Raw genomic sequence first — 288,358 nt, forward strand, 5'->3', positions numbered from 1 at the left:
ACAGAGGACACCATCAGAGACCCCAGAACACTTAATACATCCATTCATAACACAGCAACACATTACATATTCCCAACCTTTTCAAGCCTGCGTGTCCTGCGCTCGACTCACTGGTCAGGTTGTGGGACATTAGAAAACTTTCACTGGGTGAAACAGTGCTACTAGATATTGTCATTTTTTATTGTCCACCATCATTCAGGTGGACATTTTCCTTTCTTTAATACTTTGGTTTCAAATGTCTTTGTTATTGTGAACATTTTAGCATGTTGATATCTTCTCTAAACATGGACCATGCTGCACAGACTGATGAGAGGGTTATTTATAAATGAAACATTCACATTAGGCGGTTAGTTGGAGACAGCCTGGGAGATCCTCTATCAGGAGGATAGTGCACATTGACATATGTTATGTATGATGAGCAGAGTTGAAATAATAGGCAACTATTTTGATAATTGTTTCAGTCATTTTTCAAGCAAAAAAAAAAACAAAAACAAAAACAAAACACTCTCTGGTTCCAGCTTCTTCATGGGGAAATTTGCTGCTTTTCTCAGTCAGAAATCAATGTCAGCTGAATAAGAAAGAACACTATCACAGGTCCTTCATCGCAACAGCTGTCAGACTGTTTAACTCCAGCATCATGTGATGTAGCACTGTGCTGATGCTGTTTACCCTGTTCCACATCATAAACCCACTTTGTTTTGCACTACTGTTATCAAGGCTATGCCAACATTATTCATTTCATCTGGTGCAATTTCTAAGCTGTTGTATATTTTTCTCAAATGTGCAATGAAAGTATTTATTATCCATATTAGCAACAGTATTTTTATAAACTGTATATATTGTGCATACACATAGTCTTAGTATTTCTCAAGTGCAATACAATATCTCATTAGTTTTATCATAAGAATATTAGCAACAGCACTTTTTTATGGCAGTAGGATTTTTTGGCATTCAGTATTTTTATAATCTGTACAGATGTACATACACATAGTTGTTTTTCTATTCTGTATCCTGTTTTTTTTTAATCTTGACCCTTTTCTGATACTGTTTTTGCTCTTTGTAATACTTGCTGGCTGTAACGACTGAATTTCCCCGGTGTGGGATCAATAAAGTCTTGTCTTATCTTTTATCTTTGAGCTTTGGAGTTTGGTTAATCAAAAGACAACTGGTAGATTAATCTAGAATGAAAACAATCATATATCATACATTTAGTATGCTGTACATATTTTATGATTTATGCTCTTCTTTTGGTTTTTACACATATGATACCAGAGGATGTATTAGTATTTTTTTTATGTTTAATTTTTGCCCATGTAATCCCATGTGTGATGGGCCAAATGCCTGGCATGACATAATTAACTAAACTGTAAGTATACACAGATCCAAAGCAGTGGCACTGTGCTGAAAGCAGGACTGGGACTGCAGCTCAATTCAGGATGCAATGCTATAATGATGTTAATGGTTCAGACTGACTTCATATGATGACCATCACACAGGTGATTCTATGATATCCTCCTGTATGTTATGTGTAATACTCATGATGCATTTACTGTGAAACAGTCAAATATGACAGATCACAATATATTTGCCTTGCATGGCATTTTTCAATACAAAACATGATTGATTGCATTTTTACATGCTGCAGTGTTTGTGTCATTAGCATTCCTTCCTAAAATCAACATGCAGACTGACGGACTCATTAAGACATAAAGCAGGACTAAACGCCTCTACATTAATGCAACTTAGACTAACAAAGAAATTTAACTTACCATGAAAATATAATTTGTGTCTGGAACTTGGCCTCCAGTTCTGAAGAGCTCACAGAGATCATAAAACTGGACAGGAAATCAAAGAGAATGACTTACTGGAGATAAATGGACAGTTTTTAAAAAGAAAACAGACAATGAACATTTGATGTTCTGACCAATTGCCAGTCACATGTTTGCTTTGGACCGGGGCCACTCATAGGTACAGTAACAGTGGAAGATCAAGAAATGAGTGAGGCCTACCTGACCGTGAATATCCCCACAAACAGTCACTGGAGTTGAGACTGGCTGAACGTTTGATTCTTCCAGCAGTAAATCACAAACATAATCACATAATCTCTGAAAAATAAACAGGACAGCAGTCAGTGCTCTCAGTCTTGCTGTTACAGTACAGCACAGGGACTCGTTCAATGGTGCTGCTTTTTCTAACAGGAAAGTATTCCAGACTATCCAAATTTCACTGCTGACAGTCAGATGACATGTTAGCAGCCAAAAGTCAGGTCGACAGAAGGATGAAAAACAGGTTCAGCTCGGAGGATTGTCTGTAGCAGGTGCCACACTTGCTCTCTGTATCTTCACTTTGAGCGTTAAACGTATCTAAGTGAGCAACCATAACAGGGACCGATGTGTCCACTGACACCAGAGAGACGGAAAGAGGCTGATGGTTCGCCGCTGAACCCCTGGTGGCATCACATCGGCCACTTTACGATCTCGGCGCTGCTGTGAGGCCATAATGAACTGCTGATGAAACTTGTGTGGACAGGCTCCTGTTTGGATTGCCCTGCTGTGGTTTCCATGTTCCGCACCATTTCTAACAAGTACTTGTTAGCTAGTAGCATGAAGCATCACCGTTTCCTCTTTGACTTTCCTGTCCAACCTGAGACTTCCCTCCAAGTTTGTTAGCCGATGATGGCTACCATTGGTGACGCTGGTAAAATGTACACACAGAAAATTATTTTTGCTAAGTTATCTCGGAAGAGTAACGTTAACGCTAACAGTTAAAACAATTCCGGCCACGCTTGTTGACCAAACTTCGTTTTGTTACCCTGACTGCTTCCTTTAGCTTAACGCTCCGCTCATTTCAGCTTCTTCGTCTTACCTTTAGATCATTTTCCGGCAGGTACTTGCAGTGTCTTGCTATTTCAACGTACTTATCAAGGTCTAAAGGCGCCATTATCAAAATGCTAAAGCCAGAAGATCGCTAATTTAGTTAGCCGAGAGTAAGTTCCTTTTCTTCTTCCTCTTCACCGATCCTTCATTTTCAAGTTTCCTCACCGATGTCAACGTAGCTAATCACATCCTGTACGAATCTTCAAAATAAAAATCTTTACAGAGGAAACAGTTTTCTAGTAACGTAGAACACCAAAATGAAATATAGTGAGTTACACAAAAAGAATATTCAATGTATTTTTCTACAGTTGTTGTTTTTTTTATTTTTTTCCTGAAAATGCCAGTTGCTTTTATGAAACCTTTATTTCGACGGTAATATTGAAGTGGCAATACCTCCAGCTAACTTAACGCTCTCTTCAGCGGCGTTTGGTGTGCAGCGCAAATATAACAGCGCCCCCTGCCGATACGGTGGTAAGTCTCTCTTGCACAACAGCCGCTTCATGGTAAACGTGTTCTCAGAACTGTATATATTTGTTTCCATATTTACTTTTGTTGTTTTGGTCCTCGTCTTTAATTCAGCTGCGTCATTCTGGAATGTGTTTTTGCAATGAACACCTGCTCTTGTAATATATTGCATATAAATATGGCATTTCATAATATACTCAATATACTGAATACTATACATAACGAAGAACAGCAGAGGGCAAACCTGACTAAGGGAAGAGAGCACATGACACCAAGTGGTTCCCATCTAAAGGGACAGCTGACTGTAGAGGATACCCTTACCCTCCATTGACCAAAAGGTGATTGTATGTGACAAGGACACTTTGTAGGTAATACAGTATTATAAATAAAAGAGCAGATTAGTGGATTTCATGGACTTTTAGAAACACCTGGAGTCCAAATTCATTATCTGTTCTACATGTCCTGTTCCCATCATGTATAGTATAGCAGTGAAAAAAATATTAGAAACACCAATACAAACCCTATACAGCTTATTATTGAGCTTTATTACACACTGTCAACAAACCCTGAATATCATAAACTTACTTACAGATGTTTTTGTCAGGAAAAATCAAACAAAATGTGTCCGCAGCACTGGCAGCAGGCATCGATGTCTGGTCACATTTGTGCTCCACTCTTCATTGATCAAAGAGTACTTGATTGAAATAAACATTTGTATTGAACAGATGTTCAGATAAAACTGGTAGTATAATGTCTACAAATAAATATTTTTGCATATGCAATGGAACAGCCAAATTAATAATGAGGAGAAATTGGTGATTTTACAAACATTTGTAAATATATGGTTAATGTATATAAGGGCTTGTAAGTGCAATTTTTTATTTAGTATTCAAACCATGTTAGTCCCTGCATAGCTGTCAGCTGTAGCTTAGGCTGTGTGCTTCAGGTCCAGCTGGAGGATGAACCTCTGTCCCAGTCTGAGGTTTACTGTGGACTGAAACAGGTTTTCTTTGCCCCGTATTTGCCTCCATCCATCTTGCCCTCAATCCTGACCGGTTTCCCAGTACCTGCTGTTGAAAACCATCCTCACAGCATGATGCTGCCACTACTGATGCACTGTGGGGCTGATATTCTCGGGATGATGTGCAGTGTTGGGTTTCCACCACAGTGTTTTGCACCAGAGCCACAAAGTTCAGTTTTGGTCTCATCTGACCAGAGGACCTTCTTCCACATGTTTGCAGTTTCTCCACATGGCTTGTAGCAAACTCCAAACAGGATGTTGCTGAAAGAAAGAAGAAAAGATTTCTTCTGACTTTTTTTCAGGAACAGCTTTCTTCCTGCTTCTCAAGGCAAGATTCGTGAGGTGCATGACTGATGGTTGTCCTGTGGACAGATTTCTCCCACCTGAGCTGTGGATCGTTCCAGCTCCTCTGATGTTACCATCGGCCTCTTGGTTCTTGGTTTCTCTGATTAACGCTCTCCTTGCCTGGTCCATCATTTTCGGTCGGCAGCCTTCTGCTGTTAGAGCTGCTGTTGTACCACATTCTTTCCAGTTTGTAACAATGGATTTAATGGTGCTCTGTGAGATATTCAGAGTTTGGGATATATTTTTATCACCCTGCTTTCCACTTTTCCATAAATGTATCCCTGACCTGTCTGGCGAGCTCCCTGGTCTTCGTCATGTTGTTTGTTTGGTAATGCTCTCTAAGGCCTTCACAAACAGGTGTATTTATACTGGGATTAAATTGTATGCAGATGGACTCTATTTAACTAAGCATGTGACTTCTGAAGGCAACTGGTTGCACCTGATCTTAGTTAGAGGTTTCACAGCAAAGGGGGTGAATACATATTCACTCAACACTTTTCAGGTTTTTATTTGTAAGTAATTTTGAAAATCATGTAATGTTTCCTCCCACTTCAAAATTATGGATGATTTTGTCTTGGTCCATTACATACAACTCCAATAAAAAAGACTTTAATTTGTAGTTGTAACACGGGGGGTGAGGGTGAAAACTTATTCACGCGCTGTAGGTGTTCAATGTGAATCCTGTGTATGTAAATCTGTAAAGCTCATATGTAGCTGGTGCCAGCTGAACCTGTCATCAAGCTCCAACACCACCCAGTCATTAGACAGCGTTCTCACTCTGTCTGAGGAGTTTCCAAGCTCAAACACCTGACTGTCAGCGTGTGAAGTAATGCATGATTAATTGTTTCTGTTATCCGACATGAATCTGCATCCACCAGCCAGACATTGGCTCTCCTGCCAGTCTGAAGTGTCACACAAAGAAGCTGCGCTGACAGTGCAGCAGCTGTTCTGAATTTACTCTGTCTGCAAAACATAAAGCTGGACGCAGAGACAAGCAGACATATTAAAGATGGATGACCAACTTGAGCAGCTCGACAGGAGACAGAGAATCAATTGTTTCACAGACAAACTGTGGTTAACCCGGAGAGCAAAATCACAGACCCGATGTTTGCTGCAGGAAGAGTTCAGTTTGATCAGCAGAAGTCTCTCTGGTTGAGAGGCACATATGGTTTGACTAAAGTACTGTGTCATTTGTGGAATTCTTCTTTTTATTTCAAAAAGCTGAGCAGGAGAGAAGTGAGACCCCCACCTGTGTTTACAAAGCATCCATTTAAATCAACTTCATTATAATCCAAACTGTGATGGTATGAGAATATAGGATAAGAGGTTCCATTCAGACATGACCTGCTGCTATACATACCATCAGCTCATTTTCAGGCATTGTTCAACCAACTACATTGAAAGGTAACCAGAGCAACACAAGCAAGTTCACTTATACCTTTTTATTATTATTATTATTATTATTATTATTGTTATTTTCCAAACCACCGTCTGGGTTTCAGCTGATCTGACTTTAAAGATGATGTTGACTGGACACATCACACCTTCATCGTGAATAACTGCAACAGATATATTTTACTCAGACAAAATTTAATTCAGGGTTTGTTATCCAACTTGCAAATCTTGACTTCCCTGATGACCAACTGCCAGGTTTATAAAATGCATTGGCTGACTCTGTCATAGATCCCTCATCCAATGAGTATAGATGGGTGACATTTCATCTTTCCACTTGACAAGAATCTTCTAGCAATCAGAAAGCCAGATGTCATACAGGAGTATTTCATGTATATTTTGGAGAATTCAGAGGGACCAAAAACATATGACAAAGTTAGTCTGTCTAGTACCGTTCAAAAAGTGAGCAACTGGTAAGTGGATAAGGCGGGTGTACAGTATCTTGGATATATATTCTCCTCTTAAACAGTGAAGGTAATGGAGAAGCTGAAACTGTAGACGTCCACGTCTTACACAAATGACCAAGGAGTGGAACTTCATACAAATCCCATGTGTCCTCATCCAGTTCCTCCTGGAGTAACCACACCCTTTCCATATTGGGCTTGTAGTAAGAACAATGTCCAAATGGCTTCATTTGGTGAATGAAGGAGTAGGACCAGATGGGTTAGGGTTAAGGCTAACATCAAAAGAACTGGTTGTTAGCAAGAATATGTCTTTTTCCAGTGGATGAAAGAAGCGAAAGTACCATCCATATATAAATCCCCAAATGATTTCATGCTCTTAGTGTGTCAGAGTTGAAAGAAGATCTTGCAGTGATGGAGAAAAAAAAGATTTTGATGTATTAGTGCTGAAAGGGACGTTTACATCACACCAATTTTTGCTGTATCGAGTGTATCCAGATTTTATGGGAATTTGCAAGTGTTGGCTTGTTTTTATAAGGCAAGAATTCCTCAAGCAAGACGCATATGAAGAGAGTACGTAGTGAAGACATTTAACAAAACAAGAGCCAAGGAGAAAGATTTCTTTAAAGAGTATTTAAATGCATCAAGAGAGGAACACAAAAGTATAGAGGATAATAATTAAACAACTGGGTTGTGCAACTTATATCTTTCATTGGGGAAATGAGAAGGTAAAGAAGTTGGGAGAAGTGGGATTAGTGGATAGAGAGGAGAGGAGGCCAAGGGACGAGGAGACAATGAATGTTCAGGCCAGCTTGGAGGATCAGGAAGGCCAAATTCCTCTGAAGGAGACAGGAGAATGTCAGGTATCTAGTTCACTTGATGGGGTGGACCACATTGAAGCACTGGAGGAATCGTGTCCAGAGAGTTCTTCTTTGGTTTCTGTGTCATGTGTTAGTCCAGGTCTTGAATCACATCCATCAACAGGACCTCTGCTCTTGATACTGGTTCTGTAGTTTCTTCTCCTCTTGGGTTTGCAGCCTGTGATCTTTTGCATTTCTCCCTCTGTTCACCCTGAAAGGTCCTGAGTTCTCTCTGACTGTCAGTCTACCTTCAGAGGGTCTCTGCAGTGTCCTTCTTGTCAAAGGCTCAGGATGTTGATCTTAGTATCATGCTTCAATGTAACTGTAGAGAAGAAGCCTTACTGTTTGGAGTTTTTTTTTCTTCTGTGCTTTGCTCCATGGTTTATTTAGCTTCTCGTCACCAATCATCATCTCAGAAACTGTATAAAAAACACAGTGAAAACTGACAGACGGTGTTAACCCAGGATTTACAGAGAGTTTTTTCTCATTTTCCTCTTATTTTCTTCCCACTCTTTTGAGTTCACCATTCTAATGACTCAATATGCAGCAGGGGGTGAACTGGTTATTAAAGACAGGGGTTTCCAGTCATCTCTGCATGGGCAATTAACAAACACAGCAAAGGATGTCTGCCACCCTGTGGAAAGTACAGGTAACTATGCAGAGCCAAGTCGTCCAAAATTAAAAACTGATGACAACAATAACTATATCAAAACTGCTTATAAAAGGACATGCTTGAATAATAAAATAAACCCAATAAACCAAAGAGTAATAGCAGTTAATTTTAAAATCATAGCAGTATGAGTTAACGGGCAGTTATACCACTAATGAGCTGCAGCTCAGGCGCTCTCTGGAGGACGTGGTAGCAGGGACCACAACCTGGTTTTAGAGGTCAAGTTCAAGGTCCCGTCTCACATCATTTTTCAGTTTTTGCAGAATAACATGCTCACATGTTCACAAACAAAGTTGTTTCATGAAATTAGGCGACCACAAAGCAGCTGACATGCAGAGCCTGTAACCAGGTGGTATTCTCATGTAAGAGTTCTGGTTGGCGTTCTGTGTTTCTGTGCAAATGTATAATGAAGCTGCCATATATACACTTCTGTCTGCACGAAATGGGAAATTAAAGGGAACAGGAGCCCAACAACATCTTTTTTCCCCAAGAACCCTCTAAAAGATGAATCCGGCCATGTTCAGAGCAGGCAGCTGCTGGCCTCTTGGTGGTTGGGTTCAGATCAGCTGCAGTTTGGATGCTGTTGATTTGCTGGACCTCCTCCCTCTTCTCCAGCTGAAGAAGACAGAGCTGGGTGACATTCATATGGGTTATACACGAATGTTTTAAGAAGGACAAAAATAAAGTGGCATCAACTCTCTCTTTAGCTCATTGTTGTGGTTTCAGAGGACGTTTGGTTTGCGTGTTGCTCTCATCATCTTCTCTATGAGCAGCAGACAGCTGCGTTCAGCAACCACAGATAATTATTTAGCACTAAATAATGAGGCAGTTGGTAATACATCATTGTGCCTGTTAACTGGCCGTGGAGTTCTTCTGCCCCAACAAAGGTGCTGATCATGAGCTGGAGGCTACCTGGCCCCTCTGTCTGTCCCATCTGACACACAGGACAGAAAAGAAATGTTCAAATAAAAAGTCATCCGTCAGTATAAATGACTTCAGCGGTAAGTGATTCGTGAGAGCACCCTGTAATCACAGACATCATGCAGCCTACTTAAAGCTGTGTTCACGGAGAACAACAACAAATCCAGAATTGTACTTTGACTTGACGTTCCTGCAGCAGCAGCCAGGCACCACCCTCCCTGAGCCGCGCAGGGCTCCTCTCCTCAGGCGATCACTGGCTGCTGTGGAAGACCGGCTACAACTTAGCATCAGGCCTGTTCGGGGTCCATTCGGAGTGAAAGGGGTTAAATGACGTGTGAGGTGCAGCTGAGCACTTGCAAACTCGTAAAAAGTGTCATCTGAAGAGGACAAAGAAATCCCGCGGCGGGCTATAAGATCCCCCTCCACTCCACTGCACAGACTCTTCTTCACGCCTCTTCCTCTGCCTGCCTGCACACAATCACCGTCCAGCCTGTGTCTGTTGAAGAAGAGGATGCGGGCTGTCGTGTTTTGCGGCAGCATCTTGTCTTTGCACTTTTTCCTCTGCGCTCATTCTCTGCCGGTACACGAACCGAAGACCGTCAGCAGGTACAAGCAGCTGCAGGTGAGACTGACCCGACGGGACCTACACGGGAGTGGTTTTATTAACTGTTATTCACAGTCAGTAAAGGCTGCATGTTCCGTTTCTCTTCAGACCTCATAGCTAAACACCACTGAATGTCCTGCACGGTTATGGTTCAAGGCAGAGCTGCAGACTCCTGTTCTTTTCATTCAAGGCAGCATGCTGAACTTTTACTCTCTGAATGCTTTTGTGCTGGACTTTTCTTGCCGAAAGCTTGTGATGGTTAACTCATCAACAGGTCAGAAGCTGCTGACATGAAACATGTGGCAGCTGAAATCTCAGGTGCTGAGATGCTGCATTATATACAGAGAGAGCAATTGTTTTTTCTTGCAGTAACAAAATAATAATAATAATAATAATAATAATAATAATAATAATAATAATAAAATCAACACACACACACACACACACACACACACACACACGCACACACACATGCACACAATTGCATGCAAATCATCTTGCATGTTATGTACTGTATGCCCACACAGGCCATTTGTTTCCAACTTTCTGCAGCTTGATGGATGCCAGGCCTGCTCTCCGGTGTAATATCAACAGTCGAGTGAGGGAGTCAGATTAAGCAGGCAGAGGCAAGTCATCTGGCAACTAGAGGAGGTTAAAAACTCTGCTCGTTTGCTGACTCAGGGGAAAAGAAGAAAACAGCTCCTCAAACAGGAGAGATCAGGAAACAGACACTCAGCACTGAGCAGCTCCATCCAGGCTTTTTGTTTGTGCCAAACAGGACACACTGCTATTCCTGATATGATCCTCCACATTTTAGTGCTTCATTTTAGTTGCCAAGTGAGAGGTGTTGCTGACTGATTGATCTTCCAAATGCAGTCAAGCCCCGGCAGCATGTTGTGTGTGGGCATTAAGGCACTTCTTGTCTGACAGTGAATGATTTCTGTTCACTTTGTTAGTTCGCTGGAAATGAATGTGTTGATCAGTGTATTCAGCTGTCAGCGGTGGAAGGCAGTGATGGATGCTTACTCTTGTAGTTCACTGGGGCATTTCCCTTTTATGCTGCTTGTTCTCCAGAGGGAAATATTGTATTTTTTACCTTTTTTTTTTACAGTAATATTTACAAAATTTAAAGCAACCAAATGCATTAAAATAGTAAATAATAAAGGAGAAACAAATTTGTTTGATTGACTTAAATTCTACTAGACTGGAAAGAACTCCGATGTCCCTGCTTCTGATGGGTTCAGATGAGGAGAAGCCAGGTTTTGGTCCAGATCTCCCTGAAGGCAGAGGACTCTGACAAGATCTTTGAAGGCGTTCCTGTCATCAATATCCTAACAAAGTGTGAAAAACAATACAGGAAGGGTTTAATATTACCAGTTAACATTTGGAGGTAATCCTCGCATTTTGCTAGTGAGCCAGTGGTTTGTTTGTGCTATCTGAGTGGAATGACGGAGATCACCACTCAGCCTTCTTTTTCCCGGGAGATCGAATTCAGTGACAGACAGCTGCACAGTGGAAGTGAGGCTGATAGTGAGTCAATCAAAACACCAATGGTGTCTTTGTTCTGATATATTCTGTATTACATTGTGCAGTCAACATTTACTTCATCGTGATATGTTCAAGCAAGAAACTTGTCTTATGTGTATTGTTGTAATATGTAGCCATCGTTGTTATGAGCATCTTTACGTGAAAACTTACATTTGTAGAGTGAACCACACCTCCTTATCAGCGCTGCAGCATTTTGCCATCTTCTGGTTGGCTAACTCACTCAGCTTGTCTGGGCATGATCAGGGCTTGTTTAATGACAATAGAAGCAAGCAGCAGTTCTCTCCACTGTTTTTCGCATGGCTGAGCTGCAGCTCACTGAAGGCACCTTCGCCTCAGCGCTAAGTTGATAATATGCTTTGTCAAAGAGGAAACCTGTTGTTTGGGGACTCGTTCTGTTTCAGATGCCTGTGAATTGTTACTCACATTTCCAGTCCAAACTTCAACCCCTCAGATTTATCTGGTGACCTTCTGGAGGGATCTCAACTGGAGCTGAAGTGGTTTTTTGATTGATCATTTTGTCCATTGACAAAAAATAACTTGCAACAATTCTGATGAACAAGTCAGTTAATCATTTGAGTCATTTTGAAAGCAAACATGCCAAAATGTTTTCTCAGTTTTATATCATTGCAAACTGAATATCTGTCTTTTGGACTTGATCAGACAAAATTAAACATTTCAAGACGTGACCTTGGGATGTGGAAAATGCGATGGACGTTCTCTTTCTGACATTTTGTAGACCAAGCTAATCAATCAATCCAAAAAATAATCTGCAGATGTGTCAACAATGAAAATAATCACAGGCTGAGCCTCAGCTCAGACTAAACTACTAGACTGTATATAAAATATTTAAAGCTAGCGCCACCTCAATCACCCCAAAATATAATAGTAGTATGATAGTTGGATACAGTCTGTTAATGTAATATGTAATAATATGCCAATCAAAGGCCATTTTTTTGCATTACAAGTACTTTTACTTTTGATACTTTAAGTATATTTTGCTTATGATGCTTTAATACCTTTACTTAAAGTGGCTATGATTGATATTATTATAATAACGTATCAAATGACAAAGTGAGAACAACATGAACCCACAGAGAATTATCTGCAGCTCCCGTCAGCTTTACAGAGCTTTACACTGCGTTTCAGCTCATTGTTTCCTCTCACCACCCTCTTAACACTGTTTTCAGGAGCGCCAGGCAGCTGTTTTCAGAGAAAAAGCTCCGGATGAGAGCAGCACATCTGGACACTTTGCTCTTGCGTCATGTCGCCGCTTCTTTTTGGGTCAGAGCAGGCCCTCTAATTTGACTGCTGGTAAATGCAAATTCCGAGGTCTTTACCAATTCAATAGCACAAAATAAGTGTGTGCTGCATTGCTTTTTAGCTATTAGGAGTCAGACAAACAATTATGTTATGCAACATATAATTGTAGAAAAAAACAAATGAAAGAAACAGGGTCAATGAGTTCCTTTCAGTCTGCTTCCATCAAAGTGGACGAATATGACATATACAACTACCTTACTGAATCTCCAGGTAATGTTTTTCTGTGTTAAGACATTTTATTTTCAGTCTGTCCAATAAGTAATAACTACATGCCTAAAGAAGTACAAACAGATTGGTTTTAGCCCCACTTCTCATGCTACATGATGCTCTTCACGAGGATCATTATTAGAAGGTAGATCAGTTCAGTTTATGAGTGTATGGTTAAAATAACCTCAACCAGAGTTGTTGGTGATTTGGAACAGTGAAAAGATGAACTGAGACGGTTTTGGTCAGTTTTATTTTCTTCCTGTCACATTTGAATGAAGTGTGTCTTCCGATGATGAAATGACTGTTTCTGTGAATGGAGTCTGGCTTTGGTGAGAGCTGAGAACAGCTGTTTCTGCTTAAACAAAATGGATCTTACTCTTTAAAAAAAGGGCCTGTCTCTGCAGGGATCCTCTCCATAATGTCGTCAGACACTTATTGTAACAATCTTAGCCTGTCAGTGGCAAAAACAAACACTTTTAGTATTGTGTAAATGAATGATAATGTTGCTCTGTAACTGTTCGATGTGTAAATATGCCACTGTTTGCTTACAAGTTTGCTTCATCAATTTCAAAGCTGGTGATATGCCGGTGCTGTTTCTGCTGCCCCCCAAAAGGCCACAAAAATCAAGTAGGATTTTGAATACAGGACTTTTTTTGTAATGTAGTATTTTTACATTGATGTATTTGTACTTTGATGTGAATCCTTCTTTCACCACAGTCAGGAGTAGCTCTCACAGGTGTATTCTATGTAGATGTTTACAGCGGAGGATCAACTCAATTCAGGTGAATTTAGTTTCATTTATATTAAGCCAAATCACAACTAAATGTTGTCTCAGGTCACCGTCATTAAGCAGGTCTCAACCATACTCTTTAATGTGCAGAGACCCAAACAATCCCCCATGACCAAGCAATCATCTCCGTTCATTCAAATCCTATTTTCTTGCACACATTCCCTCCACTTGGCATTATCAGCCTGTTTGTGTGCAAAATACTGCAGGCCTGCTGATATCTGGGACTTTTTGTGGTTAAATATTTACCCTTGAGAGCTTTCCTCCACAGTGCGCACCATTTATCTCAAGTTTGTACTACTTTTTATCTGCCAAAGGATGTATGTGGGAGTAGATCCTATCACATTTGTAGTTTGGTGGTTTAGGAAGTCAAATCAGATTCTGCTCACTTTTTGTTTTTACAAGTCAGAAAGTTTGTCATTCCCAGTTATGGTGGATCAGCATCCCTGAAGCCATTCATAACATGCTCCCTGTGTTATACTGCAGACAACCTGATGTCATGACTGAACAGGGAATTTCCAGACATCTGCTCACTGTGTGTGATGCAGCTTTGTGGAGGTTTGAAGAATAGGTTTGTGTGTGTGTTTGTGTGTGGTGCACATTTTTTCATGTCATGTGCAGACCTGTGTGCACATAGTGTATTTACATGTCTGAGTGACATCAACAAAGATTCCCTAATGTAACAGATGCCACCTATTAGATAAAACAACAATGCTCCCCTATGCAGACGGGCTCAGTGTTTAATTTGGGTTGAAGCTCGGGCACGTCAATTTGGGCGAAATGCAGCAACCACAGAGTCCTGTGGTGACATGTTAGCTCCATCTCCTGGATCTCCCCAGCATACCCAAAGCTTTGTTCAATGGCATGTGTGGCTTTGTGTTTTACTTTTTAACTTTTTAAACTTGCTTCTTGCCCAAACACTTGCCTTAGTTCTGTCACTCACCTTGAATTGAACTACCTGTCAGCTCAGCTAAGCCTGTGGCTTCAGTGTTGTTGAAGTGGTTAAAACCTTTTCAACCCAGCTGGAGCCACCACTGGGTCCATTATTCTGCAGGTTGTGCAGCCATTGTTCAAACCAGCATGAGTTTATTTTAGATTACAGTGAAGATCCCTGCTAGAGATGAAACAAGTCGATTAATCGTTCCAGTCATCTTACAAGCAAACAGCAGGTGAACGTTTGCTGCTTTTCATAAATGATCGCACACTGAATGTGTTCGTCTACAGGACTGTTAGTTAGACAAAACAAGCCACTTCACATTGGAAGTCATGATGGGTATTTTTCACTATTTTCTGACATTTTGTAGACAAAACAAAGAAATGAGAAAATAAACAACAGGCCAATTGATAAATACATCCCCAAATCGTATAATAATAAAAATGATAATAATAACAATAATAATAGCTACTTTTCTATATTGTACAAATGAGTTAAAAATGCATATCGGGATAGTGCAGAAGAGGACTGGACATTTTTCATTTGGTGAACTGGTGTAGCCTTTGAAACGTGATCTAACATTGACAACGTTGATTGACGCTTGATCTAACATTTCAGTCAATGTGAGCAGATACAGAAAATATACAGTATACTGTCTATGTCATTTTCTGAGGTACATTGTTTTTCTAACAATAAAAATGCTTACTGCTTCATATTGAATTTAAAAGATTTGTAATTATTGATGAAAGGGATACTCAAGTCTTCTAGTATTGCACTCCACAGAGTTGATGGTCAGGCTCCTCAAACACTGGACCCTACAATTCCCATAATACAACACAGCGGGGTCTTTCATTTGAAACTCTCTGCATCCTAAAATGCCCAGTTATTTCAAACTCCACACCTATTTAAAACATAGTCAATAAAGCCGATTCTGATTCCGATGTCACGGATTGTGATGCCAGCTTTACTGTATGTTAAGAATTTAAGTCTGAGCCCAAGCTGAGATGACGTATATACTGTATGTATATATGAATGTTGGGACTGTTATGAGACAGATATATTTGCTGCTGCTGGGATTGAATGTGTGATATTTAATTTGTCCCATTAATTACTCATCTTTAAGCAGTAAACCACTCCTCTCGGGTCTTGACAGTATAATGAACAGCTGGATTTGGCCCAGATGGCACACCTGAGATCATTCCACAGACTTGGTTGTTTTCGAGGTTGAGTTAGGGCCAGTGTGGCTTTTGACTGTCAACTGTTTCAACAAATGTCAAGCCATAATCCTTTTACATTAGAGCTTTTGAAGTTTGTTAAAGCACAGAATTCTTCTCAATAATTGTCTTATTTGCTTTACAATCCTGAAGGACATGTCATCAATAAATAAGGCTTCAGTTCCACTCTACACTGGGCGGAGGGGACTTACGTATATGACTGAGGTTACATTACTGAAAGCTTAAACTGACCTTTTGTCTCTGAAGTCATAGTAATCCTGCTTGTTTCACCATTAGCTTGACAGGACAAAGAGCACAGGCGTTTGTCTTATTTGACAGATTAGTGGTTGTTTTGGACTTTTTTGGTGTGGTGGTCTGATATCAGATGAAAACGGCACAAACATGTTTTTCAGATTAACATGTGGTAACAATTCCCATGAAAAGTCTTCAATTTTCCCACAACTGAGGAATCTGAACATGGATTGTGTTTGTCAGATGTTTCTTGTTGACTGCAGGGAAAAAAGACATTTTTTAAAAATAATGACAATTATCCCAATGATGCGAGATGAAGTAATACAAGACAAAGATGCACCAGCCACATGATGGTCCTCACCCAGTAATTTCCACCCTCATGCTAGATCTCAGCCAGCATAGTGTGTGTGTGTGTGTGTGTGTGTGTGTGTGTGTGTGTGTGTGTGTGTGTGTGTGTGTGTGTGTGTGTGTGTGTGTGTGTTGATCGAGACTGTTGTCTGCTTGGCTTCAAATGTCCCACTCAGCGACTCTCAACCTGAAGTCTACCAACAATCATAGGCTAATGGGACAGCTGAAAATGCTGGCTTCAAACAGTCAGATCAGCAAGACAGGAACCAAACTGTATCAGTAAGTAACTGACTTCACTGTGTGAGGAAGGTGTGATGGCCACCCAGCACTGCACCAGAAGACACTCACAAAGTCTGTCATCAGACAGATCACAAAACCAGCAATTTAAAGATTGCACTTTGGGCTAGGGGTGCATAGATCTGACTTTTTCTCCCTCCCTGCTGTTTATGATATGTCAGATGTGATATGTCCCGATCTGGTGGAGCATAACAGTGCATCGTTACTTTGGGCTCAGGGATATTGGGACACTTTCCTAATATCCTATGGACTAAACTATGAATGCATTTATCAAAAACGGAATTTTCAGCCCTGCTGCAGTGTCAGGTCAAGTCTAATGCTAAGGGTATGTCTGTGATTTCTGCATTTGGCAGTTGAGTTTCCATTCTCCTGTAATCCTTCTGTATGGAATGCGTAACCAGGTATTGTCATGTTCAATACTTTGCTTTTAGAAGCATTTTAGAAGTTATACAATGCATGTAATGACTAAACTCATTGAATCAAGTTGTTTCGAAACATTGCAAGGGTAATAGCATGTTTCCCAGCAGGATTTGTATTTGGATTAAAATTGTCCACAAAGCGTACTTTTACCTAACTTGAGTCAACTTCTGATGGAGGTTTGTTATGTCTCTTTTTATACATGTGTCTCAGATTACTCATGTGGTCTTTACTCTGACGAAAATTAAATGATGCAAACCAGGACGAAGACAAGTGTCCACTTCAACCAGTCCCTCACTCTTCTTCTTTATGGCATGACTCACAGAGTCAAACCAATATTTGCTCATCCGTGTTTAGATGTGACTGTTGCTATAATAACAGTGAAGTATATAGGGGAATTAAGCCTGGAACTGCTTTACCAGTGGAAAACTAAAAAATATTAGCAGATGGAACTTTAAAGTCCCTTAGATGGAGTGTCTGTAATTTCAGCTTCATATTTTACAGTTTAGATAAAAATGCCTTATAAATGAAAACACATGCATGCTGATTAGTGATCACCATCAGGTCTTTTTCTACAGCTCACAGTGGTCAGTGTGAAAGCTGTCTGCAGTAAGGAATCAAACTGTACTGGGACGTTTGCAGGACAATCTGCTATCTAACCAAATTGTCAAGTATTTGTAATGCTTTTGTTGCATTTCGGTAGGATTTGGACTCAATGGTAGACACACAGACAGGGAGCAAGGGTATAATAGGAATTTATTGAATGGATAATGAAAGAAGACTCCAGGTATGCAGGAAACTAGTAGCTGGGGAATCCTGGGAATAGTTGGTGAGGCACGTGGTACTGAGGTGGAGAGCGGTTCAGGGATACGCTGGAGCGCATAGAGCTCAGGTAGTGTGAGTACTAGCATTGAGGGCACGTGGTGGTAGAGGTGGTAGAGGCACAGGTGAAACTAGGTGGTTACAGTTGCGGAGTGAAGGCTCGAGGCAGGTGGTGGCAAGAGGCTGGAGCTGGAGATTGGCACAGGAGAACTCATTGAGCACAAAGGAAAAAGACACAGGAGATCAGGCACTGGTGATTGACACAAGAGAAACAAAACTAAATATACACTTATACTCACAGGTAGTACTAGTAAACGGCCAACTATACCACTAAGCAGCAGAAACAACAAGTCCTCTGCAGTCCACAGTCTTTGTGATGTGCTTAATTGTGACGAGTCCCAGCTGTGTTGGAGCCAACTCCCAAGCCACCTGGAGAACCACGCCTAGCCTCTGCCAAAAAAGGAAACACAGGAAACAAAGCCCCACACCTCTCCACAGTACACAAGAAAACACTAGAGTTTTCCAAACCACCACAGCCTTACTGTGCCAGCTACATTCGTCTGAAAGCATGGATTGGAATAGGAACTCAAAGCTTTGTGCTCTTGTAAAATGTAAACACTTTGTCTTCTTGGAGCTCAGCACAAGTTTTAAATAATTAAGAGTGGTCTGTAGGTCATCTCAAACAGGCTGTAACTTGGAGAAGGTCTGGTCTACAGTGGATCTGATGACATATAAGATGTTATCATTAGCATAGAAATGGACATTGCAATGATCTGTTGGAAGTAGCTATTATTTATTGTTGCTTATCTTGCCTACTTAAGGATGACTGTGTATGATAACTTCAGTGACTGAACCTTTCTTTGCAGGAATGGCCTCACAGCAACAGTGGCACTGGTCTGAAGAAGAAGTCTGAAAGACATGAACAGGACACACTAAATAATGAGTACCATTTGAAGTCAGTACTGGCATCCAAAAATGACACAGCATTCTGGAAGCGTCCTCGCTGTGGAGTCCCAGACTATCCCACCTTAATGCAGGTTGGCCTGTCGTACTACAACCTAAAGGAGAAGAAGGGAGGCCTAAAGAGACAGCAGCGCAAGAAGCGATTTGCACTGTTTGGAGGTCGCTGGGAGAAGACTGACCTCACTTACAAGTAAGAAACACTTCGGCTTATTCAGTTATTCAGCTTTGTACCACTATTTGTCACTGGCTTTTAATCCTGAATACGCTGCTTAATGTTTTGATGGATGTAAAATCAATAAGGATTATATATTTAGAAAATGGTCTCTGCTAGAGTGTGACCAACCAATCGTTATTAGTTTATTACAGATATCTTGGTATATATCAGCAACAACAATCGATTGAGATCATTTACAAAGTGTCACCATACTCAGTTTGTCCACCACCTGCAGTTTCTGTAGGACTATATTCTGAGGGCAAATTTATTTCGTTCTTTATCTTTCTAGTAAGCTTTAATGAGGTTTATTCAGTCAGTAGAATTGTTTCTAAGTTTATTTCAGCCTGCAGGACAAATCAACAGCTCTGTTCAGCTCAGCCTGTCAGTCAGCTCACGCTGTCCTGCCTTCTCCAGTCACAGGTAAATGACAGTGTCATCACCTTCAGAAAAAAACAGTTCATCTGAGAGCACGTGATGGAGCAAAACAAAGCTGGTGGCTTTAGTCTGACATCGTATGCATAAATAGGATGGGAGGGGGGTGGAGATGGTGAGCTAACGGCTGCTTACAATGTGTTTACATTTTTGCTTCGCAAGCTTTTGGCTTGTGGTGGAACATGTTGGTAGATTCAGTTTGTGAGAGCAGCAAAGCATGTGAGCCACCTCGTAAACAGTCGAATCATTCTGTAATTAAAGTTACACTGCTTAATAATTATTATTGTAGACACATTGTTATTGATGTGTTTACAGAGGTGGTCAGTGTGACAAAAGCAGAGTTGGGGATCAAATCAGCACTGTCTCATTCTGCAATGCTCTGTTTGTGTGGGTGCATGTGAGCTTGTGCTTGTGTACACAGACTGTTGCTATATTACAGAAACTCTTGTGCTGTTACTAGAAACGTTCAGACAGGATAAGAAACAGACCCTGTTTGCTCTGTTGGCCTCAGCAGTGTAGCTGAGCAGCTGACAGTATCTGTTTTTGGGAACATCTCAAAGTAAACAGTAAAAATTCAAGGATGACTGGAAACTGCTTTTATTTGCTGGGGTCAAGAAAAGAAACACGACTTGAAGATAAATGTGAAACTGCCGTTTTACTCAAAGCTTAGCAAGCAAGCTAGAATAAACAAAAGGCACAGCTACTCACTACATCCCGTATGCATTCAGCTCATAGCTTGTACAGCCTATCACGAGCAAAACACAAGCTCAGATGTGACTCCTTGACACTTTGATTTTGAACAACAGATTTTTTTTCTGACCTTAAAAGTGTACACTTGAAGTAACACCAGACAGACACAGTTAGCATATGGCTGGTGAACATAGCGGAGTATTTAGCATTAGAGTCAGATAGTTTTCTCAGATGTTGGTAGAAACTAAAACAGAGCTAATAGAAGAGTGAGTATTGGACTTACATTCACTAGGTGGCCAGAAACATGATTCCAAATGAATGCACAGTGTCTGTGTAAACAGGCGACTGATGTTTGTCATAAGATCAGAATTCTGTTTACAGCTTGTTGCGCTGCCCTTAAGTAGATAATAATCTAATATTGCAAGTATGAACACCTTTTACTTGCATACATAAAATGTCATGTCCAGTCCAGAGATGAACCTTTTGATACCAAATAAGTTTACAACAATCCATAAAAAGACTCATGAGTCATGTAAGCAGCACAGCAGTTCATCTTAGTTTAACAGTAGCAGTGAACACAAAGTACAGCAGATGCTGACAGTTCTGCAGGTATTGGGTGATAAACCAAAGCAATGGACATAGAAAAGAAATTAGGGGATTATTGCAGCATTATACTATTAAATTAGAATATCTTAAAAGCACCATTGTAGTTGAAGTCCAGGTTTAAGTGCATCTGACTTATCTGACCTTCCCTTTGAACACAGCTGGCAGTGTTGTAAACCACAGGCAACAACACTCATTGCTGCAGTGGGTGTAAAGGTTAAGAAACATTAGTTTGGCATCAGCTCCTTGTATGACTAACTGGCCTAGTGCAAGGGCTTCACAAGTCACTATTTTGCACAAAGAATCAATGATTATTGGAGACCAAACCCCAATTTCATGGTGTGATTAGAGCTTAAGTCAGAAAGCACGGTAAGAAAATTAGTGAGCTTTAGACACTACATCACCTGTACCAGTGTAGTATTATCCATGTATCCAAGAGGACCAGTTTAAACTACCCAGTGGTTATTTTAACTGTGTATATCAAATTTTTTGACAGATGCAATTTCCTGATGTAGCAGCACACACAGCTTACCATTTGTGTGGAGCGAAGGAGAGTGAGGGGAGGTTAAGAGGTTCATCTTACAATCTGTGTCGTGTCTGAGCTAGTCCACACAGCTGAACATAAAGAAAGAGCCCATTCTCTAACCTGTGCCCCTAACACAATATGACAGGATTTACACTGAGTGGAATGATCGGGCCATGCATGCGGGCATATTCACTTTGTTGATTTTGGGCATTGCTTTTAGAAGTCAGCCCACCTTTTCTACAGAAGCAAGTTCTGCTGTAGAACACTGAGCTCAAGTCCACAAACAAGATCCCTGCATATGTCTCTGGGGAGTCAAAGGTGTTGCAGGATGCAGTGCAGTACCATGTTGACTGTCACCCACTGACCTGTTTGCTTGGTAGGCAAACTGGAGGGGGTCCTGTTTTGGGGTAAACCCATAGCTACTAATGAGTAGGTTGTGCACAGCTCTTTCACACAGCCAACGGACATGTTGGCTATTTTTAATTCCATCTAGCAGGTTGCTGGGAGTGCTGCTGCTTGTGCTGTGCAATGCTTATACCTTTGCCGCAGTATTTCTCCAGTTTCAGTTTGACTGCTGCTCTTCAAAGCTAGCATGAGCATGAGCAATCACATTGGCATGGGAAGCTAGCATTTGCTGACAGCTAAGTAATTGCATTTTGCCGTGCTCTGCAGATTAACAGCATTTCTTACAACCAGGCCATGGAAGTTCATTTTCATATGATGATAATACAGTACAGTACAACAAGGAGTGTTTTGTCATCTATGTTGCTGTTGCTCGGCTATTCTCACAACTAAACCACTTGAACCCCAAGCATATTGTGTACATGACTACTAATGTTGTAACTATAAGCTTATGAGGTGCTGATTGCATTTCACTTTGTGGCCAACTTTTGCATGAATACCTGTATCCATGGTGACAGTGTGTCAGCAGGTTGAGTTATTGTGCATCCATTTCTTTTGTATGCATTTTGTGATGTTTGAGTGTTTCTGTGAGTATTCTGTGTATTTCTGTCATACAAAAAATACCAAAATATTCTTTGACATGTTGGAAAGTTGACAGTGGGTATAGAAACTCCAAGAAAAGAATCCCATCCTCTGCAGGAATTTAACAATGTTGAAGGATAGCATGTTTTTTTCTTGAGTGCTCTCTAAAACAGCACATTGGTGTGTGTGTCCAATAGGATTGTGCGTTTCCCCTGGCAGATGAGTGAGGGTAAAGTGCGACATATATTCCAGGAGGCATTCGGTGTGTGGAGTGCAGTGACTCCTCTGAGGTTCAGAGAGGTCACCACTGAGAAAGCCGACATCATTATTGACTTCAGCAGGTAAGAAAATATGGAGGACCACAACTGCCCAAATAAAAAAAAAATGAAGAAATAATAAATAGCTCAATAGATAAATCAGTATGCCATTAAATGCTCTTAAAACATAAAAAAGAAATGTAGGCATTAAATTGATATTTATGATTTAATTTGCTTCTGTATTTATTTAGCTTTGTATTAATCCCTAATTTACTGACCCATTTAATTTTCCATTTTATTGATATATTCAGTTTCAAATTTAAGGTTAATGTCATTTTTTTCTGGATTATTTTTGTTTTTCGTGTTCTCCCTTATTTATTTCCCCAAAATTATGTATTTCTGTATTTTCTTTTTTCATTTATTTATGCATTTCTGTATGAATTTGTATTTCAATATGCAAACTCTAAATGTGTCTTGGTGTCAGATCTACTACACATGCCTTACTCTAACACTGGTGGGCGTCTGCGACAGTCTGAGGCTCACCAATGTTGTACCAAAGTGATGAGGATTAGCTCCAACCAGGACGCTGATCACAATCATATTTTATGGAGAAAATATTTTCTGGTTTTCCCTCTGATGTCTTTTGTCTCTGCCTCAGCTCCCTGTGATTTACAGAGATTTGTGATGGACAGATAGCTTTACTTATTGCTAAAAGAACCCCTGACTGTAGCTAGCTACCATGACCTAGTGCAGTTTGCTGTACAACACTGCACTTTGGTAGCATTCTCAGTTAGCATTCCCTACTGGGGGCTACAATGGTAACTGAGCCTATGGCAATATTTATATATGTGCAGTGTTGTGAACTGGGTGTCTGTGGTAACATTCTCAGAAAAACTGCTGTATTACTGTTAATGCAAATCATATATTTCCTGCTGCGGCAGATTCACATAAAAGCATTGCACTGACACAACACAAGTTACCTTTTGTTATGAAGTAGACAGTAGAATGTTTTTTCCAGTAAACTTTGGAATTACCACTATGCTTCATCAAAAATGAGTCTATAAAAAAAGACAATGGCCACTTTTGGTATTTTTTGATTGCGGAACAGTTTGAAATTTTATGGAATGAGAAGGAGCAGCCGCAGTGAGCTGTTTACAGTGGGCTGTTTTTTGCATTTAATGGGATATTCATTTATTTATTGAGCCATTTATCATTGAGCCGCAGTTCAAAGTTCAGCAGCTCTGGATAGTCACAGAGAATCACAAACCTTGGCATTAGATGCAAGAGGTGTCACTTTGGTTTATTTTCATTGGCCAACTGTTGTGTAGAGTCTCAAACTGAGTATTATAGTTTGCTTCCTTGGATCCTGAAGCATATGTAACTCATAGTTCAACTGTTCTGCAGAAACACATCCTCACAGAGAATCACAAAGCCTGTCTGTTAGAAGCAAGACGTGTCACTTGGGTTTATTTTCATTGGCCAGCTATTGTATTGAGTCCCAGAAGTGGAGTGGAGATAAGGATTCATTCATTGGTATTAAACTGCGGGGTTTGCACTGAAGACTGACTGCCTCCTACTTTTCTAGTTCAGTATTTAGTTATCATTATGGATTGGTTTTCTAGTCTGTTCACTCTGGTATAGAATCATAAAAATAACATTCATTTTGTAAGAAAATGAAATTATTAAACAATAATTGGCTAATTAGGCCTACATTTACTTATTTATGTATTCTGACGTCCACTCCCCACATCAAACTTCTGGCCCTTGAACCAATGCAGTGGAGACCCCTGCCACACCTCTTATGGTGACATTGAATATAATGCTGGAACTCCTTCACAGTGGTCCTGTTCCCGCATGATGTGATGTGGTTTAATGTGACTTATTTCCCTATCCTTGATATCGTTGTTATGGTGACTACCGCTGTTAACTGCTGGACAGGGTGCTGTGTGTTGTTGCTGCAGAGTTCAGATATATACAGATAGAAGAGAATTTGCTATCAGCTCCTAAATCACAGATGCAGAATGTGTCTCATTTTCTCACCAGAGAAAATGTAGCTGTAGAAATATGTCTGAGTTAGAAATACATATGTAACTGTCTGCGTCTTGTCCCCCTCTGTTCTGTGCTGGCCCAGTTTTTTTTAATGGTATACCGAATGTAGCAAATTGTGGTGTAATGTATTGTAGTGTTGTTTTGGTGCATTGTTTTGAGTTCAAGTGAGAAAAAGAAATCATAAACTGTGAAAGATGTGGTCATTGCATGCATTGTGTGTTAAAGCAATGAAATGTGGTCCACAGTCCCCATTGACTGCTGTTGTGCTGACTGTATGAAGGGTTTTGAAACTCAATATTGAGAAATATGTGTAACCAATTGTTTCTAAAAACCCCTGTAAATACAGACCCAAAGATGGCAGCAGTCTGTGTTTTCCAGAAGATCTCTGTAATTTGATCCAGACATAAATCTCTTGGATCCTTTTGTCAGAGTGACCCAGGAAAAACTAAACCAGATGTATCCGAGCCAAGCTCAAGAGGAGATTACAAACATGAATGAATGCAACACAGGACTTGTTTGGCAGGGTTTTTAAGAGCGTGCCTCCAGCTACATTTTATCAGGTCAGATTAGTCACTCTGGCATTTGCTTTACGATACGTCCGTGTCATAACAACTCTCTTGTTTCACTGTGCTACACTACAGAATTCTGCCAAGCCCTTTTTTACTTTGACTCTTGACCTATACAAGTTACTTTCATAAGTCCGTTTCTAACATAACTGCTTTTAGGGACTGAATCTTATATATTTACAGGGGTTGTAAAGGGTAACTTTTTGTGTGTGTAGAAACACAAAGTGCTAAAGGCCTGGGTCATCAGAGGATATGGTGGTTAATAAATACACTGTCAGCCAGTCACATCCATGGTCTTATCGCTTTAAAACAGCTGGTGTGTGTGGTTATTTTTTAGTGGCTTGATGCCATTTGCATGTGATTTAATGAAGATGAACACAGTGAACAGTGTGTGTAATCAGGGGTGAACCCCCTAATGAGGAAAGAATTGGGAAGGGAAGAATTCAATAAAATGTAAAGCCAGGATTAGATATAGTTGCAAGGTATGCTGCTGGTCCCCCACAATATTAAGTCTATTACATTAAAAGATATATTTAAAGAACACATAAAGACCTCTCATGTGGACTTAGACAAAGCAAATTCCTAAACAGGCACTAATTATGGGGTGTGTCTACTGTTAGATTTACATGCCACAATATACATGACACAAAATCTATAAATACATACTGAAAATGTGTTATTAAAAAGTCTTGATGAAAGCATGCAAAGTAAATGGAGGAAAATATTTACAAACCTGTACGAGAACACAATAAAAACTGTGAAGTCCTCCTCCGTGTCTCCTGGAAATCAAAGAAAGAAAATGTGATGCTTAATTTCATGCATTTCCTACTCACAGCACATCTGCTGTGGTTAACGTAATTTTCAGCAAATATCAAAGGAGAGTTTTTCTCTCCTGGCTGCACTAATGTGCAGGTTAACACAGCAGCATTCACAGACCATGTGATCATTCAACGTTCAGGTGGGAAGAAGGTGCTGCTGTGTCACACTCTGGGATTCTAAATTATACAAGTTAAAATAATTTTTCTCTTTTGTCCTCCCACCTGGATTTCCAACATGCTGAGCAGACAGAAGTACGTTCAAATGTGTGATACTAAGTATTAGATTGCGTGCGTACAGTAATGGAAGTGCTTGTGCAGATACTGGCATGGGGACAACTTACCGTTTGATGGTCCTGGAGGAATCTTGGCCCACGCTTTCTTCCCCAGGACACACAAAGAGGGAGAAGTCCACTTTGACTATGATGAGCACTGGACAGTGGGCAACAGTGTGGGTGAGGACATTTGAAATACTTTTGAGTTTGAACAGAGATCTTGTTTTGTGTTGAAGAAAACCTGGTTCAAAAGGGCTTTGCTTTGAAACGGCACCTTATTTGTGTTCCTCATTTGATTTCACTGAAGACACATTCAACATCTAATTCTAGTGTTACTGTCCCTTTATCCTCTGCTGTCATGTTTAGGTACTGATCTCCTACAGGTGGCAGCTCACGAGTTTGGCCATGTCCTGGGTCTGCAGCACTCTCTGGAGCCTGATGCTGTGATGTGTCCCTTCTACAGCGACTCATACCCTGTGCAGCTGAGCGAGGATGACAAGAGGGGCATCCAGTACCTGTATGGCCCCCCTCGGCACGCTCCACCCGAGATGACAGAGACCAATGACATAGACACTGGAATGGTGAGACTATATGACTGGACCTCAAGGCTACATGTACTATAGTTCAAGATTTCACCAGTCTCAAATTCTCATATTAGTCCACAGACAAAAATATCACTTCTGTGTATGTTGTTGTGCCCCAGCCGGACGCCTGCAGGACAAACTTTGATGCTGTGTCCATGATCAGGGGAGAACTGTTCTTCTTTAAGTTCCGATATGTTTGGCGTATCCGTGATGGGCAGCTACAACCTGGCTATCCAGCCTTGGCATCACGCCACTGGAGAGGCATTCCTGACCAGATCGATGCTGCGTATGAAGACAAGTCTGGTAACATCTGGTTCTTCCAAGGTTGGTTTTATATACAGAAGCAAATTTGATTTTTTTTATTTTATGAAGAAAATATATGTGTGCTCTGTTGAAAGTGTGCAGTTCAAATGCTGGTTTGAAGCAGTGCCAACAGTTAAAATTTTCTCCCAGAGGCAAAGTAGGCTAAATTTATGCTGTTCCTTTGTGGAGTTCAACTTTGGTCCATTTGACATGCAATTTGTGCTGTTGACCAAATGAACGCCACCTCAAATCATAGGTAACAGGTAATGTCCCAAAAATCCAGTTCAGGACGGACACAAACACTGTGTGGGAGCAATAAGTTTTAGGCTAACGTTTGCGCCTCTGTCCTAATCTTTATTGAATTTAGGGAAGTTTACATTCCAGCAAACCCAGCCAATCTTATGACCAAAGATACTGTTATATTTCCCAAACTCCTGGACTAGTCCTTCTTTTCAAAGCCCTCTCTCTTGCACAAGTCAAACAAAGTGTTTGAAAATACAAAAAGCAAAAAAGCAAAAGTAAAAGTGGTGAGGTTGCTGACTTCTTGCCAGAGAAATGCAGCCGTACCCTGAAGCTTTTAGAACAATATCATGTAAGCATCCATCAAGTGCAGATTAAAGACTCTTCTACATGGTTTTCATTTTAAAACGAGTCACCTGGAGACAAACTTTCAGCCAACCTGAGGAAGTGTAATGCAGCTCAGCTAGCTAGCTACAGCGGATAAAATTTGCTAATTACAGTTGTTATGTCAGTCAACAAAATTAATGGTCAGCTCTGTATGAAATCAGGACCTTTTCTTTTAATTACTCTGAATTTAATGAGAAATTAGCCAACGTTATAATTTTAAACTGAATATGTGTCCAAATGATGAACAGACAGTAATCAGTGGGACAAGGCTTAGCAAAGGGTCGATTTGAAGATCAATGTAGGTAAGGTATGTTTCCATTGTCACTAAGGTGGCTAATTTAACCTGGCTAGATTGCCATGGTAACTTATGCTGCACACCTGACCTCCTCCACAGGAGGTTATGTTCATAGTTTTGGATTTAAACTGGCAATAAAAAGCACCAGTCTGTTTGCTTCAGGTAATACTAATACTTTCAGTTTCACACAGCACATTATCCACACATTAACTGAGTATTGAAGGCACAGAAACTATAGACCACTTTGGATTATGTTTGGTCCTTGCTGCCAAGTCCGGTTTACACTGGTAGTGGAGGTAATAAAGCACTGATGAGAAAATTGATTTGTCTATTGGTATTTATGACAGATAATATTCGATTAGTGAAATTCATTCACTTTGATTTGGTCAAAAGCTAAACTGAATTCCATGCATCTTTTATTTTATGGGACAGTGTCAGACCTAAATGCAATTCTTGAGTATAATGTTAATGTGTTGTAGCAAGTTTAGTTAACAGCTCTCTCCAACGGGCAGCTGTCACGTTAGAATTAAATGATAGGCATTGAGAGTGTACTGATTGTACACGAGTAGCAGTTCTCTGCCAGTCTTACCTTATTTACAGCAAAGAGAATAGAGTGGATGGTACAAATACAAACCCTTGAATTAACTGTCACCTCACTGTCTGAGTATTGATCTGTATCTGAGTGTTGATGGGTGAGATTACAGGTGCAACTGAGCACACTTCTGATCACACTCAATCATATCCACCAGTGAGAGTAGGTTTGTGGTCAGAGGAGATTTTTTTAATTATTACCTTATTATTACTAACTAATTGCTATAGAACATTTAGGCCAGTTGTAAAGGATGAAAAGAGGGTGAAAAGAATATTGACAGTAGTCCATGACGTACAGTCCAAGTGAATGACGTTTTGAGTTTTATTTCCCTCTTTTTACCATGACAGGTGACAGCTACTGGGTGTTTGATGCTGAGAGGAAGATTACTGGACCAGACTCGGTGCGGAAGCTGGGTCTTCCTGTAACAGATATCCAAGCGGCTTTGAAGTGGGAAGATGACCGCATTGAGAAAGTCTACCTACTCAAGTCTACTTCTTACTGGCCCTTCAATCCTCAGGAGAATCGAGTTGATGATATCCATCCTCGTAGCATGCACAAGTGGGAAGGAATGCCCAGTCATACTGATGCAGCCTTTCGGGACAGATATGGTGAGGACTGGGGCAGGGGAAAGAGGGAAAAGCTACATGTTGACTTTAATATTAGTTTTCGTTGCCTCTGTCAGTGTCAAGGAAAAGTCCATAACTGACCGTTGCCTTCTCTTTGCCCTGACAGGCTATGCCAATTTCCTGAGTGGGATGCACTACTGGAAGTTTGACCCTGTGACGTTGAAGGTGTTAGAAGGCTACCCCCGCAACATTGGCGTGGATTTCTTTGGCTGCACTGCCTTTCTGTCAAAATAAGTTCATACACATACATCTGCTGACCTTATGAGGAGCAGTGGGATGGTTTTTCAGCTTAATTCCCCACACAGTACATCGTGGCTATTTTGGAAATATGCTTAAGGATGTATTTCATTTAGACCCATGTAAATGTAACAACAAACTCTTGCCGGCTACAATCAAATATTTTTTTTTTTTTTAAAACATTGGATTTGTATTTGAAAATATATGTGAAATGTTCCTAGATTTTACTTTGAGTGGAAGTTTCTTAGTAGCAGGCAGTCAGTTTCTGCTTACTTTTGCAGAGCCAGGAATGATCTGGTCAATTTAACATGAGAATACACATCTGGAGAAGACAGCTGGTTAAAATTGTGGTGATGGTGAAATTCAATACTGAAAAAGTTCCACCCCCAGGCTTTGGTCCCAAAACTAACTGCCCAAGTTGCTTGAATTTGTCCACATTGAAAGAGTAATTCCATTCTAGATGCCGGACAAATAGTACTGCTATACAGCCTCTGTGGGCTGAAAGGCTCAAGTCTCTATAGTACAGAGTGAAGTGCTGTATTGCAATGGTTGTGTTGTTGAAAGAACATGTAGCCACCACAGGCTGGTACTGCAAGCAGGATTAAATACTCTTTAATGTGTGGACTAGGAACAAAACACAAATCAAGAACAAACCAAAGACAACACTGTGCTCACTATCAAAGTTGAGGTATGAATTAAGGTGTTCTTCAAGGAAGTAGGCTGCATCTGCATCAGGTTGAATGCTGAGAACTGAGATCCTTATTATTCTCCACAAATTCTTCTCTTGTTTCTGGAAAAATACCTGCGTCACCCTGGGATTGTTGGCATGTGTCTGCTTGTCTGTCTGTGTGCACCTGCATGTTCTTGTACTGAAGACCAACATAAGTTCCTTGAAAAATGTTATTACTAATTACATATTACTTGTTGAAAAGGTAATTAACTACTTACTAATATGCAACAGCAAAAGCAATTAGTTACATTACTTGTTATATTACTTTAGTTACTCAGCACGTTGTGTTTATACAACTCCAAAGCCTCCACGCCCACGAACTGCACCTTCTGTGCTTAACACGTGTAGATACAGAAAACGAGACATTGTGATTTAGCTGTTTAGCAGATATTTACTGACCATCAAAGCTATCGTAGCCCCAATGACTGCAGACAGCACAGAGGTCCTGTCCTCACAGCATACCTGTCAACACTGGGATTTGAAAATAAGGGAAATTTTCCGGCATCCCGCCTTGAACCATCCCACCACCCTTACCACTTTCCATATTCCCCTTACATTTAGACGAGGGTACACACAGTGAGTCCTAAAATCACCACCAGACAATGACCTGCTTTAAAATCTCAGAGCAGCAAGGACTGAGTTCACTAGTTTCTACATTAAGTGACAACAGTCTGGTGGTCACCTGGTTGAAAGTGAAATGCTGTGAACATCCCTGCATTACATCAATGAAAACACTAAAGGTCAGATAAATTCAGCACAGAATAAATAAACAGAGTTTATTTATGTCTTATTGAAGGATATGTATACATCACTGACACATAATGCTCCACTTGTGATTTTGAGAGGCGACGGGCAAGAGAGACAGTTAGTAGAAGAGGTTGATCATGAACCTGGATGCAGAGAAAGTGTGAATCCAGACATTGGTGCAGCATGTTTCTGCACCTCTTGGGCTCCCTTATGTTTGGCACATTTGTCTCTTTTCCCTCTATCTGATGCACTAAAATCCATGTGGAATATTTTACAAAAAGCATGACTTTGACCTTAATGCAGACCGTTGCTCTGCATTAAGTACAGGTACACCTCCTCCCTTTTGGTCAGATACTCACACAGAGTTTCTGGCAGGTACTCCATCCCTCTAATGTTTTATCATCACCTTCTTCTTCTCATTCTTGCTGATTGATGGTATTTCTGTTGGTGTTAATAGTCATGCTGGTTTGGTCATATTGTGAACATCTCCCCCTTGGCATGCTGCATCATTTCAATTAAACACGTCCAAAAATGTAATGACAGAATAACAGTGTTATAGAACTTAAAAATGTCTTTCAGTTGTGGGCCTGGCTGTCCTGCCATTGTTGCAGCAGTCTGTTGTGTTGGCTGCAGTGGTCTGTGGGGTAAGTGGGGTCTGTGAGCAGGACTGGCTAACTGGCTGGCTAGCAAACACATTGGAGCACTTTTTCAATGTGTCACCAATTTGCATAAAACTGCCAGTGTTCAAAATCAACACAGTTGATGTCTGACATCCCTCCTAGTTGTTGTGACCATTCCAGGCTTTGCATTGTGGGATAGGGATATTTACTGAGTAAGTACAACATCCAGGTATTTTTGACATACTGTAGATTTTGCCTGTTTGCTTACTACATACTGCACATTGGCCAGATCATTACACACTATATTGCCAGAAGTATTTACTCACCCATCCAAATAATTGAAATCGGGTGTTCCAATCACTTCCATGGCCACAGGTGTGTAAAATCAAGCACCAAGGCATGCAGACTGTTTCTGCAAACATTTGTAAATGAATGGGTCGCTCTCAGGAGCTCAGTGAATTCCAGCATGGTATTGTGATAGGAATGTGCAACGAGTCCAGTCGTGAAATATCCTCACTCTTAATATTCCATAGTCAACTGTCAGTGGTATTATAACAAAGTGGAAGCAATTGGGAACGACAGCAACTCAGCCATGGAATGGTAGGCCACGTAAAATCATGGAGCGGGGTCAACTGATGCTGAGGTGCATAGTGTGCAGAGGTCACCAACTTTCTGCAGAGTCAATTGCTACAGACCTCCAAACTTCATGTGGCCTCCAGATTAGATCAAGAACAGTGCTTAGAGAGCTTCATGGAATGGGTTTCCATGGCCGAGCAGCTGCATTCCAAGCCATACATCACCAAGTGCAATGCAAAGCGTCGGATGCAGTGGTGTAAAGCACGGTGCCACCAGACTCTTGAGCAGTGGAGACACGTTCTCTGGAGTGACGAATCGCGTTTCACCATCTGGTGATCTGATGGTCTGGGTTTGGCAGTTGCCAGGAGAACGGTACTTGTCTGACTGCATTGTGCCAAGTGTAAAGTTGGGTGGAGGGGGAATTATGTTGTGAGTAGCATTTCAAGAGCTGGGCTTGGCCCCTTAGTTCCAGTGAAAGGTACTCTGAATGCTTCAGGATACCAAGAGATTTTGGACAATTCCATGCTCCAAACTTTGTGGGAACATTTTGGGGATGGCGCCTTCCTGTTCCAACATGACTGTGCACCAGTGAACAAAGCAAAGTGGTCCATAAAGACATGGATGAGAGAGTTTGGTATGGATGAATTTGGCTGGCCTGCACAGAATCCTAACCTCAACCTGATAGAACACCTTTGGGATGAATTAGAGCGGAGACTGAGAGCCAGGCCTTCTCGTCCGACATCATTGTCTGACCTCACAAATGTGCTTCTGGAAGAATGGTAAAAAATTCCTGTAAACACACTCCTTAACCTTGTGGAAAGCCTTCCCAGAAGAGTTGAAACTGTTATAGCTGCAAAGGGTGGACCGACGTCATATTAAACCCTATGGATTAAGAATGGGATGTCACTTAAATTCATATGCGAGTCAAGGCAGGTGAGCCAATACTTTTGGCAATATAATGTATATTGCTAGTATAGCAGGCAGTTTTGAGTAGAGCTGGGGATTAGCAAGTGTGGTGTAAAAACTGAATTTCACATTGTAATACCACGTTCAGACTGCCTGAGATTCTTGTCTGTTAAGATAATCACAGTGTCAGATTCTGTGATTATAGAGTCATAAATTCTTGACCAGGAGACATGACAGACTACATGTTGGTCTTTGACCAATCATAGCTTGCTGTCATTCACAACATGATGTCATTAGGAAGGAGGCGTGAGGGACAGACTTCTGGGAAAACGAATGGAAACCAACAATAGCATCTGAAGTGTTTGATACCAGCCGTTTCCGAAGGATAGTCTATTCATTCAGGGATCTGATGATTCTGTGCAGTTGCTGATTAGTTTTTTCCACCTCAAAGATGGTGTAGGTTGTAGCATCACCATATAAACTGAAGAATAACTTCAGAAAATTTGAATAACTGCCATGTTAGATCAGTTATCCATAATAATGTTGTTAAAAACAACTCCATTTACAGCAGGAAATCCTTCTGCACTCGCTGCATCCCACAACCTCCTTGATCTCCTTCCAAGAAGTCTGTGTCTTTGTAGTCTGGATGCAGTGAATCTTATACAGTAAATGGGGATAATGACGCACACTTTTGAAGCATTGATGTGCTCAGTTGCAGACACAAAAGTGAGTGAAGTGGTTTTATGACAAATGAAAAAGAGAGTTTGAGATAGACGATAAACACCACACACTGTCTCAAGTTGGCTTTGTTGCTTGTGGTTGGCAGCACTGTCAGTGCTGCTCAAAGGGGAGCTCAGCTAATTCAGCAGCACTGAAACCTGTCAAATGCCAAGATGGGTGAGGAATGGATTTTGCTCTGCTCTCCTAGAAGATCACTTGTGGCAGTATGATGCTGAAATGTATGCCCAAACTCTGACAGAAAGAACTGAAAGCTGACAGGATGTTGGATCAAATAGGCTTGCCTGGCGTGCAGATCTGCACTACATGTGTTGAGATTTGGGAGATGTGCTTGTTAGCATCTCTGTGACCTATGATTACCCATAACAGCTTTGTGAAGACGTTTATCTTTATCTTTGCAGAAGTAAAATTCCAGCTTAAATCTTTGTCCTCAGTGCTACTTGGGCACTGGCCTCAGCCTTGGTTAATCAATCTATTGTTCCCACACTTCACACAGAAGCAGCTGCACTTTTGGAGGCATACCTATCTACATATCTACAAATCTTGGCCTTTATTTCTATTTCCAAAACATTTTCATCTCATTTGTGGCTCCTCGGTTTCCTTTGATTTTAGTCGTGAGGTTTTCGTGCTCAGACTCCTGTAACCACCTCAGCCACAGACCATTTAGCTCTGCAGAAATTATGCATGCAACAGAAAGAGACTTTTGGAATTTTGGGAGGCAACAAGTAATCTGGGCCAGTCAGGAAATGACTCATTTTTGCTGATGCAGGTCAGCACTGCAATAATGTAATAATTCACAAAAGCCTTCCAGTCTAGTATTTAGCGTGACGATAGATAGATAGTTATCCTGGCACTGACTATAGTAAAGAGCTTTTTTGTGCTGCACGCAACCAGTTGATACCACAAATGTGAGAGGAGAAAGATATCCATTGACAGTTAAGTATTGAAGATCAACCTTGGGTCAGTTTGGTCACACTGATGTCTCTAAATTCACTACAGCATGTCCAGAATGAATGAAGCTGTATGCTACTTCGCTGAACATGTAAGGTGCTATTTAAGGTTCTGTAGGCAAAGGAAACCAGTACCTCATATATAACACAGACTCAAGAACTGTTCTTTTTACTATTCAGTGTACTCCTTTGGTGCATGTTTATGGAGCCATACAGTTGTCCTTGTTATTCATTGTAGAGCTTTGTTTCCGTTCTCTGACTGTTACTGCACCTTCATCACAGAGCTGAGACTGTATCTTTCTCAGATAATTAAAACCACGTTATATTTGACTGTAATATAACGTGGTCTGACCTAAATGATGTGTTTCAGTCCTAATCAGAGAAATGAGACAGAGCTTCTCTATGGTTTTACTTACTTTGTGTTTTTATGGATATTATGTTTGTTCATTTGTGTTCAGCTGTTTTTAATCAGTGCAGGACACTGATTATTGCATTGAGTTGTTAAATACATTGTGGTGTGTCTGCAGAAATAGCAGTCCAGTGTAGCTTGGATACTGTCGGGTGTGATTTGAAATAGTGTCAACATGTCCTGACAACAATGTTTTATCTATTTTTATATACATTCAACATATACTGACCTGTTTGCCTTTATATTCAGTTGTTCCACCCAGAATTTGTATTTCTCATGTGAATAAATTTGTAAAGTTTTTCTTCTTCTTCTTCTTTTTTTTTTTTTTTTTTTTTTTACTGTAAAGTGTTTCCTGTGTCATTCAGTTCATGCCTGTAATTTTCATTCAGAGCAGGTGTTTTCCAACACACCTGCCAGAGAGGCACCGAGGGGGAAAGGCGAGTCAGCAGTTTGTCAAAAATCTTGTTCCTTCTTGGGAGTCAGGATTTAGAACTTGCCTGAGAATCATGTTGTTTTTAACCTTTCTTCAGTATCAAAGTAATTTGTTATTAAAATATCTAAAAAGATAGCACATTCTGAGTTATCAAGTGGTGACATTGAAAATACTCACATTTCATATGTTTATTTGGTTCCCATCACAACAGAAAAACGTGGAAGCATTTTTTGGAATATGCTCACTGGAGCCTCACACAGCCTCCTTTTCCAATACAATCATTTCATATTTGTTATTTAACACTGATGTGGACCAATGAGTCTGAAATGAAATGAAATGAATCCAGAGATAATTGTCTGTACATCCATGAGTACAATGCAAACAAGACCTGCCACTAGCTAATTTGGCTTACCTTTGAAGGGTACCAATTAGACAAAATGTCGACAAATATAGGTTAAAAGGAAAAAAACAAAAAAAAAACCTCTACTTGTTGCCCACAGCTTACAAAGTCCACGACTACGTTATACTTCCTGGGGTGTTGAGGGGGCACAGTTGAGGGGGGTTATAGCCAGAAAAGAATCAGTCCCACACACTTTTTCATTTCCATAAATCCCTTGAAAGTAGACTCAGTGAGTCACAACACATTTGTGGTGAGAAGACTTCAGGATAAATGCTCTGTCTGCATTTTGAGCAGCAGGAACTCCCCCGAGGGTCAGCAGGTCTTCACATGCTCACATAGAATTGAACCACAATTATTATTTATAAACTCTTTGGCACCCTGGCTGCAACTGAGTATCACTTTAGTTGTTAGCATGACAGCCATGAGTTGCTAATCTAACACTATTTGTGATAGTTGGTTCCTAAACAGCAACCAGCAGAAACCTCAGATACCCTGAACAAAGACAGAAAAAGAGTATGACTTAAGTTTCTTCCTGACAAGTATGTAAGAAAGCAGTCAAACAGGAAATTAACTTCTGAGGTAGAGCGCTCATCCGCTTATCAGAAGGTTGGTGGTTCGATCTCTGGCCTCAGCACTCGACATGTCAGCGTATCCTTGGGCAAAATACTGAACCCCAAATTGCTCCAGATGCTATGAGAGTGTGTGTGAGTGGTTAAAAGCTTGTATGAATGTGGTGGAATGCAGACTTGAGTGGTGGTCAGACTACCATTCATTTGTGCCTCCTCGGTTTCCTTTGGTTTTAGTCATGAGGCTTTGGTGCTTGCAGATTCCTGTAGCCACCTCAGCCACAGACCATTTAGCTCTGCAGAAGTTCATTTCCTATTCTGAAGTCTGAATAGCTCAACAGAGCAAATACAATAGAATTTGGAATGACAGCAGAGAACAAAACAGCAAGGAATTTACACATTTCTAATCTCAAATAAAGCTTTTTGAGGTTTGCTATGGACCCAGACTGCATAGTTCATAACAAGGCACCGACCCCCCTCAAATCATTCATACACATATTCATTCATATGCAACGATCGATGAGCGTCAAACGCAGCACTTACTAGAAATGTAACCACAGGAGAACAGCCACGTTATTTAGCACCAAAAGGGACTTCATTTACTGTTGTTCATGAGGACAGCTTTAATTCTATCTGTTGCTACCTTTAGAGGCTACTTTTCTCCAACTAAATGGAAAACTACCAATAATTTACCACATGTTTATACACCAATTATGGGTGCCACAGAGGAGAAGTTTTAATAGTTGACAAATTAATCAGCACTTGAAAATGTCCTTTTATCTGCCAAACACTTTATGTGGTGTCTCTATACTCCTCAGAGGTAACGTTGAAGTGTTACTCTGCTCCTTTTGTTGGATGAATCTGAAAGTTTTAACTGTTTAAATGTTCTGCTCCTGGTTTGTTTTTCAGCATTTTAATACTTTGAGCTGCATGAAAAGTATTAAATAATAAAGAATTATTATTATAGTTGTTATTATGCAAAAATAAGACATCCTGATCAGTCAGGTTTTTGTTTCAGAATCAAATGTCTGTACTTAGGTACAAAGTCTAAAAATGAACGGCCACACACACACACACACACACACACACACACACACACACACACACGCTCGAAACCTCTAAATGCTGCCTTGCAGGGTTTGTCTCTCCTGTCTTGCGAGCATGAATCATGTTCAGTAATCTGCCGTGGTTAGACTGGTATGCAGCAGATGGAAGCTCTGGTTAGACACGTAACATTTCATTGTTTCTAGAGTTTCATAGTTAACAGTCCCATTCTATTGTCTGGAGGTACTGGCTTTGAATTATACTTAAATATATGAACTGTCTACATGAACAGGTAAATAACTGGCTGGCACTGACATCTGGAGTCCATGTTTAACAGTGTAAATGAGTTAAAACACTACAGTCAATACAATGGAAGGAAATATGTAGAAGAACACACACTATTGCATTGAGTTTCTGGAGAAAATACATGAATAATTCAGCTGCATGATTTTAATACACCCATTCAATAAGTGAAATATACATCATGGTGGAAATCATGTGTAATTTCGCCATATTCTTGCCTATGTGGAAAACCTTCTGGGAGAAAATGATTCCAGAGATTGAAAGTAATTAGAAAACTTTGTTTTGAATGCAGAATTTGTATTACTTGGTAGAAAGCCAACAAACACTCAGTGTTAAGATAATATATCCAGCATTCAATGAGAGTTTTAGGGGTCTCTGCTTTGGATATTCATGCCTATGCATCCAGAGAGAAATGAACACAGAATTCAAAGTGTGGAGCAAATCACATTCAGTTCAGAGGAAAGGATCAGGGGCAGTGTGTATCAGACTGTCCTCAGGATTGTCCTTTGCCTTAAGAGTCCAGATATTCTAAAAGAAAAAGATCCTGATGAGCTCTGTATGAAGAAGCTAAAGCTTAAGTGTGACTCCTCACTGTTGTTTAATAAGGATAAAATTCTGTGTACCCACAATGCCCCACCTGAAGCACTGAGGGCTGCATGAGTCATCAGGTTCATGAACAACTCTGAAAGAATACCCATCATTCATTGCATCAGACATTATGAATGCTTCAACATGCAGGAAGAGAGATCCTCTAAGGTATTTCCTCTGGCTGCGTAGACGATGTCAGACATGATGTGTAATATTATTCAGAGACATCTTACAGAGGTTAAAGGACACGTGCAGCATCGCAGCTGAGAATCATGTGGAGCTCATGTTGACTGTTTGTATGTAAATCACATAAATGCTGAATTGTCTCTGACTCTCTGAAACACAAAACACATTACCTTCAAACATTTAAAGTAGCAGACTTTCATGTTTAGAATAAGTTTCCTTCTTCTTCTGGAATCATTAAACAGAATTGTTCTATTTGTTGATGTAATGGAATCTTGGAGGGGATTGGAGGATTTTAACTTTTCCATTCTGTGAGGGCATTGTGACAGACCTGCTGTCTTTTTAACAAGTCATCACACATAGAAAGAATGTAGTATCTGCTGCTCTGCGGACCTCTTTAATAATACAGGATCTAAAACCATGTCTGAACATTACGAGTGGCACTTTGCATTCATGTTAAGAATCAGGGCAGAATCATGTCATTCTTAGACACATGTTAGCATGAGTTTATCCATACTGGCCCACACTCTGTCAGTGCCTTCGAGGAAGAACACTGTCTGTGTTGTGCAGGCTGATTACTAATCAGACTGCAGCATCTGCACCCTCGCTGGAAAGTTGTTCATCTGATGGTCTGATGGTTGAGAGAAATCAACAAAATATCCAAATGAAAAACACACACAGGTTAACAAAAAAAACATACTTCCAACAAGTTTCTTTATTGTTATTTTTCATATAAAAAAATGAGTCCACTATAAAGGTAAAGCAATTTTACAAAAGAAGAGAACACGAAGCAACAGTACATTAATTGACATCATTCTCTGGAGTATGATCAAGCTGAAAATCACTTTAAAACCTGGGCGCAGATCCATGAGGGGTCCAAGGGGGTGATGCCCCCCCCCCAGCTTCTGAAAAACATGAAGCTGGTCAGAGGTGATATTACTGAAAATATTTATTTAAAGAAACAATGAGTCAGAATTAGCCACCTCTTATAATTCCTAAACATCGTTCCTTTAACTTATCCCCAGCCACATCCATACAGAGGCAGCTAGCTGGTTTGGCCAACTTGCTTGGTAGCTTGCTAGCTAATATTAAATTGATCATACCAGTGACCAAACCCCCAAGTTGTCATGAGATGCGCCCATGCTTTAAAGCCACCACTGGTTCTTGTCTGCTTGTTTTTCCCCTCTACTACCAAACAACACTCCCGGTTAAAGAGCAGCTCCAGCCTGCTGACACTGATGCAGTGAGGCACAGTGCGAACAGAAGGACCAGCGGGACAAGTTCGTCCCTCATGCACAGGGTACAGTTTGAACTACCTATGTTTCAGCATGCAGATGAACACTGGTGCACATAACTATCAGAACTGGCAACCAAGATCAGAATGCAGTCCACATACTACAGTCAAGCCAAACTCAAATTCTCTGATTGGCTGGACAGATCCGAGCCGCTGCCACAGTCTGGAGTCCTGTCTGGACAGCAGTAACATTAGCAGGAATTGTTGTAGTTGATTTTACACATGCACACTGGTCATTTCAATCAGGTAAAAACACGAACATCACCCACAGCATTAAGAAGCAGCCAAAACACCTTAACGTGCCTCAGTAACATTTATTACAGCCTCCATATAAAGGATTTTTAGATGATTACTGCATCTTTCAAATCACTCTGACAGCACAAAAGTTTTTTTTAATTTTATTTTAGTCTGTTTGCCTACTCACACCTGGGGCCTCTTCTTCATTTTTTGGTCCTTCCACTATCAGCTACCAATGTCAGAAATGTTCAACCCCAACACACAGAGGCATCATGTACTATTTTGGAGCATTGTCCACCAACATAGGTCTGATGTCCATGGACAGTTTGAATTGTTCAGTCTACAAAATATCAAAGAATAGTGAAAAAAGGCTGCTTTTGTCAGGTCAACAGTCTGACACCCAAAGATATTTAGTTTACGATAATCACACCACTAAATCCTCTCATTTGAGAAGCTGGAACAAAAAAAATGCTTGACACTTTTTCACAACTTTTGCTAGGATCACTTTCTGTTGGTGACGAATCGATGTCTCAGAGACACTCCACCTCATTAAACCCACCGCTGGCCAAGTGGAGCAGCAAAACTAATGGGCCTATTTCCTCCAACAGACACTTTGACCACATTTGCACACAATCACTTCATGCTGAAGTAAACTCATTATATTTTCTTCTCCTCTAGAGTGTGTGGAAATGTCCACCTGCTGTCTGATGTTCTAATTCATTCTGTCTTTGTCCTCGTGGCAACAGATAAATCACAGATCTGTGATGTGTGGCAGAGTGCATTTCATCAAGATACGACATGCTTGAAATGAAGAGTGGAAATGGGGCCTCTGACTCGTCGTAGCAGGAGAAGCACAGGTGTCATCTAGTTCTGTGGTCACACCTGTGCTCCTCTTTTCCTTCCAGGTGTGTTCAAAACATCTGCTGTGAAAAAACACCTGTATGTGTTGATTAGGACAGAATCTCAGGCCTTGACCACATGTTTCCAGACAATTAGCAGATTTAGCTTTAGCAACGATGATGCCATCACCTAAATTCACACATGCCCAAGATGAACTGAGCAAGCATGTGAAACAACATCCATCCGTTTCCATTTGGTTAGCACTGCTGGGCCGTGTGTCAGGAAGGTGTTACTCTCTTTACTAAAGATCATTTTCCAGGACTTTTCCAGCATGTTTTCAGTGATGATCTTGCTGGTATGACAGACAGACAGCATGCCATACACTAAAATGCTCCTTCTTTCTTTTGATTTTGAACATTGTTATTAGATTTATTGTTTATAGTTTTCTCTCATTGTAATTTGTTTCCTCTGGAAAGCTGTTCGTGCTCTCTGGTTGCTAAAAGCTATGTAAAAAAAAATGTGTGATTATTACTACAGTTAATTCATAATCCCATTTTTCTTATCAATCAAATTAAAGATGCCATCCAGAGATGTTTTAAGATCTATATTAAACACTGTATTTTGACTAATAAAGTGTTTCTGACCTGATTTTTCAAAAAATCTATTTTCTTCAAATTCTTAAAATGACATTGACTTCTTTTCCTTCATTAAAAAATCCTCAATCTATGGTCATGCCCAGCATATCCAGCTCTCTCAACAATGCAACAAACCTTAAACTTTCACAGGCAAAACAAACCAGCAAGAACGTCAACTTCAGCAACTGAAGCAAACACGTTCACCAGTTTAACATTATTCAACTGTGACTAATATTTACTTTTGAAAGATAATGTTTTTTACTTTATTTGGTGTTTCAGCCACTTGAGTTGTAAAATCATCCAACCTGCCTGTGCTATCATGGGATGGAGCTTGAGGGTGTGTTCACAGCGTTTCCACAATATAACAGAGAGCAGCCTGTTCAAAGTACTCTCGTCCATAAACTACCATTTGAACGTTAACATGCTCCTGAACATAACTTATCCCTTTCAGATGACGATGTTGTCTGCTTTGAGGAGCTCTGATAGACAGCCCAGTACTTCATTCTCAGCTACAAGAAAATAGGAGAATGTTGAAGTAATTTTCCAGGACATTTCACTTTTTCTCTCATTTTCCAAGATGCAGGGGAACCCTGTTTTAATTAACTACAAATAAATAATTAGCTAATATTGTTTGTGCTTCTAAATTACTACCGCCAAAGGAGGATAAGTATCTTCAGAATGTTCTTCTCTGGTATTTGACGAATCGTTGATGTAAACTTTATCACAACCTACTGGCCTGGCTTGCCTGTTTGAGCTTTTAGAATTGTTTTTGTGTGGACAGAATTTAATATTTTTATTTTAAACATGGAGGGGGGGGGGGGGGTATCCTTTTCCAAAAATATCTGTACACATGTGGTCCAGGCCTTGATTTGCCTGCTCAATGATTAGACTGGATCAATAGGTAGATGGTCGTCTGAACTGAAAGTCTGCCCATGGTAGACAGAGAAGATGGCAGACCTCTGCTACAGGTGTGATACAGGTCTGAATAACTGAAAATGACAGGTGTAACAGTTGCTTTGATGATGTTGCACAAATGCTGTCCAGATCAGAGTAACAGCACAAACAAATGGTGTCATTTCACTAACCATCCATAAAGATACATTAGAATCAGTCAGTGTGCTGTAACGCTAAAGTGTTTTGACTTGAAATGAAATGAATCCATGGTGTGGTGTGTGTAACAGTAACGTGTGCAGCAGACATCTAATAAACCTCCTTCAATGACAAACACTGGCAAAACATGAACTGTTTCCATGAAACATGATGACCTGTGTGCAGAGGAATGCCTGGATGTGTGTGTGTGTGTGTGTGTGTGTTCAGTCAGTGAGTCTCTAATGGAGACTGTCTGTGACAGCGTTCATGCTCACAGGAATGTCCAGGTGCTTCATCAGTGCCTTTGTGTGTGTGTAACTCTGTGTATTTACTTGATCGTTTCAGAGTAACAGGAGTCTCCAGAGGACACATCATCTGATGCAGCTTCATGTCTCTTTCTACCAGGACGGAGCGGTGTTGGCCAGTCGTCTCATACGTCTAGAAAAACATGTACTGCATTACTTCAAGAATTCTGCAAACACCATAGGAATGATCTGTGCATTGGGATTATTATTATATAGCTAGACAAGACTATTATCATATAGAGGTCATGAAGTCATTTCAGCTGCACCCCAGTCATCCTCACTCAGAACTATTCACATATTCTCACTATGATAGCAACACTGTTCCATTAGTGCGGCCTGTCACATTATGACAACATGTGATGATCATTCATTCATGAGTGTCTGAAGAATCTAAACCTTGACAGATTTTTGTGAAGTCCAACTGACATGAAATTGCATGTCTTGTATTTGCTTTTGGTATCGGTCTTACCTTGTGTTCCTGTCTTGGTCTCGGATCTTCTTCTCCATTTCAGCATCTGTGAGGGTCTCCAGCAGGGGGCACCACTGGTCTGCATCGCCAGTGTTGCGAATGGCAATCTCTACTGTGGGGAGTGGGTTCTCACTGCAGGCCAAGTACGACACCAATGATAAAGGGTCAAATACAGACAGTGGAGATGACAGACTCCAAAGTCAACACAACTTTGGTAGAATGTATGTTGTCAGTGTCAAACGTCATTGATCTATTCTATGACCAGTGCCTGCCATAATCAAGTGTGTTTAGAGGACTGGACCCGTTGATTTGAACTGCATTGTTAAAGTCAGTGGTTGAGTAACCTGAAGGCGTAGGTCCTCTGGTGCCAGCTGAGCTGACCGCGAATGCTGTAGGCGATAGTGGTGACAAACTCTCCTCCGAGACCCAGCTCAGAACACAGCTTCAGCGCAAACGACTCCGGTGAGTTCTCCCTCTCTGACATGTCCCACTCAAACTGGTCCACCAGAGAGATGTTTCCCACGTGGATGTTCAGCTGACCAATAAGAAACACATTATGTACACTGTTTTTTTTTTTTTTTAGCAACATAATCTTATAGTCTCAGTATGCGGCTTTGTCTGAAACATTACAGCAGCTCAATCTGGCCTGTTTTACTGACACATCGCTACATGAGAAATACAGAATAAGTGATCATTTTCATTTTCACTTCTGCAGTTGCCATACACAACTAGCTTTTGTTGGCGTGAAGATTCAGGACCGTGTTGCCCTAAACATACTGAGTTGTAGTATCAGTGTGGAGATGTGTAGAGGGCGAGAGATTCAAACAGCTAGTTCAGTACCTCAAGCCCGAGTATGGGCTGTACAGTACACTTGAGGAGAAGGATGAGCTAAAAGTCAAAGTAGGCAGAGCAGCCAGGCGAGCTCTGACCATTGACTGCTGGACCGCCCTCATTAACAACAGCTACATCACAACTAGACACAAAATCATGGGAAAATATGGGTCCCACAAAGAATGCAGAACCAAAAGCAGCCTACTCTAGTATAATTCTATAAAACTGCATGATATTCTCTAAGGAACTGTTTTCCTTTGGTTCAGCACCCACCTTGATAATGACTCTCTGGTCTGCCTGCTCTTCTAGTATGCTGTCAGTGGGGTAGGACTCAATCTGCTGACGAATGGCTGATGCAATGGCAGGGACAAAGGCCAGAGGATTCAGATCCAGGTCGTCACATAAAATCTCTGCAAACATCTCTGGGGTCATCAGTTTCTCTGAGGAAGAGCAAGATGGTGAGCTTAGACAAAAGTATAACAGACAAATTGAGCTGCAGACAATACTGCAGGTTTTTGATGTTGGCAAGTTACCATTCATATTCCAAGTGAAGGCATCTCGCAGTTTCTGTCCATCTATCTCCATGTCTAGTCGAATGGGGACCAGAGCCTCTACCTGGGCTGCGTTCTCATGGATCACTGCAGGGTCATGGTCATCAAAGCTGAGCGAACACAAGACACAACAGAATTCAATGTTTGATTATTATTGTTTATCCAAGCAACTCTTAATGTTCTTTAACACGATCTGACCATATGCTGACCAACTGCTCATATGTGCGTTGAAAGAGTTAGAGGTGGCTGTAATTGTTGTGGCAGCTGATCATAACCATTCATTTATTAGCTCTTTTTTAAATACAGAGTGGATGGAATGTATGTTGGATTGAATTCACAAATTATGTTGATTTTTCTTACTGAATTTATAGTACCATAAGATGTGCCACCTGAAGTATTTCACTGAAGATGAGAAAAATTGCTTGTGCCATTCTGTTGCACCTTTGGCTTTACTTGTAAAACAAGGCTTTCTCACCACAGAGGGAAAGTCCTTTTCTTGTCACGGCCCATTCGGTTGCGGTTGATGGTGGTGGAGCAAGGCACAGCATCTAGATGGTGAGAGCTGTTGGGCAGTGTGGGGACCCACTGACTGCTCCTCTTTGCTTTCTGCTCCCTTTACAGAAAGGGCAAAAAACACATTGTTGAGAAGGGTAAAGTGGGGGAACTCACAAGAAACAGATTAACATATGCTGATTTCTAGTTCATAGTATGGGTCAAGTTCCAAAACACTGGATCCTACATTTCCATAATGGCTGGGAAATAGCCCTGTCTTTCAAAGTGCACACTTCCTGTTTGCAACAGAGGCTTTCTGATAAACTGTGGAGTCTCCAAATTCAAACTGAGATGACCCTGATGACATCGCTACGACATCAGGGATATTCTTTCCAATCCAATTTTGGAACATTCCCTTCATGTGTAATATTGGTGTTGTTCCGCTTTAACCATTTAAACTGTTTCTCTTTCTGTGAAAGGTATGTGGGGTCCAAGAAACAGCAGGTCAACTGATCACACATTCACTGGCACTCACACAGATACACACACTGCTCATTTTTCAGTTTGAAAATGGTAAAAGTGTATTTAAAAAAAGAAAGACAGATGAAAGACATTACCTGAGGTAAGCTGGGGGCTCTGTGCTGATGGACACCGCCTTGTATTTCTCGTCATTACCCTCAAAGATCTCTTCACATTCTGAAGCCTTCAGCAGAGTAACACTAGTGGCTACAGATGGACAACGTGCAAGAGATGCATATAAAATCAACTTGCATTATGGCTACAATTGCAAAGCAGTTGTAACTGTTGTACTCATTAAGTCACCACAGTCACCACTCGCGACAAAATGCTCTTGGATTTTCTATCGTTTATAGCGGCAATCATTCCATATAATCTATGGAGACAATCTTATCAACGTTCAGTGTAAATAAACAAAGACACACCCCTCACCATGTGATGATGCTACAATTTTCTTCCTCTCCTCCACCGAGGCCAGCCTCCTCCATAAAGATGGATATCTTTTGTACAGAGAGCCTCTGAACATTCGCAGGTAGTTTCCAACCTGGAGAGCAGAAGGTAGGTGTTTAACTTGGAAAATTCAATCTCTGCATTTAACCTGAAGTTTGAGGAGGAGTGGGCAGCCACTGAGCAGTGCCCAGGGCCAACTCCTGTTCTCAGCCAGTGCCTTGGGCACATGTTTCTGATGGCAGAGGAAACCCATGCAAACACAGAGAGAAAAAGAAAACTCCAGATAGAGAATCCAGGAAACTCAGGACCTTCTTGCTGTGTGTCAACAGTGCTGACCACTGACTCACTGTGTTGCTGAGCCAAAATTAAATGAAAGAAAAAAGAAATGAATAAAGAAAATGAAATGTTCTGCAGACACTTTGCAGTGATTAAAAGCACATTCTTGTACACTGTATATGCACAAGTCATTAAAATGAACCATCCAGGTTTTGAGGCACTACAAACCACCTACATAAAAAGTGAATTACCGTGAGAAGTGTGTTTTGAGACACATATAGTCTGAATATAAAAGATTACATAGCTTAATCCTAAAGCCTTGCTCTGCTTTCTAGTAAACGATAAGTAGAGGTAACTTTAGCAGCAGTTACAGCCTTAATTCCAAGTGGAAAGGTCAGTTTTACACATGTGGACACAAAAACTGCTCCGTCAGACTTCTGTCTAACGCCACTGTCAAGCTTAAAGGGGATTCATGAGGATCACTGGAACTGAAATCTCCTCCCGAGATCAAGTTCTCTTGCAGACATCACTGCGGCAGGTATTCCTCCAGGATGTCTGAGTATTTGTCTGCAGTGATCTCAACCTCTCCCCTCACAAGCCGTCCAGGGCCTGCTGCAGAGAAGCATCAGCACGCTTCATGGTGCTGATGCTGTGTTTGACAGACACCAATCACCGTGCAAAGCTTAACTTTGGTCTCATCAGATCATACAGGCTTTATTTGCTTTATTCCACAGTCTCTTACATGCAATCTAATTTAGTGAAACACCGTGTTCATCTTAAAGCCAAAACCACTGAGTGGGTAGACCGATGTCTTGAAATAAAGCCTCCTTCCAAATATTTTACAGTTCACACAACACAACGACCACAAGCCCCACGACGCTCAGCCAGTTAGTACAACAGAGGACAGGAGATATCTGTAGACATTTTTACTTTTCTTCAAAAATCTACACAAACGTCACTGTAAAAATACCAGACGTCAATGAAGACTGGGGTGGGACGTGTTTTCACACACGTTACTCTTCTCTACGTTAACTTACTTCATGTTGATGTAACTTATGTTAACTTGGTGGTCCAACACAACTAACGCTACCTCCTTTGATAAGTTACTGCAAAACAGCAATCGCTGTTATGATATCTGTCCTTTGTTTGGTTTGGAAAAGCATATCTTTTTTGATTAGGCAGTTGTTAGCCTGACTTTACCTCATACCCCGCTGTTCGGTTTTAGGTATTTCTTTGTTTATGAAGTCATCCATTGGGTTCGTTAGCATGCTAGCATCAACTAGCAAGGAGAATGGATAACTGAGGCTAACATTAGGGAGCTAGGCATTGAAAGTCAATGAAGAGATAGTCACATACCTCTGACCCAACCATGTAAAAGTCCCCATCTTGTTCTAGCTGAAATTTAACTGGCTTCTGTCCAAACGTTTTACTTAAAGCCAATTGCATCTTTAGGCAGTCGCTAACCCGCTAACGGTAACTACTGAGCAGCCCTGTCTTCTTCACGTGTTCGTGTCCTACGATTGAGCTGGGAAATCAGTGTACTCCTTAAAAATAGCGTTTGCTTCAGCCTTCCGAATTTAACAAAAATTAACTAGCAGCATGTCTGTTCAGTAGGTGTAAAGCCACATAAAGACAAACCACAATGACATCCTGTTTCAGAGGGTACATTAAGAGAACACTGTGATGTGTCGCCTATTGTGAAGGTTTTTCCGACAATTTTAAACGCTACATTGGCCTTGCTCCTCATTCATTTCTAGGTACAGGAACAGTTTCCAAAACTGATTACCGCCCCCTACTGATTTAAAGTGGGATCAGATTAAACTCTTTCTTTTCGTAAAGTTTATGTAGTACTCCTGCCTCATTGGGGATAACTCAAATTTTCTCTTACATTTAATGTACAGTATTACAATATAAACAATATTTAGATAGATCAAAACAAAAGGTGTGAAGCACAAACAGGGAAATCAGATGTATGAATGTAAATATGAGTGATACACGGTGCATTATGTTGATGATTACTGGGCCTGCATGGTATCCTTTCATAAGGATGTATGAAAGGTCATTTATGTCTGTAACAGTAAAATCCAACTCCATTTGTATAGCAGTTTACTTAAGATAATTAAAAAATGTAAACTAAAACAGAAAGACACAATCAGCTGTAATACAAAAAAAAAAAAAAAAAAAAAAAATCATTACCCAGTTTAGCCCACTCAACATTATTCACAGATTATTATAAACTCACTTTAAGGCCCATGAAACTTTTTTTTTTTGTTATCCAATGCAAGCATAAATCAACAAAGCTTGTAAATCCTACTCTAAATTAACACATACATTACCACAACTTGTAACTTCTCTTATCCCTTTGCAAAGAGCAACAAACATTGTTGACCGGGATTTATAATCCCTTCCACACAGGCTGTTCGGCTAGTAACTCGGATCATGACACAAAAAAGTCTAAATATGTGCAAAGTCAGCCAAAAGTACTGTCACATGAAATAATAGGCAGGACTTGCCCTTTCTGAAAGCGGACTGTGTATGAAAATGAAATAAGAGAGGAGCTCAGATGGGAAAATTGAACCCAGCTGAAGGTGGAGGAACAGCTGGACTATGAAGTTCAGGACATGCTACAAATCTTGATATTTGCATGTTGCAATGACTTGCTGTTGAGAGAATGAAGTTACAAGGTCTTGTCTACTGACCATAATGATATCTGTATGAATCAATTCATGTAATCATCTTTGGTTTCATGCAATAAAACTACAGTTCGAAGAGATGAAACCAAAGCATCATTTGCCACACACATTTATTTTTTAAAAAAGTGAAATTGAAAAAAAAAAAAAAAAAATGCACTTGCCATCTGAATAAATTCATTTTGATAATATTTTACTGCTGTCATTTTTTACTCTTTCATGACAGTTGTTGTATATCAATATTTTATTTCTGAGATGAAGACAAACATCACTCGAGCCCAAAGGCTCACCGTCCAAAGTTCCATCCGAAGCTTGTGTTCTCTCAAGTAGTCTTTGAGCAACGATCTGGCATCGAGAAGAGTTTCTGAGGGTGATTTAAGCCCATATACACAGACAACAGATGGTTATCTCCAAACCAGTTCTGGTTGTTTGGCATTCTTCATCCAGAACTAAACAAACATGTCAAAAACAAAGACCATGTTTGTCCCCTTCATCTCTCTGGGGAATGTCCTTGGAAGTGACCTGGTCTGGGGCTACATTTAACCTCCAAGGCGCTGTCCCTCTCCCCAGGCAAACCCTCCCGGGCGCTCCTCAGGCAGGGGGTTGTAGTTGGCATCTTCCTCTGGAGTGTCAAACAGCATCTTTCTGTGAGAGAGACAGAGAGTGGGAGGATGAGGGATTTCTGAAGACACACACAGGAAGTAGCAGCTCTCAGAGGAACTGTTCATAGTTGCCGTGATGATTCTTAAGGCCAACGCCTCATTCGGACATAGACAACACATCTCTGCATAGCTTTTAGTGCTTTTTGCTTTGCTTGTGGTGCAACCTAACAATGCCTGTGTTGATCTATCGGTCTGTCTGTCTGTCCAACATATCCTGACAACTACAACCCTGATTCCAAAAAAGTTGGGACGCTGTGTAGAACATACATAAAACAGGATGTAATCATTTGCTAATTCCTTTTGACATATACAACTGATCATCTTAACAATTTTTGTAAATATTTGCTTATTCTGAATTTTATGCAGCAACATGTTTCAAACAACTTGGGACAGGAGCAACTAAGGACTGGGAAAGATGTGGAATTCTCCAAAAACACCTGTTTGGAACATTCCACAGGTAAACAGGTTCACTGGTAACAGGTGATAGTATCATGATTGGGTATGAAAAGAGCATCCTGGAAAGGCTCAGTCATTCACGAGCAACGATGGAGAGAGGTTCACCACTTGAACACATGATTGGATAAAGGATATTAATACATGGACTCAGGGACACTTTGTTATAGTGTTATTGGGAAACACTGTTAATTTGCAAAGGACTGCATTCTGCTTTAGTTTGCATTTTACCCAGAATCCCATCTCTTTTGGAATCTGGGTTATACTAGCCAGATTTAGCACTCATGATGCCAAAAGGATGATTCCTTCTGATGTGGTGACCCTGTGACCTTTGATCTAGTACAGAGGGTTCAAACTGTGAGGTGCCTTCCCAGGAGGGCATGGGAGAGTTGAAGGGGCAGCGTGGAGGGAAAGAAATGACTCAAAGATACCTGTGTGAGGGAAAAGGGGCGAGTGTATGCCAGTGACCTGAAAACACTTATCATGGTTTGGCCTGCTCGTCAATGCAATTAGCAGTTGCACAGCTCATGGAGGCAAATAAGGTACATTAAAATCCGTAGCTCTAGAGTGCCACAATCTGAATTTTAACAAATCATACTCCTTTTCAGAGTCAAAATTCAGTCAAATCTGAACACAAACCTGAAAAACACATTTTAGACTCAGTGTAACTGGCACCTTCCAAGGATGTCTCTGTCTCTGATGTTCATCGCAATTTAACATGCATCAATCTGCTTCTCAACAGGGCTTCTCACACTTATTACTCAAAGGTCTGCATCTGATTTTCAAGGTCAGAGATCTGGAACGATTGGTGATAACAAAATAATATTTAATCAGTGAATTAAGGTCACATCTCTTGTGACTGGTTCAGCAAGAAACTGATCAGACAAGGCTCAGACAGTCAGTCCATATTCATTTCTAACTAAGACATATTCTGACTACATTTACTCTAGCTGTAGAAACTGTGTCCAGGAGAAAATGAGACACATTCTGTATCTGTGATTAAGAAGCCTATTCATAAGAGAGCTGGCGGGGGTCCTCAACGACATTTGTCCAAAGGCCAGAATTTCTCTAATAGAATATATGATATTCCCATAAAATTATTAATAGCCCCGTCAATCTTCATAAAGCAGCCTCTGAATCGAGATAAAAGGAAGACAGAAGGAATGAAGAACACAGATTTTGTTAACAATATCTTTTTATCCTAAATTCAATATTTTCTAGGGACACTTTGATTGCAGATTTTTAAAAATTTGCTCTAGTGAGTATTTTAATTTGTCTTCCATTGAGCCCTGTGAAGTATGCCTATAATCATCTTTGGATATTATTTGGAGCCCAACAGCAAATAAACAAATGCACACATCAGGAGAAGCCAGTCAGTAGCTATTCTCTGAAGTGTGTTCTTTCATTTCTTGGAGGCATTTCTTCATCAAAGGTCATACAGTGTAGATGTGTTGGGTTTTACTGTGCTTCTCCATGCATCTCCCACAGGCTTCAGTAGAACTGGTACTACAGACAAAGCTCATCCATTCACTCTGACACTTTCAAATTGCAGGGTGAATTGACCGCTGCCTCTTTCAGTCCTGCCTTATTCACCAAAAAGTTAAAAGAAGACTCACATGATAGATGGGGTCTTCAGCCACCTTCCACCACCTGGCTGGTTGGGGAACACGTCCTCCAGAAAGAAGTACACATGACCCACAGCAATACCTCAAGAAAGGTAAAAGACATTTGAACACAAGCACTATTCATACTGTGCACCACCAACCACACTGCAGAAGACAGTGACAGGTACCTAAAAGATCCACGATGATGGAGTTGCCCAACAGAAGAGAGAATCCCATCAGCACCCAGGGCAGGAAGGGCGCCTGGAAATTCAGCAGGCCAAAGAAATTCATGCGGACGTTCGGGTTTCGCCGACTCCACACGTAAACCAGCATGATCGTGAAGGCTTGGCCCAGGAACACCAGACTCACAAAAGTACCAAATATCTGAAAGCTTGTTAAAGAACACGGCAAATAAAAGAACACTGACATCTAACACATGTGACCCTGAAACATCATAAGCTGACTGCACACAGAAGCAGTATAGCATCATCAGCAGTGTTATGCCAGTGAGAACTGACATATGCTACTAAAACAAGAGGCCTATCATCAGCCACTTCCTCATCTCAGCATCACTCACTATTCATTTAGCAGAAAAGATGGTGGTGCAACGTATCCCACAAGCCTGTGGTTGGGAAAAACAGACAGTTCAAATGAAGTGTATGGAAAAGCTAGCACACTTTGGAAGCCAGTCATGAAGACGGAATCAAAACAGGAAGCTTTCAATGTCAATACCAGTAATAAATGAGTTACTGTTCACTGAAGAACTCCTCATCTTTGAGTTAAAATGGCACATTCATGGGAAGGATACAGTCATCAGAAGCCCACCAAAGAGGAACATGAAGACGAAGTCAGCCGTGCGCCCCCTGAAAGAGCCCTCCTCGAGCATACGACAGTATCTGTATCTGAAAGCCAACGGTTAAGAGATCCTACACATTTTACACATTGTATCATCATCATCATCATCATCATCATCGAGCTGCCATGTCCTACCCATTTATATGAATGGTTCAAGTGATCGTGCATCTTAAAGTATGTTTTCTACTCTTGTGTATGGACACCATTTTAGTGTAAAGTTTCATCTTCCCATGTGTGAAACCCCCTTCAACCTCCTCTGTGAAACAGAAAATATGCAAAACAGTGTTGAATGAAGTGAAACTTGGAACTGAGAAGGATACAGAAAAATCATATTGAACAGGAAGTTGAAGCCAACTGGACCAAAAAACAGGAAGTTGGTTATAAGACGCCATACCTAGAAAAAGAGAGAGAGAGCACGTAGCTGAACATAACACGAACACGGTCCAGTGGTGATGTGAGCTGTTCCACCTCTACAGAAGAAGGATGAAGATGAGCAGTGGCTCAGATTACTCACCTGGTAATTCCTTAGGATCAAATCCGGATTGAAGTATAGCTGAAATGGCGTGATGATCTCTAGTTGCTGTGAGAAGACAAAACAAAGAGGATATAGATATGAAAGATGTTAAATATGATGGAGGTTTTGTCACAACAGGACAGCTCTGACAGACAGCTTTCTAAATGTCGTTCAATCAGACTTTTCCTGGTGTTTATATACACTGAATGATTAAGGAGCCAAGTTTTTCATGGAGGATACTTCAACACATGGAAGTTAAGTTTATCCCTCTGTGTACATTTGTAGGACATTATTTTGATGCTTGCAAATACACTGAAACCATACTGATTTACACCAAACCCCACAATACACAGAGTATGGGGCTGTCGGTATAAACAGGTTCTATTCTGCTGACATGTAACATTATTAACAGAATGTTTAAATGTGAGTGTATAAATGCTAAAACACACTGAAATTCCAGCGTTAAAACCTATGAACCGATGTCTGGGGGATATTTCATGCATGCACATATCTACATACGGCAGGCATCAACAAAGGATAGAGGCCTTCAATGTGCTGCAGTCATTGTTTATCGTTAAAAAGTAACTAAAGAAAGTTTGGATTTTATTTTGCATTGTCACTAATCACAACAGACTTTGTAGAGCTGTCAGCATGACTTAAGTTACTGACTCTCAGTGAAGAACTTTCAGTGGTGTGTGTGGTTGAAATTAAAGCATGAAAACAGCCTGCAAGAAAAACAGTTCGAGCCTCTGAATACTGAATGTCGTTTCAGCAGCCGTTTTTCAAATCCCTCAAAACACTTGAGTGCAGTATCATATTCGTGCATGGAAAGGTGGCAGAATTAACCCATTATTGTCTGTTCTGACACATATTAGTCTGAGTTCACAGCTTCCTTAGATAACACAGCGCAGCTTCCAAATCTTGTAATTCATTTCACGTTTTTGCATCGGCTTCCTCAGCAATGCTCTGTAACTCTGAGCTGATTAGACCAATGGTTTCCAGCGATTCAGTTCAGCTCTGTGATATCAACACAACACATTTCCTCTTTCAGCCTTTTCAAGCATCTCGTTTCAACTTCCAGCTCTGATGGTATCAAAATTTAGCTTCCAGCTTTTCTAGCAATGTATGTCAACTCTCAGCGTCTGAGTGTCTTTAGGTAACGCAGTTCAGCTTCTAGTTCTTCCAGTTTGACATTTTAGGTGCACTGCAGGTTTTTCAGCACAGCAATGCATTCTAGCTCCATTTTTCACATTTCTCCATTTCAGTCATACTTTCAAATGTATTTTAGCTGTCGGCATGTGCACTTCATTTTCTCCAGGAAATGTCTTATCTAGTTCTTTTTCTTCTTCTGTGTCTTGTTTGGAATGCTTCTACTCACAAATCTTTGGAGATGGACACATCATTTCAACTTTAACGTGTAAAGCGTAAGAGTCCCATGGTGATCATGTCTTTTCTCCTCAATATCTGTGAGTTATTGGGACATTCTTTTTTTACTGTAATAGTTTTTTTGAATAATCATTTATGCAGTTATTCATTGCGGTCTCAAAATACTATATGTGCTAAAGTAATCATACCCAGTACAGAGGCGCCCCATGGCCTTTATAGTAGTAGACACATTTTTGTATAATGCGTCCATTGGTCCAGACAATTCAACCACATCCTTTTGCACCAACACACTTTCTGCAATTGTGGATTCTTTTCAAATATGGAAATGTTGTACATTCAGTCACATACACCAACGTGTAATATTTCTTACAACTCTACCCCAGGCGATGCTACAGTAAAGATATAACATGCAATGTCTACAATTCTGTGGTTTTTATGATAAGCATTTAAAAGGCTATCTTCTGATTCCTTCAAAATATGCTATCCCTTGTTCTTATCCTGTGTGGATGTAATGTAGATCAGCAGGTGCTGTGGGAAGCAGATTTCGCTCATGTGACAGTGAAGAACACTTGCATGTCTTCACAGCCACCGTAAAATACATGCTACAGGTCGTGAGTTATAATAGTCAGTGTGAAAGTGAGGAGATAAGCTCAGGTTGTAGCCTAACAGAGTTAGAAGGCCATGTGTTCTCTGCTGCAGAGGATATAAAGATCCTATTGGGAGTTAGGACCGATCCAATTCAATATTGGTATCACTTCTTTTGATAGTGTATACATTTCTCTACACGGACCTTGCATTTTTCTTTCAAATAGTCACTTTTGAAAGCCTATGTTGTATTTGACACGTTGAACTCAAATACACAATTCTACTTACTAGCTTCTGACAATGTGTTGCTAGTCTTCGAAGAATGGGCAAATAGTTCCTAGTGATGATCAAATAGTATTTTTAGCTAGAAATGTCCATCCTAGTGCACAAGGTCCCAATGAACATGTGCATGTGATATAATATTATTGGAGCCAACAGCTCCAACTTATAGCCATTAATAAAACACTGTCATATCGCTTTAATGCATGATTCAATTACCATCAATTTTGGGCGCCATCGTCACCAAAACTGCAGTGAAATGTGATGGTCATTCATTTCTAGGTGGTGTTACAGTACAAATCAGCTTTTACTGACTCTGCTAGCAAAACTGTATCAGCACAGAATTTTGTGACAAATTTACCAATCCAGTCTGTCTATTTGCATGTAAACAAAACATACAAATGAGGAAAGGAGGACATGGAAAAAAAGAGATCGTCTGTCAAAATAATAAAAATAAGATGTTGAATCCTGTTAAGTCAAGATCAATCGATCTAAAAATATTTTCTAGAAAGGCAGTTATTTTGTTCATGGGTCAGTACTGTTATTTGTTATGCTGGTGCATGCTGAATGAAAAGGCGTTTGGCAGAAAATGAACCTCACAGAGCACAGGTGTAAGAGTAATGATGTAAAACTTCATCATCATCATCATCATCATCATCATCGGACCTCTGACATTTCCAGTGAAAGAAAACATTGCTTTTCATTATGCCACGTCATTTTGTCATGGCACATTTTATTTCATGACAGTTGTGTTGTCACCGCCCTCTCACCTTTCAGCCAATCACATACCTCATGCCCCTCTTAAGTCAGCAAGCCTAGCAACTGTTACAAATGAGAGATGTTTGACCAGTTATTCCTTCAGCCAGCACAGCACTTAGAAAATGACGAGCTTAATTTGCATAAAGCTTACTCTCAAAATTCCTCTGTTGCAACTCACCCTGAAGATTGTTTAGCAGATTTATTTGACACCGTTTGTGGCCCTGTCAATATTTGAACACTGAGCTGAACCATCACTTAACTAATGACAAACTGAACCGAGCATTGACACAATAAACCTGTTGTGGAAACTCAGTGATAGCAAGTGTCTGTGTGCTTTGGTCTTCAGGTGGACAACACCAAGTACCTCTCAGAGCTGAACCTCAAGCTCCAGCCAGCTTCCCAGCTCTCTGCTGCAAATGTCAAATCATTTGAAGCTAAATTAAGGCTGTGGCTAGTGAACTGCAATGAGGAAACACTGTGCATTTCCCTACTGGGCAAGAACAAAAGCTGCTATGACATCTGAATATGCTGATGAGTGTGAAAATAGAATAGAAGGAACTGAACATATTTGCTGTGCCGTTTAACCAGCTCATGTGCCAGACCGTCATTTAGCATCATTTAGCTGCAGAGCGATGACCTACTACTGAGAGCAGTTCTGTTCAATGCTAACTCTTGTAAAGACTCAGTTCCACTCAAGACTGACTGACCTGAACCTGGAAAACCAGATCATCATCTCCACCATCCGACATCACTACATTATAACATATGATGCAATGTAATGGATTAAACTAGCAAACAGCATGGCATGCTGAGAATAAGCTCCAACATGACCATATGAAACATTAAAATACATCTTACACATTAATACATCAATAATAAAGTAATTTAATATATATAATACACAAGACTGAAACAGATGATTTTGCATCCTGAATATCTGGCCTTTGTTTAGCTGTTAACAATTTAGTAAATTCAATACATAGGAAACATTTTGAATGCAGGACTTTTATATGTAATGGAGTATTTTCACATAGTCGGATTTCTGCTTTTACTTAAAAAAGGATCCGAGTGCTTCTTCCACCTCTGTTATTAAAACAACAGAATGACAGACTGATTGATAATGTGTAGGTAATATCATGAAAATGAAATGAAAATTGGTTAAAAGAAATTGGCTTTCTCATGACACATTAAGGTATTGGGTTGTATTTTAAGCAGTCCACAGACAAGTCAGGTGTAGCCAGATGTTGGAAGGAGTTCAGTGTGGACTCTCTCTACAAAGAACAGCACACAGTTAACATTAGCTGTCACCTGGCAGCTGTCGCTTGTGAATCATCTGTAAACAGCTATGACACCCAAACGCAACTTAGCGTGCGCTTACAGGTTTGGTCCACTCGTTAACATTACGCCAAGCCTCCGGCCACATGTAGCTTCGCTTTTAGCTTTTTTGAGCCTGGAATAAGACAGTTAACATCCTGGATAACCAGGTTGAGACACGTATCCCTGTCATAGGTGCTAACGTTTCATTAGCTGAACCATCGAGCTAGCAGCAAAGTTACGACGTTACGATAGCTATGTTAAGCGGCGCCAAGCTATGACCGAGCCAACACAGTCATTATGTAAACGTGTCTTACCACTGCAGCAGTTGTGAGGACACAGGCGGTTGTATATGCCCTGGTAACAACAGGAATCTGTAAGTACTCCTGTTGTAGTGTCTGGTAAGCCATTTTGGACAGACTGAAAGCTTCCGGCACTTTATTGACACGTCATTCCACAAAGTGAAAGGTGTTGCGTTCAGGCACATCGGACAAATCTGCAAATGTCAGCCACTACTGCTGTAAGTAAATACGCAGATGTGTTTTCCTCGCTGTGAGATAAACGCGTTTGCGTCTGAGGCACTGACATGATTCAAGCCGTGCGGGGTGAGGGTAAAGGTATGATGTGTGTGAAGAGCTAACCTGGTCGTTTTTAAATGATTTTATTGTAACTGGGTATCATGATGGTGTTATCTGTTATGTTATGGTGTGTGTCCCCAGCCCATCATTAAGACTTAAAACTAAGGCAACACATGATGAGGCATCTCTAATAAAAGCCAAGTTAAAAAGATATATCCTCAAAATGTCTACATTAGTGGACTCCCTCAGATGGACGGGCAGACTGTTCCAAAGACGAGGGCCACAGTGGCTGACTCAGCATACCCTTTTATTGAAATCTTTGGGGCGTCAACCAGGCCAGCTGCAAAGGGGGATCTGCTTGATACATATCTAAAAGCATGTCCGTGAGATGGGCTGGCACCAGGCCATTCAGTGAAGACTATAAAGAAAACCTTAAAGGACCAGTGCGTAAGATTTAGGGGAATGTAGCAGCACAATTTAGCAGCAGGGCAATATGATATTCATAAGTATGTTTTCATTAGAGTATGTTCATCTGTTGTTCCTGAGTATATCTCTTGAAAAATATACTCAGTACTACTTTCTAAAATGCCATCTGTTTACTAATGTGTTATACATCAGTCATAAGCCATGAATTAGAACAACTTTTGGGATGCCAGGTTGAGCTGTAATTAATCCTCCAGCAGCATATTGTCTTTTCCTCTGGAGTGAGGAAACATCACTGCAGACCCATCCCATCCAGGACACAACCTTTTCCAACTTCTTCCCTGTGGTAGGCGCTACAGAGCTCTGTACGGCAAAACAACCAGACAGAAGAACAGGTTCTTTCCACAGGCCATTAACTCTGATGAACAGTTCAATCAGTCATAGAGGCAGAAGACAATCATGTGCAATAGCCTTGTAATGCTACAACATCCACTGACTATAAATTAAATATTTACAGTTTATAAGACATGCTGAGATATCCATCACTATCACATATAAATCCTGCATGCTGTATTTACTGTATATGTACACATATACATGCATATATTGTACATAATCACCCACTTCCATGCAGTATTTATTTCATTGCACAGTTTGGTTTGTTTTTAATTAAAAGAAACACTTCATTTTTTGTTGACCTTCATTGTCCTTGTTTTTAACCATATATCTATTTCTGTCTTTCTGGTAAACAATTTAAAGCCTCCTACTGTGTATTCATTGTATGTGTTCACATACTTAGCCAATAAAGCTGATTCTGATTTTTAGGTCAATTCATAAGGAAGACCCACAAATGGCCCATGATCTCTCTGGCTTTCATTTGCCTTTTTTTGTGGCTAAAGGTTATCAGTCTGTTTATGTGTTTTGCTTTCTCCTCTGTACTCAGTGATGTCAGGGTATTTCCATTAGAGGTGAATATAATAACAAGCTCAGTGTACCACAGTACAGGTCAAAAGTTTGGACACAACTTAGATTAATTTTCTATCAATCAGTATGAACAAACCAAACTTGGTATTTCACCTGCCTCACACCCTGCATCATACAGAGTGTTGTATGCCTGATGAGCATTGTCGTCAGCTGGTATTGGGTTGGCTCTTCACTTCTGACATTAAACCTACAGGAGACATCACATCTAATCGTAACTTCAAACAGATGTTTTTTTTTTTCTTTTTGGTGATCTTTTTTTGGTGATCATCTTCAAATGACCTTCACCTGATAAATTCTCAAAGTGACCTTCAGAACATTATACTGGAAAATATGTACGACTATATAATGGTAAAACATACTGACGTTTAGATGGACTAAATCATATCGATCAGCAAAAATCTGCTCAGATGAGGCTCTGGTTCTGTTTTCAGCCTTGCATCAGTAGAGTGGCTGAAGGTTGCCTTCAGCACTGTCTGCCAGAAAGCTGCTGGTGGCGTCAGGGTGAAACTAAAAGTCAACTTCGACTTACTGTTTCAACCCAAACCATGAAGCAAACTGCAACTGAAAACTGAAAATTACAGACAAAGGAAAATAATACGTTCTTAATAATTAAGTTTGTTGTTTGAGTGCCTCTTTGCACTGTCACCTGACTTCCCAAAGACCTTCTGGCACAGAGCCCTGAAGGCAAACTTCCCCCATAACTGGTTTTGCAGGCAGACTATCAGTTGACATGTAAATGTGTGTGAGACCAAATGTAGAAATTATAGGAAAACAACGTGCAGGCAGAGCACGTGCTGACGCCGTCACGGAGCAGAGTCACGCCCACCCGCGCGAACCACGGAGTCTCCTTTCAGCCAGTGAGGCTGCTGGAAAGATGGCGGTGAGCGGCATCCGAAGCCGCCTGGCACGGAGCGGTCGGATGCGAGGTGAGAAGGATTTCCGCTCACACGGCTTGATCGCCGGCATCGAGGTGTTGTCACCAGCTGATCTCATCTATAACTTTGTGTCTGCAGGTCGGAATGACAGCGGGGAGGAATACGTCGCACTGGATCTCTCCAGAGGTACGTGTGAACTGGATCACTGTGAGGACTCAGCATCCACACTTTGGCATCAGTGTCGCCGACTTTCTGCGTGCCCCAGCGTTGTGTCCTGGTGTCTGATGTATAGATACGTTGTTGTGGGTGCTGTCATGCTCAAACTAATGCAAAGTGGTTTGACTTTCACTGCGTGTTTACCAAACTCACTCATCACTGTGGCCTTCCGGTCCACTCAAAACTTCTATGTAGTTTCTGACTTTTTCGGTATAACGTAAGAATTCTTTCAGAAGGCAGGCACCAGTAAAGGAAACACAAAGTACTTCAAATCATGACGTTGATCATGAGAAAACAACATTTCTCTACTCGGCTCACTTTCTAATGATGTTAAAGTCTGGCAATGTCTGTGTTTTTCTCATTAACAGTCCCATGTGGATACCAAAACTCATTGTTGTCCAAATACTAGCAGAAACACATTGAAACTATCAAAAACATGTGACCTCAGTTAAAAAAGCTGAAGCTCCTTTATGAATGTTACTTGCAGAAAGATTCTTCAGCGCGTCACACTGATGTCAACGTGTCCATTAAGTTGCTGTGTGAAGACTAATTATGGTTCAAGGCTTGAAGGGAAGAATTATATTGTGTTTTGTGCCAGTTGATATTATTATTATTATTATTATTATTATTATTATTATTATTATTATTATTATTATTATTTTCTGCTGCATCAGCTCAAATTACTGTGAGTTGGAATAACCTAGAAACATGAAACTCAGCCCAAGAACTGGAAATCATGTGCAAGTGCTTCCCAAGAAATATGAGCCCTATCAGCCAGATGGTGGCGCTGTAATTAAGGCCCAAAAGTGTAATTTTGGAAAGGCCACGCCCCCAAACCCAAGTCCAGCTTAGCCTGTTCTACAAAAAAGCCTCTTGGACCATGAAATTCCGCCATGATGTGTTTTGTCAAATTTTTTGGAATAACAGTAATATGAGTAGAAGTCAGGGGGTTTTGACTGCGTCAGCACCGAAATGGGTATACAGCATCAGGGGATTGAGTAATACATTTCTATTATAAATGAGCAAGACTGGTCAAAACTGGGTTTTGTGGTGAAGAAACGAATGTGTGTTTGGTCTCATTCCATCTTTGACCAAAATGAATCTAGCTGAAGTGATTTTACTCACCTTCGTCCAGCCTGACAGCCGCTCGCTGCTGCTTGTGGCTTTAACTTTTGACCATTGAATTGCTTCCTTCTGTTGAGCACAAAAGGGCTTGAAACCACAATCGCCACTTGTGGCTAGATTATAGATTTAGATATACATCAGCTGAAAAGATGTTTCAGTTTATCTGCAACAGTATAGATCGTGGTATAAACATAAACACTGCACTGGCATACCTGAGGTCATTCACAATCATAATCCTCTAAGTGCTTTACAAAAGATGAATAGCATACAACCGCAGTCTCTTTCAAAGTGCCACACAAAAGCTAAATGACCCCTCGCTCTAAAATAGAAAGTGCTGCACACTATGTACAATTCCTAAAAGTAATAATAAAAATCAGAAACTTTAACAGGCTTATGGTTGGCCGGTCAATGGTTATTCTTGGGGAATGTGAACTCATATTTCTACTATCTTGACTATGACACAGTCAGATTTACATATATTTCAGTCTCCAATAGTGAATTTCAGTGTGTCAGTCAGCTCTATACTGATCGCTGCCACAAACAGTTGTTTTTCAAATGTGTTTTTTGATTAATTAGGGTCAAGAAATGGCTTTCCACTGTTAGGGTTAGGGTTAGAAAATATATGCATGCCAACTGAATTCCTGTGAGGTTTTCAGCCATTGTTTGTCACCTCAGTGTTTTAGGCCTCTTTCTATAACAAGATACAAAGATTAAAAGTTGTGTGAGCACACTAACAGATGTGACAGTGTCCTCATTACAAAGAGATGGTGTCCCTGTTAAATCACAGTGATCTGCTCATGAACACACACTTTGTGCCTAATCATATCATCTCACTCGGCTTAGAATAGAATGCCAAAAATGGAAAGAGAAAATGATGAAGGGTTATAAAGAGGCTGTGGGAGAGTGATTCAATTCATAAATTTAGAACTTTTTATCTATTGTTTTATTTTCTGTTTTATTGTCATAGACCTGTGACTGTCAGTTAGTTGATTGACAGAAAATTAATCTTAATCAGAAAATTCATAGAATATTGCAGTGATGGATTGTTTCACAACAGAAAAGAAGTGGTGGACTTGTATGTGTCAGAAAAAGGAAATTGTTCCTCTGCTGTGGGTACCAGTATTTACCCCCACCGTGTTTAATGTTATTGTTTCTGTTTGACATCCTTCATTATGGCAACACTTGTGTGAAAACAGTACACTTATGTACATCTTAAGATGATAGTGTTACTTTGGTTTACATGTAAAGACCATGTCGCCCTTTGCTGATTTCAGATCCTGCAGAGAACCTCCATGAAATCCTTCAAAATGTTGCACAGCAGCAAGGAGTCTCCAACATGCGCAAGCTTGGTCACCTGAACAACTTTGTAAAGGTTTGTGAAAACAACTCGTAAACAGTAACGGCGCACATACTACATATCATGATTTGGATCAAGTTGTCAGCAGATGACCCAGCTGACATTCACATCTGTACATCCTGCTACTGGGTCACATAATCAATGGTCAAGCATTTGGTAAATATACTGTACAAGGCCTTGACTGAAGCTGTGACCACTTTCACCACAGCTTCTCTGCAGTGTTGGCCACTCAGAGGAGAAGCTTGGCTTTACATATGAGGAGATTATTATTTGGTGAGTATTTGTACATGTTGGCTACTTAAGAATTCTTCTGCTGCAGTGTTGTTAATCAGGACTGTTCCCTGATTTTTCTCTCCCAAGTCTTCGGCTAGCATTGCTGAATGAGGCAAAGGAAGTACGTGCAGCTGGATTACGAGCTCTACGTTATCTGATCAAAGACAGCAGTGTACTAGAGAAGGTTCTTCGGCTGCAGGTGGACTATTTGATTGCGAGGTGAGTGAACATGACATGGTTGAAAGAGGCAGTGGGTTTCATAATCTGTCTTCATGTCATGTAATAGAGTTGCCAGTTTGGTGGGGCTGCACATTCAGAAAGTGTTGGTATTTCCATTTTCAATATTTTTTTCCAACAGTGACCTTAATGTTACTAAATATAGAAACAAAGGACTCTCCCAGACAATGTTACAATCCTATAGGTTTTGATTTATTTTGCCTTTTGTCCACCATTTTGGCATGGTGACGGCTCTAAATACTACAATACACATGAGTTGCTATTGAAAGAGAAGCCAGTCAGAGGAGCAACTCATACTTTGTCTGTTTTTACTTCCAGAACCGGGAGTCACTGAAATACCCCTTCCCACGTTGCAGCTGTATTATGTTTGCGTAGTTCATTAACAGTTAGCATTCTGTTGTAACAAACCTGTCCTTTTGATTCTGTCCCAGGTGCATAGATATCCAGCAAAGTAATGAGGTTGAAAGAACACAGGCTCTCAGACTGGCACGCAAGGTGAGATCTCCTTCCAACAAATACTCTTTCCATGAGCGCTATAGAGTGCTCACATAGTTGCACAGCTGCTTACCATCAGAAATGAAGCAGGTCATTATGTTTAGGACAATATAGAGCAAATTCCAATTGTAGCTTTGGTGCTTTACTTCCACTAGTAAGATGGTTGATATGACCTAATAATCCTGTCTGTTATTTCAAAAACACAAATTTCCACCAGATTTCTTAAACAGATAGAATCATATCCAAATAGCAGAATACAACATAAAGGTACATAATCATAAATCCACTGGTTTTAAAACGTATACTGGTGTCCCACAAGGATCGATACTTGGACCAATTTTATTTTTTTTGTATCACAATAATCTGCCTTCTGTCTGTCCTGATGTAGAGATCCAGTCCTATGCTGATGATGCAGTGATCTACACAAAACAGCAAGCTACTTCCAAATTTACTAATGCAATTAGCAATATTACAGCATGGCTAAACGTAATCATAATTTGTGTTAAATTTAACAAAGACTGAAGCATGTCCTTCGAAAAAAAGGCCATGTACTGTACCACTGCACATGGCAATATCAGGGCAAAAGGAGCAAGTTGTAGTTCAAGTATCTGGGTGTCTTGATCGGTAATCTAATCCATCCCTTTTTTGAGCAGCCATTAACGAGGCAAAACAATGGCATTTTGAGTGTGTGTTATAGTGCTTCCTATGCAGAAAATTATGTCCTGCCCTGAAGCTGGAAATACAAAATAAGAGTGAAGTGACGTCATATGCAAAACAACCAATTAGTGCACATTCAAGAACTCAGTATTTACCAGCCAATGGGTAGTTGAAACCATGGTTCACTGATAATCAAATATTTCAACCATAAGATAACAGTTGCCTTCCCTGCAAATTTCGCCTAGACGATAGACAGATTAAAAGTGTCAAGATCAATGCAGCTGAACCAGAGATATATTTTTTTATTCCACATTGTCAAAACCTGGCACCTACATTACCCACAGTACAACTTAACCACTGACATTTCAAGATTCAGTTGTCTTGAGGTTTGTAAGGTAACCTCAAGCCTTACGCATTTTGCCACTGTAGGTTCTTTCTACACACATGGAAGCGGGGGGGGGGGGGGGGGGTATTTAGTTGGTAGCAATCTACAACCTCACTAGATGTCACTAAATCCTACACACTGGTCCTTTAAATATGCTAGATATATTCAGGTAAAATAAGGCTCCAGATAGTTGGCCTGATAATAAAAAAGCAAATTATTGTGCTAAGCTTATAAGTTTCTGAATTTACTAGTTGTCTCAGTGCAAAGATAGATCTTTTTTTATTTTCTTGTTTCATGAACCATAAATTCAATGCAGAAAAAAAGAAATCTATGGGCCTGTATATTTGTGGTTTTGGATTATTATCTTTTTGGATTTCATATTGCTTTGCACAAGCATGGCTACGAACTGACTGACTGTGTGTTTGTGCTGCTGCCTTGTACAGATGATCACTGTGAATGCACTGCTTTTCCCCTCCTCTGTCACCAACTCCCTCATTGCTGTGGGCAACAATGGGCTACATGAACGAGATCGTATGGTGCGGGCCTGCATTGCCATAGTCTGTGAGCTCTGTGAGTGAAAACAAACTGTACACACATACACACACGTACACACTCACACTCTGACGTCAGCAGTGTAACACTCTGTGTGGCCCCTTTATTCTGCAGCCTTGAAGAACCCTCTTGTGGTGGCACAGCGGGGCGGTCTAAGCACCATTCTGAAGAGCGTGACCGACTGTCAGCTGAGCCGCATCAATGAAGCTCTCATCACCACCATCCTGCACCTCCTCAACCACCCTCATACCAGGCAGTACGTCCGCTCTGATGTTGAGCTGGAGGTACTGACATCTCAAATTGAGGATGTTTTGAATACAACTCTGTGTGATGTTATTTATAAAACATGTGTCTTTCTCAGCAAATCCTGGCCCCGTACACAGATTTCCACTACAGACACACTCCTGACATAGCAGGGGGGCAGCTCAAGTGAGTTCCACAAAGTCTGTTGAAGCATATAACATAAATGTTGTTGGATTGTTTTTGTCATTGTGGGATGGTTTTATTTGTTGTCTTCAGGGAGGACAGGGAGGCTCGATTCATGGCCAGTAAAATGTCTATAGTTGCCTCATTTCGTTCCTGGTCAGGTAAATGGTGAAATTTACAGTCATTTTTGTTTAGCCAAAATATGTATACAACAAAGTCACTTTAAACTTAGAAAATATTGTTACTTTTGTACTTTGTGTTCATCTCTAAATGCCTCAAACCTTCCTATTAACTGATTGTTTACAGCATGACAAAATATTTGACTGCAAATCACACTCACTTTGTAGAGTTCTCTACTAATCCTGACCCCTTCACCTTGCAGGTATCATTAACCTCTGCAAGTCAGGCAACTCTGGAATCCAGTCTCTTATTGGCTTACTTTGTATACCAAATATGGAAGCGCGGGTAGGTAAAAGGGATACTGTAATCGTCACACTTGTTTGTTTGAAAGGACACAACCTTCACCTACCAGCGAAAGGCTCAGGGCTTCTTTGTAAAGACAGACATTGTTGCATAAGTCTAAATATGAAACATGAAATGCTTCTTATCTCCCCTGAAATTCTAGATTGATATCATCATTTCACCCCAGCAGTTTTAGGTATCAGAGAAACCCAAGCTTCCTAAAGATAACAGATGTGTTAGGCTGAGTCTCAGAGAAATTCGGATAAAACCATGCACAAGATGCAGAATAATTCGTTTAGTTGTGTTTGTGGAGCTATAAAAACATTTACATCATAGGTCCTTGTCATATGGAAGATGTCAGTTCATGTGCTTGGCCCAAAGTTGTTCATTCCCATCCACTCTAAGACATGTACAGAGCTTTCCATAAGTGCTGACCGTTAGCCAAACAGCTGACCACTCATTTAAGTCCAGCCAGCTACTTTATTATATTAATTTTTGATTCTAATAAAATAGTTTTGATTAACAAGTTGTGATTCTCTTTATGTATACATTTTATGACTGCTAGCCATTGCTTCAAAACAATGTGTGCATGTTAATAGAAAAACATGCCCATCTCTATCAGTCCTGTCCCCACATGCTCTACATCAGTAGTTTTCCATCTTTTTGTGCCCAAGGCACACCCAAGAGCAAGCCACAGTCCACCTGCATCCATATGCATGCAAAATAGTGTCTATAACATGCTGTCACTCTTCTCTAAATGTTAATTTTTGTTTACCAATGCCCTGTGTTGTCCAAGTTGCTTAAAAATGTAATAGATTACGTGATGGGCGTTGCAGGCGGTGACATCCCATCACAAGATGCTCTCTCTCTATTACTCTATGACAAAGTCTGTGACCAGGTGTCAGAGACACAGAGGCTCACAAAACTCTGATCACACTGTCAAACTAGGCTGTGCTGATCAAATATGAACCAGATTCTGTCACTGTATTGCCTATTTCTTGCCTCGAATGTTTTCATATGTGTATGTGATGCAAGCCTCAGCACCACTATGGATATAAGACATGCTCACACTGCTCAGCATTCATCCGTGTGCTCTTCAGTTTTATGGATAACACCTGTTATAATCGATTACAGTTTATTTTATTTCAGTTGTATGTTTTTTTTTTGTATATTTGGACAACTGTGTAATGTGTATGTTGTTTGAAGGCAGAATCAAATCATATCCAGCTGAAAAGACACAAAAAGAAGGAAAAGTAGTTGAAAAGAAACCACACACCTGTGTCATGTTTGACCATGCAGACATCATGTCTTCCCACAGAAAGGTTTGTTGGAGGTCTTCTATGATATCTTCCAGCTCATCATACCTGTAGAGACTACAGACTTCAATGAAGCACTCATTAGCATAGGTGGGTGTCGTGACATTATCTTGATCCTTTTTTTGGACTTTTCTTAAGTTGCATAAGAAGCTAAACTGGAACTATACTTTGTTAAGATCTCAGTAGAGTTCAGGACTGCTGGAAGTTGTCTGATGGATTTGTGGCTTCTGAGGCAAAAACAGTGCTCCCACATCGATCCTGCTCAAGGTAAATACTGTATGTAGCTACTAATATCTCATTATATGTGCTGAACGATGAGATTTAAATTGGAATTCTTGTTCTGTTCTAGGCCAAATCTGATGGACAACTATCTGGCTCTGGTACTTTCGGCCTTCATCAAAAGTGGACTTCTAGAGGTACAATAATTCACCTCATAGAATCTGTTTGTAGTTCTATCATCATATTAGCATTCGTATCAATCTGTATCTGACCTCCACAGGGTTTGGTTGACGTGATAACAAGCAGCGATGATGCAATATCTATACGAGCTACCATCTTGGTGGGAGAACTTCTCCATATGGTACCTCCCTCCTGTGCTCCCATTTGTTGATCAGAACAGGAGATTTCTTAGATTGCTTTTGTGTATAAATCTGATTTTCCTCACACAGGCCAACACCATCCTCCCTCACAGCCACAGCCACCACCTACACTGCTTACCCACCCTCATGAACATGGCAGCCTCCTTTGATATTGCTCCGGAGAAGAGAGTGTGAGTACCTCACCCCAGGCATGCGACAGACAGGACAGGTTTAGTGAGGAGGATTTCAGTTATGCAAAACTAGTGTCCAATTCTAATGTGTTACATTAAACTGGCACTGAAATAGATGCTTTTTTTGCAGACGTGCGAGTGCTGCCATCAACTACCTGAAGTGTTTTCATGAGAAGAAGAAGCGAGGAATCAAACCACACAGTCTCTACTTGGACCATATCCTCCGTACGTCAGGAACTTTGCACTACTGTCGAGACCAGCACATTAAACCTCAGAGAGACATTTTCATTGTCAAGGTACACACATCACATATTATTATCACATATGTATCTCCAGCTGTTTCACTACTCTAACAGGTCTCTGCATTTTCTACCTAGTGGAACTCAAGGAGGTTAGAAGAAAATGCATGGAAGTGGACATTACACAAGCAAAAGATGAAAAGACCTTTACAAATCTTTGCTAGTTTGACACTACAACATGCACTGCAAATACAGAAAACAACCAAATACAGAAGACACAATGGAATATAGAAACAAATATAGGAAACACAACCACTTACAGAAAACCAAGTACAGGAAAACACAACCAAAGCCCCGACACACCACAAATCCAGAAACAACCAAATGCAGGAACCAAATACAAAAAACTAAATAATGGCAAAAACGTTTAAAACTGTATATCACTGTGCTGAGTATGTGCTGTCAAACTGGTGAATTTGTTCTGTGTGAATGTGAACCTTCCTCACTCAAATTTCATGCCACTCACAAATGCAACAACAATGAGACTACACCTTCAGCTCCATTTCTACACTGCAAATTATTGTATTATTCTATTATTCACAACAGAACAACAAAATTTGGTTCAGAAAATTCAGACAAAAGGAAAAGGAAAATGATCTCAGGTTGACCCTGCATATCACCTCTCTCTGGAACACGGACTCTGAACTCCTCAGGTTAATCCCACCTGTTCTGAGGGTGATCCGTCATGTGTATTGTATTATTAATTTTGTGTGTGTGATGATGTTGATGTAACGCTAGACAAATTCTGCCTTCTTAGCTCTTTGATTGTTAAAGTGAATTGAAATGTGTTGTGGCCCCGTTGGCCATAAAATGATAATGTGCAAACCATCTACTCTTACTGAATGATAAACATTGGCTAAGAACATAAAATTGGTTTTATTGTATGTAAAAATCATTCAAAAATATATTAACTTGAAATATTAGATAGATGAAAACTGTATCCATCTGTCAGTGAAAAATAAACGAGTCTTGCATGCCGTATAGCATTAGCTGTAAAGTGTAAGTGAAGCCAGCTGTGTTTACCCTGCAGGAGACTGAGGATGCTTTGATGGCCAACATGAGAGACAGCAACATCCTCAACCACAAGGAGAACCAGGATTGGAACTGGTGCCTCATTGGAACCATTTTGAAGGTAAAGGTATAAATGATTTATGCATACAACATGGAATCCTACCAGAAACAAGCCTATAATGCATTTTTGTCATGGCAGGCTGGGCAAAGATAATTTCCTACTGCTTGGGTTTGCTTTCAGTTGTTCAACTACTATTGCTGTGAAATGCAAGATGCTTTTAAAGCTCTTATCCTCTAATTTGTGTTTTATTCTCGTCTCTAGTGGCCAAATGTTAGTTTACGTAGCAATAAGGATGAACAAATGCACAAGTAAGTATTTCAACCTCAACCTCTTGGCTCTCTTTGATTTTTAGCACAGTGATAAATGGCTCGTCATATTCCTTGTGTGTATTACAGATTTGTGCAAAGGTTGCTTTTCTTCTACAAGCCCAGCAGTAAGATGTATTGCAGCCTGGAGCTGGAGCATCCCAAGGCCAAACAGCTCACTGTGGTTGGCTGTCAGTTTATAGAGTTCCTTCTGGCATCTGAAGAGGTCAGGGCAAACCACCCTCTGTAACTAGTGACACATCTCTACATTTTTTGTATTAGTTTGTGTAGGTTGGTTCTGTAGTTTTTCAAATGGGTGTATTGGGTTACCTCAGGTTGGATTTGGAAATTACACATTTACAACATAATTTGGAACTGGAGGTGTGGTCTTTGAAAGACATGGATGATTTTATGCAGGGAGGGTCTCACGAAAGGATGCTGTTTATTGCATTAGGGGAACTGTTGGATCCAGTGTTTTTTAGTCATGCTGGTGTAGTGCCTCCAGGGATTGAAAAGCCAGTTTCTTGGTCAGTCACCACATTGGTCCAGACTGAACGATAAGATTGAGATGAAAATTAAGATGAAATTTTGTACAGACAGTTATGGTCCGGAGGGATGAATCCTAGTGACTTTGGTGGTCATCCTCTGACTTTTCCTAGCCTAATTATGAGTTTGACATTTTTGGCTGAGGTTAATAGTTGTTCTGTCTGATCACTCTTGCAGAGAGAAAAATTGGCTACCATAGAGAGGGATGAGACATAATCTCTCCTAGGAGACAGTCATAGTGACCTTCCCCCCTTGCCACCCCTGTCTCCTAATCCACTTGTCTTTTTCTGTTAGGATGGCCAGGCATACCTGGAAGACCTGGTGAGGGATATTGCCCAGTGTCTGTTCTCCTCTGCTGGACTCAAAACTGACCGCAGTCTGCAGGGCAGTGGGCTGCTAACCACACTCAGCCAGCACTACTTCCTTTTCCTGGGCACCCTGTCAGCCCACCCACATGGTGTCAAGATGCTGGAGAAGTGCAACGTCTTCCAGTGGTGAGCATCTATTATTAAGCTTATTTTTGAATGTGTGTTCGCAGACAGATTTTAGTGAGTACACAATGTGAATAATATTCTGTCAAGAAAAAACAAAATTATATATACCCCTCTGGACTGGGAAATTAATTAAATCTCTAATAACCCATCTATAACTCTAAGATGGATGCCATGAAATTTAGTACAGACATTCAGAGAGGATGAATGCTAATTACATTGGTGATCCCCTGACTGACTGTTTGGGAAATATTTCTCCATCAAACTAGATGTACTGGCACAAAATTTGGCGCAGATGCACATGGCTCCCAGATGATGAATCTTACTGTCCATTAATGATCCCTTGACTTATCCTCAAGTGCGACGTTAAGGTTGATGTGTGATTTTGAGGGTTATGTCTCAACAGCTAGATGGGTTTCATAAAATTTGCACAAATTTATGTTTGATTCTAACCCTGAGATGAAGAGATGACCCAGAGGCACAAGGAAAATAGTTTTATTCATATTTGCAAGGCAAACCCTGAAGTAAAAAGGGCACAAGGGCTAGCAAGGTGATCAAGACTTGTTACCAGGCTAGCGAGTAACAATCTGGCGACGACTGGTGAGGAGATCTGGGTTTTTATCCTTGGTAGGTGATTGTGGATTGGCTGCAGTTGTCATGGCTGATTGGTACTGGGAGCAAGTGTAGGGAAACCGAGATTGCAGGGCAACACCCAGTCCAGACACACACACACACACACACACACACACACACACACACACACACACACACACACACAAGGACAGACACAGAGAAACTGACATGACGGAGACGGGTAGGGGAAACACAGGGAAAGGGAGGAGGAAGAAGGCTTCTGACACTTAGTATACCCTTTCCTGTCCATCTCTAAAAAAAAAAAAGGCGTTCTATCAAAATAAAGGCTGAATAAGCCCCCAAAATATTCTTTAATAAAAGATGATTTATTACCCACTTTGGTTTATGATCAGATATCTGCAAAACTAATGACATTCCTATCAGCCTCAGCTGTTCTTGTATTGTGTCTTAACTAGCAAATGTTAGCATGCTAACACGCTAAACTAAGATAATGAACATGGTAAACATTATACCAGGTTAACATGAACATGTTAGCATTGCAACTTGAGCATTTAGGTGTTGGCTCCTTGTCTTGTTTTGAAACAGTTGAATCAGACATATTCAGGTCTTATTGCCCACTGCAACCACTTGGATCAATTTTAGAGGGTTCATTTTTCCTGATGCTGTCATTCTGTCTTTAATCAGCTGCTTGCTCCAATTTGCTCTGTCAGTTTGTTGGACATGTGTAGTCTGAAGAATCAAGAGCACCTGCTGAAGCTAACAGTCTCAACGCTGGATTACAGTCGAGATGGTTTGGCTCGAGTCATTCTGTCCAAAATCCTCACTGCTGCCACTGATGTAAGAGTCAACACAGCTCTCTCTGACAGCTTCTTCACAGCACCCTCTGGTGTAGTCACACTGATAATTTGTGTTATGTATATGAATTAATATTGATCAATAATTAAGTATTAAGTACAATTTTTCTAATTTTCAGCCATCTCACTGTAAGATATATGTCCTTTGCAATTTCATCTGCTTTAGCAGAAATAAAAATGTCTCACGGCTAAGAGAAGAAGCTAAGAGCACTCTCTGAACATCAGGTGATGCAGATGAATCATCTGTTAACATTAGGTTCTCACCCTGACTTGCTGATACAGGGGAACAATACTGACCATGAATGATCCTTACAAGGGTACAACACTTTGAAAATACAGGCTGATCACCCCACTCTGCACAACATGGAAGATCCTGTCAGGCATCATAGCAGCCTAAGATGAATGGACACATGAGTCAATACATGAGCAAAACTCAGAAGAGAGTTAAAGCATCAACTACTGGTTAATAGAGCATTCAGCCAAGACTCTAAGACCAGAGAGACCAACCTGAAACAGCCTGGATTGACGACAAGAAAGCATACAATTCAGTACCCCCATACATGGTTACTGGAACGCTAAGCACTATGCAAAGCTAACACTAATAGCCTTCACCAAGAACTCAATGTGGCAATGGAAAACAACACTAGTGGCCAACTGAGGTAACCATCAAATGCGGCTTGCACTAAGGTTGCTACTGCTGCTCTACATAGGCCTCAACCACCTCAGTCAGATCATCACAAATAGTGGATATGGATACAGGTTCAGAAGTGGAGTTACCATCAGCTACCTCCTATACGTGGATGACATCAAGCTGTATGTCAGGAATGAGCAAGACATTGACTGATCCACCTCACCAGAATCTACAGCAACAACATCGGGATGCCATTCGGACTGAACAAGTGCAGTCGAATGGTGGTAAAGAGAGGAAAGGTAGTGAGAACCAAAAAGTTTGAATTACCAGATGGCAAGATAACAGACACATGGGACAGTTACTAGTATGTGGGTATACCAGAGACCAATGGAAACCATTAGGAAGCAGCAAGGAGGTAGAGCCAGATACATCCAGAGAATGAGGGAGCTCCTGAGGACTGAGTTCAATGGGAAGAATGAGATGTAAGCCGTCATGTACTCAGGAGGAGTAATAAGCTGTCCAAAGGAGGAGATTAAGGTTACAGCTATCAGGACAAGGACACTCCTCATTTATGGAGAGTTCCAATTGAAGTCCAGCAGCCAGAGAGTATACAGTAATCCAAAAGATGGGGGCAGATGGTTAGTGAGTGTCAGAGCCACTATCCAGGATGAAAGGAAACTCTATGAGTACATCAGAAAGAGGGCACCCCAGGAAGAACTGCTAAGTGAGTACCTCGGGCAGCAGAAGACAGCAGTGAGCAAAAAGATGTGTCATGGCTTAAAGAAGACTAAGTCCCTACATGGCATGTACCATCAACACATAGAAGACATGCCTGATATAGAGAAATCCTACCAGTTACTAGAAAAAAACGGTCAGAAGGACAGCATCTCTGAGCAGCTCTGATAGAAACACAATGACAGGTTCCCAGCACCAGGGGTCTGCCACACAGACAAGACCCAAGATGCAGGCTGTGCAAAGACGCCCCTGAGACAGCTCTTAGTAGCAGGGTATAAGATGCTAGCTTGGAAAGCATACACCGAAAGGCATAACAAAGTGGCTGGGGCAGGAATGTCTGTACTGAATACAGACCGGAAGTCTCTTGAGATGATTCAGAGTGACAGAGCTAAGATCCTGTGGGACTTCCCATCCAGATTGACAAGCAGGTGCTATCTAACCAACCGGACACTGTGGGGGTCAATAAGGAAGCAGACAAGGACAGCAGCACAGCCCTTCCTCTGTATTACCATCACCTATGCGTGATGTGATATCTAACTAAATGCACACTGAGGAAGGGCTCAACATCTATGGTTTTATTAACATTTTCAGCTTTTGACTCAGTATGCAGACTTATCTATTTGACTTCAAACACTACAAATCTGTTAACATAACTCTACAAGTAACTCATGTAAAGATGTAATTGTCAAAATAAGTTGTATCAGTAATTTTTTGTCTGTATCTAAACATTTCCCGGCTTGCATGGGTTGCATATAGACTTGCAGGCTGTACGCCACTAAGCACCTGCGTGTCCTACTGCGTGCCAGTGTGGAGTTCTTTAGTAACTGGGGCATCGAGCTCCTGGTCACTCAACTTCACGACCGCAATAAGACCATTTCCATGGAGGCACTGGACATCCTGGATGAAGCCTGTGAAGACAAGGTGAGTGAGCAAACCTCACAAAACATGACCTGTTTGTTTTAAATCACTGCCACTTAAGCAGCGCCCCCCTCAATGTGTTATTCTTCAGGCCAACCTACATGCACTGACAGAGATGAAACCTGCTCTCACACACCTGGGGGACAAAGGTGTGCTACTACTGCTAAGGTAAAATATCTACCCTATTTAATGCTGTAGCTGCATTTGAATTGGACTGGATTTATTTCTCTGGGGGAGATGGGATTATTTTAACAATACCTGCACTAGTCACTGAATTTGATCCCATTTGGAGAGCATATGTGGAAATTTTTTACAGTAGAAAGTACAGCCATAATTACCTGCTGTCCTCCAGTAATTTAAATCCTATTCAGAGTGATGTCCTTGTGGATCTCTGATTTTTTTTTCCTGGCACCATTAAAAGTATGCAGAATTAACTGTTTGCTGTTCCTGTTTGCAATGTACTCATGAATATACAGATAACTCTCAGTGGATTACTCTAAACTGAAGGAAACTTAAAAATTTGATGATTCTCTGGAAAGTTCTGAAGCTTCTTATTTCAGAGATAATGATATCCCAAGGAAGTATATGTCACTCTGAATGCATTAACATATATTTGACGTGTATGCGATAAGATTTGACTGAGTTGGGATTACCGGAAGCAATATGATTTTTAACTCATTGCGCACACACTTGGCCCCCTTTTCAGTTTTTCAGCTCTTTTTGTCTCTTATTTGACTTTGCCCTGTTGAGCGTCCATGTCTATTACAAAGCATATTGTTTAGGAGAAATTTCACTCAGTTTGAGGAAATAAAATAATCCTTTGTTAATGCTTTATATAGTGTTAATCAGGATTATTAGGAAGAGACACTTCTAATTATTAATTTATCCATATAAATCCATAGTCAGCCTAATAATACTACTCTATTGGTCATCAGGCAAGAGAGTAACTTTAGGGACAAATCAACTTGAATTTAGGTAGAACAAAAACAAAGGAATCGGCGTGCATGAAGGGACTGAATGTAAGATACAAAAGAGAGGGCACCCAACTTTATTGAAAACAAATATAGCTAAAAAACAGGACTCAAGTTGTGCTGCAGTTGTCTGGATATTGCCTGAGATGGTGCTCACAGTGTCAGACTGTGGGGACTTCTGACCCTGTGTACAGAAACCAATTTTCTTGTTTACTTGACTGTTAAGAAATCAGCTTACTGCAGAGAGCCAACTATAAACAGGTTACCTAAATGTAAATAGAAGAATCAGAGGGACAATCCACACAGATCACTCACACAGATCAATCACACAGATACATCCACATGCACACACACGTCATGCACTGGTGAAATTTTTCCTCCGCCTTTAACCCATCCTGGTCGTCCTTCCTCCGCGGCAGACCAGGAGCAGTGGGCTGCCATCCAACCCAGTTCTTTCCATCACCATTGGTCAGGTGGTGATCGTCTTGCATGCACGTTTTTAGTGGGGGTATTTTTATGGAGGATACCCCAGGGGAACACGAGGAGAACATGCAAACTCCACACAGAAAGGCCCCTTTCCTCAAGCAGAAGACACCGAAGGCATGGTGGAGGACACGCCCCCGGCGCCCACAGTGAGAATCGAACCCGGGACCTAGCTGTGAGGCGACAGTGTTACCACTGTGCCACCGTGCACTGGTTAAAACCAACAATGGATCACATCAGTCCAGGTCTCAGATCTTTACAGATGTCCCTGTGTGTCAAAGAATAGGTTTTAAGTACTGAATGATTTTGGGCCAAAATACATTTCTGTTTTGAGCAAAGTTCATTTCAGAATTTTTGATGTTACAGCTTTGACGAGTCAGTGGAGAAACACATTTGAACTGATAGATATCCCCCCTCATCCCACCCATGATAACATTAGGGTATAGATTCTGAATTTTCAATACCAATATCCCCTTCCCACTGACTTTTAAGGAAGTTAAGACTTGTCATATTTTCTCTCATTAATAAAGAATACGTGACACCCATCTTTCCGTTTCTGAATGATCTGATGTCCCTGATTGAGTGTATGAGTGTGTCTGGGGGCTGTGAAAAGAATTGAGTAATATTTGAAGATATAAAGTTGCGAATTTGGAAGTTTCTGAACAGTGTGCTCAAAAGAGGCAAATGAGCCATTTATGAACATGTCTTCAAATGAGCAGACCCCATCACTGAGCCAGGCACTGAGTAAAGCATCCAGCAACAATGTCAGGATTGCAGTGTTCTTTAGAGTGGGAGTATTGAGAATTTACAAAGGATTGTCTGAATTGCCTTCATCTTTTGAAGGATGAATCACAACTGGGTTAGAATCACATTTAGATTTTAAATTCTCTTCATATCTGTCTTTATATTGCTGATGTTTCTATTATATTATGGCTGAATGGCTTTTTGTGTCTCATGTGAAGCACTTGTTGTTGTCGTTGAGCTGTGCGATACAAATAAACGTTCCTTGTTTCTGTTGTCACCAGGTTTTTATCTATTCCAAAGGGTTTCTCCTATCTCAGTGAGAGAGGATATATCACGAAAGAGATGGAGAAATGGCAGAAGGTACATTTCAACCAGCACACAGTACACCCATAATTCTGGTTTTGGTCTTTTCATTAACAAACCATTTAATAGCTGTTCCATGCCCCTGTGTGTCCCTGCAGGAGTATAACTTGAAGTATGTGGACATGATAGAAGAACAGCTTAATGAGGCCCTCACCACATACCGCAAGCCTGTGAATGGAGACAACTATGTACGCCGCAGCAACCAAAGGTAACTCACTTGGCACTTACCACTTTACCATATTTGAAACACAAATACAAATAAAAAAACACAGCACAAATATAATGGAGGCACATAATTTACATAGAGTATGCTTTGATGCTTCAGCTGCTCCAGGAATGGCAATGTTAGTCTGTTGGTTGGTCTGCTATACCACTTTGTTTCAGACTGAAATATCTCAACATCTACAGGATGAAGTAGTTCAAAATTTCATGTTCTCCAGAGGATGAATTGTATTGACTGCGCACCTAGTGCCATCACCTGCTCAAAATGTTATATACAAGAGAAATTTCCCATGGAGCAAACAACAAAGCATAGTTGTAACTTAATAGAACTTGTTACCTCTTTGTTTACGGTACGGCAGGTTACAGAGGCCAGATGTTTACCTTCCTGTGCACTTGTATGGTCAACTGGTTCATGATAAGACTGGCTGCCAGCTACTTCAAGCCAAGGTAAGTTCATCTGCTTGTTGCACCTCAGCTATGGACTAGATGGAGTTTGACATCTTGGGAGATGCAGTTAATGGTTGTGCACCTTACTGCTGTGTGCCCTAGTCTGCTGTAGAAATCTTTTCCATGTGGGCAAGTTACATTCACAAAACTAGTCAATGAAACTTCTACTTTTTTTACCCAAGAGTGAAAAGAAGAACTTCACTCCTCTGAGCTTCATGTCCTGATGTCACAAATCAGCAGGCGAAAACATAACAAACTTATCAATGTGAGTAGTCATTAGAAAACCTGAAAGAAAAAATGAAGCATTACTACAACTGCTATTGCTGTGACATCACAGAGATGTACTGTGATAGAAATAAAGATGTTTCCCCTCCATGCAGTAACTAACACTTTTTAGCAAAATGTTAGTTATTTCTAGAAGTTACAGCATAATATGATGTATTGACCTGGCTAAACTGAAGTGTTGGTACGGTGTGCAAGTGTCCCATCAACAACTGATAAGAACATTAACGGAGCCTTAATGCAAGCTAGGGAGTAGATCATGGTCAGAAAGTCTTGGCTGTTTGCTAACTAAGGCATGGAATGTATACCAGTTATGTCGGACGAGACATTAGTATGACATTGTGAGACGATAACCATTTAGAAACTTCCCATTTTCTAAACACTTTGCAAAAAAAACAAGCAAAATAAATCAACAGTGTTATAGTCCAGTGGTTCTCAACTGGTCTGGCCTCAGGACCCACCATCACCCCTTAATGATAAGCTGCGACCCAAGCTGCGGCACCAATGGACGGCACTCTGCTGCATAAAAAATCCCTTTCAAAATAAAAGCACAGGATTTTTTTCTTAATTTTTTTTTGCCCTTGATAAGGCCTGTGACCCACTGAAAATGGGTCTGCGACCCAGACCCACCAGTTGAGAATCACTGTTATAGTCTATGTAACACTCATATTCTAGTTTTGCACTTTTTAATACATTTGAACAGAATGAATGTGAGGAAGATACAACAGTATTTAACCTACCAATTCAATTTGGGGAAAGAATTCACTTAAACAAAGCAACAAAAAATCTGATATGTAAAGTACAGTAAAATGCAAAAAAATGCGACATCTTTATATGTACGTCAGCATATTTATTACTCAAAATACTAACAGATAATGACTAAACAAAGACACAACAACACACAAACTGTAATGCCAACACAGGTAAAACCAGAGTTGGCAGAATAAATATGAAGCATATGAATGAATCAAATGAGATAAGTAATGGCCGTCACTGGAGCAGCTGGTGAAGGCAGTGAGAAGTTGGTTATGAAGTTGGTTATGTAATCCAATTATAAATTCATCCAGTTAGCAGAGAGAAAAGTGCTGCTTATGGGACCCTGAGTTTAATGGCTGAGCTGGCTCAGCAGCATCAGAAGCAGGAAAACACACTGCTGTTGCCGGGGTGTGAGGTGAAGAAGGTTGAAATTGAAGCAGAGATCTTAAACAAAAGAATCTGCTTGGTGTGTTCCACATTGGTCTTTCATACAGACAGTGCAGTAAGGGGACGGCTTGTCCCTGGAGAGGTGGTTTCCAGCACCCATTTCCCTGTCTGAGGACCATCACAGGGAGGTGATAAACATGTTCTTTTGGAGTTCACTTCTAAGATAATTTTTTGTACTCTTTTACTTGTAACGGTACCTCATTATGAAACAACCACAGCGAATAAAGTTCTTGGGTTTTGATGCTCAGAGGAGTGCACTGATACTAAACATCACATATTTATCTGTAATGGTTCTTGGAGTATTAATATAGATTTTTTTTAACATACGTTTACATGCATGATTTTGTTATTGTTTGTTGAGGTAGCTAACATCTAACATGGTCAGGAATACAAAGGTGCTCATTCAAACATGATAGTCATATAGCCTTTCATAAGCATCCATGCTTCTTTGGAAAGAGTTCCTTTGTTTAGAGAAGAGGAGCATAAAAAGAAGGGGACTTTAAGAGTAAAGGGAAGAGTCCCAGACTGGCTCGGAGGTGTGTTTCAGATCCATTGTTGGTATTTAGTTTCATTTTTGGTTCTATTGGTCCATCAGTAATACTGATTTTTTTTCCTTGTTGTCCCATTTTGAGAAACTATTCCATTTTTCTGTATGAAAATATAGGGTTGTTACAAAGTCTTGGTTGTCAGAGCCACCAGCCGTCCATTGCTAATCAGTTCTGTCTTCGGTCTCCTCCAGAAGAGCTTTTATCTTCTTAAATGTAGGTACCACTGTTTGTCCTGGTATCTGGCTAAAACTCCTTAAATGGCCTCACAACTAGTTAATAGCTGTTGGTAGTTAAGAGAAGAAAGTTGGTAGAACTACTATGTGACCCAGTCCTGGGGACGGAGATTTATCAGATTCAGCACCTGTCTACCTGTTGCCAGAGCAACTGCAGTGCTTGCCCAGAGACTCTCTGCAGCTCCACAATCTTGGACATCTGAAGACCACCAAAACATCATATTCTGATCTAACCTGCCCTGCCACCACCATGTTCCAGTGAGCATCACCCCAAAAGGAAACTGTGAAGTGCTAGAACAGTCACTCCTGCAAAACTTTTGTCTGAAATCATGCTGTAAAGAAAGCATGTGAAAGCTTTTCATCTGCTGCTGCTGTGATAAGAGTTGATGTTGGATATTAGGCTTGCTCTGATAGTAATCTATCTTTGATTCATTCCCACATACTCCTTTCACTGTCTTGAACTGACTAATCAATTTATTTGCTATTTAAAGATTCATTTCCTGCAGTTATCTGACTCTGATTTCATGTATAATTTATTGTCAAGTGGTATGTTAATGCTTCTTCAATGCAGAAACCAAAAATCAATATTTTACAACTTTCAGAAATAAAACTGATTCATTTGATGTAATTAATTTCCCTCCTTATTAATTAATTGATTATCTTGATTTCTTTATTTTCCTTCCAATTTAAGTACAAATCAGATATATTGTTATTGTGGACTATATAAATAAAACTGACTTAACTTTACTACAATGAAATTAAAAAGATGTCCAGTAAAACTCAATAGTTATTTATGGTGATATGGTGAATGGTAATAATGAAATAACAATTCAAAATAATGAGTTAATTTTTAATTATTTCTTGAGTTTAATTATTTAATTATTGATGGCCAATTCCAGTCAGCCTGTTTTTCCTGAGAGGCAGTATCATGAGCACTGAAATTATTGCTTTTATTCTTCATTGAATAATTTGAAATAACAGTCAAGCTGCTTTTGTCAGAGTCTAGATGTCATGCCATAGTTCTTCTTTCCACTTCCTCCTGCAGAATGTGGTTCCTGATTTAAGCTACAGTGTTCGATCTCCTGTCCTGGACAAATGGGAGGGCATCAAACAACTGAAGGCAGCACTTTGGGCTTTGGTCAGCGTTTGTAATTCTGTTATTATTTAGACACTCTATTTGGAAAATATGTCATTTTAAGAAAAGGAAATGCACAGTTGATGTTCACTAGTTATCTTTTCTACCAGGGAAACATAGGCTCATCAAACTGGGGTCTGAACTTGCTGCTGGAGGAGGGGGTGATCACTGATATAGTGGCTCTGGCTCACCACTGTGAGGTTCTGTCCATCAGAGGGTAAGACTTGTGAACCGCTTCACGTTGTTTAACTCACGTCACTGTATGAAACAAAGGTGCCTTCTCCAGACCTCATGAACTCGTCATGGCTACATTCTGAGCTTAAAATGCTGTTATTATGATCAACTGCCAGCTGACAGACCATTCGAGAGAGATCTTATTTGCACTTCACACACCCAGCACATCTGGGTCTGGAAGCTGCTTTATAAATATGAGTGAAATACAACTTTTCACCCAACTACGTAATATATGGTATATCTTCACTTCATAATATAATTTGCAATAATGAGCTTGTTATAAATTAACTAGGAAAACTAGGCTGCATATAATATTGTAACTAACCAGGCTGTCCACTACACTGACACTGCTTTTTGAAATTATGTTGTTGATGATCATTTTGAAAGTCCACAATCAGACTACTTGATACAATATTATTAGAAGCACATAATAAAACACAAATACCAACACATTCTGGCCTGCCTCCGTAACTACTAAAATAATAAAATGGCCAACTAATCCCAGTAAATAGTAAGTCTAAAATCATGAAAAACTTCAGCCTTAGTAGTAATGTCCTGAGATGCCGTCATTGTCAGTCATCTGCCTCTGATTTTTAGAAGCTGTCTCTATGGGTTGTGTGCAGGGCGTGTCTGTATGTACTGGGACTCATAAGTAAGACAAGGCAGGGCTGTGACACGTTGAAGCAGCAGGGCTGGGATGCTGTAAGGCACAGCCATAGTATGCTGTGGCCCGTAGTACCGGAGGAGTTGGACCCACAGCCCAGACCCTCCAACCTGCTGTCCTCTGCCCCCAGTACCCTCAGGCTTACAGAGTCCACAGGCTCCAGGCACAACGGCAAGAGTGACTCCATACAACCCAGTAAGCCCAAAATCTCCAATACAATAAACGAATGGTTTGATTACTTTTAGAACTTTGTTTGCAAGAACTGCTGTTGTGTTATTTGCAGGTGTGTATATGCTAGATGATAAGAGGCTAGAAGGCTGTGACTTCACAGACAAGGACCAATGCCATTTCTCCATGCTGGCTTCTTGCCACTTCCGCAACCGTCTTCTTCACTCCCTGTCTCTCCCTGGGAAGAAGCCTCGCACTGCCCCTTACTCTAATGGCATCAACCAAGAACAAGGAGAAGGGCTCAATGGAAAAGAGGGCCTCAAATGCACTATTGCAGAACCTACCAGCTACCCATTTGTAGAAACAGATGTTTTCCCTTTTTACAATGCCTCTCAGTCTAAAATCCCCTCTTGTGGTAGAGAAACCTCCGTTATGGGGAATAAAGCCATAGAGAATGGTTGGAGCATACCCAGCAATGGGGAAATGGATGGGTCAGGGGTCAGGACATTGGAGAACCAGGGGGAACAGTGTAGCTACGAGCATTTGGCTGAAGATGGGCCCTCAGGAGGCAGTGGAGACCAATTTAAAAGCAGCCAGAGCTTTAACACAGACACCACCACGAGTGGCATCAGCTCCATGAGCTCCTGCCACTCCACCATAGACACCAACTGTTTAAGTCTTAACACTGTAATAAGCACCCAGACAATCCAGAATGTGCACTCACTGACACCCCAACCCTGCTCCACACCACTCTCAGTTCCCAAGTCCTTCTCTACCTCGCTTGTACCTCCTGGCTCCTCACACACCTTGCCCCGCCGAGCCCAGTCTCTCAAGTCTCCCTCAGTGACCACCCTCAGCAGCTTAGCTGACTGCAGCCTCTGCTCTAGCTCCAGAGATGCTTTGGGATTTGGCACGCTGAAGTACTCAAACTCTCACAATGGTTGCACAAGTCCTCGTGATGCTCTGGGCTACGCCACCCTAAGGAGGCTGCAGTATCAACGCATCCAGCCATCTCTGTCACACAGTGAGGCCCTGGCCTCCCCAGCCAAAGACATACTCTTCACTGATGCCATCACAATGAACACAGGCAGCCTGGACTCCAGACTCACTTCACAGAGGTACCTTTAATGTTTAAAATGTTTAAATATTATTTTATTTATTGTCTGTAAATACAGAATTATTTAAGACAACACCGCAAACCTATGTTAGTTGGAACAGAGCTACTTTAAATTATTAGTTGTTGCCAGGACCTCTATTTACCTCAGTGGCAGGTATACGAAGGCACTGGCAACAGGCTTACATTAGAGACAGGCCATTATTTCTTATTTCCCCTCCCTTTGTCTCTATAAATTGAGTTACAGTGCTGTGCTTAATAGGTTAACCACAGTGCCAGCTCATGTAGGCATGTATGAAACTCAGCACTTCCACCAGAATTTTTGGACTTACACAATACGTTATTTGAAGGGTGTACAGTCAGAACTGCGTTACAGTTCCTCAATTATTTGTTAGTTACTGAGGTCATAGTTAAAGGTAGTGTTTTACATGACTACATTGAATTGAGAGGTGTTTGCTATGTTTTGTCTTTCCTATCTACATAAATGGGCGCAGAATATTTTCTTTACTACAGTTGTGATATCACAGAGTTTTTGCATTTTTATGTGTGTGTAATAAAAGTGCCTGTTGACTCTCCCGTACTGGGGTACCGTGAAGCAGAATCTGCTGCCACCAGAGGGAGTCAGGTCAGGGCTACCATGCTACCGCTGTTGTTGCTAGAGTTGCCTGTGGGTTCTACTGGCAGTTGCTGAGGTCTAGTTCACCCAGTAAAGGTGGGGTATGCTAATGTTACATGGGGTGAACTGAAAACACAATTGACTATCAGAATGTGGGCCAATTTTGGAAGCATTTGGCTGCTATGGTCTTGTGTTTTGTTTACAGATCAAGCGACCTAGTATTTTGAATTTGTTACCACTCTGATTCACACCTCTCACTGGCCTCTTCACCATAGTAATGGTGGCCAAGGCTCATGGGTATTGGAGAATTTAGATCCATTCGCCATGTCAAAATCACAGAAAAAACATGATTTCTCTAACTCAAAGATGGCTGCATTGCAGCAAACTCCTTAACATGCTAATTTAATGCGACCAGCACACAGTAAGTGTTAATGCCTAAGATGCCACAAATAATTCACAAATGAAGAATAAAAAATAGGATTAATTGGATTGACGGAGGTTTTTAGTACATGTCATTGACACGTCCGGAACATATCTGATAAAACGGACTGCACACCCACTGCACATAATTGGCCATGTGAAATGAGCTGGTCATTTTGGCAAAATAAGGCATGGACAGGAAGAATAAAAACATACTTTATGTGCCTTTGATTTGTCTTCAGATTTCTGAAAGCTCTGAGCTTTGTATCTCTGGATAAGGAAGATCTGCTGAGCCCAATTAACCAAACTACACTGCAGCGCTCCTCTTCTGTACACTCCATAGTGTCCAGTGCCACCTATGGCTCCTCTGATGACTACATAGGCATAGCTTTGCCTGTTAATATCAACAACATGTTCCAGGCAAGGCTAATAATGTATAAGAATGCTTTTTGTTAAGAAAACACCACATCTCTATTTTGATTCTTCTGAGATTTGCTGTGAACCTGAACTGAGTGGCATAGGACTTTTGTTCTTGGATTCCCTCAGATTAAAGAAACACCGTATTTTCAAAAGAGGATGAGCCCACCTTCTGAGGACCGTTCTGCTAAATTCTTCCCCGAAGACTCTGATGGTGAGAATTTATAATGAGTCAACACTGAAAATAACAGATCACAGCATGTTTGGCAATCCCAGCAAACACTACCATTCATTTATCTTAAATTTGATTTGGATTTCAACATCTAAGACAATTCTAATACGTTTTCACATTTACGCATGTTAAAGAAGTGACGACTCTAACCCTTTATACATTTTGAAGTCTTAGCCCTTTTGTGATTTGCTCCATTTCACAAAGTTCCCATACATTTCAACAACGGCGTGGGAGAAAATCTGAATTTGCCCCATTAAAAATTTGCTTCAAATAATCAAAAGTAACCATATTACCATTTTTGTAAAGTTCCCTGAAACATAAGATTCCTGCACTCAACCCACTGGTACCAGAGGAATGGCTTTTTAACTCTTTGATTTTGGAATTACACCAAATTTATGCTTCAATTGTCAAAAAGAGGATTAGTTTTAACATAACTGAATAGCATTTTCCAACTTTCCCTGTATTTTTCAAAACAAATGACATACATAGATCAACAGATTGTGCCACAAAGGTTTCAGCTGGAAAGGGATGAAGTATCTCTGAAGAATCTTTTTTGTTTATGAACTGTACTAGAGGAGTGGGTTTTTCAATGTTTTCCCTTTGCTAATGTGTTGTAAGAATATTTTCAGTTGTCATAAGGTGTCAAGGAGGAAACAAGGAATTGAACCTAAATGCACAATAACAAAGGCAAAGCTGGTGCAATTCAATAAATGTATTAACACAAAATGGCAACTAAACAAAGATTTCTAGGAGAGGGAGGTATGGCCAAAGTCGGAACCAAAATAATCATTCCAAAAGCAAAATGTAATCCAAAAAACCAGCGAGGTTAGAGAACAAATGAAACAAAAATCCAAAAACACTGGGAACAACTGGAGAACTCATAAGAAGGCTGGAGCATGACACATGAAGTATGATCTGACCGAGACTAAGGGGAAAAACACAGGCTTAAATACCCAATCACACAGGCAGGAAGCACAGGAAGTAAAGCAAAAGATGACACATGAGATAAACCTTCAACATAAAACAGGAAATAACCAAACTAACATTTAAAACCATGACAAGTTGGAGATATGCAAAAGAATCTGTTTCCATGTCCGTGTTCAGACCGCTCTTTGAATCTGTGCGAGATTGCACTTCAGACAGCCTATACTAGTTTCAGCATCTTTTTTACATCTGCTGTGTGTGTCCTCAGGCCCCAGTGATGGGTGTCGGCCAGCAAGGCTTCACTCTCAGCTCAGTATCACAGAGCTGATGGCAGTGAGCCGGGCAGAGCAGCAGCAGATGCTGGACTCAGAGGAAGCATGTCTTCAAGAACACAATGATGTCAACTGCCTGTATTGTGCTGGACTTACTGTGCTTGGAATCAACTCTCAAAACAGCAAGACAGGTGGGATCCTATTTCTGGTTAAATGAAATAGTGCAACTCGATGGTTCATTGCTAAAATCTTTATTTAATAAACTGCCTAGTAAAGCTATTTTGTCACCAAAGGTTTTATATTTTGTAAAGTGGAACTCTTTTTCATTGTCTTCTTCAGATACAGTAGTGGTTTCCCCATTCTCAGAGTGGTGCAGTTCACCTTCAGCAAACCATGCAGAGGTCATGGTTCAAGCCAAGCTGTCAGGTGGTTCTGAATGCAGTGACACTGTGTCCCAGGGATCTGGGGGTAGTGGTCGCAGCACAGAACTTGTTTGGGGTAGGTGCTCCAATTTGAATTCACCTTTTACATTTGAAGTTTGTAGCTGGTACTGTATAAATTGGCAGATAAATAAGAAAACCAAGTTATTGCGATTATTCTGATATTAGAATTTGCTTGAGCTTACAATGACAGTACTCGTTAGAGCCTGACCATGGATATATTGGCTGATAGTTAGAACTATGTCATTGGGTCGTCTTGTCACTTATTACATAGGCTAACCTAATCCTAAAAAGTTGTTTATTAACTTCATTGCCTTGGACTTCAAGATTGAAGCTACAGGAGAGGGAGAGCGGAAAATATGTACAACTAAATGGTGCTAAAACATTTTGATGGCCTAAGTGATGTCTTAACAACAAAAATCTGCTTAGATAAGGGGTCTGTATTGTGATGTCAGTGTAGTATCTTGCATCAAGCCCATTTGAGCTGAAGTTTGCCTTCAAGGCTAGATAGATAGATAGTTTGTGTCCAAATCATGAACAAAACTGCGACTAAAAACTTAAAAGAAAAAAATAACATGAAAATATAAATGGAAATTAAATTCTCACGGGATATGAGCCCTGGTCTTCGGGTGAAAGTCTTGTGTTCGATCCATTCATCCACCGCGACCAGCTTGTTATGTGGACTTTGGGTGTACAAGGGGAACTGTCAATTTCCATGGACACGAAATGTACAGATTATAGAAAAATACTCAAAAGACATTCATCTGGGGGAAATACCAAGTTTTAGAGAATTCCTTTCATGAGTACAGAAGGGAAGAACTCACTGGGAAAAATAACATAATCAGTGAAATTTCAGTTTAAAAATGGGGTACTGTTGGTAAGTGGGACTAATGTGGACACTGTTTGGTGCATTTTACAAGATAAAGTGAGCATTCGCCGTGATGTGCTTGTACTTCACAGTACAAGCAGTTGTTAGCTGCCAGCTAACAACACAGTTGTGCTGCTAGGGGAAAAAGTGTGAGGAAGTTTTGACACTTTCATGTTGGTATGGGCAAATTGTATTCCTGCCTACCAACCAGTTACTGGTGTTTATCAACCCATTGGCACTTTAGGCTTAGGTAAATATGTGGTTTAATTTAGCCAACTTGTACATTATTTTTCCTCAAATAGTGACTGTGTTCTGCATTTATCTGAACTGCAGAAGATAACAGAACTTTATTGGAAACAAGCTTGAATTAGAGGCAGGCCTTTGATTGTAATTCCCTCAGTTTGATAACTACAATTGCTTATATTTTAGTACAAAGCCTTGTTTTATCAGCTCCCATTTCCCCTGTTCAAGTTACTGCATTATGCTGTTAATGCAAATTCAGCACTTTGTGTGTCCATTGCAAATTAAAAGCCATCTAGCAATTCAGTGGACGGAAACCCTTCATTGCTTTCTGAAACATGGCAGGAATGTGTCAAAAGATCATTGAGTTGCAAGGTTTTGAAATATATTTTATAAATATGTGGGCCTACAACTTTCTTAAATCATATACAACAGCGTGTGCAGGTGGAGCATACTGAAAGCTTATTGTAATTGAACACATCTCAGTCCAGTACTGAAGAAAGACAGTCATAATCTCCCAAAGAATCCGTCTGAAATCTCACACCAAGGGAGTAAGTGCTTTTTGAGAGGTCTCAGTTTAGTCCGAGGTCTTTGAAAACGGCAAATTACTTACTGTTAAAATTTCATTTGTTTAGACCTATACAATGAAGAACAAGGCTTTTCTCAGCAGACAGATAAGAATCAATCATTTCATATTCCTTCCAGCTATGGCAAAGTTCAAGATGCATGCAAAGTTTATTTTATGTTAAATCTAATGTAATGTATGTATATTTCTCTGCCACCAGTTTGATCTTACCTGCTTTTAAGAACAGGTTATGTGTGTGATTATTGTCAGTATTGGCCTCAAAAACCCTTTATTGGGCTGTAATTGTTATCCATTAAATGCAACAAATCCCAGCAGTAAATGAGGCAGTACAGCCAATTTATCAAACACATGCAGATCAAGCAGAACATTAACTTGCAGAAATGCAGCATCTTCCACATTTCAGCCTTTTTTACTTCATCATCAACAGGGATGTGTGACACAGTCATACCTTACATGTTATAAATTAATTCTCTGTGCAAACTGTAATGTGGTTGATCCTAATTAGCCACCTGTTGAAAAATTAGTTTAGAGTCTGGGGACCAACTAGCCTCTCCACTAATCCAGTGGTCTGTCTGTACACATCAACAGCAGAGGAGAAAAGGTCTGGTGTTAATCACTTTATTAAAAAATGAATTATTATAAACAGGTTACATACATATATTCTTTATTGGTAAATCAGACTCTCTATACATATTTGCCCACAGCAATCAGAAATTATTGGTTATTATTTATTATATTTCTATAACATTTATTATCATTATTGGACCTGGACTTCCATAGTGGTGCATCTCTAGTTTCAGATCATTTCATTTTCTCTTTGTACCTTTGCAGGGGTGAAGTCCATCCCAGAGGATGCTCCGGCTGGCAGGGTTCTGATGAGGAAAGAGGTTCTTCGTCTGGTCATCAATCTCAGCTCCTCTGTGGGGGTGAAAAACCACGAGACCCGACTGTTAACGTGAGACTGAACCTGTCCTTTAACTTTGTACTTTGTTTACATCTATCCATTCTGATGTGTTGGCGAATGTGTTTTATGGTAGGATCAAGGAGAAGTTCCCCTGTGCATTTGATGACATCTGTCTATATTCAGAGGTGTCCTACCTGCTGGCTCACTGCATGTTCCGCCTGTCCTCACGCCGCTTCATTCAGGAACTGTTCCAAGATGTGCCATTTGTACCAGTAAGGAGAAAAGTACTTTATAATTCTAATCGATGTATTGAGCTGATCATGACCACAAAGAGATTAAGATTGGTGAAAGTAATATGAAGCAGTAGGAAGAACTTTCTGGTCGCCCAAGAGGTCTAAAAGCCACCAAACATCGGTTTTATCCTTTACAGGATGCATTTATTACTTTTTACTCATTCAAAAGGCAGAGCTCTGACTGTATACACACAGTGGCTGTGAGCACAGCTGCTCTGCCTGGCTGTGCTGGGTGAAGCTGTGGATGTGGTTAGTGCACAGACTACAGCTGCATTTGTGGTTGAATCCATGATGATATGGATACGACAGCTGTACTGAGGCTACTCATTACTGCTTCGACTGCTTCCGTCAGATATGACAGATGTGTTACCAATATACCACAGGATTACATTAGTGTCAGTACAGTGCTCAGGCAGAACAGCCACGTCAATTCACTGCACACATGCAACCCTTAGTTAGTGTTACACCCAGTATAAACTAATTTGTCACAGCCATGACCATAACAATCAAAGCGCAGCCATGTTTACAACCACAATCACAGCTACAGCAACCACCAAAGCTCTGTCATCCCATGGCTATAATCATTATCACAGCTACAGTCTGTCTCAATCAGCCTTGGCAGCAGTCTGTGAGACAGCTAGTTATCTATCTAGCTGCAATGATAGACTTGTTCCTTAGTACACAGCTGACAGTCACCCACTTGAGTTTTGGTCATATTATGTCATAAACATCTCTAATACATTTCTCCATGGATCAGAGGAAATGCAAAATGCATTGCATGGAACCCCAAAAAATTCAGAGAAAGTCCTTTCTGTACCATGCTGACCAGCCATCATCAGTCCAATACAGTGGAAAAAGAGCTGTGCATGCTCACATGGGTGGCAGCCAGGCTTCTTTCTGGCCCCTCTCCTTGCACAGCTGCAACAGGTTATTTCAAGTTGATGACTCCAAAAACATAATTTAAGTAGATTTTAGAATTCATAAATTCAGATAATCTTGACTGTCTAATATTTCAAAAACTCTGTTCAAGTTTCTTGATTTCAGCTGATCATTTTTGGATTTCTTAACTTAAATCCAAATCAAGTTAAAAAAAATATGTTGCCGAAATTTTATTGGTGAATTTCAGGAAGTTGAAAAGATGAAGGATTCAAACTTAAGTGTAAATAGAGAACAGAAATTCAAATGAGTGACATTGACACTAACATTTTTATACTTAAAAGTCTGACATTTTGTGTGAAATTAGTGGAGTTCTTCTTTAAGAGAAACAGTTGTTTAGCTTTTTCAATTATTTTTTGTTTCTGATTGTTCAGTAGTCAGGAGGTGAATGATCCACAGCTGACATTTCAGCAGCTTGTAGTACAAACTTGAAGAAGTGACACCTTTGCAGTTAAACAGATTAATCACTGAAGCTTTTGCTGGTACCAAAGCAATGTTTCCCCTCTACTTTGACAGAAGTGCACTAATCTAAATGTATCCATATGTAGTAACTGCCTGTGTGCTCTGTGTGTTTCTCAGATGTATGAAGAGGCAGAGAGCATCCTGTCCATGTCGCGACATAAGAACTCGTCTCCACGCTCTGACCCTTGATTCACAATTTCACTTTTTTCACTCTGCCAGCTGAAGCTCGGCTTGCCCTGAGCTCAACTCTGTCAGTGTCCCACCCGTTCATAAACAGTCACTGACCTCTTACACTGCAGCCCCGTATCCTCTCCAGCTGCTATGTCTGCTCTTCTCACCGACAACACAAGAGGAAAAGCAACAACACAGGACATCACACAGAATGCTCCAATGACGTGTTGAAAAATGAAGGTTGGCTTTTCTCAGAGTGGATCTTTGATATGATAATTAAAATGATGTGCCAACACAGTTCCTGTACTTTTGATATAACACTAAACTACTCATTGTGAGGAGGGACTTGTTATTGTAGATGTTGGTTGGTCTGATGTTTATACGTGATTGGAGGATATAAAGCAGATGCAGTGAAGTCAGACAATCATCAGATTTCCCCTTATCGCCTCTTTAAATCTTTAGCACTTAATTGATACAGCATACAAGAAGTTGAGAACACTGTGGGCTCTGGTGATTTCTTTCCATCAATGCAAACACTGAAAGCATCAGTTCATCTGAGAAGATAGCAATTGCTGCAATCTTTGAGTTTGGCTTTGCCTCGTAAATATTTGAATGAACAGTCAAAGGTTTATGAACATCACTGAATACAATATGTAGTGTGATTCTTTTTAATTCTTAGTATACCTGAGAAATACTAAATATTGCCTGTATTTTTAACTTTTTATTATTTTGTTGTTAAAAATTAAGTAAAGTAAGGTTTCAACCACAGTTAAGTGGTTGTTAGAGTTGTTTTCACTTAGATTTGCACAAAGAACTTTATATCAAAGCAGAAATGACCGTCTTGAAAATCTTTGAACATAGAATAAAACATGGTGAAAAGAAAGGGTGAGTCTTCTGTGTGCCATATCAAGTTTAGCCTGGGGTTTTGACAGTTTTTATCCTCAGTTATAATATTGATCTTTTGGTTTTGCTTCACTGAGTGCAAACTAACAAGACTCAACTGTCTGGAATAAGCACAGCATAACATGTCAAGATTCAGATTCTTCCAATATAGACAATAAGTCACTTCCTTTTTTCTCTTCCTGAAACCTGTTTTTCTCAGATTATGTGTGCTCTTTCACTAATTGTGGCTGTGCAGTCTAAATAAAATGCTTCCATGAATATGTGTGTAACCAGTTGTCTAGTGTTTGTGCGTTGTGTTTTGATGAAGATGCCCAGACCAGGATATCCGCGGAGGCGATCTCTGTTTATTCTGATGAAAGACATAAATAACAAAATCCTCTTGTCAGTTGTAAACATTTAACATGAGCTCCTTTCCCATGGAGTATAATAGCAAAAGTGGGACAGATTACGTTGCATTCACTACATTAAAACACAGAACCCATACCATACCCATACCATACCATACTGTAAATAACAAAACCCTCCAGCCAATTGTGATCATGTAACTTGAGCTTCCACACAAATTAAATGCCAGAGGACTGTTAACTCACTACACAACAAGTTTAAGCTGGCAAGGAAACTTACAAACATAATTTAGAAAAGAAATGGAAAACATGAAAATTTCTGTAATCACTATGTTGCTGACCTCTCCTATGGAGTACTATGGCGGGGGGAGGGGGGGGGGGAGGCTGGAGGGTTAATGAAAAAATCAGCATATTACCATAACAACAAAAACGTGCTCATCTCTCATCACATTTTCTGACACATCACAAGGACGTTCTTGAAAAGAAGGTCAAAGGGCAGCGAAGGGACTCTCCCAAATCCTGTGATTTCATGAACTGTGCAGTTGTATACAGAGGTCGTGGTCTGAATCATCTGTGGTCACTTTTGTTTGGAATGCGGGGGTAGCAATCTCAACATGTTGTCCAGGATGTGGTCAAACCTCTCTTCACTGCCAGTCCTCATTGAACAGTAAGACAAGGAATGGGACATGTCAGCACCTGACAACTTCAAGACCTCTGCAATCAGCTAGCTTTCAGAGTTTGCTCCTGGTCAGAATGGAGATGCTGAGAGAAGCCAGCATCTCCATTCTGATCTACAAAGATCCAAAATGCAACGGGGAGTGTGACTGTCAGAAACAGCTCTCTGCATCCTCTAAAACTACACAGAGCTGAATTAAAGACTCAAACAACAAACACTGAACATCAGAACCTTCATGAAGGGAGGATTCATTGAAAGACTGTTAGACTGAATTAGGTTTAGCTCAGTGTACCTAATAAACTGGCAACTGTGGAGTGTAAATATTATATCCCACCAACAATAAGCCAGACAAGCTCTCTTCCACATTCGGGCAAATATGTAAATAGCTACAGAGCTGCAGAGACATTTACACATCCTTCCTTTCAGACACTGGTCTTCACTGTGTGTGTGTGTGTGTGTGTGTGTATGTGTGTGTGTGTGTGCGCGTGTGTGAACAGACAGTCCGAATGCAGTGGAAGAGATTGAAAATGGCTTCCAGGATTGCAGGGCCTTGTACTGGGACCACTCAAAACAGTCTGTTAGGATGGCTGCTTGTAGATCATCACAGCGTTGGTCTTGTTGTATCCTGTTGTATTTATATTGTTATTATATACAAATTATTGTTATTACGTGTTATATACTGTCATACACATATATAAAAGTCCAGTCATATTACCATAAGAACAGAAATATATATTATATTCTGATGATAGAGCACATCATTTGATCGAGACTCAAGAGGAGAAAATTTGCTTCAGTGCAGGCATCTGCGAATGTGTGTTCATGTTTCCTCATCTGGGCACAGTAACAAAATGATTTTCAAACGTTATAAAGGATCACATGTTTGCTATTTCCACAGTCAAGCCTTCTTGCTTGAGGAGCTTATAAAAACGTACAGCGGAGAGTCTGAGATATACGAGCCTTCAGACAGGCCGTGAAAGCATCTTAGGTGCACCTGCGTCTGAAGGACGCTAGCTTAGAGCTGCGCTCTGATTGGCCTGCTGTTATTAGAGGCGGGAGCTCTGTAGGGAACCGAGTGGATGATTAGGCAATATACCTGACTGTCAAGATAAGTGCGCCTACCTGTCACTTCCTGCTGTCGGTATTTATTCTTTTTCACTTCTATTTTCGATTGTAGCTAATTTGGCACGTCACTGCACGTTTGTATGATTTCGTCTAATGTATCCCGCACGGTTTGTGGACCCTGCGGACCAAACGTTACGACCTTGGCTTCATGTTCGGCTCAAAGGAGGAGTAACCCCCCTGGATGCTGCTGGGAAAACATCGCTCGGGTTTAATTAACCACCGCGGCTGGACGCGTTTGAATGTGAATATTGTCGTCTTTATTAATACAGCCGCAGCAGCAGGAGCAGCGAGGGAAATGTGCCTGATAGAAAGGTAGGCACCACAGGCATGAGCATTAGCATGAGGCTGTGCAGAGCTGACACTAACACACACACACACACACACACACACACACACACACACACACACACACACACACACACACACAGCAGTGGCAGGCCTGGCTGGGGGATTCATATGGGGCTATAACCGCCGTGTCATACGTAGCTGTCGTCGTGACCGGACACTGTGTGCAGACAGAGACACCGTGATTAATGGACACGGCTGCTGTGTTTACGGATGTTGTTCAGGCGCGCAGATATGTGTCTATCTGCTGCACTTGACGTGAATCTCAGCTGTCAAAACATGTTTGTGTATGGTACATGGCTGGCTCCAGCGTTTTCTGGGCCTGAAGCAGAACATGACCCTCCCACCCTCCGCCCAAGCCCCCACGAACCCCCCCTGCAGTGTCACAAAGAGAGAAACGTAAGACACAACTGCAGAGTGCTGCTGTACACTGTTCTACACTATTATAGTTCACCCTGGAAGATCCAATTAGTGTTAATGCAAATGTGCTCTACTGAAGCAGGATGACACTCATCCAATTAGACAACAACTGAGCAAACAAACACACTTGCAGTGTAAATGCTAAATCCTGCATTTGTGGACAATTACTCAAGAGTTGATTATTTAGGGGCCAGGCAGGTCTGCTGCCGAGCCTCCTTGTATTTACCGACCTTCTTCTTCTTCTTTCAAGAAAATCTGACCGAAAATAAATGCATGAAAATACACAAAACTTTGGAACCTCATAAGAAATCAGTTGTATGTGCCACCACGCTTCAACTGTCACCAAAAATTTGGTCCAGTGTGCAATGTTCAGATGCATTGAGCTGGCAGGAATTCTGAAATCTATCACTTTTTCTCAAATTAAAATGATTTAAACCCATCACTCATCACGTTTTTTACTGAATTGACACCAGACTTCAACATGTTTTGTTGTTAACAGATACTGCAGATTCTCTCTAAATACATCTCTAATGTTCATGGCAATAAATGAAAAAATTTTGCTGTCAAGGCAGTGTGGCAAATCAGAATTGTATCTTAAAAACGAAATGTTAACAGTATTTTCAATTCTATCCTCATTCTGTCCTCAGTCCACATGCCAAAGTATCCTTGGACAAGATACTGAACCCCCAAAACTGCCCCTGATGCTGCGCCATCGGTGTGTCAATTCATATGTATGTCGCTTTGGATAAAAGCATCTGTCAAAAAATGACTAATTGTAGTTGTAATTGTACTTTCTGTCACCCTGTAGTAGCTGGAACATGCTTAGTGCAGCTTTAAGCTACATCAGGCCTGCCTGTTCATAATGGCTAGCAGCTACTATGTTTCTCTTGCTTCATCTTGTTCTTTCTTTGTCTGTTTCTTTACCACATGTTCATCTCACAAAATAAAACATTTTCACCAGGTAGCTCAACATGACCACAACACGCTGTTGGAGCAAAGGTTGTGAGTTCATGATGCAGGTGGTGCAGAATGAACATTTTATACCTACTCGAGAGACATGTGACTTCAAGGTTTAATTATAATTTTGGTTTGGACAGTTCTGCTGGTGGACCCACCTGTATTTCTCATTTAGCTTCCTTGTCTTCCTTTTTTCATCCTCCTCCTTCTTCAAAATGTCTGGCCCTGACTCACTGATGCGCAGCAGCTGTAATTTTTCTCCTTTTATTTAAAATCTTTGTGTAAACTTTCAGTTAAACTGTACTCTCTCTCTGTATAGTTTGACACGATTCTTGCAGAGAGGTTAGTGGTGTTTGAGTCTGTTGTGGGGATTGGTCTACGGCATAATTTGAAAAGTACACGTTTGTGATCCGTGTCAGACTTTTCATACCCAAACCATGCACATTTGACAGAAGCAGCCCCTCTTTTAGGTGTGAGCCCCTTGTTTTGTCTTGGCTGGTCAGACCTTCTCCTGTTTGTAATTATCCCATTCTGTGTCATGTTCAGTCTTCTCCATGTTTGTTAGTGTTACCTTCATTCAACTTTCCTGCTTGTATCCACGCTGAAGAACGCAAAGAGCCATCCAAATGATGAAAAGTATTGCCGTAAAAAGCATGACTTGTGAAAGAAAAAAGAATTAACAAAAATGGAGCGTATATATAAACAGGCTCACTGTGGGACATGTTTTTTGTTTCCCAATACAAACAGGAATAGTATCACCATGGATACTGATGGGTACATTACTGCCTGTGCTCTAAATGCATAACATCCCCCATCCAAAAAAAACATTGATATTATTTCACAATGGCCAAGTGCTGTGGAATAGATGGTGGCCTTTTTTTAGATAATGCCTGCATGTTTGTGCACTAAAAAAAATGTCTTGTCATGTGATTTAATCTAAACCCACCATGACAAGTCAGTATGACAAAAATTAATTGTAAGATTTGTTTATGACCAAAATAATATATGTGGTGGCCAGGTAGAACGTGTGTTTCTGTGGTGTTTCCTCCTTTGGCTGGCACGTGGGGATAATGTATGATACACTCATACAGGTGTTTTCACCTATTTAGCTTCATTCAGTGCAAACTGTGTTTGCAATCTAATTCTCCAATTATTCTTTATTTTGGACATGTTGGGATGGGACAAATTACTCCTTCATTATTCCTCAGGGGCATGCAAAGCTGCCGCACCACATGTGCAGCCCAGCTGTGTCTGCACTGTCTGCAACACTTAATGTGTACGTCATCATGCACTTTCATCCCTTGAGGAGTTGTCATTGCTCTCCAACTCTGTAGCTGGTGTTGTGGACAAGTCTTCAGCAGTTTAGGGAGGCTGCTGTTGAAGTCGACTGAGGCTGAAAAAGCCACATGTGATCTTTTTGTTAAAACTCTGACTGCATGTTATCATTGTACAGCATGTGTGTTTCTGTTTTCTTCAAACTACCTCCTCGTTCTTGTCAATCACTCTCTGACTCCACCCCTTTCAATTTGCATTATTTTTTTTCCTATGTGAGAGAGTGTTAGTATGACATTTGATTAACCAGAATGACAGTCATTCAAGAGTAAGAGACCCACCTGAACACATACCCTCTACCACAATAAACAACACTGTCTGATTATTGGAAACAAGGTCATCCACAATGTCATTACATTTGGCCCAAAATAAATAGATATTTAAAGTAGGTGTTTTGTTTGTCTTTAAACATTAATTTGCAGAAAATGCATCAGTTTTTTTCTTTATTTTTTTGTAATGTCATGAGGTAGTCACTTCCTACATCTCCTGAAGACTTCCTCTTGGGGTTATGGTGGTTAATGGGTCAGTCTAACACGAGTCCTTAACGTTCCCTCTGATTTTGAGTTTTCACATTTGTTTATCATCACGAATGAAGAACAGAAAGTTCAAAGGAAATTACATAGAAAGGAATCTCAAGTCCGAAAGTCATGACAAGGTGTGAAAATCATTGAAGGTGAAACTGAAAATCATAGGCAACATTAAGGATTAATGTGCAGGGCTGGAGACTGACGTCGTCATTTCATCCTAGAGATGACAGAAAATGTGTATTTTGTAGTTTGTGCCGGCACTGCATTTGGCATGAGGAGAGAATAGTTGAATTTACTGTGAGGATTGCATTTAAGGAAAGTGAAAGATTAATCAGAAACATTAGGAACACCATGACAAAATTCATGTAAATTTATATCTGGAATTAGTTTTCCAGATATTCTTTACAGTGTATACAGTGTCCTCTTGGACTGCAGTTAGACTGGATAGACTGCCAACATCTCCATCTTTAGGTTATGCTGCAAACGGGACAAGGACAAAAATTCATCACAAAATTCAACATGTTGATTAACATTGATCTGAGGGGTAAAACCTGAAAGTTTAGAAAGATGAACTCAATTTTGTCTCAATCTACTTTCATTTCTTTATTGGAGAATTAAAGTAAGAAAAGTTACATGGAACCTCAGGGGGTTCTGCAATGTGTTGTTGTCATTCTGCCAAAAAAGGGACATTATCACAATGGCATCCTAAGAAAAGCATAAGGATCTGCCCTGGGAGAACAAGTGGGAAGCACCATCTGTTGTTCACTCATCCGTGTGTCAGGCACCAGGAGTACCTTATCTACTTTCTTGCAAACTACAGTTCCAGCTCCAAGCAGAGCGGCACGATTGTTGTGACTGAGACAGACTGGGCATTCATCATTTGTGTAGGAAAACTGGTTTACTGTTACCATTCCATTTTGTGTTACACTTTCCTGATTTATGTATTTGCCTGATGTTCCATAGAAGAATTGCATGAAATACATGCAAGTGCAAGTTAACAAATTTAGCATTTTAACTGATTTCTCTGGCATGTGATTTAATCATTGTTTCCATCCAAGGTTTCACAAGGCTAGATCGTTCCAATATGTATTTAGGTGTGTTGTGTACATTGTCCAAAAGTAAAGAGAAAAGTTTTAATATGTTAGGCCAAATGCTGTACTCCAACACAAGAAACTCTAAAAAGCAGTCTGACTACTTGTCACTTATTCTTGGTTTACTGCTGAGCTTTCTGTGGGAGCAGCCGAGCCACCTACAGCACCCACAATGATTTGGAATCTCCTAGGAACCCCTACACATGGTGTGGGCCGGTATGCACAGAGAGAATAAGCTAAAAGTAGAATGTAATTGGAAGCAGTGTTTCATGGCAAACTGTTTTAGTAATGAACATTTTATATTAGCCCTTTCAATTCACATTAGTAATACCTACCACTTCTTGGCTTTGTAGGTCCATGTTGAAGCCTGTGATTATTGGAGCAACAACTTTCGACAAACAAACAGTCATGTATTTAGAAAACTTGAGAACAAATTAAAAAAAGGAATGGGCTATGGTGGTAGGGGTGTATAACTTCAGGTACCAGGTCCCGGCAAGTTCAGGAAATCAAGCTATATTACTGTGAGGAAGGGTTTTACGCCTCTGCAAATCCTGTGCTGTGACGATTGCCAGGTCAGAAATAGAATTAACATCGGAAAGTAATACTCTGTCTCAGCAACTACACAAGCAATAGTAACATACCAAGATGCGATTTTCTGACTAGTTTCCCAATCAAAGTTAAAATATGACCCCAAACATGCTGACCTTCATGACATTGTCCAGTGGGATTCTGGCATTGAAAAGAGGTGTCTGAGAGACTCGAAAGGACAGAATCAACAACGACCAAGAATGTGGCACAGACACCGGCTCAAACAAACAACCTTGAACGGGGAGGCATGGGAAGTGAAATGTCATTTTGGAAACATCTGTAGGGCTCAAGATACATCACAGCAAGTCCAAGGAGGCATGCACCACACACGGCAAGCACACCACAGCTCAAGAGACCTCCCAGTGCCTGAATTCCCCCCAGAACATACTGGAAACCTCCAGTGCCATCCGAGAAAGCACACTGTAGCCAAGGAAAGAATCAAGTGGTCCAAGATGGGTGATGCGATGGAGTGGGCTGTACTTGATGAAGACCTGAACAAAGGGCTTGAAGTGGCTCAAACTGAAATAACAGAAAGGAAGGCACATTCATCGACAGCCATTCTCTACAACTTGGCAAAACAGTGCTTTGGAATGGTGCCAAGGAAAGAGAGCAACACCAGACCAGAAAAGCAGCCAAATAGATGAGAAATGAAGATCAAACAACCCATGAAGGAAATCAAAACCCCGAACAAGCAGTTCAAAGTGGCCAATACTGAAGAAAAAGAAGGCATAGAAGAACTTTCAGCCAGCCTCCATGAACAGCTCATCAGAGCGAGAAAACAGAGGCACAAAAGAACGAAAGTTAGATGAGCCCATTTTATCAAAGACCCACACCACTTCACCAGATCACCTCTAGGTGAGGTGAAGTCTGGGACTCTAAGAAGCATGAAAGATGAGGTGGATGAATTTGTTGAGGAAACCTTCAGTGACCCATCAACAAGCGATGCCCTGGTGGAAAACCAAAATCTCGTCACCACTGACCCACCAACAACAGCCTTCAACACTAGCATTGTCAGAGTTGCCCAAAACAATGTTCCTTCCTGAAAAACACATAGGTTTGAACCATTCAAATATCTATTTTTTGCTCATTAAGTCCACAAGAGGGGAAACCAATATGTCAGGCATACACCTTGTGCTGGTATATTTTTTTCAAAATAGGCATGTCTTTTAAAAGATCACATTACAAAATATGTTCTTGAATTACTTGCTGCTTACTCTGCAGATTTTCCAATTGGTGCTGGTCCACATGTCCAGGAAGACTTCAATGTCCTGGACAAACAGGAGAAATTCTGGTCAAATATCATCTATGTCTATGGACTCTATATTCCCAATTTTTTTTTTGTCCATGTGACTAATGGCAACAACAGTTTTTTAAATTGGTGCGATATTGAGCGAGAGCGCTGCAGCCGGCAGCTGTGAAATGGGCTGCAATATAATCCCTCTCCGCAAAAGTGTTTTTGCTACTAACAGGCTCAGATTGTTATTCAATGCGTCTGACAATATTATTGAAAGGATTTATATAGAGATAGAACTTTTTGTTAAAGAGTAAGACCCTTTTTTGTCTAAGCAGAAAAAGCCACTGCATTATTCTCACAAACCAAACATAATTTTTATTAAAACACACTTAAAACTCAGCAGAAACAAAATAAAGCCCACCTAAACCTGCTTTGTTCATCTTTACACTGGTCCAACAATCATGGCCAACTCCAGTTTGGTTGGTATAAACACTAAATTCATCAAATTGGAAGGACAGTGAGAGAGAGAGGGCCGACATTAGAGAAGCAGCAGAGAAACAGTGTGCAGAGCCAGAATATTTGACTTAAATATGTCAGACTTCAACAGATATTCCCAGAAAAAGTGGTAATTACCAGATAATGGGAACTCTGGTTGTGTGACTTGTGTCTGTCACTGTTGAAGTCTGACATATTTAAGTCTCTCCAGCGAAAATAATTCTGAGTTAGATGTGAAAATATTTGGGCTCCACAGGCTGTTTCACCCGCTGCTTCTCTAATGTTTGCTCTCCCTCCTGCTCCTCTCCTTCAGTGAATTAAGAGTTTATTTCAACCAAATAAGAGTTAGTGATGATTGTTGGAACATTGAAAGATGAATCAAGAGGGTTTTGGTGAGTTTTATTTAAAAATAATGTAAAATTACTGTTTCTGTGAATGGAGTGTGGTGGCTTTGGTGAGAGTGATTTAACAGCTAAAATAAACAAATGTAAACAAAATGGAGTGGAGTGGATCTCATGCTTTAACAGAAAGGTTTACCTCTGCAGGTATACTCTCCATAATGTTGTCAGACACTTAATATAACAAACTCAACCTGTCAGATGCAAAAACAAACACTTTCAGTGGACATACATTGATGGTACACATACTCCTGGAGGGATCATATTGTAGTCCTTTTCGTGGCTTCTGGCTGTAGCGCTCGTTCAGTATGCATGGATCATACAATTCACACATCATTTTCATTGATTGGAAATGAAATGTAGGTCAAGCTGAAAGTGCAGAATTCACAGTACAGTATAGGACGTTTATTTAATTTTTAATTTTTTGTAATGTGTAGGTATGGAGATCTTTTCTAAAAGATGTTTATGTTGAAATAATACACAAGCAGTACTTCTCTCGTGGTATTGATTTTCCCTCTTACGGACATAATGCGCAAAAATAGATACTCGAATCATTTGAACCTCTCTGTTTTTTTTGTTTTTTTCAGACAGAATATTTGAATGTCGTTTTTGGGTTAAAGAAGCCCTATTGCCCTCACTGGTGTGAGCCCTTTAATGGATGAGGTACAAACAAAAACAGCAAGCTGAACTTAAAAACCTCGCTCCATACCTGCTTCCATACTTACTGTTGGTGGTCTACTGGTAATTTTAAATGAATTTTGATGTTATATATTAGAAATAATCTCAGATAAAATAAAACCCTTCTCAGATGAATCTCACTGTTTTACTGAGAAAGGCTCAGCATCTTGAGAAAGCTGGAGCTATAGATGGTCCACATTTCCCATCATGCCATGCTGGACTGAGTAGTTTGCTAGCTTTGCTGTTTTATGTTCCAAAATGCAAATATTACTTTGTAACATTAGTGTTTGTACAATAGTAATAGTAATGTGTGTCTTGGTTTATGTTGGTAATTGTCAGTTTTGTGCTGGTTTACAGTTTACAGTGACATGGCTGCTATGTTTCTTGATGGCAGCTGTAGTTTCCAGGAATCATTCAGGTCTTGGGTCCTGTGCTTATTCGTGTTATGAAGGTATCATTATTGATAGCTGGTGGTAATGTGTTATGTGCTTTCTTGAATGTAATACTGTTACTGAACTCTTGTGAGTACTGTGCTGTATTACTTTGTTGTTGGGGAAAAGCAAATGTCACTAACATGTTCCACGTGTTAACCCCAACAGTCGTGGCCACTAAATATTTTTGAAGGTTGAAAATGTTATTTGTTTTGTGCTATGTTATTTTATGTTAGTTATTCCAAAAACATAGACTCCTCGTTTAAGTTTTAAGGTAAGTGGTGGAAAAAATATTTGTAGTGTAGTCGTTTAATTACTGTGCACACTATTTGAGGAAATTGTTGGATTTTCCTCTGAGAAAGGACAAATTCCTTGTTGTGTAACCATTCAGTTCTTTTTTTTTTTTTTTTTTAAGAAAATTTAGGATTCAGTATTTTATCTGTTCAATGGTGAAATTCTTTCTGAAAAACACTCATTGCCTAGTAATTGTGCATGCATCATAGAACTGATATGTCTCTGCAAGCAAAACATTTTTTGTGAAGATTAATGCAGAGGTGAGCTTGTGAATAGTAGGCTTAAAGATTTAAAAAAGACGCCTCACCAGTGGTGAAAGGTTGCCAGTCTCTTCCACCTCAAATGAGCGAGCACTCGGATTATGGGCCCTGCTGTCCAAAAGGTGTTGATTTTTGCGAATATGTAGATGAAAAATACATCAACAGAATGATGACTGCCTACTGGGACATGTCTATGTGAGAGAATAACATTGACAAATATTTACAGCATGGGGATTTGGGTTTTGTGGCTAGCAGATTTATTTTACTCACCAAGAGAGAGATGATCCACCACACCTTTTAGTATAATTGAGTAGCTGTCTTTGTGGTTGCAGTAATCCTTTGCATTGTTGCTAGGCGGAGTGATTGGGATATGCAACAGCACAGAGGGAAGCCCCATCTCTCAAAGCCATCCACAGTCTCATGAATTAGTGTTGTAATGTCTGTTTAGCAACGCACACCTCCACAGTGATCTGTAGGGTATTAAAAATCTATACTCAATTAAAAGTACTACTCCAACTAAAATACCTCAAATAAAAGTGAAAATTACCACTTGAGAAACCTCCTCGAGTAAAGTAAAAATGCAATTACAGTTAGTCATTTGGCAGATGCTTTTATCCAAAGCCACGTACATATGCATTCACACACCAATGGTACAGCATCAGGGGCAGTTCGGGGGTTCAGTATCCTGTCCAAGGATACTTCGGCATGTGGACTGCCGAGGCCAGGGATCAAACCACGGACCTCCTGATCGGTGGACCTCCTGAGCCACACCTTGTTGATAAACAACTCTAAGTACAAGTTACTTTCCATTTGAATATATTTTAAGGCTGTGTGGGCCAGTGCAAAAAAATGAAAATGAAAGGAACATATAGAAGATGAATGAATGAATGAATTGAAAATTAAAACTTAGGAAAGTAACATTCATTCTGAAGTTGGCATTATATCAGGATAACAGCTTTCACCAGTTTAAACAGCCCAACAAAACACTGGTTACAAGATGAGTTAATGTCATTAACAAAAGGGGGGCTAGCTAACCAACTACATTTTCACCTACAGCATGTACAGCTTACTTCAGTGTGCTTGCAGAGGTTAGAAGAGGAGTTTTCAAAAGCAGAGATCTCAGTGTTTTTGGGAGTCACAGCAAGCACATCATGTAACTGTAGCAAAGCAATGTCTACTGACCTCAATATCATTATGGCACTTTTGGGAGAGCTCAAGCGTACAGTTCACACAAGACAACTCAGGAATTTACCAGACCTGGAGGCTGCTAAGAAGCTGTACCACCTCAGAAAATACAGGGCCAGTGTTAGTATAAAGGACTGAGGGTATGCAAACTTTAGAAAGGGGACCATGGCAGTATTTTCTTTATTGTTGTGTTTTGTTAAATGAGTTATAAATTATAAGAATGGTACATGTCTTACAAATTCTCCCAGAGGTATGTAAGTCTATCAGCACAACTCTATATAGCTACTAGGTGTATCCAGTAACCATATTACTGTCAGCTCTCATGCTTTCATCCCACCCTCCCATCCCCCACCCTACAAGATGGCTCCTTAAAATTTGATTACCATGCTGCTACAGAGATAATTTTGCCCTGACCCCTTTTTGCAAACCTCCCAGGGACCCCCTTAAAAAGGTGTTTGTTCAGTGAGAGGGCTTAATTATTGACAGCGTAAGCAGAGAGCAGCATGCTATAAATGTGAGAGTGCTGTATGATATAAAGAATTTTGCCTGACAACATTTTTCCCCCTAAGGTCTTTTCATGAACCTGTGGGTTGTGTACAAAATACAGTAGTACAACCATGATTCCAAATAAGCTCAGAGGCTGTGCAAAACATAAATAAAACAGAATATGATCACTTGCTAATCCTTTTTGACATAAACTCAATTGAAAGCAGTACGTGAAGTATCTCTTCAATAAAAAGAAGAGAGCCTTCAGGTCTAATGAAAACGACAAGCTGAAAGGGCACAGTGTGAGCTGAAGGTGGAACTGAGTGCAAGCACTTCTATAGACAGAAACTGGAAAATTACACACCAGCAAAACAACATCAGACATGTGTGGATAGGCATGAAGCAGATGTACAGGCTTCCACATCAAAGATGGTGAGCAGGGGAGCAGCCAGGACAGAGCCAACAAGCATGTGTTTTTAACAGGTTCAGCACAGGACCCCCAGCTGGGCCTTTCCACACAGGACCAGACTTCACACGTTCTCAGACACCAAATCAAACCCTGCTTTGCCCGCATCCCCCCTTGCTGAGCACCCCTGATCACAATTTCCCGACTAGACTGAGAGAGACTGGTTCTGGCCCACCTTGTACCATGGATGAAACTACCTCTAGACCCTCTTCAGTTTGCCAATCAGCCTTGTGTGTGTGTGGATGGTGGTGTCATCTACCTGCTGCAGTGCACTCACTCTCACTTTAGTGGTAGTGGTGCACTGTAAGAAACATGCTTCTTGATTTTTCTAATGCCTTCAGTACCATCCAACCACTTCTACTGACGGAGAAGCTGCTCAGGTTGGGTGTCATCATGTTTACTGTCTCCCGGATCGGACCGTCTGTTGGATAGGCCCCAGTTTGTGCAGCTGGAGAGTGATGCCTCAGGGGACTGCCCAGTCTCCATTTCTATTCAGTCTGAACACCTCAGATTTTCAGTATAGCTCTGAATCATTCCACCTGCAGAAGTTCTCTGATGACTCATGGTGGGTCATGTTAGGGATGGGCAAGACTCAGAGTCAGGGAATTTGTTGGAGGTCAATTATACATGTCTGTTCATGTTGATATAGGCTAATAAAAATACAAATGTGGTAAAAAAGTGAAAATATAAAAAAAATATTTTTGCTAATTAGGCCCAAATAAATAGATTTATATTTATTTGAAAGTCTGGCATCGGCTGTGTCTGCTTAGAAAACTTCTGGCTCTGGGACAAATGTAGTTGAGGACTTCTGTCATAGCTTGTGGTGTAGCTGCAAAATGTTAGGAACGTTTCCTAATTTGAAACGGGTTTCCCATTGATTATGTTGTTAATGATGTTGAAAAAACAGTGTAGCTGGAGATGATTCACAGCAGTCCTGTCCCCAGATGAATGTGGTTTTCTGTAGCTTAGTGGTTGACATTGTTGTAATGGCGACTGAGAGAGTGCTGTGTGTTGTTGCTGCAGTGTTCAGACATTAACGGTCCATCAGAGAATTTGCTATCAACTCCTTAATTGCAGGTGCAGAATGTAGTTATGTGACATTAATTATTTGATTAAATGTTATTTTGATTTTGCCAATACTGGACCTCTGACCTTTAATATATAAATCAGATGTGGACCTTTGGGTGATAAGTTTGAGAACCTTCAGTGTAGAGTATGGAGCAGGGACAGTGCAGTTGCTTGTCCCTTTCCATACTACATATTCATTTTATACAGAATATACCACACCCCAATCATCTTAGTGTACTGTTTTAGCAGTTGGTATACAAAAAAATCCACATACTTAGATGTTATGTACAAACAGGAAATGATACAATACTTATAACTATACATGTCAGTCAAACTGTGGACTTGAATATCACTGCCAGTTAAACTTAGCAAATGAAAATTATAATGTTTTTCCCAGAATTTAATTGCTATTTTCAGTATTCTAATGTGTTGCTGTTTTACCAGCATCCATAATTTGTTACCTTCGCCAAGGAGGTCAGTGTGGCCTTCGGCCTTGGTGGCTGCTCAGCAACAGATTCTCGTTCAGTTAGCTGACCCAGTAGCACGGTACACACATTGACCTAAGAACAAGTGAGAGCGCCGGCAGCAACGGCAGACAGGCAGCAGGGAATTCACCGTGTGTCATCTAACTGGGTGAATTAAGTTTATCTCGACTAAACCACAGCTGGTGATTGTTGGGATAGTGGAAAGATTAACAAAGATGGTTTTGGTAAGTTTTATTTTGTTTCTGTTGGACCTGTACAAACATGTTGGCAGTTGCTGTTTGTTGGGCGGACAGTGGCCGTTTGGAATTTTTTAGCATATCACCAAACCCTAACAGGTACCAGTAATCCTCTGGGTTAGCTTACACATGTTGTTGCTCTGACTTCATACAGAAAGCAGTCAATGTGGAGCACTCAGAGACAAAGGTTTCACAGGAGAACTAGTACAGTTGTTACTTCGCCACAGTTGTAACAATATGTTTTTCTCAAACTAAGATGTGGCTATGGAAGTGCACATACACAAATCTCACCTAACTAATTATACTCTTATTCATATTCAAATTTGAATTGTCTTCAACAAACTACATAAGAAATATTAAGACGATGCAATAACGATGAAGACATGTCTTCCTTGTGAACAGAAATTATTTCATAAGGCTAAAGCTGCCATGTTCATGGTGTTTTCTCAATCTAAGCACTTGATATTTGTATATGTATTTTTTTAAATGTCTCTCTTGAACCAAATGTCTTATGAAAAAAGAATATACCTGAATTTTAGCATAAAGCAAAAATAATAGGTCTTTAAATGTGATTGCCCTTTTTCAACAGCAGAGGTCATTGCAGCATGGCTGTGTATGTGAGCGCTTCAGTTTTTAGAAACATGTCTAAGCTTAGCAGGGATGTAGTGTATGAAAGGTGGGTGAACCCTACCGAACTTCAGCTGCTCCATCTCTGACCCATGAGGGCCGTTATATTTTCAGCCTCGATAAAGATCCTCCAGAGACAGAAGGCATTAAATGACTGTTTTTATACAGACTAGTAGTACCCCCTGTGACTAGTAAAGTGATTGTATGTGTAAGATGGGGAAGTGAGTTAATGATAACCCTAACCCTGACCTGTAGATCATGTTGTTCAGTTTGTGTGTCCAGGTTCTGGACTGTGGCGTACGTGACTTTATAAGAGTGCATGTACATTTCTAAGTAGTGGTCCTGCAGACATGCAGCCTTTTAGTTGCACATTAGAGGGCATCATAGCACAAACAGCAGCCACAGAGATGATAAGAGCAGCATTACTAACGGTCTGCCTGATTGTGCGACTGCTTGTGGTAGAACATTCAGATGCAGATTTCTTGTGGGACAGATAAGTCACATGCTTTCCTATGCACATGTTGGCTTGTTAAATCTGCCTCTTCTTGTTCAGAAGATACTCACAAGCCGTGTTTTCAGCAGGTTTATTGTCGTTATTTTAATGTTTATTCACTGCACGAGACAAGAACGTAAGTCAGGCACCATGGATGTTCGTCCCTATTTTCCTCCTTTCTTTGCTTGCGCCTGCTTACGGTTGCCCCCAGACCCATAGTGGGGGGTGCTAGCCTGTTGCAGGTCAGATTGTCTCAAGAACAGCCCCCAGCTGTATAGGACTTCACTTCCTCCACAATGCCTCCAAATATATAAATATTTATCAAATATCATTCCTGCCATGAGCCATCACACTGTACAATAGTAACTTAAACAGTTAATCCACCAACCTCACAAACTCTTGTGTTTTACATATTATCTGCACTGCTGCAATATTGCACATACAGTCTACGGTTTACACTTATCTATCATCTGAAACTGCACAAAGTTTTTGCTGTTTTTTGCTGTAAATACTGTTTATATACTTAGTTATATTTTTTATTATATTATTATAATATTATATAATATATTTTATACATTATAATGCATATTATACAACTATATATTTAGTTTTACTTAGTTATATTTTTATTTTTATTCCTGTTTATATTTTTTGTTGCTTTCTAAATAATTGTGTATACATCCTGTGTTTGCCTGTATGTTTAATTGCTACTGCAACAAAATAATTTCCCAAATTGGGATCAATATATGTGTGTGTGTGTGTGTGTGTGTGTCTATATATATATATATATATATATATATATATATATATATATATATATATATATATATATAGAGAGAGAGAGAGAGAGAGAGAGAGAGAGAGAGAGAGAGAGAGAGAGAGAGAGAGAGAGATCAAAGTCATATAATCCATAAATGAAAGAAAAAGGAATTCATGGTTTAACTGTGAACGTTTGGTGAATACAGAGGCCATCATTTCCACTGCAGTGAGGCTTTATTTGTCAGTTACTTTGTCAAACTGCAGTAATGTCATGATTCTGTGTGTTGGATAAACTGAAGCTGGACGTCAGAAGGCCAAACAAGTTTTTCCAGTCAGCTTGATATCTATGCATCACTGGTGAAACACTAGTAGTTGCTTTTGTCAGTTATTTTAGTTCTTTTTTTCTAGAGGTGGGAGTTAAATGTTAAAGTATAGTAGTCAGCTATTTTTCAGTACTATTGTGAATAAATGTTTTCCAAATTTCAATGGAATCATCATTACTACTAAACTGCGTGGCTATTTCATTGATTCATTATTCAACAGAAATGGTTTAAGTCATTTTTCAAGCAAGATGCCATGTTGGATTTGTCACTTTGTGATCATTCTGTCCTGTCCCTAGTTTGGTGTCATGCTTGCTGAATTTTTTGCATTGGTGCATAAAACAATTCACATCTTGATATTTCTAACTTATGTAACAGCGATGTAATTCATGTAAAGCACATAAAAAAAGAACTGTTCAGAATAACTGTCAAACTGTGGAAAACAAATTAAGCAATGTGAAATATAATGACCAAACAAATCTATTAAAGCCTTGTGTCCTCTGTCTCCAGGCATGGATGAGAGGTTATGTGTGTCCCCCAGCTAAAGGCCTCTGTTGCCCTGACCTGTGCATCCCACCAGTCCCTCTGTGAGCATGTATCGCAGGAACGGACTCTCGGATGGCACCAGCATCAATTCAGTCACCTCAGAGGTAAGAACAAGCCCATGTAGTGTTCCTTGCTCGCTTGTAGTTATATTTGACATCTTTGAATCTTTTAGATTTGTTGCTGTGATGTTTTAAAGCAGCTCGTTGACTGGTGATGATTTTAGGATTCACTGTGTGAACCCTTGTCTAAATGTAAGGCGGATGTGGACAGTGGTGAGGCTGGTCGGACGACCTACGGTGGGGTACCGGAAAATTTCCCTTATTTTGTAAAATCTCAGTGTTGACAGGTGTACACTGTTGATGACTGCCAGCACCGCTGCCATGACTTTTGATGTGGTTTTGTCCCGAGGGCCTTTTTTGAGACCCTCTGAGTTCCAGTCAGCTATGGTTCAGTATGTTTGTTAATATATTGTGTTCTAAATTTCAGTGGAATCATAATTACTAATATTAACTGACTGATTAGTAACTGACTTATTCGTACACAGATTGTGACAGACCTGCAATGCAAGGCACTGGAGCGTCTATTACGAGTGATTTAGGATTCGGTGTCTTGGCCAAGGACACTCTGATATGTGGACAGAAGGAGCCAGGGATCAAACCGCCAACCCAGACATTAGTGGGCAGCCCGCTGTACCTCCTCAGCCACATAAATGCCTATTGTTCTATTTTCCATGTAATGCTTCATAAACAGTCCTTTCCATTTGGTTTTGTTGATTAGAATGGCAGAGTCGAGCCTTGTTAACCCAGGAAGGATTAAAAGACAGCATTAAAGCAGATTGAATCAAAGCTAAATAAAGAGACCACAGGAAACAGAAGAGGTATTTATGTGATATTATCATAATTTGAAATGGATAATGTGCCAGGAGCAAATCATTGAGTTTTTCCTTGGTGGTGAATCAGTTTATGTAAGTCATTTAAGTGTCTGCTGTTGTGGCACATCCACATGTGAAATGGTTTCAGTATTTACAATGTCTGTTTTTATTTGCATATAGTCTCAACATGGCCTTTCTTCTGCTTTTGGCTGTGTGAACTTATCACCCCTATGGTGATTCCTCTGGGGTCTCATCAGTCAGCCATGATCACAAAAGTACTCACTACATACGTTTATCTGTGTAATGGATGTATATAGCGACTTGTTTAAAAAGTGTCCTGCAGTGCGCCGATCAGCCATTACAACAAAGCATCGCTTGTTCTTCATAATCCCTCCAAGGCTTCGGTAATCCATCAGGGAGACACTGTGTTATTTTTGGACACTTTTGAAAAATAATAAAGGTGATCATTCAGTGTTTCATGTACGACTAAACAAACAGCTCTTTACTGTTTAGGTGAGTGAAATTGTTGGCAGACGTGTAAACACTCTGCTCTCTAATCACAAGGCCAGCTGTGTTATTAGGGTGTGAAAGGCGTGCAAAGCGCTGCACCAGTGACAGTTACAAAATGGCAATTTACAAACGTGACTGCGGAGGTCTCTGCTGTGTCGTTAGCATTTAAAATCTCCTGCAACATGACAGCAACCTTCAGGAAGTAATGTAATATAATGTGTAATGCAGTGAAGGTCAACTGGCAGCCCGTGGTTATAAATTCAGTTCAGGACTCAGGCCTACCTCGCTCACAAAGCTGGGCGTGCTTCACTGGTTGTGTACTGAATAGAGAAAAAGAAAAAGAAGAAAAGTGGTTTAATTAACATGTCTCAAAGACAAAGAGTGTGGCAGAAGCCAGCTCTGTGTGACAACATAAAATGGATCAAAATAATAAAATGAATAAAATGTAACAGTTTAACACCTCCTCATTTAACAGTGAATCACATGTATAAAATCTTAAGGCTGAAATCCTCTCACGTGGTTAATGGAAGAAATTACATTTCCTCCATTAACCACATCAGCACTTCTTAACATCAGGCTTGACAGCTGTTGGCACGGTGGAACAGTGGCAACACTGTCAGAAGGTCCCGGTTCGATTCCCACCTGGGGCGCTGTGGGCGCTGAGGGCGTGTCTTCCACTATGCCTGCTGCCCCTTATCTCGAGGAAAGGGTGTGTGTGGAGTTTGCATGTTCACCCCGTGTTCATCTACATAAAAAACATGCATAAAGATCACCACCTGACCAATGGTGACGACAAAGAAAACTGGGTGCGCCCAGGGCGCCGGTCGAATGGCAGCCCACCGCTCCTGCTCTGCCGTGGAGGAAGGACTACCAGGATGGGTTAAAAGTGGAGGAAAAATTTCACCAATGCACGCCATGTGTAGCATGTTCTATGTAGGGTGTGACAAATAAAGGGGATTGTCCCTCTGATTTCTTTCTCTTTCTCTCTTCTCTCTCTTATTTGTAAGCAGTCGTGCAAGGACTGGTTTGACATTTGGTTCCTCTCATGCATCTTTAGAAGAAGATTAACATCTATAGGTTGACCCAAACTTTTCCACCATAACCACCAGGGATTTTTCTTCTGCCTGTAGTTGCAGATTGAGTGTATTCAAATGGGAAAACATGTCTAACACAATGTGCAAAGGGTCATCTGCAGAGCAGATGTATCCATCAATTGAGTGATCTTATCACTCTCTTATTTGTCTCTTTGAGCCTCGAACCAGCACCCACTGGAATGAAAGGCAGTTGCTACAGCCATTACACTACAGAGCCAGATGCATGCTGGAACAACCGGGTGTATATTTATAGGTCTATATAATGACTGATGGTACTAAAACCAGGCAAATTATGCTTTCCACATGTTTAGATTGATGCATAAACTAAAATTGGATCCGTTGTGTGCAATGTGCAAGCAGGGAAAATGCATCTGATAAAGCTTGTTAGAAAAAATCCCTGCCAAAGCCAATCATAATTTACACTAATGTTGCCATAGAGACCAGGTTATACCGAGGCTATAGTAGATAGCATTATGGTTACAAACAATAATGTAATACTAGAAGTAATTCTGCAGCTACCTTGGTAAAAATAACACAACAGTGGTATAATCAGTAGTGCATTATATGGCAGGTGATATTGTAAAGTAACTAATTACTTTGAAATGACAGTAACTACTAATCATGTAATATATTGCATTTTGAACGTAACTTGCCAAACACTGTCCATCGCTGGCATTACCACCATCAAGGCCTGGTAGCAGTGTATAAGGAAAATTTGGATGTGTGAATAAAGGTTTAGATTAAGTTGACTTATGACCCTACATTTTGCCAACTTTATTAAAATAATACACAGTTATATGACACAATTTTTCGTTGTGGCCCCAACAGTTGGTTACACAGGCACAGAGCAGTTACTGTGATAGTTTAATGTGTGTGTCTTTCAGGCAAGCAGCAGCTCTGATTCTCTGGATGGACCCTCTGTGGACTACGCCAAGAGTTACGATGCCGTCGTCTTTGATGTACTGAAGGTGACGCCTGAGGAGTTTGCCGTGAGTACAGTTCAAATGTCACTCATTCGTTTTGCAGCATGCAAGGTGAATCAGATCTTAGCTGAAAGACCCAAGCATACTTTCAGACTTCTCACCTGGCAAAGCTTTTACATGTGAAGGAGAGAGTTAGATAGCTCCCTGAGCTATGAGCTATCCTTTCATGTTTTAGCAGGCACTGTTCTCTTGTTGGCCAGGAACTGAAAGGTCTCAACTCATTTACTATGCTGCAGGAAAACGAGCAGCTAATGACTGACTCCCACTATGGGGCCCTGAGGGATATTTTAAAACACTCACTGCACTCAAATCCAAACACATAAGAACAATGAAACCTTTCATTAGCACTTTGTATTATTGATTACTTTAAAGTCAGATGTTCCCTCAATGCATAAACAATGGCCTTTTTAACTTCACTGATCAATATTATCTACGTTAACACTGAATTAAACAGCTCTAATCTGAAAGGGGTCCTAACTTCATTGAAATCTATAACAAAATTCTATGGGAGGAATGGTTTGTGACAGGCTCACTCTCTGGAAATGCTCACAGCAGGGTACAAAAAGTGGCATCATGTGATCAGTTATTACGTGTTTTATGTTTTGGCCGTTAACTCATGAACTGTGAAGCATAGCAAAGTTGGAGCATTTTTTCACCTGTAGGTGACGCTAAAAGATTTAACAAAATTGCTACTGCAGCCGGCAGCAGCTGTGGCTGCAGCTGTGAGCAGCGGCCACAGCTGCCAACAGCTTCCAGCTCTCACAGGCTTGTCTTAAGGAAATGCACATTCTAATTACAATATTTAATTTATGTTTTTATTTTTCCTCCACATTTGTTTCAAGTATTTTGTCTGCTCATGATAAAATCACCAAAATTGCAGCAGAGGGACTTTGCTCATGACTTGACTGTACTATATGTACGCATATCATGGCTTAAAGTCCTGCATATTGAAAACTAATGTGTATTTCTTTCTTGTTCTTTCAGAGCCAAATCACCCTGATGGATGCACCAGTCTTCAAAGCGATACAGCCAGAGGTAAGCAAGACCCATATTGTCAAATGGCTGGTCTCCTGAGCATCATGTCCACTTAGTAGCTCCTAGCTGTGGCGTAATCCTTTCAATGACTATTTGAGGGGTTCTGGTTGTTCATCTCATTGTGTTTGTGGTCTCTGTATTAATCATTCTGATCAGGCAACAGGATTCTTAAGAGAGAGCTTACGAGAACAGGCATCATCTGTTATTACTGACTGATCTCAAACAGTTTCTTCTTCATTTGTATCTGGTTAGATGTACAGTGGTCCCTAACAACACCAGGAGTTTTTGCAGGGGTCCCCTCAGAGATCTGCATCTCCCCACAGAATGATTCCTGTGGCCTTTCTGTTTGAAATACTTGTAATGCTTCCATGATGACCTTCACATCTGTTGCCACTCAGCTGAACCCAGACTGGCCTGAGTGGTTGAAGTGTTCAGTGGAAACCCTGCTTACCTTCTGTTAGTCAATGAAATTCTAGTCTCTGCTTTGTCCTGAAGGATTGCCTTCCCACCAACAGGCTGCATACAGGGAAGACAACCAGGCAGAGTTGGTAGAGACATTAGGGGCTGATAATTAGAGATTAAGTCAAGCACATGGTGTGCGTTTCACTTCACTCATGCAGCATGGTCTCCTCACTTTTTTCTTTTTTCCAAACGTCTACAATTACAGCAGCACAGCCAGGAACCTTATTTCCTAGTTGTCGCAGAGAATTTCATCAACATACAGACGAGTGTGGGGAACAAAAAAAAAAAGATGTTACTTTGTGACAGATTTCACGCACGTATGCACACACACGCACACACGCAGAGTATGTATAATGTTATAATGTCTCAACAGCTGTTGAAGGGTTTGCCCTGAACTTTTACACAGACATTCATGTCCCTCATAGGATGAATTTGAATAACTTTGAGGATCCCCTGACTTTTCAGCTCGTGTCTCCATCATTTCAAAACTTTACCTTGTCTAATAATTTGGTTAATGACTAAATGCCTGCAAAACAACTCCCAACAGCCTCTTGGTTTTAATGCTAATCAGCAAAAGTTGGCATGCTAACATGCAAACTAACATGGTGAAGTTGATAAACATTACACCTGCTAAACATCAGCATGTTAGCATTGTCACTGTGAGCATATTAGCATGCTGATGCCAGCATTAGCTCAAAGCACTGCTGTTAAGAGCTGACAGAGCCTCACAGAGCATGGTTGAAGACTCTTTGACCCCATTTACACCTGGTGTCACAAATGGGATCTGTCTCTGGATACGTTCTCTGGATAATGAACGATGATCTGATCTTGCCTTTGCATTACACCTGGTATTTTTAATTTCTTGTTATTCTGAGAGTTTTCGTGAAATTGTTGAATTATGGACACCTTTATACGTTTTTTGAAACATTGTCAAGTTCTGAATGATTGTCCCCTCTTGTAAATGTAATATTTTAAGTTATTCCTTTCTTTCTATGAAAAATATTGTTTCAGTTTGTTCCAGTCTGTTGCAGCACGGGGTACTTTGTGACACAATGAATTATATGACTTGTTAACAGCAGCACACTGTCATGCACACGTTTACTTCCTACTGTATATCATTCATTTCCCACCTGTATTGCTTTTATTTTTCGTGCGGTTCTGTTAAATAACCCATGTTTTGGTTCTTTGATGACAGAGAAAAGACATATAATCAGTAGATATAGAGGCAACAACCAACAGTGTATGTTAGTTTAAAACAAATCTCTTTATCAATGTTATCTTGCAGGGAGTGCATTAACAGATACTTAAGATCTGAACACAATGCAAGCCAGACTACCCCCACATGTGGTCAGGGAGATCCGATCACACTGCAATCATGACGCATACGTGCATTAACATGTGTTTCTCTTTATCTGGACAACGTGACTGGATACAGATTGCTTTTATTACCAGGTGTAAATGAGTTCTTTGTCTTGTTTGTCTTCTTGACTATGATGATATTTAATAATTATGCTCAACAAATCAAATCACCTGAAGTAGCTGCTCACTGCCAAGTTGTATCAGAACTTTTGTTTTAACTACTTGTAGCTTAAAAAAATATGGTTGGATTTCAAAGCATATGAATTGTTGGGATTTGCTCCAAATTTCAGATACAGTAGATATAGACTCTTAGTCTTGTTTTAACTCTGCTACAATGACAGTGTGAACAGCTAGACCTTTCTTCTGCACTAGAACTCAGCAAATGGAGTGTGTTGGCACAGTGGATCTGGCAATGAGAGACTTTCTCTTGGTGGTGCGCTAGAATTCCTGCATGGGATATTTACACTTGTGTTGTTTCTCTGAGGGGAAACACTGACAGTATGTAATGATTTTTCATGACTATGATCTAATCTGAGGACATTTCACATTGGCACAAATGTGAAAATGTCATTACCTCCAGTCCAAAAATGTGGTATTGATAATGCTCGTCATTTTGGTTACACTCAGTGGTCTCATGCTCTTTTAATTTGTTGACTCAGCCACCACACTCATGGTGGTATTAGTTATTGGTACAGATCCCCTGGCTAATGCACTGCTCTGATTGGCAGGAGCTGGCCAGCTGTGGATGGAATGGGAAAGAGAAACACAGTTTGGCTCCCAATGTGGTCGCATTCACGCGCAGGTTCAACCAGGTACGTTATACACATTTTCTAAAGCAACTATTTCGTTAATCAATTACTTCTACTTTGCAAATAATTACAATTAACAAATGAGAGTTGTGTCAGTTACACTTGATGTGTGGCTTGAATACTTGTAGTAAAGGTAAGTGAAATACTCTACAGATATTACCAAACCATGACCCAGCATTACTGTGGCTTAGTGTGTCTTTAATGTGAAATCCTTCCAGTTTGTTGAACAAATAATATTGAGAAGAAAGTGTTTTGGTATTTAAAATGCTACAGTGAGCAAATATCCTCATCCTCATCAAATCTTCCACCTTGTGATCATACACATGATTCCAGTCAATTTCTTTCCTCTCAATATCCTTCCCTTCTATCAGTGGATTGGTCACAACCTAAAAAAGCTTGTTAGTGGACACTATCACAACAAATCAAACAAACAACAAAAACAAAAGTTGTTTTTTTAAGCCAACTCTGAAATATAGAGATGCTGCCTGCCTCCCAGACTGAGACTGGAAGATGGTTCCACAGGAAAGGAGCTTGAAAGCTGAAGGCTCTGGCTCCAATTCTACTTTTGGAGACTTTAGGATCTATAAGTAAGCCTGCAATCTGAGAATGCAGTGTTCTAATAGGGTGATGGGGTACTATGTGCTCTTTCAGAAATGATGGTGCCTGACCATTTAGGGCTTTCTGGTAAGGAGAAGCATTTTAAATTCAAACAGATGTATAAAGGCGGCTGCAACATTGTACACCGTTAATTTAAAACCTCTGTTTTACTTTCAGCCAACTGTTGTGTTGTTGAGTATTTCGGATTGAATGCAGAATATTAGTGTGTATCAGGTAGTGTTAGCTGACCCCTGCAGTGAGAGAGTGAGTTTTACAGACATGGGATTAATGCTTCATCAGGCCGCCTTCAATTAATGAGTTTACAAGCTGTAAAGAGCAGACAACCTTCAAAACTTTTCTTGAGTTTCCTTGGTGATAATTGTGAGTATCAAGGTGAGCTCTGTTTCCCTCTTCTATTCTTATATTGTATTTGATGTCTTAAATAGGTACTAAAGCAATGACATAATGGACAGAAGGGGTGTATCCCTTTACTGTTTTCTTCCCTGATAGAGTTTTAAAGCTACACTAATCAACATTTAACAATAATGTTGACCATAGTTCAAATGTGTAATGTCAGAAGGCTTTCTTGTGGAGCCAAACCAACGGAGAATATCACCAACTCTGCAGTACCATCAGCTCTTCAGAGCTTTTTAACCTCTGTCAGCTCATTGTTTTAGATTCAGGACCCACAGCTTTACTGTTTTGGTTCAGTCTAACTGTTTTCATCATTGTTTCCAGCAGCAGCAGGCAGCTTTCATCACTGGAAAAGCTCTGATAAACCCACTGTACACCACCTGTTCAGGACCAAACAGCTGGCAGACACATTTAGAGACTGGCTGATGAACATAGTGGAGCATTTAGCTGCTAAAGCAGCTTCATATGTTATATGAGTCTGGACAGACATAGGTGTAAACTTCACCTTGCATTGTTGCTGTAGGCATGCAACCACAAGGAGATTATTCTGGTGTTCATATGTGTTTTAATGTTATTATGTTTCAGGTGAGCTTTTGGCTGGTGAGAGAAATCTTAACTGCCCAGACGCTGAAAATCCGAGCAGAAATTCTGAGCCATTTTGTCAAAATAGCAAAGGTGAGTTCAAATTGAATGAACTTAATAAGTACTTAAGTCATATGAACAATATGAAAAATGCTGATAATGTATTGATAAAGAGAATCATTCTCTGACATTTGTGTTTTTGTGCAGTTTAAACACTGCTTCTAATGTAAGATTGTTGAGTATTGCAGTCATTATGAGAACAGTATAAACAAGGCCCACCTGATCTAATGGGCAATCTTTTTATGAGTTCTTCAGTGTTTGAAAAGGTTGTAATGTGTTCTTGAAGTATTTTTTTACTGTTCTAGAACTGAAACTTAGTGCTAAGATCGTTTCAACACAAAATCCGAACCAGTCTGAAGCACACAGGAGGGGTTCGTCAGGTTCTTCATTGTACTATATGAGGAGTGATGGAGAACGCAGATGTACTGATGGCATAAACAAGAGGGTGTTTCTTCTCTTGAGGTCCAGTCAGCGATAGTAACAGAAGGAGTTTTTCTCCAAGGTCAGAGAGTGGAATGGAAAGGAAACATGGAACCGCCTTTGCTCGACAAATTTGCAAAGATATAGACCACTGAAACCAAACTACTGAAGCATGCTTTAAGTGTGTCTACAAATACAGAATGTTTCGCAGCAGGATGGCTTGTGTGAGATTGCGATTCATGGATGGCATCGTAACCCCTGACCCACTGGGGGCACCTCCCCCTTCTTTATAAAGATATTCATGTTTTTTTTATTTAAATCAGCGATTGCTACTAGTGCATTATTCACAGAGCCAATGGGCTGTCAGTAGTTGCTAAACTTGTTGTACTTGTGTGTGTTGCTCATAAAATATCTGTTTGTTTCCAGAAACTGCTGGAACTGAACAACCTTCATTCTCTGGTGTCAGTGGTGTCTGCTCTGCAGAGCGCTCCCATCTTCAGGCTGAGCAAAACCTGGGCGGTAAGACATCAGCGTCATGCACTGTGTGTTTACACAGTCACATTGTGGGGACTCACCTTACTTGTGGGGACAAAAGGTTAGGGTTAGGGTAAGTCTCCAGGAAATAAATGTAAGTCTATGTAATGTCCCCGTTTGGCCATTCATACAAAACAGAACACACAAACAAAACTGTTAAAACGACATTGAATGCAAAAGAAAAAGATGCGGCTGGAGCTTGACCTCAAACCTGACACTTTGTGCTGCGGTCAGGTAACAGACCTTTAACCGTAGATCCACATTATACCTGACTTTCCTGAGCGTGATTTGAGAAAAATTTGTTTTTTCAATCATATCTTTTCTTTGAAACTTTCCACAGAGGAAAATAGCGTGTATATAATATTACATAACATTTATATTGTACACAGAATTCAAAAAGCTCTCTCTCTTTGCTCTCTTTGACCTGAGTGCTGGGTTTCTCATAATATTTTGTTGGATAGACCAGAAAACTGGCTTGAGGTTTTAGGTGGATCAGATCTTAATGGACGGTTCTTTGTGGCCTTGGATAACCATCCCTCAGAGACAATCGAGATAACATGTGGTGCTTCACTGTCCACTCAAAATAATTTTTCACTACCACAAACTGATCCTCCTATGAATGTTTATGAGTAATAAAGTGCGGCTGGCCTGTTGCTTTTATACAATCTGGATGTTTGAATGATTAGTTACCCCAAACAGACAGCTGTTTGTGACCTGTGAGCTCTTATAAGCCCTGTCTCCTTCCGGCCATTAAAGTTCATACTGTTTGTCCTGGTTTTAATATTTGATATTTGATATTAATGTTTGATACACCTTTAATACATAAATTCAGATTTTACAGTACTGCATATACGTAAGACCATGAAAAGTGGATGCACAGCGCCAACACACATGGAAAAATACTCTGTTTAACAGGGAGGCTGCCTTCTGTTGATTTGCTTTTATAAACCAGCACTCAGGAAAATTTAGTATATCAGTCAAGAGCAAGAATGCTTTTAAAAACATGGATGTTATTATTTTTTTGACTGTAACATTTATTACAGTAGCTTGAGATTGTGGCATCTCATGTCAAAACATAAGAAAATGTTGCTATTTTTTGTTTGTTTATGGACACGGGTCTGATTAATCCAACAGCACTTTTTCCAGTTTTTTTGTGTTGATGGACACCAGCACCACTGGCTAATCTTCCATTTACTTTGTGCCTGAGCAACAGTATTGGATCTCATACTGGCAAGCAAGAAAAACAGACATTGCCAGATTTGTCTGAATCGCTCAGAATGACGCACTGCAAAGCCCCTCTAACTCACTGTGCATGAACAATGCCTAATTATCTGGCTACTGCACAGTCTACAGCTGATGTAAAGGGGGAAAACCCCACTGAGATATTTCTGATGAGAAGTTATTGTTGAGCATATTCCATTAGAAATAATCTCTAGCTCCAACAGTGTGATTTTTTTTTTAACAGTATAGTTATGGATTTTGGAACACAGACACATTCAGGGGTAATGTCTGCCATATACTTATGTACTCGGTACCTATTGCTTAGGTAATAGGTCCCGATGAGAAGAAAAAGATCAAACGTGTAATTTTTTTTCTTTGTTGTTGTAGTTGATCAGTCGGAAAGACAAGGCCACATTTGAGAAGCTAAACTATCTGACATCCAAGGAAGAGAACTACACCCGCATGAGAGAATACATTCGCTCCCTGAAGATGGTTCCCTGTATTCCTTACCTTGGTAAGTCCTCTATCTGTGCTTCAGTTGTGTTGATGTACTTCACACATCTTGCTTTATCTTGTCCAAACTGCTCAACATACACAACTAGTCTGAATTCCAGTCTGCAGTTTGAATCCTTTCATACATGCGCTGTATACCGTATATGCTTTTTAGTTGCATGGTCCACGATATATTCAAAGTGTAGGTGTTGTTGACCTTCTTTACTAGTTGCCCAAATGTCCTGAGATCAGGAGTAAATGTAAATGTTTTGCTCATAGCTTCGGTAGCTGTCTTGAGGTGTAAAATGTTCAGAAAAGCCTGATGCAAAGCATGGATGGCACTGATTGTGGTGGTATACTTAATATGTCAACACCTATTAAGCTCAACCATTGTCCCCTCAGGCTGACTGTGCAGCAGCATAAGCCGTTGACTTCTGTGTGTATCAAGCTCCTGGTGGTCAACAGTCACAACCCCATACTCCAGTGAGACAGCTCACCAGAAAAATCTGACAATCCAAGCACAGTTCTCTGCAGAGAAGTAGTGCTTAATTGGTTTTACTGTGAGGAAAATCAGTTGTTTATAATGAGAGTGAGTACAGTACCTGCTCAGCTGACAGACGGCAGTACAGCTGAGTCAGTCATGTAACAGTATAAAGCTAGAATTTTACATTAGTTCAGCAATTCGATTAGCTTCAGTCTAATTGTTGACAGACTGCTTTTGTTCAGACTGCAGGCAAATGCGATTTGTTTCTCAAATCATATCTTTAACACAGACTGTCCACACTGTTATTGGCAAGTGATCACATCGGATTTGTGTGTCCATCACCAACCTATCTGGATGGGTTGATGTGGTAATGACGTAGGCGTCAGTAACTACATATGCTGGTGACGCAGCTTTCCAACACAGAAGCATGAGAAATGCAGATCCATCATCTCATCCTCCAAACAGTCACGCTCCTCCGTCACGCCGGATAACTATGCCTTGCGATGTTGGATTCTGCTCAGCCACTCTGATGCACTTCCGTCACTCTGCATTTGACGTCATTGTTGTGTACTACGTTGCGAGTCACTAAAGACATTTTGAAATTTGATTTAAAAGGCCAGAGTGTCTGGACTGAGACACACCAGAGATCTGATTATAATCTTAAAACCACCTCCAAATGTGGCTTGGATCCGATTCGTAAAAAATTCTTTTCTTTTTCTTTTCTTTTCTTTTTTTCCTGTCCAGACTTTCTAAAATCAGCCTGGATACAATTTGGAAATGCCAGATTTGGGCAGGCAGTGTGAACAAGGCCTTACTAGTGTCCTGAGACAGACTGTTGCCATTTCTGTTTAGGAATTCTTGTAACTTAGTTGGGTATTTCTCACTCATGTACACGTCGTCCCCTGTTAGTCTGCAACTTCATCTTCTCTGAGAGAACAAAAATAAAATCAGTCTTGAAATGGCAAGGACACTGACAATCAAGACATTTTTTAATCATCAACAGTATCTCAATATCAAGGTTGGACTGCAGTTTTCATGAAAATGCCCAATCAAGTTACTGTGTAAACATTTCATGAAGACATATTGCTGTTATATTTTATTTCCATACTTTGTATCGGTGTTTAAAGTATTTCATGACCACTGAAGTGATTGTTGTCATCTATAGTTTATTTTAGTCGGTCATGCTCCAGTTTCCTCAACAGGTACTGTAGGCTGTTAACTTCAGGATTAGACAGGGTGGTCACGACAGTGAATGGATTGAACAGAACCTTGTTTATCTAAAGCACAGCTCGCTGTCATTAATATTACTGGCTGAACTGATTTGAGAACTAATGAATCACTCTTGAGTGTTTCCATTTATTACTGGCTGCTTGTGTAAAGTGACACTTCTCTTTAATTCTCACTCATTCATTTCTGGTTTACTCTGTTTTCATGTCTTGCTGTTTGTTTTACTGATAATCCTGTTTAACCTTAATTGGTTTTCTGGACTCATGATATCAGAAACTCTAACCTCTGTTATTTGAATCTGTGGTTGTGGTCCAACTGTGTGAAATACAAAAGAATTTGATTTTGGTTGGTTGGAGTTATGGCAGTGTTGAAGGGTTGAATGAAATGGGATCACTGCAACCTTAAGCAGGGCTGTACATTGTTTATTGCAAGATAGATGACATACAGACTATAAATAATCTTAACAAAACAGCATATACACACACACCGAGAGTACCTGGTACATACTGTATCTGCACACTAATACAGTGACTGATCTTTTCAATAGACCAGGAAACCTTTGGCGGGAGGGAATCACTTAGTTGTACTGTTTGGTGTCTGTTTTTGTTTACTCTAGCTTTAAAGTGGAAAACCTGTAATGAAATCATATTTGCATACTGTATTGTGTTTTTTAATTAAATATTTGTCTGCATTTCAAGACTTTCATCGATTTCACAATGTCCAGATTCCATAGATGTGGTGGATTACCTTGGAGCTGGTAGCATTAAAGAAAAGCTCTAAAAAATTCCAAAATACACCAACCAGCACCTCTAAAGCTAAACGATAAACCTGCTGTATCCCTATGTAAACAACAGACCTTAACACAATAATTTGAAGTTTTAGTTGGAGATACTTCCTCTGCTTCTTCTCCTTGAACTTTCCTGGTGAAACATCGTTCAACCTTCCAACCTTCTGTGCTCTGCTTATAGTTTGCAAGATACAGTCAATGATCACAGGTTTTGGTCTCTACAGGCACGATGGTACCAAACCAGGTAACCTCAGTATGATGACAAGACTCTGTGATGCAACAGAGCCACTACACTTTGCTGTTTGCTGCCAAGAAATGGTTCTAGCATGTTACTCCCTCAAAACTACAAACGGTAGAATTTGAATTAGTGAGCTATGGAGGTGTTGGTACTGTAGGTGTATTTTTGGATTATCTTTATTGTCTTTTGAAACATGGATACCTTTCTAAGCATAAAAAGATTAAATGTAACGTTAATGAGTTTTATCACAAAATATCAAGTACCAGAATCTTCCAAACCAAAACATAATTCTTCCAAAAATTTCACATTGATTCTGATTTGATTTTAGATAATGTAACAGTGGTCCCATCAATGGTTGATCAGGATGTCGTGATGGGCTGGTTTCTACAACATCAGTGGAGACAAAGACAGTTTTCCTTGCGACTTCATATCTCACTTGTTTTGCTATAAAGACTTAATAAAGCACTATAGAATAATACAGGTAGCTGTATGGTCCACAGTCTTGTTGTAACGATTCCAGAAAAAAGAACTGTTGAACTTTTTTTGGCATGTTGAACTTTTTTGTTCACGTTGTCAGAAGGCCTTCAACCTTTTTTACTAACCATTTCAAATCCGAATATTATTAAGCAAAAGACTTGGAAAGACAATGACTCTGGCAAATTAGACAGATCTACTGAAGCCTTCTAGAAAATTGTATCAAAAATAAATAACCAGATTTCTCTCCTGTAGAACTGATCCCAATATATGTTGTATATACATAATATATATGCAGTAGCACCAATAATAATCTGAAGAACCAGTTTATTGCTATCAGTCAATTTTGACCACTGGACAATTCCTTTGTTATGATGTTGCATTAATATGTAATTAATGCATTATGGATTTAATTCAGCACATAACAGCCCAAACAAGATAAGTAAAACCAATACCTGAAGGAGGAATAAAATAAAACAGAATTCTGCTGGGATCCTATTGTGTCACTGTATGAGCCTTTACAAATTGAAGATACCTTAGCAATATACAGTAAAGCAACAAACAAAAGAAAGTGAAGAATGAAATTCAAATCAATGCCTGTTGATGCCTATTTTTGTGATATACAGTAGAAACGGAATCCCATTAGTGGAGTTTTGTCTACTAAAATCTATTCATGTGTAATTGACTGTGTTAATGGAAGGTGTTTGCATTGGGTCGTATCATCATGGTCACTTTCTTCAGTGAATAAGCTCCTCCTCTGAACTCGGCCCAGTAGACTCCGTCCTGGTAACGGCTGCGGTAATGCCCACCACGGTACCAGACGCCGTTCAGGTTGGAATGAGCACAGGCATTATACCACCAACCTCCTTTCTGGTAGTGGGCACAGTTACCTGGAGATACAAAGAATTAAATCAGACCAACTGGTATACAAGCAGTCTGCTCTTTTGCTGGCTGAAGAAATAGGGTAAGAACTGATTAGTAATCAGTAAGACCAACAATGGACGACACTGCTGTTTTCATTAAATTCCTGTATATTTGGTCTGAAACAGTAAAGCTCCTGGCATGCTTTGTGCCACCCGCCATCTCCTCTGCAGGTGAGTCTGCACTGTCTGGAGCAATTAATGTGCTCATGCTTGCACAAGTTACTAACTTGTCCATGTGGGAGTTGTCATTGCTGTGCAACACTGTAGCGAGTGCTGTGGACAACTCTACAGCAGCACATGGGAGGACAGCTGGAGAAAAAGGAAGCAAGAAAAGCCCCACATGACTTTTCGCACTCAGCCATGTGCTTTTTGGAGAGGCACAGACTGCAGTGTTTCAGATGTTGAGAGGCGTGCGCCAGATCCCATGTGCTGGCCTCAATTACGCAATTGCAGAGTTTTGTGGGTGCACAGTTGTGGAGGCCAATGCAAGAAGCATGAACTGCGCCTTACATCATTAACACAATACTTCTGCTGTATGAAACCTACTGCAGAGTTGAGGTCACCACTGTTAGTTTAGTTCTCCCTAATTAGGCAGCAATACTGGAGGGAAACTATATTTTCTTTGCGAGTTGTAGTTTTTTGTGCATGTACTCTGAATGACAGTACATTTATAGTGTCAAGTAGAAGAGTGGAGTGTCACAGTTTAATCATATTTGTGGCATTTGCACATTTGTTGAGTTGCTGGCTTAAGCCAGCCCATTGCGTTTAAATAAGTCAAGGAGCAGAGGTTATCCATATTCAGTCATGTATGTGTGCTTTTTTTAACTCATGGGCAAAACATTCAGATCTTTGAAATTAGCCAGACATCATTTGGATTGTTTGCTTGCCAAATCTAAATCTCTGATTGTATCCAAATGTCTATTTTCTGCATTCATGTCTTCAGTCACAGAAACAGAACATGAACCTTTGGACTCGTTTCGACTGAGCAGTCATTGAAATTTGGTGAGCTGGATTATTGATGGCCATTTTCCACTGGCTTCATTGCTGCTGTGATCTTCGAAAAGGAGTGAAAGCCATTTTGTTCTGCACAATCAGCAATGACGTATATAGAATAATAAGTGTTAGTTGTCAAATATAGAACTACAAAATACACAATGAAACTAAAATATACAGGTTTGCTTGTGATTACTGTAAATATTAAACTGATGTGAATTTCAGGTAGAGGAATTGTGGCTACAACAAACTCAGACAATGTCTCTGAACTTTAAACAGTTTCTTGCTTATATCACACATCAGTACTTAGTGTCGTTTGAGATCCTGGACAAAATTAAGACAACTGTTGTCTGCTGAACTGAGATTGATGCATCCTGTCAGTGTAGCTACTATATGTTGTCTGAACAATAGTCTTAAGGGAAACACCTCATCATTGCGGGTAGATGCCTAAACCCTGCATACAGACGGTTTTGATTTACTAACTGTGTGCAGTGTATTGAATAAGATACAAAAATGTTAGTCGTTTTTGCAAGTGAAAGTCCAGTGACAGTTATGATTGTCTTCTCTTCCACTGCATTACACTCACCTGCATAGACGTCATGGTCTCTGTCCAGTGTGGTGAACTGCTTGCTGTTGTGCCAGGTAAGAGAGTCTCCAGCGTTGCCATGGTACTGACCCACTCGCAGTCTGTAGAAGTCGGCTTCAGACTCCACACGGAAGCTGGCATACTCGGCAAAGGTCTTGCGTCCGGTCCAGTCTTCCAGGGTCACCAGCAGCTTGTAGTTGCCCTGGTTGGTCAGCCAGTAGATGTTCTCTAGTCCTAACCAGTATTCACCGTCAATGTTTCCAAACCCTTGCTGTTTGAGAAGAATGACATTGAATTAGGCAGGAATAATACATTCTCACTGTTCCCAGCACATGATTTAAGAGGAAAGGTCACAGCAATTCTCTCATTTGAAAATTTATAAGAAAGTAGCTGTTTTTCCTCTCCTTGGATACAGACGTGAACTCCAGCAACAAACCACCTATGGTTTCCAAGCATCTGTGAAAGACTGGCTTGATGTCAGAGTGAGAGGCCAAGAGCAGTGGCATAATGGCAGGACGTGTTTAAGATCCTCTCCAGCAGAGCTCACTGTGTTTCTGAACTCTTGCTTCAATTACATGGCACATGGATTCAATCAGGATGGAGGCATCGTCCCTGCCAAATATGAGCGTATAATTGGCTTAAAGTGCCTTGTTGACTCATTGAGTGTGGGTTGGGGAGTGTTTGGGTCGGGGGACAAGTTGGAAGTACTCCATTGTGCTTTGGTCTTGAGTTTAAAGTCCTGAGAAATTATGCAGATTGGGATGTCCTCACTTTTGGCCACAAGATGTTAATCTTTGCCAGCTAAGTGTTTCACCCTGTGCAGCCATATTTTACATAACGTCGGGTTCCACCGGTAGTAACTGGGAAACACAGCATGGTTATTGCGCTGGCTGCAACACTGAGAGCATGTTTTGTTTATTTGAATTGATTTGAATTTGAATGTGATCTCATAGATTCGAATTTGTTGAGTTTTTCTTACGGTTACTAACATATTACACAATGAGATGAATTGTCCAAACAGTTTTTTTTTGTTTAAGATAGATTTCGGCTGTAGGGACCAAATAGAAGTTTAATTATTTCATTACAGATGTTTCTTGATTAGATCTTTTTTACCTCACAATTGCAGTTTCAAAGTCCTGTTTGTATAAATTCCATTTTTTATGAAGTGACACAAGTATTCATAATGTCACTGTTTAGGACAGTGTCTGTGTTACCAAACCCCTCCCCTGCACGCTTTAACCAGGCGCATTCCCATAGCCACTGTGATGGTAATTCTGAATCGGACAACTAGCTGGGACTGACGAGAGTTGCTTTCCACAAAGGACGATGCTCAACCAACCACCACACTACTGTAAGTAGTAGATCTCAAATGACTCTTAATCTCAAGACAAAACAAGCTGTCGTTCCTCAATGCTTTATTGAAATAACAAGGATTACCACAGTTTGATAGCAAGCTTTGCCGTATCAGATAACAGTTTTGCTTCGAATATGAACACAAAAATGTAGACTGCAGTGTTTTTGCAGTTTGACCCATACCATGGACTGAAAGTGACGACTGTGTATGACTTCAAGTGTTCCTTTATGGCTTGAGAATACTCTACTACTTCTTAAACTAAATCAACTATTTAAAAAGCCTATTGGATTGGCTGTAAAATGCATCATCACAATGTTTGAAGATAGATAGATAGTTTGCTAGATATATTGCTTTAGATTAAACTGCCCAACAGTATACAAAGTAGTTGAAATCATGACTGAGTTGCGATCCAGTCAGGCGGGCACAATTTCTATCTGTTTTCATGTCTCCATCATATATTAAATGAATGAATGAACTCGCGCTTTTTCTGCTCATGTTTGCTTCTACTCCCCCCTCCACCCTGACGCCAACCCCTGCTGTAGTTATTTGTTTGCATGAAGTAATATTCAAAACGATGGTAATACACAATATAAAATTGTGCCAGTTTCACTTTATTTCTTCCATGAACTCTCGTATTTCCAAAGCGGTGTTGATCGTTTTTTCATGGTAATGTATAAAGAATGCAGTGTATCCTGTGTAGTTGTTGGGTTCTGAGGAAAATGTAAAGTGATCCACCTGTTTTTGCAATACCAACGCCAGCAGTATTACCACTTGGAAACACTAGGGGGATTGAAAAGTTGTCTGTTTCCACTCGAGAACAGTTTTAAAAGCAGGACTTTTACTAGTAGAGTATTTTCACAGTATGGTATTATTGCTTAAGTTAAGGAACTGAATACCTCCTCCACCACTGCTACTTGTGGTTTGGACAGGTAACAGGTTCTTTACAAAATGCTCCAAGTTTGACTTGGGTGGAGGAAGTTTGCGGCTGTTGGCTCATGGTCTGACCCTTTTGTTAATGATTTCTTGTGACTGGTCGGATGCTTCAACTCAATGTGTCATTTCAAATTTGTTGCAGATGTGGCTGACTTGTCTTTTCAGATGCAGCCGCCACAACTGGCATAAAAATGTGAGATTTTATCCATTCCAATCTGTGCTGATTTGTTCATAAAACATGCCATGAAAAAAAGTGTGCGTTCACATTCATTAGTTGTACCACATTATGAGGTTGACTCGTGTGGTTGTGAGAAGGAGTGGCTGACATGACCTAAAATTATTATCTATATTTTTTACTTTTTGGATGGTGACGGTATTATTATATTACGGTTTGCCTGTTCTGTCCTTATATTTAAATAAAGTTCATATTTTGATAGTAAAACAAATGAATGGTATGTATCCTTATCAAACGGAGACATGGGGCAGAGTATTTTGCATTCTCAACAGCATTTAACTTGCAAAAACCTAATCTATATTACACATAGGTACAGCAGTCAAAAAGCGGATGTGAATTCATTTTCTCCCCAGCTTGGAAGTTTTCTTTGTTGCTGAAGCCATTTGACAATCCTTGAACCTCCAGAGTTCAAACCACATATGTATCAGAGGCCATCTGTCTTTATGGTTTGATGGGCACCATGTGCTTTGAAATGTATAGCGTGATTGACCTAGAAATATCCTCCCTCTCTTGCTGCACAGAGTAGATTTGGGACATGCTCTGCTGTCACTGCTGGTCCCACTTGTGCTCGTTCTGACTGGGGTTGCCTCTTTATATTCTCAGATGTTTGTGTTTTTTAAATGATGGGATAGGTTGTTTGTGTTTCTTCCTATTGCTGTCACAACACGGCAGAAAACCTTGCTTTATGCTGAAGTTTGGTCCTTGTTGGATAGTCCTGTCAGCTTGAGCTACTCTTTGTGTTTAGTGCTAAGCAGAAGAATAGCATGCTAACATGGCACGCTAACTAACAAATGGTGAACATGGTTAGCATTATACCAGCCTAACACTGGAATGTTACCATTGTCTTTGTGTGCATGCTAGCATTCCATTGGCATTTATCTCGAAGTGCCACATTGCCTACGCATAACCTCACAGAGCTGCTAACATGCCTGTGACCTCTTAGAATGATTTTGGGGCTGTAATTCCGACAATGTAACAGCCCATCTCCATTTAATATAATGGATGCTGCATCTCAGCTCAGATCCTCATTATTACCTTGTATGTCTCCCAGTTTCTAAAGAAGTTGACGGAGCCGTCCTGACGTCTCTGAATGACAGTCCATCCACCAGGGTCGTGTCTCTGGTTACACCAAACCTGCATGAGTTGATTGCCCTTGTCTGGTTTCAGGAGGTACATACCGCTGGTGGTGTATCCATCCTCCAGAGCCTCTAGACAGTCTTTGAAAGGGCCTGCAGGAGAGACTGAATGCTGACTAACAAAACTATGTACTGTATATTGATCTACAGGGACTTTCATGAGTGGCATTCATTGTCATCAACATGCTGTCATCATCATTATTATAATTCTTAAATCCTGTGCTTGAAAGAGACACTGCAACATCCAATAAAATTTGAAATCTATGGACTAAGGGCTCCTGGAAAAAGTGAAGTCACTCTTGACCATGTGTTATGTGAGCCAAATATGACTAACACGAGTAAACATTACTGTGAACAAAAATGCACTGTATTACGCCGTATGTGTCTCAGTAGCATGTACCTCCTGTAAATGTGCTTCCATGTGATGTCTCCTGCGGTTACCAAGAAATTATGGAAGCTCTGAGAGGCAAATGAGACCAGAAGAATTCTGGACAAGTGTGATCTAAATAAACTCTCTCTCATATGACAGGTGAAAAAATGTTTTGCCAGGTTAGTCTTTCTAACGTCCTTATGTTTTTTTCCATCTGTAAAACAAGTGGTCGAAAAAAGTTTTGCCTGGTGAGAAAAAAAAGGTTTGTCAGGATCATCATGAAGGCGTTGAAAGGTGAAAATGTTTGTTACTGCAATACTCATTTTGGCCACAAGAGACTGAAGTGCACCACATATAGGAGAAATATGCCTTCGGGACTGTCTGTCAGAGAACTTTCACAGATGACCAAAAAGTAATTCTCCTGGAAAAAGTTTTTTTGCCTACGTGTTTCCCAGATTGAAAAAAATAGAAAAGAAAAATGATCCTGGCAAAGTGTATTTTCACACCTGTTCTTAAGTCATACATACAGGAGAGAAAACAATTTAGATCTGACTTAGAAAATGGATCACCAGAATTCATTAATTTCTGTTGTCTCATTTGCCTCTCATTGCCTCCATATTGTTTTGGTAACCACAAAAGACATCACATGGAAACACAGAGACACATTTAAATGATTGTATACTACAACCCTATAAAGTCAGGACGCTGCCTTCCATATGGGGACAAAACTCAAGTCCCCATAATGTAAATCATTAAATTTTAGGGTGAAGAGTTGGGTTAAGGTTAGGGTAAAGTTAGATTTAGGTTAAGATTAATCTCTTGGTCTGTAAAATGTCATAAAAAAGTGAAATATCAGAATTTTCAGTCACAGTTTCCTTAAGCCCAAGCTGACCTATTCAATTGTGTTGTCCTATTGGACCCACAGTCCTTAAACCAAACCTATTCAGATCACGAGACAAAAAAAAACCCCAAAGCATTCAGAGGCTTGAATTAGTCAGTGTTTGGATTTCTTTCTTGAAAATTAGTCAAACAATTATTCATTAATAGTAAATAGTAAATAGTTTGCTGATTAATGTTCAGTTACTAGACTGATTGGATAGATTAATTAATTGACAGACCAATCATTTCAGCTCCACATTCTTTACTTAAACCATCCATCCACCATCCCAATTTTAACAAACGTAAAATGTTGCAAGGGATTAGGCCTGTTAATGCATTTCACTTGCATCATATATTCTATGACATTTGCTTAGGAAACCCATTTGTTCTAGATAGAAAGTCACTAGATTGACGAGACCTTATATCTGTTAAATTGCAGTAGCCTGTTTAATCCACTGCTTCAGAAATGACTTCATGTAGGTGAGCAGGGCTCGTCCAAGCCAACAATCTTTTGGGATTCCCAAACCGTATCTTATGATTCCTACATTATATGAAGTTGCATAAGTTGTTGTTATTGTTGTTACCATGTCATGTCAGGTACTGCCAACGGGGCTACTCATTGTTGTGCCAACAATCACCGGCACACCAGAGTTACTAACGGATATTATAGGGACTTTGACATCAGTTGCAGCTACAAAAAGTCCTCTTTGATCTTCTGTATGCTTGTACTCTGACGTTCATCGCTATAGAAGAGATGTTTCTCCCAGCTTTGTAAAGTATTGGACAATATGTGGCCTGTGTCCCTGACAATAATAGGCCTCACAGGAAGCAATGAAAGTGTCAGTGTGGTCAGTACTTACCCGAGGGCTCGTTTGTGAAACTGTATGCAGCACTTGGCATTGTGGGCAGTGAAGGTGGTAATGCTTTGGAGTTTTGGTCGTTCTGTATCTCATTAGTCATGGGGTTGCTGGTGTGCCTGGTTAAGGTAGGTGGATGGTAGGGTCTGTAGCCTCCAGGAGACACTGCTGGCCTCTGCAGAGGAGGCTGAGGGATCACAGGAGGCTGTGGACGGACAGGACGGCTCCTCTCCTGCACCACACTGTATGAGTATCCTCCCCGCTTACAGCGCTCCTCCAGCTGCACCAGGAGAGCACTCTGGTTGCTTGCGAGGGCTGACAGATGCTGGTACTTATGGTCCAGGTCACGGTAGCGTGCAGCTAGCCTCCCCATCTCATTTGTGTGGTTGAGCACGCGGATCTCCATCTGTGATACCTCAAGAGCATTGTCTCTTTTGCGGATAATCTCATGCAGCAGCTGCATGTAGAGCTGTGTAACTCTGGAGTTCATGTTGCGGCTCTCTTTGCGTAGTAGCTTGACTTCATTGACCACACCCCCGTCTACCTCTACCAACTGCTGCAAAGCTTCAATCTGTCGCCGCTGCTTCTGCATTTCACTGTTGAGCAGCTCCAGCTCCTGCTTATTGACCCGATTCTCCAGCAGGGCGTCTGGCTCCTTGGAGTTCACACAGATGGCCCCGTTGTTTTTCTGCTGAGGGACAATGAAGGTATAGGAGCATTTGTCTGTTTGGAGAGCACTGTGGTCGACCATGGCACGTTTTTGCCGTTTTGGTGCAAAGAGGAACTCTCTCTCTAGGATCTCATCACTATTCCCCATTTCCTGAGTGTCTCCCTGGATAGAGGTTCCAGAGAGCAACAGGAACACCAGCAAAACCACCACAGGGAGAATCATAGCACTGTCCTGCAGCACCCAAACCGAGATGATATCTGGAAGAGAGGGGGAGATTATCAATATGTCCATTCTCTCACATCATTCAGTGAAGTGAAACTGGCCTTTTTGAAATATTTTGTAGTTATTTGGTTGTTGTCCTAAATATTTAATTTTGCATATTGCATTTCCAGTGTGCTAACTCACAATCTTCATTCGCTTAAAGCTGCATAAATTTCATTTATTTAGATCCACTTTGGGGTAGCAGAAAAAACTGAAAACACAATCCAGTGGTTTATTTTAGCTCTGGTTTGGTCAACTCCTACCAACTCCTAAGGGAAATATCTGGCTCTTTAGCTAAATGCTCTACTATAGCCCCCTGCTAGTCTCTGACATTGTTTATGTGTTGATTGGTGCTGGGTAGGTAGTTTACATATATTACATTGGTACAGGGGAGCCATGCCTCCTAATGCATATACTAAGTCTGTCAGGGCAGGAGGTGTATCCACTAATAAAACCATCATAAGTCACTGAAATTCAAACAGATTTTCAAGTGGTTTGTTTTGTGCCAGACATGCATTTATGATACAGAATACTTTGGTTTATAATAAATTCAGTTTTTCATGACAAAATTCTTTATCTTATGTATATAGTAACAGTAATAGTTCTGTAATATTTAGGTTATTTTACCCTATTTAATTAGTTTCTATGTATATATCTTTTTTCTTGATATATTTTTGTTTTATAATTTTGGAAATAAATTAAGACTTCATTAAATAAAAAAAGAAATCATTGCAACAGACACTGAAATTAAAACATTAAGTAAATTTCTGACTGTCTTCACAATTTTCTTTTTAATCACATTTATGGTGAAATATTCATATTTTGATAACTTCCATTGTAAGGCTCACAATATTATCAAAAATATGCGCTAAATGCAGTGTGTCAATGGAATTGTGCAGAGTTGCAGTTTAATGCTTACAAATTCCGATAGTAATATCTTACAGTTTTGTACAAGTGAAAATAAATTGGGGACTGGGGGGTTGCATGTTTATTCAAAAGAAATAACCAATAAATGATTACATGAAATAATATATTATTTATAAAAAAAATGTATTGATATACGACAGAGTGGAAGAAGAATTTCCTTACATTTCAAGTTAAGGTTTGGATGGTGCCTTGTGTACAACATTAATGTTCTTTGCCAGTCACAGGCCTGTGTAAGTGATGAACTGCACTGTTTGTGGTTGTTTAAAGAAATGGGACCAGATGTTGTATACTTGTTCTTCAAGTTTGTGGCCTGTGCTAAAAAACTTTAAACCTCTGTAGCACCAGTTCTATGTGCAAAAAAAGTTAAGGTCCAGCCCTGCTGCGTGCTGTACATATTTCTGTCACTTTTCATGTGAAGAACCAAGTGCAAGATGTACGCCATTATCCCCATATTTAAACGATTTTTGCATCACCCCTGACTCTGTGACAGCCGTTTCTTATTCCATTGTGCTGTTCAAAACAGCTATGAACACTTTCGCCCTCCAACGTGGTCAGACAGCACATCTAACAAGCTAATTCTTTTCTAGCACATCCAGCCCTTAGCCTGTACAAAAGCTACGGTGCTCTTTGTCTTAGATTAGATTAGAGCATTCTTCTAAAAGACATTTCCTAATTTGGTGTATTGATGTGGTCAGTTCAATTGCATCTACACCAATGTTTCTCCATACATTTCATAAAGTTTTTACTTTTAATTTGTTTTGCTTTTTTTCTCAGCCGAAGTTCAATTTTTGACCACCACGTGGCTATATCCAGCTGAAATCAATTTTTTTCTGGATTGCAAACTGTTGCAAAATGAATTTCTCTGTATTACTGTTTTTAAGCTATGAGAGAAAGAAATAAACAATAGACACCCACAAACAGAAATGTACTGTTCAAACTGGCCCTAACTTATTCCCATAGCGTGACACCATTGGTCCTCTTTACTAAAATATATGATTTGCCCAAGCAAATCTGTTCCCTGTTTCCAGTCTTTGCTCAAACCTCGTGTTATGCTCTTGGTCTTGGGGTAAAATGTTATCACAGCGTTGGAATGTTCAATAACAAAAAAGATGAAGGGGAATCTCCCCTGACAATGTCAGTGCGGTTGCTGGAGATGGTAGCTACTACATCATAACATGTTCGGCCAACTCCTGCCTCATTCAGGCCAGTTCAGTCACTTTTAGTGAACTTCATACATTTTCCCATTGAACAACAAGGTCTGTAAACGTCAATTTGGTTTTTCATGTTGAAAGACTGTAAGTCAAATTCATTACTTTAGGGCTGGGTACTGAACTTTGATACTTCTATGGCACTGGCCCAATTGCTTCAATAGGGTGGAGTATTAAAAAATGGCTTGTCATTTGTTCCAAATTTGTACACCTAAGGAGTAAATATCATCAGTGTCAGCTAGTCAATAATGCTGGTTATTGGCTGTCTGTAAAGGCATGCAGGAAAAACACTGCATTGCAACTAGAGCTGTTGAATGTCGCAGTTGTGACACTCATTGATCTCACTGTCATGTGTTCACATGGTTCATGTCACTCTCTATAGTTCCAAACAAATCTGCACTGTGAAACTGTTGGAATGGTTGAATTTACAGTATGTATGCATTATTTTATATGCACTATATTTTTCTCCAGCTTTTATGGTTGTAATTACTCACGTCCAAATGTTATCTTATTTCAAGACATTCACATAAACATGCACAAGTGAAGATCAGTGTTGGTCAGTTGTGCAAAATAAACCAGGCAACCAATTACACTCAACAAAACATTTTATTCTATAATATATCCAGGAAGAGGGCAGATACGTTTATCCTTGAATGGACAGCAGGAATAAAAGCAGATGTGGACAGCTGACTGTGAGAGCTCAATGAACTTCACTGGATGATCACTGTTCAAAACATCTCCACACACCCAAACAAGAATCAAACTGCTGATCCATACAGTGACAGCAAAAACATTCACACTCCACACCACACTGCAGTTACTTCAATGTTTTGATGAGAATATTCGACTGTCAGAAGCATCAAGTCATAGACCCAGAGGAGACCGGGTCCTGAGTCGAGTCCAGCCTGCTGCTGCTGAGAGAACTGGGAAAGCCAGATGAAACAGTGTTCAGGTTAATACACTGAAGGATAGAAATATACACTGAAAGCCAGTGTTTCCCAAACATTTTCATGGGGTTGACATTACAGAGGTGAGGGAACACACCTCCAGTTAGGTCCATATGTGTTTGGACACACAATTTCATACGAAAGCTGAAAGTCTGCGCTTTAAACTCCTAGGCACCAAAAATTTTGTGATCATGCAAATACACGTTGACCTGTCTGTAGAACTTCCAAACTAACCTTACAGCTGTCGGCTCATCCAACACCTCAACTTTTTCCTTCCTCCAATGACAAGAGTTCAGACATTGTGGACATGAGGTGTGTTCCTCGCCATCAGGAATCAGGGATTAACTCCTGGAAACACTTGAGTCGTTCCTTCTACACATGACCACTGCTAGGCAGCACCATGTCGATGGATCTCGTGACAGAAATCTCCATAATAACAAAAGAAACAACAGAGAAACAATCAGTACAACACCACCTTTAACTATGACCTCAGTAATAATGATATAATCTAATTTACACATTTCTGACTGAACTGAACATTATAAACTTCATAGAAGAAGAATTCATGGCGGGGCTGTTATACACGTCTCTATCATCTCCTCAAAGAGAGAAAGGAAAGTGTCATCTTGAGATTGTTCGAACTAAGCGTTGCTAACTTTAACAACAAATCTTACTACTGAATATAAACTTTGTATGCCAACCAAACACCAATAACTACAATTGATTTGAGATAAATGTAGGCCAGCAGACATCTGGTTATGGTAGCTTGTGAAGTGTTGCTCACATTGGCTATCTGCAATTAGAATCTAACTAGCTATAGTTGTACAATAAACATTAACTAAAACTGGCTACATAAAATACTGCTATTGACTAGATTCATGTGAGGTCAGCAAATTTGTTAAAATGCCAAATAATGCAGTAATTTCATCAACTTACCAGTGAGTGTGCTTGGATTGTGATTCGGTGCTGGAACTGCTCAGTGTTTGGAACTATTGCTTGGCAAATGACACACATCACTTCTGCATTTTCCAAATCCAAGTCTCGTATTCATTGGTGCTGGTTATGCCCAGAGGCAGGGGTCACTGTTTTTTTTACTGCCAGTTGTGTATTTGCACAGATAACTAAGTAAACTTTGCACTACTTGTTAGCTAGCTGGGGCAGCTAACCTGTATCTGCTCGCTAGTGAGTCTGTTCACGTTGGGGATGGATAACCTGGAAGGTGGAGAGTGTCTCTGAGGGCAAACATGGTGTTGCTTACCAACAGACAGGTAAAAAGAGAGACATGTCCTGAAGTTGACACTAAGGATGATTGTCAGCCCTGGGCTAGCTGCTCTTTAGCACAAGAGGTTTGTTCTCTGCCAGTATTTCCCAATACCACAAATGTCACGGATTAGGCAGACGAGGTGCTGCAATGATATATTGTTTGCCTCTACTGTTTGTTATTAATGTTCATTTTGACAGTTATTTCTGTAGTCCAGTACTGTACAGATATTCCATCAGTTTGTTTATTTTAGTGCACTTATCCAAGATGTGTAGAGTGTGCAGAGAAAAAAATGTGTAATGTAAATTTTTTTTGTTAAAACAGATTCTATAAAATTGGTATCAAAAAAAAGTTTTGTTCAGGAATCAGTATGAAAGTCAAGGCATTGGTATGGGTATCAAAACTTTTTAAACAATACCCATGTGAGCAGTACTTGTATGTACTTGCATGTATTTGATGTGTTCATATTTCTGGCATAAGACCTCTTAGTTTTTGCTCTTGGTCCATGATTGATTGATGGAATGATGGTTGAGGCCGCTATCTGTTTCTATCTAAAAGCTTATTTCAGCTGTGTGACTTTTCCTGAAATCTGAAAACTTTTTAAAGGTACAATATGTTAGACTGTGGAACAATTTTTAATTGCTTTGTATTACCAACATGCGAAAGGACTTTGGATGGTTTTTCCATGACATTGTACACTCCTGAGTGCCTTGCCTCTCTTCCATTCCCCACAGTGCCAACAGCATGCAAAGCAAGCTAACGTTCGCTAAGAGATGGAGTCCAACAATGTCAGCACACGACCGACACAAAGTCCAAAGTCAAAGCTAACGTCATTGCAAAGCATGTAGAATATTTTGTGATATTGCGGTTTTTGCTGGCTAATTTTGGCTAACATTAGCTTACTTGCTAAGGAAGTTAACAGTCATCGGTATCATTACTAACAGGGGTTTTCTGAAAGTTTCACATGCAACCTTTAAATTAAATTTCAACCACAGGAGCATAATATATGTTGAGTATTAGCCCCTCTACAAATCAGAGCATCTTAAAGGCATCATGTCTTTCTTTTATATTAATCTTCCTTTTCATCTTTACAGTTCTCTTTACTGAAATTGATTCAACCATCACAGGTTGGGTGGTCTACGAGATCACAATGTCTCATGCAAAAACTACTCAACAAGCTTCACATTAGGTTTGGCAAAATATTTTATCTGTGGAATTTCCCTGATCTTCACAATTCCTCAGAAGCTTTGAAGATCAATTTTTCAGGTTTTTTTTTTTCATCACTTGGTCGGACATTAGTCATGTTTCTGCTGCTGAGCCTGGGTTAGTCTCTCTGGAGCCGTATTTTAAGACAATACACCCCAAAGTGGACACAAACAGCAATGCAGACAGCAGATGCACACATGGTTCTGTTTATTTGACTTTGGTGGTGTTGTTTGACATGTTCACACATACGTATGCAGTCATAAATTTTTGGCTGCATGTGGACTGGAGCTCAAACAAGTACGTGTAAGGAGGCACCAATTTTTCAGTTTCATCTATTCAAATGCAAACAGAATAATTGTAAATTCATCATAAGCTTTTAAAATTTAAGCAAGCAAATGTGATAAAATTGTAGCTTTCCCACATTGTGTGTGTCTGGATGCTGTTGGTGCGTGAGCGTCGAAAACGTGGAAAACAGTAGAAAGCATGTGAAATGCTGTGGGTTTATGTTCCCCTTTAGACACCGTTAGACACAGAGCTTGTTTTGACTCGGTCTTCAAAATAATTCTGTTTTGAATCCTTGGTTGGACAGCATTCCCTCTACCATTTGTCAAATTCATCTCGTGTGACATTTACATCCTAAAGTTACGGAAATGGAAACAGGATGAACATGACAGGAAGCTCTTACTCCTGAAAGACATTATTGTATGAGGTGTCAACTACATTGAAGCTATTCCAGGCCTCTCTGTGTTCTCACGCATCTTAGAGACTGAGGTTGTATGATTTCATAAGGTCTGTTGAGCTGCCGTGCTGTAAATGCATGTAGTTGGAATGTTTTATACAATAGCTGTACTAAAATCTGCAGATTTCACACTATGAATTTGTCATACATTTATTGATTCAAAATTTAACATTAATTAAGTCTTGCAAACAATAAAATATTGGGATTTGGCTGTAATATTGTGTGTGTTAATGTGAATTTACCTTGGCGGCCTTTGGGGCATTTCATGTGCGCCCCCTATCGACCAGTTGTCACTGCTTGCTGGATTATTTTAATCATGTTGTAGCAGCCGTTCATTTCATCCTGATATGCTGGATCAGAATCAGTGCTGATATTGACGTTATAAAACTGATCATTGGGTATCTGCTAAACCTGGCCAGTCACATTAAATACTGTTTCTTAGTCACTCTCTTATTGGATCTTGAGAAGCAACAAAGGTGGAACATACTATTGCAAAAACATCAGGATTGGTTAACGGTTGTGTTGTCTCCTGTTAAGAAGTTATGCCAAGTATCTGAAATGAACATGTTTTTGCTTTGAGGTAGTGAATTCACCAACTTACACAATGGAAGGCACAAAGACATGATGCAGAAGTGGAACAAAAAAAATTAAGCAGTGGGAAGGAATCAGTGGTTAGTGGCAGATTTGCTGATTCCAGCAGTAAATTTCCGTTCTGGTCTGAAAAGGCTGACGTTCCAGCCAACGATCTCTGGATTCAGGCAACCGAATCAATTGAATTCATTTTGTGAATCCTTCAGTCATTTTGCAATGTGAGGCACAGATAAACTTTGAATAAATGTTCATCTAATTTAGAGCCTGAACAATGAATAGACATGCTTGATATTGTATATGATATTGTACCCTTTTATCGCCACTGTTTTTAGTTTAGAGATAACTGAGGCTTATTTCATCCTTGGAGGACCCCAGTAAACTGATAATAGGTCTATAAATGTAATTGTATTTGTCGAGCATGCAGTATAAACTTTTGATCGTGTGCGCAGTTTGTGAGACAAAGAGAGACTTCAAAGGAATGATTTCTTGTTTTTATTACATGTTGTTTTAAGTGCAGTGATTTGAAGAACGCTGCAGTATTTTATCTGCCACTGTGCTCTAATGAAGATGAATTGCTCATTTCCTGCCCTCAGCTGAACATGACACAAAGTAATTCAGCCCAGCCCCAGAAAAACTGAACAGGATGACATCACAGTCCAACAGACAATTACACAACTCCTTGATTTGACTGTTTTTCATCTTCATTTTATCTTAATGTCTTGCAAATTCTGTGAACCTGCCAGTAAAACTGATGCCAAAGTGTGCTCAAGCTCACGTATGTACTATTTTTCACCGGCAAATGTGCTATGGACAGGAATCGCTATCATTTCCACAGAGACCTGTGGTGTGTGTGTTTGTGTGTGTGCATGTGTTTATCAAAGGTCATTTCATGGTTAGATGTCTCAGCAGCCAACAAGCCTCGCAAACCTCTTTGTCTGTTCACACACACACACACACTGCAGATCTCTGTGGAAATGATAGCGATTTCTGTCCATAGCTACAGTGTGTCAGGGCATCTGTCAGATCTCCAGTCACTAAAAAATGCAGCACAGACCCCATAAAATCAGTCCAGACGTAGATCACCATCTGTCAGACAAACAAAAGGTGTCGGCGGACACATATACGACAGCCCTCAGTGGTAGACGTCAGAATAATTCAGCAGCTACAAAAGTGATCAATGAATTTGTCACGCATGCTTTGTCCCTCCTTGTCTCCCACTTCTCTCTTTCTATCTTTGTCGTTGTGTCTGTTTCTGGCACTCATTCACACATGCACACACAGCAGGAACAGTTGCTGGTGGCTGTGACTCGTCTGCGCTGCAAACACATGTCAGCGTCTGGACACAAAGACGTGACAGGCCTGTGGAGCTCTTTAAACCACAGGGGGAGAGAGAGGACAGAGACGGCCGGCTCTCCTCATTCAGCAGATTTGGTTTAAGTGTTGGCTGACTGATGAACAACTTAAAAACTGCAGTTCATCTTCAGTCCCTGTGTCTACCTCAAGGCGATTGGATTGTAGCAGGATTGCTCCTCTTTCACTAGTATCTGACTAATATCTTCCTGCTTGGCCCCAGCATGCTGCTTGATGGTTCAGTGGTTGTGGAAAAGGTTTATTCAATCTTTGATTTGTGGTCTGTTGCACTTTAAGCAGATGTCAGACGCTCCTGACTGTAACACAGTTTGATCTTCACACAATAGCCCAATTACACTATCTATTTGTCTTTTAAAAAAAGAGTAGCCATTCACACCATCACGCCAAGACATGAGTACTGTTAGTCTTTACTTCAGGAAATAGACATATGAGAGTCTTCCTACTGTACTAAATATCCCAGCAGCTTTGCATAAACAAATGAAAGATCCCTTCAGGAAGTATTAAAGGTTCCCTGTCAGGTTTTTGACCTCCAGCAGCTCTATGGAGCACTTTTTATGTGTAGGTTTTGTTTGTCTCACTCTTGAGGATGCACATGCATGCACACGTTCGCTCAAGGGACACAGTATACAACCCCGATTCCAAAAAAGTTCTGACACTGTGTAAAGCATAAATAAAACAGAATGATCATTTGCAAATCCTTTTTGACAAACAGTCATTCGGAAACAGTACAAAGACAATATATTCAAAGTTTGACCTCATCAGCTTCATTGATTTTTCAAATAAGTTGTGACAGGAGCACCTAAAGACTGGGAAAGATGCGGAATGCTCCAAAAAGCCCATTTGGTACATTCCACAGGTAAACAGGTTCATTGGTAACAGGTGATAGTATCGTGATTGGTATGAAAGGGGCATCCTGGAAAGTCTCAGTTATTCACAGGTGAGGATGGAGGGAGGTTCACCACTTTGTGAACACATGATTGTATAAAGCATATTACCTCATGGACTCAGGGACACTTTTTGTAAAACCATTTTTGGTAAAAAAAAAAAAAAAAAAAAGTTTGTTTGAAAATGCATTTTATTCATTTTATTGTTGTTTTACTCAGTTGGCCCAACTTTTTTGGAATTGGAGTTTTCTTGCCAACAGTTTCACTTCATTCCACTGATAACACAGATGCAGGTGGTAATGTGGTAATACACCAACATAGGCAAAGAAGACATAAACAATGCAAGTTTTACCGTTAATTAGTTAGAGGTCAGCTTTGCAGATTTTTTATGGGAAAGGAAATGCACTCAACACTCATTTGACAGAAATCAAGGATACGCCCAGTGTTGGTTAACACTGAATGTAAACATGACTTTTGAATGTTTACAAGAAAAGTCCTTGCGCTATACCTTTAGTTGATCTTTTGACCACTTGAGAACAAGCTGAAAACCCCAAATTTAGATACTTCCACCATTTAAAATCATTCTGACCAGACTGCATTCAAACCTGAAGTGAAAAATGAACTGGAGCTAAATTGTTCATTAGCTGTTCCAAAGTGGAACTTGCTGAGTCCGCTGATCTGAATTTCATATGATTGAAATTATGTTCAGACAACTTATTTGAATGAGAGTAGGCCTGATTTAAGTAAAGGTGTATTAGCCTAATAGTTAAAGTATGTACTGCAAGTATTGTTCAAAACAGGATCAGTAGTAATATATGATAACAGATAATATACAATCATATGGAATCACAAGGAAAGAGTTTGAGGGAGTGATTGAAGTTTTTTGTGTTGTTAATGAGTCAAATGTATTAAAAGAAACACAAGACAAGCCTCATCATATCTTCAAATTAGAAAACAGAAGGCTTTTAACCTAAATTATACGCATGCTGGGAACTATGCTAGTAAGATAACAGTGTTCCCAAACAACTTAATTTAATTCTGATTAAGGTTTTAAAATGGATAAGTGGTTTAAGCTGGCCTGGCTTAAAGAGCAACAACCTAATGATAAAAGATGAGTTGAGTCACTTCATAAGACTTTAGAGTGATCTAAACTTTGAATGACTTTGAAAACAAAGGGACTGTCCTGACCCGGGGCTCCCTGCTCCACACCACTGTAACCTGCTGCACAGAAACACTTGCTGCACTTCTACAAAACGTCAAGTGTAGCCTTTCTACTCTTGACTACAGATAAGAAGACCAGTAAAATAGTCACTTATGAGAAGAGACCGACTCTAAGTTGAACCCATTAAGCCCCACTAACACACTGCTAAGTCAGTCAGAACAGTCATGCTGTGCAGCAAAACTGTTGAGACCCAGAGAACTTTAACCTCAAGTTGACACGAAATCTGTCAGGAGAAAAAGAATGATGCACAAGACATACAATATTTCAAGCTAGAACAAGACGTCATAGGGTTAAATATTGTGCTCTGTGTAACCATAGTATATATTAAAAATAGAGTTGGAATAGAGAATATGTAGTATGCTGTCAGAGCGGATTTTACCGTCCTTAACGCGAGTTGACTCAAAGGGAAGGACAACTGTGTTAAGAGTAAAACACTGTGAATGATGGTGCATCAGTATTCAGGGAGTTGCATATAAAATGAAAAGGTCAGGTTTGATAACGGCTCCACTCACCACTTGTCTCTGCCTCCTTATATCCCCTGGCTTTCGGGCAAGTTTGACTCCAAGTCCTCACCAGGCAGAATCAGTCCACATTTCCTCTGCGTTTGTCTGTTATTCTGTCAGTCAGACTCCTTCATATTATTTCCTTCACCTGCTGTCAGAATCAATTCTCTGCGAAGACCATGAAGAAAATGTTCCAGCTGTGATGATGTGTCTGCAGAGGAGGATTTTTTTTTAACAGCCCCTCAGTGTCCAATCAAGCAGCAGCAGCAGCAAACAGCCGAAGCCCTCCTGTTGTAACTTCATTCATCTGCAGCACAGGATTTTTCCACCTTTGTCAAGGGATGAGTCCTAAACTGAGAGATCATGCCTGTTCCTCACACAGATTCTGTTTCTCTTCCTCCCAGAGACTCAACCTCCTTCTGTCTTCCTGCCATTACAAGTGGGACACTTATTGTTGCTTGAAGTAATTAAGCTGTGAGGCACAGCCACGCCCCTTCCCCCTCCCCTTGACAACAGGGAGATCATGGAGGCATTAGAGGCATGGAGGCTCCCAGTCCCCCCACTTCAACCCTTGTCCCCTGCAGCCCCCCCGCATCTCTCAGCCGCCCCACAGTCCTCCTTTTTTCCATTACTCTCCTCCAGCCAGCCCAGGACTCCCTCTTTGGAGGAGGCTGGGAGAGCTGACCCGCCGTACGTGTCAACAGCTGCCTGTGTTGCAGTAAGGTCACAGGTTTGGAGCATGTGAGTCTTGACCTGTACTTATTCAGGGAAGTTACGGGAAAGAGCGATGTTTAGCTTCATTTTCCCTGCTTGTTTTTCCCCAGGTTCAGCAAAGACTAAAAGATGAACAGACAGGGTGTTTTTGATCTTCCAAGCTTCATTCCAATCCCTATAAATGAGACATAAGATGAATCTTACGTTGACTCTTTAATCTCAGAACTGAAACCGGGTAGAGACTGTCCTTCCAGACAATTTGCGAAACGCAGAGGTGGAAGAGTGGATAGTTTGTTATGTTGTCATAGTAATTACTGGTTACATAACTTATGAAAGACACTTTCAACAAATATTCAGTGACTCATTGTATTTGTTTTTAAATGCACGTGATGCTCACAAACTTATAATAGGCTCCTATGATAGGCTCTTATCCATGGATTCATAAAACGCCCTTTGTCTCAGAGAGGTTATGTGTGCGAGGAAGATAGTTATCCTTTGAGACATTTGAAAAAACTCTGCTCTGTGGAAAGTGTCGATTGAGTCATGTTGATTTGTGCATTTATTTTGGTTCTATTTATTTTAGTTTACAAGGAAATTTTCAGACAGTTTTACATCACTCTTGTTTTTCCAATCAGAAAGGGACATGTCTGTTTGTGGAGTCGGGACAGCTGGAGAAATGTAGACACAAGCAAAAAGTCAGTGCACATTGCGGCTCGAGTCTTTATGGTGGAGAGTATCATTCACACTTTTCTCATTATGACTCAAAAGTCAACCTCATATTTGACAAAAACAACAAAGAAACTAAGAGGCTCTGCAGTGCAATAACAACATTACCTCCAATTCAAATCCCTGAAGGAAATATTATGATACTAATTTAAGTGCCATCATGCAAAGTTGAAGCATCCCAGAGCACATTCAGGTGCAGCAGAGCATTAAAGCAGAACCATGGCGCTTTTTTTCTTTGTTACGTTTCTTCCTGGATGTGTGTTTTATCAAAGGGAAATTCTTGGGACTTCTTGTAATGGCTTTTGTATGTCATGCAATCTCGTGTCTTTTGCCTTCTGTGCTTCATAAAGAAGGACATGCCCTAGCCTGTGACTGCTCTCTGGTCTCTGTCTTCTTTGTTCATGTACACACTCTGCTCTGATGGGCCTAATAATGACCTACAGTGGAGCAACAACTGCTAGGAAGCAGGTAGTCCGGAAAAAGCAGTGGGCTGTGAACTGTCCTTCCTGCTGCAACCCAACAATAAATGACTGAGGTAACTCTCTGTTGTTGACCACTAAACCATTAAATTATTCAACTTACAGCCACTTCATGAAAGCTTAGTAGGAGTGGAGATGGCCTCCATGACTGAACATATTTAGGAAAGATCATCACCAGATTATCCAACCAGAGTGATGAACACACTGTTTGACTGACAAGTGATCTCAAACCGCAGAGTAGATCACTTGGAAACAAAGATGTTGACATGCTGATTATTAAAAAAAACCCCAAAACATCTCTTAAAACTATTTTATTCACTGCATCAAGTGCATCATATTTTCTTTACTGGAAGATAATTTTCTAAATCATTTGCTGTACTAAGCTCTGTTTCTTATTGCATGTCTTACTGTTAATTAATTAATACTAGTACTGCTGCTACTACTAATTATCATTATTATTATTATGTACCAAGCTGCTGTTCAGCTCTGAACATTTGCAGATTAAAGTGATTTACATTTTATTGTGATGTACTTAAAGTATTACTGAGAGATTCTGACAAATTGTTACTACTTATCATGTTTTACTGTCAGTTTTCAGTCAGTAGTTACTTTGCACCAGACTGGATTATAGTTTGTACTTGCAGTTAACACGACGTGAAAAAGATGAAATCCTTGCTCATTTTTTTCAAAATTGAATACATTATAGTGTCGTGTCACTGCCTAAAAACATGTAACATCTGAAAAACATATCAGGTGTTTGTACTGCACACAGTGGCTGAAATAGAAATACTGATGTCTATGGGATTGTATTGCAAACTTTAATATAAAAGCAGCCAATTGGAAAAGTGAAAGCACCCGTTTACATGGAATTTTACACAAATTGATATCATTGTGTCAGAAGCATTAGAACTGTAAAGACGATGTATACCTAAAGTGTCCTCAGGAATAGCTTTTTAAATATGCAGTTTCTTGAAAGCACATGAAGAACCAGAAAATTAGGCATGTAACGGTGTACATATGAACAATTCAGTACAGCATAAACTTTTTGAGTAACAGATGAGCAAAAAATGGCACTGAAAAATATCAGTAAGTCAACATAAGTGTGATCCAGATTTCCCAGAATATCGCATAAGGAGAAAATAAATATTTGTTTACTTGTCTATTAAAGGAGCTTCATCAATTGTGGAGCACCAGTATTGGTGAGACAGTATCAGCCTGTGACTGACTGTGTGTGAATGGTATTGGTAGACGCCTTGTGACGGGGCTTTTCTGTGCGTCAGAGAAGCAGGGAGACAGGAAGCAAAGCTGCGCAGCTCTGCAGACGGAGCACAGCTGAAACACATTACACCTTACACTGTGTGTATCGGGATGACATCATCGGCAAATATTTGTTAAGCATTTTGTGATGTGGTTATGCTCATGTAATATTTAGGCTGGAGCTGCCAGCACAGCTGATATCATGGACAGCCAGTATATCTCAGTGGGATTTGGGTGTAGCATGGAGAAAAATGCAACACACAGTTGAAGGCTTTTCAGCCTGCAGTTGGGAAAGGATTTGTAGTTCCTGCAGTCTCAATCTGTTGTTTTGTTCTCTATGTGAAAGCCCAGTTTTACTGGATTTTCATTTGTCTTCTTGATGTCTTTGATAGAAATACCGTTGTTTTGGCCTGTCAGCAACATATCTCAGCAACTAGAGATTAAACAAGGCATGTTTTCAGTGCATTATTCCATTCAGCACTTGATATTATGAGGTGTAATGAATATTGCAGTCATAGGCCAGCGAGCCAACAGTGAGGCTTCAGACTTGTAGTCTTGTTTCTTTCATCATTACAGGCACAGCTGAAGTGTTGAGCTTTGAAATACTGCCAAACACTGCCTGAGGTGCTACCCAATATTTCCACAACTGGTTTCCATCTTACCCTAACCCTCATCAGTTTCTGCCTTTGCAGTTTTATATGTTGGCAATAAGGCAGTCTGCACACATCTTGTAAACTTGGTATATAATCATTAATGACGAAGCCTCCCCATTCTTTTTTCCCTGCTCTATTTCAACTTCTGTTCTTTAATATTTAAAGATGAAATCATTACATTGCATTGTGTTGGTGAGATGTCATTTTTCTCATGTCATTTGAGGACATTGTTGTGTTGTGTAAACAGCTGTTCAGCTCGCTGAATGAAAATGTCCTCAAACTGGAAACATCTTTGACAATTTGTATTTGCTGAAGTGATGAAATGAAACGGTTAGCATGGGATGATGCTGAATTTGCAAAATGAAAGTAACGTCACGCTGACTGGCCTGAAAGAGGGATCCCTTGTGTGTCACACTTCTGTGTTTTGAACCAATTTTATAGGCACTGAGGGCTGTCTTACTAAAAATGTTGAAAAAAACACATTGTTTTTCTCATACTGCAGTTGTTCATTGCTGCAGCACCTCCATTCACTTTCTGTCTGAAACACTCCATTTTAGCTCCTGCCTCACCCCCCCAGAAAAGCCCAGTCTGGTCTGATTGGTCAGCTCCCACAGGCCTGAGCAGGCACCGTCCACCGTGTTTCCGTCTGGGTTTTTGCAACCCCGGCTGTGCTGCAGGCCTGCCTGAGTATGGTGACAAAGTCACGGAGATGTTGTGAATGCAGCACAGTTTTCCAGAGATTACTGACAAACTGAAAAATCAGTGCAGTAGATTGTAATGTCTCATTATATAAATTTTTAATATTGTTCCAGATTAATTTTTCGGTCAGTAATTCTGAAACACACTTTAAAAAAACCTGGTATTTCATTAAAAAAACCATTACAGATTTCAAGTTCTAAACATGAGTTTTATTGAAAACACTGACAAAAAAGGGTTAAATGAGGAATCACAGCAATTACTAAACACTAATGAAGGTCCTGAACCTGACATGTTGAACTTTTCTAAAAGTCAGTACTCTGTCGGTGTAGCTGTGTTCTGGTCTCCACCCTGATCACAGCTGGAGCTCTACAGCAGTAACTTTTTACCCCGTAGAGAAAGCATGTAACAACTTCATATGTCCAACTTCAGTAGAGACAAAGCCAAGACAAGCAATGATGGCCGCTGCTTCAGACAGCTTTCTGCTGTAACACAGCTCTTGTGTGGACACTGTCCCCTATGCTTTAGTTGAAAAGGCTTTGGCCTTTTCCAGTTCAGGACTTACAACATTGTTTGGCCCCTGTGTGGCAGCCGGACCACACACTGAGCAGCATGGCAAAAGATCGTGTTCCACACAGTCACTACACAAAGTGACTTGAATATAACAAACAGGGAGAAAATGACAGCTGACTGAGTCCTGGTCGTTGATCTGAGTCTGTGAGAGTGCAGCAGTGCTGAGGAGCAGAGCAGTGTCAGGTAAACTGCTTTGTGTTTGTGTCCCAGGCGCTCATGTATCATCCTCCCAGCGTGGGTGCAGCAGGCCAAGCATCCCTGACCCCTGCTCCATGACCTCTGACCTCTCTAATGCCTGAAGTCCTGTGGGCTGCGTCTCCTTTGTGCTACTGACGATGTTACTCGCTGCACTCCTCAAGAATTTCAACACTAATGAGTGTGTGTGTGTGTGCGTGTGTGTGCGCGTACTTGCTCCATAGTGAGAAGTTTTTGACCAACCGACTGAGGACATTCTTTGAAAGTGAGGACATTAGGGAGGTTAAGACTTTGCTTTAAGGATTAGATGTGTGTGCATGCATTTACATGTATTTACACATTTCACCTGCAATACATGAGTATGTGATAGTAGAAAAAAAGTATGGTGGAATATAAAAAAATGTTGGCCTTTTATCAATTCTTGCTTGTTGTTCTGTAACAAAATAACTAAGTAAATGGCAGAATATTCTAAGATAAAAAGCATTTCTACAAATTGCATTTCACTCCTTCTTATCCTTACTTTACCGTTACATTTGAATTCTACCTTTCTACATAGTGCCTCGCATTAATCAAGACACTTTGCTAAATGAAAGCTAGATGTTAAAGAAAGGCGTGCATATTCAGAGAAACATGAGATAAATGTGGAAAACGTAATGTAGTAATTAACCACAATAAGACGTGAAGATAATAGGGTTAAATGTATCCATAGCAACAAGACTCACTGGACCTCCCACAAACTGGTGGCGTGGCTGTGAACCAGAAAGCACCAGATAAATACAGCCTTTGCTGATCTGCCACCTCTGTGTTTAAAGGATGAGTCTGCTGATACTCTCTATTTTTCTAATTTAGCACCAAATTGCGTGAACACACAAAATTCAAAGGAAATTGAGTAAAAGTTCGTGCTTTCCTCACCTCCTCTGGTGTGTCTTTCTGCATTTAGTTTGATGCATTGAGCTGCTCCACTCTGTCTGTACTGAGATGGCACAGCAAATCAGGATGCATGATTCTGTTTAAGCAGGAGCTTTTATCACATTTGTGGTTGATTTTCTGGTGACATGCTTAACTTGTTGCACCCTAAAAAACAGTAAGATGCCTAAAATGTCTGTCAAAGCCGAAGCTACAATGACATAAAAGTGATCAAAATGATCATTTTTTTCCTGCTTGAAACATCCCCATCAAGCCTCTTCACTACTTGTACACTACCTCCTTGAAACTCTATCTTTCTATTCCATTTCTGTATTTTTCTTGCCAGAAAATCCCATGTGCAGACCCAAACCAACAATGAATGTATCTACTAAAAAGTAATGTGTGTGTGTCCAAAGCCTGATATATCTTATTTCTCTGTGCCATAGAGCTCCATTGTTGTCCAGAAACTATTAGAAACCCATTAATGAGCCACATTGTTACACTGGCTGACATGTTCCTTCATTACCATGAACACACCCAAATACTCAGTAGGGCACCAAATGTAGATTAATCCACTGCTGAAAATAGTCCCCAACCAATTGACTGTTCCCCAATATTTATTTTTACACATCTGAAACAACAGTTATGGTCAGACATTACAAGTAAAACGTTCCTAACGTTTTCACTTTGCACTACTCTTACTAATGATGATTTTTTTGTACCTGGCTATAGTGTACACTGTATTAGTCTTTTTGCCTTTGTTTCTTACTTAGCAGTCTCTCATGTGAATGGCAAGTTAGAATTCCTCAGTACACAAGATGTATTCATGGTCTCAGGGCATAAAACACAATGACATTTCCAAACATGTTGCATAATTTCAAAAGCTGTGATGTAATGTGCTCTGTTGGATCTTGGTTTGTGGAGGCTAAGGAATGCCATAATAAGTATTTTTCCTTTAAGATCCACAAAATAGCATACATCCACATGTCCGCACACACGCATAAAAATTATGGACACTTGTTAGTGAAGCCTGTATTTTTGGTGTCCGCATCACTTTTAAGAAATGTTTGTGAAAGGCATCATTCTGGCATTTGTTAGATCACCACATCTGTCATGTTATGGTTGGGTCTCCGTCATTGCACAATGAGAACAGAGCAGCCAGAGTGTAGCAGGGAGATAAATGGATTGAATTCAGAGCTGCATTGGCAGGTTCGTAAACTGGCAGAAGCTTAGTGTGTGTGTGTTTGTGTGTGTTTGCATGGATCATATCCTTTTGGAGGTGTAAGAAGAAAGCAGAAACTTTTATCCAGATTGTGTTTACCTCAGTTGTTTGAATCATGAGGATTTTAACATACCGAGGCATTTGTGCTTCGCTTTGTCTTAGTTAACGTAGTGTGATTTAGTATATTCTGCTCTCTCTACTGGAATAGGACTAGTGAATTAGCTGTCAGGATTCTATTAGATATCATTTTCCCCAAATCTGAAGATGATGTCCTTGACCTGGCACTCCTCCAGCTGGAGTTTACACACTCGCAGTTGCCATATGATAATGCACATTCGTGTCATTTAGCCCCTGTTGAGCACGTTTAGAGATCAACAGTATATTGTTTGCCAAAATGTTATTCTCGAATGAGTGGAAAAAAGCAATTATTCTGATAATGGAACAGTAATCATGTAATAATGATAGTGGACTTTCGGCCAATAATTACATCAAAAAAGCTGGAGTATTTTCAAGGATGGTAGTGCCATCGGAACTGAAGACATCAGGCAGTAAGGTTACGGTTTTGGTCTCGTTTGTGGTCGTGTGTGGTGTCGCCTCATTTATTCCTTCTCTGTTTGCTTAAGGGCAGGGCTGTGTTCTTACTCTTGCAAAAGACGAAGGGCTGCTGGAATTTCAAGAATAATATTATCATATCAGCAGACAATTATGGTTACCATTAAGTCATTCATGCTGTTTTACAGTCTGAGCTGTCATGACACCCTTTCCTTAGAGGAACATATTCCTCATTCGTTATTCACTTAGCCAGCCTCATCACTACTCTCTGTCCTCCACTCTGCCCACATTCACTCAACATGTTACACGCTACACCAGAAACAGTAAAATACTGGATTTATTTTATGCCAGCACCAAAGAGACATATAACTCATCACCTCTCCTTCCTCTGGGAAGATATGATCACAACCTGGTGCACCTCCTGCCTCTGTACAAACCTCTCATACACAGGCACCCAGCCGTCACTCGCACAGTGAATAGATGGTCCAAGGACGCTGAGGAGGCTGTGAAGGACTGTTTTGATACAACTGTGTGGGAAGTGCTTTGTGATACTCGTCGGGAGGACACTGACAGTCCCACATGGACTGTATCAGCTTCTGTGTGGAAAATGCTGTATCCACCAAGACAGTATGGTGTTTTTCCAACAACAAACCCTTGATTACTCCTGACCAAAGGCACACAAGGAAAAAAAGAAGGGCTGAGGCTCAGTAGGTGGAGTGGTAACCATCAGAAAGTTGGTGGTTCAGTTCCTGGTCCCTGCAGTCTACATTTTGAAGTGTCCTTGGGCAAGATACTGAAGACTCCCAAATTGTGTGTGTGTGCTTGTGAATGGTTACTGCTCTGAAGCAGGTGGCATTTAGCCACTAGTGTATGAATATGTGTGAGTGGGTGACTGCTGACGTGTGCTAAAAGGGCTTTGAGTGGTTGTCAAGACTAGAAAAGTGCTATATACATACATTCCATTTACCATTTACAGGTGCCTGGGTGTTCACCTGAACAATACACTTGACTGGACTGACAATACAAATACACTATATAAGAATGACCAGAGCAGACAGGATCTTCAGCCTCCTTTTTTTTCCCTTATACTTCTTGCCATTGCATCATTCCCGTGACCAGGGTGCTTATTGAGGCATGAGACTGACTCTGTGAAATTGCCATCAGATTGGAGACATGTCTGAAAGAGACTTATGAGTATCTATGATAATCAGAATATGCAATAGAAAATTACATCTGGCTCGTCTATCACGTTCAGCTGAGACATCAATCATGGACAGCAGAACGAGGAGCTGTACTGAATCCAGACTTGACATCATCTAGTGTGTGAGAAACTCTTCTTTTAAAATTCAGTGATGTGAGTGATCTAACACAATGCTGGAATCAGCAGAACTTCTTCCTTCCAGTGACAATTGGTTCTCTGATGATTTTTGAAGATGAATGTCCATAAAAATCTTATAAAGACGGCACTCCTTAAAGCTTCAGCACAATCAAGTTCAGACTTTTTCTCTCAGCAAGTAATCCATCCACAGCCATGGTAACTGTTCAAACAGGAACTACAGATACATTTGTAGATACATAAATAGAATATTTATATCCATTATTATGATGTCATCTAAGTTTAGGCTTAAAAAGAGGGCTCAAGATGGACCCTGCCACTAACTGACTCACTACATTGCAGCGTTACATTCACTGTATCATCAGCCGACGCATTATAGCTACATCCAAACTTTATCCCACAAGAAAATGATATAAAGTAAAATACTGTATGAGTAAAATCTATGAAAATCTCAAACATATTGTACACTAGCAACATGTTTTGAAGTTAAGATGGTGCTTCCATCCTTTGAACACTGACACCATCTTCTACCCATGTGTTGAAAACCAGAGGACATATAGGCAGTGTAGTCAGAAGTTTGACATGCAGACTTGGTATTCTTGGTATTCTGAAAATAACAATACTGCATATATTACATTCTTTCTGAATATGTTGTGACAGTACCACAAACTATTTGTGTTTAATGTCCTTAATGACCTGAAAACTGCCACAAACACAGATCGGTAATATTCTCAGGAAACCAGAATTTTCCTCTTACTGAAGCTACATAGATGCATTCATCTTGTGGTATTCTCATGGTCTTCAAATTTTAAGATTTTTTTTGTACAGAAACATCATTTTACTCAGTTTTTCGCTATATTTTGTTTTCTCTTCAGTGAAATGAACTGATGACATTAGTGAATACATCTGTTTAACCCTGTACGTCAAAATTTGCTGTACTGCAACAGTCTACACAGGTGCCGAGTGGGTGAGCTCTTCAGTTTATTGGAGTCCTGTAACTTTTATGAATGCACATTCCCCAGGATGTCCACCTGTGCCCTCTGGTCTTTTCCAAAGCCCTATAAAATGCTGTCTACCCCCATTTTCCACATCCTATCTCAACCACACAGTTGACGTATCCACAAAATGTTTCCAGAAAAAAACCCGTCTGGTCTCAGGTCTGGATATCAGTGCATGCACAAATGACCTTTTGCTCCCCGTTTCATGCTAAATCCCAGTTAACCTTTGTTTGTGGTTCAAAAGACGAAGCGTGGATGTTAAGGAACAGAGTAATTTGTATTCAGGCTGCTTTGAGAATATTGTTAAAAGAGCTAGAATGATACATGGGGTGGTATCATATTAACCAGTATTGAACGCTACCAGGGCGGCACGGTGGCGCAGCAGGTAGTGCGCGTGCCTCACAGCAAGGAGGTTGCTGGTTCGATCCCGATCTGACTCTAAATGTGACTCTAAATTGTCCATAGGTGTGAGTGTGAGTGTGAATGGTTGTCTGTCTGTGTGTCTGTCTATGTTGCCCTGCGATCGGCTGGGATAGCTGGGATAGGCTCCAGCCCCCCGCGACCCCGAAAGGGACATGCGGGTATAGAAGATGAATGAATGAATGAACGCTACCAAACTACCTTCAAGATTACATGAGTTGTTTGTCCTTGGAGAGTCTAATGCTGCAGAAGCAAACATACAGTACAGTATGAGGATTTGACAAGAGTTAGGATTTTATCAAGTCATGATTATGTTGAGTGAGAGCACAGTGTTTGACTCTCAGGATTGGCGGTGGAGCAGGAGCCAATCCATTTTTAATTCAGTCTTCGTGAGCTGGCTCATGTACAGGTTAACAATCAGTGTTGAAAAATGTAGTAAATAAGAGTAAGTCAGAAGTTAGAAGACACTGGCAAATGTCAGCGCAACCCATTTAATTCCACATACAACCCAGATGTGATGGCTTCAACAGTGTCATATTTATTCCTTGTATCCTTTATGTGTGTTTTACATTGTGGTTTAATGAGCAGTGACCTCACCCACCAACAGCAGCTGATGATTGACATGCAGCTGGGTAAACCAAAATGTTCAAACTTCAAGATGCATGTGGTGGTCCTACTCTGAAATAATGATGCAAGTATGGATACTTGATATAGGTGCTTTGGTGCATGGTAACCACCACATGAGACAGCAGCAGCCTTAAGGAAAACTGAGGTAATGGGTACTTTACCAGGGAAACTCTGTGATCTCAAGCCTTACAGACTCCCCTTTTAAGATTCCTACATCTCTTACCTCCTGTTAAATGTTCATTGAAAGTAACTTCAAGTTATAGTAGCCTTGTGCACAGTAAAAACCCTCGGTGAATGTTACAAGGAGCCATGGAGGCCTATTTTTCCTGGTTTCCATTGGCCTGGAGGGCCCATGTGTAGTGCCTGCTGCTTTTTGGTGCATTGTCATAAACATGATCTACAAGTATAATAGCGTGTTCCCTGTGCTGGAGATGTGGTTCTATAGAGCCTCCACATCTGCTCTCCATTGATCACACTGCACGCACGCAGATGGAGGAGATTCCCAACGAGTAGCAGACAATGAGAATCTATTCATTTGATGGTCAACACCATCAAAAGGAGCACAATGCTCAAGCTCAATAACCTACTAGAAACCTCAGCTGAGAGATACTATTTATGTTCTAGACAAAGCTCTGTATCAGTCCTCTGTAAAAATAGTCTCTAAGTGAAGACAGCATGTTTCTCACTGGAAATGATTCACTTGAATCAAACATGTCAATATTGTATTCACTTCCATTTCGCCAAGAATTGCACTTAATACCTTTTATTAAATCCCGTCAAAGTCTCCACAGTATATACCATATGAGTCACTGATAGAACAAAAGCTTTTGAGAACAAAGAGGTCAAGAAAGTGTCTGTTTAACAGTTAAGGGAATGGAGCTACATCCAGTAAACTGTTAATGATGGCAGGAATCGTGCCAGTTTTCATTGTAACCTACATCCGAGTCTGCACAAAAAAAAGAAAACATGGATGGAATCTATTCATGTCTACTAATCAGTCTACTAACTTGCCACAGTCGTGTCTTCAGCTGCAGCTGTGAGTTATTAGTTCAGGGTTTTCAGTGTAGTCCTTAAAGCCTAATTGAGCAGAACAGTCAGAAGGTTTCATACTACCTCACTGCTGCCAGTGGCCTCACATCAGTGTTAGCTCAGTGTGGTGATGGTGAGATGGACTCCTCTCCTACAACCTTTCATGGCCTTATCCATGTGTGTGCTTTTGTGACTTCCTTAATAAACCACAGTGACACATGCTTTCATCTCTGAAATCTCCAGATATAGTCAATATATCATGTTATGTATAGTATGAACACAATTCTTCAAGGATAACTGTATAGCTCTATATAAACTGCCAGTATTTAGGTCTTGTATGCAGGTCCATGATAAAAATACAAATTTGATCAATACACATGAATTGTTTTCCATATTTTTTTAATGTGTACTTATTTATTCTTGTATTTGGATTGGAATTCTAAATGCAGTGTGTGTAGTTTTGCCAGTGTCTTCTCCATCTGTTTGTGTTTTTTCAGCTTGTCCTGTGGTGGGTTTTCCCAGCCACCATGAACAGAACTCACCCACTGTTGTATAACGTCACTATTTATTATAAATGGGTATTAAAGTTACTAGGAAACCAAAATTAGCTGTTATTTGCCTGTCTTGGTTTTACAGTTTTTTGTTTAGGATTCAAGTAAGGACACTGTCGGCTTTTTTTGTGTGACCACAAATTGATGTCGTGAACATCAGAGAGAAGATTTGTTACTTGTAAACAAAGCTTCCAGCATTGTGCTGGCATAGATATAAAATGTGGGCAAAAACCTTCATTGGGTGCTCACTCATTATACTTCAACAAAATACTGCTAAAAGTTGAAGAGAATGGAAATGAAGCAGTCAGTCAAACATTAAACACCACCAAACACTGACTGTTAGTGACCTAGCAGAAGTCAGGCAGTGCAGGCAGGCAGGCAAAGCTTTGCACTGCTGATGTGACAGATAAGTGATTTGTTTGCACATTAAAAGATACAACAACATGACTGATAAACACGCTTACATATATACAGTATATCTGCCACTGTAGGAAGCTTTCTCATAACGCTCAAACAACATGAACAAAAACTATCAGTTATAAATGATGAAGCACAAGAAGGCAACTACAGGATAGAATTAAATCCCATTTTTAATCCAGTTTTCACCACTTCATGCATCTTTAGTGGATTTGATTTGCAGTGTAAATGCATCCCAGTTTGGATTTGATTGTTCAAACCTGCTCCTGGTTCCAGCCAGATGTTGAAAAGGTGTCAGTGCATCCCACTTCAAGCATCTTTTCTCCTCTCTTTTCTAACTTTATGAGCAGCCTCTCGGCTGGAGTGGAGCTGTCCCTGATTTGCATGTAGGGTGGGAAAACCAGATTTGTGATCATGCCAATGCAGACACATACTGTAAATGTACATATATGAAGATGTTCAGACTACCTAGTAGAGGAGCTGTGTGAAAGTAGTAAATTAATTCCGTAAAATTGTTTTTTTGTTTATTTATTGTTCTTTAAAAAGTTTACATTTTAGAGAATCAGTCATGAAATCTCACAGAGTTCTGTCTTCTATCATTGAATGTGGTGGGCCATTTTGCTCTATGCAGCCAACCCTAATAGAGTTTAATTGGTGTGTTTTTCACTGAAAAACATGGTGTCCAGCAATGGTTCCAAAAGTTTACTTAATTTCTTGAGCAACTCTGAATATTTATTTAGTTTGGAAAATGTCGGATGTTAAGACATTAGCCGCAACAATGTCATCAGTTATTAGATTCAGTGCAGAAGTATCAGTATTGCTGGCGTTTCAGCTCGCATATCAGTCAGGTTTTAATTTGGGGCTGTTTTGTAAGACCTGTCTCAGCTGCTTGAGGAACAGTACTAATTTGCTTTTTAAACAATGGGACACATTCCTGGTTGAAATGATGTTGGAGATTTTACAAAATGATGCGGAAAATGGTGTGCAACATCTGGATAGAGTATATCAATGTCTGTGGGCCATGTGCATATACCGTATTTTGTATACATATGTCTTTTCAAAATGTACATTGCATCAAATACTGCAAACAGCGTTGAGGCTGACGGTTGAGTTTCCACTCTGGTATTTAATAACAGTTAGGACAGAGTCGTTCAGACAAATTGTCGGAAAAGTTGGTGACTGAACAGATGTTTTCCAGGTTATTTTTGACACTTTTGTGCTCTGTGTTTTTTCTTCTTGTTCGTCGTAATAGATGACAGCAGTCAGACATGCAGCCTTTCCACTTGAATAAAATTTTTACTTATTTTAATTCTTTTTTTAATATTCAAAGACATTCTTTGGCTTGTCCAAGCACAAAAAATGTCCTAGTATCCAAAACCAAAGAAATAAAAGCATGTTAGAGATGTACATTAAAAATAATGTGCATACCTTCTGTTAGTAAAATCCTCACTATGTCCATTCATTAATAACTGATCAATTAAATGTATACTGGCTTTTTTCCAACAAGCTCCGGTGCATAATAAGTTTGTCCATCCAATACTTGCCAAGAGGAACCTATTCATGCTCCCCAGAGAATGACACAATTCATGCAAGTAAACAAAATGGAGGATCTCAGACATAAGACAGAAAATAGTGCACAAGTTAAAATATAGGTATAAAATGTAATACTGTGGTAGACTTGTATACAGTAGTGATAAAATGGATAACCTGTAATGTGGACAGGATGTGCAGTAATGTACGACCGCTCCGATTCCAAAAAAGCTGGAACACCATGTAAATATCAATAAAACAGAATGCTAGTCCTATTTGACACATCTGCTGCCTCCGTCCACCATGGCCCCATTGATGGTGATGGGGCGTGTCCTTCTGTCTGTTGCTTCCTGTAGTCCACAATCAGCTCCTTTGTTTTTCTGATGTTTAGATCGAGGTTGTTGTCCTGGCACGAAAATGTCAGGGCTCTGACCTCTTCTCTGTAGTCCAACTCAGCTGATGACAGTCATGTTGTCAACGAACTTGACAGTGAGGTCGGAGCTGTATGTTAGAGGTCTGAGCATGAAGCCCTGCAGGGTGCCGGTGTTGACAGTCAGAGATGTGGAGGTGCCTGTCAAAACAGCCTGGGGTCTGTCCGTCAGGAAAGTCAGGCTCCAACCACATAAGGCGGTGTTGAGCCCTAGGCCCCTGAGCTTGATGGCACAATGGTATTGAATGCTGAGCTATAGTCAATAAACAGCATTCAAATGTCAGCTCTGCACACAAGTTATCTCATACAAGCACCTTAATGTTTACTACCCATGGTCATCAATTTTTCATAAAAGCTTTCATGAAGGCCGAAACAAATCTTGAATCCAAGACTTGTTTGGATTTAAATCTTTAAATGAATGGGTATGTTTTCATTTGAATCACTCCTCTTGCCATCAGAACTGCCATCTGTCTAAAGTAAGAATTTTGTTTTGTATTGTCTGCTCCAGGGATCTACCTGTTGGACATGATCTACATTGACTCAGCCTATCCTGCATCTGACAGTATCATCGAGACAGAGCAGCGGACCAATCAGATGAACAACCTTCTGAGGGTCATCTCTGACCTGCAGATGTCATGCAACTATGGTAAGAAACAAGAAACAACATCTACGTTATCCAGTGGAAACAGTATAGTACCTGCCTGCTGCCTGTAGTACTCATGGTATTTGATATTACTTTTATTATATTTGATTTGGTACATCTAGAACAAACCATAAAACTGCACACAGAGGAAGGTATAGCCAAAATGTCTGTGTGTTATTCTCCTCTAGTCTGAACACAGAAAATGTTAAAATAAAGATTTGGTTTTGGGTGTTTCAGCTCTCCTTTTTAGTGTGTTCAGAGCTATCATCACTAGGTCAATGTCTAAGTGCATAAATACTTTTTTTTTTTTTTTTCCTGCTTTATTTCTGTGTTTCCTTTAGTCAACTTGATTCACAGGAAATCCTGAACATTCTATTTGCGGAGTGTCAGATTACTTGTCTTCTGTAAAGTGACTGTTTCCAACCGTTTTTTTTCCTCAGATTACTTGGTGACCCTGCCACATGTCCAGAAGTATCTGTTGTCAGTTCGTTACATAGAGGAACTCCAGAAGTTTGTAGAGGATGACAACTTCAAGTAAGTTTCCTGCTAGTGCTCACACACTTTCACAGTCACGAACTCTTGTGCAGACGTTCATTCCCCCAGAGGATGAACTCGCTCTATTCTGGACACTCCTGTAACCCTCTGATGGCCACATCAAGACATTGAGTGAAGACTCTGTCCCTTTTGGTCACAACATGAGTTTTTGTCTAGCACACAGAAACATGGAGGTGGGCGTGAAATTGACGGGGGTCAATGAACAGGAAGCAGGATGGAAAACGACAGGCAGCTGGTTTTATCTTTCTCCACAGGGAGTTCCTACATCCAGCAGGCACTGATGACTTTCTCAGGCACTGTGTCCGATCTTGTGCTTGGAAATAAGCTTGGTTGTCTGCCACAGTTTGACATAGTTTGGATTTAGCACTTGATTTTCGGGGTAGGACGTCATTTCAAGGCTCTGGTTGTTTTTGGACTGTTTATTTCTTAGTCTCACCTTTTTCAGATTAGTTTTGGGTGGGATATAAAGTATGTTCAAATAGTACATCAAACTTATTAATGAGTCATAATTAGGAGATTTCCATTTGGATAATAACTGCAATTATGAAATAACTCCATGGTTGGGTCTGTATTGGCAGACTTGAAGCTAGGTTATGTAACTTTTGAAAGCAGAAATGACACATTCTTCCTCTCAAACTGAAGAGTTTATATGTAGTGAATCACACCCATACTCAGCTCAGTACTGACAGGGGTTTTACTGCTCCAATGTCGCTTGGTTTTGAATGGCTAACATCGAATAATTATTTAGTCAGTCTTCTCGACATGCTGAATGGATGCAGATGATACAGATGGGCCTTTACCGTACAAGAAAATACATATAAAGTATGTACAAACAGTGCCAGACACAAGACCAGAGGAGCTGAAAGTATCCTGCATTTCACAAGAAAAAAACCCCCAAACATTTAGGAAGAGTTGTGGAATTAAGAATAAAGATCATTTGGTGTAAAGGAAATATATATACTTTTTTACTGCTTTAATTATCTTGTGGTCCGTTTTATTTAGTTTTATCTGTGGAGTTCTTTGGTGTTCTGACATTCAAGTTGGAAGCACTATGTGAGTCTGTGCTGCATGAAGCAGTAAATCAGTATCAATACCAGATGAAACGCAACACAAGCCAGTACATGCAGTAGATCTGTAATTCTAGTGGGAATACATTTGTTTTTTTATTATTATTATTATTGTTATTGTTATTGTTATCATTGTTATTATTATAAGTTTTGATCTAATTCAGAGAGCTTCAGCAGAAATAACACAGTAAGAGGGTTTCCAGAAAAGTTAATGAAGATATTGGCCAACAAATTGTCCCCAGCTCACCTCACTTTCTACGAGCTGTTTTCACCAAGGTGCTTGTAATATCTTGAGACATTATTGCTTGTGCTCAAGAGGTGATACGACAATCCAGTACAAAATGTGAAAGAAAAACAGAGTGAGGGTAGCAGAACAGGCTGTAAACACAACACTGATATATTATCACCTTATGAAGTTAAGGCAACATGTTAGTTAATATACGTCCAGACACAGACACAGAACAACATTGGCATTTATTTGGAGTGGTGTTTGTGGACCCCTGATGAATCTATGTCCAACATTTCCTCTCCTTTTAGCTGTCTCCTGAGGAGAATAACTGGCTCTGTAACCACTAAATGCTCCATGATGTTCACCAGGTAGTTGCTGTTTGTGTGTGCTAGTGCAGCTTTATTTGTTAAATCTAAAAATAGATGTCAACCAATTCCTCTCTTTCCAGTGTAATAAGGGCCTTCATTTTAAAAACATTTACATTAACTTTTAGGAAGAATGTTGCTGATGCACAGCCACTAACAATATTCAGGTCTGTGTACTCTCCTTCTGCGAGAGCCTGACAGACCCACTTTGCTAAAATGTCTGTCAAAATGTTTGCTACAGCAGTCTAAAATGAGCAAGTACTGGAGAAAGACAAACAATCCATGTGGAGCTGTAGAATGAGCAGAGCCTTTCAGAGGGCACCATTAACCTGCACACACTGACATTTGTCACAGAGGAAATACACATTCCAGACCCGTGCATTTGAATGTAAGCTGAAATGTGAGAGGAGCTCTTCTGCAGAGCGTGTGTGTAGGCGGGTCCCCAGAGCCTGCCGTCAGCTCTGTCAGTCGATAATGTGTTAAATCAAGAGTCACTCCGGGGTCAGCTGACTACGTACAAAATGATGGAGGCACCAGTTGAAAGCAGTTAATTGTGATCTGTTTTCCATTGTTAGACATGATGAAATGGAAAAAATAGGTCTTCATCAATAAGATCAAAACCCGTCAAGGACCCATGTGTAGCATTTAGTCACATGTAGTGATGGGGTTGCAGATTGCAACCAACTGAATACATCTCTGGTCACCCCTGCTTTTTCAAGCATGCAGGAAAACTATGGTGGTTTTTAAATAGTGTAAAAACTCAACAATAAACAACAATAAACCACTCTGTTGGCCCCCCTCAGACAAAATCAAGACAACTGGGACCCCTCCCATCCGTCTCTGTATGTACGGATAGTGTAACAGCAGCATTGATGGTAAACTCTGAGCCTTAGTAATGTCAAGAAATATTGATGCTGCACGTGAAAAAGTTTTCTATGATTATTATTCTATGATGACTTCTCTTTTGGAGATGATTGTGCACTACGTTGTGGAACTACAGTTCCTATGATATGTGGAATTCGGGGCCTCTGGGGGATGTAAACAAGAAGGATCACGTTGCTTTGGATTAAGTGAATTAGTTTTGGCCTGCAACTTGAGTCCCATTGGTCTATAATTGTTTACATTCTGTCAAATTGGCACCATTAAAAGTATTAAGAATTAGCCATTAGCAGTTTCTGTCTGCAGTGTATCCATGGATGTATGGACAGCAATCATTGGATTACTGCTCATTTAAAAATGAGATGATTCTCAGGTAGTTATGAGGAGCATCTTTCACCAAAGTTATTTCATTGTATCTTGCGGGAAACATGAGTCTACCATTTCAAGGCAATCCATCCATTAGTTGTTGAGACATTTCACTCAAAGTCACAAATATCAACCTCATGGTAGCACTAGAGTTAAAGCCAGAGGTCATTAGGATTCATCCTCTGGCTACCATGGATAACACATTTCATGGCAATCCATTGTTGAGATGTTTCGGTGTGGACCAGCAGACAGACTGACATTACTATCCATAGAGCTAAAAATCCAACAGTGGGAACACATTGCATGGACAGCACATACTTTAATACAATACTAATAATATAATACATTTACAGTTTTTCCAAAAAAAAAAAAAAGTCTGGGTAATGTCATCTACTCTTAATTCATCAACAAAAACAAAGAGAAATTTTATTCTGTCTCTTATGATATTCATATATATATCATATTCAATGATGTTACATAGAGATTTAGTCACAGTTAGTGTTTAATGAAGTCAGTTTCATTTGTCAAAGTCTCATCTTCATCATCTGAAAAGAGTTGATCAACATATTTCATCACAGTTTTGTATTGTTAACAAAATTAGCACTATTTCTTGCACACCCACAGCAAATCAAGCAGTGAGCAAACATAAAGTCTGCTAAACTAAGTAAGATCTTAAATGTTGGTCCACAGAGACCACAGGTCACCAGTCCATAGCAGTGTAAATGCATTTAGACAGTCAGTGTCCAATATTAATCAGTTTAGACAGTAAATGCTGCTCTGGAAAATGTTTATCGTGTTGAGGTGAGATGGTGAGATGGTCACACATGTTGTCATTATGCTCAGATGAAACCAGGCTGATTGATGCTTTGTCGACATTACACATGACAGACCATTTGAAGTTTGCGTGGCACTCTCCTTCCATTTCTCTCTGGAGCAGCATTGAAACAGTCATTCATGAACACAACCAAACCCTCTCTCACTAATTAATGACTATTTTACCCACAGTTTCTTCCACCCACAGTGTTTCAATAAATACTTTCCAAATGTGGTGATGAGTGGCAGAATCCCATTCTCCACGGAACAGAATTTACTGGGACTATTCATGTGCTGGTCGACCAAAAGGAGCATGTGCAGGCAGTAAGAGAGACTCAGTGCCTTTCTCGAGACAGAGCGCAAACTCACAGACGTGAGAGTTTGAAGTCCAAACTCAGTTTACAACACAGAGGAGTTGTAGCCTGTAAAAAAATATCATAACTGCATGACAGATGGTCCAGTGTTTACAAATGTATTTAATTACACTGTGTATTAATCCATCATAAAGTACTACACGCACACACACACACACACACACACACACACACACACACCACACAAAGCATGGCAGCACACACTGGACGTGGCATACGGTCAGAAGAAGAACTGCTAGTTTGAGGAATAACATATTAAAGTAAGAACACTTGCTTTCTACATGTTTCCAAGATGCTAAGAGGCATGTGGGGAGGAAATGTAATCAAATGTCTGCTATTTAGAGAGCTGACATGCACTGATGCTGATACTGTAAACAGGACAGTGGAGTGTCCTGATGTGATGTCATGCATCAAATCGTAATGATGCACATCAGATTGCTGCTGGAGTGGCTGTTTACAGAGAAAACACTATGCGTTGGTGTTTTACATGCATCTTACACCACCGGTGTTAGTCCTTAAACATGTAAAAGTTCTGATGGTGTCCATGTCTAAACAAATGCTTTTGCTGATTCAGGTGAAGAAAGAACCAGCTTTTTTCTTGAGGGTTAGGAGAAATTATATCTAAAGAGCACATAATGATAGATTCTTAAATCTTAAAAGTGGAAAGTAGGAATAACCATGTGTGCACAGCCATTGTACAGTCAACTAACTGGGGCCACCATAAATCCCCAAATTGTTAATCTGTGATGTCCAAATGATAATCCATGATCTTTAACCAAATGTAAGTAAAGTATCCAGTATGACCTATGATACTACGGCTCCTTATTCAAATCAATTCTGTCATCACCTCCATAATGTCTCCACATGCTGCATCTACACACAACGTGTGTAGGCCTAGTATTCAGTGTAGGTCGGAGTCCAACACACAATCACTGTGGTTAAGTGAATAAAAAGGAAGAAAACAGATTTGTAGCATGAAAATAGACTCTGGCTCATGCTTAGGTGTGTGTAGTGTGAGTGAAACGTGAGCTGTTGCTCTGCTTGTCAGACCATCATATGGAGACTGAAACGCCTCCTGTGTCGACAGGCCATTAGAAGCTTCCAGTAATTTTTATGCAAATCCAGCCGAAGTTAATTCTATCCTTAAACTGTAAGCATGCGGCACACTACATACTTATGAACTATAACTGTGTATCTCTTAGATCCAAGAGACTAAACCATGTGTTCCTTTGTCTCAACCCACTTTTTACATCAACAGATAATGAAAACAGTGTGAAGCCTCACTGCTCAGTTGAGTAATGTTCAGTTAGACATCCTGTAGGCTGCCTCTGATTTTTATTGGATTGTCTCGGTAATAAGTTGAAGCCATGATAAAAAGTTCTCTAATTGACTTTATATGGACAGACTGTTAGATCCATACTGTCTGCATCAGTGTCCGACTGATTAACTCTGTTATTAAACCACTGGGATTTATATCACAGCAGTGAGTGTGCAATGCATGTCTGTCTGGACAGTAGTGAGTATCAGCTGATCAGAGAGCAGCAGTGGGCTGGTGTGTCTGATGGAAACCATATGTGTTGCAGGCTGTCTCTGAAGATTGAACCTGGCAACAGTTCCCCTCGCATCGCTTCCTCTAAAGAAGACCTGGCAGGTAAGACACACGTGTCAGAGCCTCTTTTTATCAGAAACATTTAATCAAATGTTATTATTTGTTTTACATGTCAGAAGAACAAAATGAATGGTTTCCAGACAGTAAATCTTTGATCAGCTTAATTTAGCATAAAGATTGATTTTATTGTTTATATGTAATATGCTATTGGTGTTGTGAGTTACTGGAATGTCTGCCTATGTCTGCCACATAGTGATGATGAGAAGGAAGTCACTGCATCTGACCAAGAAATAGTCCAGAGCATGAAACTACAACCTGTAGTTTTACACTTCAGCTTTCATTCATGTTCCCAATTTTACAGATACACAAAGTTGTGGGTCATCAGCATAGCGGTCAAAGTTATGACTATGTATTTTTTTGGCATGTAGCATTAATAGAAGGGGACCTAGAGCAGAGCCTTGAGGTACTCCACAGTTCGGCTGGACAGGGATTATGTGAAATGACCAAGAGTTGACTGTTTGAGTCTGGAGATAAAGCACTCACCAACAATGTCTCTAGATGACAGATTATGATACTATATACTCTGTGAAAAGCTGTATCATTAGCTTAGCTTATTAGCTTGCCTGACTTGCCCTTTGTAAAGAAGATAAAGCAGAGATAAATGACACGTAATATGTGACCATAGTGTTTAGATGGTATCAGAATGATAAATGATCACCCACAGCTTCCTGCAGGTTGAGTTAGTTACATGAGGTTTTTGTACTGACAGCTGATCGATTGTATTTAGACTAGGCTGGACAAAAAATATTTGAGAGCTCGCTGGCTGTCGTGAGCAGACTAAGCAAACAACCAAACTGGTCTCCTCTGTCAGTGTCATTTCTGTCATTTCCTGCTTATCTTCCATCCTCCCTCACCACTCTGTGTTCACTGAAGTCATGGAGGTGAGGACGCTGTAGTGGACACTCTGAAAGCTGCTCCTCCTGCATGACAGGGCATCGCAAACGTTCCATGAGGACATGTTGCAGAGGGCCAGTCCACTTCCTTTTTTTCCATTCTTGTGTTGTGCCGGGCTTTGGAGGGGGCTGAGGTGATGTAATGCAGTATCAACAAGCCAAGAGCTGGATGTAGGTCAGGATAATAAAGATGGATGAGCCCAGAGCCACATCAAAGAGACCACGGTGCTCTGCTGCTGTCCGTGTGTGAGCTGCGCTTTCATCTACGTATGTGTCAGTGAGGACGTTCAGCATGATCATGAGCCTTCTCATAAAACAAGTCCACATTGGATTAATACTGAAGTCATTAGAAGATAAGTTAACGGACAAAATGAATCATTAAAAAATGACAACAGCTTAGACAATTGAGTAATCATTTGAAAGATTTGAATCATTATAGTAGATAATAACAGTAACTAGGACTGTCCTGAGCTGATCTTTAGGACCAGTACTGGGCCAGACCCAGGCAAATTTAATGAGTTTGTATCAGCTAAAATAAAGCCAGTAAAAACCAGTCCTTTGTTTCTCCACTGTGTTTTGTCCACGTCAGCCTACACGTGGTACAGCGCTGCTCTTCAAGTTCTACTCAACAGCTGAGCTCAGTGCATGAATTGTGCTGCTTATGTGAGTGGAAATTAGAGTGTGTGTTAAAGTGAACGATTATTTGGATGCATCGATGAGTGGGTCCTGACAACTGTATTGGCAACGTACAAAAATTCATTTCAATGTTAACAAATCTGTTATTTATGCATTTATTTTTCTCTGCTGCTCTAAAATAAGAACATTCAGGGAGCAGTTTATTGTTTTTGCCAGCACTGACCGTCACTTTGACCAGTTAAAATGACAAATGTCACAGCAGCAGATCATAGCAGCTGTTGCTGATTACCTTTAATTCTGTGAGTAACTTAATGACAGCGTAATTTGTTCCAACAACTCAGAGCTATACATCTTCTGTCTAGCAGGTTGCGTCACATCAGTTCCAGTAGTTCCCTTCTGCCAGTTACATTTTTATTATCATCAGATTAATAATTTAAGATGATTAACTAAGCATTTTTAAACTAGACCCTGCAGTTTTTGGATTAAGTAGCTCATGAAAAATTACCTGTGCCAAATTTAATAAGCTACAGCTGTTATTTTAATGTGCCAGATACATTTCATATCTTCTGCTTCCTCATAGTGAAGGAATTGGACAACAAAAGTTGATACTGGGACATCCATAACAGTGTTAATACATTTTCAATAATATTTATTTTTGCAATCCTGGTAATGGAATTGTATGTAGGTCCATTTCTAGCATTTTGAGTCTCATGTATTTATAAAAAGATTTTTGTCAATATTTCCTTCACGTTCTGCCAACACATTTATTCTACCATCATTACTGTGAGAAATGTTTTAGCATAAAAATAATGTGCTTTACTGTGACTGGAATAACATGCAGGTAGAAGGCTATGCACAAACTCATGGAACTGAAATGACATCCACTGACTACTATTTTCCTCATTATAAGGCTGGCTATGTACTAGGTATCCCTTTTATTTTTCTAATACTGTGATATATTATCATCAATGGAAAAAAAAAGCCGTGAAAATGCTGAAATTTGAGGTCATATCACCCACCTGTACCTTGTAGTAAGTCAGTTTTCCACTAAGATTCCTCAACAGTTACTAGCCATTAGTCTTACTGGTCCTGCCCTACTTCTCATATAGCTTTTTTTACTTCCTATTCATAGATTAACCAAATGTCTATCACTTCCTGGTACAAATTCTTCAGAGAACTAGAGACGTCATATCACAGTATGTAACAAACTACATCCAATGATCCGCACTCAGTCCAAGAACCGCTTACTTTAGATGGGTGTGATAAAAAGAATTATGTCCATATTTCTTTAAATTTAGTTTAGTGTTCATCATTAGTGATTAATCTTTGATATAATTTCAAAAAGATTCTTGTTTTACTGCCATATGTGTCGACTATGATTTGGATTACACCATTCATTTCCATGATGGGATCAGTTTAGATTTCTTTTTTATATAGTTATCCCTCAGTTGCTGGTACGTACACAGTTCATGTGTCCAAAATTCATATTTGTATCTGAAAATTATCCAACAAATTCTCCAGGTCTGCTTGTTTTTTCGAGACTCATCAACATTCACTTGCTTTAAAGCAAGTCATAAATATTCCTTCTGAAGATAGCCTGACTTTCATAATGCATTGAAGGCATCAAATTAGTTCTTAACTGTAGGCCAAACAAAAGCAGCAGTTGTTTGCGCTTGATGTATAGAAATATGTATCATCTCCTTATGCTTGTCATCCACATGATGGTAGAGCATGTGATGAGGATATGATATAAACCATACTGAGCTCATTGGAATATTGCTCTACAGCTCCATGAGAGCTGAGGGACTTTGTGACGTAACTTTTTTGCTTCAAGACTGACACCATTGTCCCTGTATTTAAAAAGCCTGCAGTGTCTAAGCAGCTATTGTGCTTTGGACTCCCAATCTCATGAAGTGCTTTGCCAGTTCTACAGCACTTAATAAAAAAAAACACCCCAGCCAGCCTGGACCCTCACCGGTTTGCATTCATTGTCAACGTCGGGTTGCATGGTCATCACACATCTCCACCCTGATAAAGAAAGCAACCAAAGAAAAGCAAACAAATGCATTTGTTCTTATATACAAAGGCAAAATTCCCGCACCAAGTTCTTGTTAACTTTTAGAGAGGATCAATAAAATGCACCCTGTTGGAAACATTACAGATTGGGATGTGCACAGACCAGGACAGAAGACTCTGCAACGGGTGATTAGGATTGCTCAGAACATCATTGGTAGCCGTCTACTGAGTATCAGTAATGTCAGGAGCTGCCTGTGCAGAGCCTGATGGATACTAAAAGACAAAACCAGCCACAGCCTGTTCACCCTGCTGTTGTCTGACAAGCGATACAGAAGTATCTGCTGCTGTACCACTAGAACGAAGAGCAGCTTCTTTCCTCAGGCTGTCAGACTCAGCTCATCCTCTGCACTTCACCATGAATATTTGTCTTGTGTAGAATAAAGGGACTACAAATTTGTTCATTGTGCAACCATTTGTTATAGAATGACGAACAAATCCTGAACAGTAATCAAAAACAAACAAACAAGCAGCAATCAGTGTAGATCAGCAGTTGCAGCCCCAAAGACACGCCAACAGGCAGGTATCTGGATGATACAGAGTCTAGATGTATAGGTGGAGTGTTTGTAATTGGGTCAAGATGGAGTCATCCATTTTTATGTAAACCTCCTCAGTTTGTAAATAGTCATTAAATGTTTTTGCCATGACTGGTCGTTCACCAAAAACACCTGGTTGCTCTTCAAAAGTTGTTGATGGCTTGTGAGTGTGATTACATTAGAAATCTGTTTTTATTCAGTTTAGTTTGCTTTATAAGGATTTGTGAGTCTGGCCAACAGGAAACCCACAGATGAATGAGTAAATAGAAGCCTTTTTGTGTTAGAACTTTGACATCTGTGGCTGATACAGTGCAACTAATAATCACGGAACCTGGCTGAAAGTACATTAGCTTTATTTTTAGATAAATGAACTCATGTGAGTCGCAGCCCGTTAGACCAGTAAAACCTTTACTTGAGCTTAAAGTTATGCAGAGCTAATGGCTGACTAAAACATCCCATGAGTAAGTTAATGATGCAGCTAATAGCAGTCTAACAGTAGCAACATGTCAGCCATTCCACAGCAGCGTCCTCGGGGACCGAACACATTGATCTTTTTCCATGGACTCATGTCTCGTGGGCTGGCCAGTCACATGGTGGGATCTGTTTGTGGTAGTTACCATAGACACAGCTATTGTCTCTCTCTCTCAGTTTCCACCACTTTTCACCAAATTTTGCATAATTACAGTTCATACCATTTGTTGGTGTTAATCTTTATAGAGCGATAGTCATCGAGTGCTTGTCACTGGACTGACTAGATGGGATTGTACAGTAAAGGAAAGAGAGTTTTCCATTTCACTGCATGTTAATTAGAACGTGTAATGTAACGTGCTGCATTCATGATAATACACAGAACATTTGGGAATCATTTAGGAAGGAAGCGTGTGTCTGAGCTGTTACCTGGAAATGTTTGGTTTAAAGCAGCACATCACCTCAGGGTTGACGTTTGGTTTGTGCACCATGACAAAAAAAATCTGCTTAGTTTTTCATGATCATTGCAAGATTCTTACTTAAAACGTGTTTCATAAAGACATTTTTCTAAGTGGGACACATCAGCTTGTCTTGTAATGAACATTTCCTGTTGTGATAAATTAGAATAAGATTGTTATTTTTCAAATCTTATCATGACAAAAACCTCCAGTTAAAGCCTCAAGAGAAGACTTGAGAAATTGCTTTTGTGGGGGGCTCATTACAGCGTGCCTTACAATGACTGCACGGCAGTTTGTCACTGTAATGAACTGACAATAAACAATTGGACTTTTTCAAATTCCTGAGTAGTTCAGTGGTGACATGGCCTTCAGTTAGCAAAATATTGTGGTTTGTTGTTTGAAGAATATCTTTTGTCATTGTACTGGAATCCAGGGCTAAAAAGAGCATTTGTGCTCATTGGGATGTAATTGCATATTTATCACTTGATCCTGTAGGACTAATCTTAATGGGCCACTCCACTCATTTTACACATAAGAGTCAATCTAATAATCATAGTTAGTACCACAGTGTGTGAGTGTGTGTGTGCGTGTGTGTGTGCCTGCTTTGTAAGAAAATAGCAATTCATCAAAACTTCTTCTTTGCTTCTACCTCTCATGCTGGTCAGATGATCGTTTGGTTACATAACATGGCAGAAAAAGCCTGTTCTGGCTGTGTCCACTGCCTTGTTGGCTCATTCAGCATAAACAACTGTCATACTCTTCACACACTGCCAAACAGAAGAATTTGGTTTACTCACTCTCTCCGTGTACAACAGTGAGTGTAAGATGGCATGGCGGACTGAGCAGGACATGTGCAAGGACAAGAACAAGAGAAATAGCACGTGACACGATGCATTGGCTCACTTCATCCGTACTGAGTGTGAGCAGGGACAGAACTGTCTGATGATGGTGCTTTATGTGACGTTGGCTGTGATCATCCTGACAGTATTAGCTCTTTTGAATGATTATGTTCCATAAATCATCTATTTTTGGACACTTGTGACTGAGCCTCTCATGATTGAATTTTCAGACCACAATCTGGCTTATTCATCCCAGCTGTTTTGTTATGATTTAGCAGCAGTTCAAGTAGTTGAGTAAGCACACGTGCTTAAAGATGACATATGAGCTAACATCAATCACCTGGAATATGACTTTTCAAAGGGGTGTTTGGACATGTGCAGCATCTGTTTGTGGGGTCACAGCTTTCCTGCTTTTCCCTGCTTTTCTGAACCTGCCAGTTCTACTGTGTTCATTTTAGCTGTCCTGTCAGCTGTATAAAGACAATTATTTCTACATTTATTCACCAAAAACACATCACCTAAAATACAGATGGATGACAAATAAAAGTAAAAAACAACATAAAGTGGGTTAGTAAGGTGTACTTCCACCACAAGCCTCCAGAACAGCTTCAGCACTCTTTGACATTGATTGCAAGTGTACGGACGTCCACTGAAGGGACAAAGAGCATTTTTCAGAAGATAATCCTTCATCTGGTGTTGTGATGAAGGTGGAGGAGAGCACTGTCTAGCATGTCACTCCATGTCCCCCAATAGATGTTCACTTGAGTTGACATGTAGTGACTGAGAAGGTCATATGATTGACAGAGTTTCTCTTCATGAAACCATCAAACCAACCATCTGTAATCAACCATACCAGCTGCAGCCTTCTTAGTTTGCCTGCCTTGATTTTCACTGGTTACTTGCTGGAGGTCCTTGATTCAGAACTTAATCAAATAATAATAATGATGCTTGGATGCATAAAAAGGAACATTTTGACAACTCAAAATAACATGAGCACCTCCCTTTAACAACAATTCATTTTGTGGGAAACATGAATGTGATTACCAAACTTCATGGTAATCCATCCAGCAGTTGTTGAGCCAACAATGTGAACATCATGATGGCACTGGAGGAAAAGTCAGGGGATCACCGGAGTCAGCAGGCTTCCTCCTCTGGGTACCATGAGTGTCCAGTTTTCATCATAGTTGTCACATGTCAGTCATGTCAGCATGACTAGAAAGTAAATATGAAGAGAAGAAGTCAATATTTATGATAATAACTTTTACTAAATGCTCTTTGGCTGATTACAAACACCACCTAGCAGTGAGCACATTGAGCAGGCAACAGCCAAAAATCTGTTTTGGCTTTTGGTGAAGTTAGTAAGAATTAATCTTAATTAGCTTCAGTTGATTTAATCTCGTTTTGACTGTTGAGAGTAAATGTCAGCACCAACTAAAAGCCTTGGAACTTGTGTAGTTTGCTTACACTGGACTGGATTCAAAATGGAAACTGTCAAAACGCCACCCTCTTAAAATTCTTTTTGCTCAACACTTTTTTAAAGTTTGCAAATTTTTACACAATCACTGCAGAACGATTTTTTTAACCTCTTGGCCTCATGGCCTTGTGGCTCAAAATCTCAAGAAACGTCACTCTCTGCTCTTTTTTACAGTAATTTCTGCATAACAAAATGTGATGAATAACTGACATATTACATATAACATAATATAACATATTATGACATTACAGATTTTGTAGACTCTTAAAATTGTTAGCTAAATGGCTGTGGTGAATTCACCACTATGTGGAGAATAACATTTATATACTTTAATTGAATATTCATGCACCCTATTTTGCACTATTTCGGTGAGTGTGCAGTTCCCCAGCAAGCAAGCTTTAGGGGCACATTACTGCAGCCTCTATGCCAGAGAAATCACATCATCCTGCTATATTAGATGGACTCCTTTAATTTTAACTTTACCACATTGTTTTCTTGATTACAGAATTGTAGATGAGGAAACGTTTTCCTTTTGTTTTTAGGAAAGATTCTAATTTTAACAAATTCTTTAGTACATCACCGGCGGGAATTTATCTGTTTCCCCACCAAAATACCCAGCAGGCTCAATAAGATACAGCTGTCAGTATGTCCTCTGTAGTGTTTGAACTTCTCCTAATGCAGCAGTTTCTACTTTTCATGAGGCTCTTCAGGCTCATAGTACTTAGTACCATGAAATAACTTACAGCATATGCTGTTCAAGTCCGAAGTATTCCAAGATGAACATTCTGAACACAGACTGAATGGCCCCAGTGGGTTTCCAGTGAGAGGGAACAGAGAGTGAGTCAGAGGTTCCACCGGTACTTAATGCACATGATAACACTGCGTCAATTCGGCAATCTAACACAGTGCTGCCAGAAGGCAGAGCTGTGGCTGGACTGATGAGAGCATTATATGGACAGACCTATTACACATTCACAGATAGATATAGATAGAATCACTGCAGATGTTGAGGGCATTGGCTCCTTTTGTAAATAATGATTTTTTTGCAGAGGCTCATTTTGTGTCTCACTGGCTCCATCTATTGGATTTGATGGAAGACTTCTTTAAGGAGTAACTTATCCACATAGCCCCGTTTAAAATCTACTATATTTTCTCCCTTGACACCTAACCTAGTATTCTTCATATTTAACTGGCTTCAAATGAGTCTTAACCTTCACACAGTTTCTCTTGACTGTCCCTCAGTATTGCCAAATTAGTCCAAAATTGCTCCCTGTATGTAGCCACATTAGTTATGCAACGTGGTGGCACCAAATTCAACACACTAACTAACACTAACACACTAACGGCCATATTGATTCCTTCAGCTTGTACCATTAACGGCCCTTGCTGCCAAAGCAGTAGGTAGGCCGACATTAAAATGCACACACAGTTTTACGGTCATTGTGGGGACATTTCCACCTCGTTTCCATGAAGAAAAAATGTAATCCGTTTGGTCTGGACATCTTTAGATGTAAGTGGATGAAGACTTTTGTCTTGGTTTTTGCAGCCAACAAAGAGTTGTTCCCTTGCTTAGTTCTTAGCTTTGTACTGGCCCTCAAAGCAGTCCGAAGTAAAATGGTTAGCACACACAAGAGTTTTCCAGTCCCTCTGGGAGAAACTGCCACATTTCCATCAACTATAAAATGAATCCACTGCGTCTATCCTCAGATGGTGAGAACATGAAGACTCATGTTGATTCTTGCAGCCGACAGCAGAGAAATTGCCTGTTTTGATCATAGCCTCACTCTCCACGTCTTCTTATAGCAACGGCAGACAGCCAGGCGGGTCGGATGGTCACCAAGTAACGGAAGAAAAGTCTGGACTACTGACAAGGTGTTTGAGGCAGTTCAGGAGCAGAGTTTCCTCTGGGAGAGAATAGCTTGCTTTGCTGTGGACTCTGGGCTTTGTAACGTTGCACAAAAAAGTTAGATAACACACTAAACAAGCATAATATCGGCTCTTTAACTGTGGATAAATAAATAGAGTAAGCAATTTTTTTTACCCCAAAAAAGTTGGCAGTACCTTTTGTCAGCCCTGAGTAGTGTCTTGAGGCATTCCTTTCAGACTGCATACAGACCCAACTACCTTTACGGTTAAAGTAGGGCAGCCCATCGGTAGCCTGAGAGGTGAAACTGAGGACCAATTAAGTATGTGAAGAGCTTGCCGCCCCATTTGCTTCTGCTTCTTAAGCTTTCAGTGCATGGCAGCACAGAAGCTCGGTGGTTAGCACCTGGTGTGTTCCCCTCTGGGGCAGGGCCTGTCTGTATAGAGTCTGAATGTTCTCTCTCTGCTTGCAGGGGTTTCCTCCAGGGGCTCTGGTTTCCCCCACATATAAAACATGTATCTGAGATTAATTCTGCTGTCAGTGCCCTTCACCAAGGCACATTGCTAAGAACTGGAGTTATGTCCCCGGATGTCACACAGTGGCTGTCTGCTCCTCAGGGATGGGTTAAATGTAGAGAGCAAATTCCACTATGTTTTAGTGAGATGACCTGCTTTCTGTGTTTCAGGTCTGTCTGAAGTGTCTGCCTCTCTGAGGTATAACCGGCGGCCTACCTGCCCTGACGCCTCTGTGGGGGTTCATATCCCCACCCCACCTCCCTCTCACCACAGGAAGAGCCATAGTCTGGGAAACAAGTGAGTATAACAGGCCTTTCCCAAAGATACATTTAATTTGTTGTATGAATCAAATCCCTGTGTGTGTGTGTGTGTGTGTGTGTGTGTGTGTGTGTGTGTGCGTGTGAACACATATGTATATATATATCTGGGAGTGGAATATTACAAACAATACAAACTGTGCTTGGTTGACATCTCCCTCGTCCTTCTGTTGGTTTTGGTGTACCTGCTGCGGTGAGACTTATCCCATTTTTATTCTTATGAGTATAAAGAGTTTGGTGACATCATGGAAAACCCAGCATACTCCTGACCATAGGTCAGATCAGCCAGAGGGAATGAAAACAGCCGTGTTGATGTACAGAGCATTTCATTGGTAAAGTAAGAAGTAACTACAGCTGTCAAATACATGCAGTGAAGTAAAAAGTACAGTCTTTCTCTTTATAGTGAAATGCAAGCCTAAAGTTGCATAACATGGAAATACTTGGTAAAATAGAAGTATCTCAAATTTGTACTTAAGTCCAGTACTTGAGTAAATGTACATTCCACTACAGACAATATCCAGTTTTTTGGAGTTCCATTCACCTTCCTTCTACATTGTTTGTAATTCTGGCTGTCATTACTAATGTGCTGAATAGTTGTGTGCGCATAGCTCTAACATACAATGAACAAGTCTGAAGGTTTAAAACCAGTCTGAGATGTTCTCAGATCTCAGCCATTACATCACTGGGTAATATGATCTGAAAACTGATGGGAAAAGAAACAAAACTCAAGCTGGAAAAAAGGAATCTGAGCTTCAATGAAAATTGCTCCGTGAGTGTGAAATGAACTGTAACAGCTTTCAAACAACCATCTGTATGTTTCACTTGTCCGCTGGTTGATCTCTGTCCACAGTATGATGTGTCAGTATGGCATGTCTGAGAGCAGGAGTGCCACGTTTCCCATAGAGAAAGCACGACACCTGCTGGATGACAGCTTCTTAGAGTCTCAGAGTCCAGTCAGAAATGATCCACACAGCACATCTGTGTCCAACGGTCTGTCATTAGGTATGTATGTGCTGACAGCATTTCCTTTCTGTTTAGGACAGTAATGCTCATTGATATTCTACTCATGACAAATACAATTCTTATCGATTAACCAGCTTCTGCTGATAATATCTTTACAGTGCCTAACATGCCTAATTAAACTTGAGACCAAATAATAAACCTGTGCTTTATTCTTGTTTTTTTTTTTTTTCTAATAGGCAGCAGTGAAAGTTCTTTCGGGGAAGAGTTGTCACCTGGGATGGAGAGGTGAGAGCCAGTTATCACATACTGTATAATTTGCAATACCTACCTCACATATAATCATTTAATCCTTAAAGGTTTTAATCACTTTGACAAATACTAAGGTTACAGCATTAAATTGTTTTTTCAACTCTTAAGACAACAGACTAAGAACAAAAAAATGATCCTATTGAGATGGTGTCACCACTTCAAAGTGATTATAGACCTACAGCAAGGTTCTGTTAAGAATGAGGATGACAGTAATTAGAATTTTTCTAGTAGTCAACAAATCCCATAAAAGACTAAACCAACAATATGTCAACAATATGTTTGTCAATACTGTCTCCCTGTGCAACAGTGTGGCTCAGTGATGTGTTTTGTCTACAGTGGAGCTCTATGGCACAGAGGCAGAAGACATATCAGGCATTGATACACACATACATACGTGTTATTAGGAAACCATTGTTGCTTTAAGTCTGCACATGAGATTTGTTGACAGTAGATGTAGAATATCACCAGATTTATCCTTTAAGCTTTATTTGAATTTGTCTGAGACGTGTACTTCTGTGCCAGCAGTTTGTATCTGTACCTCCAGCATATTCATCATGCATATAATATCACTGTAGTTGAATGTTGCCAGCATCCTATGTGAAGTTAATCATACTGTATATCTATGTTTGTCACAGCAAGAATGTATAGAAAATATTTCATTTGTATCTCTGAGTGGCAGCTTAAAGACAGGCTGTGGTTGATCATTACGACCATGTTTGGTCTCAGAGGGATCAGTATCTCAGTAGATGGTTTGAATTGGCTTTAGTGTGCACTCTGGGTTCTTCTGGTCCAATGAGATGCACTGAATAGTTCTGTTAACCAAAAGGCCAATCCTATGAGGCCCTGAGACTGACTGTGACAATGTGTGACAAACAGGGGCCGCATGTACGCAACACTGGGCCCCAATTGGAGGGTCCCGCTTCGCAACTCGCCCCGGAGCCGCAGCTATGTTTACAGGTACAGTGAAGTGGGAGAATAACATCATTTTAAATAAGAATGAACTCATCTTTACTGGGGAATAGAACCTAGACTCACTCTAATGTGTTTTATCTCACCTCATCCCCTTACTGCATGCTGGTGGAAGTCAGGTGTCATTATGAGCTCAGCTTTAAGAAATGAAATGGCTGTGGGCTGTACATTCCACTGAGCAGCTACTGGTCCATTGGCTGAAGTTTGCGATGTTGTAGTCTCCAAAGTCTTTAAAGGGTCAGTTCACCAAATTATCAAAAGAAAACAAAATCAAAAGCAAATAGCAACAAAACAATAGACCAAAACAAACAAGAGAGCACATTGTCAGAAGTTTGATCGGGACTACTTCTTTAATGAAAATGCTTTCTGTTGATCCAGAATAACAGGGACACAAAAAAAACTGTGAAGCACCAATGTTGGTTTGGAGGCAGAAGTTTCAGAAGCCTACAGGGCAAGATGTTTTTTGTTTTTTTAAATCTCAATCCCTATGCCAATACCCAGCCTGAGATACAGATTTCCCCAAAAAAATCCTACAGAAACTCTTTACATGGCTACAAGTAAGTGAGAAAATCTCATCTATTTTTTTTTAATTGGGGTGAACTGAGCCTTTGATTACAATCCAAAACTGGGTTTAAACCATTATACTGTGCTATGAATCAAGAAAAGAACTTTGAAATGCTAACTGCTAGTGCCTTCAAGTGTGCATAAATCCAAAGCTCTAAGTTTTCTTTTTTACAAGCAAAATATCATATGTCCGATTTTAGTTTGGAGAGTTTGGACAGGGCCCGAAAAGACGTGTAAAGTTGTGGGATGCTAAAAAAAAAAAAAAAGAAGAAGATAACTTTCCATTTTTATTTACATTTGACACAGTGTATACAACTTTTCTGGAATCTTGTATACAGAATAATGAAGATGGCAAAGGCTGTTTTCTGCTGTAACGTGGACATGGCTATAGGCTCAAACATCAGCAGAATGTCTTCATATGTTTTAGAAATGTCAGGTAACCCCAGTTAGTGGGGTCACTGAGAACAAGTGATTTTGATCAGGTCAGATCATGACTTTGGCCGACTTTGCTTCAGTTCTACAACCTGTGGCAATCACTGCACAGAGGTGGTGTGCTCTATGTTCGTCTTCTGTCTGTCTTATTCATCAGACTATGAGAAAAGCTAACTTTGGGAACCATGTTGTCAATATTTTTAACTTGCATGCTCTCTTGAGGTCATTCACTGTGATTGTTGTACACTGCTGTGTGAACACACTATAATGTGTTCCTTTCAGTTTGCTGATATTGCATTTATTCTACAAAGGCTACATGGATCCAGACTGGATAATCATGAAGTGAAATGTAGCATTCTCTCAGGGACAGCAGTAGGCTGATGTCAATGAAAAATTAGTCTGTTTGTCTGTTGTTCAAGAGATTTCTCATAGCTGAACATACCAAATACGTTTTTGACTGCCAGACTTTAATGTAGCTCTATATAACAGCACCTGTTAGCCACCCAAATGGCACCAAAATACATTTTCCTGTGCCACTAACCACTTTTTATGCATTAAGTCAGCAGAGAGTGTGTTTTTAATAAAACAGGCACTTAAAGGACTAGTTCCTCCTCTGTACTAATTAGTGAAGTCAGTTTGGTTGAGAAGAAAATCTGCACATACCATAGCACCGCCACTGTCCTAACAGCATCACATGGTGTCAAACAGTGACTTGCCCACACTGAAGTCTGAATGCTGAGCAGAAGAGCTGTTTCAGTTGCTCACAGTGTTTTGTGTTTGGATCCCCCCTTGCAACTTTTCTCCACCTCCCCAAATGATTAGCTCCTCTGCTGCCAACTCCTGCTATGGATGCAGCGAGGCCGGCAGTGTGACCATTGAAGGACCCTTGCGAAGGAAAACACTGCTGAAGGAGGGACGGAAGCCCAGGGTGAGGCGAACTTTGATTTCTTTAAGCTGCTTTGTTTTCCCCAAATATGGTCCAACATGTGAGCAAAGAATTATCTTCTGTTTATTTTCTGTGTTGCAGTTGTCATCATGGACCAGATTTTGGATCACTCTGTCTGGATCAACACTGACATTCTATGGGGCGAAAGCACTGAGGGCCTCTGAGAGGAAACATGTAAGTTTGATGCTTAAAGAACAGAAATAACACGAAACTGTGCAGACTTTGTGATGTGAGTGTCAGGTCTTTGCTATTCATCCTGCAATCTCAAAGCAAGTCTCAGTATCATAAACCTTTGTGCAGTGTTTTTGTGTTTGTCTGTCTGAATGCTTGCTTCCACGTCAGCAGACTCAGTGCTGGACAGAACTGGAGAAAAAATCATGTCATGCATGGAGGTGGAGCTTAGGGCTGGGTGATATGATGAAAATTTGAAATCAGATTTTTTTTTTTTGTTTTTTTGTGGTGATGGTATTATATCATGGTATTAACCTGTCTCATAATGTAGGTTAATTAGTAAATGTAATGTGATGTATTCTCAGAGTTACAAAAGGGGCACAATTAGGCTTCTCAACAGCATTTATTTGTCAGAAAACCCAAAGTATATTATGTATATGCAATAGTGAGTGTACCATTGGGCATGTCTGTGACGTGCATTGACGAGCTGTTCGTGTCCCAACAAAACCAGCTGAGCTTGTGTTGCAGTATTAAGTGTGGAGATGACGTTAGGTCTGGATAAGCATTGTTGAGGGACATTTCCATCAAATTAATGCACTTCCTCGGATGGTGGGAGTAAATGAAAATGAAATTGTGTTGTTCTTGCATGCATTTGCATGTGTTTCTTCTAATGTTACCTTCCACATCTTCCACGTTACTAGAGTCGCCGTTATAGCGAGGAAAATAGTAGTTACTGGATGTCGCTCCAGTTCTATGAGTGCATGGGCAGGCCTGTACCTGCATGTTATCACAGCCACAGTAAAGTACTTTATTTTTAATTTGCTGAAAGCATCTATCACGGAAATGATGGTATTGCAAAATCCATGTTGTGTCAGAACATGACAGTGGCAAAACTGGTGTACCACCCACCCCTAGTGGAGTTACACCTGGTCATCATTATGTACAGCAACATCCTTTGGAGGACACTTTATTATTGGCGTTATGACTGCTTGAATGTGTTTAGTTTTCACATCTTTGCTGTAAATCTGATCCACTGATGTTTGCCACAGTATAAGTCCAGCCCATGTAAGAAGGTGTGTGTTACTGGATGGATGGTGGTACTGCCAGATGACCCTGCCAGACCCAACATCTTCCAGCTCAATGACCCAGACAAAGGTCAGTTCCACACCACCAACAGAGTACCTGCTGTTTTCTTTGTCCTTCATTTAAATTCAGATAATCATACAGAGCAATTTGTATCACTTCACAGGCAATGTTTACAAGTTCCAGACAGGATCCAGGTTTTCAGCGATCATCTGGCACAAAAACCTGGAAGAGGCTTGTAGAAGTAGTAGACCTCAGGTATGTTCAGCACACACGCTCATCTGTTTGGACCATGGGTCAGCTTTGGTCAGATGAAACCACTCTTTTTCCAGAGGAGACAGATGAATGGAAGTGGAAATATGCAATATATGGTTATATGGATATACAGTATAGTCAGCAAAACTAAAAACTAAATAATTCATCAATAGAAGGAGGGAGACACCAACAGAGAGTAGACTGTTTTCTCCATCTGTTTCAACACTGTGTACCATTATAAATTGATTAATTCAGTTTGTACTGAAATGCATGAATATACTCTTTAGACAAAAATAAATATTGAAAGTAAATTTGCTAATTAGAAACTTCCTTTTCTATGTCTTGAAATGATAAATTAACACCCAAATATTGTTTTCAGGCAATAAGAACAGACATGGGCATGGCTAACATTATAATTGTTCAAGAAATGTCAATGACATATAGAGTTTCATCTTATATTATTCATCTATATTGATATATGTAGTCCAATGTTTTCAGTATTTTACATATTGATCAGTTTCCCAGGATTGCAGCCATTTCTGTGTGATAGCTTTCTAGCGAGCAGAGATGTTCATCCTGAGCCAAGAGTTTGTCTGTGATTTTTTTCGGTATAATGTGACGAAGAGCAATCTCTTGCCAGTCAGCCTTTTTTTTTTTTTTTTTTAATTTGTTACCACATTCCCTCCAGTATGATTTGTCACCCAGCAGCAACAGCAACAGCAGTTATGGAGAAGTGGAACATTCACAGGTCCTCTCCTGCATACATGCTCTCAACATCTGCAGATGTGGGGAAATGAAGTGTCCACAGAGTTCCTCTCATGTACATGCCCTCAGTGCCTGTAATGCCCTCTTGAGTTAGATCAGTACTCCATGCTAGCAAACACAGTCTCAACAGTACACTCTCGTGACAGGCTGCACTGCTGCCTCACGACGCATAGCACACATATTTTTATAGGGTCATAATATATCGGTGTTGAATTTATAGCTTGTTGCACTGCTTACAGGTAGCCAAAAAAAAGTACATTAAAACTGCTTCATACAGACACAGAGCTGCCTCTGTATATGATATTTCACTTTTGACAGAGTTAGCAGCTTTCCCTGTTTCTATATTTGTGCGTCAAGTATCTCTTCTGTTCTCTCAACAGATACCAGCAAACCTCATGTCATTTGAATGAGAGCAGACCTTATCCAGAAGGACATTATTGTGCCAAAACCAGTTGCTTGGGAGTACAGACTAAATGATGGAACACAGTGGAATTGATGGTATCTACTGAAACTGGAGTCAAGATGCATTTGACACTATAGGAGAAGCTCTAGGACACTGGATGTGTGACTGCATATGCCAACATACCTGCTGTCGTCTTCATCAGGACTAAGTGTAATGTAAACTCTGGAAAAATCTAGTCATTGGAATACTTTGGTGAGGAGGTCCCTTGTTTCTTTCCCTAGGCTTCATAGTTCACTGTTATTCATTATGCTGCTAAAAACATGTGAGCAAGCACATAGTTTGTTTTTTTTGGCCCATGTTGGGTTTCTGTTTGGATGAAAAGATGCTTCAGTGCACAAATGTAGACAACAGTGTTAGTTGAATGATGTTTGCAGACGGTTTGCAGATCAGTGTTATACGGCCTTCAAATGGAGTTCAGTTTTTAAACATGGAGAGTTGAGAAGACGCTCCTGCTGTTAAAGTGGTTAAATTCATGAAATGGCTTTCGCAATGTTTTCTTTGCATTTCAGCATCATATCGAGGAAGAGGAGTAGGCAGCAAAGTGAACACACATCCTTACTTGTGGAGATGTGAGCATGAAAAACGTGACTCTGTTTGAAGGCTTCATTAATACCATTCAAGATCAGCACTGTAGCAAAAAGGACAGACGATGAGACTTCATCACCTTCAGTGCTGTGACATACTGTGACGAGCTGGACTGAGTTTGTTCCAAAATAAGAGAATTTATGGTCATACAAAAACAACATGGAATCATGATGTTGGCTTTAGGAGCCTGTGTTGAATTGTTGGTCAAATGAAGAAGCAGCCCTGGATCAGTTCACCTGTTCACTCCTCGCTACCTCAGCTGGTAGTCCTCCTGTAAATGGTGTTTGTTGATGTACATAACAAGGTTTACAAATAGCAACAATTAATATTTTGTACAGAACAAATCAAAATTTGTCAAACACCATGGAAACAGTACTGAACAAGGTGATAGCTAAATCAGTAACCGACAGGACAGCCAGCTGTTGTCTACACCAGTATGTCAAGGCAGCAAATTTAAAGCAATTTACAATGAAGTAACCAAGTTTTCAACAATCATGTGTGTGTAAATACTGTATTTATTTGTAAAAGAGTTTATTTTTTGACAGTTGGCCATCAAAGGGAAATGGTACGATGAATTATCTTTGTTCAACACCTGCTGCAGGACGCCGCTCCTCAGAGAGACTCTTGGTGGGAAGCCACCCTAAAACTTAGATTGTTTGATCTCCATCTGAAGGACACTGGAATAAGGGACAACTCCATTAGCATTGGTATTGTTCAATAATCATGCTTTAAAAACAAAATGTTGTGTTGAATTTAAAGGATAATTCCGCTTTGATACAACTTGGATTGGACTGTATTTTTCCCCAATCATTCCTATCAGTGACAATGACATTGTTCTCCAAGGTGATTACTGAGATTTGGGAACACAGCAAGTTAAGTTTAAATATCCTGTGGTCTTATTCATTAGTGAGGGTAAGTTGATGCATAGGATGGACAGGTGGATTGGTGCCACGTCCTTGGTAAGATTCTTGTATTGGCAAAGTAACCGCAGTTACTTTTACTGGTTGCTCTCTATTCCAGCCCTGAACAATGGGCATGAGTTTTACATTATGGCCAAAATAATGAGATTGCATGTACAAGATGCCTAAATGAATTTCCTTGTGGCTTGGCTCATCCATAGAGACAGGAAGAAGGCATCATTAGGAGTGGGTCATGCTGGAAAACAGCTAGTTTGTATGATGTTGTCCAACTATGTCTAAAGGCAAACGTGTTCATAGCTGCTCTGAGCTATTTTCTCAAGGCAAGGAACAGGTCACACAATGTGCCATCTGGCCATGTCTGAAGGAAAGAGTGTTTAAAGGTGTTCTGAATGGCCACACTGGAAGGCAGGGGTGAAGAGTCAGCTGTTCTAGAGATCGGTGAGATAAATTTTACAAAGGGTACAACGACACACACATGTCAAAATGTGTCTCTCTTTTCTCTGAGGCATTCTTTGTACTGCACTGATGCAAACAGTGACTGAAGTAGTTCGAAGTAGCTACACTGTTTACTTTCATACCTCCACACAGCTGGCCAATAACTGCCTTCACTCTCAGAGTGAAGAGCTGGCTGTCATAGAGGGGGCAGATGTGATGTATATGGGGATAACGATGCATACTTTCTGACCGTCCCTCTGGGAAGACATTCATAGTGTTGCACTCAGTTGTTCATGTGAAAAGTGACAGAAATAATTACATAAATGAAAAACGAGTACTCCACACACCTGACCAATCCCTGTGTGAAGTAATGCTAAAGTCACTGTAACTTACAGATGTTATCCAATGCAGGCCCCACAATTCTGACATTTGAAAGAACGAGCATTGTGGCCAAGCAATTTTTCTAACTTTCTGAAACAGACAATCCAACAACCACACCTACATTATGCAGTGATTGGCCAGCTGTGCGGAGGTACGAAAGTCCTTCAGACATGGCCGGATGACACATTGTGTGTACTAGTTTGTTAAGCACACCAGACCTTGAGAGGGTCAGATGTCCAGCAGGAGGTCGTAGAGGAGTAGAACTCTTGCTGCTTTGCACTGAAAGAAGTCAGCTGAGGTGGTTTTGGCATCTGATGATGATGATGATGATGATGATGATGATGATGATGATGGACCCCTCCCTGCGGTGGTTTTAGGGGCAAGTTCAAGGGCGAGGCCTAGAGGCAGACCCAGAACACCCAGGAGGGATTGGTCCATCTGGTTGTAGTTTAAGGTGGATGGACAGACATCACTAAACATCACACATTAAATCAAACATGAGCATCTGACAGGTTACTTATTATTACTTATTAATTTATCAGGAAGGCAAGATGAAGGTGAAAGTTCAAATTATTATTGTTATAAAAAACCCAACACAGTTTATGGACCCACAAATAAAGTGGTTTAGATAATCTGGTTTGTCTGATCATCTGATGTTCCCAGATCTTTTTCTTACCATGGGGACAGTGTTTTCATGATTGATGGAAACAACAGCCAAAGGTATGAAAAGAAGATTGAAGTTGTCATAAACTGGAATTATCCTTTGAGAGTAGAACTCAGAAAATTTAAATGATGTTAAACATTTACTAATGGATGTCATATTGTTTCCCTGTTGTAAATCATAACTGTCAGTCATTTATGATATGAGTTGTCATGGTGGCAGAGGTACAGAAAAACAGGAATGAAATCATCACTTGTCAAGGATAATCACATTGTTAAGAATATTAATAATTTAGTGTTTTTTTTTTGTTTTTTTTTTATAATTGTTTAGTTTTTCAGAACTCATTCTGTATTGTACTTGACTAAAATCTTTAGTGGACTAATAGTCAGGATTTCTTCAACTAGTCCAATTCTTTCTCCAGACTTATTGTCTGCCTTCAGATGAACACGGTCATGAAGGCTCTCTTAAATTCTACAGCATCATAGTGGTGATAATACTTGTTTAAGCCCATTTACTACAGATCATATACTTACATATACAACACAGCTAATCATTCTGGAAGTCATGCTGCTGTGTTTCAGACTGTTTTCACCGTTTCAGGCATTCAGTGGATTCCATTCATTTCTGTAGGCGAGGAAAATCTTGCTTGAGTCTTGTAATCCATCACAGTGAACATTAGAACAGACCTGTACTGTACTGTATGTCAGTCAAAAAGTAGCAAGAGGTAGGTCAGCTGGTCAGTAGAGGAATGTCAAAGCTATGTTTAAGGTCACACTAGCATCTTGGCTCAAGGGATAGCATTGTTAGTCAGTCATTCAGTCAATCAGTCCACCACTTTGTTCCAGGCTGAGACCTCTCAACAACTGCTGGAAGGATTCCCATTGAAAAAAATTCTTCGTGTTTAGTGTTACTTTACACACATTAATATGACAACACACCAAACTAAGATGGTGAACGTGGCAAACATTATAACATCAGCATGTTAGCAGTGTGAGCATGTTGACATTAACATTTACCTCAAAGCACTGCTTTGCCAAAGTATAGCCTCACAGAGCAGCAAGCGTGACATAAAACACAAGCATAACAATGAATCATTTTGGATAAAAATCATAAAAACAGAACAAGCATATCGCACAGAGAACAAAAAAATGCAAAAATATAAGTGTGACCCATAATGTCCTCATGATGTCTATCAAAATAATAAGGAGAGCTCCTGAAACAGCCAAAGAACTGAGCCTTTTCCTCCATATTGGCTTTAAAAGGTGTGCATTTATTTTTTGTCAATGCTACATTATTTTTATGAGCTCATGTAGTGTCGACTTTTCAGGAATGCAGATGTCATGTAATGGATTACACACCCAAACAAGCGTCACAGGTTTGCTGATTGACTAATTGACTGTCAAAATGAATGGAATAAATGGAAAATTTAGGATCTAATTTTCCTCTCATCACTGAGGAATATTAGGCATTCCTCATAAATACACCAGAAAATGTCCACTCTTACCACTCATCAGCTGTGACTGAGCCTGTGTTTTTCTTTAGTATTTACTATTGTACTATGTGGTTGTTGCAGTTCAGCTGAACAAGATGTTCTACACTGACTGTCATTGCACACAGTTTGAATGAGTGAGTGAAGACACTCGTCAACATTTTTGCTTTCACGTCCCTCCGCTGTTGCTGTGAAGTATATTCAGCTTTGTTATTTATTTTATATGCTTTTTCAAAACTTTCGTAAATGTGTCAAATGAAAGAAACAGTTGAACGTGTTCAGGTAATAGCATATGCTTGTTTCATATCTTGACCAGAGTCAGATGTAAAATTCACTGCCTGACAATTCATTCATCCAAAAATCCATATAGAAAGCCAGTAATGAAGCACTCCTGACACTTGCACCATTGTAAGAAATGATCAAAGTCAAATTAGCCAAAACTAACCAGTGGTATGAAAAAGTGTATACACTACAGGACAGATCAGGACCTGGATATCAGTGCCAGTTCATGTTCCTTGAGAACTTCTGATTTTGCACAAGGCGAAAATAACATGGTGGCACTGATGCTGAAATCATGGATCTCAGAGCTTTCTGTCATTGCTGTGGTTTGTTCAGTCTACTGCTGACCTTACTTCATATCATAGTGTCTGACATACTGTTCATGTGCTGACGTGTGTGTTAGATAACACTAAAGGAATGCAAGATCTGGGTGACAGCATCATGCACACACAAACACCAATTAAACCACGAGCCAAAGAACCACAGTCTCCAAAATACGAGTGTGTTCCTCTGAAGAATTAATACACTTCGCCGTGATTTAGCTTGAATTGTTACACACTGGCCATCTGACTCATCAGTTTCATGCCAACTATGTGCCACCACAGTTTTCATTTACTTACCTCTACACAGTAAATAAATGTGTTTTTAGAGCCAATTTTGACAAATCTTTGAATGCAGCAGACAGCAGGCAAGTGAACTGTACCTATGAGATAAGTGGGTTTTAAAATGTACATTTTTCTATGATTTGTTCCCCAAATAACTCAAATCATCCTCTACCTTGTCAGCATGTGCCAGAAAGTTTTCTGAAATGCAGCCATTGTTAGTTTAGATGCAGCTTGACCCAACATTTCTCTCACAAACCACCAGTTTAGAATCAGTGCCCTCATTCCCCTTTAGCAGTGTTTTTTCTACAACTGATTATCCAAATACATTTGATGCAAGTGTAGTGTATGTTAGCATCAGTGTGTACATGATTACATCGTATCATTGTCCAGTTTGTTTTCATGAAGTATTTCAACAAGTATAGCTTCTTTTATTGTTTTTGATACTTGTATGTGTTAGATCCAACAACACAGTCTCAGAGCAGTTTGTCCTGAATTGGAATCTAAAGGATTAGTGGATTAGTGACTCTCAGCATGACTTCAAACAAATGCATTTCAATGGGAAGTATCTTTCACGCCTGCACCACGCCCACTGATGATCTCATCCTGCAGTCAAGTTAGCAATAATAAATATGAAATATGAATGTGTAAATATGCAATGTTAGATTTTCAAAATAAAACTTGCTTGGTTTTGGCTAAAATAGCTGCTTCCTTGAAACAATCAACATTGACTATTGGTTTCACATTGAAGTCAAGCCCTGGACTCTTGTGTTTGACCCATCCGTCCACCCTGACCACGTCTCAATGTGGACGTTATACTGTGTTTGTCCTTAAGTCCTGCTGAGTGTCACAAAAAATGGAACATTCGTGTCCATGTACACAAATCTATAGATTCAGTTTCCTGATTATTTCACAGACTGCCTTGATACTGGACTGGATCTAAACAGGTTTCTGTTTTTTATCTAGTCCTCTGAGCAAAAAACGGATCAATGCGTTCAATGGGACATTGCATGTATTTTTTGTGTACAAAATTTCTAGTGTTGTAACTGTGAAAAAGATAACCACTGGGTCGTGATTATCAGTCTGTAATTATTTTGCTAAATTATTTTTTACCATGGCATTGCTATATGTTGCTGTATTTTTCAGCTTCGGACACTGAATTGGGAATAAAATTTCTGTACAGAAAGTTGTTGCCTTTATGTAGTTTCTGCGGTGCATCTGTACTGCTGTCACAAACATTAAGCTCTGTCATAGTCTGGCCCCCGCTTTGGAAACTACAGGCGCTATGAATAATTATCAAGGGAAAATGAGTTGATATGGTGTTTCGTGCTGCACATTCCCAAACACATTTTCAATCAGATTTGCACAAACCATTTGACACTGCTTGTGGGCTCTGGATTTCTGGGCCTTCAAGTCAGTTTCCCAGTTTTCCAGGTTGGTAATGCTGACTCTGTAGACTGTGGTCTGTAAACCAGTCTATCACAAATGTTTTGATTTACTACCCTAACTACAGATGGATCAGTCAAATATTTTTTCAAAGGTTTGAACACAAAGACTTTCCCTGCAGCTTTGTGTTATGCAGTGAATGCCACACCACCCTGACAGCAGCATGAATTTCTTCAGAACCCATTCATCTATACCACATCAGGCCATTTCAGTACATAGATTCTTCAAAGGGAAACGTTTCCCTAAATTCCTTGACCGTTGACCATGTACAGGTACTGTCCTCTTCCTCACCTTTATCTGCTTCCACTGATTGCTTTGTCTACTGTTGCTGGCCTGAGAATAAATATGATACTGAATATGTATCTAGATGCACTTTGCAGTGCTCCCCTGTTCCATGATGTGGCATGTGATTCCCTGGTCTCCCCTCGTTCTCTGGCATCTCTTTACTGTTTGCTGTCCAATAAAGATATTAAATACCTTTGGATACACATACAATAGTAAGTGTTATAATGATGATAATAATTGTTATTGATGTTATTGTGTTTTTTCATTTATTTGAACGGTTGTGTGTCTGGTGTGTTACTGTTAGTTTCGCCTCCAGCCTCACTATTGATCCCCTGCTTTCCCTCTGCTTTCGTCACAGTGAGGTGACGAGGATTTTCTGCTGCACCAATCAGCAGTGTATTTATTATCTCTGCTCCACTGGTGTAATCACATTCAGCTCACACATACTGCAGCTTTCCTAGTTTTGCTTCTTGGATATTGTTTTATTCTGTATATGCAATTTCTTTGCTGATTAAAGAAAACTGAACCACCGCCAAGGGTCAGGTAACAGTTAAACCGAGGTTAAAATGGCTCTCAGATACATAAACCATTCACCAAGTCCAGTGTAAAGGAACCATGATTGCTGCGATGAAGCAACATGTGTAAAGGATGAAGCTAAGAAATGGACAAATGATTTTTTTTTGTTGAAGCAAAAGGCAAGGCAGTGTTCCTCATGTAGTTTGCAGTGATGAAAAAGGCCAATCTGGAGCACCATTACAGCTTGAAACACACTAAACTGGATGAGCTGCAAGGACGAACAAGCTTGGATAAAGTTAATTCTCTGCAGTAGAGTTTGCATGCCGACAGAGACAAAGCTGACTGCGGCAAAGACTCAAGACTCATTGACCTGAAGCTGGAAAACCAGCTTTGAGTAGCATCATCATCATCATCACTACCACCATCTGACATCAGACATCTCACCAAAGAGAAGCAGATCCAGCCATGACAGTGGTTAGCGTTCAATAATTTAGTATGTTGTAAAAATCCCACGTTTTGTGCTAACATTTACTAATTAGCACTAGTACACAGTACAGCTAAAGCTGGTAGCAATGCCAGTCTGTGAGTATTTGGACCCACATTGCCATCCCTAAAGCTGGCCATACACTGTTCAGTCTGAGCCCAGATCTGACCTGATTTTTGAGCTGCATGACTCACTTTGAAGTCAGACACAATTTCAGCTTCCTCTGGCATTGCTTATCGTGCAGTGTACAGCAGGGGGTGAGGACCAATCATAGCCCAATCAAGACTGGCCGTCGAACTTTCTAATGAATTTTCTGACATCATAAAATTTGGTTGGCTGTCAGGCTTTTGCACAGTTGAGGCAGAGCCACGAGCTGATTCTCAGTTTTTAAGGTCAGTTTTTTCTCACTGCCTGTGCAGAGTTGCAAACAGAGCGTTTCAAAGCGCCATGGTGACATGACACATCATGTGGATAGAAATATGGAGGCCAGATTGGTCAAGCTGTGACGACAGTACATGTGCCTCTTTGATGTTTTCTCCTTCTATCAAGACCAAGAGGCAAAAGAGAACCGGTGGCAGGAAATAGTGGCTGATCTTCAACTGCCTGTAAAAACTGGTTGTTCCGATTTAGCTTGTAAGTTGGTGTTGGTGCTGTGTGTCACAGACCTCCACTGGAAAACAAATCTCTACCTGCCTTGGCGCTTTCTAACGGATCTTTATTAACAATTGTCAGTAGCCAAAATGGTCTGCAGGAGCCAGCGGATGTTTTATTTACCCTTACAGTGTCTGCACTCAGGTCATGGTGACTGCACAGAGCGGTCTCATGATTCTGTCTTTACATCACAGACGATTAAGTTGTACAGTATAAGGTGGAATTAAACTACATTTGTAAAATCGTATTGTATCGTTTCCCCAATTTAAAGCTGCTGTTAGCGTGGCTAAGAACAACATGCATCAGCAACATGATGTTGGCTGACATTTTAAAATGCTGCATGACCAAATACACATACACAACTAGGTGCATCTGCTACTTTTATTTATTTGAAAGACTGCAATAGTGAAGCTGATTGTAGACTGATGCAGGTGACCAAAAAGCTACAGTTGGAATTTTGTGAAATAATAACACTGCAGAGCTTGAATTCAATGGCAATTAACTGTGAACAGACACATTTCACATTTCTGCTGGCCAATTTCAGTTCATCACTTTACATACAAATCACCTTACTGTGTTTTCCATTTTAACTGAGTGCTACTGGAGGATATAATGTGGTGCAATGGTCAGACAACAGTACAGAATACAGTATATTGGTGGTGTTTTAATTAGATTTGAAAAACCTAAACTAAGAACAGTCTGTACATCTGCTGTGTACAATAATCCATGTGAGAAACAGGTTACGGTCTGTGTATGCAAGAAAAAACTGTTCTGTCATAGCTGTGGTTCGGTGCACATGAAGTTCAATCTGTGCTGATCTGTGGCCTGCCAAATGCAAAGGAAGACCAGGGAAAATTCTGGGAAAAGCACTCATTCATGGTTAAAGTTTCAGTGTTGTTGAGACATGGTGTTTAAGGCCCAGTGTGGAGGATTTAGGAGGATCCACTGGTAGAAACAGAATATAATATTCATAAGTGTGTTTTCATCAGTGTATAACCACCTGAAAATAAGAACGGGTGTGTTTTCATTACCTCAGAATGAGCTCTTTATATCTACAGAGGGAGCAGAGTCCGTCATGTGGCACCACCAAACCAAACACTGGCTCTGGAGAGGGCCTGAATTGACAGCCATCATAGACATGATTGGAAGGGGAGGAGTATTCAGTTATTGCAGTATGCAACCTCACCACTAGATGCCAATAAAACCTACACACTGGTCCTTACGAACTGATGCACAGAATGAGGCACGATTTCACATCATTTCTGTGGTTATGCCAAGAAACCATCTGTTCAAATTCTCTTTATAGTCTAAAGTAGTAATTACGTGCAGAACCGACTGCTTGCCAAGTCGCTTCCTCAGCTGTGCAATGCGTTGAGGCCTTTAGAAAAATAAACCTGATGTTTTACACAGTCAATGATTCATAAAAGCAATTCACTGAGCAAGTCATGTCAGGTAGATAACTATAAAATTACAGACATCTTAGACTGTTAGAGCACAGTAAATACAAAAAATTCAACATAAAAGTAAGATTTACAATGCAGTCATCACCTTACCGCAATGTGCCAGAGTTATCAAGGAATTCTAGTCTGAAACATCAAATGAACTGAAAAGGCACATCACATTTCTCAAGCTGACATTTAAACCAGACATCCCAAAAGCATATTCAGTGAATTACATGAAACCTCACAAAGTTTTACATGGTACACGACAATGTACCAAACCACTTTTCAACATACGATTCAGTATACAGCGTCGTTGGGGATGGTCTGAAAAACCGCAGAGAAGATCTCCCCTGACGTCACAGTCTAGCATCAGGGGAGATCTTCTTCATTATTTACAGCAACTGTGTTTAAGGCAACACTGCTTTTCTTTAAGGAAACCAATGTTTTGGCACATCAGCTCAATGACCAGCTTGGCATTGGGCATGCTCTAGCTACAGCACATCTGACATAGTCTTCTTCTGGTAAGAAAAGGTCACTGGCCAAAGTTGGCACCCAGTGAAAAGACTATGAATTAAAGGTTGGCTACAAATATGAGTGCACAATGCTAAACTGATCAGAAAGCTAATCTGACAACACTTCCATGTTTAAGTCTACAACAAGAGAGTTTCTATGGTTGTGTTTTATTTTATGCCATTTTTTAGCTGTCACTGAAACATCTTGGCTTTCGAGAAGTCTGTTTACTTTCTTTCTGTCTTTGTCGAAGACCAAGACCAATGGTAGGTTTACAGGTTGCTGCAGGATTCAGGAGCAAGCACTGATCTAGCAGTGAGTGTAGCACATCAGAGTGCATCATCTTTCCTAGTTTGCCTTCCATTTACATGTGAGAATGTTTATGTGTAGAGGAGGACTGTATGCCGAGGAAGAAACGGAAAATCAAAATGCTTTGGTCCATGCATGATCTATGTTGGCTGTTAATGTTCATTTATTCCAGAGCAGACATGGTTGTAGCTCATATCCTAGCAGTCTTGGGACTGGAAATCTTGTTTGCTTCTATCCATTCTCTTTCCACAGTACTAAGTGAATGCTATGGTCGGGCATGCTGGTAGCAAACACCAGTCCAGAGTCATTGCCCCCGTCCAGGCCGTTGAGCCAGGAAGTCACACCGGCCAGGAAGCTGGATCCTCGTTTGGATTTTCTGTAGGCTGGTAGAGGCCAGCGGCCTGAGATAGCTTCTGTCCTCAGGTCCATCACATACAGGAAGTGGTTGTCGAAAAGCAGTGCAAACACCTCGCCAAAGCTGAGCAGGGACAGGTTAGCTGGGTCCTGCGTTTTTATGACCCTGAGGGAACATAAAAACATCATATAACAAACCTATGACTCTGAGCAAACTGTCATGAAAAATGAGACATACTTCTTAGTTTCGTTTTACATGTGCAGAGTTTTGCCTGGTGTAACACACAGCAGTGGTTGTTCAAAACGAACACTTTCGTGCTAAACAAAGTTATGCAACTGAAACATATTTTTATTAATATCACTGAAGTGACTTCAGGCACCTCACCTCACAGTAAGCAAATGTCACGACTCAACCACCAAGTGCTGATAAATTAAGGAAGGTCATAAAGGTCAAAGCAACTGGACAAGTTTTTGTTTTGTTTTTAACCGGAAAGTAATATACTTTGTGATCTAGAAACAACAATAACCCAGTTTGTCTAACGGTTTTTCTCGTGATGACATAATCATGAATTATTAATAATATTAAAAAAAGATCTTGTTATGTTGTTGGATTATCAATGAAAACAGATTATGTGGATCTTCCCTGTCAAATTATTCCTGTCAAAGGACTGCATGTTAGTTTTCAACACTGTCTTTTATCTTAAATCAAGGTGCTGTGTGAAACAAATTAAATTGTTATATCACTTGTCCAGCAGCTCGTATTTGTTATTAACTATGATGCATTACAGAATTCAGGAATCACAAAATCCATACTGTGCCCTTTAACACTGCTGATGTCAGTAATCACGCATTCGACAGAAACACATTTTAGGCCTTACTTTCTCTCCTGTAGGTTAAGTTTATTTGTCAGCACCAAAGAGGAAAACGATTGCTGCTTTTCATTCTGGGTTGTTTCATGTTCACAGTGGCTTTTGTAGAGCTCTATGGAATCCAGTTTTACACCTGCCACCCTTAAAACACTTAGCACCTTGTTATTTTACCTGAGAATCTCAAAACTGGCAAAGTCCCACTGATAAACCCCGAGGTCAGAGCTGCAGACGATGTAGCGTCCATCAAACTGCAGGCGCGGCTGAAGGCTGATGCTGCGGTCCTCTGACACTGACAGCGTCTTCAAACACTTGCAGTTGATTTCTCTCCCTAAAGGCCAGACCTGAGGAGGGAACACAGTGTTTGCTCCATCGTATGGACTCTTCAGGTATTGCAGCTCATGACATGAACAACAAAATAATGACAAAAGCTTCAAATTAGTTTGTTTCTTTACTCTTCAGAAGTGAAACTGTAGAGAGGAGCATTACCTTAATTTCATACTTATCAGCACTTAGGAGGATATGATCACCAGGACTATGCACCATAGATTCTACTTCACTTTTCTGGAGTATCACCTGATGGGAGGTAACACCACAAGACACATTTCAAAACACATCAAGCATTTCATGGTTGAACACTGATCACGTCAGTCTATCAGCACTTTCAGCTGTTAGCTAACAGATTTCTCAGTCAGTAAACACATTTACAACAAAGGCAACATTACTCACATTCAAATATTGATTTAAAATGTGCCAACCGACTTCTAGTTCAAGTATAAATGACATAAAACTATTTTCCTAAAACCAAACCTGGACTCAGTAAGGTTAGCTGACCTTGGTGACCCACTCAGTGTGTCCAGTCAGAGTGTTGAGACAGGCACCAGCAGACAAAGCCCAGACCTTCACAGAGAAGTCCGCAGAGCCGCTGACCAGCAAGTCCAGCTCATCATTGTAGTCCACACTGAAGACTGAGCAGACACAAAATTGCTCAAAACTCAAAGAATATTTATAATGAAAAATAAATAAATAAAAACACTCACACATTTGACAGTTGCATCATACACTCACACCTTTATACGTTTACAAATGATACAGTTTAACTGACAGCACTGGCAATTTATGCCCAGAGAACAATAGTTTGTGGAGGGCATGATCAAAGCTGCTGCAACACTCCAACAGGTTCCATTTAATTGCATTTGGATTTTTATATGTATACTGTATATATATGTTTCTATATAAATTTATAGTCGAGCACTGTAACTACGCTGGAATAAATTGTGGTATGAAAGTCTTCCTTTGGCTTATTATTAGAAGTACTACATATCTGAAGGATATTAAAATCAACCTGCTCCTGTGTGGCCACGGAACTGCTGGATTTTAGCCCCTGTGCTCCACTCCCAGCATGCAATAGTGTTGTCGAAGGATCCAGTCACCAGCTTCTGTTCATCAAACTTCACTGTGGCACAGGTGTGTGTTTGAATTCCATAAATGCACTGCCCAGTGCGCACATCCCATAATTTAGCTGACAGGTCATCAGATCCTGAAACACAAGAGGACATCCAAGTTAATGTTGTGATTTTTTTTTTTTGGGGGGGGGTCTCATCACATGGAGCAACAACAATCACCTGAAGATCAATATCAGCAGAACCAATGAGCTCATGATGGACTACGATGATTCAAATATGGATACTGCTGCAAAGGAGCTACAAACTGTAAAATGTGGATCCTTCACACACATCCTCAACCCAACAGCACAGAAGATCTATACAATCAGCACAGCTTCAAGGTGGAGACCAAAGATTAGTCCCACCAATTCAGTGTCTGACCAAATGTGACACATGGTCACAATATGACCTTTTGAATAGAAAATGTCATCATTTCATCATTTTATCCTGTGAGAGGTTTATGTGAAATTTTGTCATAATTAAAATATGAATTCATGAGTTAGGGCCAAAAATGTGTTTTGTCAGGTCACAGTGAGCTTTGACCACCAAATTCTAATCAGTTCATCCTTGAGTCCAACTGAAGGACTCTGACAAATTTGAAGATATTCACACGTGGTCATGAGATATCATGTTCACAAGAATGGGACAAACGGACTGATGGACGTACAGTGGGACAGAGGACAAACACAAAACATAATGACTCGGGCCATGGCTGTCTCTGACACAGAGGCATGAAAAATTCCTATAAAAACACGATAGCCACATACAAATGAATAAAATCACAAATGAAAGGAACCTGCCAACATGGTAACAGCTGTATTTTCAGGCACAACGCAGAGGAAACATACGAAAGAGGGAACGAATCTTTCAGTGAAATCTACATGCATTTCATTTCCATGAGGGAAAAATCACTCTAAATCTCACTAAGATGACCTTCCTCTGACACTATCAGCCCTCTGATGGAGGACTGGGCTGTGACCTGTGATAACGGTGGAAAAATCAGCTCACTGCCATAAGACACACGCAGCTCTCCTTTACCGATATTTAATAGGATGCTATGCTATCACAAGTCATGCCTGGCTAGTGAGCCAGAAGGCTAAACAGTTGGATTGAAGGATGGCTACTCACTTTAGCTGTTAGAGGTCAACTAGTTTTGCAAAGCCTATCTGCCAATACTTCTCAAATGCACTTAGGTGGGTATAACTAATTGGATTTCATTTTCACACTTTTGAAACAGGAATTGATGCTCTACTAACCACTTCAGTAACATAACGTTTAACTGCAGCTTAACTCCTTATCTCCTCTAGCACTGATGCTGGACACAGTGCTGTGTGTGTCTTCTTGAGGTATGAATTATGACATAATTAGAAGAATACATCTTACTTGTGAGATAAAATAATCATAACTACAAAAAACAGTCATAAAATATATAAGATAAAAGGAAAATATTAAAAATCCAGATATTAAAAATCTGTTGCGGCCCATGTCCCCCCAGCCTGAATGACCATGACGTGCCTGCTGCAAGCTCTGCCACAACTCTACAAAACCCCGTCCAGACCAATGTGGGTCAAACCTCATCTGAGTGGCTCGATGTGCATCAGCTGACCCTCCTTCAAATTTTCAGGAATTAAAACTTTGTGGTGAGGGAAGTACTGAATACCCATGTTTCTGGGTTGGGGTGTTTTATTCACATATGTATTCATAAAGAAAAGGCCAAGGTTCCTTCACCTGTTATTCTGATACTGTTTCCCAGTTGCAGACTACTCACCAATTACAAGCAGGCTATGAGTCTGTGGAGTGTTTACACTGGATTATCAACAAAATTATGTATACTGCAAACAGCACTTATTCATACTTTGAGCGTGCTGCTGATGGAGACCATTGTTCCAAAACACAAGGCACAAAGGGAATGAAGAAGCCGCTCACATCTGCAAAAAAATGTACATTTGTATAAAGATAGGGATGCATGCAGTATGGAACTGGGACACAGAATATGACACATAATGTTGTTGCTAATTTTGGGGAGCTCTGTACTCATCAGCAGTACTGAACACACAAGCGTAACCAGAGACCAGAACTGTGTGCTTCAATCTCAGTGTGGGAAATTTAAAGCTATTAAGCATTTTGAACAAACACAGCTGTTTTCTCTTATTCTGGTTGATTAAGACTCAAGTGACAAAAGAAATTAAGAGAGGTCACTGAACTCTTTGGGGGCCCTTTTTTGGACTTTAACTGTTTGGTATTTTTTGAACTTGAAATTTGCCTGCCTGTGTGCTATTTTGGTGTGCAGCACAGAGCACACAGGTGAGATGAGAGGAACAAACAGAGTGAGTGATTCTTTCAGTATCTGCTGTCCACAGCTGCTTTAAATGTTATACTTGAAGGCAGCAGGACACATCTGTGGATGTCTGAATTGAGAGGGGCTGCAGAACACTGCAGTGCCATTACACACACACTGTTCACTAGGTTTACACTAATTGAATCACCTGCTGATGACACCAGGCTGCTAGAGGACAAACACACACACCTACACTCATCAGACTGGTTGCTTTGAACCCTGTATTCTGCTGTTTATGTGGGAGACATTGGATTACTAACTAATTGATAGAATCATGTAAACTGCTTAACCAAACTCTTATTTCTATCATTATTGTACTAATGAAGTGTTAAAACTACACCGTGTGCCTCTGGCCGCAGATTGTGGTGCCATCTGCTCATGTTGTGACACTTCATCCAGACAATAATCTGATGTCCTAGAGGGGCAGATTCGTCATTGGTTGAGCTATAGTTGTCATGCTTTCCTTTGATTGGCTCGGGATATAAAAGTCAGGGAGATGTCAATCAAGCAATCTGTACATGCCCACAGTGATGAGAAGGGGTCTAATCAGGAAGCTTAACTGAAAGCACCTGTGTGGGTCAACATGAAAGTGGGGGCTGTTTTCTGTGACAAAGGTTTTAGGTCACAGCCTCCAAGACTGATGAGAGGATTTTCAACATCTGTATAAAATTCAAGTCTGAGTCTAACCCAGCCTTTTCCACAGCTAAAATAAACCACAGCCATAATGTACCTGTGCAGAGGAGACCATCCTTATAGTACAGGGCGTACACTCGAGCACTGTGACCAATGAGGGACGACGTCTCAAAGGCCTCCTGATCCTTCAACTGCATCATGCGCAGTTTAGCCTTCAGGTAGATGCCCTTCCAGTGTGATGCGTCCTGAATGGACTCATCAATCCTCCAGCCCAGCTCCCGGCACACACCCTGCCACACCTCTGTACACGAGTTTATCACCTACAAGAGGAAGGATGCTTGTTGGCATGTTTGAACACTTTAAACACTTACGTGGGTAAATGACGAGTACTTTCAATACTAGAAAGGGTGAGTTGATCTACAGCACTATAGCATTATTTCTGGCCTTTACTATCATATCAAGTAACCCTTTTTCATTTGATTAATGATGAGCAATTCTTTATTACACATATATGTACATATGTACACAGAAATAGATATATTGTATGCCAAGTTGGAACAATTGGCATAAAAACATCATGTTACTTCTGATACCAACATCATACCAGAGTTTCTTTACACCAAAACTATTTCGGTTCCTTATTTTGACAAAAATAAGCATGTTTTTCTACAGAAACCATTCTTCATTTAACAAAAGGACACACCAACTGTCCTGACCAGGCTACTCTGCTCTACATTATTCCAAAATGTTTTTGTATTCTCTTGTTTTTCCAATCTCACAATTTAAAATAGTGAGTGTTAACCGCAGGCCAGATGGACAAAATAAGCATGAATCTACTTTCATGTTCTTTTTCTATTCTTGTCAACATTCTTCAGACTATATTTACAATACTCCAGCTTTTCATTGCTATTGACACATTCCGTTCCATTCAGTCATATGTGATGCTTCAAATAAGGCACCATACGTCTGACTAAAACTATTCTGATTTTCAGGTATAAGTCACAAATTATCTCTGCACATTACAGAACACATTTATCATTACCTGGATTATTAAATGAGGAATTTACAAGCTAAGTATCATAAAGTAAGGAAGTCAATAATTAATATAAAAGACGTTGCTGCATTGTTGCTGGCAGAGGTTGCTCGTACTGCATGCATTCAGCATCTTAGCTGTGGAGTTTGCTTTCAAAGTGTGGTTTTACTGATCTGTCTGAACAGCCCAGAACACTTAAATGGCACTGACAGCATATCAAGCTGTACAGCCTTCATCAGAAAATGACCTTAATTCATATAACACGTGACAGGGAAGGATGTCTCAATTCACTATAAATATAAATATAATTTCTCTTTCTTTACATTCACCCCTCACATCTTAGACGGGAGGGGCTAAGATGTGAGGAAAAGCATATAAAACAATGACTTGCTCCCCATGATAACACTACCAAATGCCAGGAAGCACAATATTTACCTTATTCCACTGTTTGCAGACCAGGCAGCAGGTGAGCAGGGTCTGAGGATCCAGCCAGCGCATCAGGTAGAAGGCCAGCTCCAGAGGGAGGAGGCGTAGAAAGTCACGCTTGAGCAACGTCTCCAGTCCATTAGACAGATGACGGAGCTGGACAGCACCACTTAAAGATATGAGGTGGTCCAGAGACTGGTTGCGCTGCTGGTCATTTAGAGTAAGGAAAGTGGTGGAGACTGACTCCAGCCACCCCTCAAATGCCGCCTTCTCCATGGGCACATGAGAGCAACCTGCAACACCTGTAAGAACAATGCAGGGTCTGATTTCAGCACATCATCAAACACAAGAGTGACTCGAGCATCCACAGAGTGGGAATCTGATAAATAATATGCTTGGGATAAGTTAATGTCCACTCAGTGTGAATTAGATAACTGAAATCTTGAACCACTTTGCATGACAGCTTTTTAAAGAAAGCAAAACACCAGCATCATGATGCAAAAATGAAAATTAAACAAGACATAATTGGTGAATTTGTCATTCACAGAAATTCAATAAATGATGACTCTGCATTATTCAAATAATGTATCAAATCAAATTGTCAAACATTTGCTGGTAACTGATTTTAAAATGTCAGGATTTACTGTTTCTCTCCCTTTCCTCTTCTTTGCAGTGTAATATTTTGGGCTTTTTATCCACAACAGGTCAATCAAAACAATTCATGATATTTTAATGATGTACTGTTATGCCTTCAATGTGTGATCAAATGTATCACACTGGTTAATCTGTCATAGTTTCATAAGACAGACGCGTAGCCAGAAAGAATAGTGTGAAACACTTTGGCATCACAGCAGATACAAAGACTTAAAGGCATAAACAGCTGTAGTGATCTGCAGTCAATAATGCGCTGTTACAACAGGCAATTCACAAACCGTGTGAGTTTCCCCTCAATAAATACAATCCTGAGGAAATTTAGTTAAGATTTTAGATTTAGGAACCAGCAGTATTACCCATCTGACATGTCAACTAAACTCCGGCCATACATTTGTATTTGCGCAGTTTTAACTGTCATTAAGTTCAGACTGTTAAAGATGAAAACAAAAACAGCTGAAGGCTTTAACGCCAGGCTTCAGACAGCTTACAGACTTATGCCTTTGCTAAAAGAAAAGACACTCGCAGGTATAATGGTTAGGTAACCTATGTATGTATCTTATTTATTGGAATTACAAATTTGGAGGTTATTACTTTCACAAGCAATTAGCAATATCTGCTCATGCGTTCAGTCCAAGCAAGCTACCTGGCTAGTTAGCAACTTTTGTAGCAAACGTCTGCTAAGTAATACCACTACAATTTAATAGCAAGTTAGCTAGGACTGGTAACATTCACTCAATTAGCGAACAATACTTGCTAGTACATAAAACTGCATTCAAAATATAAACTCAAAACGTAGACCAACCAGAGAGTTGCAGGGACTTTCTTTATCGCCACTTTCCCGGCTTAGTTAGTTCACATAGCGAAGTTAGCTGTCATAAGCTAACCTGTCAGCGAGCAAGTTGAAGGGATTGTCCAAGTAACCTAGCTTCGTAGCTTACGTTAGCTAACGACCATGATAAGAGTACTTGATTCTGTTAATTGTGAATTGCATCATGTTTCTAATGAAGTTGTCTTCTATTCATTTCCTAAACAGTGAGTAGGGTAGAAGGATGGCAGGTTCTGACAGCATGAAAACCAAAAGATAATGGAAACGCTATCCCTAAACCTGTTGTTTCTATCCTCAGCACTGTCTTGCAGGAGGCGCCGTTGGAGTGCTTGCTAACTCTTCCCCGAAAATAAAGGCCTGAATTTGACACATTCAGAGAAAGTAAGTACGTGTAAGTAAGTAATATATAAGTATTCCTTATATATATATCCGCTAGAAAGACATAATCATTTTAGTTTTGCACTGCAGTTGCCATGGAATTATTTTCTTCATATGACCTAATTTACCTGTAAGACAAAACTATGGAAAATAAACACGAGTCATTCCCAGGCACAGCTTCCGGTGTCGCGCACAATGTGGATCGGAGTGAAATATGTGACCGGCTCCTGCCTGGCTGTCTCAGTGGTTCCGTTATGTCTGCACAGCGGCGGCACCAGATTTTTCAAGGTGGTTTATTTTGGAGTCAGAATATGATATGCTCCCAGCAAAACAAAGAACTTTCTTTCTGAGAAAAGGCCCGCATATTAAATCACGCGATGTAAGAACTTATCATGTACAATAGCTTCCTTAAACATGGTGAAGAATAATAACCACCAGAGGGCAAACAAATTACGAATATTATTTCTTGCATGAAGTTGTTCTGCAGCCTGGAATGCCCCTGTGTTATGAAGCCTGGAGGGTGAAATGCCATCAGAATTATTCTACTAATAATTCCAATTATTATTAGAATCATTCGAATTTTACAGTAATTAATTAGAATAAATGAATTCCTCGATTATATTTTTAATCACTTATAAACCGATTCAACAATTAATAGTTAATTTGTATTAAAAGGCCACAATGACTTTAAATCCTTATTATATAGTGTTGAAATTATGAATTAATGATTGAAATTTGAAATTGAGTGGATAAATTCATTATAAAATGCTAGAAAATTGTAGTCTTTGTTTTTGCATTTAGTTAAGCACTAACTGTTGCAGTTTCCCTTTTGCAATTACTGTAATTTAAAGATGATTCTCATTAGTTTTAAGATATAGAAGCAGTGCGCTACCAAAAAATGAAATGAATCCAACCCACAGAGCAGCATATGTCAGTGTGTTTGTGATGGTATTATTGGAGACTGTATTCCACTATCACTCATTATTGGCTCAAAAGTAATCTTTATTACATTCAAAATAAGTCTGAGGTTACAGTAAGACTGCTATATTACAACATCTGAAGGGGGCACTCCAGTGATTTACCAATACTTCCATAAAGTTGGGGGAGGAGATAGTTTTTGGGGGTTAAAATCCAAACAGGTCAAGATATCTGGTCTTGTGGTATACGTATATGAAGTTTCAGAAAGACAGAATCCTACACAATGAAACATGTTAGTGTCTTTTCATTAGTGCTCCAACAAGCCATGCTTGAACAAAATCCTTAAGCATAATATTTTCCATTCTTGTACGTTATTGTATTCTGACCCTTACAGATTATACTGATTAAAAGTAAAAGATAAATATCTGGTCCTACGGTACATAAATTCCACTGCCCTTACACCACAGATGTAAGCAGTTTCATATTCGTCTCCTGAAGCTTGTATGATGTAGAGGCTTAGGTCAGGTTGTGTATTCTTTCAGCCAAATCTTCTATTTGCCCAGAAATTGAATTTCTGGGCTTGGGTCCAAAATGCTGGAATTCTAGTGAAGTTGTGAACTGCTCTTGCACCCTTCTAACACTTTTTGTGTCTGCCAAGTCATGGAAATACAACCTCAGCTGCAGCCTCAGCAGGCATTCGCTTGGGACAAAAGTCATTCAAAGCTGTATTCTATGATAGTTGATTGACAGTTCTCACTCAGATATCAACATGAACCATTCCTATAGGCTATCCATGATCAGATTAACCTGACTGCACTGGGCAAAAACCCACTGGTGGGACCATATTAAGTGAACAAATTCAACTTTGCTTCTGGTTTTTAAACTGGAATAAAATGATGGCTTTTCTGGAAATGTCAAATTTCTGACACAAATAACAGTGTCTGAATACATCTGAAGTGAGTTACAGGCCACACAGCTGAATCATCCCATGTATGACCCACAGTTTAAATGGAGGTTGAGGTGGCTCAGGAGTTTAGAAAGTTGACATGATTCATGATTGAACAGTGGTTAGATTTAAGGTGCTGCTGTCAGTTTGTCTGCTGGAATGGGAAAAACATGATAAGCATGTTAATATCAACCCGCTTACATGGTCATAAGTCACGTCTGTGCTGCTCTGCACATGGCACTATTTTTCATCCTGATCAGCTCATCATGGTAAACAGGAAACTTGTTTGTAATGCTGACACCGAAAAGTAGTGTGATGAGCTAAATAGGTGATGACCTCAAAGATGCAAGAAGCATTGTCTTTCAGATGACACAGTGGATGACTCACAGATGTGTTCAGAACACTCGTCTTTGCCACTCACTCCTTGTGTGGTTCACCACTCAATCCTTATCTATGACTGATTAAGGAGGAAGCTCTCAAGGTAAGAAAAGGACAGAATTTTTGCACAGCTTGCATCCACTTTACTTTCTGTACTGAAAAAACATCCGGTGAATGCAGTGTGTACCCAGCTGCCACTCAGTTTGCAATAGTGTGCTTGTTTGCCGGAGTCACGGAATATTTCATCACTTACCTGGAAGTTCTTCAGTAATACGCATTTGTCTGGATGGAAAGGTCTGTCTGTTGTTTGTCAGCTTCAGATACCACCTTGTCTCCACTGGATGGGTCATGTGGGGTTGAAGCTTACATATACCTCTTTCACTGGCCTGCAGTGCAATAGGCCTGTGTAAGGGATAAGCCTGCCTCAACATCACGGTGTCATCTTCGTCACACACAGATAAATCATACAGTGAATCACTTTGATTGCATCTAATTAAGTAAATTTTGGGCCTTAAACGTTGTTGTCATTTGGTGTGTTGGTCCATCCAGTATGTGGAGAGTAAAATATCAGGAGGGCCATGATTAGCTGTGGGATTTTCTACAATTTTTTCTTAGATATTCAACCTCCAGAACAGCAGTTGGCGCTATTATTCAATTTCAAATTCATGCATCAAACCCCTTTAGAATGACATTCAACTTCAGCTGTAATCTCAGCTGTTCAGTCTTCTCTGCCTGCTTAACCCTGGCATGTTAAACTGACTCATAGCGCCACCTGCTCTTGTGGAGCTCAAGACATTTAACTGTAGATGTTCATGGTCCACAGAGGATGATCACATAAAGGAAGGCACTATGTATAACCACACTATACACAGGTCAGTTGCAGAATAGTAGATTTGGGTAAAGCAGAGTATCAGTGCTCAAGAACGTAGTTCCAAACTTTGACCATGTCAGGTCCTCATCATTCATTTCTAAAACTTTATGTGAACCCTCACCTTTTCTCCAACAATGCCATCAAATAATCTAAAGGGCAGGTTGCCATTTAAATTTACTTTGCAATCTCTGCTCCCAGGAAATGAACTGTTTAGACACTCATGAGCCATCTTCTGGTGTCACCCCACTGTCATGTTGTTGACTTTGCCCACAAAATCGTTGATCATTTCAGCGGCACATTTCCATGAATGTACTATGTAAGAAATCACCAGTGTGTCATTAGCTTGTTTATTTTTGGTTTCTTTTCATATAGTGGGTGAAATGAACACTGCGGCCTCTAGGCGCCACTTTCAGGACCTTAGATGTGTTCTGGACAACTCTAGAACAGCATTAATAAACACACTATGATAATTTAATCTGTGTGAAATCACAATGCAGCACAAGCTGGCCAATCAAATACATTCAAGCACGCATTCCTAACATTCCACACATTTACAACGTGAACACTAAAATTCTACTGTTTACCTCATCATCTTTAAACAGAATAAAATTATTGTTGATAGCTTTCAGTTGTAAAATCCTGTCTCATATTAAACTGTTGTGCAGTCTTTTCGTGTCGGATAAGCCTTCAAAATCATGGACATACAGTATTACACATATTTACCTTTTGTGATTACACTTCCGCTTCTGCAACACACCAACAAACACTATCTATCCAGAGTTTAACATTATTCACATAAGTTTACCTATTCAGTATGCACAATGCACAATAATCCTAATGATGTGCCAGTTACTGTTAGGTGACTCAGAGTTCATGGGTGCAAATCTGTCCGTTAGGTCATGGGGTGTCAGCTACAGCTGGTGCTTGGAGGACTGAGGGAGTAAAGACTTGTTGCCCGTCTGTAACAGGCTAAGTGATGGATGTCAGACTGCTAAGCCCCATGCTACAAAGGAGTCACTAAAGCGGCTGAAGACACTAATGAGCCAGTGACTAAAACCTGGCCTGGATTCACTGGACTGCATAGGCCACACAAAGCCAGAGGCTGATTGGTTGACAGGAGGCCATCCCCTGGATTTAGGGTTCCTAGGAAAAAGCCAACATACCTTCGGTTAAAGAAGTATGTGAGAATATTCTCCATGTTTTTGGACATCTGTCAATATTGGTGTTTGTTGAGAACTGGTTTTAGAATTCTCAAGGAAGTTTTACAGCTGAGATATTTTTGACTACGAAATGCAAGACTGCTTTGTCTTTCCTGTATAACTGATTCTCTTTTCACTCATTCTGAAAACACACACACAAAAAAATCTGTTTTCCAACACGTTTAGTCTATCAAGGCTCATCAGGGGCACTTTGGGCGAGAGGTGGGGTACATGTAGGCAGAAACTACACCCACATGAACGTGTGAAAAAGCTGTTACTCATAAAATCCTTCAACAGTGATATCTCAGCCAGGAAGCAGTTTAAAGGTAATGTGTCTTTCATGTGTTTTTTGTATCTTTAAGTCAGCCATCCATCATGTCTCCACTGTACAACAGCGTAAAGGCAATGATGAAGTGAAGGTTTTAATTGATTTTTTTAGCATGTTTATATGTTCAAATATCACACACACACACACGCATGCACGCACACGCACACACACACACACACACACACACACACACACACACACACCTACACTTTAGTCTGATCACTTCTTCTGCCTAAAGCCTGTGTCAAGACTGAAGTGTGTGGGACATACTCGGTTTAGAAATGGTTTGTTGAAGATACAGTACTTAAAAGCGTGTGTGTGTGTTGCACCAAAAGACAGATAAACAGCTTTAGTCTACAACTAGAGACACCGATCTGCATAATTTTGGGTTATTTTCATCTGGGCACAATATAAATTTGAGTTTTACTAATTCTTGTTAAAAATATTTCGTATTGCTCTTGCCCACAAAACGTGTATTATATGTCTCTTTAATGGAAACAAATCTAAGCAATAATAATAATAATAATAATAATAATAATAATAATAATAATAATAATAATAATAATAATACATTTTCCTCTTCCTGGGTGTGACTCTTTAAGGGTTAACAGTGTCAGTTACAGTTAAACATGTCATTTATCCTTCTAATCAAAGTATTAACAGCTTAAATAGCATAAAACTGTACAGAACTATACTTATAGTGTCATTTTAAAAAAAATCCTTTGTCTCAACTGACACAGTTGACATGTTTTTCGTTTATTATACTGTCTTCAGATGGTGTTTCCCTCACTTTCTTGTCTTTCTTTCATCCATTAGGAGTTGAGATGACGAGCATCGGTATTAGCACGTGTTAATCCAGCTCATGTTTTCCTGTTGTCTTCCTGCTCTCATGGCTGATTACACTCTGAAAGTCCAGAGCAGGGAGGGCGTCTGTTTGAGTCCAGCACAGCACTCATTAGTAGCCAAGCATGGCCAGTGTGTAGCATGCCAGCCTCTAAACACAGGACAACAGCAACTCAGTGAGGAGCTTCTCTGCCACACAGCAGCATGTCAGATCTTTAGGACCGCTCACTTGTTTTTTTCCACATTTACCTCGAGGTCTTCTACAGACCAAGGTCAGCAGTTTTACCATGGAACTGGGAAAAATTCACCTGAATCTAAAGACAGTGCTGCTGACGATGATGATGTTCAAATGGGGTGAGTAACAGTTGCGTTGTATTTCTTCCTGTGTTAAAAGACAGTGTGAAGTATTCCTTTTGGATGATCATGTCTGTGTGTAAATCCAAAGAAAGATTCTACGTGGCGATGTGTTTGTTGTCTGAAATTAGTGTTTAATCCTTCTTCTGGAAAAACAACCGGTTACAAGAAAAACTTATTACAAGGACCCAAATGCCCACTCTGTCACTTTCCTCGATCTAACAGTTAACAGGAGCAGGACTCAGGAATGTCATCAGTGCTCTCAGAGATGCTGCTTCATGAGTGGTGCACAAGTGGGTCTTTGGAGGTGCCCATTGAGCCAGTTTGTCCTCCCACAGTCTTAGGAGACTCTAATAGATGGAGACCAGTTGGGAGTGGTTCTCCCTTTGTCACTTATTACAATGATGAGGAGACTGGCTAGTTTTTTTTTGACAATGCTGAGAAGCCATGAGCATTTGGAGTGTAATTAATTTCTGATGCTGTTGGATGTTTTGTTGTTGTATCATTACTGGATTCTGAAACATATGTAGCTGGTGTATGATTGGATTGGTAATGGTAGAAGTTGTAGCATTCAGCATTTATTTGTGTTTTTTTTTTTAGCCTTTTTTGTTGGTTTGTTGGTTTTGAGGTAGTGCTTGTCAGTCATGCATACTCCATCAGAGCAAACAGGGATGAGATCAGCAGAGAGGCTCATTCATATCTGTCTGAGCATGAATGGAGGCGCAGAATGAGGTCACATAACATCCAGAAAGTTTCGATTTTAGTTTGCAAAGTCATGTTTGCATCAAGCAGCAGCCTCTCTAAATGACTCTGGGCTATGAACTCTTTGAATTGTATCAAAAGATGGACTCTTTTCAATTTAATGTGATGTAAAAAAAACATTCTGCTCACTGATTGAACATCGCATCAGTGAGAAACAGTTAAGACATTACATAACACTTTGTATTGTATTTATTGTATTTTCCTAGATAGTGACATCATCTGCTGTCCTTTCTTTCTTGCTGTTGTGCTTTTAGATAAGAGCAAGTGAAAACACAACTGTTAACACTTTATGTTCTACTGTTTAGCATTTATGGGCATTACAAACATTTAGTAAATGCTTTATAACACACTATATATAGTTGCATTCAGCTACAAGGTCAATGCATAGTATTTGTAATTATAACTTATCCTATAATCTATGTATTTACTCATTATTTAAATTCAACATTTTTGCAACTTTTACTATATTGTCATTTATATAGTTTCACTATACTCCCAGTAGCCTAATACCGTCAATTCAGCAGCAATTCTAGTTGTTTGTAGAATGAAATCAGCGTTCTCAGATTGTGGGATGGATCACGTTTGAGGGGTGTAGAGGCATTGCAGCATGTGACCGGGAGAAAAATGTGGAGTGGAAGTCTAATGAATCTGACTGGTGCGGAAACAATACGAGAGTGCTCTCTTACTAACAAGGCTATAAAGTTATCAGGTTAGCAAGCTTCAGACCTCAAACAAAGCATGTGAAGTACAACATGTTTGGACTGACGTTTGACAGAGGAAGAGAGAAAAGCAGGTGATTGTCATCATCCAAAGTCAAAAAAATACTGTGAGGCCGATTGATCTCTTGGGTTCACTAGAGTTACCCGTGTAAAAGTGACTTTTTTAAAAACCAAAATCATTGCAATTATTAAAGCTTTATTAGATGAAACTTGTCTAAATGAAGAGAAGACAAAGGCGAGGACAAGTACAAAAAAATGAAGGAAAAGGTTATGTATTATGAAAGCACAAATACTTTTTATTTTTGGATTGTTTCATCTTCAAAATTCCAATGACGTCCAAGTGTGATGCTAAAATAATCAGCAGTATTAGTTTGTTGAGAGATCAGACCAGTAAAATGCAGGTATACAATTACACAAAAAAAGCAACATTTGGTTTGGTATGTTTAGGCTGTACAAAATGGAGTGGAACGTTGTCTTAGACAAATGAGAATAAAACCTTGCATGTACACTCATATCAAGGTTTCCATAATGACCTTCAGCACCTGAATGCAGCAGTCCATGCTCGTATCTGAACCCTGTGATTCTTTAATTACAGCAGACTGTGGACATGCTCTGCCTGCAGTCTGTCTAGAAACATGTCACACTTGTCATTTCATTTTATTTTCAGAAAATAAAAAATAGATTAGGCTTAAATCTGTCAGAGGGGGAGGTCAGAGACAACAGACAGATTATTACAGATTAGGGGATGATATCATTGAGAGTGGGGACAGACAGAATGCTCTGTTTGTATGTGCGTGTAACTGTGGAAGAGGAAGGTTGTTCTGCATGTGTGTCCATGTGATGGGGTACGTGGAAGCTGAGCTGTGAACTTTTCAGGGACATCTGATGGGAGAGAGGCAGACAGATATGATCTGCATCTTTAACACTCTGATACCAGGGAGCTCCAGGTGTGACTGTATTAACTGGAGCTGTGTCAGGTGAATGAGACGTCTGTCCCTCTGGCTGTCGTTGTCCTATGTGTCATGTCTGGAAGGTGCAGCTGTCTGAACAGCCAGGATCAACCTTGTGTGTGTATTCTGTGGATTACCTTGAATGATGGACAGGTCATTGTGTTGTGTGTGGCTCTCTAATGTGTGTATCTGTGTGCGTGTCTGAGTGTGAGCAATATCAAGCCATTGCTCTATATTTGGACAATCAATTGTACATCACATCCCATTACAGCTTGTAAACAGTCTGCAGTCAGGTACCTGTCACAAATCTATTCATTCTTTACTTAACAGTTGTTCTGACTGGTCCATCCCAGTACTTCATTTAGGCAGTGATGAAAAGTAGCTAAGCACATTTACACTCAAGTATTGTACTGAAGTACAAATTACTTGTGCCTTACTTGACAATTTCTCTTTTCTGCTATGTTATACTGTCGGCAGCAATGCATTACAAAGTCACGTGTTACTGTAATTCCAATAGTTTTAACAATAAGAATAAGAAACAATAGGCAAGGCAAGGCAAATTTATTTGTATAGTGCAATTCATACACCAGGCAATTCAAAGTGCTTTACAGAAGCATAGAAATACAGTAAAATCATAAATAGAAAATACATTTCAATGAGAGAGAGAGGAAGAAAGAAAGAAAGAAAGAAAGAAAGAAAGAAAGAAAGAAAGAAATTATAAGAGAATAGAGAAATAAAAATAGAATGAAGTACATTTAAAGGAAAATTAAAAATAGAAGCCAGTAAAAGACAATAATTTAGCATTTAGAATGATTAAAATCATTGAGCAAATATATTTACTTTAAGTAAAATAATGCAAAGCAAATAATTAAAAAATAAAAAAAATGAAATAATATAGTTATGTGTATATTGAGTATTGTAAAAGTAACACAAAAGATATTTTACCTCTAGCTTATTACTTAGGAATAGGTCATTCAGTTACTTTTGAGGGAAGTAACTCTTAATTATAACAAATTGCTCATTTTCAGCAACTTGCACAACACTGATGATACTTCCATCCCACTGCATATCAGATGGAAATACTGTACTTTTTACTCTGAATTTATTTCACAACTTGATAACTAGTTACCAGTTACTTTCCAGATTCAGATTAGGAATAGAAAGTATAATCAATAAATAATTGATGATGTATTATCATAGAATAAGCTAAGACTACTGAAATTCACAAGCCACCCAGCACTTTGTAAAGTAATCAAATCAACTCTCCCTTCACCTGCTGCAACATTAAAGTAATGTATACAATGATGCATCAGTAATTATAATTCAGTAATAACAATGCAATATGTCACTCTGATATGGGCCAATCTGCAAAATGAGCACTTTTGCTAGTGGTACTTTAAGCACAAGTCAATGCTAATACTTTGGCACTGTTACTGTAGTAAAAATCTTTAATGCAGGACTTCATTTAGTTTGCCTGCAGGTAACGGCACATGTAGCCTCCAGCACATTAGTTGAGTGCCTAGTTATCTGCTTTAGATTTGGGGTGGGGTCTCCAAAGCCAGATCGATGAATAGATAAATAAGAATACAGTGTAAATTATAACAGTTTGAGAACTCTACTTATGTCACACCTTTGATTACAATGCTAAAATTAGTTTGAAGAATGCTGTGAATGTTTAAGAATGTAATGTTTATAATATTAAATGAATACTTTTCTTGGTTACTGAATACTGCATCAATACAGCACTTTGGGAAGTATGAGTGGGATGTGAAAATCAAGTACAATCAAAAATCAAACTGGGGAACAAATTGTGCAAGCCGTGTTCACTATATTCCCTAAATACTGGTTCTTTAAATGAACTTTTCAGCCACAGTTTTATATGAGCAATAGAATCACAAACTCATTTATATGCTACAGCAACTCCAGCACACGTAGTTTTGCATAAGGATTTGTGAATCAATATGAAATACTGTAGGTGAAATATATTGTTTAAGACTGTGAAGTGTAAGATTGCAACTGTAGTACCAATTTGAGTGTCTGTTAACAAATCCTGGGAATCCTGGCAAATGTGCCACATTTCATGAGGGTTTGAGTAGGGGAAGCTGGTAAAACGTGATGTCAAAGTGACAGAAAAAGAGTATGTGAGAGGCAATATGGTGACAGAGTAGGTGACAAAAGTACACACACGCTAAGGGTTGAGGCTTCAAACTATAATCTGTGCAGGTATCCTGCCACCAGGAGATTAGTGGAGCAAGGGGATTGACCCAAAGGGACCAGAGGGATTACAACATGGAAAGGCTCTGGAGGTCAGGGAGGCCATCAAACCTGCTTCGGTGAAAGAGGGGGAGGGAAAGTAGGATGAAGAGTAGAGGTTGGGGGTGGATGAGGAGAAGGTGTTAGAGATGGGGGTCAAAAAAGAGGGGGAGGGTATGCACAATGAAAACCAACACACTGACAGAGAGGCAAAAATGAGAAAATGAAAAGTGACAGACAAGATCACATACAAAAAAAAGAAAATGTTCCATTAATATCACATATCACATTATTTTAGGAAATGTCAGGGTAAAAAATTGCATGTATTAAATGCACTGATTTGGGAAGTTGGAATCTCGTATTCAAAATTCACACGGGAGACAAACATTCCTTCTTTTATCGCATTAAGTGCACAGTCACACCAGGATCTAGTACAGTGAAATTCATTTGCACCTTGTCCCAAAATAGGTGGTTCTTGAAGCTTAGTGACATAATCACTACTTGGAAGTGCAGTATTTACCGTTGGTTGTGGTTGGGTGGTGCAGGGCAGCTAATATGTTAGCTTCCCCCATTTTGGAATCTCTGATTCTTTTCATTCCTTTGAAGATCAGCACTGCGAGATGGTTTGCAGAACAGTGCAAACTGTGAGAAGCACATACCTCTCAAAAGTCAACTTTTCATCAGCCTGTTTTCAGCTTTGTGATGATGCATTTTCCAACTAATCCACGAAGCTTTTTAAATAGTTTATTTAGCTTAAGAAGGAGGGGACTTTTCTCAACCCACAAAGGAACACTTCATCCTTCAGTTCATCAGAACAATTCAAAATCACCAGATCTGGAGATACATGGTTTTCTCGGGTGAGGAAGGCCATGAAAAACTGCAATCTGAAAAGGAACTGGTAACTAAAGCTATCAGACAAATTTTGTGGAGTAAAAGTGCAATATTTGCCTCTGAGATGTAGTATAAGTAGAAAATACAGTACTTAAATATACTTAGTTACTTTTCACTACTGTATCTCCCTAGCCTTTACCAAGTGTTTTGTGCTAACCTTTTTGGTTAGACATACCCTGACCTTAACATACCGTAGTTTCCACACACAGATATCGCTGAAAGTGAGAGCTGAAACAACGTTGTCATTAAACGTGATCCAGGGTTTGGTTGAATTGTCTTGGCGTTCTTGGCTAACGATAGAGTTAGAATGAAAGATCATTGTCGTAACAATGATTAAAACATATTGTTTAAACAGTGAATTGCATAGCCAACGGTTAGCATGTTTGCAGAAAAAAAGGAGGTGAGCAAGAATGGACCCTTGAGGTACACCACATAAGAAAACAGAAGCTGACACTGAAACACGATGATCAGAACTTTCTCATGGACAGATGTCTGTTAAATCAAGCATATCAACTTCCACATATTCACACTTCCTTCCTGAACCTATTACCAAGCCTAATAAGCTTCTCAGGCACTGACAAATCACCAGTACCCACCACATGTGCCACTTGTTGCACATGAAATAATTGAGTACAGAGATCACTCAACGACATCAGGCCTGAATACTCTCGTCCCTTGATGACATATGACTGGACAATGTTTCTCTACCCATCTTTAACCTCACAGCAGTTTAAGTTTCTTATGAAGCAAGCAAAGGATCATCGCATCACTGGTTATCCTGGTTTCCTTCTCACATTAAGGAGACTTGAAACTAATCTTGAAACCTTGACAGCCACCTGGGACTCCTCTAGTCTACAGGTGGCTAACACTCTCCTACAGCCCATTTTAATCTGTGAAGTTCAAACACAATTAGTATCTACAGTTCAAACTAAGGGGAGAGCACACATCAACCAGAATTAGTAATGACACCAACCTTCTGCTTCAAAAGGGTGACACTGGGGCGCAGTTGTAGAACTGCCTATCTTCCTCACTGTCCTCATTGGTGTCTCCCTCACTGTCCTCCACTTCAGCCTCCTGCAGGGTAGATGCTTTGGGTCAAATGTCTCTGTGGTCATGTCTGACAGGTGACTGTGCATCAGGGCTGAGAGATGAATATATGACAGATGAGATCTGTACTTGGTTTTATGTTTAGATTTGCTGCACTGCTCAAAGGCAGTGGAAAAGACATTTAAACCACCTTCTTGATGTTGGAGTAACAATCTGGATTGCTTGTATTCACCATTTGCCCAGCGTTTTCCTGCTGGCTTTAAGTGTATCCAGTTTGTCAGTTTGCAAGGTGGTGTTTGTGATGTCCTCTGATCAGAACAGTCCCCAAAATTCAGCAGAGTGCAACTTTACTCTTAACTCCTCACTGATTGTGCAATGCTCTGTACAATATGCACCTCTGACATTCACTGACTAGTTACTGCTTCAATAAAGCAAAACCCTCAGCATATGAAAACAGAGGATATGACTGAAGAAAACACAGTATTTGCTGTTGTTCTTCAGTCAAGTTGTTCTGCCATTTAGCAAGGGGACAACTGCACTCTTCTGCTTAACTAACTTGTTTGATGTTGGACATTTCTTTGTAAGTGGTGGAATGCCAAAGTAGCTGCTGCATGTCTGTTGTTTTTGGACATGTCTTAAAGCAGGTTACTTCATTGGGTCAAATGTGTTGACAAAAAATGCGTGTTGACAAGAAATTACAGTTGCTGCCTCTTCTTTTGTTGAATATAATGTTGATTGGCATCCATAAGTGTTGCATTATATTTGTTACATGCTACATAAGCTGATATGTTATTACAGTGAGAGAAAAAAGAGTCAGTGTGTAAATACGAAGTTATACTCATCTGTGCAGTGTAGATAGCCATCATTCCTTCATTCCTTCAGGAAAGAATTCAGTCACTTTGATAATATCACATGATGTCTACTGGAGAGATTATCAGAACTGAAATCAGCTTTATTGGCCAAGTATGTGAACACATACAAGGAATTTTACTCTAGTCTTTAACTTGCTCTCAATGCACTTACACACAGAACAATTTACAGGAAAAGTAGTTGAACAAAGATAGGTTAAACTAAATATAGAACTATAATGTACATGCAAGTGGGTGGAAAATAAATGCACATATGAATATATATATAAAAAGCAATGCAGCAATGATCACCAGCATACAGTGCAGTGTCTATGTACAAGTCAAGTGCCCTGTAGATTATAAACAAATACACAAAGTGCAAATGAATATATATTTCAAACTGTAAATATAGAATTAACAATTTGCAGGTAACAGGATGTCTTATTGTTAGGGGGCAAGGACTGTTCATCAGAGTGATGACTTGTGGGAAGAAACTGTTCTTTTGTCTAGTTGTTTTGGCGTGCAGAGTGCTGGAGTTTGAACAGGTTGTAGTTATGTTTCCTGCCCGTTTTCTGACTCTGGAGGTGTATAAGTCCTGAGCTGTGAACAGGTTGGCACCAGTGATTTTCTCTGCAGTCCCGACTGTACATTGGAGTCAGTTCCTGTCCTGTTTGGTGGCTGATCCAAACCAGACAGTGGTGGATGAACACAGAGCAGACTGATGATTGCAGTGTAGAAGTGGATCAGTACCTCCTGAGGCAGGTTGAACTTCCTGAGCTGGTGCAGGAAGTACATCCTCTGCTGGGCCTTTTTTGATAATGGACTCTATGTTGGATACCCACCTTAAGTCCTGGATCCCAGAAACCTGACGACTGCCACAGCAGACACAGTGCTGTTTAGTATGGTGGTGGGGGGCAGTGTAGGGGGGCTTCTCCTGCAGTCCACTGTCATCTCATCCCATCTTGAGTGCAGTATGTAGTAACTCTAACTACTAGTGTAGTTGTGATGGTAGTTGTGTGAGAACTGAGTGCTCGTCACTGGGAATGACTCCAATGAGTCCATCAGCTGTTGAGGTAACCATTGTAATCCTTTGAGAAGATGGTCTTGTGGGCTTCAGGTGTCTACAGCTGTTAGCAGCTCTGGATCAGAATTGAGGAGAGCTTGCCTATGATTAAAGCAGTGCTTGATCTAAGCACCGAAACAGCTGCACATGTATTTTGATTGCATACTTATTATACTTAAGTATTTGAGTCTGGTCTCTGAGATAATAATCTAATCTAATCGAATCATAATCTTTGATGATTGTCTTACCCATTACAGCATACAGCTCTGTATGTTTTGGATTTATTTTGCCCCATTGCTGGATAAAGCTGGCATTGTTCTGTATTTTTCTTATGGCCACAAATTCCATGAAAAGATCCAAACCAAACACGTGTTAGGACATTTGTACTCTGATTCTCATCTCCAAGTCTTTAAAGTTTAAAAACACATCACAAAATATATATATATATTTTTTTTAACAAACATTACTTAAACAGGAGGAAATAGTACCTTTGTTGGAAACTATTTCCAGCAGCAGATTGATCCACTTTTTGGAGTCCATGTCACCCAGTGTGGCTCACTGATGCATTCAGCTTCAGGATCACACTGGAGCTCTATGGTTTGTTTGTCATAGGATTTGTTGACAAGAGCAGAAATGGAGAATATCAGACTTATCCTTGAAGGAGCTCCTCTCTGACCAAAACCATCAAACTAAAATTCAGCCAATCTGCTTCATTGAGCAGTGTGAGGGTGTGATATGATCAGATTAACAGTGCTGGCAAACAACTGCCATTGCTTAGTTATATTAGAAACCGAGGAAGCAGCTCCCCGAAAATGCTTCGCAAGCTTCTTATGGATTCCTTTTGCTTTGTGGGCATCAGTTATTTGAATTTTCAGAGTGCTTGGCAGCTGCTTAGAGGAGCCCATGACTGCTGACTGTTGGAACAAGGTTTGAGGAGTCACAGTATTTAGAAAGCCTACTTCAAAACTCTGTGTGATAAACAAAACACCACATAAAATAGATATGACCAGAAGTGCTGTACCTGTAGCAGAAATTAGTATGTTAATGCAGCACTCTGTGTTGTGAGTAATCTTTGCTGTAGAACATAACTGAGGCTTTCAGGCTTGATCTTTGGAAAGAATATAGATGGTTTTGTACGGACTTTGTCTTGACTTGACTATGCTTGTCCCTCATCGGGTATTCACAACATCCCTGGAAGGCGAGTTCAAAGTCCTGATTAGTGTTTGTATTATTATGTCTTCACTCACATTCTGAGCTCATTTTATCAGGATACAGTGGTGTCAAACAGACTCATGAAAGAGTCAAAGAGAAGAAGAAAAGTCAAAATGTGCATAATCTTCTGATTTTATTTCTGTCTTGGTTATGGAAAAAGCCCAATGATGGCAGACGTTTGCAACTACTACTCGTTTCCTCACTACTAATTCATCTCATTAAATATTCTATCTCTCTCTGCCTCCCCTTTCTTCCCCTCCATAACTCCCTTCACTGTTAATATCTTCCACTTCAGTGAGAATTTGGACACGGGACACTGATCAAAGTGTTGGGGGCTGGGAGGCTGGGAGTGGTGGATGGGGTATTTTGGACAGGGAGTTGAGATTGGTCCAGCAAAAGGAATGTGGACTGATTCCACAGAGACCTCATGGCATTGGATGATGAGGGCAGACAGCGTATGTATTGTAAATCCTCACTAAACCCCCCCCCCCCCCCCCCCCCCCCCATCCACAACCACTTTGTGAAATGACATATGGAACAGCCCCACAAACTGAGAGAGTAGCTATTCATGGAGGATAATGCACAATGCAGTCATTATTTGCACTGGCTACATGCTAATTGAGACAAGAAACACAATTATTTATGTAAAAAAAGAAACAAGGCAAGAAACAGGCCCAACTTGTGGCTCATGCGTCTTCGTGAAACAAGACAAAAAATCCCACAAGAGGCCCTTAGAGGCCACAGACAGTCACAGTCAGACAGAGACCTCAGACACAGGTTAACCTTCACTCTATAGTTCTGTTGTTGGGTAAAAACTGTACCTGAACTTAAACGTTTTGTTGGTGCTACAGATGAGGAGAGTCTGCCTACCTCCTGTGCAGTGCTCCTGCCAGAAGATCCTCACTGACGTGCTTCTCCACAGATATTATCAAAACATTCCTGAAAATTGTCAAAGAAAACTTGTCGTTCTATGTTTGGAAAGTATAAAGATAATGAATTTGCTTGCTTATTTTAATGCAGGCTTACTGTTATTAAGGACTGGAGGGGAAATAATCACAATAAAAGATACAATAAAATAGTTAGATTGACAATGAATAGATGGATAGACTGTCCCACCTTGTTTTTGGAATCAATGTTTTAGAGTTTTTATTATACTAAACATTTTAATCTTATAAAATACAATATTATATGTGGAGTGAAACAAGTCCCAGTGACCTGAAGCTCACTTCATGTAAGGTTTGCATTTACTTCCTATCATTTCCATGTTCACGGAGGATGTTTAAATCAAAGACCTGAAATCCCAATCAATCTCTCTGAGAATGAACGTTTTCTCAGCATTACCATAGGAATCCAAAATCAAACAGAGTAGCTCGTCCAGTCTTTAAGTTCAGAGAATGTTTTGGACAGGAGAAATCATTTTTTTGAGATCATTATCAACTCAGTTCAAGTCAAAAGAAAGGCTGAAACGGCACGGGTCAAGAGTTTATGCTGAGAGCAACGCAGACTCTGGGACATGTGTGGGAGGATTTAGTTGTACAGTATATGTGAGGATTTAACACCTCTGCATCTGGACATCGGTGCCAGGACTCTCCTACACAGTCTGTCTTTTCAAATGCAGTGAGATCAGATTAGAGGAAATGTCACAATGAATAAGTGTAACAGGTTTAAAAGCAGGTGGCCTATTTTAACGACACTTGGTCATTTCAGGTCATCCACTTGTTTGTTGCTGCTAATTGGAAACGTTGTGTCCCAGTAGCACACTGGTAGTCATACGACTACCTGACATGTAACAGGTCTCATGATGTGTGCAGTCTGTGGTCCGACAACAGTCCAGAACACCTGTGGGTTGTAGTTCAGGGGGGAGCAGTAAATTACTGACAGTGCCAAGTTATTCTTAGATATTATGTAATGCTGAAAGACAAGTCATTGAGGTTAAGTAGATGGAATAAATTAACGCCTCTACAGAATCTGTACTAAAAATAAATACAAAATAAACAATAAACAACATAGCTGAAATTGTCAAATTATTTGAGATTGAGTATACTTTCTTATTTTATTTTTTCACGAGAACAGATGGGACCTCCAAGTATATTAGTCAGAAACCTGAGACCCTTTCAAAGATATTAAATCTAGTTAATTTTTAAGTATAATGTATGATGTAATTTTTTTCTTTGGCAAACAAACATCATTATATGAGAGATTCTCCAAACTTGTCTGCACGTCATGTGATTCCATAGAGAGCCCAGAACCCAGCACTGACGTTCTTGTTTAAAGTTCTGATCCTGATGCACATGTTGGTCTTGATGGCATGTCAGTGATACACATACAATACACAGCCAACCTAAAAACAGCAAAATCGGACAAAATGTGCATTATTTTTTTATAGAGGTTTCTCTGAATTTTCACCTTGACACATGCTGTGCCCTAGGTTTGGAATCATTTCTCTGTAGTATAGCAAATATGTTATTAACATGCATTATTAATCCTCAGCATAACATTTCCTTTGCTTTCCAGGAATCCTCTGCACAGCCACATCAGACAAATGTTTGTCGGCACCTTGCCAGAATGGAGCTTCTTGTGTGGACACCATGGATGATTATGCCTGTATCTGTGCCAGAGAGGGGATCCGATACATGGGCAAAAACTGCAACGAGCTCTATGATGCCTGCTCATTTGCTCCGTGTGAAAACTGCACCAGCACCCCTGGCACTACAGAATACCACTGCATCTGCCCGGATGGACTAACAGGTGATAACTGTACAGAGGAGGTGGATGAATGTCAGAGCAACCCGTGCTCTGAACCCCGCTCTCTGTGTGTGGACCAGCGGAATGGATACTTCTGCAGATGCCCTGCTGGGTACGGAGGATTGGACTGCAGGACACATGTGACTGACTGCATCGATGATCCCTGTAGGAACAATGGGACTTGTGTATTACGACCCGAGGGCTTTGAATGCCACTGTGCACGAGGGTTTGAGGGCACAACCTGTGAGGAAGATGTGAATGAGTGTTCATCAGAGCCCTGTCAGAATGGAGCTATCTGCATAGATGGAGTGGCAGAGTTCCACTGCTTCTGCGTCCCTGGTTTTCAGGGCTTTAATTGTGAAATCGACATCAACGAGTGTGCTTCACGACCCTGTGAGAACAATGCCACCTGCATCAATGAGAAGGATCACTACGAGTGTGAGTGCCTGGTGGGCTTTGCAGGTACATTCAAAAGTCACACACACACATGCACATGCACATGCACATGCACACAGAGGACACCTCAAACATACACTGGTTTAAATCAGTGCACAAAGTAAGTCTGTTTAACTTTCTGATTTTGGTCCCTCCTATTATTTTACTATGACTACTCTTTGTCAGTCTGGTGCTAAGGTTTTAAGTATCTTAACTGCCCCCATGAGCTGTGTGTCACAGCCACTGCTGCAGCTGCAACTGCTGACCGTGCTGGTGAGCGGCCAAATCAGCAGCCAAACCACAATAACTAACTTCCTGTTGTTTTCAGAAGACCAGCATGCACCTGTCCCTTTCACTTCACACAGTCGTCTAATGTGTCTCCCTCTGCAGCCCTTCCACTCTCGCATGCTCCCCCTGGGGAGGCGTCTCACAGTTTGAAAATCTCTGCTTGAAAGGAAAGGACTGGTGATATTTTATACTCATTAGTCAGCAAGTCTCATGAAATGACCCAAACCAGCAGTGTGTTTGTACATCTCTCAATACTCCGATTTCCCAACCCTGTCCAGCTCTCAGCTCCAAGCCCACCGGTTCTACTGAAGATTTACATTTTTGAAATACCTCAGAAAAGAACACTTTCAGTCATTTTCAGTCACATTTGATGAAACCACACACACACAGTCACACTGAGTTTATGTATGTATGTGTGTGTGTTTATTTGAGTGTTTATTTTTATTTACTGTTGTTGATACAAAGACAAATCTGTAATATCACCAGATTTATCCTTTGATTACAAACACTTTAATGCTGCATTAAAATTTGTCCATTGGGCATCAGCAGAGACAAGCTGACAGACATACAGTCCTTATAGCTGATATGGCTCATGTGTCAGTCAGCACTGGCCTATAAGTACTGTGCACCCAAGAAATACAGTTTATGATTAAAAGTTTGAAATGACCTGAAAAGATAAAGGCAGGCCTTAAGATGCCTCCTGTGCTTTTCCCTTTGTAGAAAATTAGCTTTTAAAGCGTTATTCTTTGAATTGATATAAAGCTTATATAGTGCATTTTCCTAAATACAATTGTATTTAATCAAATGATCACAAACAAACTGACACGCCTATTAAAACTACTAAAACACAGGGGTACTGGTTGGTTTCATGAGATCTGGATTAAATATAAAGATGTCATGTGCACTGTACCTGGTGAGTATTTAAAGATAACAGATACATACAATGCACAAAGAGTGGGAGGAACAGGGGTCAGCAGGGGGCTACAACTCATTTTTGCCTTTGGGCCCACAAGCAGATTACTCCAGCTGCGGATTACTGCCCCAGAGCACGTACGACTGTGTCATCATTAATCATCTCCTCAAAGAACACAACAGCAATGAGACGAGGACTTTCTGCTCCCTGACACCATTTATTTGTCCTTCTAGAGGTTTTTCTACTTGTTCCTCACCGTCATTTGTTAATTCCAAAGTGTTTTGTTTGTTCCTGATAAACTGGGTACGAGGAGTATTTTAAGTGCACACTAAGACGTTTTTAGTCAGGCATCTTATCTTCGGCTCAGATAAAGTCTCCGTGCAGAGTGAGAGAAAACACTCCCATCTTGTTTTTCTTACACTCCTTTCTTTCTCCATGAGTCTGCTCTGTGTCAGAGGAGCTTCATGTTATCTGTGAGTGGTCGACTCAGATCAGCAATCCTGCATTCCCCCCTCAATTACTTTGTTCAGAGAATTTAAAGAAAGGCTTTTATCATCACAGGTATCTGGAGACCAGAATAGACACACTGATGCAGACATTTGGGCAGTGCAGTGTGAGTGGTGTGTTGATCTTTAAAGGTGACTGATCCTTTGGCCACACAGTATGTAACAGCTACCTTTAACAGATATAAGACAGCAGGCGTTTCATTCCCATTATCATCATCATCATCATCATCATCATCACTGCTTTCATATCCCTCCTCCACAGGAGTCAACTGTGAAACTGAAATAGATGAGTGTGAGTCGAGCCCCTGCCGCAATGGAGCCACCTGCAACGACCTGGTCGGCATGTACTCCTGCGAGTGTCTGCCCGGGTTTGACGGCGTCGACTGTGAGGTCGATGTTGATGAGTGTGTCAGTGAGCCCTGTCTGAATGGAGCTGTCTGTCATGATATGGTGAACAGGTATGCCTGTGCTCAAGCTGAAGTTACTGTCTGTAGGAGCTACAGTGATTGTGAATGAAACGTCGATGACAGATGTATCCTGCACAGCTAAACAATTGTTCATTCTGAAAAATAAATACCCAGGGCAGGGGGTTTAACAGCGCTTACCACTGCATATTCTGAGGGAAGAATCCTCCAAGAGTCTGGAAGTAAAAATATTCTGTCTGCTGCACAATCAAACAGAGGTATTGTGACTGGTTTCCTATCTATATAGCGGGAAATGACATGTTTTTATCGACGGCACAAGGGAAAAGTAAACAAATTGAAATGTTTTTGACCGGAGACATTTGTCATTTCCAGATAGCATCTTTGTTTGGATTAGTCACTGTTATTATATAATGAGGTGGGCAGAATATTTCTTCATCCTAGACGAGTTTTTAAAGACTCTGGAGCTGTCAGATGACCTTCTGGGCTTGTCAAAAATCATGGTGGTATTTATTTGTTAGAAAATTGTATGCTTAGCGATGTGACTGGGATGTAATGTCAGCAGCAAACTGATATAGCCATTACATAGCATTATTAATGTTACAGAAAGGCTTGTTTTTAGCAGACTCAAAGAGTAGCAGTCCAAACCATTTTTATTTGATCAAAAAGAGTAACTTGACACCAGCTTGAAGAGCAGTGTTTTACTGCTCTCACTGGTATCAAACCCAACCAGAAAAGCCCTTAATTCAAATAGAGGTGTATCTTCTTATTCTTATTGTCTTAAGTGCCTGATATGTTCCAAATTGGACATGGACATCACATCGGATGGAAGACTCACACATGGTTCTCTACATAGAGGTTATTTTTAACAACAACCCTTGTATCAATTGAACATGCCCCCAAATATTTGTCCTCAATAAGTCCTTAATGGGACAAAGATTACTTCAGATCACCAGACACATGCTAGAATTGAATATTGTCTGTGACTTTGGAATATTTTGGAGTGAGCATTTATTATTGGTATCTGCTTCATTTTAAGCCACTTCTGTATTAGCTTCAGTTTTCAACCATGGTGGTGGCCATGCTCTCATTTTGTACTGCATATCAGTTGACACAGAAGAACTGGCAGTCCCATTAATGCTTTGAGAAATCTTCATGGCAACTTTGCTGTTCAAATTTTCATATCCCGCTGTATAAAAACTTAATTGTGTCTCTTGCAGCTATGAATGTGACTGCAGTGATACAGGATTCGAGGGTGATTACTGTGAAGTGGACATCCCTGAGTGTGCCTCTGATCCCTGTCAGCATGGTGCCACATGTTTAGAGGGAATCAAAGAATACACCTGTCTCTGCTGGCCAGGTACTGACCTATCTGCTGCACACCAAACCTTTCTGTGCCAACACGCAAAGGTTGTGAAATGAGCTGCAGGTTTTCACAAAACCACATTTTGATACATGTGCAGCATGTAGAATTCCCACTGAGACGCAAACTGCCCACAGAGAAGAAATCAGCTGACCTGCAACTAATTCACAATACAAGGGTACACATTAAAAAAAATCTTTGTAAAGCTATAAGCATGAATGTCAAATTGCGCTCTGTTACTCAAAGAGGACGCATGGAACTGCTTTGCACCAGAACATTCAATCAAATCCTTTCTCTTAAAAATAAGTTTATTTCAGGCGTGAAATCACAAGTTTTTACTGCTCAATAACGAATGTAGATAATACTAATTTGCAGAGCAATAGTTGTTTTTTTTATTTATCTATATTTTTTGTTAATTAGACCAATATGCTGCCAACACGGATCAATGACTAAACTTAACAAGGTTAAAGTCATGCTAGCAGCTCTGTGGCTTCACAGCTGCAAACATACTTATCATTGATAATGTCAGCAATATTGAAATTAAGCAGGTAACATTTGCCATGATGACCAACTTAGTTTAGCATTTTACCATCAAACATTTGCTACTTAGCAACAAACATGAAGTGCAGCTGAGGCTGATGGGAATCACATTAGTTTTGTAAGTATTTGGTCATTTTTAATCTAAGTGAGGCATTAAAGGTTCATTTTGGTTCTTAAATTATTGTTAATGTATCCCAACATGGAAAACACTCTTCCTTACATCTTGTGACTGATCTGAGACGTGTGGGACACTTCATATGTTTGTGTGTTCAGTGTGAATAAAACAGATAAAGCTACATTTTGTTTTCTCCAGGTTATGAAGGACCAAACTGTGAGACTGACATCGATGAGTGTGCCGAGCAGCCCTGTGAGAATGGTGGGGAGTGTTTCGAGCGTTCAGATCCGTCTCACTGGGAGCTGGACTGGGAGCTCAGTTTTGCAGATGCAGCTGGATATATATGCCAGTGTCAGCCAGGGTTTGCAGGTCATTAACACTCAAGAACCAATTATCAAACATCTCAGATCTTACACCATTTTTCAATCTTCTGACAATCATTTGATTTATTTCACATTACAGGTGAGAACTGCTCTGTCAACATTGATGAGTGTGAGTCTGAACCCTGTCAGAACGGAGGCACTTGTGAGGATAAGATCAACGGCTACACCTGCACATGCTCAGTTGGATTTCTAGGTGAGTCTTGCACCTTCTTATGAATAGACAGAAGCATCTGATGCATGTTAAATTTAAGAGTATATGTACTAAATAAAAACTTTTTTTTTTAACAGTGGCAACACTCTCTCAATGTAAAGAAGCATTTTTAATTCTAATAATTCTGCTATTATCAAATGACCTAAGCTGAAACATTCATACAAACGACAAAAACAGGCCCAACCTAATAATAACTTCAGTTTAAATTTAGAATACATTTTCAAACAGAAGGAGGACTGTGGATTTTGGAGGAATGATTACAGCTAGGAAGACCTGTTTCAGTGTTCATATCGACACCTGACTGTTGTTTTAAACGAGACTTGAAAAACTGTGAACTTTAAAGGGATTAAGGGAGTCCTTACTAGTGATTGACAGGCTCAAAGCAGCAATGTGAGATGCTTCGAAAGGCATATATATTAAAGATTTCAGCAGATGAAACTTTGGAAATGCAGTTTAGGTTGTTTGACCCTGAAATGAACCCATGTTGAATCAGTTTTCATAATTTTCATAATTCTGTTTATTGATTCATTATCATTGCTTAATCTATGAATCATCATGAAACATGGGACTTAGCCAAAGGGAGCATTTTCATTTTTTTTTTCCTCTCACCAACAGTCCAAAACATAAAGATTTCCAGTTTACAGTGATATAAAACAGAGAAGCAGCAAATCCTCACACTGGAGAAGCTTCAACCAAAAAATGTTTGGTCATTTTGTTTGATGATCTATATGTTTGGTAAAAGCTACCAGCTGACCAGCTGCCTTCAGTAAGTCAGAAAGTACTGAGAGACAGATGAACACTTTTAATGATAAAATGACAAAATAACCAAACATGCCAGCATTATCTTTCCCCTTCTTCTCCAGTACAGCTCTGGAACTGTCTACTAGTCAGCCACCACTATATCTAACCCTCCATGTTGTCCCCTTCCAGGTGAGCTGTGTGAAGTGAACATTGATGAATGTGAGAGCCAGCCCTGTCAGAATGGAGGCTGGTGTGAAGATGGCAGAGCTTCCTACACCTGCCACTGTCCTGAACCCGAGCCAGGTGAACTTCCTTGGGGAAGTGATCACTGCGATGTGAAACTCTCCGGCTGTGTAGACCATGAATGCCAGAACGGAGCCACCTGCCACCCGTGGCTGGAGGATGGAGAACATGGTCATACGTGCTTGTGCCCTCATGGCTTCTTTGATGAACATTGCTCCACAAGAACAACGTTCTCCTTCTCCACCCCTGGATTCATTCACATCCAAGTAGTTCTAGAAGAAAGAACCCGCAGGGAGGTCGAGCACCATGTCCACCGTGGCTATGGGGTTCAGCTACGCTTCCGGACAACTATACCCAATATGTTGCTCTTCTACAGAGGGGATGTGGATAATCACCTCCTGCTGGAGATTGTGAACGGTGGTCTTCATGCAAAAGCCTTTTCTGAGGAGTCTGAGATGGATGTAACATTTCCTGGTTTGGTTAGTGATGGAGACTGGCGAGATGCTCATGTCTTTGTAGATAATGAAGGTCTGGTTTTGATTCTGAAAGGCCCTGGCTGTGACAGAGATGGATGCAGAGTTATTGATGTTGGTGTTGACGAACCACCTTTCCAGGCCTCTGAAGCCTTCATGCAGGTCTATGTAGGTGGAGCACCAGAGGAGCTTTTAGAGTACTCTGCAAGTGGAACGGGCTTCATTGGATGTATGGAAGACCTGATGATCGACTCTAAGCCTATCCTACCCCAAACACTTCCAGAGGACCAAGGCCATGATCTGGGCTGCAGTAAGACTGAATGGTGTAAGCCTGACCCCTGCCATGGACATGGACGCTGTGTGGACCTGTGGACCAGCTATCAGTGTGACTGCTACCGTCCCTTCCATAGTGAGAGCTGCTCTGAAGGTAAGCACTTTTACCATCAGCCTTTTGACATGTGGTGTCAAAGCAGTCATCAAAGGTGTCATTTACCTAACTAAAAAGCCCTACATTCAAAACATGACCTGAAAAGTATGCAATGTTCTGAAATTAAAATTCTCATTACACATAGTTTTATTTTTATATACTATTGATTTGTTACTAGTGATTCACTAATGTCTCAAAAGAGCTTTAATTGTTGGTCAGAGCAGAGCAAACACCCATACAATAAAACAGCATAGCGCTGAAATACTTAAGCAAAGTATCTCAAAATTGTACTTAAGTACAGTACTCAAGTAACTTCCAATTCTCCCCTGACAGAATTCCCCTCATGGACATACAGCCACGAGGACACTGTGAGTTTCAGTGTCTATGATGTGGGGAAGACCCACGGGAGCAACTTTAACTTGTCCTTCTTCCTGAGGTCCTTAAAGCCAGATGGGCTGCTGTTCCAACTGAGGAGACCCACAGAAGAAGAGGGAGAAGAGGTCTACTTCACGGTCTACCTGAGGATGGGGAGGGTCTTTGTCAGCTCTCTGCCTAACAGTGCCTCACTGACAGCTCCTATATTTGTGACCACTGGTGAAAAGCAGTTTCTGCAGGTGGAAGTCCAGCACAGACAAGTGATCTTTGAGCATGCAGGCCTTCGCTATGGAATAGGAGAGATCCCTGATGTGAATGTTAACAGTGGGGATCAAGCCTATGTAGGAGGACTTCCGGGAGACTTGGACTCTGATGGGTGGGGGGGGCATTACAAAGGTTGTCTGCAGGACCTTCGTTTAGACTCGGTACATCTAGATGTGGATGCCTGGAACAGCTCGGATGAGGAGGAGGTGTATTTACCAAGTGATGCTGAAAATGTAAAGAAGGACTGTGTCAGTGATGATACTTGCAAGGTAGGAAATAGTTCTGTAATCTGCTTTGTTACAATAACAATTTGTCATGATAATAACTCCTACTACTAAACAATATAACCAACAGAGACGTGAAAAGACGTGAATCTCTATACAGCACAAATCAATTGACCGAAGTTCTGCTTTCTCTCATGATGCAGAGCAATGTGATGATGGCAACTAGGGCATTCACAACTGCTACATTTTAGTAGTCATCAACTACTCCCAAACAGTCATCAACAGGTCGATCAGTCACAGGAGATGCATCTGATTATTTTCACCCAATAAGAATCAGTTCTCATCAAAACATTCTTAAATACAGTCTGTAAAGGCTTAACTAATGTAGGTGGGACCAGGTGAAAGAGCAGATTGGCTCTATTGTATCACAGAATATTAGCAGGAAGTGTCAGGATATACAAATTTGCTGTGATCTCCAAATGAGTTTACAGAAGACTCGGCAAAACAGGCCTCACAATTACCAAAACTAAACACACAGCCATAGATACACAGGCTGTACCCTTTAAAATTCTAACATTTTCAGCATTTCTTAAAGGAGCCTTCCCGACCATGTCAACTTGTTGTAAAGCATTCACTTGTTTTGGATACCTGTCATAAAGTACCATTGCTAACACTTTCAAGCTTCTGCCTGTCTGGATTATATTAAATCTCAATGCTTCCCTCTGCAGATGAAACCTTGTCAAAATGGAGGAGAATGCACCATCACATTCAATGATTTCACGTGTTCCTGCCCGGAAGAATACACCGGAAAGACCTGTGAAACACGTGTGTGGTGTGTCAGTGATCCTTGTGTCAATGGCGGACATTGTGTGGACCTTCCTGATGGATATGAATGTAAGAACATGTGCATGATTTATAACAGTGGCTAGTGAGAAATATAAGTATATAATTGTAAATTATTGTCCATATGCTTTAGGGCTGAATGTTTTCCTATGATTTTAAAATGATTACTTCCCATGGATACATGTGTAATTAAAACTGGGATTTCTTGTTATAAATGTAGTTACATTTTAAACACAAACATGTAGATAATGAATCACAAAATGTTTTTTTTGTTTCTCATTCAACATTATTCTTTCATATACTAGAAATATAAATAGGGATATTTCTAGTAGAATATCATGTCACCTTAGAAGTGCACCACCTCTGATGTGCAAGAAAAACCAGTGCCATCCATCTGCTCTTACCAGTTTTAATATATCACAGTGGTATGTGGAAATGTATGAGCATGTTTTCAGTGCTGGCCTGAGGCAAATACTGCATGAAGCGGCAGGCAAGGAAATTTTGTTGGTTAACAGATGCGCCACCTGTTGAATACAGCTCTGGACCAGTATTCATCAAGGACCTCAGAATCACTTGTAAAAACATTCATACCTCCGAGTAGCACTTGAGGGTCAATGACAGTACGAACCGTCCTGTACAGACTCTCATTAAGGATTAGGATTACTGCTGGGAGGTCATGTCTAGTCACTGTGTCAGGACACAGATAGTCAGACACATATAACTATATGTGTCTCAATGCTTCCTCAATGCTCAATGCTGAGCTGTGAAGAAGAAATTTTAGCTGTATGGGAATATAATATACGTAACTAGTTACGGAGGTTATGTAAGCAAAAATAGAATTCCAACATGAATAATTAGTATCAATATAACAATGATATTTACCAGTTTAGCTTTGCATAGTATTCCACACACAGCAGTGATGCTGAAAACCCTCTGTGGGTATACAGAGTTCATTTCAGACTGTTACTCTGGGTCAGCTGATACCCTGAGTTAGGAGAAGAAGTTGATGCATAGCCTAGTTAAGTGACTGTTGGTTCTGCAACAAATGCAAATTAATGTCTCCATGCTGTCTCTTAGGTGTGTACAATGCCACATTTGAGAACAACCCTGTGCACTACAGTGCCGGAGGCTCCCTGGCTGAACCTGTCTCTAACATATACATCGAACTGCGCACTCGTTCAGAGAACGCTGTGCTTCTGAGAGCCTCCTGGGGCTCTGACCTGCTGATGGTGGGTCTGCTGGACTCTTCAGTCCGGGTGGAGATCCACATTGGTAACAGTGTCGAGACGCTGACATTGACAGGAGTTCGTCGAGTGGCTGATGGGAGCTGGCATCGTGTTAACATCTCAATGGCTGAGAAGGACCGCAAAACCTCTCCCTGGGTCATCATTGTGGATGGAATCACGGATGCCAGCAGTGTACCAGAGCTCACAGGAAGCCTTCACTTCCTCAATGAAAAGGGGGCCACGCTGGCTGTTGCAGAGAGCTTCACTGGCTGCTTGGGTGCAGTGAGGGTCGGAGGAGTCTACCTTCCTTTTGTGGATGACTATAAAGCCCCTCAGCCATCTCAGTTCCATTTAGATGGAAAACCAAAGATTCATTTAGGTTGCACCAGTGCCCCTGTTTGTGATTCAGATCCTTGTCTAAATGGAGCCACATGTGAAGACCTCTTTAATAAATTTGGCTGTGTGTGTGACTTGGGTTGGGAGGGGGAACATTGTGAAACAGACACTGATGACTGTGCATCTCAACCCTGTGTCCACGGAAGCTGTAAGGACTACTTGGCTGGTTTTGAGTGCCGTTGCCACCCTGGATTTGCTGGCACACTCTGTGAGGAGGATCTTGACGAATGTGAGCATCATGCCTGTGAACATGGAGGCACTTGTCAAGATGGACCCAACATGTACACCTGTATATGCCCCAAGGACTACACAGGACCTCTGTGCCAGTGAGTACTCACTCATCCATCTGTTTATTGGTTTGAACAGGTAGCAGCATCTGTAGTTTCAGCATACAGTGCCAACATAACACTCGGCCGTTTCATTCATTATTCACTGAAGCTAAGTTTATTGCTTTTTCCACCAGGTGGGACTATCCTCCAAAACAGTGTGGTGAAGACGTCCAGTGTGCAAATGACGGGGTCTGCAGTGATGGGCTATGGGGGGCGAACTGTACCTGCATGCCAGGTTTTACAGGCAGCAGGTGAGCTAACTTTTGATAGATTTGACCCTTTTTATGTTAATTCCCAAACCTTGCATATTAGAGTGCAGTGCTTATGTCTTAAATGGCCAATTCTGCCAAATTATGAAGATATACAACATTTTTTTACTTCAATTTAATGTTCCCTGATGAGAAGGCAATCCTCATCCTCAGTCTTTTCAGATCCCCAGGAAAATTCCATGGACATGAACATCTTGTCATTTTATGTCTGAACATAGACAAAAGTAATTAGGCTTTCAATGGCACAAGTTTTGAGATACATTGATGATGCAACCTATCAAAGAATAGAAAATGTTCTTTATACTGCATCACTTAAACTGTTCAACTCACGGCTGTTCTGCAGCAGTGACACCAGCTGCCAGATGTATTTAGAGCATTAAAAGTTAAAAGTTGCTTACATCTGAATAACAAAAAGTCGTCACTTAATCATGTTAGAACTCCATGTTTCTGCTCTATCAATGGTCAGTATTGTCTTTTTTTGGTTTGGATTTCTGTGTCTGAGATTTCTTTGGGAATGTGTTGTTACTGTGAAAACTGCTAAGAGTGAGATCTGCATCCATGTGGAGCAACACTGTTTCTAGAAACACAAGTTGCTGTTGAAAAGTTTTAAATGAAATTTTTCAATTCATTGAGCAACACAAACTCTATTCCATTCACCTCCACTGTAATGTGACGGAGGCAGACATCTCTGAAGGAGATCTCTCAAAGTCTGGACCAATAAAACCAAAACTATCTGCAATATAAACTCTTTTAATACTAAGAAAATAAAGTAAAGACTTATTGACTTCTTAGATAAATGTCTTTAGACGTGTTCAGAGGGATCTAAAACATTTCCAAACATGACTTGCATGTCTTTTCTGTCTTGCAGGTGTGAAATGGAGATTGATGAGTGTCAGTCTAACCCCTGTCGAAATGGTGGCTCCTGTTTGGATCGATTCAACATGTTTGTGTGTGAATGCCCGCCTGGCTACAGTGGTCCAATCTGTGACACGAATGTATGTTTGTTAGTTTTCTTCTTCAGTATTATGCATATACATAGACATTCTTTAGTATTATACATACAGGTGAAGTGATGTAACTTTTACACTTGCTGCCAATCAACATGTAACAAACATCTAAACAAACACCCAGTAAACTAAATTCATCACAAATGCAAAAAGAAAACATTTATGACATTTCAGTTCCATCTCTGCCCTCTGTGCCTTTGCAGAAACAAGCCCACAAACAGGGCATCCCCTGGCTGGTGATAGCCATCCCGCTGCTCTGCTTCTGTGTGCTCATAATGATCATCGCCTTGACCTTCATGGTGCTCACGGCGAGGAAGAAGCGCCAGTCAGAGGGCGCGTACAGCCCCAGTACTCAGGAGATGGCCGGAGCTCGGCTGGAGATGGACAGCATGCTCAAAGTCCCACCAGAGGAAAGACTCATCTGACACAGAGGGTGTTAGAGGGGATCGTAGCACTGCAGGCAGGTGCTCGGGACTCACTGTGAAACTTTTAGATCCTTTGCATTCTTGGGCTGAATAGAGGGATGTACAGTATGTTGTAGGATACAGCCCCCTACTGGTGGTGACCAGGTACTGACCCAACGCTGCTGCTCTGTAGATCACTTAACAGTTATCATGTAGGTGCCGTGTTTGTGTTAAAGGACATCAGAGGAAATAAGCCCAAGTCCTTTGTACCTGAGAAACTCACTGATAAGCTGAGGGAACAAGGAAGTACAATTATTTGTATAAGTCTACATACTGTAAATTGTCTAAGGCAGGGCCTTGACCTGTTTTTATAACCTTAACTAGTGCATAGAGGACAATTTAAGGGCACAGTCAGACTGAGGATCATGGTACAGCTAGAGTGGTGCTTGAGAGTGTGTTGCATTCGTAGAAAAACATCATTAGATGTCAGGGGCCCAAGCAGCACCCAACACAGTCAAGCCAATACACAGGGCTCTAAAGCTGCAGTTCCTCTAAAGGCCACTACCGTAGATACTGACTTTAAGAAAACTGTGACTGTTGGAGTGATTGGAAAAATGCTCCGACTTTTCTAACAGGTGGCCAGCACAATTCATTTTTCTAGTTACTGGTAATGTGGAATTTGCTGGTGGTTTTGACAAAAACTGTTCCACTTAAACATTGTGGCAGCTTAAATAGAGGTATAATTAAGGATGTGTTTGTTTAATAAAGTGAGTTTCCATCCAGCTGATTGTATGCACAGTTTCAATTGTTGCACAAAAAAATCTGAAACACTGGAAACAGACTTAGTGAATAAATGATGACGTACATGAAGCATGTGACTCAAACATAACTGCAGCTGTTGCAGCTTGCTGCACTTAGACTGGTTTCACATCATATATAAAAGCTGGCAGAGTAGGATCAAGAGCATTACATAAAGAGTATCTTACAAACCAGCTAACCAGGATTTTAAAGACTGCATTGGAAGATACAGTCTGATAACACTGGAAACTTAGGCACACAAAAATCTTAGCAGTGAAATTGATGCGTCACACTGTAACTCCTGGCTCCTGTCAATGCTGGAATGCCATTGGAAACACATCTTACTCAATGTTCAGTTTATTGCTTTTTCTCTGCAAAACCTGTCCAAAAATCAGCACAACTGCATTCTGCATTGAAAGCAATGGCCTTGCTATGAGCAATTTTGCACTTGTTCCTTTGGGATGGAAACAGGATGAGATTCCAGCACTCTCCGATTCCACTGACAGAAATGACACCTATCGATAAAAACTCCAAACTCCAGGCTTAAAAAGTCACCTATCATGATTTATGAAATCAACTCAATGAATTATGACATGATGGAAATGTGGTGACAGAACAGTTTAGAGCAGGTCTGTCACAAAAACTGTACAGCACCTTAAAAGGGTCAGTTAAAGAAAGTAATAAATTAGCTTATGGGAAGATAGCACACCTGCTGATCATGAACTGCTCTGGTCTTGAGAGAGTTACATGTCACTGTAGAAGACCAGTCAGTGGCATTAGTTTGTACATGCCGGGGCAGTCTGTAGGAGAACACGCACTAGCTGATCCCTGACTGGACAGGGTGTGGCGACCTCAGTGTTCTCACTCTATGTGCCATGAGTTGGCAGTGACGCCCATCCCCACAGTGTTGAAATGGATTACATTTTGAGTGTCAACACGGGTGGGCAATGAAAATGAAAGGGAAGTTCTGGAATTGGTCCACCAGCATGTTGTTCTCATATTTTTCTCCATTCTTTCTGTTGTTGATGCTGTGATGCTGTAACATTTTACTCTGCTGTGTTGTAGAGATTTAGGAAAATTGAACTCCAACAAGATCAGTGTTGTTTGGGTGTGAGCTTCATGCAGCTTTCCAAAATGAGTTCAGTGAACTGTGAAGCAGAGTGAATTCACTGAGGCAGGTAATTAAGTCAGTCAGCAAGGATCCACCATGCTGTGCAGATTAGCAGCACAGTGATGTGATTGGACTCTGTGACAAGTGTTTGGGATGATTCCTGTTTGGCTAATGGGTTTTGGACAGCTGTTGGAGGCTCTCACTTCTTGCTCTCTGTACATTGAGAACATACGCTGCCCACTCAGCAGCCTACACAACGCAACTAGTGCTCAAGAGTATGTATATGTGAGCACAATACAAAATAAAATGATGAATTAGATTTTGACACTGGGCCCCTCTGCAAGACAGGGCCACAAGATTGGCTGGTAATGCACAACCCACCTGAGATGATACTGTGCCTTTGTGGAGCATATTCACAAAATGATTTGTAATGGATTATCAATAAATTATCAAAAGCAAATGACATGCAGTGAACCTGTGACTTTTGGGAGCCAAGGGCAATTACATGCTTTACTAGGTTGTTAATCTGGAGGCTGCATTCTCCAAATCCCTACAAGAGGTCATGTGTATAATGACCAACAGTTATAATGGACAAGAAGATGAGAAGGTCACTCACGTTGGCAAATATTAGGACTTACCTTTAAATTATCTTGGGATTAAGATCCTTTTATAAAGGTGCACCAAGTAGCATATACAGAACATGGCTGTTATTTGCCCCAAAAGCACAGATTCCCATAATCCTTGACCCTCAGATTCATACTCCCTAATGTACTACTCATCCACTTTGGTGAACCAGAGAGAAAAACAGACAGTAAACTGAAATGAGGAAATGGAGGATGGCAGTGTTGCTTCTCTGTGGCAAGGAAAAGGCAGCATCTGGTGGACTCATGGGTATCAGAGGAGGCACGACAAAAGGGGGTGAGGACTGCTGTAAGGGTGAAATCACTATTACAAACTGCAGAGCAAAGAGGAGAAAATCCACTGGAAACACCCCAAACATCTAATGCATGTCATAAAAAGACATCATTTTATTTTCAGCGAAGAGCTCTTTAACTTTGTTGTGTTTATGACTCCAGAGTCTGGTTTTCTTTGCTGGGGACACAGACTGTTGTCAGTTCACTCCACAAACTGACTTTTTCCATAGCTGAGAAGAGAAACTTTGTTTCAAGCCTGTACAGTTTGTATATATATGTTGATCGTGTTTTCACTTTTGTTGGATTTCGAGTTTTACTGTTAGCGCCTCACATGCACAAAGGGAGTCTCTGCTCACGTTTGTCTCGGCCTCTTCAGTAGCAACTTCACATTTGTTTACAATCAGTGACAACAGTTCCATTTAAACTGCTTCTGTAGACAAAGGTCTCAGTATGAACAGCATGAAGAAAAGATTTTTAGGATGCAAAATTGAGATACTGCAACAAAAATAATGAAAGGAATCAAAAGACCTCCCTGACCCTCTGAAAGTGTAAATTTGAGAGGAAACAAAACGACATATCCTGTAACACACTATAACATAAAAAAATGTGATGTACAGTATTAGTTTTTAAAATACAAGTATTCATTTAGTAAGCATTTAGGTTTTTTTGGTTGCACAGTATATCACTGTTTTCTTCGTTTTCTTTATTTTGATGTACAAAATCAAGATATTTTATTCATAATGTATTGTAAACATGCAATAAAATGAACTGGCTTGTGAAGTGTCATACCTGCTGATTATCCATCCATAATCTACACCACTAATGCTGCTCAGAGACACAGGGGGCTAAAGCCTATCCCATCATGCATTATGCATGACCGGGCAAAAGCTACAAGTAGCTGCAGTAGCTAGTAAGTCTTTCCTCACAAAAAGTGATTTAGAAATGAAGAACACACATTCATGGCATTGCTTTCCTTGACAATCTGATCCAGAAACACTGGAAGCCGTAGAATTACACTACTGACACAGATCATTTCCACCAGCTTTCACTTGTCATGCTAAGCTAGGCTAATCACATTCAACAGATGAAACTGATATTGGTCCTGATTCCTGGAGAGGTTACAAACTAGTATTGGCAGTGAGTCTATTTTGTTGGCAATTAAATGAACTGGGAATCTTGTGCAAATCAGTTGAAGTTTTCTTGTACACAACTTCTACACAGTGCACTGTGAAAAAGTAATGATACACAATACAGGGTCAGGTGTGGAATTTTAATCAAGTGAAGATGACGTGATGATGAAATAGCTGTATTTTAATCAAGTGCAGTACGAGTCTAGTCACCACTCTTTAATCAGTCTTAGAACAAATATAGTGTCATCTGTACACACACACAACAGCAATTAGAGCTGTACAGCACTTTGAAGCGATTAGGACTTTTTGGCATTCATCATACATGAACGCTCCAAGATCGCCTGGAACACAGGAAAGGCTGACGAGGCGTGACACCCACACAATTTCTAGTGTTGGAAAGTCAGAATAGCTGAAATAGAAACTGGTGGCAAAATTGTGAGAACCATTATTTCTGCTCTCTCTGCACACTTGACATCACAATGTGGAAGCAGCCTGTAATTCATTAGCCTATTACTGTCATCAAACACAAAGTAATACAAAAAAACAACAGAAGGTAACTCTAAGAGTGCATATATCAGCAGCAGAATTGGCGAAAGGACCCTTTAAAACAACAAATATACAATACATTTTTTTCAAAGTCCCTGTATATTTAATTAGACACAAATGTTTAAAATCAGTTTAGGGACATTGCAGTCTATTTTAGGCTTGCGGGTTTTCTTAAAAATGTTCTTTTTAAAAAACAGTAGGAGGCAACAGATGTTCACAGGTCAGTGAGAGAAACCAAAGAAGGATTCACCATGAAGGCCAAAAAAAAAAAAAAATGCAACAAACAACAAAAAAGCACTATGCATGAAGCTACCAAAAACATCAAGAGGTGAACTACAGGTGATTGAGATGCACCACACTTTGAGGCTACAGTACCATTATACCATTAGGATGTTCATCAGCTATAGCAGACTAGCTACTGGTAATAACACAAGCTAATCGTAGAAGTTGACATCATTAAGACATATGCTGTTGTGAGTGTGTAATATATCCTCTTTCGGGAAATACTGCGTGCTATTTTCAAAGTCACAAATCTACACTGATCTATACTGAGCACTATGCTAATGTGGTGGCATTTAAGACCGATGACACAAGAGGCTGCTGTGCAAAGAATTGCGCCAGCAATTTGTTAGCAAGTGGCAACGGTCTGAGAACTGTTGGCATCTGAACATCTTGAAGCAAGGCCTGCTTTGTGTGATATCCTGGGTTGAATGGCAGGAAAAGGAAAAAAAAAATATCCAAATTCAGACGATCCTTGGACAGATACAGGTGGTTCAAGTGTTGTGGGTTGATGAGACAGCCCCCGTTTGTTCAGCAGAAACACACTCCTATTTGTCAAAAGCAGAGCTGAGGGTGGTGGGGAGGGAATGTATGTGCACATGTGTGTCACCACATAACCATTCCTTCCAACTGGATCAGGAACTTCTGTAGCAGTACTGTGAGGACACATCATCTCTGATGCATATGCACAACACACAAGGGTCATTATAGTGTAGAACAGGCCTTCTCAAAGTCTGGACCTTGATCCACATCTGGACTGAACAGAAACTTGATCAGCCCATAGCTCAGTGATTGTTGACTGCTGGCCCACGGGCCACATCCGTCCCATAGAATATCAGTGAAATCAGAAAATATGCACATCTATTGTTACTCACCAGTGGAAGAGGCCCAGTACGTCCTGACAGCGATTGCTGATTATCTTGTCAACTCCTGGCAGAGAGCCAGTCACACATCATTCACCCATTCTACAGAATGGGATTATTCTCCAACTCCATCCTCTCTACTCTGTGGACCCACAGTCAAACCACTCGGCTTCCAGGCTGAACATTCCCTGGAGCTGACAGCAGCACAATGAATGGACTACTAGAGGTAACTCTGGAGTTGTCTGTCAGAGACAAGATGGCTTCATTTGGGGTTATTGTTGTTGACCAACTGTTGTACTGAGTCTCAAACTGAGTATCTTTGTTTGCTTCCTGGAGTTTTTTGCTGAAATAAGGACTCGTTCATTGGTAGCTGGTTGAAAGTCTGCTCCTCACCTCTTCTGCTTTGAAGAATTCTGGTTTTTGGATAAATGTGGTTGAGGACTCCTGCCGCATTGTGCTATGAATGGGCTAGAATACATTATGAAGTGGAACGTTTTCTAATTTGAAATGAATTTTCTGTTGATTAGTAAGGTATGGTAGCAAGGTCAATGTTGAATATACAATGTAGCTGTAGTTTTAATGCGGCTAATTTCCCTATCACTGACATCACTGGCAACTGCTGAAGATGGTGCAGTGTGTTGCTGCCTCAGAGTGTCACACATTAATGTTACACCAGATTACAATTACAATTACAGTTAGTCATTTGCAGACGCTTTAATCCAAAGCGATGTACATATGAATCCACACACTGATGGCACAGCATCAGGGTCAGTTTTGGGACTCAGTATCTTGCCCAAGGATACTTCGGCATGTGGACTGCCGAGGCCAGGGATCAAACCACGGACCTCCTGATCGGTGGACGACCGCTCTACCTCCTGAGCCACAGCTGCCGAATAAATCATCAACAGCTCCTATATTGCAGACACAGAATGTGTTTCCTTTTCTCTAGTGGGTAATAATTAGTGGAAATGTAGTTGTAAGAATATATCTGAGTCAGAAATAAATACGGACTAACTGTGCCTTGTCTACCTTGGATTTGTGCAGGCCCAATCACAAGAGATGTGATGCTAATTCATTGATCAAATGTTATTTTGCTATCGCCAACTGTTTCAGACACCTGACCTTGAATAAAATCAGTTGTGGGTCTTTGAGTGATTAAGTAGAGAAGCTCTAGAACAAAAGTATCACAGAAAAACTTACAATAAAAAAATAATTTCATCATACTTAAATGTACCACTCACAAACTATGCTTTGGTAGTAAAAGCTACATATTTCAAGTTACAATCTTTAAGATTTCAGTCCTGGTTGATTTGGGGTTACTGGTGGTAATGGCAAGTGAAATGACACCTGCATCAACCACTGGGGGCAGTGAACATACAATGGAATGCAACAGTTTGGACACACCAAGAGATCTGAGCTCTCAGTTAACCTTTACCAAAGTCTCACAAAGACATAATATAAAAGCAATCTTGCTTACAATATCAAAGAAATGTGTGATCTTCAACTTCATGACTTTTGGAAATCAGGTTATCTTTAACTCACTTAGCTATTCACAGTAACAGAAACTTAGACCCACTGTTGTCTTTTGCTTCATGCCCAGTGCGTGCATGTGTAGTTTCCCGTGAATCTCTTTTGCATGGTTACACAATTGGAATCCCGCACTGGACAAACAGACTCCCTCAGTAACAATAAAAACAATTATATAGAGAGGTGATAATAGAATGCAAATATATTCAATGAGTGTAGCTCAAAAAATTCTCAACAGAATTGAAAATTGGGTCAATGATCTGATAAAACTCTTGATGATTATAACATGAGTTTTGGGTATTAGCTTGTGAGTCGAGGTGCTTTCAGATAGCAAGCGGTGACCACTCTGTCTACCAACAGCACACACAACAGTTATGCATTTCAAATGGGCGGAAGCAGGGCGCACTGCTGGAGCTGCAACTACTGCAGCTACACCCGAAAGCATTTACAAGTTGTACTGAACTGTTTGGTCACTGCTGTTGAAGAGGATTCAGTGAAGTCACATCCTCATAAAATGTGCCCCCTTGTTTTCTGTGCAGTTTTTATGGTTGCCATGGTCGAACGGTGACAGCTACAGTAGCAAGCAGAAAAAAACATTCAGCTATCGTCATCTCAGAGTGCAGTGGCAAATAAGTGTACGTGTTCAGCTGCAGACACCCCCTCTCTCCTCGCTGCTGGTGCCTATTTCAGTTGCTGACTTGACACTGGAAACAATGACGGTGACGGCAGCAACTGCTTGCTGTCTAAAAAGTACCACTGATGTTTAATGTTAAACTTGCAGGGGGAATAATGTAAGGCCAATTAGCTAATGTTTCCTAACCAAGCTATGTATTTACTGTCTCTGGGAATCAGTAATTTGTATTCTATATCTTCTGATTGATTCAAGCATATAAGCTGTGACATTACCTAAGGTTAAAAAACTGGCATAGCCCACATATATTGTGATCAACTCTTTTCTTCATTCCTCAGCATGGGTTTAAAATACATACAAAACAGAATCAGTCATCATTTTGGAATAGACAATTAGGAAGATTTTTAAAGACTCTCAACTTGCATTCTTTAGAATGTCTTTAACAATAGCTGAAACAGTTCAGCTATTTCTCTACTATGACTGTGAGTTGCATAAGCGGAGTAAAGTAGTACTGCAACAGAAGGTCCTGATACAGCAGTGAGGGTTAGTGTGGGTACTGACAAAGAGGGGCACCTCAGTACATATTCACAGGTTTTAGTCAAATGTTTCCCACCTCCTCCGAAGGTCCTCCACCTTCTTTTTTTGGGGTGTAGCTGGCTTGGCCATAGTCACCAGATCCCCAAAAGGATCCTGAGTCACCTGGGTCTCTCCCTCAGCACGAAGTGGCTTTGCCAGTGTATTCATGGCTGTACAGGGAACAGACGAGTCCGCCAGGCTAGAAAGAGCGTGATTGCTGGCAGAGGAGTGAGGGAGGGATGTGACTGAGGAGGGGAAGGCTGACTGGAGCAGTCCATAGCTAGGTGGCAGGGTTGAACTGCCTGGCGAATGCTGTCTATAGAGCCCCGGTAGTGTAGAAAAGGACTGTGGCTGGGGTGGAGTGTGTAAGTAAGAGCCTGCTGGAGGCCCGTAGACTGCATTGAAGGGATTTCCACTTACAGTCGGTGAGTAATGCATTTGGGGGGAGGTGTGCTGCAAAGATTGGGCAAAAGGGTTGAGCGATATGTGAGAATGCAGTGGGAAAGGGGGCAAGCCCTGTGGGTAAGGCCTGGGTGGTAGTGTTGGTTTGCAGGTAGATGACGAACCAGCAATATCTACCCCGTCACTCAGTGAAGTGGAACTGGTTGTTGCTGAGCTGTTAAGGGGGTCTAGAAGGCTTATCAGATCTATACTGTCCCCAGGGCCCTTGCTGGGCTTCAGCAGGTCTCCATCTGTGGTCATGCTTAGGGCTTGCCTAAACTCTTGTCCTCCTGATGTAGTCCCTCCTTCACCAGCTCCTGCTGTTTTAGAGCGTGACTGAGCCACGGGGGGTGCCAAGACACTACCAAGCTCAGGCGTCTTCCTTCCATGGGGGCGTGGAATGGTGATGTTACTGGGGGTGGAAAGCTCCAAACGGTCTGGGCCCGGGCCGGAGCTTTCTCGGCTTGGAGAGTGGGTTTCTGTCTGCACTTGAAGTTGGACAGACGGAGGTCTGTCGCAGAGAGGAGGGACGCCAACGGGCAAGGCTGTTTCATCCTGCCCTATACTCCACAGTTTATTGTAAGGGTTGGAGAGCTTGAGGCCTGGAAGCGTTCGAGAGTGTTCGCTGGCACTCAAGTCCATCCGCTGCAAACACAAGAAATAATTCAGACTTTAGAGGAGGAACAGCAGCTCTTCACAATCAACCCAGTAAATAATATATGCTTACAACCTACATTACTGACAACCAATACATGCAATTGGTATGGTTAAATGTGTTTTTCCTACATTCCAGGGGCCAAATGGTTTCAGTTAATTTAAATATGCAATCAAGATCAACCAACAGTTGACTCACTTGAATGTTACTCAACATAGCTAATGCATCATAATGAAACGTACATCTGCACTGCATTTCATCATTAAAGTTAAGTAATTTTAGCATTGTAATCAATGAATCCTTCCTGTTGGTGCATTTATGTGCTGAAGTGAAGGTCTGACAACAACTTCGCCATTCAGCTGCCACATAGCTTTTCATTCTTAAGCTATGATGTTTGGAAACTCAACAGGAAATACAAATAAACTTCAGACATGAAAGTTCTAAAAACTATAAAAACTATATTTATATAACTATAAAAAGTTCGTTACATTGAATGGTTTACAAACCTGGAATCAGGATCACATCTTTTAGGAAACAACACTATTAAGACTGTGTTAAACAACTTTTGGCAACAGAACATTTCGATCTCTGACCTGGTAGGTGAACTTCATTTGTAGCTCCTCAGAATCTTTGGGAGTCCTCAGGTCCTCGAGACTTTTAGCCAAGGTCATTGGTTGGCTGTCAGGCTCATCCTGGCAACCGAAGATGTCACCCAGCAGGTTGACATTGGAGAACTTCTCATTAACTGGACTGGGAGGGGCAGTGTGACTTTCTGCCCCAAAAGCAGGGTCGTCCCCTTCCATCAACTCAACCTCCTTCAGGGAGCGGTATGGCTGAGGCCTGCAGAAACAGCATTGGACTTATGGTCATTTATTTCTCTCACACACTAGAGGTTTTCATGGGTTAAATCTCTGTACTCAACCCATAAAGAACCACTGACCTTTAACACAAATAAAGAGGGACCTAAACTGATGTGCCTATCTCCACACTCTCTCTGTATTCATTTAGTTAAAGGATAAGGCTGGCAACCATCTAAATTTTTCTTATTGTCCACAAATCCATAATTTCTTCATGATGATGACCATGGACACTGCAGTTCATTCTGAGTCAAATAACTTGCTACCACACCAAATGTGTATTAATTGATGGATAAAAATCCACAACAAATGTTAATTTAATGCTGCAATTTTTGCTAGTGCCCACATGTTTTAGGAAATTAGATTTGAGTTTTAATAATTGAAAAATGAAAGTATATATTTAATAGGAACCAAGGGGCTTAGTTTTTTTCATTATGGGTTTTGGGCTTTTTACGAAATTACTTGACAATAACAAAAAAAAGTTATATTTTGCCCTGTTGGGACTAAAATGGACATTGCTAGCTAACTGTCTAGCTCAGACAGGGAAAATAATGTAGCCAAATGGCTTCAGAGGTCAGTCAACGTTTAAATTCTACTGTATTGGCTGGCTAATTGTTTTCATTAAGAAAGTGAAGAAAATGAAAAGACTATTTACAGTACTGTAGTGCTGAAGGATATCCACGGCAAACTATGCCCTTCAATGCCCAAGTAAAGGGTACCATGGAGATATTCTGAAACTCTATTGCTCCAACAGCTGTAGAAGAAACCTTTAAGCTTTGAGTCAGTTGCGTGCTGATTGGCAAACAAGGATGCAGTAGGCATTGTTCTTGAAACGTGACAGGAGTGGTAGCCAATGTGATTAAAATTAACCGTACAGGAAACTGTTTAATTAAAGAACATTTACAGTTAAAATAAACTGATGGGAATGTCCTTTTTTGGACTCCAATCTAATGGAGTATCCTGATGAATCAGGACATTCAGGAAACAATACAATGTCATTAATTACATCCTAAGATAGGATTTTCCTATACAATGATTATAATGTCCACTATGTGAAGCTTTAGACCACATGTACACAAGCATACACACATTTCATTAGAAAGAAAAGAGATGAGTTGAGAAAGGCTTATCAATTAGTCAATAGTGCAAAGCCAATCAGAGAGATGCATACAGAGGCGACCACTCAAAAGGGACGGAGAAGAGAAAGCTGTCAGGAAACCCAGAGATGGAGTCATCATCATACTGGAGCTCGTCTCCGGACGAATCCTCAGAGAGAAAAACTGTGTAGTGACGAGTAGGACGGATAGAGCTACGAGGTGGACAAGGAAGACAACAGGACATTCAAAGCTCATTAGAGACATGTTAATTTTGTCCATTAAAAAGGAACAGAAGAGAAGAGGAAAATTAAGAGAAAGGAAGGTTGAGTTGGTTATGTTAAGAGTATCAGTTTTTATTTTCATTTACATAGTGCATTAGGATTATTATGTTACTGTATTTAGATTAGCTACATTACCATGCAAATGTTTGGAATCACCTGTTATGATTATATTTTCTTCTTTCCTTCAATAATCTCTATTTTAACATGAATAAAAACAGTATAATTCAGACCCCAAATGTATTATGTACATATCAAATAGTTTTGCATGAAGAATAATACTTAAATGATTACAATATCCATTTAGTTGATGTCCCCACAGTGTTTTATCACAGGAGAATATTACTGTAACTATCTGATTTTGAGTTTCTTTTCCAGTCCAGAAAAGCGATTAGTGAGTTGAGAACATAAGTTACTATATTGTGACTGAACCACAATGATAAAACTGGGCTCTAAATATTTTGGGAACATATCTTGGGCCCTCTGTATATGGGTAGATTGAATAGGTTTAAACTAAGATTGGTCAGTCCATAGCATGTTCAGCTGATATTCGTGCTAACCTTAGACTAATCTTCTATTTGTAATTTGTAATCTCTTTGTAAAGAGCAGTCCTCTCAGCCATCTGACTGTTTCAAATCAAGCTTTGATAGCAGGCAATTCCAAACTTTTGAACAGTATTATTTATTTATTTGAATTAGCCTACAAGAAGCTGTGCAGTTAGCTGAAAAGGAAATTAGACCACAATTGGACAAACATACAAACCAATGAACAAAATCTGTTGAATTGCAAAAACATTCAAATCTGTGTGATTGTATTTGGGAACTGTATTTGTAGCAATACAGAGCTGCACAGTCAACAAATGCTCATTAGCTGTCTCCATTATCTTTCAACTGTAGTGAACAATGTTGACCTAATGTGATATTAACAGGGGATTTTGCATGGGACTTAAATTATTAGAACAGGAACTCTGGACTGAAATATAAATTTAGATAACACTGCTAAAATACCATTGTGTTCAGAAAGCTTATACAGGCTTGGAATGTTACATTTCTTGCTCTTGTCTACAAACTCCAAGTTACCCATCAGCAGTTTTAGGCACTTTGCGGTAAAGTTCATGCACTGGCTATCTAAATATGTAAAAGCCCTTTCATAGTTTCATCATGGACAATGGGATATACTATATATCATGGAGGTAGTCTTACTGGTCAACGCTGCTTTCCAGACTCACATTGCTGCTCGGTCTCTTCAACAGCATTGGTGGCCGAGCCTGTGGAGGTGACAAAATAATATGGAACTAAAATTACAACTTCGCAGTCCACATTCTCGACCAATAAAGCTCATTTTGAGAGAACACAAAGTTGCAGTCATGTCAGCAAACAAATTTATAATAATGCTTAAAATATCAGCTTCAAATATCATTTTTTTTTCTAGGATGGCACAGAATCATCTGACCATTGTCAATTCTATAAAGCCCATCTCAGTCCCTGTGAAGAATGTTTGCTTGCTATCACTGACTCATCTGACTCACCAGATGTAGACTGTGTGCCATTGGCCACTTATCTCAGGCAGCATTCTCATCTCCTTCTCTGTGTGTTAACATTTTCAAAATCCCCATTGCTATGGGAAACAACAACAACTAAAACTCTAACCTGATTGCTAACAGTCTGAATGTAAAAACAAGCTAACACCTGTTAACTTTTATTTAGCAGGGATTTAGCCATTTTAATTCCAGGGCCCGCCACATGCAAATGCTCCACCAAAACAATCCCCTAAGGAGTCATGGGTTTAAAGAAATACGAACAAGGCAGATTGCTTTTTTTCTTTTTGGCCTACAGCAAAATGATATTGGTTGAAGCCGCATCTCCATAGAGCTGGGGTCTGTTGATAGGTCTGGCTATGCAAGACTATGGTGTATATATAGATATATATAGTTTTATCACCAACCTCTTGTGCAACCACTACATTTTACGCTGCTACTTTGTGCAATTTCTTCTAAACTCTTTGTGTCATCACCTACCTCATTCCTGCTCACCTGTCCAAAGTGCACAGTGATTGGCCTCTGATCATCCAAGGTGCGCAGAGGCCCCTCCCTACTGACTGCACTGGTGAAAGAGGTAAAGCCCACTCTGTTGTCATCATCGATGACTGCTGACCCTGCTGTAGAGAAGCCATTTTCTGCCTGCTCCTGCAGAGGGGGGGCACAGGGAGCTGGAGGTTGACATGGGCGAAAGGACTGATGGTACAGCAGGGGGAAGGGGAGGGGGAGGGAGGCTGCACGCCGTGGCTGGGGTGGTGAGGTTCAATTAAGGTAAGTCAAGGTAGTGTTTAAGGTATTTTTTGTGAGGGAGAGACCAAGAATTGTCACCACCTTTGCTGTTGCAGATGTAAACTCACAAATGTACAGACCAGTGTAACAGTGTTTACAAAAAAATGGAAGAAATTATCCAGAATGGTGGGTCACAAGTGAAGAGCTACCTTCTGCTTCAGCCGGCTCTTGACTTCCTTTATACGCATTTTTGCATGGTCCTTAGCCTGTCAAGCAAACATAAACAAAGCCACATCATTTCCATTCTGATATCTAACTAATGGTTCATTTTCTAATTTCTGAAGCCAGCAGAAGGCAGAAATTTGCTTACAAACTTGTAAACGGTCTTCATGGCTGGGTTTGCCTTGGTCTTCACTGTGTTGAAGATAGCCCCGCCCCCTTTCTATCAGAACATTTACACAAAATCTGTTAGTAACGGTATACACCACATTCAGTTATCTTAAAAGGGGGTAGTGTACGATGAAGGTTTGCTCTCACACAACAAACAGACATACTTTATAAAGCATAAGTAAAGGTCAGAAGCATCACTAGCAGCACCCAGAGGCCGCAGTGTTCAGTGCAGATGCAAAACAACACTTTCAAACAGATTGCATTACGTTTATGTGTATGACTCTTTAAGGCTTCCCACAAGTAAAGCTAAAAAGGTGAAATGTGCCCTGAAGGATGTGGAAGAGGAGGTTCCCCAAAACAGTAGGCCTCATCAGGAAGAGGCCACTATTAGTCAAGACACCTCATGGATCAAAATATTAGCTAAGGGGAAATTTGACCTGGTAGTGATAGTGTGGATCAGGGAGTCACCAAAATCATGAAGAATCATCTTCTGGTGAGAAACCATATCCATAGTCAGTTTTGGGCAATCTGGTCAATAATTGTTGGTCCTTTTCCAGGACCAAATGTTTTGGATGGATAGATTGACAGACATAGCAGTATGCACCTACACCACACTATTTCATGGTATTACTGGGGCAAAGACAAATGACAAAAATACCAAGAAGGTATTCAATGTATTCTTTAGGGTAATAGCACTGAAGACATCTCACCTTCACAGTGAACAGCCACTGGTGGTAGGTTTTGTCACTGCCTGGGGGGTGGGGGTGGGGCATGGAGGAGTCACAACAATAAAAGGTCAACAATATCAAGTAGTGGGCATATTGGGTACTAGTTAACAAGGTCTAAAAAAATCCAGTCTGACAGCTGATTTAAAACCACTGCAGTGTGTAACTAGTGTGTCGTCTACAGCAGTCTTATAAACATCCTGATATTGACATAGTGGCATTTATTAGATCAGTTCTCCTGTACAGCTCTGAGATCGGTTGATTAGAGTGGTTGTTCAAAACGTATGTTAATGCAATATTTCTTAATCCGAAAAGCAGTGTCACAATTACCTGGTTTGGTAATTGTGACGATTGCAAATAATACACAGTACACAAAACTACTTAATATCATCATACTAACAAGTTAAAGATCAGAGCTCTTGAAAAATTCACCAAGAAACATGTACTCCAACACACAGCTGGCTTGATAACACTGTAACTTTGTTCAAAGACGGTCCTTTTAATCTGATATCGGTGGAGGAAGTGGTGCTGTAAGTTTATATGTTTGTGTGTGCTGGACACACACTGTTTTCTGTTTTTGTAATGTCATTTCAGTAAGACTTCCCTCATAAATGTGGACATGTGTTTCCAACTTTGAAAATGTATATCAGGCTGTGTGAACCAATCAGAACCAATCTTTGGATAGCCAGCAATAGCAACCAGAAGTTAAGGGAAAAAACAGGAAATGGAACAAACAAAAAACGGGTAATTTGCATGGTCTAGTTTATATGCTAACACAACAACACACTTATCATGCTGTTGATAATGACTCTTGCTGTTATTTGATTGATTCCCCTTTAAATGGATAAGCACACAGTATAGGTGCACTCCACGCACCAATGGACTTGACTGAAAAGTAACACACTAACACATTACTACTGACTCACCCGCATATTCACCCATGTTGATCTCCTCCTCAAAGATGTCACTGAAACCTTCTCCTGAGTTCAACAGGTCCAAACGGCCATCAATGAACTGCAGGCAGAAGCACAACATGTATTAGAGTGTCAGAGGATGGGTGAAATAAAGTTGTGTGTGCATGTGTGTGTGTGTGTGTGTGTGTGTGTGTGTGTGTGTGTGTACCTGTTTGAAGAACTGCAGCTGGATGGCATTCTGGAGGAACTGCCTCATGGCATTGGAACGATGGTTCACAAAGATTTCCTCACTGAATGTTATTGGCTCACCCTGCAAATGCAGAAAAGCAGACCAACACTGACACATTCAACATTGCATTTTCAGCGCCCTGTAGTCCTGGCCTTTGACCTTGTTGTCCAAGGATGTGGCCATACCCATGTGGCTTTGCCATCTTAGCTAAACTGACATGAAAGGATTAAGGTCAACTCTATTTTTGGCTGTTCCCTGCATCCTTCATGTCTGTGGTGTGCAGTATGTACTGACCGACTCAATCTGCAGAGCATTTCTGTAGCTGCCGAACAGAGCCGCCTGACTCTTGAGGAAGGCTCGAGCCACACCGTCCCCAGTTGTTGTTGAAACCTTCTTCAGTCGACTTTTTAAAGATGAAACCTGTGGGACATGAATTCCAAGTCATTTGGACACAATTTGATCTATGAATGTTCATATCCATATCAAAAACTGGACTTTTTTTCAAAAACACACTGAACAGTACAGTAGTTCCTCACCACATCATTGGGTAGGCTTTGGAGGTCATCATAGGGGGTTTCCAGGGTATTTGTGTCCACATTCAGGACCACCACATCATCTAGAGCCAACCCTCGAACTTTCTACAAGCAACAGAAAGAGCATAATGACAGTCAACTAAAGATGCAGTGCCTGTAAAACAGGCGGATACTATACAACTTAAAATCTGCCAGCACCAGATGAAGCAGCGTAAAAATGTTCACTGCATTTCTGAATTGAAATTATTATTATTTTATTGCTGATGATAATAATAATAATAACAATACTACTACTACTACTTCTACTACTACTACTACTAATAATAATGATAACAATATAATAATAATGTTTTGAATGTCCTGGTTCTTGCATGTCAGTTATATACACCAACCTCCATCAGGCTGGAATGTACTCCGATGAGGTAGGGCATAGGGGCACTGAAAAAAGAGTAAGTTTCATGGTTAAACATTGATAAGACAATAGCTGGGTTATGGAACTTAAACTCAGCAGTCTTTGACTAAGCATGTCAAGCTCTGCCGGCAGATATTAAATCCTAATCTCAAATTTCATTCACAGATCAAGTGACATGTCATTAGAATAATTCATTAGAATATTTTTATTATCATTATTATTCAGTTTATGATGGTAGGCAATCCAATGGCATGGTTGGGCAGGTCAAGTGTACCCTGACAAAGCTCAACAGCATTTCTGAGCAGCAGCATAACCCACTGTCACAACCATCCCTTGCCGACAGCAAGAAACACAACATATTAAAGACTTTAATACATCTAATTTAAGAATTTTTAAAACTTTTTTTGGAAAATAAATGTAGTGGTTTTTAAGACTTTTCAAGAGCTGCAAATAACCTGATGAAAAAGCCTTTGAGCTGCACTTTGAGTGTGCAAGATGTTTTGACTGGCTGAGGGAGAACTTGCTGATTTTCAACCAGCTTTGTATCATTACAATGTGGGTAGTGTATGCAAATGAATAATGTTAAACTTCCCTCCATGCTGCCTGCACCTGGAACTTCCCACTCATTTGCTGACAAAAGAAACGTGTCATCTGGCGGGTTTTTGCCAGCTGTAGGGTGTTTGAATGACACATTTGACTTCAGATTTTTGTGTGTCCACCTCCACGGACACAAGTGTGTGGAAGCTGCCGCTCTCTGAATCTGAGACAGAGCCGCTACTCTCTCTAAGATGGCGAGATGGGCAACAGGAAACGCATATCAAACTGTGAAACTAGTTGGTCATTAAATATGAATCATGATTCTGTTACTGCATTGCCTATTTCTCGCCATAAATGTGTTCAGAAACACATTTTAGTGTCCTGTTTAGCTGTAATATGAGAAAGACTGTGACCAGGCTGCTTGAAACCAGATAAGCTGAAACCAAGCACCACCCAGCTTGCAGTTTCACCCACCAGGGGGAGTGTTTAGTGATCTGGTATGATGCAGTGCATTCTGGTGGTTGTTCCTTTTGAGCCAAATGAATACCACAGCCCTTTTTCTGTTTTCTCTGGTCATGCAGCACCAATTTAAAAAAATATTTGTGTCTTTCTACTAAACAGACAACCCTTTTTTATCGTTCCAGTGATGAAATACCCCTTTAACACTGAGAAAAAAAAAATTGAATTTTTCAAGATAAACACGGGGGAAGTGTCAAACAGGACCAGTTCAGAAAACAGTAAGATGTCTTATCGAAATATGATGAAATGCAATTAACACTTATAAAAACAGGGCAAAACAGGAATGTAGGTCTGATTCTGTCTAGTAAAAGCCATTATTTGAGAGTTACTGTTATAGTTGGTTTTCACTGAAGCACTTTGTTACCTTACCTTACCATTATTACTTAATCACTCACACTTGGACATATAACCACTATCTATGAGAGAAAAGGGGTTCACTTCATAAAGACTGAATTGACTTGACCTGTGTGTATACTCTTGGTCATTGATGCCCAATTGAATGCAAAGTACTCTTTGTTTAACACAGCAGGTTTGGAGCATGATGGCAGTCAGCATACTCACCAGCAGTAGTCTAACAGATGTTGAGGCAGGACAGGAATGTAAACATGTTGCCAGTGCATTGGATACAACATGGCTGCAGACCCATGGACACAAGCTGTTAACTGTGGAAAAAGCACGAATAAAACAAAATATTGTAATGGATACATATAAAATATATTAGGTTGCATGTTATTGTTGTAGATATGGCTACATAAGATTGTATATATGAGTCTTGCAAGTATATCAAATCAATAAAAATGATTTAAACATAATGATGCAAACTATGGAGGCCAGCATGTGCCACAAAAAGGAACTTAGTCAGTGTTCAAATAGCAAAACATACGGAACAAAAAACATCAGTTGACATTTTAACATTGGTTCAAGGGATGTCAAAGATAGGCCAACACTGTGCTCGTCCTCAACTGGAGGAAGTAGCTACAACAACCTTTAACCTGAGTATCTAATGCCATGCTACATTGACGGTGAGTGGTAGCAGTAAGCTAGCACTTGTAAAGCAGTTGGTAAAGTTAAATAATACAAATAAGGGCAAATATCTGGCTAATTTTACAAAACTGACCGACAAAGCTGGCAAAAAACATAGTAGGGTCAGAGGGTTTGGCATTTATGTTTGATTATGTGTTTGTAACAGAATTTAGGAGACAAAAAACAGGAAATGGAACAATGAAAAAGTGGCTGGACACGTAAGGTTAATACCACTGTGTACCCAAATGTGTCTAAATAAGCTGTTTAAATGCAAAGCTGTTTTGCTATGAGATTTATGTATTACTTTGTGTTATCTTGACATCCCTTAAACATGTATTAAAATGTCAACAATGTAAATGTCATTCTATGTTTTGTGCACATCATTCATTTTTTTCTCAATGACACCATTCCATACTGTTCAGCAATCAAAAAGCTCATTCACCATTACAGAAAAAAAAGGAGATGATTGAAATGAACTGGTGGGCAAGTGGAGGCCTTGTCATCTTTCTAACATACAGAACTCTTTATAGCTGTTGCATGGTCAAAGCTGTGATGGTACATCAACTATTCTGTAGTTCAAAACCATTTCCTGTTTAAGTCCTTCACTAAAACATGAATATAGATAAACAGATGTACTGTCTTGTGTTGAGTTTACAGATATCCAGATTGATTGCTATTAACTTAGTTCACATTAATACAATTTCCAGCTCTGGGTTACTTACAATGATTCATATTATATAGTTCAGGTCAGGAAAAAACATCTAAAACACCAAGAACCCCTCAAACATTCAACATTTAATTCCAAAGTTTCAAAATGCCATTTTAAAGAAAACATTTTCTGAACTCTTTTCTGAAAGGTCACAGGGGAAATGCTGTGGTCCAGTAAACAATAGATTCTAAAACACTTGCTCATTACTGAAAGATATAAGAGACCAAAATGGGCAGAGCTGTAGAAGAGAGAAGAAACAGGAAGTGGACTCTACTTACAGTGCTTAGTTTGCTACAGCAGATGAGGATTCGACGTTCATAAAGCATACTAGCATACAGGTGAAGCATGTTATTGACATCTACTGCTACAAAGTACTCTGTTAGGTTTCTCTGCAAGGGTCAAAAACAATAAGAGAAAAACAAGAGAGTTAGTTGTGAAGGTAAAGACCATAATTCAGTTTGAATGACATAAACTGTGGTTCAAGTCATAAAACTCAGAATTGCACAGAAACTATCCAGTAACTATTTCAACTCGCAAACAGAAATGCATTATTGTAAACCTGGGACAGTGAAGGCAGCAGGGTAAGAAAAACACTGCTCATAACTACAGCAGAGCTGGTCTAATGTACTTCCTATCACATCATTACCATTTATTGGGTCAAAACTGATTACTTTCTAAATTCAACTACTGACTAGTAAAATGTGCCACAAATGCTAAAAATCTCAAAAGTCACAATAGTTGGATCTGATCTAATCTAATCTTTTTCATGTATCTATTTAGTTTTGTTGTTGGAATGGGCTTCCATATGGTTTTGTGAAAATCAGGTGGTAATATCATAATATTGTTAACAGTTCATCGAACAGATTTTTCACCAATCCACAGTATCTGTTAGCAAAAAGTTTAAACAAAACGTGAACACCACACTCTCAAACTCCCAACATTTTGGTCATAGATGTAGCACTTCTACAAACCTGGCATATATATGACTCACAATGCCAGCAGACCACTGATAGTTGGGTTGCAGATTTGTTGCAGTTACGCTAGCAGCAGCTAATGCAGCTAATGCAGCCTGGAGCTTCTTGCCTCAATCATGAGGAGTCATACAATGGATGTGGAGCAGAAACAGAGGTCTGGTAAACTCACTTTCAAAGTCCACACACCCAGAATTTTTTAATTCAATTAGAAGTCTTCAGCTCCAACCCATTTCTGAAAGTGAAAGCACCAAATATAGAGCCATATGTTCAGCTGCTTTGAGACTCTGTCAACTGAATCTTGTCTGAGAAAACATCACTATAGCTTTAAGATGCTAAATTTGGCTTTCAGAATAAACCTATCTTGCAATATTGGAATGTTAAAAAATATACATTTGCATGTAGAGGAAGTCTTTCTTCACCATTCCATGTGAAGAAAGACTTGTTGGAATTTAAAGAACTGTACATTTAAACATTTTTTGTATATTTATTCATTAAACAAACCTAAAGCTCCTCTTAAGACAGGCTGCTTTATCTGGTCCAAACACATACCCAGTAGGTTTTTTTCATTTTATCATAAAAGGAGATCTTATTTTGAAATAGCTATACACGGATTGCGTGTATGAAAATTCTGCATTTTCTGCCAGATTCTAGATATATGACACAAGTGACTACAGGTACAGCTTCTCTCACAAGAAACTGTCAAGACAGGACTTATCAGCCACATAAATCAGCTGTCATAAAGTCACACAGTGAAACTCTGAACACATATCAAACTGATCAGCTAAGTATTGATCAAAGAGTCTGGCAAATGTTTGCACAGTTCATTTAACAGCCATGAACATACAGTAACAATGTGAACCATCTGACCTTAAAGTAAACATTTCTTCTTAACCAGACTCTGTGTCAGAGTATCAAACACCTTCTCTAGTACTCTGGACCACGTGAAACCAGGACTCTGACCAGATTGCTGGAACTAAATGTTAATTTTGAACTCTGAGCTAACCAGGAGGTGTCCATCTTAAAATAATGGGACATTTTCCACCCATTACTGGTGATTCATGCAGTTTAAGGCACAAAAACAGCTCCTGTTGATCTCCTGAGCTGTTAGTCATTGTGATTTGTGATCATGCACACACATCTCACTGATTATGTCGCTTGGAATCCCAACTATAGCTTCTAATTTACCCACATGAATAATAATCAACTAATGATATAATACTATATACTGTATATAATAGTTTAACAGGCACAGGGGCCATGTTTCTGGGTACTTTCATGTTTCATACTTTATTCATAGCAGAATATTTTTACAGTGTGGTATTAGTACTTTTATTTAAGTAACAGATCTGAATATTTCCTCCACCACTGGTCAAATGCAAGGGAGCTTAGAGGTTTGACAGTTTGGAAATGACAACACTCACATTCTCAGGTATGCTGGGGAGTTCCTCTGTGTCAGGCACAGTGAAGAATGAATGCTGGAGAAAACAGAAAATGAAAGGCTCAGTTTTAGTTTGAATCCCTCACAGAGTGGCAGAGAGAAAAAAAAAGCACTGCAAGAGACTGAGAAACTGTGCAGTCAACTCTACTCCTCTACTTGTATGAAACAGACATATGGTGACGTATACAGGTACTGTGGTAATCCTGCAGTGGTAGTACTTTATACTGTACTTAAAAGTAAAAAGGGCCACTTTTCTGACAGGGTGATTCAGCAGGCAATAATATTACTTTCCTTCGTGAAAACAGATACTGCAGTGTTTCCAAGTTGAAACTGAGCTCAAATGGATGTCATGTGGCGAAGTCAGACTCACCACACCAAGATGAACAGGGACTCCAGGTTCAGGGATAGGGAGTGTGTGTAGTGACACCAGGAGCTCTTGCCACTGGCTTTCCTGAAACATTCAGAGGATCCAAAATCCATGCAATGGCCGATTTAAAAATGCACAATCTTATGTAAAAAAAAAAAACAACACACAAACAGAACTCCAAGGTCAAATGAATCATTTGGTAGAACAATTACTGCAAAGTCATCCAGGAAAACGTCACTTCGAAATGCTTTTAAAACTCTGCCACGTTATTATCAGGCAGCAGTGTGACTGTTTATACTGCTGTCGGTTTATCTCTCAAGTGTTCTGCCAGTTGTGAAGAAGCATAAACATGAGACATTTGCATTCTGCTGGAGTCTACTACAGATTCATCTGAAAACTGTTAAATGTAAATCAATTTATCACTGTAACGGATCAGTCAATTTAAGCAGAAACTAGCTGAAACTAACATCTGTTCCTGTTCTCATTTCTCATTACCTGGCCTTTGATGGTGTAGTCCGCCAGGATATTAAGCAGCTTGTAGAAAACTTCAAACCAGGGCAGATAGCTGGGGAAAAAAAAGAAAATAAAATAAAAAAAGGTTTTTTTTGTTTTTTTTGTTTTTAACAAAGCTGAGCTTTACACTGCTTGTGAGATACAGAGTTCGGCCCAACAGTACAAATCAAGGGTTATTTCATTTGCCAATTTCAAAATTGTGGGACACCAATCAGTTTTCACTCGAAACACAGTGACACAACTTCATGAATCTGGTTGGCGTGGTGACAGCATGTGGTTTCTGCTGTGCATCCACACATGCTCTAAATTACTGATGCACTGATAACTACCCGTTGTATTGTTTGATTTGTTCTTCTGTAAATTACTTACTCTTTTTCTTAGCTGCCAACTTGTGTTGTCTCCCTGCATCGTCAGTTTGAGCTGTTTATTGTTTGACTGTTTTTAATTGGTTTGATTGAGTTTGATTTTTTTTTATATTTAAAATATATACCAATAAAGTCACTGAGCTGATGACTAGATTGCACCAAAAGTCAAACTTAACAATTTAGGTGCTTTGTTTTTCCCCAAACCTTATCTATTTGGCACTAAAATAGAAGAGTCTGGGAGGTTTTTAATCAGTATTTCCCATCTTTGCTTCTGTAAAGACCCTAATCAATGGATACTACTAGACTATCCGCTGATTACTTGCTGAAGCTACAGGCTACACTGCCTGCACACACACAGACTCACCTGAGAATACAGTAACATGTGTGGGCACCCGAGGAGAGGCGACAGAAGCCAAATCTCTGTTTGCTCTCAATGTCAGTCAACACAAATGTGAAGTTCTGGCCAACCTGGCTGACTGTCAGCCTGCAGGGTGAGAGAGGTTCAGAGAGCAGAAAGAGAGAGAGAGGAGAGAGATGAAGGGATGCAGACCCCTGCAGGTCATCATGCTCTGTCATGTGTGGAGGGCAGAAAGGAGCTCTAGGACATCCACTCATTTCACTGCTGTCTGTAATACACTCAGTAATACACAGTATTATGTATGAAGCTCAGTGAAAAACAAAAATACTGAACTAGCAGAGAGTGATGTTGATTTACTGATGATCTTCCGCTTAACAGTGCATGTCATATCTACTCTGCTGTCACCCTGAAAATGTGGGTCCACTGTATTGTATTTAACAGTGTTCCTTTATAGGACTGCAAAATATGAGTGTAGCAAAAGTTAATTTATATACATGACTGACTGATGAAACTGATATCTCAGAGACAACTTTCTCTATGATTCAATGCTAATCTGAGGCTCGACAAAGTTGAGCAAAATGATATTTTTCTGAGGTACTCTGAGATTTCCCCGCCTATACCACTTGTGTGGGCCAAAGTGGAGAGATGTGTGTGTGTACCTGTCCATGCTGAAAGGGAAGCAGAACTTGGGCACAGTCTGGATAGTTTCCTGTAGGACACAGATGAAGGACAATCGCAATCAATTGACGTATACAGTAGTTACATGTATTATCCTCTATATGTACGAATAATGCTGCATTAAAGTGGAAAACATTTTAAGGGATGTAATGTGAACTTTTCCACCTCTAACATAAATAAACAGTACACAACAGTGGAACATGCTTTGGCTAGAGTTAAGCCTGTGTGCAACATATGAGAACAAGAAGAAAGAAGCAAATACAGAGAGGGAAATGGGAAAGAAACCAATGAACTGCCATGAAGAGGGTGACAGACAGAAAAGCAAAATGGAGTAGAGTATTATTATTTTTCAAACCTGATCTGTGTAGTCTTCAGGGTACTGTCTTCGCACCTCTGGCCCTGTGAGAAACAGACAACATGAAATGACTGTGGAGAAGGGAATGAAAAGAAGAACAAGAAACAAAAACCTCACCTTTTCTTGACTGGTGAATGAACTGGTCAATAAATCAGTATGTAGACTGCCAGAGATACAGGGGGCCCCCTGTTCTGGTTATCATCCAGGGAGAGGATTTGAAGAGGATGGACTGATAAGGGGCGTTGGGGTCAAAATCAATTACAAAAAATTATAAAAACAAAAATTGAATTAAATTAATTATTTCTGCGCAGTTGCAGATAAAGATTAGGTTACAGTAGGCTGCATGGGATTGTTTATGACTTGTGTGAACTAATTTCCAATTGCTTCTTTTGTAAAGTCGAAAATATAGATGAAATCATTTCCAAAATTTACAACATTTCTATGTCTATCAAAATATTCTGCTTCAATCCAGAATTGTCGGCCTTTCAAAACCAACACTTTCACAGCGCTCAAAAAACTGATAGCTCTCCAGCTTTCCGCACACAAACACAGGTATGCACTGTATTAATGGGGCATTCCGGCAACAATCTAACGGCACCATGAATCATTTGGTACGGAAAGAAATGACAGTTAACAACAACAGTGGAGGTCTGGAAGACCAAGAAAACTTCCTGAAAGAACTGCTCGTAGGATTATTAGAAACAGCAAATCAACGCCCCTGGACTGCCGAAGGGCTTTAAGAAGACTGAGGTGCACTGTTCCACTGTGCAGTAACATCTCCACAAATATGAGCTTCATGGAAGAGTCATCAGAGGAAAACCTTTGCTGCATCCTCACCACAAAGGAAAGGAACGTCTACACAATCCTGATGCATTTTGGAAACAAGCCAGTTGTATTTCAATGGCTACCACTATTCTTCCTATTTTCAACAGCGCTTCATGCGTCCATGCAGATCATCTGAGACTGTGAAAGTTCCACTCTTCATACAACTTCTTCTGTGTGGCAGTATTTTTCGCTCCACCTTTCTATAAATAAAACTGCAGTAGCTTGACAACGATTAAATGTCTCACAGGAACCTTGTGATCAGCTGATTTTGTGCACTTTTTGAAGGTGTGTGGAGTGCACGGAATGTGCACAAGGAAATCCCCTAATGCAAACCAGTTTCTGTGGTGTTGGTAAAATGTTGTTGTGCATACCGAAGATGGCGGCAGCCCTGTCCCTGTCAATCATTGCCTGAGATGGTATTGCACTATTAGTTCAAGTACAGCACTGGTTGTGGGTACTCTATGTGTACTGCTATTGCCTGATATTGGAATCTGAGTTCAATTGCTCCAGCGTAGTTTCTGTCTTATTTTTTCCACCATTGTGCTGCTGTAACACCCAAATTTCCCTTCTGAGGGATGAATAGAGGATTATCTTGTCTCTTATCTGAAGGGAGCTCCTAAAGACACAGCTGGGGATGGGTTCATACAGCCAGTTCCATTTTGAATTTGATTCCTGGTCAGCAAAATATCCAGATTTGTTAAGCTCTGATGCTAGTCAATCTCTTATCAACCCCTTATCTCTCCTACTATTTTTTTTATTCACACAGAGCAATGGAAAACATACCAGTAGCAGCTTCTCATATTAAGCTGACGGTAGCTGTCAGTGGTTAAAATGAGAGCACTAGTACATTAGCTCACTGAACGTCAATTCAGTCATGACTTCAATGAAAAGAAATGTTTGAGCCCTCTTTTGTTAATGTGCTTTCTGCTGCTGGTGTCTGTATTCAGACAAAGATTTATACTGAGTGAAGAGACACATCACTCTGTAACATTGCTATAGCCCGTAGCGGACTGTGTGTTTCTGTAGCTCAACAGAGTGGTGAAGAGCTGATCACGTCATGACACTGTAACAATCTCCAAGTTAAACTTTGATTCAGATAAGATCTGTACTGAAACTGATCAACTTCATAGCTGTGAATCAGGGCCAACAGTATTTGGAGTCAGTAGCTGGAGGAGAACAGGAGGCCACAGCTGTTCACTGAATATGCCAGATAGATTTCATGAATATTTCATGTATTCTGCTGCTCATCTCATTTTTAGCATGTAATGACAGGTTGTGACCATTAATTAGTCTGCCCCTAAAAACAGTGGGGTTTCTACCTTCCCAGGCAATAAAGGGTGATTACATATCTTTGAGCTTACTGTTCAACATTTAACAAGTAAATGAAGACTGATTTTAGTCTTCAGTTACTTGTTAAATCTTAAACAGTAAACCTAATATAATTCAGTAATTGACTCAAATTTGATAAGTGGATTCCATAAAATGCTACAAAACCCATTGCCTACACAGCATACTCCACTGTTCCTCCAACTTAGTGGCAACAGTTTCATGTTGTCTGTTTCAATATGACAATGGCCCTGTGTACAAAGCCAGCTTCATAAGGACTTGCTTTTCCATGATGAACAATGGTACTGCTGTGGAAGAACTCAAGTGGACTGCACTTTGGGATAACCTGGAGCACTGACTGAGCCAGACCTTAACGCCAAGCATTAGCGAAGGACCTCATGAATGTTCTTTTGTCTGAATGGACGCACATCACTGCAGCCAGGTCAAAACATCTGGTGGAAAGCCTTCTACAGCACGACCAATCAAAAAGCAAGGCCAATATATCAGCTGATACCAACTTATTGAAGATATATTGGCATTTGTGTATAGGTTGGCGAGTCAGTCACAAGAAATGCTAAACTTGGTTTGAGGTCAAGTATAAAGCCTGTCACCATTACAAAGTCTGTCCTCCTGTGCACAAACAAAAAAAGCAGAACAAAAAAAGCCCCAAAACACTCAGCTGATACAATGGATTTAAAAACTCCAAAATATTGTTATTGGTACCAAACATTCAGTGTTAGTCACCGATAAAGCCCTCACAGCAGAGTGGAAACTGTTATGGCAGTCATATGCATAAAATTGGATTAATTAATCTTTATGGTCAATTTAACAAATTCTCTCATCAATACAGATGCAGATTATCTTTATTTTGCTACTAAATTCTGCATGTCCATTTTCCACCAATGGAGTAAATCCATTAAAAGAAAAAAAGTCTGCTGTGTTGGTGGTTGCATGCTCTCTCCAGCAGGTGGCCTCTTTAAGTTTTCACTGCAACATGCTAAGCCTCACAGTGTTGCATCACGTGTTTTAAAATATGTAAAAGGATTTTGGTTTTTAGAAACACAAGACATGTAAGACATCACCACTGTACATAAAAATCCATAGTAATCATCATGTTTTGAGAAAGATAGCTTATTTTGGCAAGAACAAATAAAATTATGCATACTTAGGGACTCCACGTATCAAACTCCTGTGCATACTTTTCATTCATTAAAATACTGACATATGGCCCAGATATTTCTTAAATTATGTGTACAAAGAACAAAATGGTGGTCTGAAGTGAATGTGTGAAACTGTTCTTTGAAACAAAGTTCATAATATTTCACATTTTATGAACAGCCAGACCTGACACTGATACTGCATCTTAACGACTGAACAGGAAACGGTGAGAGGCACAAGACTCCAACAGGAAGAAATTCTTAGAAATAATGCCGACAACCTCTCCTCAGTACCCAGGAAATTAGTCACATGCTGCAAATAAAAAAAAGTCTCAGAGAGACAAGACATATCATCATTATATCAAACAACTATCATTTATCATATAGCAATAAACCAGCTGTTCCCAACCTTTGATCCCTCATGATGAACCAGTATCTACCTGTGAACCCTGGTACAGCTTGCATTTGTCTAGTTGGGAGCAACTCCTCCAAAGAATGATTTTTCCCTCAAAACTGCATCCAATGTTTCATTTGAATGAGGTAAAACTGTCCAATATTTCACATAAAAGTCCAAAAAATGTATTTCAGTTTGTAGCAGAACATTGGACCACAGACAAGAACATTTCTGTATTCGGATATATACACATATTGTTAAAGTGTACACACACACACACACACACACACACACACACACACACACACACACACACACACACACAGAGTAAGAGAGACTTACCAGAGCTGCATGTGCCTGAATGGGCTACCTCCAAATACACCTCAAAAGTGGACTCGGGGCTCTCCCTGGAACAGAGGATAAAAACTTGAAATTATGATCTTTACATGTTAAAGAACATAACATCAGGCACAGTAAATCAATATTTATCATATAATAGAGCTTTCCACTAGCCTCAAACTTTTCATCTGAACAAACAAAGCCACTGTAATTCTCTTTCGAAATTTTTACTGATTTTAACCAAAGGTTGTGTTTCCAATCAATATCACTGATTAAGAATGGTCGTTAAGCTTTCGGTTGAAACCATGGTGCAGCTACATTTCATTCAGAAATAAAGCTGTCTCGGGGCCAGTCAGTGACATGTTAACTGATCTTCCCCTTTGCCCCTCAGTAAAATATGTAAAACATCAAAGAAGAACATGTGTGCATCACAAGGTGCTCATTCAGAGAAGTCTCACGTTAACCTCATCATTATGCAACAAATAAATGAAGCAAATAATAATCTTCACATGCATGCATTCATTCATGTACAGCGGCACTGACCAAAATACTGCCTTATGACACGATCACTTGTGGTAATTAATAAAAACAGAGCAGCAACTAAAGAAAGGTTACTTTAGCATAGTTCAATATATGTGCTCAACTTCCCCACGTGAGCAGACTTTATTTGATCTCACTGGTAACCTTGTTTTGTGAGTTAATTATTTAAATTCTGACTGGTTATTGATGTTTATTTCTATGACAGCAGCACAGGCAACCAGCCTGGTTCATGTACATAATTCCAAACTGTTCTACCTACAATTAAGTTGTATTAGAGTTCTCTCTAAGTGAGCATGTGAGCCTAATCTGACTCTGTTTATATGGGGCAATTTGTCAGTACTGTCCTTAAGAGGATAATATGTATCCACTGATCGCTGTGAAATTTATGTGCTTTTTCTGGACTCAAAACAAACAAAACTGGAAGGACATTCCTTTTTATTTTCACTGATGTTGCTATGCTGATGTATTTTCCTGTCCATTCCAAATAAAGATACATTTTAAAAAAATACTATGTGCTTAACTTGCTTCTGGAGTTCTTAATGATGGAACATCCATTCCAGAAACATAAAGTAACGATACAGACCATTTACTTCCCATATGACCTCCTCAGTAGCTGTACTTCTTACTAACTCCTTAGTATGTTCCACAGTTTGAAAGGTATATCTGAGGCATCATGGTTTACTTGTGTTTACATCTGCATACTGTGTATATATGCATTTCCAATAATAACAAATGAGACGATTTCTGAACTTGAATGAACATTTATTTAACACTAAAGCTTCTGTCTACACTGTCTCTGTTTGCTTAAGTAGATCTGCACTCTCTCTGCAGGGCACTTATTTTAAATGAAAAAATGTATCAACTAAAAAATGTCCAGAAGTATTCAAGAAACTCAGTTTGTAAAAAACAAAATAAAACAACACTTCACAACAGCATTTATCAGCAGATAGCAGCAACTTGTTTCTGAGATAGAACAAATGATTGTTGTCTGCACAACTTGGCTCCAACAGCGGCTGATGTCTGCACAGTCTCCACCCATCACGAAGGGATTTATATCTGCATTATGCATGGATGTGAAAGTAATGTCATTGTGTATCTGGGATAATTAACATTTAAATGAATTGTAACCTTTATAGCAAATGATGAGCATAATAAGGTTGTTGGTTCCAGTATGTCACTATTAATGCATCAGACTGAAGATGACTGCAGCTCTGTCAAAAGCATGCAGTCTCTGTTTTGCAAGCATAACACTGGTTAGTTACTCTTAGTGTTACCTAAAAACTTGATCATTACAGTGACTGACTTTTTAGGCAATTCAGCTTTGGTGAGATAGGCGAGTTGACTTTAAGGTTGGAGTATCCAGAATAACATGGAAACAACTTTACCATACAACCTTCAAGTGGACAAGTGAACAAGCAGCACTACACATGAAGCAGAGTCAAAACCCAAGTTAGCTGAAAAAGTAATTTCCACTGTGTCCATTTTATTCTTGTGTCAGTTTGTGCCAGGAGTCCATGGCAAAACTCAAAACTCTCACTGAAAAATTAGCAGTCCACAAACATGCTGGCACCAGAGTTAATGCTGGTTACTCATAGTGTTGACTATAAACTTGATTGTTTCTGAATTAAATCTGCTTTCTTCATCTGTGCCACTTGATGCGCTTTGAGGAACTCACATGCACTGAAATGCACGCACGGCCACCCGGCTACGGAAACAAAAAACAGAGAAGTTTGGATTGCAACACATTCTCTGCTCTGCTCAGGATGCTTTTACTGCACTATATCTTTACACAGAAGAAGGTTGTTTGCTGCTATCTCAACGTTCAAAATCTCATACATAAAACCTTTAAACCTTTGTGGGTGAAACAAGCTAGCAAGCATGACAACTTTAGCAACTGAACCAAACATTGTAACCAATTTAAATTGTGGAAGAAAACAACTTTAATCAAACCCAAAAAAAACTGCTACAACTACCAGCCAGCAGTGATGAATATTTATATTTGAAGGATAGTCGTAAGTTACATTATTCACATTTTGGCCATTTAAGTTAAAAGTCATTCTACCTGCATGGGCTATCATGTCATGTGACTTGGGGGTGTGTTCACATCATTTCCACAACAGAACCCAAAACAGCCTATTCAAAACACCTTTATCCATAAACTACCATTTCAATGTTAACATGATCCTGAACATAACTTTTCTCTCTCAGATGACAGTGTTATTCATTTTGGGTAGCTCGGACAGATAGCCTAGCAGTTCATTCTCAGGTAAAGGAAAATACGAAAATGCTTAAATAATTTTCCAGGAAACACAAGATTTTCCAGCACATTTCACTTTTTCTCTCAAAACTGATCGACTATTTTCCAGGATGTGTGGGAACCCTGATTTACAAATAACAAATATTGTGGCTATTCACCGCATTTGAACTTACTTTGTACATGTTTTTGTACATGACTGGGTTGCCGCTGTCCTTTCAGCACCACAGCTCTGCTCAGCTGCTGCTAAACAAACAGCTGCAAGACAAACTACTGAATCTAGAGCAGACTGACTACTATCAGGTGGAAGGAGCAGTGAAGTGGATCAGGCTGCTGGTTTCAGAGGAATACTGCTATAAAGGTAAAAAAAAAAAAAAGGGCATTGAATTTGAATTTATTTACTTATCTAATTAATTTGTTGAGGACAATAAAACTTGAATATTTATGTTAGTGTTCTACAGAGCACCTTGGAAATTCATTGTATGACAATATTAATATAACAATATATTATGCTGTTTTAATGTTTTCTCCACACTTCAATAATATTTTGATTTAAACAATTTTTGTCTGCAGTCAATTTTAAAACTATTTTGTCTACAAATATCAGAATCAGCCTTCAAAACTCTCCATGTTTAACAGAAGGTTGTCAAAAATATCAATACTTTTTGATACTGTGTGTTTGAAATGATATCTCCATTCATATATTTGATAGTACTGGAAGTACCAAAGTTGTAAGTAAAACAGATCTACAATCAGATTTTTAACCAAAGGCTACACAGATGAAACAACAGGGAAGAAAATCAACTGGTCCTAAAATCATTACTATTAACATTATCACAAATGTGTGAGGATGTGTTCACTGACTTTTCCTGTACGGGACAGGAGTCTAGATTATTAATAAAAAGAAAGGAAAACAATCCTGTTTTGTGTGCCTTGGACTGTTTTTCTTTTTGCTGTGGAATCGGAAAAGATACGGAGTGTTGTTTATTCACACTAGTATTGAAGTTCCAAGAAACAATGACAACAATGACCTTCGTGTCCCCTGTGGTAGCTGCTGCCCTGTTCAGTGCTGCAGTTATGAGATTCTAAGTCTACAGAGGCTTGCTGGATACAAGGTGACATTATGTCTGAAAACATCTCAGATTAATCCAATAATTAGCATGCTGATGTTTAGGAATCAGACATTGGCTTGTTTGACCAACAACAAAATCTGTTTGAAGAAACACACACACGGACATGTCCCACACAAAGTTGGGACCCTGTCACAGCAGGGACTCCATACTCACCCTCACGAGGTGATTATTAAAACATGCCATTGTCTGCAGTGTGGAACGGTAGAAATTACCGATAGGATTATCTTTAACTACTCGGTTCTGTCAAATTGCTTGTTTAGTTTCACTGTCCCTCAGCTTACTGTATTACATTCACTATAGTAATGGAACAGATCATTTGCCTGCAATCATTATTAGCAATTATCATTAGCTACCTCCCCACAAACAACGGACTGCAAATCTTAGTTTACCAAAACTTAATGACACATTAGTCGTAGGCCTAGAACAGTAACATGATGTCGAAGGAGTGACATTAGGCTAAAGGAAAGCACAAGTCTTTCTGTCAAACCCCGGCGTTCCTGTCTTCCACTTCTGTCCAGAAAACTAGCATCCGGTACAGGAAGACATTCTGACACAGTTGCCATGTTTACATGAGCTGCTCATACAGAAACATGTTCCTAACTGACTGCCAGTCATCTCTGTCTCAACTTGTTTCCGGCAAGCTTCGTGCTCCATCAGCCTGCAAATGACTAGCAGACCTGAAAGCGTACGACACATTTAAAAAGCTTTGTTTTCTGGTCCAGCAAGTGGGGCACCACCAGTGTTTGGTTTTTAGCCTGTGTCGCAACAAGTCATGGCCTTGCACTGCACTGTATCTTGCCCAGTGAGTCACTGTAACCAAGCTACTACAGCAGCAGGCTGCTAACAGCCGCGGTGGAACCAGCGGACAAACATTCTTACTTGATTCGAGACCCCATCTTTATTCCTCTCCCTGCCGTCGCTGTCGGCAGTGGATTTCAGTGCGCAGACGCGTCTGTCCAGTGGTGTTTTTCGGATGCTAAACTGTCACACAGACCTACACAACGCCATGGTCTGTCTACACGCGTAGATCACGCTCCGCCTCGCGATGAACTCTGGGACTTGTATTTCTATTGTGGAAGACATGTAGGTCTTCCATACGGAGCAATCTAGTGCTATAAACTACAGCTCCCATAATGCGTGTCGTTGACGACGATTGGGTCCCGTGATAAGACATATCAGCCCATTTGTTAGAAATATTTACCGTTATTTACTTTACCTGGAGCAGTTCTATGTGTACGAAATACTGAAGGATGCATGTGGAGTTTATTCGAGCTAGTATGGCTTTTTGTTCCTCAAAATTGGACTTATTAGAATTGTTATTATGTATTCATAAAAAGGAACAAATATAAACTCTTTAATAATAATTACTTTTATTGTCATTTTAAACTACCGCAGGTTCAGGCAACCAACGGACGCTGACGTAGTTAAGTGATATGAAATAGCATACCTGCTGACATTTGGATTTCCACCTTTAGGTTTCAGTAAGTAGGCCCCCTGAAACAATAAGATAAGATAAGATAAGATAGGATAAGATAAGACAAGACATACCTTTATTAGTCCTACAATGGGGAAATTTCAGGTATTAAAGTTGCAAGGTGGATAGCAAAAAATAGGGCATCAGTAAAAAGGACTTTAAATATAAAACAAGCAATATAAACAATATAAACAAGGAATATTTAAAAATATGAACAATAGATACTGATATTGCAATTGGTTGATGGTACCCCTGACTGGAGTATTGATATTGCACATAGGAGTAGTAATACACCTGATTGAAAGATTGATATATTGCACCTTAACTTGAAATTCACCTGAGCTAAATATTTTCACAGTGTAACTGAACACAGTTGATGTGTATTATAGTGCAGTCAGTTTGAAAGTCGTGGTGAATGTGTGGTCTACTGGGAGCACTGCTGGTTGTAAAGTCTGACTGCTGCAGAAAGGAAGGACCAGCAATAGCGTTCCTTCACACACTTTGGGTGAAGCAGTCTGTCGCTGAAAGAGCTCTCCAGTGCTGTTAAAGTGTCCTGCAGAGGGTGGGAGTCGTTCTCAATCATGGATGACAGCTTAGCCATCATCCTCCTCTCTCCTACCACCTCCACTGGGTCAAGGGGGCATCCCAGGACAGAGCTGGTCTTCTTGATCGGTTTGTCAAGTCTCTTCCTGTCAGCCATCGAGATGCTGCTCCCCCAGCAGACCACTCCATAAAAGATGGCTGATGCCACCACAGTGTCATAAAAGGAGTGCCCCCTGCACTCCAAACGACCTCAGTCTCCTGAGCAGATAAAGTCTGCTCTGGCCTGTCTTGTAAAGTGTGGTTGTGTTGTGAGTCCAGTCCAGTTTATTGTTCAGGTGAACACCCAGGTACTTATAAGATGTCACCATCTCGATGTCCGTTCGCTGGATGTTCACCGGTGTCAGGGGGCAGAGGGTTCATCTGTGGAATTCCACCACCAGTTCTTTGGTTTTCCCTGCATTGATCTGGAGGCAGTTCCACTGGCACCAGTCCACAATGTCCTGCGTCAGTTCTCTGTACCATCTGTGATGAGGCCGACAATTACAGAGTCATCAGACAACTTCTGCAGGTGACAGGTGGGTGTGTTGTATGAGAAGTCTGCAGTGTAGAGGGTGAAGAGGAATGTAGCCAGGACCGTTCCCTGTGAGGCCCCCGTGCTGCAGACGAGTCCCGGGTCCTCACATACTGTGGACGCTTGTATAATTTTTGTGATGAAGTATACATTTATTTTATTAAACCATTTTGCAGTATTCCATCTGCAATAGAGTATTCTACTCTATTGCTTTGTTCTTGCATTGATGGAGATTTTTACTACTATGCAACCATTGGCAGAGCTCAGGAATACACGTCAAAGAAAGGCAATCCTAAATAGATAGATAGATAGATAGATAGATAGATAGATAGATAGATAGATAGATACTTTATTCATCCCCAAGAGACATTCACAAGTTCCTGCATATTCCACAAATTTTAAGTAAAAGGCATGCAATTAATAATCTAAAAGCACAGCAAGCAAGGAGTTAAAAGTTAAAGGTATAAAATGTAAAAATGTCCACATGTCCAGTGCAATAGGACTAAAAGTACACATGTCCAGTGCAAACAGAATTAAAATTAAAGATGTCCAGTGCAAACATAATTGAAGGTAAAAATGTCCTAACAGAAGTAAAAGTAAAAATGTCCAATGCAAAAGAAAGCAAGTATAAATGTCAAGTGTTTAAATGAGTTTACATGAGATATCCAGAGTTTAAATGTCCAGTGCAAACAGAAAGCAAGTTAAGGTGCATGTTGAACATAGTGTTGTACAGATTCCATTCAGAACATTGAGGAATGTTGACATTAATGTTTAACGTTTCCCCCCTTGAGTGGAGTTAAAGAGCCGCATGGCGTGAGGGAGGAACAACTTCCTCAGTCTGTCAGTGGAGCAGGACAGAGACAGCAGCCTGTCACTGAAACTGCCTGGAGATGACGCTGTGCAGCGGATGCAGTGGATTGTCCATGATTGTCAGGAGCCTGCTCAGCGCCCGTCGTTCTGCCACAGATGTCAGGCTGTCCAGCTCTGTGCCCACAACAGAGCCTGCCTTCCTCACCAGTTTGTCCAGACGTGTAGCGTCCCTCTTTTTGATGCTGCCTCCCCAGCACACTGCTGCGTAGAAGGGGGCACTTGCTAGTCTGGTAGAACATCTGCAGCATTTTTTTTGCAGATGTTGAAGGATGTCAGCCTTCTGAGGAAGTATAATCAGCTCTGTCCTCTCCTGCATAGAACATCTGTGTTGGCAGTCCAGTCCATTTTATCATCCAGCTGCACTCCCAGGTATTTGCAATTCCGTACAATCTCCACACAGTCCCCTTTGATGGTCACAGGCTCAGGATGAGGCCTGGGCCTCCTGAAGTCCACCACCATCTCCCTGGTCTTGGTGGTGTTGAGGTGCAGGTAGTTGGAGTTGCACCATGTGACAAAGTCCTGGATCAGTGTCCTGTACTCCTCCTCCTGTCCATTCCTGATACAGCCCACGATAGCAGTGTCGTCTGCAAACTTTTGCACGTGGCAGGACTCTGCGTTGTATTGGAAGTCTGATGTGTACAGGGTGAATAGGACTGGAGAGAGCATGGTCTCCTGTGGTGCTCCTGCGCTGCAAACCACGATGTCAGACCGGCAGTCCTCCAGTCTCACATACTGAGGTCTGCCTGTCACATAGTCCGTAATCCAGACCACCAGGTGTGAGCCTACTCCCATCTCTGTCAGTTTTGTCTGAAATGAAATAATCTAAGGAACTGGTCCATTACCCTAATGAGCTACTTTGTCACTGCTTGTTAATTTCATTGCTGAGGGAGCAGTGATGGCAGCAGGACTCTGTGCAATCTGTAAAGTCAGGACGGTTTTTATTCAAGCTGCCTTTCCTTGGGCTTCCAACCTATCCCAGTCCAACTGTCACCACACCCCTGCCCCAGTTTGCAGTCCTGGCCAAAATGTATGACTCCTCTAAAGACCTCCCTTTGAAAGTGAATCTAGGAAACTTTTCTCTCAGTTCATTGGTCCTTTTGAAATCATCATTAATTCCTCTGTCATGTGTCTGAAACTTCCGCTTGGACTTTTATTTCAGGTTGATTAGGATGAATAAAAAACACCTGTTCTCAACTGAGTCAACATAAGTTAGTTTGACAATTGATCTAAAAATGTGGGAGGAGATGAGCTTAGTTAGTTTTACAGTTTTTAAGGAAAACAGAGTGACAGACTTCATAATTCCTGCCAGCTCAAAATATCTGAACTTTTCCGAACACTGAGCCTTTATTTTTAGAAAGCTGCAAAGAAGAAGTACATACATACTGATTTGTTATGAATTTTCAGTTTTAATTCCAAACTGTTTCTGTTGCGCCACCATCAGGAGTACTTTTCCACAATGCCAGATGGGGAAGTGTGGCATAGAACTGGACCTATGTGCAAAGTTCTGTTCATTTTCTGCATGAGAAAGTTGATTTCCTCCTAACAACAAGCCAAATATTAAAATTGGCAAATAGAAGAGGCTCCAGCTGCAGAGCTGCCTGGCTCCTAATAAAACATACAGTATGTAATCTCATTAAACGTACTTAACTAAATACTGTAACAATAGGCAGTTTATGTGTGCATGTGTATGTGAGAGAGAGCATTTTTGTGTCAGAGTGAATGCCTATGTTTCTTTGTGCCCCTCCTTATGTTCCATGTGCACAAGCATCAACACACAACCATGGTAAGTGAAGTGAGAGTTTGAAGTGGTTATGTTTGAGGCCATGTGATGTCATTGTGCTGTCAGGTTAGAAAAGGGAATAGATGGTTACGTGTGAGACATAGTTACTGGATGTAACTCCAGCTCTATGAGTAAGCCTATGCATGTGAAGCTCAACTAACAACTCAGCAGTGCGGCTATCCAATAACCTATAAGGCATCATTGCAATAAAGATTCGTGAATAACAGTAAACCAAATCCATACATGTACACCAACAAAAGAGAAGCAGTCCTGTGCTTAGCCAAGTCCATTATTCTATGTTATTCCCAGTTAATGTTACCAGTCGATGAAGGGAGAGGGTTCCTTGGTGTGCTTTATCAGCTGCACTGATTCCAGTGATTGTGGGTGAGCCTGGCTGAGAAGAGTTTTGGTTCTGATGTCAAGTGATGCAGTCTTTGTTGTGCAGTGTTCCAATGGTTCAGGTTGGAAGAAAGTGGTTGCTCCCTTGGTGCACCTGCTCTGATGCCTAGTCCACACATACGCAGATATTTTTCAAAATGTAGCTCTATGCATGCACTTTGGCAGAAGTGTGCATCAGAAGTTTTCTGATGACTCTGCGATAATTAGCTGTGTCGGTAAGGGTGATGAGGATGAGTACAGGGCTGCTGTGGACAACTTTGTCACATGGTGTGAGCAGAACCATCTGCAACTAAGCGTGACATAGAATAAGGAATTGGTAGTGGACCTGAGGAGAACAAAGGCACCAGGGACCCCTGTTTCTATCCAGGGGGTCAGTGTGGACATTGTGGAGGACTACCTGGGGGTACATATTAACAACAAACTGGACTGGGCAAAGAACACTGACACTCTCTACAGGAAGGGCCAGAGTCGTCTCTATTTTCTGAGGCAACAAGGGAATTGCTTGGGCCAAGAAACACAAGGAATGGACAGTAAAACCAGTGGAAATCTGTCCTTTGATGAGTCTGATGAGTCCAAATTTGAGGTTTTTGGCTCCACCCGTCATGTCTTTGTGAGACACAGAAAAGGTGAGCGGATGGTTTTTACATGTGTGGTTCCCACTGTGAAGCATGGAGGAGGGGGTGTGGTGGTGTGGGGGTGCTTTGCTGGTGACACTGTTCGTGATTTATTCAAATCTATATGTATGTATATATGTGTGTGTGTGTTTGTGTGTGTGTGTGTGTATATATGTGTATGTATGTATGCATATATATGTATACACACACACACACACACAAACACAGACACACACGTATATATATATATATATATATATCCCACAATCCAGCAGCGGGGTGTAAGATGCTGGCAGGGAAAGCATACATGAAGCATCATAACCAGGTGGCTAGCATCGTACACAGGAACATCTGTACCAAGTATGGGCTGGAGGTCCTAGGATCAAGGTGGAAGATACTTTGAATTATTTAATAACACAATTCTTCTTTCTGCTTTAACCTCTCACCTTACTGCAGTGATCTGGTCGTGTACTTTGGGTTGTGTCAGAACTTTGTGACATCACAGTAATTTTGCACACTTCTGTCTACACCAAACCACACAATCAGAAGTGCAACACACAGAGTGCATAGTGAAATATTGTTTGAGCTTGTTCTTAAGTTACTCTTTATATGAACGAATTATATGTGAATTTAGCTAATCTTACTGGTGGAATGTATTCCTGGTATGGTAGAAATAAGGTTTTAGACCACCAGAAACTTCTCTTGATTGTTAAATGGATTGGAAAAAGTTACAAAAAAGCGTAAAAGTTGAATGAACTTAAGATGGAAAGCATCCAAAATAATAAAAATTTCTGCAGAATTTTCACATCTCTTCATGGTCATTGGGGGTTTGGGGGGGCTGAAGCCTCATTTCTAAAGTCTTGGCTTCGGCCCTGACTTCAATAATAAGTACACTACTTTCTACATCTGATGCACGCAAAAAGTTTCACCTCTGAGATCAGACTCAGTGATTTATACCGGATGCTTCTGCCTCCTTTCTGTCACGTGTGTAAATACTTTAAGATCACATGTCATCAAACAATGGCCCCATCCCACAAGCATGGGGGCTGAGTGAGGAGAGAGGGAGCTGTGACGCCTGACCTACTTTTCAACAAACACTCTTCACAACCTCACTTTACTATGCAGAGGTTAGAGACTTTGAAGTGTCCCTCCTCTCATTCAGCGAGCTGCCAGCACACTCACTGAGCAGCCTGCGTGGCAGCAGTGGCACAAACCACAGACAGTGAGACAGACAGAGACAGACAGGCACAGAGAGAGACAGACAGAGAGAGAGAGAGAGAGAGAGAGAGAGAGAGAGAGAGAGAGAGACAGAGACTCGGGGGAGGGGGTCTGTCTGTCGGCGTGAGGAGTTGCACAATAACACGGACCAATGTAACTTGTAGAAACATTTCAAAGCTTCCAAGCAGGACATTATTGACGCCTCTTCAGGTAAGACATGACGCGCTCATTATAAATAACCATCTCCGACTTGTTGATGACCCGCTTAAGCAGCATGCAGAGCTTATGTGAGAGTCAACTTTTTTTTTTTTGACATGAGCTCGTGTGTTTGCATGAAACGTCTGACCGAGCAGCGTCTGTTTACTGGTGTCGGAGCGCTGCAGAAGCTGCTCGGCGCACACGGAGTTAGCGCCGACGCTAAGCCGCCGCTCAGAGCGACCATATGGAAATGAGATCTGCCCGCTGGAGACGCTGCTGCATGGATCGCTGCGATCTGCTTTGAACGTGTTTTTCAGTTTGAAACAAAGCGCTGTGCTCTAGAACAATATCGCATAACTTGGTCACATTTTTCGTTCACATGTGGCCGCTGCCAGGTCATTTCAGTGCTCTGCTGCCCGTCACTGGAGCTGAAGTTATGCTGCTGTTTATCACAACATGATCGAGCTATTGAGATATTTATTGCCTCTGTGTAGGTTATTCTTTCATAACAGGAAACCCCTGCAGGCATCGTTAACTTCTGCGGTCACTGGTTCATTTTTCTAAAAAAGGCATTTTGTGGAATATTTTTGAATGAGAGAAGTCACACTGACATTAATTACAGTGCCATGCAACTTGGTCACCCTTTTCCTTTTCCTTTAAGTTAGTTAATTAGGGAGTCAATATGGCCTCGGCTGTAATATATATTATCTAAAGCAACAGAGGCAGAGTCTAGCTAATGCTGACTTTTGTTGCACAGACACAGATTCACACACACACACACACACACACACACACACACACACACACACACACACACACACACTCCAGCAAGGAAAATAGCACATTAACATGATACATTTTACATGCAAGCAGAGCATAATGCCTGTGTTTGTGGTGTGCGGTGTGTGGTGTGTGGCTGTTTGTTGGTATAAATGAAATGTTACTTGCATCACACGAAATGGTAACAGCAGGGGTGAATGCTGGCTGCAGGGTGGGGGGGCCGGGTGTGGGGTGGACAGTATTGAACGGGTGGTTATGAGGATGCCTGGGCATCCAAGGTCAAATAACTGGCTAAAATTAGTCACGTGTCAGCTGTGACAGGGAGCCAGTGTCCTGTGTGACTGGGAGGGCTGGTTAGTATCCACCCAGCAGGAAGCCATGCCTTCACACATCCTCACTGAAAGTCCGCGCACACTGCTCTTCCGTTATTCTCTGCCCTTTTTACCATTTGAGGTTGAGAAGAAGGTTCTCTAGAGTTCGTAAAAGCTGAATGCGGTTATATTTGGCAGCATGGTTCTGGACTCTTGATTGTGGATAGAGGTTTCAAGACACAGGTTAGTTTTCTGACACATATGTGTCAAAAGTCATTGTTACAAATGTCAGTCATGCTTGCTGGTAGGAGTGGTTTTAGCTTCCATTGGGCTGCTTAATAACTGCAGCAGAGGAGCAATAGTGCAGAGCAGTTTTAATGAAGGGATATATAGATATATTCAGCTAAGCTGGTGACAGTTGGTCTTGTGTGGTCATGATGTGCGTTTTAACATTTAAGAAAAATGAGCATCAGACTGATAAGATATGATATGAACTAGAGCCTGAACAGTATTCCACAATGGACAATATTATCGACTGATTTTGAATGATCACAGCTTTATCAGTTTTACGGTACCATGGTGTACAGTATTACACAACTATTATTAGAAAGGAATGAAAACATCGTTATTTTGGTTGAGCAAATACTTTATTGTAAATAAATACAAAATATTATGTCCTATGTATATTTTAACATTAATATGGTAGAGGTCATTACCGTAGATAAAAAAGGCACATGGTATAATAACCCTCAATTTTCATACCACAGTATGCGAAGGAAGCGGTTTACCACTGCAACCCAAACTACAGTAAAGATCAAAGACACCTTGAAATATTGCCATTATACAGTTCATCCACCAGAGAGCACTGATGAGTTTAAATTTACACTGTAAAAACTCTTGGTCACTCACTCTTTGAACAAAAACAAATTTAAGGGATCTTTATCTAAAATGTTTGTGAAAATTATTTGTCAAGAACAAAAGGTAGCCGTTTGCTTCAGCAAATTTGGCTACATTTAGGCACCAGGTTTTGACAAGGAAGAGTTCAGTCCCAAAATGTTCTACTGAGGAGGTCGAAAAGAAACCTTCAGTATGCCATGTTTCCACTGTGTGGTATCGCTCTACTTGACTTGACTCTATTTTTGTTTTCCATTGTCAAAAACTGTGGATAGCACCTGATAAATTTTACTTTTTTGGTATCACCTCGGTCAAAGTTCCCACCAAGCAGAGCTGATGCTAAACCATGGAGGGAAACACTGCAGACAAATGATTGTCATAGATTTGCCACGTGCGACATGAACATCCTGAACACTAACCCAGTGGCATTGCTAGGGACTCTTGGGGCTCCAAGCAAGAAATCCCTGGGGCCCCCCACCCCACCCATGCATGCTGCAAAAATTTGGTTTTTGCACACATAAATGCACAATTTTCGGGACATTTGAGATATTTTGTCCCCATTTTTCATGGTCATATCTTAATATTCCTTTTTGAATCTATGTGGATTTTTGTAGTCTGGGGGGAAATGATATCTTTCACCTGTATAGGTCCCCTTGTTACCATTTGGCACAGTTCAGTATGGCTTAGGACACTTGGCCATTGTGCAGGGTCTTCTGAGATCAAATCTTTTGATGTGTCATCTTCTTCTTCACCTTCGGGTCTTGATGGAACTGATGACAGAAACAACAACAACAACAGGGTATATTTGTTATAAATGATCTGTAAAGAGCATTGACTATATACAGTTGTTATTGTTGTGCTGAAACACACTCGGCAGTTTGAAGCCCCTCAGTTATTCTTATTGTTGTTGTTGTTATATGTTCTCAATGAAAGTAAAAATTATTGAACTCACAGTCATCAGTATCAGCATTTGGAATTGACGCTTGATCATCTGTCTCTGTTGTATCTTCTTGCTCATGTAAGGCAGGAGGTAGGGGAGCTGTTGTGCTGCTGGAGGTGGACGTTGACGGAACTGATACAAAAAATAATAACAACAACAACAAGGCATATAAGAATCTTAGGGCAGGCAATAATTATGTATGTACACAGCACTTGCTACTACCATTACTTTATGCTACTGTCATAGAGAATATTTAGAGGGCATAGCATATATTATTATCAATTAAAGTGGAATACTGAGCTCACAGTTTTCATTATCAGTGTTGGGAGGGGGCACGTTATCCTTTCCCGGCTTTGCTGGTTTTAAAAATGTTAGTAATGATCCTGAGGAGAGATAAGAAAGAAATATTTTTATAACATATTTATATTTTATAAGTCAGTTTAAAATGATTTGACATTATTATTCCACATGTTTTAAGTTTAAATGTTCTCCTTGGAGCACACACACATCCATCATTATGCATAGCTTTTTCATACAAGGTGCAATTTATTATTATATTAGGCTGTTATTATTATCAGCATTATTTGACTGTCTGTCTGCCTGTCTATCTAGACACTCAATAGAAGTTTTGTTGTTGTTTTTTGCTGGTGGTGAGTAAAGCAAATCTAGCGGGATTTACCAGCATCAGGCTAGTGGCTGCTGCTAGCTAGCCTGCTAATGTTGTTGTGTCCTGTTTTCATAGCAATCATGGCTTAATTGTTAGCTTAGCTAGGTGTGTTAGCCCCAATGGAGTCCGTGACAACACAGTAGGCAACTATGCACTTACCGCTGTCTCTCTTTCTTTTTACATCCTTTTCTCTGCTTCTTTTTTTCCAGAGGGATAACTCCTCTTCATTTCTTCAAATCACACTTAAATTTCAAAAATTAAATTAAATAAATTTCTTTTCGTGCAGTACAGGGTCAGGTGCAGGCTCAAGGCAGATGGGGTGGAGCTGCACAGGGGGGTTTGCTACTGCGGTGTCATGTCATTGCAAATTGCCCATTGTTGTTTGTGCTGTTGAGTATATTTTGGCAGCCCCAGGGGGTCCCCCTAGTGGCCGGGGGCTCCAAGCAACTGCCTGGCTTGCCTGTCCGCAAGCCCCGCCCCTGCACTAACCGCAAATTCCAACTGGAGTTTTTTTTATTCAGGTTGACTCAAATTTGCCTCTGTGAGCCTGTCAAGTTGTAGTTTATATCCGTGAATGTCCACAGTCATATATGTTGTGAAGACTTTGAAAATGGAATTTATTGCAGTACAGGACTTCATCACCTTTTCCAGTGACAAACATGCTGTCTTCACTTAGAGACTGTTTTTCCAGAGGAGTACAGTGGACTGATAGACAGCTTCATCACATGGTGTAACAACCATCACCTGAACTCAATATCAGCAGAACCAATGAGCTCATGGTGGACTACGATGATTCAAATATAGATGCTGCTCCAGATATGGATGTTGTCTGACCAAATGTGAAATATAATCACAGTCTGCCTTCTGGTCCTGAGTTATGGTGCTGAATAATGACAGGACAGTGTTTATGACTTCACAGTATAGTTGACCTTTGACCTTTTGGATATAAAATGTCATCACTTCATAATTTTATCCTGTTAGACATTTATGTGAAAATATTTTCATGATTAGAATATGAATTCTGGAGTCACGGCCAAAGCGTGTTTTGTGACAGACACTGTGATGTTGTGGTGTTTCAGTTACATTAATTACATCTAACTCAAAAGACAAACACATAACTCAGTTTCCTTGTGTGACAATTGCATCTCAAAACATGCCAGCATGCTTCAGGAAGGAGGCAGGGTACACCCTTCACCAGCTGCCAGTCTTTCGCGGAGTTTACACCCATATGCTCAAACATGTTGACACTCACAGTCACACCTATGGACAACCAAGAGTACAGAAAATGAGACTTTTTTCTGTCTGATCTTTTGTAATGTGAAGAATCTCCCTCCTACCAATTCTTTGGAAATTTCTGTAGCATTTGTAAGAGGCTCTGAGCTGTTTTTCATTGTGACAGAGGAAGAGGAAACAGCTGTGTGGGTTTAGAGCACAGGGTCAACAGAAATGAAAAGTCATAGGCAGAATAGCTTGAGAGGACCTCCCAGGTTCTGGCTTCAGTCACATTTTTCAGTCACATTTTTTTCTTGGAATGATTCTGAATTTGGAAATAGAGATGGCAGTGATTTTGCAAGGTATGTGTCCTGCGTCTGTGATGCGCTCAGAACCTAAAAGACATAGTAAACTCACTATTGATGTGTCCATGGGACACACAATTTTTTTTTCCTTGATAATGCTACATTGTGAACAAAGAATCCATGTCGAAATCAGATATAAACAAAAGAAAGCATGCTAGCTTCACCTCAACAAGGCCAATCCTCAGCAAATTCATTTCAACAATTAAAGCTGCAAATGGAATTGGTGAAGGGTGGCATGGTGGCGCAGCAGGTAGTGCGCGTGCGTCACAGCAAGGAGATCGCCGGTTTGATCCCCGGGTCAGGCAGGACCTCTCTGTGTGAAGTTTGCATGTTCTTCCTGTGCATGCGTGGAAGAATATGTGTGGGTTTTCTCTCTGGGCACTAGTCGGTATAGAAAATGGATGGATGGAATTGGTGAATAGAACCCATGTAAGAGAGATCCTGTTTTTTCTGGAATAATCAGTGAAAGGGGAACATTTTGAAATGCATTTTGCATTTGGAAAGCATTTTGAAATGCCACCAAAGAAAAATATCAAGCATATTGCTAGCCAACAAACTATCGCAGGTATACATGTATGACTGCTAAATCTACCTCTGATGTGCCCCCGTGTACCTCAGCTTCTGCTCAGCCTACCAAGAGTGCCTTACATTGGTTGCACATTTGCTGACATTCAGCAAAGACCCCAAGGTAAATGGCCTGAAGAAAGCGATTGGTACAGTAAAGTTTATCAGCATTACGTCTCTGATGATGGATGCAGTGGCTCCTGTTACAATCTTATCCCAGTTACTGTAAACAAAATAATGTAGCATTAGTAAAAGTGAAGCTGGACCTGGCCATGTTGTACAAAAACAAAACATTCGGAGTTCCCATTCAAGCAGTAGGCTGCCTGATCACAAGCTGGACACATGTTTTACCTAAATATGTCTGCACTGAGTGGAAGTTGGTTTAAAGTTGGGTATTGATCAGTTGGACTCAGTTCAGTCCAACAGATCTGTTCAGTGTTACTTTAAATCAAAGCGCAGGGTCACAGCTCTGCCTCCATCTGCTCCTTCAAAACATCCTGTAAGTCCACCATCTGTCAAGCTGACTGAGTACAGGAGCTGACTGTTAACATCTGAATGCACCAGCTGGAATTGTATAATTCACTTATCTTGTAATAATGGATCAGGAACTCAGGAACCTTGGCTGGATTCGGACCAGAGGAACTAGGGTCTCAACTAAGCTCTTATGCCAAAGTGGCTGGTGCCAAAAATTCTGCTTTAGGAGTATTTCTTTGTGATAGCTCATGAACTACTATGGCAGGCTTTACAGTGCTTAACCAAAATACAAAGAACAACACATGACTGTGTCATTGTGTTTGAAAATTGATAAGTGATACCATCATTTTTTTAGCCATGCTAGCAGCATTGGCTTGGTTGTTCCACCTCTTTGGTCCAGAGTGGAAAATCTCAGCAGATATTGATTGGTGTCAGATTTGATACAAACATTCATGGTCTCCAGAGGACAAATCCTGCTTACTTTGATGATCCTCTGACTTTTCTTTTGTGCTACCAGGAGGTTAACATTTGTGGATTTGAGTGAAGTATCTCAATAACTGTCTGGTGGATTGCCATTAAATTTGCTACATTCAGCCCCTTTGGCCATTCCTTGACCCATCTAGTGCCATCATCAGATAAAAATTTTGATTTGTCCATAAATGTTGTTTGTGACCAAACCCCAGCAACACCAATGACATTTCCATCAGCCTTAGCTGTATTTTGTGTTTATAGCTAAATACCAAACTAACATCAACAAAGTAGGAGCATCATATCTGTTTAGCATCAGCATTGTCATTGTGAGTATGTTAGCATGCTGATGTAATCATTTACTTCAAAGCACAACCTGCTGCTAGCACGGCTGTAGACTTTTAGGCTATGTTCAGACAAACAGTAGCCCTGCATGAAAAAATGCAGCCCTGTCATTCAGTGGAGTGGAGTCAAGCCAACACAGGAGGCTCTGGCAAAATGCAGGGTTGAAATGCAATACATCATCTGACAATGTGCTGCATTGACCAATCACATACATGCAACTTTAAATTTGTCCTGGTGGTTTACTTTGTAACAATAATGTTCGGTTTCTATGGTTTACCTCATGATCGTTGGGATGAAAGATAAAATAGTTGCCGCTGTGATAACCAGGCAGAGTTATCAAATCCTGTCTGTGAGTTTTAAACCATTGTGCAGTGTTTTGGAGTGTTGCATTCATATGTTACTCAAACTGGACTTCCTGGATCATATTTCATGTCTCACCAGCACCTTCAACAACACGTACCCACCAGTGCAGCCCCCTGCACTGTTATAATGCAGGGCTGTTTTTGGTCTCACTAGTTTTACTGTAATTTATTGATTGCAATGAGTTGAGGCATAGCCATATGCTGTATATAAACAAATAGGGATATACATATGTTATAGACATGTTTGATAAATTAAGTCATCCTCCCACCCCTGCATCCACATATGGGCTCTGTTTCTTTAGGATTCCCCATGTTGATCTTTCCCTGCTCTTGCTCAGGCAGCTTTTGAAACTATGTTCACAGGGAGTAATTGAAACAGAGCCCTGTTCCAAAATATATTTTACAGTTTTCTGGCTGAAACATTGTGCAAGAGCCAGGCATGCTATGAGAGCAGACAGGCTCGTGGACCACTGAATCACTGGATTAGAAGAATTCATAAATCTCAGGCAGTTGTTCTCAGGAGAGTTGATTCCTTTTGGGGAGTTATTTTCTCAGCAGGAGTCCTCCACCCAGCTTTTGTATCACAGTGTGTTTTAGTGGAAAATCATACCACTGGAGGTCTGTAGATCACTTGTAGAGTGAGACAAGGCTATGTTGAGAGATTTCTTAGCCTTGAATGCCAACAACAGCACAGTCTTCATTACCACAATTAAGAGCAGCCTGATATATGTGTATAGCACAGATCTGTTCCTGTGGTGAAACTTAAGTCATGGCATGAGGCCCGCTTGGCATTACTAACATTTTAATGGTTAGTAGAGCTGAGTAGGTTAAGGTGAGTGCAAGTTAACACATGCACACTCACCTAAATACTTAAAGCTGACTCATCAGAGATGAGGGTGGGGGGTGTTGAAGAATAAGTCTTGTAATGTTTTAGGATAGGGAGCAGGTTTCAACATGACCCAGCTTAGGCATTTTAGCAGCTATTTGTGGTCAAAACAAGTCATCAATACTTCAGTACTTGGCAATGATAACTCCAGGAATCACATGTTAATGAGGTGTTTTTTCACAAAGAATGGGCTTTTGAAGAGAGGAGGCATGCTTAGGTGACTCAGGTAGAGATGGGGGTGGGGGGTGTTGCTCACAAGCCCACTCTGTGACTTGTTTTCAGTGATCCACTTGTTTGGAAATGGCTTTATTATTTCCAGTTGAAACTAGAGCAAGGTCTCCATCCATGAGTCATCACCACAGGCGCCCAGCAAGCTTCAACTCCACTGTCAGAAAAGAGCACTTAGCACTGTTGTGTATGTCTGAGTTAGTTAGTTCAGTGTAACTGTAACTGAGGTATCCTAAAGCTGTTATCATTTCATTCTTTTTGTTTTTTAATCCCTGCAAGCAGTCATGTACAGTTATATTGATATATACAAATGTATTATTTGTTTTCTGTTTACTTTGCATTTTGCTATAATTAGAGCTTTCCTCTTATGGTTACACTGACCTCAGAATGGCAGTACATAGCAGGTTGTGGAATTTCTAAATTCAAAGGGGGTTGGTGAATGTGAAGGTGCTCTGCAGAGTTATCCAGGGTTGTGCCATGACATTCCCCGGATATTTCCTGAGCACGCTCCACACACATGAACCTGAGGCTAAGATTGTAGCTAATAAGCAGGGGGCCACAGAAATACAAGATATGTCAGTACTGAAATGTCAAAGGTGTTTGAAGACATTTAGAAACAGTGTCTCCATTACATAGTTTATCCACCAGAGAGTTCCAACAAGTTTATTTTTACACTGTAAAATGTCCTGCTCACTATGTACCTTGGTCAAAAATTATAATGGAGGATCTTGATGTGTACTGGAAGGTTGAACTTTGCCTGAACAGCAACAAGAAACCTGTTCAGTGTCGGTGGGCACAGCCAGGTCTTTTTTTGAGACCTCTGCCCACAGAGAAACACCTGAGCTTTTTCATCAGGTCTCCTACACATTTCATTCAGCCTTTGCCAAATAAGGTCCATGTTTGAATGACACAAATAGCGTATCGTTCAGGTGTTGTTTGATTGTCCTCTCAGTTTTGCTGAATTGTGCTGGGTGTTGGGTTGGCATGAAAGCTTGTTTTTGACTTTCATGGGCCCAGAGGAGGAATCCTGTTGACATTTGTGATTTCTCCTGTTGTGCCACTATGAGGTTGACATTTGCGTTTTAACTGTCAAGTAGTTTGGGTTATGACCAAATACCTGCAAAACTAATGAGATTCCCTTCAGCATCCGCTGTATTTGTGTTTAGTCATGAATGAACAAGTGCTAACACGCCAACACGCTAAAACAAGATGATGAATGTGGTAAATGTTATACCTGCTTCTTATCAGCATGTTTGCATGCTGACAGAAGCCTTTAGCTCAAAGCACTGCTGTGCGTCATGGTTCTGTGTGGTTCAGTTAAAATGGACCCTTGTGCCTCTGCCCAGTTACTGCCATTTGTATGGACTGGTAAGAAAGCTATCAATCAAACGCTGGTGTGGACATAACAACTGGACTGAGACTGTTTGAAAAGATGAATCTTGGTCCACCGTCAACTGGATTCTGGTGTGGTTTGTTTGTGGCATGACAACAAAGAAACCAACCACAGGATTTTATGCAAATAATTTTTAAACCATGGTGATATGTATGTGTGTCAGTATTTCCCCTGAATTGTTACTGTACAAGACACCTCCTTTTTGTCGTGTCTCTACCTGTTAGTCATAATATGAGGCTGGTTTTCAGTCCAAGCTCTTTGTGACACCAAACAACATACTCATCAGAAGCGTTAAAGTGCTGCATAAACTTCTGTCAGTCACTGGAATTGATTTCCCCACTTGGGTCCTGTTGATGCCAGGATGCATTTGCCAAAAGTGTCTAATCAAGTTAACTGTCAGTCTTTATAACATCATGTTTACGCCTCTTGGTTTGTCTGTTAAAAGTCAGTATAGGAACAGGACCATAATGAAAGTGCAGCAATGTATCATTTTTTTCACTTGGTGTGGACCAGATGAACTGACAATGACAATGACAATGAAAGCGAGGGACATTGATGATACATGAAGTGAGACAGAATGAATGAGGTATCAGCTGTGTTTTCTGCTGTAATTCAGACCGTTGAACTCATGGGGGGCCACGTGCACTTATAGTAGGTCACCTTGTGTTTATAAGTTGTCTCTCATCCCTCTTATCTTGATCTATAGATTTTGTGTATTTATGCTCTGTAAAATAAACTGCTGTGTGACTAAAAGTGCTGAATAAATGAAGATTTTCAAGGTTAATTTATTTATCATTCTACAACACTGGTTGTACAACAAAATGCTGTAGTCCCTTTATGTTACTCACAAAATAAAAATGATATGAATGGATGACGGCGGCATGGTGGCGCAGCAGGTAGTGTGCGTGCCTCACACCAAGAAGGTCGCTGGTTTGATCCCTGGGTCGGGCAGGGCCTTTCTGTGTGAAGTTTGCATGTTTTTCCCGTGCATGCGTGGGTTCTCTCCAGGCACTCCGGCTTCCTCCCACAGACCAAAAACATGCTCATTAGGTTAATTAGTGACTGTAAAAATTGTCCTTAGGTGTGAGTGTGAGTGTGAATGGTTGTTTGTCTGTCTTTATATGTTGCCCTGCAATCGACTGGCGACCGGTTCAGGGTGTACCCCGCCTCTCGCCCGTTGGCAGCTGGGATAGGCTCCAGCCCCCCCGCAACCCCGAAAGGGATAGTCAGTATAGAAGATGAATGAATGAATGAATAAATGGATGACTAAATATATAGAAAAAATAAACTCTAATTTATGGTAGAGCAGAGGAATGAAGCTACAATTACAATAACAATGAGTCATTTGGCAGACGGTTTTATCCAAAGCAACGTACATATGAATTCACACACCGATGGCACAGCATCAGGGGCAATTTTGGGGTTCAGTATCTTGCCCAAGGATACTTCTGCATGTGGACTGCTGAGGCCAGGGATCTCACCACCGACCTCCTGATTGGTGAATGACCGCTCTACCTCCTGAGCCACAGCTGCCCCCAGACATCAGAATGAAGCTGCTCTTCATTCTGGTGTTACAGCTGCGCATACTTCTGTATCGCTTGTCAGATGGCAGCAGGGTGAACAGGAAGTAGCTGGTTTTTGTCTTTTAGCATCCTTTGGGCTCTGCACAGGCACCTCACTGATACTCAGTCGATGGGTACCAATGATGGTCTGGGCAGTTTTAATCACCTGTTGCAGAGCCCTCTTGTCCTGGTCTGTGATTTCATGTCAATATCCAGTGTTTCCAGTCAGGATGCGTTCTATTGCTCCACCATAAAAGTTAGCATGAACTTTGTCGTCTTAAGTTTCTTTAAGAAATACAGTTAATCAAAAACTATTTTAACATTTGTCTTCTTTGTTACAGTAGTGGGTAGGTGTGATGCCACCATGGAGGCACAGAACAACAACCAGCCCACGTTAGACAACCACAACAATCTCTACAAGATAGCTGGCCAAGAGGATCAGGTAGGATCAACACAACTGATTCTTGCATTTAGCTTCCCCCTCGCTTCTAAACTCCGACAATCCAATTTTATGGCTAAAACATACTTTATATTGCACTATAATGCAATGCCTTGTTAAAGCTTTTAATATGGAATTTTCTTGTACAGAAAAACATGCCAAGCTATAGGTACTGCTGCACTCTGGCAAACTTCCGGATTGAAAAGAAGATTGGTCGGGGCCAGTTCAGTGAGGTCTACAAAGCCACATACCTGCTGGAGGGACAGCTGGTTGCACTCAAGAAAGTCCAGGTACAGTACTCAGGAGTGTGTCTGATACTGCTTTAGGATTACTCTACCATACAGATGCACTTATCAAGATTATTAGCACAGTGCTTGTGGTTTTAGCAAGTGGCCAATTCAATATTGTTAATGTTTTATCTATCATCAAGATTTTACCACTTGTGGCAAAATTGATAAAATAAACTCTAGAGTCTGACCAATATATTGGCATTGTTGAAACTACAGTATTGACTGCTTTTATCTCATCACAGATGATGATGTCTTGACGTATTTGTTGTCTGAGAA

General features: G+C 40.3%; 11 protein-coding genes across 25 annotated transcripts in view; 5 read left to right on the top strand and 6 right to left on the bottom strand.

The window, feature by feature from the left end:
• Nucleotides 1-3,061, bottom strand: part of ppp6c (protein phosphatase 6, catalytic subunit) — a 6,914-nt gene extending 3,853 nt beyond the window's left edge. Inside the window, exons 1-3 of the mRNA XM_076758414.1 lie at nucleotides 2,866-3,061; nucleotides 2,010-2,105; nucleotides 1,770-1,835 (exon numbers count right to left, since the gene is read on the bottom strand). Of these exons, the coding sequence (XP_076614529.1) occupies nucleotides 1,770-1,835; nucleotides 2,010-2,105; nucleotides 2,866-2,940 (237 nt within the window). The 5' untranslated portion in view covers nucleotides 2,941-3,061. The remainder of the gene's footprint in view (nucleotides 1-1,769; nucleotides 1,836-2,009; nucleotides 2,106-2,865) is intronic.
• A 6,173-nt stretch (nucleotides 3,062-9,234) lies between these two features.
• Nucleotides 9,235-29,400, top strand: LOC143338520 (stromelysin-3-like). Its single transcript, XM_076758973.1, has 8 exons — nucleotides 9,235-9,633; nucleotides 18,628-18,914; nucleotides 22,371-22,514; nucleotides 26,182-26,315; nucleotides 26,502-26,716; nucleotides 26,839-27,043; nucleotides 28,884-29,144; nucleotides 29,269-29,400. The coding sequence occupies exons 1-8, from the start codon at nucleotides 9,523-9,525 to the stop codon at nucleotides 29,394-29,396; spliced, it is 1,485 nt and encodes a 494-aa protein (XP_076615088.1). The 5' UTR covers nucleotides 9,235-9,522; the 3' UTR covers nucleotides 29,397-29,400.
• A 12,256-nt stretch (nucleotides 29,401-41,656) lies between these two features.
• On the bottom strand, nucleotides 41,657-48,259 carry LOC143337917 (SWI/SNF-related matrix-associated actin-dependent regulator of chromatin subfamily B member 1-like). Its single transcript, XM_076757919.1, has 9 exons — nucleotides 47,934-48,259; nucleotides 46,284-46,395; nucleotides 45,953-46,061; nucleotides 45,319-45,456; nucleotides 44,826-44,953; nucleotides 44,566-44,732; nucleotides 43,806-43,996; nucleotides 43,462-43,593; nucleotides 41,657-43,125 (listed from the first exon to the last, which is right to left on the bottom strand). Exons 1-9 carry the CDS (start codon nucleotides 48,021-48,023, stop codon nucleotides 43,086-43,088), a joined length of 1,107 nt encoding a protein of 368 aa, XP_076614034.1. The 5' UTR covers nucleotides 48,024-48,259; the 3' UTR covers nucleotides 41,657-43,085.
• Nucleotides 48,260-48,449: 190 nt separating this feature from the next.
• Nucleotides 48,450-58,123, bottom strand: derl2 (derlin 2). Its single transcript, XM_076757920.1, has 7 exons — nucleotides 57,996-58,123; nucleotides 53,356-53,421; nucleotides 53,162-53,235; nucleotides 52,795-52,888; nucleotides 52,175-52,370; nucleotides 51,999-52,089; nucleotides 48,450-49,912 (listed from the first exon to the last, which is right to left on the bottom strand). Exons 1-7 carry the CDS (start codon nucleotides 58,086-58,088, stop codon nucleotides 49,807-49,809), a joined length of 720 nt encoding a protein of 239 aa, XP_076614035.1. The 5' UTR covers nucleotides 58,089-58,123; the 3' UTR covers nucleotides 48,450-49,806.
• Nucleotides 58,124-60,288: 2,165 nt separating this feature from the next.
• Nucleotides 60,289-93,006, top strand: LOC143337955 (rapamycin-insensitive companion of mTOR-like). 4 transcript variants are annotated; one of them, XM_076757980.1, is made up of 38 exons: nucleotides 60,289-60,589; nucleotides 60,677-60,724; nucleotides 63,154-63,251; nucleotides 63,445-63,509; nucleotides 63,597-63,728; nucleotides 64,178-64,241; nucleotides 65,727-65,853; nucleotides 65,950-66,119; nucleotides 66,197-66,264; nucleotides 66,355-66,422; nucleotides 66,644-66,726; nucleotides 68,042-68,129; nucleotides 68,216-68,306; nucleotides 68,389-68,455; nucleotides 68,539-68,619; nucleotides 68,708-68,808; nucleotides 68,939-69,104; nucleotides 70,138-70,239; nucleotides 70,441-70,487; nucleotides 70,575-70,710; nucleotides 71,325-71,524; nucleotides 72,826-72,952; nucleotides 75,092-75,256; nucleotides 75,345-75,421; nucleotides 77,733-77,811; nucleotides 77,913-78,022; nucleotides 78,396-78,483; nucleotides 81,795-81,887; nucleotides 81,995-82,101; nucleotides 82,742-82,977; nucleotides 83,066-84,068; nucleotides 85,343-85,520; nucleotides 85,647-85,731; nucleotides 86,942-87,136; nucleotides 87,285-87,443; nucleotides 89,911-90,034; nucleotides 90,117-90,255; nucleotides 91,792-93,006. In XM_076757980.1, exons 1-38 carry the CDS (start codon nucleotides 60,400-60,402, stop codon nucleotides 91,861-91,863), a joined length of 5,229 nt encoding a protein of 1,742 aa, XP_076614095.1. In that variant the 5' UTR covers nucleotides 60,289-60,399; the 3' UTR covers nucleotides 91,864-93,006. The 4 variants fall into 4 exon arrangements, 3 of the variants coding, with proteins under 3 accessions (XP_076614095.1, XP_076614097.1, XP_076614096.1); XM_076757982.1 differs by having other exon boundaries at nucleotides 90,167-90,255; XR_013079211.1 differs by lacking the exon at nucleotides 85,343-85,520.
• A 1,839-nt stretch (nucleotides 93,007-94,845) lies between these two features.
• LOC143337728 (ras-specific guanine nucleotide-releasing factor RalGPS1) lies at nucleotides 94,846-191,125 on the top strand. Of its 3 annotated transcripts, XM_076757479.1 has the most exons (20): nucleotides 94,846-95,205; nucleotides 110,579-110,718; nucleotides 113,974-114,078; nucleotides 115,057-115,107; nucleotides 117,657-117,740; nucleotides 119,334-119,423; nucleotides 120,237-120,329; nucleotides 121,953-122,079; nucleotides 161,143-161,280; nucleotides 161,718-161,811; nucleotides 167,509-167,576; nucleotides 177,521-177,647; nucleotides 178,518-178,669; nucleotides 178,867-178,915; nucleotides 179,816-179,896; nucleotides 181,727-181,832; nucleotides 181,932-182,024; nucleotides 183,071-183,176; nucleotides 183,271-183,362; nucleotides 184,505-191,125. In XM_076757479.1, exons 2-20 carry the CDS (start codon nucleotides 110,662-110,664, stop codon nucleotides 184,532-184,534), a joined length of 1,743 nt encoding a protein of 580 aa, XP_076613594.1. In that variant the 5' UTR covers nucleotides 94,846-95,205; nucleotides 110,579-110,661; the 3' UTR covers nucleotides 184,535-191,125. The 3 variants fall into 3 exon arrangements, with proteins under 3 accessions (XP_076613594.1, XP_076613595.1, XP_076613596.1); XM_076757480.1 differs by lacking the exon at nucleotides 179,816-179,896; XM_076757481.1 differs by lacking the exons at nucleotides 94,846-95,205; nucleotides 110,579-110,718 and having other exon boundaries at nucleotides 114,053-114,095.
• LOC143337730 (angiopoietin-related protein 2-like) lies at nucleotides 123,818-145,764 on the bottom strand. The gene is made up of 5 exons (XM_076757482.1): nucleotides 145,333-145,764; nucleotides 133,537-134,460; nucleotides 131,327-131,520; nucleotides 127,770-128,040; nucleotides 123,818-126,157 (listed from the first exon to the last, which is right to left on the bottom strand). The coding sequence occupies exons 2-5, from the start codon at nucleotides 134,423-134,425 to the stop codon at nucleotides 125,958-125,960; spliced, it is 1,554 nt and encodes a 517-aa protein (XP_076613597.1). The 5' UTR covers nucleotides 134,426-134,460; nucleotides 145,333-145,764; the 3' UTR covers nucleotides 123,818-125,957.
• Nucleotides 191,126-193,965: 2,840 nt separating the features above from the next.
• On the bottom strand, nucleotides 193,966-204,459 carry fbxw2 (F-box and WD repeat domain containing 2). Its single transcript, XM_076758899.1, has 8 exons — nucleotides 204,134-204,459; nucleotides 202,687-202,979; nucleotides 201,316-201,538; nucleotides 198,148-198,342; nucleotides 197,637-197,770; nucleotides 197,292-197,378; nucleotides 196,977-197,146; nucleotides 193,966-196,102 (listed from the first exon to the last, which is right to left on the bottom strand). Exons 2-8 carry the CDS (start codon nucleotides 202,951-202,953, stop codon nucleotides 195,814-195,816), a joined length of 1,365 nt encoding a protein of 454 aa, XP_076615014.1. The 5' UTR covers nucleotides 202,954-202,979; nucleotides 204,134-204,459; the 3' UTR covers nucleotides 193,966-195,813.
• Nucleotides 204,460-210,097: 5,638 nt separating this feature from the next.
• crb2a (crumbs cell polarity complex component 2a) lies at nucleotides 210,098-238,868 on the top strand. The gene is made up of 13 exons (XM_076757448.1): nucleotides 210,098-210,372; nucleotides 222,632-223,324; nucleotides 225,267-225,462; nucleotides 226,647-226,786; nucleotides 227,643-227,813; nucleotides 227,907-228,020; nucleotides 228,969-229,922; nucleotides 230,256-230,830; nucleotides 231,514-231,679; nucleotides 232,706-233,576; nucleotides 233,714-233,830; nucleotides 234,717-234,843; nucleotides 235,059-238,868. The coding sequence occupies exons 1-13, from the start codon at nucleotides 210,306-210,308 to the stop codon at nucleotides 235,278-235,280; spliced, it is 4,413 nt and encodes a 1,470-aa protein (XP_076613563.1). The 5' UTR covers nucleotides 210,098-210,305; the 3' UTR covers nucleotides 235,281-238,868.
• Nucleotides 238,869-239,413: 545 nt separating this feature from the next.
• dennd1a (DENN/MADD domain containing 1A) lies at nucleotides 239,414-269,279 on the bottom strand. Of its 9 annotated transcripts, none has more exons than XM_076757450.1 (23): nucleotides 269,115-269,279; nucleotides 264,312-264,376; nucleotides 260,268-260,311; nucleotides 259,894-259,943; nucleotides 259,241-259,360; nucleotides 258,494-258,563; nucleotides 258,002-258,082; nucleotides 257,615-257,668; nucleotides 255,498-255,608; nucleotides 254,049-254,149; nucleotides 252,412-252,457; nucleotides 252,023-252,124; nucleotides 251,781-251,906; nucleotides 251,466-251,567; nucleotides 251,270-251,357; nucleotides 250,329-250,369; nucleotides 249,599-249,670; nucleotides 249,438-249,494; nucleotides 248,995-249,147; nucleotides 248,165-248,229; nucleotides 246,759-246,896; nucleotides 245,324-245,570; nucleotides 239,414-244,720 (listed from the first exon to the last, which is right to left on the bottom strand). In XM_076757450.1, exons 1-23 carry the CDS (start codon nucleotides 269,129-269,131, stop codon nucleotides 243,653-243,655), a joined length of 3,018 nt encoding a protein of 1,005 aa, XP_076613565.1. In that variant the 5' UTR covers nucleotides 269,132-269,279; the 3' UTR covers nucleotides 239,414-243,652. The 9 variants fall into 9 exon arrangements, 6 of the variants coding, with proteins under 6 accessions (XP_076613565.1, XP_076613564.1, XP_076613566.1 ...); XM_076757449.1 differs by having other exon boundaries at nucleotides 248,980-249,147; nucleotides 269,115-269,272; XM_076757451.1 differs by lacking the exon at nucleotides 246,759-246,896 and having other exon boundaries at nucleotides 248,980-249,147; nucleotides 269,115-269,272.
• Nucleotides 269,280-275,778: 6,499 nt separating this feature from the next.
• Nucleotides 275,779-288,358, top strand: part of nek6 (NIMA-related kinase 6) — a 24,325-nt gene continuing 11,745 nt past the window's right edge. Inside the window, exons 1-3 of one of the 2 annotated variants that reach the window (XM_076757882.1) lie at nucleotides 275,779-275,914; nucleotides 287,695-287,795; nucleotides 287,942-288,082. In XM_076757882.1, the coding sequence (XP_076613997.1) occupies nucleotides 287,718-287,795; nucleotides 287,942-288,082 (219 nt within the window). In that variant the 5' untranslated portion in view covers nucleotides 275,779-275,914; nucleotides 287,695-287,717. Of the gene's footprint in view, nucleotides 275,915-277,105; nucleotides 277,237-287,694; nucleotides 287,796-287,941; nucleotides 288,083-288,358 lie in introns of those variants that run through there. The other variant, XM_076757883.1, reaches the window with a different exon arrangement.

This window comes from Chaetodon auriga, chromosome 19, assembly GCF_051107435.1.
Source record: "Chaetodon auriga isolate fChaAug3 chromosome 19, fChaAug3.hap1, whole genome shotgun sequence".
Taxonomy (NCBI): domain Eukaryota; kingdom Metazoa; phylum Chordata; class Actinopteri; order Chaetodontiformes; family Chaetodontidae; genus Chaetodon; species Chaetodon auriga.

Bases quoted from the DNA above. Each gene is read 5' to 3' on its own strand.
- LOC143338520 (XM_076758973.1), top strand. From the start codon at position 9,523: ATGCGGGCTGTCGTGTTTTGCGGCAGCATCTTGTCTTTGCACTTTTTC. The intron at 9,634-18,627 runs GTGAGACTGACC...CTTTCTTTGCAG, and splicing joins GCAGGTACAAGCAGCTGCAG to GAATGGCCTCACAGCAACAG. The intron at 26,316-26,501 runs GTGAGGACATTT...TGTCATGTTTAG, and splicing joins GACAGTGGGCAACAGTGTGG to GTACTGATCTCCTACAGGTG.
- LOC143337917 (XM_076757919.1), bottom strand. From the start codon at position 48,023: ATGCAATTGGCTTTAAGTAAAACGTTTGGACAGAAGCCAGTTAAATTT. The intron at 44,954-45,318 runs GTGAGAAAGCCT...GTGTTCGCTCAG, and splicing joins AAAAGGACTTTCCCTCTGTG to CTTTGATGACCATGACCCTG. The intron at 43,126-43,461 runs GTAAGACCGATA...ATGTTTTTCTAG, and splicing joins GACCAAGACAGGAACACAAG to ACGTATGAGACGACTGGCCA.
- derl2 (XM_076757920.1), bottom strand. From the start codon at position 58,088: ATGGCTTACCAGACACTACAACAGGAGTACTTACAGATTCCTGTTGTT. The intron at 52,889-53,161 runs GTATCCTTCTCA...GTTGGCTTTCAG, and splicing joins CTGTTCAATATGATTTTTCT to ATACAGATACTGTCGTATGC. The intron at 52,371-52,794 runs GTATCCTTCCCA...ACAAGCTTTCAG, and splicing joins TTGGTGGGCTTCTGATGACT to ATATTTGGTACTTTTGTGAG.
- LOC143337955 (XM_076757980.1), top strand. From the start codon at position 60,400: ATGTGTGTGAGACCAAATGTAGAAATTATAGGAAAACAACGTGCAGGC. The intron at 75,422-77,732 runs GTAAAATATCTA...TGTTGTCACCAG, and splicing joins GGTGTGCTACTACTGCTAAG to GTTTTTATCTATTCCAAAGG. The intron at 81,888-81,994 runs GTCAGCGTTTGT...CTTTTCTACCAG, and splicing joins AGGCAGCACTTTGGGCTTTG to GGAAACATAGGCTCATCAAA.
- LOC143337728 (XM_076757479.1), top strand. From the start codon at position 110,662: ATGTATCGCAGGAACGGACTCTCGGATGGCACCAGCATCAATTCAGTC. The intron at 117,741-119,333 runs GTACGTTATACA...ATTATGTTTCAG, and splicing joins TCACGCGCAGGTTCAACCAG to GTGAGCTTTTGGCTGGTGAG. The intron at 179,897-181,726 runs GTACAGTGAAGT...CCAAATGATTAG, and splicing joins AGCCGCAGCTATGTTTACAG to CTCCTCTGCTGCCAACTCCT.
- LOC143337730 (XM_076757482.1), bottom strand. From the start codon at position 134,425: ATGATTCTCCCTGTGGTGGTTTTGCTGGTGTTCCTGTTGCTCTCTGGA. The intron at 131,521-133,536 runs GTAAGTACTGAC...TCTCTCCTGCAG, and splicing joins TTTCACAAACGAGCCCTCGG to GCCCTTTCAAAGACTGTCTA. The intron at 128,041-131,326 runs GTAATAATGAGG...CTTCTCAAACAG, and splicing joins GAAACTGGGAGACATACAAG to CAAGGGTTTGGAAACATTGA.
- fbxw2 (XM_076758899.1), bottom strand. From the start codon at position 202,953: ATGGAGAAGGCGGCATTTGAGGGGTGGCTGGAGTCAGTCTCCACCACT. The intron at 201,539-202,686 runs GTAAATATTGTG...TTCCTCTTGTAG, and splicing joins TCTGCAAACAGTGGAATAAG to GTGATAAACTCGTGTACAGA. The intron at 198,343-201,315 runs GTACATTATGGC...CTTGTGTTTCAG, and splicing joins GGATGGTCTCCTCTGCACAG to GATCTGATGACCTGTCAGCT.
- crb2a (XM_076757448.1), top strand. From the start codon at position 210,306: ATGGAACTGGGAAAAATTCACCTGAATCTAAAGACAGTGCTGCTGACG. The intron at 227,814-227,906 runs GTCATTAACACT...TTCACATTACAG, and splicing joins GTGTCAGCCAGGGTTTGCAG to GTGAGAACTGCTCTGTCAAC. The intron at 233,831-234,716 runs GTGAGCTAACTT...TCTGTCTTGCAG, and splicing joins CCAGGTTTTACAGGCAGCAG to GTGTGAAATGGAGATTGATG.
- dennd1a (XM_076757449.1), bottom strand. The intron at 251,907-252,022 runs GTGAGGAACTAC...CATGTCCCACAG, and splicing joins AAAGCCTACCCAATGATGTG to GTTTCATCTTTAAAAAGTCG. The intron at 248,230-248,979 runs GTAGGTGATGAC...TCACCTCCACAG, and splicing joins GACAGGTGAGCAGGAATGAG to GCTCGGCCACCAATGCTGTT.